Source organism: Mobula hypostoma, chromosome 2 (assembly GCF_963921235.1).
Source record: "Mobula hypostoma chromosome 2, sMobHyp1.1, whole genome shotgun sequence".
Lineage (NCBI taxonomy): Eukaryota > Metazoa > Chordata > Chondrichthyes > Myliobatiformes > Myliobatidae > Mobula > Mobula hypostoma.
The window spans coordinates 34718155-35006512 of record NC_086098.1 but is presented as its reverse complement, the minus strand read 5'-3'; the positions used below and the strand labels follow the sequence as shown (position 1 = coordinate 35006512).

The 288358-nt window shown below is 41.7% G+C and overlaps 1 protein-coding gene across 5 annotated transcripts; it reads right to left on the bottom strand.

Annotated features, from left to right (window-relative positions):
• Window positions 1–116887: 116887 nt before the first annotated feature.
• Window positions 116888–252467, bottom strand: si:dkey-71h2.2 (low density lipoprotein receptor adapter protein 1). 5 transcript variants are annotated; one of them, XM_063035338.1, is made up of 9 exons: window positions 252180–252467; window positions 175253–175395; window positions 161339–161451; window positions 151736–151850; window positions 146812–146884; window positions 135952–136032; window positions 135711–135841; window positions 131356–131390; window positions 116888–120053 (listed from the first exon to the last, which is right to left on the bottom strand). In XM_063035338.1, exons 1-9 carry the CDS (start codon window positions 252262–252264, stop codon window positions 119900–119902), a joined length of 930 nt encoding a protein of 309 aa, XP_062891408.1. In that variant the 5' UTR covers window positions 252265–252467; the 3' UTR covers window positions 116888–119899. The 5 variants fall into 5 exon arrangements, with proteins under 5 accessions (XP_062891408.1, XP_062891417.1, XP_062891435.1 ...); XM_063035347.1 differs by lacking the exon at window positions 252180–252467 and adding an exon at window positions 177342–177464; XM_063035365.1 differs by having other exon boundaries at window positions 119917–120053; window positions 135945–136032.
• Window positions 252468–288358: the final 35891 nt, after the last annotated feature.

Below are 288358 nucleotides of genomic sequence, written 5' to 3'. Positions count from 1 at the left end.
TGGTGGGGTCCTTCTGTAACGATGTGTGATGGCAATATTGGAACCCAAATGCAGAGGAAAGTCAGACTCTGATGTAGAAATGACAATTTATTGCTATTTATTCATATTTGTATTTGCACTGTTTGTTGTTCATTGATCCTGTTTACAGTTACTGTCCTCCAGATTTGTAAGTATGCCCACAGGAAAAAGAATCCCAAGGTTGTATGTGATGACATATACAGTATGTACTCTGATAATTTTACTTAGACCTTTTTAAACTTCGAAACCCCATTCTTTGAAGAAGGAGTACCATCCATCATCAGGGGCCACAACCATCCAGGTCACGCCCTGTTCTCGCTGCTGCCATCGGGAAGAAAGTACCGAAGTCTCGGGACCCACACCACAAGGTTCAGGAACAGTTATTACCCCTCAACTATCAGCTGTTGATCTAGAGGGGCTAACTTCACTCTCTGAACCCTTCCCAAGACGTATGAACTCACTTTCAAGCACTCTAGAACTCAGATATTTCTCGATATAGTTCTCAATATTTATTATTAATTAACTTTTTTTCTTATTTAGTATTTGCACACTTTTGCATATCGGTTGTTGTCTGTCCTATTGGGGTGGTTTTTTATTGATTCTATTCTGTTTCTTGTATTTACTATGAATGTCTACAAAAAATGAATCTCAGGGCTGTATACTGTACAGTAACATATATGCACTTTGATAATAAGTTATGCAAAAATATGGATGCTCTTTATCGATTACAGCTCTGCACTCAATACCATCATCCTATCAAAACTGATCAATAAGCTTCAAGACCTTGGCCTCAATACCTTCTTTTGCAATTGGATGCTTGATTTCCTCACTTGCAGACCCCAGTCAGTTTGGTTTGCCAAAAGCAGCTTCTCCACGATCTCCATCAGCACAGGTGCACCACAAGGCTGTACGCTTAGCCCCCTGCTCTACACTTATGACTGTGTGGCGAAGCACAGCTTCAATGCCGTATTCAAGTTTGGTGATGACACCACTGTCATAGGCCAAATCAAGGTGGTGACGAATCAGCATACAGCAGGGAGATTGAAAATGTGGCTGAGTGGCGCCACAACAATAACCTTTTACTCAGTGTCAGCAAGACCAAGGAGCTGATTACTGACTTCAGCAGGAGGAAACCAGAGGGCCATGAGCCAGTCCTTACTGAAGGATCAGAGCTGGAGAGGGTCAGCAACTTTAAGTCCTTTGGTGTTACTGTTTTGGAGGACCCGTCCTGGGCACAACGCATAAGTGCAATTACAAAGAAAGCACGGCAGTGTCTCTGCTTCCTTAAGAGCTTGCGAAGATCGGAGTCAGAATCAGGTTTATTATCACCGGCGTGTGTCATGAAATTTGTTAACTTAGCAGCAGCAGTTCAATGCAATGCATAATATAGAAGAAGAAGAACAAATATAATAAGTAATTAAGTAAATCAATTACAGTATTGAATAGATTAAAATCATGCTGTCTTCCATTGATTCTATTATTCTATTATTATTCTGTTAGGGATTTATTGAGTGTGTCTGGTGTGAGATGAGCAAGTGAGGCAAGGATGGTTGGACCCAATTGCTGGAGTATCTGAGGCTGGAATCGAGACACAATGGGAGACTGAAATGAGAACAGAATACTAAACTAGATTCTAGACAACAATCCAAGTTGAGCAGACGATTGAGCACTGAACCTCAGTTCAGGTGCTCTTTTGAATATTAAATGGCCACCAATTAGCACAGTAGAGCATCTAAATCCCAGAAGCTGGCGCGGTTGGGTGCATGTCATAGCAGGACCCCCCGTCCTGTGGCTGACTCCTGATAGCCCTGGCTGCTCGGAGAGGCAATGATGGTAGACATGGATGAGAGTCGTATCCACGACAACCCCTTCAGGAACCCAGCACCGTTCTGCGGGTACAAATCCTTCCCAATGCATGTCAAACACCCCAAACAGTTCGTGAATCCAAAATTCTTCTCACAGTGAAGGCGTGTTCCCCATTAACAAACCTGGCTGGCAGCAAGACTGATGGTGGTGGGGCTAAAGGACTGGTGCTTTCAGGTTTTAATTTAGAAACGTGGAAAGTGGGATTGATCTTGGGGGTCTTGGGGAGCTACAAGGCGTAAGGCTTTACTTTCTTGAGAACCTTGAAGGGTCCAATTAACTTGGGCGCCAATTTCCTAGACTCTACCTAAGAGGCAAATCTTGAGTCAACAGCCAGACCTGTTGCCCAGGCTGCAAAACTGGTCCGTCTTCTCTTGCAGTTAGCCTTTATTTCGGCCTCTGGGTGGAGGCTAACAAAATCTCCCTTGCCTTAGTCCATTTCTCCTTGCAATGTCAGACAAGGTCTTCAGCCACAGGAACCCCAACCTTGGCCTCCTACTTAGGGAAGAATAGCAGAGAATACCCAAATTAGTATTCGAAAGGAGACATCCCATGTGCCAAATGATGTGAAGTGATGTGGGCAACCCCGCTCACATCAAGCAACACACATCAAAGTTGCTGGTGAACGCAGTAGGCCAGGCAGCATCTGTAGGAAGAGGTGCAGTCGACGTTTCAGGCCGAGACCCTTCGTCAGGACTAACTGAAGGAAGAGTGAGTAAGGGATTTGAAAGTTGGAGGGGGAGGGGGAGATCCAAAATGATAGGAGAAGACAGGAGGGGGAGGGATAGAGCTGAGAGCTGGACAGGTGATAGGCAAAAGGGGATACGAGAGGATCATGGGACAGGAGGTCCAGGAAGAAAGACAAGGAGGGGGGGTGACCCAGAGGATGGGCAAGAGGTATATTCAGAGGGACAGAGGGAGAAAAAAGGAGAGTGAGAGAAAGAATGTGTGCATAAAAATAATCCTATCTTCTCCAATCATTTTGGATCTCCCCCTCCCCCTCCAACTTTCAAATCCCTTACTCACTCTTCCTTCAGTTAGTCCTGACGAAGGGTCTCGGCCTGAAACGTCGACTGCACCTCTTCCTACAGATGCTGCCTGGCCTGCTGCATCCACCAGCAACTTTGATGTGTGTTGCTTGAATTTCCAGCATCTGCAGAATTCCTGTTGTCCTGCTCACATCAAATTGTTGCACCACTTGTCCGGTTTTTTAGAGGCCAGGCATCTTAGGGTTCGTTCCAAATTTTGGTTCACCCGTTCTGTCTGGCCATTGAACTGTATGTGAAACCCAGAGGAAAGACTCACTGTTGTCCTGATCAGCTTACAGAATGGTGGTCTCTCCGAGGTGATGAATTTGCAGGCCTTCAAGAAACAATCCACAATTACCATAATGGTCTTTCCCTTGGATGGAGAAAGATCCATGACAAATTCCATGGAAATGCACGCCTATGGTCAGTCCGGAATAGGTGAAGGAGCCTTTCACCTCTAGTTCTAAAATTCTTTTTTTCTGGGAGGTGTAGCTGTTTGGATTACCTCGAGGAATTAGCGGTAGCAGAACATCGATTTTGCAATGGCCATAGGATTGACCTTGACAGCACAAAATTACTGTGCCACACCAGTGGCTTTTGGGACTGCCTGGTGAAGGAGGCCATTGAAATAAAACTAGAGAGGAAGTATTTTAACAAAAATAAAAGTCTCACTCTAAGTAAGAGCTGAAATTCACTTGTAAAGAAGGTGGGACAGCAGAAACCTGATTGGATGAGGACTAACCAATCAGGAGGGATGGACAACAGGGGTATAAATACCACCAGACTAGACATGTCCAGGCATCATCCCTGATGAAGATGGCAGAGATTGTCATTGAAACCTCAATTGAAATTGATATCTGTACCTGGATGGAAGCCCAAGAATAGTTTATTTGACATATATGCCGGGAAAACACTAGATCCTTTACACACACTCTCAAATTTTCACTTTTATAATCTCCTGCAGGTGATGTAAGTGATATATTTTGAACATAAGCAACATAGTAACCATTGTGAGATTATGCTAACTATTTCCTGACCCTTGGCAAGAATGCTTGGTACAGCTCAAAATTAATCTGCCAAGAGAGCTATTGGACGATTTTAGCAAATGTTGGGAGGCAATATAGCTAAAATTTCTAATTCACCTTCAGGATTTTCACTATAATCTGGCAGGAAATTTTTTACTCTTAGAATTATCATTAACAGAAAAAGTGCGTATTTCCTCTTCTTTTAAGTACTTCCTTTCTTCTGAAGATGCTGAGTTGTGCTCAGCCTAGAAATATAGACAATGTATAGCAACAGTCTATAAATGCCTCGGTAGTAGAGCCAGGATCTGCCTCTCTGCAATGGTGACCATAGTGGCATCTGAGTGGTGTCACTCCAATATTGAATTGCCGCTCTCCAATCACCTTTCCATTTGAAATCAATAAGGGGATTACAGGCTTCCCTGTACTCTTCTACATGGTCCATTACTATAATAAGCATTTATTCTTTGAGTGTTCTGGACACCATTCAAGCTTTCGAGAATTCATTGCTATTATATCAGTATAAAAATATCACAACTGATTCTTTTGTTATTGGGTTCCAGGTGTAGTTTAACTATTATTGGAAGAAAGAATATGCATAAAGAAATTATACAGCTGAAGCAGATAAAGGCTTTAATTTAGTTCCAATCATGAGACACTATCCTTCAGCTATTCTGGTCCTCTACCTGTAAATTACAGCTATTACTCATTGTGGTGGTTTAAAAAAATGACATATTAATGGTTTGGAATGGCTCAGGTTCAAGCCTTCTGTACGAGATGGGTAAGATTATTTGTCAATGGAAATATGCTCAGTTTATAATTTTAAGTGAATTTTCTGAGGAAGATTTTCCTGTCAAGGAAGATGCCTAGGAAGAAAAAAAATGATGGAAAAATGGCAAAGTACAGGAGTTAGAAACTTGTCTTAATTGAAATATACTTGCCATGGTAAAATTACTCTAATTGATTGTTGTCAGGGTAATTTTGAAGCACCAGACTATTCTTTGATGGTGAGAGTGAACCAGACTATTCTTTGATGGTGAGAGTGAACCATAAAATTAATTAATAGGGGACAGTCTCAAATGAAGATAAGGACTATAGTGACAACTTAATGCATGATTTTGACTTTGAGGAACTGGACAGCTCACGGTACAACTCCCAGTGTACATCCTAACGTTCTTCATAAACAAAAGCCTACAGCATAACACGTGAAGTGATCAACGTAGCTAGAGTAAGAAGTAGTACAGATTATTGTTTATTCAAAAAGTTTTTCTGCCATCCATCTTAATTTCTGCCTTTGTTGCACATTTACTATTTCTTCTGTCTTTCCCTACTTTGAAAATTTTAGCCGTTTTTCATTTCCTTCACTGTGTTCACCCATTTACTGTCATTTTAATTTGACTCTCTTTACATCACCTATAGGTGTTTTGCTCTCCCTTTGCACGTGGCAGTCCTTGTGCACACAAAGCAGGTACTTTGATAATGGAGGAGATCTAGTAAGATGAAGTGAACATTAACCATCTTTTGATCACCTGAGGTGACCTAGGAACGAAGGAAGCAAGGATAATTCTGTGACAAACTTCAAAGTTCAAAGTAACTTCATTATCAAAGTAGATATTGTATACGTCACTATATACAACCCTGAGATTCATTTTCTTGCGGGTGTTACGACACATGCCCAAGTGCACCAGCTTCCGCGGTTTAAACACTCCAACTCACTGGAATATGGATAGCTGGCACGGCCCCTTTATAGATTCAGGCTGCCCCGCTAATGGACAGCCATGGTTTGGTGCACCTCAATTGTCAGCTCTACTTGGATTATTGTCTAGAGTTTAGTTTAGTGTTCTGTTCTCATTTCAGTCTCTCATCGTGTCTCGATTCCAGCACTTGGGTCCAACCATCCTCATCACAGTACAATTGAGCCAACGTGGACCCAGTGGGGTATTGGAGCCTTTTGTCAGCTCTGACCAGCCACAGTGAGAAAATTTCAAGGCAGAACCTGACAATGCACAACCTCCAGGTCACCGTGTGCCAACTACTGCAGGGAGGAAGCCAGAATCACTCGAGGGAGGCTGTCGGTCGCTCTGCGGTGCCAGTCCATCTTCCGACCACAGAGGGATTCGGGCTCTTGCCGCGGCTTCCTTACTCAATGTTTGTTGGTGTTCGAACTCCACCCAGCCCACTTCCCTATGGAACGTGGAAAGGTGGCCTTCATGATCTCTCTCCTGACCAGGAATTCCCAGGCCTGGGCCATCGCACATTGGGAGCGAAGGTCGGAGGTTTGTTTGGATTCAGAAGAATTAAAGAACGCCATAAGGAGGGTGTTCCATCATCCCGCTGGAGCAAACTGAGCCTCAGACCAGCTGATGAAGGTATGTCAGGGCAGCTGGTCAACAGCTGACTACACGATCGAGTTTCAGACCTTAGCCCAAGAGAATGGCTGGAATGAGGAGACCTTGGTCACTCTGTACCCCACAGACTCCGAGTCAAACTAAAGGCTGCCCTTCCTGGGGGAACTGGGAGAGGACAGAGGCTCTGATTGATCAGTCCATCCGCCTTGATAATAGCCTGAGCAGAGTAAGAGTGCGACTACCTCAAAAAGTCCAAGAGAATTAGACCGAGCCTGGTCTCGGTGCGTCACAGTTCCACTTCCCGACCTTGGACAATGACCAACCCGTCTCCTGCTCAGGATCCTGTTGAGCTCATGTAAATCAGCTGCACAAGACTCTCTGCCAATGAGAGCTTCCAGCATTGGAGGCGAGGTTGCTGCTATTACTGTGGGTCAGGAGGTCACCTGCGGGCCGAATATCTGAAGCTACAGCTATCAGGAGAGCTGTTAAGACCACCTGGTGTTGGGAGGACTGTCACAGTAGCAGAGGTGAGGGGATGGACTTCTAATCGGGGTAACCTGGAACCTTCAGGAAACCAAGTCCTGCCTTCAAGCCAACAGGCTCGTGTGAGTCCTGAACTGTCCATTTGATGGCGTGTTGGAAGTAGAGAGGGAGGCTCACTAGTTCAGGAGCAAGCCAAGGAAGTGTACAAGCAGTCTGGAACTGTAGCAGCTAAACCAAAGGACTCCATTCACCAGGTCCCATCTAAGGAGACAGCTCCAAAACGTAGATCCTTGGTGCCTAGTCCCAGGAGCACAAGGACCATCTATAGCGCCTTGCTGCCAATGTCTGAGGATACAAACAAAGATTTGGACATTGATTTAGCCCCTATTTTCACCGAATACTCTTTTGAACCCATGCAGGAGGCTCTGGGGTCTGCCGAATCACCCTCCCTCCTCCCCCCCCACTACTCAGGAGTCGTCCTCAGAGGTTGGTTCAGGGGATAGTTGCAGCGCCCAAGTCAGAAGAAGTCACTTCCACCTACAAGGATTTGGAAGAGGCCTTCAGCAAGGGAAAGGCCTCGACTCTTCTACTGCAACGACCCTACAACCGTGTTATAGATCTACTGCCTGGTAATTGTCTTCCGTGGGATTGATTATAGGTGCACACAAGCCCAGGGAGAAGGGCACTTGCCCTGGGATTTATTCGGCCCTCCACCTCACCAGCCGGTGCTGAATTCTTCTTTGTACAGAAAAAAGGACAGGAACGTGCAGCCATGCATTGATTGTAGAGATCTGAATTACATAATGGTTAAGAATCATTACCCTCTTCCATTCATGAACACAGCCTTCGAGATGCACCAAGAGGCAAGAGTATTCTCAAAGCTAGGCTTGCAGAGTTCGTACAGTCTGTTTCACATAAAGGATGGTGATGAGTGATAGACAGCATTCAATACACTGACAGGGCACTATGAGTATCTGGTCATGTACTTCGCCCTTGTAAATGTGCCACCAGTTTTCTGGACCTTTATAAACGGCATGCTCCAGATGCTCTCCATAGGTACACCTTCGTCTACTTGGATGACTTCCTAGTTTTCTCAAAGTCCACGGAGAAGCACGTCAACCATGAAAGAGATACCCTAAAGAGGCTTTTTGATCATGGATTTTATGAAAAGCTGGAGAAGTCTGAATTTCATTTGACCACCATTTCACTTTTGAGTTTAATCATCTCTAATTGCAATCTCAAGATGGACCCTAGTAAGATTCAGAGATTGGTCCCAACCATCCAGTGTGAAACAAGTCCAACAATTCCTGGGATTTGCCAGCTTTTACCAAAAGTTCATCAGACACTTCAGCTCAATGACGTCTCCGCTAACAGGACTAACAAAGAGATCCACGGGCCCTTTTGTTTGGACTACCAAAGCGGAGGTTGCTTTTACAGAGCTCAAACAATGGCTCGTGCAGCTCCCAATTTGGTTGCACCTAACCCAGACCTTCCCTTCATCCTGGTGCTGGATGCCTCGGATGTCAGAGTGGGTGCAGTGCTGTCTCAAAGGATACTTCTGGACAATATACTGCATCCATGTGCATTCCTTTCTGGGCAGCTATCCCCAGCAGAGGTGATCTACGACAATGGAAATAGAGAGCTGCTCGTGGTCATTCCTCTGGAGGAATGACGTCATTGGCTTGAAGGGGCCAAGAACCTTTTTTATTGTACAGACAAACAACAAGAACCTGTCTTGTATTCAGGAGGCCAAGAGAATGATTTCCAGGCAGGCCAGGTGGTCTCTTTTCTCTACCCATTTTAACTTTGTCCTGCCCTATTGACTGGTGTCAAAGAATCAAAGACCAGATGCCTTTATTTGTCAGTTTGATGAACCTGAAGGAGAGGAGCAGTTTACCAGCATTTTGCCCCAAACTGAGATGATGGCGCCAATCCATTGGGGAATCAACGAGCTTCTTTGAAAGACCCAAGCTCTTAGGAGATTCCTGAGAATGGCCCTCTGGGTCACCTGTTTGTCCCTAGTTCCATCCAGTCTCAGGTGCTTCAGTGGGGGCACACATCAAGAATGACTGCTCACACAGGGATTGCCAGGACCCTCGAGTTCATTAACAGAAGATATTGGTGGACTGGAATGGCATGGGCGGTCCATCATTACCTGCTGGCATGCAAAGTGTGTGCCCGGAGAAAGGAGCCCTGCATCCAACCTCAAGGGCTCCTTCACCCTCTACCTGTTCCGGACAGACCATGGGCTCACATCTCCATGGGCTTTGTCACAGGTCTTCCTCCTTCCAAGGTGAAGATTGTCATCATGGTAATTCTGGATCATTTTTTTCGAAGACCAAAAAATTCATCACCTTGGACAGACTACCATCTGTGACAGAGACAGCCAAAATTGACCTGCACCAGATCTTCAGGATCCATAGTTTTCTGATGGACATTGTGTCAGATCCCAATCTGTAATTCAGGCCACATATTGGGAGAGCATTCTGTAAGCTGAGTGGTGCAACAACAAGTCTTTCCTCTGGGTTTCACCTGCTGTCCAACAGCTAGACAGAGCCAATAAGCCAAGATTTGGTATGAACCCTACGATGCCTGGCCTCTGGAAAAAATGGACGGCTGGTGCGTCCATTCGATGTGGGCCGAGGTCACCCACAACACTTCATTCAGCACACGGGATGTCTCCTTTCAAATACCATTTTGGGTCTTCTCCACCACTCCTCCCTGAGCAGCAAGTTTTATTTCGATGGCTTCCTTCACCAGGAGGTCCCAAAAGCCATTGGCGGGGCACAGTTATTTTCTGCCATCAAAGTCAATCCTATGGCCATTGCGAATGCAACATTTTGCTACTGTTGATTTCTCCAGGTAACCGAAACAGATACACCTCTTAGAGGAAAATACTGTAATTTTAACAAAAGCGAAGCTCTTGCTCTAAGACAGAACTGGAATTCGATTGTAAGCAAGGTGAGACAGCGGAAAACTGATTGGATGAGGACTAACCAATCAGAACGGACAGACAACGGGGGTATAAATAACACTGGACTAGACATGCCGTGGCATCATCCCTCATGGAGATGACAGAGCTTGTCATCGAAACATCAGTTATAATCAATACCTGCATCTGGCTGGAAGTCTAAAGGATCTATTATTTTGAGATACTGAGAACTCACATTTCAAAGGGATATAACAAAACTCAAATCTAATGTAGAATGGGGAGTGGGCTGTATGGATTCAGCATATCCAGTATATAGTACTTCACAGCATGACAGAGCAAAACCTGTGTCATATTGAAAACACAAATAAAAAATGAAATGTTGTTTGCGTTAAAAAATGAAATACTGCCATTGTCAGAGGCTTGCCTGCAGATCACTGAAATGTTGACGTAGTGAGCCTACTCACAGGAAGAGTGAGCTGTTATAAAAGTTCTGACGTTGGGTTCAAAAGTAAGGTATAGCTTATCACTTTATGTATTTATGTTGCACGCTGTAAGGTGGCAGTATTTATGTGCAAGAAGTTTTCTGAGCAATACGAATTAATCACTCCTGTGCTTAATTAATCACTCTGAGGGTGTGCTCCATCACTTTGAGGGGTAATTCTTCCAGTTGATATAAATGCGCCAGTAAGAAAAATTTTTGGAAATATGATAACATAGACTCCTTTAGACCATAAGACCATGAGACATAGGAGCAGAATTAGGCCATTCAACCCATCAAGTCTGCTCCACCATTTCATCATGGCTGATCCTCGATCCCACTCAACCCCATGCACCTGCCTTCTCACTATATTCTTCAATGACCCCGGGCGATCAAGAAATTTTCAAATTCTGCCTTAAATATACCCATGAATTTGGCCTCCACCACAGTCTGTGGCAGGACATTCCAAAGATTCACTACTCTCTGGCTAACAAAAATTCTTCCTTACCTCGGTTTTAAGAGGTCATCACTCAATTTTGAGGCTGCTCACTCTAGTTCTGGATACCCCTACCATAGAATACATCCTCTCCACATCCTTCTTATCTAGTTCTTTCGACATTCGGTAGGTTTCAATGAGATCCCCCAGCGTCCTTCTAAATTCCAGTGAGTACAAGCCCAAAACTGGCAAATGCTCCTCATATGTTAACCCCTTCATTCCCAGAATCATTCTCATGAACCTCCTCTGGACCTCTCCAACGACAATACACCCTTTCTGAGATATGGGGCCTAAAACTGTTCCTCAGCATTATCTCCTTGTTTTTATGTTCTATTCCCCTTGAAATAAATGCTAACATTGCATTTGTCTTCTGTACCACAGACTCAACCTTCAAATTAACCTTCTGGAAGTTTTGCACGAGGACTCCTAAGTACCTCTGCACCTCCAATGTTTGAATCTTCTCCCCATTTAGATAATAGTCCTCACTGTTGTTCCTTTTACTAAAATGCATTATCATACATTTCCCATACATTGTCCAAGTCCTGCTGCAATCGAATTGCTTCCTCAGCACTACCTACCCCTCCATTTATCTTCATATCTTCCACAAAGTCATCAATTCCATCATCCAAATCATCGACAAACAATGTGAAAAGTAGCAGTCCCAATACTGACCGCTGAAGAACACCACTAGTCACTGGCAGCTGACCAGAAAAGGCCCCCATTTATTCCCACTCGCTGCCTCCTGCCTGTCAGCCATTCTTCTATCCATGCCAGTATATTCCCTGTAACATCACAGGATTTTATCTTGTTAAGCAGCCTCATATGTGGCACCTTATCAAATGCCTTCTGAAAATCTAAGTAAATGACATCCACTACTACTCCTTTGTCCACCCTGCTTGTTACTTCCTTGAAGAACTCTAACAAATTTGTCAAGCAAGATTTCCCTTTACAGAAACCATGCTGACTTTGACTTATTTTATCAGTAGTCTCCAAATATCTCAAAACCTAATCCTTAATAATAGACTCCAACACTTTCCCAACCGCTGAGGTAAGGCTAACTGGCCTATAATTTCCTTTCTTTTACCTTTCTCCCTTCTTAAAGAGTGGAGTGACATTTGCAATCTTCCAATCTTCTGGGACCATGTCAGAATCAAGTGATTTATAGAAAGACCATGGCAAATGCATACATTATCTCTTCAGTAACCTCACTCAGGACTCTGGGTTGTAGTCAATCTGGTCCAGGTGACTTATCAAACTTAAAACCTTTAAGATTGCCTTGCACTTTATCCTTTGTAATAGCAATGGCACTCACTCCTGCTCCCTGATACTCATGGACCACTGGCACACTGCTTATGCCTTCCACAGTGAAGACAGGTGCAAAGTATCCATTAAGTTTATGTCATTTCTTTGTCCTCCATTTCTACCTCACCAGCATCATTTTCCAGTGGTCCAATATCAACTCTCATCTCCCTTTTACTCTTAATTTTAAAAAGTTTTCATATTTGGCTTTATATTGTTGGCTAGTTTGCCCTCATATTTCATCTTTTCCTACCTTACAGCCTTTTTAGTTGCCTTTTGTTGGATTTTAAGCTTCCCACTCACTTTTGCTCCTTATATGCCCTTTCCTTCGTTTTTAAACAGTTCTTAACTTCCCTTGTCAGCCACTGTTGCCTACCCCTGCCATTTGAGAACTACTTCTCTGGGACATATCTATCCTGCACTTTGTGAACTATTCCCAGAAACTTCAGCCATCTCTGCTCTGCCATCGTCCCTGCCAGTATCCTCCTCCAATCCACCCGGGCAAGCTCCTCTCTCGTGCCTCTATAATTCACGTTATTCCATTGTGATACCGATACATCTGACTAATGCTTCTCCCTCTCAAATTGCAGTACAAATTCAATCACTATGATCACTACCTTCTAAACGTATCTTTGCATTGAGCTCTGGGTTATTTCACAACACTGAATCTAAGATGGCCTTTCCCCTAGCAGGCTCAAGCACAAGCTGCTCTAAGAAGCATCTCATAGGCATTCATCAAATTCCCTCTTGTGATGTGACACCAATGTGATTTTCCCAATCCCCTTGCATATTGAAGCCCCCATTACATTTGTGACATTTCCCTTACTGCATGCCTTTTCCAGCTCTCTTTGCAATCTCAATCCTGCATCTTGGCTACTATTTGGAGGCCTATATATGATTCCCATAATGGTACTTTTTACCCTTGCAATTTTTAACCACCCACAAATATTGAACATTCTCTGACTCTATGTTACCTCTTTTAAATATGTAATTCCATCTCTTACCAATAGAGCCACACCACTGCCTATGCCTTCCTGCCTGTCCTTTCAATACAAAGTATATCCTTTGATGTTAAACTCCAAACTATGGCCTTCTTTCAGCGACAACTCAGTGATGCCAACAATGTCATGTCAACCAATTTCTAATTGTGCCACAAGTTCATCCACCTTATTCTGAATAGTACATGGACTTAAATACAGCACCTTCACTACTGCATTCTTTGCCCTTTTGAATCTTGCCTCTATGGTACAATTTTGCCTCTGTCTGCATTTGTATCCAATCATTGGCTTGTCCTTCCTTACACTCATGTTACATCCATTACCTACTTGTAAACCTGCTAGCTCACCCTCAGTTCTACCATACTGGTTCCCATTCCCCTGCCATATCAGTTTAAATCACTCCCAGCAGCTCTAGTGCACCTGCCCGCAAGAATATTGGTCACCCTCAGATTCAAATACCACTCGTCCTTTTTGTATAGGTCACACCTTCCCCAGAAGAGGTCCCAATAATCCAGAAATCTGAATCCCTGCCCCCTGCTCCAATTCATCAGCTGTGCATTTATCTGCTACCTCATTCTCTTCCTATCCTCACTGTTGCTTGTCATAGGCAGCAATTCCAAGATTACTACCCTTGAGGTCCTGCTCCTCAGCTTCTTTCCTAACACCCTGGATTCTTTTTTCAGGACCTCCTCCCTTTTTCTGCCTCTGTCATTGGTACCAATATGAACCACGAATTCTGGCTGCTCACCGTCCCTTTTCAGGATATTGTGGATGCCTTCAGAAACGTTGTGGACCCTGGAACCTGGGAGGCAAACTACCATCTTTGTTTCTTTTTCACATCCACAGACTTTCCTCTCTGTCCCCCTAACTATAGAGTCCTCTATTCTCTTCAGTTCCTACCCTTCTGAGCCACAGTCTCAGTGTCAGAGGCTCGGCCACTCTTGCTTCCCCCAGGTGGGTTGTCCCACCTCACAGCACTTCAAAAGGAGTACCTATTGTTGAAGGGGATGGCCATAGGGATGCTCTCCATCTCTAATGTTCTCCCTTCCCTCTCCTGACAGTCACCCATTTATCTGTTTTCTGTAGTCTTGGGGTGATTACCTCCCTGTAGCTCCTGCCTATCACCTCTTCACTTTCCCTAACAAGCCAAAGGTCATTAAGCTGCAGCTCCAGATCTTTAACACGGTCTCCAAGGAGCTGCATTTCGATGCACCTGCAGCCATCGGGGAGGCTGGAAGTCTCCTGGAAATCCCACATCTGACACCCAGAACAGAACACTGGCTCTGTAAATAAGAAAAGAGAAATAAATGAGGAAGGAAATTACCTACTTACCTTGCCTTCGCCTGTTCTCACCAAAGCCCTATTGAGCCAAAACTTTACCACTCTGACTCAGACCATTCCGATGATGACCGCTCCATGAGATGGCACCTCTCTTTAATGGAGACTAGGTTCTTAAAGATCTTTGCCAGACTTGCGCTGGAATGCTTCTCCTGCGTCTGTGCAGTAATCTAATCAGTACTATATCACATCAGTATTATATACTATAACTCATGCTACCAAAAACAATTGGCTATCTTTTTTGCTGCAAGTTATCATCGGCATAAAACTGGACAACTTGTTTTGTTAAAGATTAAAATTCACAACGGTTGGAATTTCACCTCATCCTCACCTTTTTCACAGCATTTGGAAATGGGCAATAAATATCAGCCATGTCATCAATGCTTATGTCCCAAAAATGTACTTATGAAGGATTTCATTTTACAATAAAATTTCTATATTTTCCAGCATTCTTGTTTATGAAGACCTAGTACATATTTTGGAGATTATTTTTGTTGTCAAATATACAAAATAATATAAAGAACAATTAGCTTTTAAAAACAACATGCACATTTAAAAGGAGCACACATTTTCAGTTGTTTCAAATTGGTAGTAATAATATGGCTTCACTATCACAAGGAGAAATATTCAAAGTAAATTTACTCTCAATGTACATGTATGTCACTGTATACAACCCTTCATGCAGGCATACTCAATAAATTCAACAACCATAATAGAATCAATGAAAGACCACACAAACCTGGGCGTTCAAAGGACATCAAACTATGCAATACAAAAAGAAAAGTAATAAATAAATAGGCAATAATTATTAAGAACGTGAGATGAAGAGTCCGTGAAAGTGAGTCCATTGGTTGTGGGAACATTTCAATGATGGTGCAAGTGAAGTTGATTGAAGTTTTGTATTGAATTGAATTGAACTGAATTGACTTTATTAGTTACATCCTTCATATATATGAGGAGTAAAAACCTTTACGTTACGTCTCTGTTCAAATGTGCAATGTGCAATTTATAATAAATAGTATGTACAACAGGACAGTAACAGGATGGTTAAAAGTGAACAGTCAATATAACATAGAAATACAGTTGTGTCAGCATGAATTAATCAGTCTGATGGCCTGGTGGAAGAAGCTGTCCCAGAGCCTGTTGGTCCTGGCTTTTATGCTACGGTACCATTTCCTGGATGGTAGCAGCTGGAACAGTTTGTGGTTGGGGTGACTCGGGTCCCCAATGATCCTTCAGGCCCTTTTTACACACCTGTCTTTGTAAATGTCCTGAATAGTGGGAAGTTCACATCTACAGATGTGCTGGGCTGTCCGCACCACTCTTTGCAAAGTCCTGCGATTGAGGGAAGTACAGTTCCCACACCAGGCAGTGATGCAGCCAGTCAGGATGCTCTCAATTGTGCCAAGACCCTGATGGATGAGGGGTAATAACTGTTCCTGAACCTGATGATGTAAGTTCTGTGGCCCCTGTACCTTCTTCCTGATGGCAACAGTGAGAAGAGAGCATGCCCTGGGTGCAGGGGATCCTTGATGATGGATGTTGCTTTCCTACAACAATGCTTCAGGTAGATGTGCTCAATGGTGGGAAGAGCTTTACCTGTGAAGAACTAGGCCTTGTCCGTTACTTTTTGTAGAATTTTCCATTCAAAGGCATTGGTGCTTCCATACCATGTTGTGATGCAGTCAGTCTATATACTCTCCACCACACATCTATAGTAGTTTGCCAATGTTTTAGATGTCATGCTGAATCTTCACAGGAAGTATGGGCACTGCCATGCTTTATTCATATGAGCTGGGCCCAGGCTAGGTCCTCTGCAATGATAGCACCGAGGAATATAAAGATGCTGACCATCTCCTTCTCTGATCCCCCGATGAGGACTGTTGCACGGACCACTGGTTTCCTCCTCTTGAAGTCAATAATCTGCTCCTTGGTCTTGCTGACATTGAGTAAGAGGCTGTTGCACCACTCAGCCAGATTTTCATATTTGATGCCTTCATAGACATAATAGTATGTGTCTTTTGAAAATGGATTAGAATCAGGTTCAGAAATGGGCCACGTGAAAGGCATAGCCTTAGTTTCCACAGTTCAATAAATGCTGTAAAAGACTACTCCATAGAGTTGGCGCAGTTATTTGGCACTTTTTTTTAAGCTCTGAAACTAGGTTAGAATCCAATACTATTCAACAAATTAGAGGCTTAATTTATCACTTAAGGTGTTCCATATCAGGCAAGCTGGGTATTTGTAACTGAGATCTTGGTGGGACCCAGCCTCAAAGCTGCAAAATTTTGATTCAACGTTATTTGGTGTTAAATTGGAACTCTCAATCAGACAAGAAAGTTTCTCTTAAAAGCTGAGGTAGAAGACCATAGTTTCTTTGAAGTGAAGATTGATTTGAGAACAACTAATTCTGTCACTGGCTTTCCAGACTCAAATGAGTTATTACAGAAATTGTTACTGTCACTGAGAATTTTATTGCCAACAATCCCAGATTTGGTAGTATCACTAATCAATTATGAAAAGTAGTAAGATATCAGTTCAACTCTTGGAATTAATAATTTACATTTATTTGTTTTACAAAGTCTATAGTAAATACATTCTGTGCAGAGAAATCAAATAGAGTTCATTCCAGAGGAAGAACTTACAGTATAACTTAGCAGAAGCAACTTTAATATTAATATTGTTTTCTGCACTTCTAACACAATTAATCCTAAAATTAGTATCTCTGAAATTGTAAGTTCCTGAACAAAGAAATGTTAGTAATTACTGTAACTGTGCATCATCATAAATGTTAACTTCCAATTGTTTTATACAACTATATACAAGCAGATAAAAATATGCTTATGGTTACAAACATCATTATGGCTTTTATTAATGAAATTAAATAGTGGCATTAAAAAACAGGAAATAATTAATATCCAAGTCAGTCTGAGACAGGCAAATATCAAATTCTTTACTTCACTAGGTTTAAAACACTTTGGGACCAGAGAGTATAATTAATTGTTAGCTTAAGATCATGCCTCTTATATTGTTTTATATATGTGATGTTATAAATGTGACAAATTTTTGAATGTAAAATATGTTTGTCTTATTGAAGAAATACTGATTTTTTTTCCAATATTCTCAATGTCCTATCATCTTCTTTGCAATTTAGTAATTGCAGGCCCCATAACATTTAACTAACTCATTCAAGTACTGATCATACCAATGTACTGCAATTTTTGCATTGCCCTTCAGTGTCTACTTGCTGTGCAAGCGAAGTCCATGATTACAAAATGCGGATAGTTAAATTAGAAAGTTATGCAAGGTCACACCAGCCAGTACTCAGTTGTCATTTTAGCCTTTCTTTTCCTTTCCCATCCAATTTAACATGTGGGGGCCCATGCTGTGCAATATAAATGTTGGAAGATATATGAGAAGAGTGGAAGAACCTACCTGTTGCATGCATACTATATGCCAACGTTTCCTGATCTATTTAGTTGAATTGTTTTCTGAGGGTTCTGACAAGACTCTGTGTGGTGGCTGAGGCTAATTTTATCTCATCAGAATTGGAATCCGGTTTAATATCATTGCCATATGTCATGAAATTTGTTAACTTTATGGCAGCAGTACAATGAAATACATGATAAATAAATAAAGAGAAAAAACTGAGTTACATTAAGTATGTATATATATATATTATGTCTATTAAATACTTAATTTAAAATAAGTAATGCGAAATAACAGGAAAAAAGGAATGAGATAGCTTTCATGGGTTCAATATCCATTTAGAAATCAGATGGCAGAGGGGAAGAAGCTGTTCCTGAATCGCTGTGCCTTCAGGCTTCTGTACCCTCTTCCTAATGGTAACAGTGTGAAGAGGGCGTGTCCTTGGTGGTGAGGATACTTAATGATGTATGCTGCCTTCCTGACACACTGCTCTCTGAAGTTCTCTTTGATAGTATGTAGGCTAGTACTCACAATAGAGCTGACTAATTTTACAAGTTTCTGCAACTTATTTCAATCAGTAGCCCCACTCCCATACCAGGCGGTGATGCAGCTAGTCAGAATCCTCTCAATGGTATATTTGAAGTTTTAGAGTGTTTTAGTTGACAAACCAAATCTCCTCAACCTCCTAATGAAATATAGCCACTGTCCTGCCTTATTTATAGCTGCATCAATATGTTGCATCCAGGTTAGGTCCTCAGAGATATTGACACCCAGGAATTTAAAACTGCTCACTCTTTCCACTTCTGATCACTCTATGAGGTTTGGTTGAAGTTCCCTTATCTTACTCTTCCTAAAGACCACAATCAGCTCTTTGGTCTTGCTGACACTGAGTGCAAGGTTGTTGCTGTGACTCCACTCAACCAACTGGTATATCTCACTCCTGTACACCCTTTCACCACCATCTGCAATTCTGCCAACAGTTGTAATATCATCAGCAAATTTATAAATACTGTTTGAGCCACACAGTCATGGGTGTAGAGAAAGTAGAGCAGTGGGCTAAGCACACATCCCTGTGGAGTGCCAGTGTTAATTGTCAGTGAGGTGAAGGTGTTGTTTCCAATCCACACAGTTAGAAAGTCAAGGATCCAGTTGCAGAGGGAGGTTCCATAGTTTTTCGATCAGGACTGTAGGAATGATGGTGTTAAATGTTGAGCTATAGTCAATAGTCAAATCCTCATACAGATATTTGTATTGTCCAGGTGATCCAAGGCTGCATGCAGAGCCATTGCAATTGCATCTGCTGTAGACCTATTGTGACGATAGGCAAATAGCAGTGGGTCCAGGTCCTTGCTGAGACAGGAGTTAATTCTAGCCATGACCAACTTCTCAAGGCAATTCTGTGAAACAAAGAACGCACACATTCCTAATGCCCCTCTGATACAGCACCCTATCTCTAGGACCATCAATTTTATTAACCAGACACAGTATGTTTTCCAGCAAGATAGTCCTACGATTGAGTCAGAAAAGATGTCTAATGCTGAAAATCATTGACAGCTAGGCTGCATGTATAGGCTTTGCAGGCTGAAAAACTCGAAAGTCTTTATATGTTTCTAACTATTTTTGACATCTGTTAGAGATTTTTAAAGACTTAAATCATTTATCCAAAATAACCACATCAAATAAACAAGATGCGTAGTATGTCCTGGAAAGAATAATAGAAGCCCAAATTTAATCAAAAAACTAAACTGTTGCCTATAAACAAAGGAATCTATGAAGATATGAGACATTGTGTAAAGAGATAGTTGAAAAGTATGACAAAGGAGAGGCAGCAGCTAGCAATTAAAGGAATAGTATTTAACAAACTTTCTATTGGCAGTTGTTAAGTCAGTAGTGAGGAAAAACAGAGTGCAGGAATAGAAATAGAAACAGCTTTAATGAGGGAGCGAGCAGGCAGAGGAAGAGCACTGCCAGCCAACCGTACTGACTCTGAGTGAATGAGTGAGGCTGCTCAGTGCCCCTGCCTCTGCTTGGCTCAACCCTGCCCAAACCCTGCAGCTCAGGGGAGGCAGAGAGCAGAGAAGGCACGTGGAAATGTCCTGATCCCACCCAGCAAGGTTCAAGATTGTTTAATGTCATTTCCTGTACTCATGTGAGGAGAACAAAATAATTGTTACTCCAGACCTGATGCAGTACAAAAAAACACAAAAGGTAAAGAACACAACAATAATAATAATTTTAAAAACCACACAACAAATATAAATACATAAAGTGACTTCTATACATAGATTGATAAATGACACATAAGGTGACGGACAAGTAGTACTGGTGGAGTTAATGTGTGGAGGTGTTGATCAGCCTTACTGCTTGGGGAAAGTATCTGTTTTTGAGTCTGGTGGTCTTGGTGTGGATGCTACAGAGCCTCCTCCCTGATGGTAGTGGACACCCATGAGCAAGATGGGTGGGATCTTTCATGACGTTACTGAACATTTTTGGGTACATTTCTGTACATATGTCCTTGATGGCAGGTAGGCTGGTGCTAGTGATGCGCTGGACAGTTTTTCACTACCCTTTGTGGATCCTTCCGGTCTGCCACAGTACAGTTTCCTTACCAAACAGTGATTCAGCTTGTTAGGATGCTCACTACTGCACATCCGTAGAATGACATGAGTAAGGATGTGCAAAGCCCAGCTCTCTTCAGTCTCCTCAGGAAGTTAAAGCTTTTAGTGAAGGGTCACCCTGGAGGGCGGAACACATGTATTCGGAGCTCATATACTGATATCAATTAGGAATTGTTAACTGGACAGAAAGAAAAGAGTGGAAATAAACTCTTAAGACTAACAGACTGTGCCTGGTGAGGTGCTGATGCCTAGGTTATAGTCCACATCAATAAGAGGTTTTGCAAGTTTTCTAATGACACAAAACTAGGTGGGGCTGTAATTAGAGAGAAAGATGTAAAGGGCCTTCAGGAGGGATATAAGCAACCCAAGTGAGTGCATAAGCACATGACAGATGGAATACAATATGAAAAAACATGGAGTTATCCTTTTAAATGCACAAAACAAAAAAATTAAAGAGAATGCTTGTTTAATGGGATTGGGTAAGGTTGATAGTGAAAAGAAACCATGTGTGGTGTGATCATATCCAACGCCTAAGGCTAATGTTTCAGTGCAACAAGTAGCTGGGAAGAGAAATGGTAAACAGGTCTTTATCATCAGAGGATTCCAGTTTTGGTATGCTTATAAAATTATATAGGACCTTGGCATGACTGCATCTGGAGTATTGGCCATATGTTGGTCCTATCTAAAATGAGGAGGCAGTGAAGTTCAATAGTCTGCCAGATTTGCCATTTGAGGAGGGGTTCAGTAAATTGAAGTGTATTCTCTTGACAAAGTCCCAACAGTTCTGGTTAGGATTGCGCTGAGCTGCAGTCTCTGTTGAGATCATGGCTCAGACTCGGTTTTCTTTAACTTTGTTGAGATGATTCTGGGGACGGAGAGGTAACTTAGGGTTTAGTTTATGGTTATTGGTGGGGAGTTAGAGATCAGGCCAGAATCTAGTTCTCTGCTCCACGTTCTGTCCTTGAAGACCAGTGATTTGGGCATGTGACAAGGGACATCTGTAGAAGGATGTCAAGCCGGCAAGGCTTGTGGACAAAGACCAGCAAGGACAAAGGCTGGCAGCCCCCCAGGTCAGCGAGTAACCCCAGGTCATCAGAGGCTCCCTAGCAAGTCCAAGATTCAAAGTCTGGAGTTTGGAGTCACTCCATCTGTAAGTCTGAGGATCCATAACGAAGATCAAAGCCCAAAGGTCAATTAGAAGTCTGGAAGTCAGGGCAAGACCACAGATGCTTTAAGTCTGCAAGTCCACATTTCACTGTATGTTTTAACATAAGAATGAGAGAAAATCTCATTAAAACTTACAAAATTCAAAAAGGTCTTAAGGGATTAGATGTAGGAAGATTTTTTCATCTGATTGGAGAACCTAGTAACAGGTTTAGGGCTACATAGGCATGGTATGAGGGGAAATTTTTCATGCAGCAGAAGGTGAATTTTTGGAATTCTCTATCCTGGACACGTGCTGACTCAGTCAACATATCACTCAGAACAAGGTTTATTAGATTTTTGGATATTAAGGGAACCAAGCGATATGGAGACAATGAAGGAACATGATACTGAGGTAGAAAATCAGTCACGATCTTGATGAATGGTGGAGCAGGATTGCAGGGCTAAATTTCCTATTCCTGCTAGTAGTTAGTATTTTCTCATGTTCTTAAGTTTATTATAAACACAGTGTTTTAAATAATGTGAAACTCAAATCAAAACTTCAAAGAAACAATTATAATATTATTTTACAACCCGCATAGCACACTGAACAAAAAAGAAGAAACACAGATATTTGAAGAGCATAATGGGTTTTTAATTGGTTTCACGATAAGCATACATTGGATACAGAAAAAAACGAAAGATCATCTACATCTATGCATTGTGTATTGGTTTAATTACTGTGGAGCCAAATATTTAGACAGATACATTCCTGCTCATTTACAAGCACTACCTGCTTTATTATCAGTGGAAGATAAAATGAACCATGCTGAAACAATGGTTGTAGATTCTTCTCAAAGTATTACATTTGTAAACAATATAAACTGAAGGAACTTAATTATGTAGTAAAGAATTCTTTTTCTCCTGATGTGTGTCGTAATTAAAGGCTGCAACAGCTTTAGACCTTATAGTGCATCATTTATACAATCCTTAAATAATATCTGCATTGAATAATTGTACAACAAATATATTGACATGTACATATTCCCTAAAATGGTAGTGCAAATTGAAACTTAAAACATTAACAACAAAAAAATTTAAAGTTATTTAGCAACAAACAAAAATCTTTTGATGAAAGATCTGAAATGTTAGATCTGTTTCTTGCTCCTTGGGTGCTGTCTGACCCTGCAGAGTGTTTCCAGAATTTTCTATTTTAATTAAGCTACAAAATAACACTGATTATTTATTCGTTTGTTTGTTCGTTTAGCTAACTAGTGAGGGAGGGTGCCTCGCTGCTCCAGTAAACCTTGACAATCCGTTTAACCCTAAACAGATCACATGACAATTTATAATGACCATTTAAACTATCCAGTATGTCTTCGGACTGTGGGAGAAAACCAGAGCACAAGGGGAAAATCTATGCATTCCACAGGGAGGACGCACAGACACTCCTTAGAGACAGCGCTGAAATTGTACCCTGAACTCCGACATCCCAAGGTGTCATAGTGTTGTAATGATCACTACGCTACTGTGACGCCCATTGATGATTACTGACAACAAAAGCTCCATCACCAAAGATGAACAAAAATTGAGTTTGGGAAGAATACTTTGTTTATCAAGAGAGGATGAATGGGAATGAAGGAAGATAATCATGTCAGAAAAAAAATGACATAAGAAATTATAAAAAAACAGCAGAACTAACCAAATGGTTCCTTGGTTCCATTAAGTAAGATCCCCCAATTTCACTTTCCCATCTCATGATTTCCCAAAAAGACTATCAAGAATACACTTGAGATCTGATTACCCACAACCTTTGAGAATCCACAGTTCCACAGATTTATAAATCTCTGAAGATTTTATTTTCCAGACTCTTTCCTAGTTTTAGTTTTCCAAGCTTGAAGAGTCACTCACAGCAGCTATCCTGTCAAGACCTCAGAGAATCTTTTGTATTTCAATGACATGTCAGTCCATGGCCTCATCTACTGTCACTGTGAAGCCACACTCAGGTTGGAGGATATATTCTGTCTGGGATATCCTCCAACTTGATGGCATGAGCATCGATTTCTCACACTTCCAGTAATTTCGTTCCCCATTTCCCCCCCCCCTTCACTATTCCCCATTTCCCCTCTCGGTTTCACCTATCTCCTTGTGTTTCTTCCTCCCCTACCCCCACCTTCTCTTTTTTTTCTCTGGTCCTGATGAAGGATCTCAGCCCAAAACATCAACTGAACACTTTTCCATAAATGCTGAGTTCCTGCAGCATTTTGAGTGTCTGAGTTTTATTCTTTTAAACTTTAGAGGATATATGCTTATTTAACTTAACCTTATACTAGATATAAGGACAAAAATAAACAAAATGAGTGCCAATATCAGGAAGTTAATTCTCAAACGAAGGGAAATCAATACATTGAATGGATTCCCTAATAGACTATTGCATCTTCCTGGAATTGTCAACAAACAAATCAGATGTTCTATTGGCTAGATGTCATGGTACTTGTGGAAGTTTAGTGGTAGTAATGCGAGCACTTGAGTCAAGTTTGGTGTTCTCCTAACAGGTTATTTCCTTAATGGAGAATCCCTGTGTATGGCTTTGTTTAATGTGGGAACGCTGAGGTATGGGCAGCCATCACATGGTCTTTGACAGATCAGGGTCAGTGTCCAGCAGCGTGGCATCTAAGGCGACTGGGGCCCCTTCAGTAGTGCAGCCTTCCTCCACCTCCACTGCCATTGTGAAGTGTCATCTTCTGTCAGCTCCGCTGTTGAGGTCTTGGTTGGATTGCTATTTATCTGGAACCTCACCCTTGACCTTACCGCCAGGGCTGACACTACCAGGAGGAGCTAGTCTCCAGTCGGCATGATGAACGGCTCCTCAGGAACTCAAAGCCTCTCAACCAAGAGAGAATGCATGTCCCCACCCCCATCTGCCATTATCGTCTGATCTTGTGATAGAATCCAAAACTGATTTTAAACCAGATGGAAATGGTTTGATTTAGTCACTTGATTTTGTATTTGTAAATATAAAATGTTAAAAGCCACTTTAGAGTTTTACATATTTATAACCTGATTTGTAAATATTTTAATTCAAGTACTGTACATTGATATTGAACATGAAATGCTGTTTGTTTTTCAATTAATTTAGCCATGCAGTTATGGCCAAGATGCATATATAATTCAATGAGGAGTAAATTCTGCATAGTATCTTAGAATTAATTTGTTTTATGCCTCAGATAAAGGCATAAAACATTGTAAAAGTAAAACATAAACTATATAATTAGAGACAAAACATGCTCTAGCATTAGTAACACAAGAGATTCTACAGATGGTGGGAATCTTGAGGGCACACACAAGGGCTGGAGGAACTCAACAGGTTAAGCAGCATATATGGAGAGTTAACGTCCTGGGCCAAGATACTTCATCGGGACAGGAAAGGAAGAGGAAAGAAGCCTGTAAAAGAAGATGAGAGTGGAGATGAGGGGAAGGAGTACAAGTTGGCAGGAGATAGTTGAAACCAGGTGAGGGGGGAAAGAGGGTTTATGGGGATGGAGTAAAGTATAAAGCTGGGAGTGCTATGTGGTATAGGTAAAGGACTGACAAAGAAGGAGAGTGGACCATGGAAGAAAGGAAGGAGAAGGGACCAGAGGAAGATGATGGGAAGGTGAAGAGAAGGGGAGCTAGAATAGCAAATGGAAAAAGAGAGAAGGGGGAGGGAAAGAAATTACTGTAAATTAGAGAAATTGAGGTTTGTGACATCAGGTCAACTACCTTCTCCTATCAGATCCCTTCTCCTTCAGCCCTTTATCTCTTCCACCTATCACCTCCCAGCATCTCATTTCATTCCCCCTCTCCCGTTCACCTTCCCCTCCAGCACTTTGTGTGTGTTCCTCCAGGATTAGTATCGGATAGTTCTGTTCATTAGTTTCTGAACAGTTTCAGTCTTCCTGCTGGCCCACAAGGATAAAGTTAAATGCATTGCCAGTCACCAGAATGATTGAAATGGTCATCTGATGAGACTGCATTTCTCAGACAAAGACCCTTATCACTCCAAACTCCCACTGCACATGGCACTTCCAAGAAATAGTCCTCCTGTCCTTTAATCCTTCACAAGCTGATCCTATTGGCACATGGAGCAAAGCAGTGGGAGGATTTGCCAGCAATTCAATAGTCAAATTGGCCACAATGTGAATGCTCCTCCTATTGGCCACTTTTAGTTTTCAATAAAGATTTCAGTACTATACAGCAGGAAGATATCATGGGCTTCCAGGGCCCATACAATGAGGGAACATCACCTACAAACACTGAATATTTGAATTAGAATTCCCAGCAACATCTGACAGGAACATGGGGCTGGTCCCTCACATCTTCAAACTCAAGAATGTGTAAGATCCTACCACTTATATATTAATCCAGCACACTCAGGACTTCAATGGGTAAGAGCTGCAGATTTTCTGAATTATCAGAGGTTATTTTCTTAATGTTCCAATACATTTCTAATTCCCCTCTTTTTGGATAGATTTACCCAGTAACAGAAGCCACAGTTTCAAGGTGCTTGGAAAAAGGTACAACAGAGATGTCAGGGGTAAGTTTTTTACGCAGATAATGGTGAGTGTGTGGAATGGGCTGCCGGCGACAGTGATGGAGGCGGATAGGATAGAGTCTTTTAAGAGACTCCTAGATAGGTACATGGAACTTAAAAAAATAGAGGGCTATGGGTAACCCTAGGTAATTTCTAAAGTAAGTACATGTTCGGCAGAGCATTGAGGGCCGAAGGGCCTATATTATGCCATAAATTTTCTATGTTTCTATGTTTCCATTTCAAAGATCCTGGAAAGTCTCGAGACACAACCACACAAAAAGGATCTCGTGCTCTTCCTGGCATATATGACGAATAAACTCTTCTGGCTTCCAGCCAGGTTGAGGAATCGAAACATCAGTTATAATCAATACCTGTACCTGGCTGGAAGTCGGAGAAGAGGTTATTCATAACTATACAAGTTTCAAGGCAAGATAGCCAACCAATCCAGCTAAGGTTGCTGGCACATGGATCCCAATGAGTGCCCAGGGAGATGGACCAGGTGAGTAGGATGGGAGCATAACATCAGGTACTAAACCTCCAGTGACTCTGACAGTAGATTATCGGAGTCTCACTGATAATGAACTAATGAGTCTCCTGATATATAGTCAGTTATCTGAAGCCTGTTTAAGAAAATACAGGCTGTTCACGACCACTGTAAAGTTAATTAATAGTAATAACTTAGTTATAGAACTCTTTTCACACAAACAATGTAGTTCAAAGTGCTTTACAATAGGATAAAGTGCGAACATGAAAATAAAAGACAAAAAGATGTTGGTTAAAAACAAGCAAAATAAATAGGTGCCATTTAGAAGTGTCAACTGAGTCTGCATCCCTTAGTTTTAGGTTTTAAGTTTCACAGTTTGGGAGTGTAGTTCAAAAAAACCTGACCTGCCAATTATCTTCTGAGGGAGATTGTTTAATCTTAAGAGACCAGCAGTTGAAGACCTGAGTGATCATGCAGAATTATAAACTGAAAGCAATTCTGTGATGTACTGGTCCCAGACCATTGCAAGCTTTAAAAACATTAAGAACTTTAAAATCACTTCTAAATGATCTAGGAAGCCAATGAAGAGTAGCTAAGAGAGGGTGATATGCGATTTTACATGACAAGACAAGTTCTCAAGTTTATCAAGAGGTTTATCTCTTTTTGGGAACTAACTAAAAGTACTTCAGTTTTATCTTCACTCGGTTTCAGAAAGTTATTGCCCAACCATTTGTTTATTGCAACCCTACTGGAAGATAGTGTGTTAACATCATCATCCTCAACTGAGATATACAATTATATGTTATCTGCATAATTGTGAAAATCAAGTGTATGCTCTCTAATGATATCTCCTAAGGGAAGCATGTATAGTGAGAAGAGTAGGAGACCGAGACAGCTTTTTTGATCAGCACCAAAATGTACGTTGTATCTCTTAGAAAATTAGTCTTCAAGATAGACAAAAAAATTCTTTCTAAGATATATGAGCGAAACGAATTAAGGGCACTACCAGTGAGGCCAATCCAGTTCTTAAGGCAATCAAGGAGAATTAGAACTGAAACCTTGGTGATATCAATACTGAGCCTAAGGTTGCTATCAATTTTGGTAATTACCATCTCCATGCTGTGATTTGCTCTACAGTCTGAAACATTTTTAAAATATTGTTCTATTCAGAAAGTTGTTGAGATGGTTGAAAATTGTTTTTTCACAATTATTGATATAATTTGATTATATCAATGATTTGATATAGGCCTGTAGTTAACTAGTACCTCACTATCAAGGTTTGGCTTTTTAAGTAGGGCTTGACAGTCACAATTTTGAAGGAATCTTGAAGAACTCCAGTTTCAAGGGATGTGCTAATAATTTTTCTAACACAATTGAAAGCACTATTAAAAGAATCCTTAAGAAGTGTGGTAGGGACAGGGTCGAGGCAGCAAGTAGATGGTTTACTCTTTGTTACAATCTCATAAGGTTCTGAATTGGAAATACTTGTAAATTTTGCCATGGTTTCAGTCTTTCTATGAGGTAGGCTATAAAGATTACCAGTGTCTGTAGCTATACTCTCACTAATGGAAGTAATTTTGTTGGTAAAAAAATATTGCAAATTCTTTACATTTTGTGGCTGATGCTCGACTCAGGACATTATAGGTTGTGTTTATAGTTAAGAACAATATTCTTGAATTACCTCTATTCTCTGCAGTAATCTTGGGAAAATGGCCTGTTCTTGTGGAGTGTATTGCAGCATTAAAGGAGGCTAATTTTTCATTGATAATATTACGATGGACTTCCAGCCCAGTTTTCCTCCATTTTCTCTCAGCTACTCTGCGCTTTGCTCTGAGTACGGTTTGTGATACACAGCCACATATTTTTGTTAAATAGATGTTGCGATTTACATATTTTCTCAGAAGAGCTAATCTTGTTGAATAAAACAATGAGTAAGACACATTTCAGTCTTCCTTTGACGCACACTCAGTGAGAGTGGAAGCTGTCCAAGGGTATAAGCCATCAGAAGTCCTGAAGGCTAACATGGTTTCATTACCGGAATAATAGAGGCTGGACTGAAGACCCAGAAAAATAAATTGAAGTCCTACCACAGCAGCTGGGCAGTTTAAATTCAGTGAACTAATTAAAATCCGGTATCTAGAATAATGACCTTGGAACAAACAGATGGTCATAAGAGCCCATCTGTTCCACTATCGATTTGTAGGGAGGAAGTCTGCCTCACTAACCTGGTCTTGGCTGTATGTGAATCAAGGCTCAAGGCAAAGGGTCTGACTCGTTAACGATCCTTTGAAAGGGTAGAATAAGTTATACAAAGCAACCTTGAGCAATGCTGTGAGAAGATTCACAATCATCTTTTTGAGGGCAATTAGGACTGGGCTTATTGTAGACATGCACTTCCCCGACTGATTGGGTAAACTAAATACTGTGTAATGTGGTGCAGTATTGTAGTGGTTAGTGTAACACTTGATCAGTGTTCAATTCCCACTGCAGTCTGCAGGGAGATAGTGTGTTCTCCCCTTGACCATGTGGATTTTCTCCAGGTGCTCTGGGTTTCTCCCACACTCCCAAGATGTATGAGTTAGAGTTAGTAACTCTTGGGCAGGTTATGTTGATGCTAGAAGAATGGCGACACTTTCAGGCTACCAAGCACAACGCTCTGGCTGTGTTGGTTGTTGACACAGATAATGCATTTCACTGTATGTTTCAAAGTACATGTGACAAATGAATCTAATCTTTAATCTTTAAATGCTGAGTGTTGACTGTATCTCCTGTGAAGAGGTTATTTGCCAGGAATTTCCTCTGGGGCCCTCCAAGTAATACGACAATCTGAGGACAAAATTATCAAAATCTCTGATCAAAGAGTGAAGGAAGTGCCACCCTCCCATCTCCCCGTCCCACACACAAGCAGCAGCAGGGCAATGACCCCCACACCCCACGCCCACCTGTAAAAGAGCATCAGCACCCTCCTCCAAGCACTCAAGCATGCAGTAAAGCATCAATAAAGACACAGATGTGCAGTACCCCAAATACTACTCATTCACCCAATAATTCAACATACCACAGGCTCTTTTGCTCCCTAATAAGAGAAAAAGTGGTGTCCCTGTTTCACAACAAGAGGGGAGACATAACAAACAACTCACTGATTTATGACATTAAAAGGCAGTTGCATCGCTTTTTCCGAGCTCTGCACCCAGAGTGTCGGCACCAAATAGGCACACCTCTCCAGACACGTAACTCCTGGCAGCTAACCTGCTTCTTCCGATGTTCTGTGTTCTCCCACGACACTTCTTCAGTCAGGGACACCAGCCTAGAATCAGCACATCCCCAGAGTCACAAAATCCCAGGATCCTGAAGGTACTCTCCTCTTCAAGGCCGTGTCCTTGAGACATCAAAATGTGGCCGGTTATGGGGCTGTGGGGGGGGGGGGGGTCCTCTCTTTTAAATAACTTTTTAAAGAAATGCATTTTCTGCTCAACAACAAACCCTGCTTGCAGTGCCAAAATGTAATGTTGAGGCTGGTTCAGGGGTTTGGTGAGTGAGACAGAAAACAATGACTGTGAATAAGTATATCAATCATTTATTTACAATCAGTAAAAAGTTCGACCAAACATTTAAGTTCCCCCAAGTTACAGAAGCTACAGAACTAAATATTCAACATGTGCTTAGTTAAATGTGAAGATGGCGTTAAACAGCAACGCCTTTGCATCTTCAGAAACAGCTTTATTTCTGTCTTTGATATCTCTTTTTTCCCTTTTCCCTCAGCCCCATGAGAGGTACTAGGGTGAAACAAGGCCTTTTGTAGTCTCGCTAACCTACTGTTGGGTTACAGGTTACCAGTAGATTGGTCAGACCCGTTCGATTTTGCTGGGGCTGAAGATGAACACCACGTTCTGTCCGTACTTGATTCGTTGGGATTTCCCAGAAGAAAGGATAGCCAGTGGGATGCTTTCTGGTTGTTTGCAGCCATAGTAAGACACCAGCACAAGTTGGAAGATCTGAATCAGTGCTGCATCATCAGTATGTGTGTGTGGGTCCAATGTCCATTTAGAAATCCAATGGCAGAGGGGAAGAAGCTGTTCCTGAGTCACTGAGTGTATCCCTTCAGGTTTCTTTACCTCCTTCCTGATGGTAACAATGCGAAAAGGGCATGTCCTAGGGGGCTGGAGGTCCTTGAAGATGGTTTTTCTGAGGCACCACTCCTTGAAGACATCTTGTATACTACAGTAGCCCTAGTACCCATGATGGAAAGGACTAATTTTACAACTCTCTGCAGTTTACTACAATCCTGTGTAGTAGACCGCGCCCCCCCCCCCATACCAGATGGTGATGCAGCCAGCCAGAATACTCTCCACAGTACGTCTGTAAACATTTTTGAATGTTTTAGGTGAGAGACTAAATCTTCTCAGACTCCTGATGAAGTATAGCTGCTGTATTGCCTTCTTCACAACTACATCGATATGTTGGGACAAGGTTAGATCTCAGAGATATTGACACCCAGAAACTTGAAATTGCTCACTCTCATCACATCTGATCCCTCTATGAGGATTAGTTTGTGTTCCCTCATGTTATCCTTTTTGAAGTCCACAATCAGCTCTTTCGTCTTACTGACATTGAGTGCAAGGTTGTTATTGTGACACCTTGGTATATTTCACTCCTGTACTCCCTCTTGTCACCTTCGGAGCTTCTGCCAACAATGTTTGTATCATCAGCAGATTTATAGATAGCATTTGAGCTATGCCTAGCCACACAGTCATGGGTATGGCGAGAGTAAAGCAATGGGCTAAGCACACATCCCTGAGATGTGCCAGTGTTGATTTCTGAGATTGCCCAGACATGGGCTGCAGGCTTAGAGGATAAGAATACAGAGATAGCTTGTCAGCTGATAAAGGTACAGCAATTATGGTTGCCCAGTGAGCTGACTGTCAGCCCGATCCTGTTCAGGTTCATGATTTAATGCAGTGGGACAATGATCCTTCTGTGTGGCTGGGGGATTGGGATGTCTGGCTGGAGGATGAAAATGAGGGAGAGAGGATTACGTGGACCTCTCGGTTTATCCCGCAAAGTGATTGCCCTCTCACCTACATATACAAAAAAGTATGGGCCATGCCAGTAATCATGTGCTCCCACACCCGCCATGGGAAGCGTCAGTCCCCAGCTTCTTCCTCCCAGGAGGATGATCAGGACTGTGTGGGGAGCTGGTATAATAGGCCCCTTTGAGATGAGGGAGTTCTGCACTAAGGAATTAGCTGGTCTGGGAGATAGCTATAGACCGAAGCCCAGAGAGTCTCTGGATACATTGTTATTGAGGATATAGGATGAGGGGGATACTAGAGTAATCCTATCTAACAGAGAGATGGATGTTTTAGGGAGCCTATCATCCCAACATGCGATCAATAATGCCCCGAGAACACTGCTTGCTTTCCCTGAGCATAATGCATCACTATAGGATTGAGTAGCAGCTGCAATTCAGGTATCCTTCTCGCCCTGAATGGAATTTAAAACCCTGAGCAGAATGGAGCACAATAGAGGGAGACGCTAAAGCCCTTTGCCAGTGGGCTCTTATTACAATGGTAGTGATAACCTGCCAGAGGATGTTGAATTAACTACTGAAATGATAGGACACATGGTTATGGCAGCAGCTTCCAGTATAAAAGGAGTGGTGCTGTCTTTAACAGCCTGCTGTTGGTCGTCCTATAAACACAGTGATTCAATTATTACAAGGTCTGGGGAATGTAGATGAGGGTGCGGAAATTGGATAAGCAAGCAGGATGTTGGGGATCCTGCATGCTCTGTAAATGTTTTTAGCTTTACTCAAAGCTGGGGACCCAGGGAAGCAGTAAATAGGGTTCCCAATCCCACCTTCTATGAAATGTGGAGGGAGTTCTGCCAGGGGAAGTGGAAAAGGAGGCTGTTAAATGGGAAAGGTCATTCTTTAAGCCCTCTCCCGATAAGGGTTCCTTTTGCCCTTTGCTGGATTCCTCGCATTCCATTCAGGATTCCCCAAATCCTGTGCTGGAGGCACTACCAAGGGCTGTGGATGATCTTCAGCATCAGTGAGAATCGGAGGACTCCTTCTCTTAGGGAGGAGGCCACTCAACCTGCAGCCCTCTTCCCTGTAAGTTGTATGACTGATTTGAATGTGGAGAAGTGTGTGAGGTGTGGCCACATGTGTCAGTTTGTGGAGGGTTTGCCTTTAAATGACTGTGTGAATGTGTTGGGCCCCGCCAGTTAGTTTTTTTTCTTTTCTTTTGTTCTCTGATAAGTGTGTTTTTTCCTTGTGAGTATTAACTGTTTTACGTCTTGCCATTCCATGCAAACTTCTAAAGAAGTGAAGTACAAGTCTGGGTTTTTATTTCTTGTGCTTCTAATCTGTTATTTTGCTTCTCTTGTTTCTCATTTGTTACATATTTGTTTCTTGTGTTTTAGTCTGTTACTTGATTCCAATAGACAATAGATGCAGGAGTAGGCCATTCGGCCCTTTGAGCCAGCACCGCCATTCACTTATCATCCACTATCAGTATCCATTTCCTGCCTTATCCCCATAACCTTGATTCCACTATCTTTAAGAGCTCTATCCATCTCTTTTTTGAAAGCATCCAGAGACTTGGCCTCCACAGCCTTCTGGGGCAGAGCATTCCATATATCCACCACTCTCTGGATGAAAAAGTTTTTCCTCAACTCCGTTCTATATGGCCTACCCCTAATTCTTAAACTGTGGCCTCTGGTTCTGGACTCACCCATCAGCGGGAACATGCTTCCTGCCTCCAGCATGTCCAATCCCTTAATAATCTTATATGTTTCAATAAGATCCCCTCTCAGCCTTCTAAATTCCAGAGTATACAAGCCCAGTCGCTCCAATCTTTCAACATATGACAGTCCCGCCATCCCGGGAATTAACCTTGTGAACCTACGCTGCACTCCCTCAATAGCAAGAATGTCCTACCTCAAATTTGGAGACGAAAACTGCACACAGTACTCCAGGTGTGGTCTCACCAGGGCCCTGTACAGCTGCAGAAGGACCTCTTTGCTCTAAGACTCAATTCCCCTTGTTATGAAGGCCAGCATGCCATTAGATTTTTTCACTGCCTGCTGTACTTGCGTGCTTGCTTTCAGTGACTGATGTACAGGAACACCTAGATCTTGTTGTCTTCCCCTTTTCCTAACTTGACTCCACTTAGATAATAATCTGCCTTCCCGTTCTTACCACCAAAGTGGATAACCTCACATTTATCCACATTAAACTGCGTCTGCCATGCATCTGCCCACTCACCCAGCCCGTCCAAGTCAGCCTACGTTCTCATAACATCCTCCTCACATTTCACACTGCCTCCCAGCTTTGTGTCAACAGCAAATTTGCTAATGTTACTTTTAATTCCCTCATCTAAATCATTAATATATATTGTAAACAGCTGCAGTCCCAGCACTGAACCCTGCAGTACCCCACTGGTCACTGCCTGCCATTCCGAAAGGGACCCGTTAATCGCTACTCTTTGTTTTCTGTCAGCCAGCCAATGTTCAATCCCTGTCAGTACTCTGCCCCCAATACCATGTGACCTAATTTTGCCCACTAATCTCCTATGTGGGACTTTATCAAAGGCTTTCTGAAAGTCCAGGTACACGACATCCACTGGCTCTCCCTTGTCCATTTTCATAGTTACATCCTCAAAAAATTCCAGAAGATTAGTCAAGCACGATTTCCCCTTCGTAAATCCATGCTGACTCGGACCAATCCTGTTACTGCTATCCAGATGTGTCGTAATTTCATCTTTTATAGTTGAGTCCAGCATCCTACCCACCACCGACATCAGGCTATCCAGTCTATAATTCCCTGTTTTCTCTCTTCCTCCCTTCTTGAAGAGAGGGACAACATTAGCCACCCTCCAATCCACAGGAACGGATCCTGAATCTATAGAACATTGGAAACTGATTACCAATGCATCCACGATTTCTAAAGCCACCTCCTTAAGTACCCTGGGATGCAGACCATCAGGTCCCGGGGACTTATCAGCCTGTGTTTTTGGTCTGTTACTTGTTTCCCATGCAATTAGTTTTAGGGATAACTCATATTTCACACTGGCTCTGTGAAATTTGAGTTGATGGGGTGGAAATTTGGGCAACATTATTCCAGATATTTCATAAGCATAAGCACCTGGGGAGCAATTATAGTTGTTTTTGTTTTTTGTGTCTAAATACCCCTGTGACTCATCAGCAGCGAGTGTGTTTATATCTCCCTACGTTACAAAATGGCAAAGTGGTGGTGGGAGATCCTGTGATACATTACTGGGAGTGGCAATTGAATTAGCACACTGGACCAAAGAGTCTATTGTTGCATTTGTATGAGAACTCCATACTTTATCACAGAAGGGATGCCATTAATACCAATCCCATTTGAATTGAATTGAATTAACTTTATGATGACAAGGAAAGACTGTTTGGGGAAAATTAGCTAGCTTCTTGAGTTTTGGCATTCTGTTCTGGGGGGATCTGGGAGGGAGTAGTCTACTTCAGCCAACCTCAGCCCATATTATTGTAGCATAGTGAAGGGACTTGAGCCTTATACTCCTGGTGGAGTAAATGCTATAAGAGCTGGTATTTCTCTATGTACCATTTGTTTAATTGGAAGGTCCTGGCTCTTAAAGCGATTTCCCCACCTGACAGGGAAAGTTGGTGTAGGTGTTATGATAAGCACAGGTCGTCATGGCTATCCCTCGAGGTCGAGGATGATGGTCTTCATTCTGTTGAGCAAGTGGCCCACAGAGCGAAGACGCCTGTGCGTATATTTGTTTAATGTGTACTTAATGTTGCACTCCAAGAAGCACACGATACTTCACAAATCAACCAACTGATTCCAATGGCATAGAAACCACGACAATTGGAGCTGATGGATTTGTTGCAGCCTTCATCCATCTTCACAGCCGTTGAGTTCGAAGTAACTTCGTCCGCCTGTTCCACCATTGAGGTCTTAGTTGGATTGTTCTTTGTCAGGGACCTCACCCTCGACCTTACCACCATGGGTGATCCTACCAGGAGCATAGCAGCAGATGGCTTTGCTCTCGGGATCTCAGGACCACACAAGCTTCTCCACCACGACAAGATGACAATCCACAGAGAAGGTACAGATGAATGGCAAGAGTGAGCAGGAACAGTATCCTGGGATGGCTGTGTCTATGCCCAATGGTGTTGTGAAGGTGGGCACTTGCAGGTCACTGAATGACACTTATTGGATATACAGTTCCTAGGCCTACACATGGCGGTGCAGTTGATATATGATGCCATATGTAGACAACTCCAGTGCCCTAGATGAGAACCTCGACCACGCTAGATGACATAGTGAGAGGACTATTACAGAAGGAAGGTTTTGAATGATAGCCTTTCCCAGCATGGTACGGCCAGACTATCCCAACAACTGATATCAATGGCTTTGATTACCTGCTCACAAAGAAAGGTGGCAGTTGTACTGTTATTGGTCAAGAATGCTGCATCAACATTCCTGACAATTCGTGCGACATTACTCTCCTGGCTGATTACATCTGAGAGTCAGTGTATAAGATTAAGTGGAGGACCAGCTCATTGGCTAAAACACTCTGGGGGAAGGCTGGTGTCCTTTTGGGGCATGGAGAGGCTGGTGGACTAGAGTACACTGGGGGGGGGTGGGTGACTATCAGGTTTAGAGTACTGGGTAATGTATTTCTGTTTTATATGTAGCTTTGTAGGGAGTTTGCGAGGGTTATACTGGTCTGGGGGTTGACATGTCACAGTGTCATGACTTTCAGGGAGCGATATGTTGTGTGGGTGTGTGACTTTGCCATCAAATGCCACTTCCATTGTGTAGATCATGTTTGATCTGTTTAAAAACTGCACTCTTTCTATTGGTTGGCTTGGGTGCACGGCACCTAGTTTCAAACCGCTCAGGGATATAAAGAGTAACACATGCGAAAAGTTTACTCTCTCTCCCTTTGTCCCCAGAACCATCGGGAAAGTATGCTTCGTGCATTCTTTTAACTAAGTATCAGTTTGTTGAATATATAGTTCTGTAGCTTGTGTAACTTGGGGGAACTTAAATGTTTGGTTGAATTTTTCACTGTTTATAAATAAAGGATTAATGTACTTGTTAGCATGATTTCTCAAGGGCATCTGAGCGATAACTTCTTTTTCACACAGTAGGTTGATATCTGGGAATCACTGTAAGAGGAAAGGCTGAAATCAGTTACAGTTATTATGTTTAATAAGCATTTATGCAGGTACTTAAATAGGCAAGGCATAGAGGGTTAAGGTCCTAGTACTGGAAAATGGGATTAGTGTAGGTGGACAAAAAAAAATTGGCTTGAACATAATGGGTGGAAGGCCAACACAGGTCAGTATGACTCTATAATTTTCAAACTAATGAGATTGCAGCTGTCTACAGAGTCAGTCCTGCAAAGAAGGATGTTGTCATAAAATCCTTCAAGAGCTTGGACAAATAAATCATTAGGTTATCCTCAGTCTCAGGAAATGTAATTAGTATTGATAAGAATTAATTACTCCATTTTAAAATGTTATACAGACATTTTACTTGTATTGTAGTATATTCTGGGCATAAAGTTAGAAAGCAAATAAAGAGAATTAGTGCAGAATAGAGAATAGTCTTGCCTGACTTTTTTGAGGTCACTATCATCAGAGAAAATAAAATGTCAATGTAAGATATATAAATTATAAGCAAGAAAAATAATATACAAACATTTGTAAGTAACTTAATACTGAGCGATAATTATTTGGGCGATGGGAGTAAGAGGGGAAAGATAATAAATTCATTTATTTGAGGGGCAGTACTCTGATTAGAAAGTCGTGAATAGTACGTTCAGTGAATTGGCCACACCGCAGGTAGAGGCTACACAGGTAGGAAGGGAATGGGTGGCCACTAAACAGCGTAGCAGTAGGCAGGTAGTGCAGGAGTCCCCTGAGGTCATCTCCCTCCTAAACAGATATACTGTTTTGGATACTGTTGGGGGAGATGTCTCATCAGGGGAAGGCAGCAGCAGCCGAGTTCATGGCACCATGGGTGGCTCTGCAGCACAGGAGGGAAGGAAAAGGAATTTGGGAGAGCTATAGTGATAGGGGATTCGATTGTAAGGGGAATAGATAGGCTTTTCTGCGGCCACAAACAAGACTCCAGGACGGTATGTTGCCTCCCTGGTGCAAGGGTCAAGGGTGTCTCTGAGCAGCTGCAGGACATTCTGGAGTGGGAGGGTGAACAGCCAGTGGTCGTGATGCACATAGGTACCAACAATATAGGTAAAAAATGGGATGAGGTCCTACAAGGTGAATTTAGGGAGTTAGGAGATAAACTAAAAGGTAGGACCACAAAGGTAATAATCTCTGGATTACTACCAGTGTCACGTGCTAGTCAGAGTAGAAATAGGAGGATATTTCAGATGAATACGTGGCTTGAAAAATGGTGCAAGGGGGAGGGATTCAAATTTCTAGGACATTGGAACCAGTTCTGGAGGAGGTGGGACCAGTACAAACAGGACGGTCTGCACCTGGGCTGGACTGGAACCAACGTCCTAGGGGGAGCGTTTGCTACTGTTGTTCAGGAGGATTTGAACTAATGTGGCAGGGGGATGGGAACAAGTGCAGAGAGACAGAGGGGTGTAAAATGAGGGTAGAGGCAAAAAGTAGTAAGGTGAAAAGTAAAAGTGACAGGCCGGCAAATCCAGGGCAAAAATCAAAAAGGGCCACTTTTCAACATAATTGTATGAGGGCTAAGAGTGTTGTAAAAGCAAGCCTGAGGGATTTGTGTGGCAATGCAAGGAGCATTCGTAACAAGGTGGATGAATTGAATGTGCAGATAGTTATCAATGAATATGATATAGTTGGGATCACAGAGACAGGGCTCCAGGGTGGCCAGGGATGAGAGCTCAACATTCAGGGATATTCAATATTCAGGAGGGATAGACATGAAAGAAAAGGAGGTGGGGTGGCATTGCTGGTTAGAGAGGAGATTGACGCAATAGAAAGGAAGGACATTAGCCGGGAGGATGTGGAATCAATATGGGTAGAGCTACATAACACTAAGAGGCAGAAAATGCTGGTGGGAGTTGTGTACAGGCCACCTAACAGTAATAGTGAGGTTGGGGATGGCATTAAACAGGAAATAAGAAATGTGTGCAATAAAGGAACAGCAGTTTTAATGGGTAACTTCAATCTACATATAGATTGAGTGAACCAAATTGGTAAGGGTGCTGAGGAAGAGGATTTCTTGGAATGTATGCGGGATAGTTTTCTAAACCAACATGTCAAGGAACCAACTAGAGAGCAGGCCATTCTAGACTGGGTATTGTGCAATGAGGAAGGGTCAGTTAGCAATCTTGTCGTGAGAGGCCCCTTGGGTAAGAGTGACATAATATGGTGGAATTCTTCATTAAGATGGAGAGTGATATAATTAATTCAGTAACAAAGGTTCTGAACTTAAAGAAGGGTAACTTTGAAGGTATGAGACGTGAATTAGCTAAGATAGACTGGCAGATGATACTTAAAGGGTTGACGGTGGATATGCAATGGCTAGCATTTAAAGATCACATGGATGAAATACAGCAATTGTTCATCCCAGTTTGGCAAAAGAATAAACCAGGGAAGGTAGTGCACCCATGGCTGACAAGGGAAATTAGCGATAGTATCAATTCCAAAGAAGAAACAAACAAACTAGCCAGAAAAAATGGCACACCTGAGGACTGGGAGAAATTCAGAGTCCAGCAGAGGAGGACAAAGGGCTTAATTAAGAAAGGGAAAAAAGATTATCAGAGAAAGCTGGCAGGGAACATAAAAACTGATTGTAAAAGCTTTTATAGATATGTGAAAAGAAAAAGATTGGTTAAGATAAATGTAGGTCCCTTACAGTCAGAAACAGGTGAATTGATCATAGGGAACAAGGACATGGCAGACCAATTGAATAACTACTTTGGTTCTGTCTTCACTAAGGAGGACATAAATAATCTTCGGGAATTAGTAGGGGACCGAGTGTCTAGTGAGATGGAGGAACTGAGGGAAATACATTTTAGTAGGGAAGTGGTGCTAGGTAAATTGAAGGGATTAAAGGCAGATAAATCCCCAGGGCCAGATGGTCTGCATCCCAGAATGCTTAAGGAAGTAGCCCAAGAAATAGTGGTTGCATTAGTGATAATTTTTCAAAACTCTTTAGATTCTGGATTAGTTCCTGAGGACTGGAGGGTGGCTAACGTAACCCCACTTTTTAAAAAAGGAGGGAGAGAAACCAGGGAATTATAGACTGGTAAGCCTGACATCGCTGGTGGGGAAAATGCTAGAGTCAGTTATCAAAGATGTGATAACAGCACATTTGGAAAGCAGTGAAATCATCGGACAAAGTCAGCATGGATTTGTGAAAGGAAAATCCTGTCTGACGAATCTCATAGAATTTTTTGAGGATGTAACTAGTAGAGTGGATAGGGGAGAAGCAGTGGATGTGGTATATTTGGATTTTCAAAAGGCTTTTGACAAGGTCCCACACAGGAGATTAGTGTGCAAACTTAAAGCACAAAGTATTGGGGGTATGGTATTGATGTGGATAGAGAATTGGTTGGCAGACAGGAAGCAAAGAGTGGAAATAAACGGAACCTTTTCAGAATGGCAGGCACTGACTAGTGGGGTACCGCAAGGCTCAGTGCCGGGACTCCAGTTGTTTACAATATATATTAATGACTTAGATGAGGGAATTAAATGCAGCATCTCCAAGTTTGCAGATGACACAAAGCTGGGCGGCAGTGTTAGCAGTGAGGAGGATGCTAAGAGGATGCAGTGTGACTTGGATAGGTTAGGTGAGTGGGCAAATTCATGGCAGATGCAATTTAATGTGGATAAATGTGAGGTTATCCACTTTGGTGGCAAAAATAGGAAAACAGATTATTATCTGAATGGTGGCCGATTAGGAAAAGGGGAGGTGCAACGAGACCTGGGTGTCATTATACACCAGTCATTGAAAGTGGGCATGCAGGTACAGCAGGCCGTGAAAAAGGCAAACGGTATGCTGTCATTCATAGCAAGAGGATTCGAGTACAGGAGCAGGAAGGTACTACTGCAGTTGTACAGTAGTACAGTTGCACAGGCCTTGGTGAGACCACATCTGGAGTATTGTGTGCAGTTTTGGTCCCCTAATCAGAGGAAAGACATTCTTGCCATAGAGGGAGTACAAAGAAGGTTCACCAGATTGATTCCTGGAATGGCAGGACTTTCATATAATGAAAGACTGGATCAACTAGGCTTATACTCTCTGGAATTTAGAAGATTGAGGGGGGATCTTATTGTAACATATAAATTCTAAAGGGATTGAACAGGCTAGATGCAGGAAGATTGTTTCCGATGTTGGGGAAGTCCAGAACGAGGGGTCACAGTTTGAGGATAAAGGGGAAGCCTTTTAGGACTGAGATGAGGAAATACTTCTTCACACAGAGAGTGGTGAATCTGTGGAATTCTCTGCCACAGGAAACAGTTGAGGCCAGTTCATTGGCTATATTTAAGAGGGAGTTAGATATGGCCCTCGTGGCTAAAGGGATCAGGGGGTATGGAGAGAAGGCAGGTACAGGGTTCTGAGTTGGATGATCAGCCATGATCGTACTGAATGGTGGTGCAGGCTCGAAGGGCCAAATGGCCTACTCCTACACCTATTTTCTATGTTTCTATGTTTCTATGATTAATGTCCTTAAACCAGGAATACAAAAAGTCTCTTCAACTTATGTCTACCTTGGGAAAGCTCAAATCTTCCCTTCAACAGGAGTGCAGTGAAACTCCCTCACTGCTCCCCCTCTGTATTCTCTACTGCTTTCTAACTTTTTGATGATATTCTCACCCAGACTCGATACCACGGCCATGTGTCTCTCCCCACCCCTCCCCCACCTTTCCCTCTTTTTCCATTCTCCGTTCTGACTCCCCTCTTATCTCTTCCCTTCTCTTCACCAGCCCATCACCTCCCTCTGGTGTGCCTCCTCCATCCCTTTCTCCTATGGTTGACTCTCCTCTCCTATCAGATTCCTTCTTCTTCAGCCCTTTAATTCTTCAAATTCTTCCATCTTCTGCCCACCCCTAGCCCACCCACCTACCTTCCTTCCCCCTCACCTGGCTTCACCAATCACCTTCCAGCTTATGCTTCTTCCACTCAACCCCACCTTCTTCCCCTTTCGTTTCCATGTCCGATGAAGTGTCTCTGTGCAAAATGTCAACTGTGTATATGCCTGACCTGCTGAGTTCCTCCAGCATTTTGTGTGTTTTACACTGGATTTCCAGCATCTGCAGGATCTCTTCCATTTACACAGGAATGTCTATTAAAGGTTCCAGAAGGCACAGATGTCTCACAGTACATTGTGAGAATAAACAGATGAGCAACACTGAAGTAATTACAGCTCATGCGGGTAGCTTTTCAAAGCAACTATGGATGTTTCTGATCAAATCAGTTATTGTGGCTAGGATGTAGATCTGCACAACAATTTTGCAATGTCACTGTCTAAAAGGATAGTTCAAACATTAAGGTTTGAAGTGTGTTGTTGACATCGCTTCAACATCAACCAAAAACTGATCGAAATGATAACATGCAACCTTCTATATATTGGCGAGACCCGATGCAGACTGGGAGATCGTTTCGTTGAACGCCTACACTCTGTCCGCCAGAGAAAGCAGGATCTCCCAGTGGCCACACATTTTAATTCCACATCCCATTCCCATTCTGACATGTCTATCCATGGCCTCCTCTACTGTAAAGATGAAGCCACACTCAGGTTGAAGGAACAACACCTTATATTCCATCTGGGTAGCCTCTAACCTGATGGCATGAACATTGACTTCTCAAACTTCCACTAATGCCCCACCTCCCCCTCATACCCCATCCGTTATTTATTTATATACACACATTCATTCATTCATTCTCTCTCTCTCCTTTTTCTCCCTCTGTCCCTCTCACTATACCCCTTGCCCATCCTCTGGGTTCCCCCCCCTTTTCCTTCTCCCTGGGCCTCCTGTCCCATGATCCTCTCATATCCCTTTTGCCAATCACCTGTCCAGCTCTTGGCTCCATCCTTCCCCCTCCTGTCTTCTCCTATCATTTTGGATCTCCTCCTTCCCCTCCCACTTTCAAATCTCTTACTAGCTTTTCCTTCAGTTAGTCCTGACAAAGGGTCTCGGCCCAAAACGTCGACTGTACCTCTTCCTAGAGATGCTGCCTGGCCTGCTGCGTTCACCAGCAACTTTGATGTGTGTTACTTGCAACCTAACCTTATCTTGTCTGATTCATGTCCATTAGCAGCAATCTTTGAAGGTTACTGGTGATAATTTCCCTTTGGGCTGATAATCACACTTACTGGATGTAGGACCAGTAAGGTAGATAGTCAGGTTTATGCCCAGAAACTCCTGCATCACGAGTGAACAGGAGCATTTGGTGGTGATTACGAGCAGAGGAGCGGTATTTCTGCAAGAGGGCTTTTCTCAGCTGGGCACTGGCACAGTAACTTGATCACTGGGCAGACAATTGTTCTCCATGCCAGGTTTTCAAAATGCCTTCCTCAATTGTAGAGAGGTTAGATGTAACCTAATGAAAGGTTATCAACCTGAAATGTTCAGCTGTTTCTTTCTCCAATAGTGCCGAACCTGTTGAGTATTTCCAGAACTTTCTAGTTTTGTTTCATATTTCCAGCACCCACCTTTGCGGTTATTCTGGATTCAGCTAGGTTGGCCAGTTGTATGGTCAACCACGCCATTGAGGGTCACAGGGTCAAGCACCCATCCATCCAGAAGGTCCTTACTGGCAATGATGTGTTTGCTGCCACTGGCAGTCAGGCTAGTCTTGTGCATCATAAAAAGCCAATTGGCAGATCCTGAATCACTCAGCAGCAGAAACCTGAAATGATCCAGCAGCAAAAAAGTTGAGGGTGGTGTCTGCGGTAACCAACTGAAGACCCTGGCGAGAGAATTTATCAGGAGCTGAACTTGCTGCTTGTGGCCCTTGGCATTTGTCCAGAAGTGAGTACATCCTGACAGCTGCATCTCTACCGCTCCCATCTCTGAAGGAACCGTCTCAGTTATGAACCACCAGGTTCAGGAACAGTTATTACACTTCAACCATTACGCTCCTGAACCAGAATCAGATTCAGGCTTATTACCACCGGCATATGTCATGAAAGTTGTTAACTTCGCGGCAGCAGAACAATGCAATTCATAATAACAGAGAAAAAAGATATGAATTACTGTAAATAAAATTACCAAGTTAGATAACTTAATTCACCCTAATACTGAACTGATTCCACAACCTATGGATTGACTTTATAACTTGTGCTCTCAGTATTATTTATTTATTTGTTATTAGTTTTAGTATCATTATTGATATTTGCGTAATTTGTCCTCTTTTGCACATTGGCTGTCAGTCTTTGTGTACAGTTTTTCATTGACTCTATTTTATTTCTTTGTTCTAGTGTGAATGCCTGCAAGAAAATGAATCTTAGGGTGACATGTGGTTACTTTGATAGAATCATAGTCATAGTACAGCACAGAAACAGGCCCTTCGGTCCATCTAGTCCATGTTGAACAATTTACTCTCATTGACCTGCACTGGGACCATTGCCCTTCATACCCCAAACATCCATGTACCAATCCAAACTTCTCTTAATTATTGAAATCGAGCCTGCATGCACCGCTTGCTCTGGCAGCTTGTTCTACACTTTCATGGCGCTCTGAGTGAAGACGTTTCTCCTCATGTTTCCCTTAAACTTTTCACCTTTCACCCTTAACCCGTGACCTCTAGTTGTAGTCCCACCCATTCTGAAGCTACCTGCACACCTTCGCACTAGAGATTTGGGAAGCTTTCAGCAGAGGTTTACGAGAATGATTCCAGGGGTGAAAGGGCTAACATATGAAGAGTGTTTGATGGCTCTGGGCCTATACTTGCTGGAGTTTAGAGGAATAAGAGGGATTGAAACCTGTTGTATTGAAAGTCCAGAATAGAGTAGATGTAGAGTAGATGTTTCTTATAGTGCGGAAGTCTCAGACCAGAGGACACAATCTCAGAATAGAAGGATGCCCCTTTAGAACAGAGATGAGGAGGAATTTCTTCAGCCAGAGGTGGTAAATCCGTGGAATTCATTGGCCACAGATAGTTGTTGAGACCAAGTCATTGAGTATACAGTATTTAAAGCAGAGGTTGAGAGTCTCTTGATTAGTAAGGGCATCAAATGTTGTGGGGAAAAGGCAGGAGAATGAGGTTAGGAGAGAAAATAAATTAGCCAATACTGAACGGGAAAGCATAATCGATGGGCCAAATAGTCAAATTCCATACCTAAGTGCTATGGACTTCTTCAAGAATGGAACACTGCGGACCACCTCTTGGGCTACCATAACTTGTCTTAGATTCTACCTTTGATGTTTCTTTTACATTAAGGTCTTGCTTTTGCACAGTCTTGCGTTTCACTGCTTGTTATTGTATGATTTTTATGTATAATTTATATTCTGTTTTGTCGGTACCTGTGTGCCTGTGGTGCTGCTGCAAGCATTTCTTTGAATTGTGCTTTACCATCCTTGTGCACTTGACAGTAAACTCAAATTGACTTCAGCTGATCATAGGCTGGATATCCTGCTTTAAGTGACACCTCCTGATTTCCCAGAGCCTGTGCACTATTTACAAGATGTGTGACAAAATGCTCTACAGGGGCCCAGATGAATGCAATTTGCAACAATACTTAAGAAGCTGAACCCCAGGAGCAGTAGCATATTGATCAGCATCCACCCTAAAAATTCATTCCCTCCACCACCAGCGCACATTGGCTGCAGTATGTGCTGTCCACAAAGTGTACAGCAGTTATTCTTCCTGGCTTTCGAAGATTCAAGATTTAAGTTTGTTTATTATCAGTCTTCAGTACAAGTATAAAGGAGAATGAAATGATGGTTACTCTGGATCCAATGCAGCATAAAAAAACTCAATAAGCATAAAGAACACAATAAATATAAAAGTAATCTCAAAGAATACAATGTACAAGTAACTGCTACATACATAGACTGATTGTATATACAGTATTTAACTACTCTACCATAAAGAATGACCATCCTACATCCCTATCTGTAAGGTCCCCCACAAGTTGCACCCCTTTCTGACATGGAAATATACTAACTTTTCTTGGCCTAAATCCTGGATCTCTATTCACCGAAATAACTGCTGCTATTTAAGGAAGAGGTTCTCCATTACTCGTGGGCAATCAAAGCCAGCCTTGCCAAAGAAGTTGTTACCCTGCAAAAAAATTAAAAGGAGCATGAGCACGCCGCCATCCCAATGTGGAGGAGAATGTCTCCAGAATGGAGAAAATAATCTCTCTATTTTACTAAACTGCTCCTCATCTCTTGTACTGTGCACTTTCTAGGTAAGAAAGCAGGTGAGCACTTACTGATAACTTTACCTAAGATTTGTTCAGCCATTGTCATGGCTGAGAAACTGATTGGGCATCAGGTGGCAGAGATTGAGTATAATGGGCAGGACAACTAATGACTCATCACAAGGATCTATGTCAGGGCCATATCTATTTGCCATATTTCTAAATGGCTTATATGACAGAAGAGTAAACTGCACATCCAGGGTGTCAAAGGTTATGGAAAGAAAGCAGGAGAGTGAGGTTGAAAGGGATAGTGGATCAGGCATGATGGAATGGCAGGGCTGACTCAATGGGCTGAATGGCCTCATTCTGCTCCTATGTCTTATGTTCTGTGGTCTTATCCAGGTTCATATATTCCTGATAATTGCCACAGAATGATTGCAGAATGGATTCACAAGAATAATACCGCAATAACACTTGGAGTCCAAAGAATAAATTGCAAGGTCATTGCACAAATACGGATTGTGTTCCCCGGAATTCAGAAAATTGAGGTGATTTGACTGATGTTTTCAAAATTTAAAAGGAATTGATTGTGTTAGGAGAAACAACTGCCTAGAAATTAGACCTACTTGTGTATAATTTTTATATAGAATTTGCACATAACAGCCATTCACACTCTTCAGATGGTGCTCATGACATTTCTGGAATTATTAACACCCTTTAGGAGATGGTCATGGGCATATATGGTTGCATTTCATCTTAATGTATCTGATATCCCCGAAAGCAGATTGCTGTTGAGAAGTACGGTAGAATATTTCAGAGCTCCAAGGTGAAAATTACCCTACCAATTTTTTAACTGATTTTTACATCAGTAAGAGCCCGTGGGGCTCTGTATAGCAACCATTTAAAACACTGGCAAAGTAAACTTGAACTTCTGGGAATCTGAGAGAATTCATGGTCCAAGGAATTATCAAAAAATCAAAATGAAGACACTCAAGAGTAAACTTTGGAAATTCAACAAGCAGACAGAGCAGAAACTTTGGAGCTATCTTTCACAAATGGAAATTGGCGTTAGGCCAATACGTTAATATTTAACATAAGATTGATGGATCTTTGATAAAGTCATTAATTGATATGGAAGATCTATGATGTTGAGTTGCACTACCTATGACGCGTTGAGTAACAGAATTGGGTTGACGAACTAAACAGCCAACCTCTATTCTTATGATCCTATTACCTTGGTACATTACCTTGGTTTAACTGGTAACTTTCAATGGGTCCAAGAAAGCTACTAGCATAATGTTAAACTCTGAGCAATGTGTAAATATCACTCAGAAAGAACAATATGGAAACTGTATGTCGCAAATGGGTTGCTCACACACAGACTAATGCACTCCAGGCAAATACAGCTCTCAGAAGCTTGTCGATGACTTACTTCACAGAAAATTCAACTCAGATTGAGGAAGTCAAGTAAGTCATGTGAATAGGAACATAAATACAGAAACTGATTGGAAAGTTTAATGTTATTGACCTTTACTTCAAGAAGACTAAAGCACACACTGGAGGAACTCAACAGGTCAGGCAACATCAATGGAAGTGAATTAACAGTTGACGTTTCAGTCTGAGACTGTTCATCAGGACTGGAAATGAAGGGGGAAGACACCCTAATAAAAAGGAAGAAGGAGAGGAAGGAAGACAAGTTAGGAGGTGATAGGTGAAGCCAGGTAGGCGGGAAAGGTAAAGGTCCATAGAAGAAGAAACTTGATAGGAGAGGAGAGTGGACCATGGGAGGATCGTAAGAAGGAAGGGCACCAGGGAGAAAAGTGTGGAGGATGATGTGCTCAAATTGGAAGCTCATGGGGCGGCAGGAAGATAGGGTGAGGGTAGATGTCTGAGAATGAAGAGATTTGAATGAGAGCAGCATCAATGGTGCTTGAAGGGAAACCACAGTCTTTAAAAAGCAGAAATCTCATCCTGGGAACACATTCAGCGTAGGAGAAAGAACTGAGAAAAGGGAATTGCATTTTTACAGGAGACAAGGTGATAAGAGGTATAGTCAAGATAGGTTTATAAATTGGTAGCTTTATAAAAGCTATTGGTAGACAGATTGTCTCCAGAGATAGAGACAGAGAGACCGAGAAAGGGGAGAAAGGTGTCAGAAATGGACCAACTGAATTTAAGGGCAGGATGGAAGCTGGAGGCAAGAATTAAGAAATTGATGAGCTCAGCATGGGTGCACAAAGCTGCAATCGTTAATGTAGCGCAGCAAGAGTTGGCGAGCATTACCAGAGAAGGCTTGGAACATGACTGTTCCACATAGACAATGAAAAGGCAACCATAGCTGGGGCCCATGTGGTTGCCCACGGCTACCCCTTGAGGTTAGAGAAATTGGGAAGAGCTGAAGGAGAAATTGTTGAGGGTGAGGACCAGTTCTTGTGGGGGGGAACTGGTCAGTACTTTGTTGAGAAAGAAGCGGGCAGCTTTAAGGCATTCTGTATAGGAAATAAAAGTGTATAGGGACTGGATATCCATGGTGAAAATGAGATGATCAGAGCAAGGGAATTGAAAGTTGTTAAGATCAAGAGCATGTGAAGGGTCACGGATGTAGGTGGGAAGGGACTTCCAATCTTGTTAATTTCATTTCTATTCACAGAGTTGTATGCCAATCCTGGACAAGGTTTAACTGTCTCTGGCATGAGAAGAAAGAGGCTGATAGAATCATGGAGTAGGCATTGTGTCAGGACTATCTTCAGCACAAGGACTAGAGTTCTGAAGAAAGTGGTTAAGTGCTGCCTTCTCAAGGGAAACATGAAAGGCCATAAAATGCTAGCTTTGACCATGATGCCTGCATCCTATGAGTGAAAGACTTCACTATGGTCAACGTGGTCTGTGTGGGACCTGGTGACAGGCTGTAGACTTCCTGATGAATCTTGTACCCAATATTGTTTGGATTTGAGGAAGAATCCCTAGTTAGCCAATAAAATTCTATTGTGATTTGCAGTAGAGAGAAAAAAAAGTGACAGAGATAGGAAAAGAGAGGCAAGAGAAAAAATAAACACTTGAAGTAAAACAATAGAGGAGGTGGTCACTCATGCAGAATGCAGTGGGCAAGGAAATAAAAGCCTATCGCTGACTGAATTGCATTGTGTATATGTGAAATGTGAAGTAGATTCTTTTCAGAATCCAATGAAACAAGTCATGAGATGTTAGCAGAGAGTACAGCTTTCCTTGATTTTCTGAGCTTTGCTTTAACTGTCTGCCTTCGGCTTGAATATTTGATTTCCTTAACTTTCCAGACATACAGAAGGTAACAAGTGTATTAAAAATATTGTGTTAAGTTGGGTTACTACAGCACGGAAACACATTCACTTAAATCATATCTAACTGGCAAAATTATTTGTCAGAAACCGCAACCTCCTTTAAGACTCAAAATGCAATTTATTTCAGAAGATCTGAATAAGATATTCCCAATGAGGTTTTTTTGGAAGTAGAAGTAACTAGTAGACTAGTGGAATGGCTTGCTCTGGTAATGTACTGCTGTACAGTACTTGGACCTGTGCCAGCTTACATTCACAGTCTTGCCAAGAACTCAACCAAAAAAAACAAAGGCATTTACCTTAAAGAACAAAGTTGTCACAGTGCTCCCTGATATTCTGAAAAAAAGGTTCACACTATTCTATAGAGCACATAGAATTAAACATCTGAGTTCTGAAATGCTACTCTTGTTGTAGGTAGATATCAGTTATTAAATGGTTTGCCAATTAGATTAGATTAGAAAGATATCTGATTAAGAAGATTGGTTTCAGAAATCATTATTTGTTGTCTATAATCTCAAGGCACTGGGGAGTATTGATAGCTTCATTTGGCAATCTTTCCAGTATTAAACAAATCTTTAATATAAGCATCAGTGAAGTGCTGTTACATATTACAAAGGGCAGATCGTTTTGCTTTTAGAGAGCCAACTGATAGCACAGTGCAGGATTTGTGGTTTACCAGAAGTATCAATGACATTAACAGCTTGCAGATTTCTGTAATCATTGCAAACTATGAGCATTCATAATTGAAAATAAAGTATGTTTCTTACTTGAGTGTACAATATACTTTACTAGGTAATTCATAAAAACTGCAACTTTCATGAGGTGACAAACACTCTCTTTTCTTCTGGCTCAGTGCCAGCTATTGTATCTAAGCCTGAATGCTACTTACATATAGTTATAGAGAAGTATAGCACAGAATCAGGTATTTCAGCCCATCTAGTCCATGCTGAAACCGTTTAGACTCCCTACTCCCATCGACCTGCACTGGAACCATAGCCCTTCATACCCCTACTATCCATGCCCCTGTCCAAACCTCTTAAATGTTGAAATGGAGCTCACATGCATCACTTGTGCTGGCAACTCATTCCACACTCTCACAACCCTCTGAGTGAAGAGCTCTTCACTCATGTGCCCCCTAAACTTTTCACCTTTCACCTTTAACCCATGACCGCTGGTTGTAGTCCCACCCAACCTCAACCTGCTTGCACTTACTGTATCCATACCCCTCATAATTTTGTCTACCTCTATCAATTATCCTTTCAATCATCTATTCTAAATATTTCTTATAACTCATGTCTTCCAGACCCAGCAACATCCTTGTAAATTTTCTCTGTACTCATTCAACCTTATTTACACCTTTCCTGTAGGCACCTGACCAAAACTGCACACAATACTCCAAATTAGGCCTTACCAACGTCTTATACAAATTCAGCTTATCTTTTTTTAACTTATCTTTTGATTGTGCAACAATAGCAATTAAATACAATTTATAATTCATTTAATGGTAATGAAATTTCTAAATCAAATTTATAAATTCAGACAGAAGGCTTCTGTTGAACCTTTTAGAGGTGTCAACAATGGAATTCCACTGAGTATAAGCTCATGAGAAGTGGTTTAAGGATCATGTGTTGGCCTTCCTAGTTTATGCTCTTTCATTTCCTCTCTAAATCTCTCCAATGCCATGCACCATTTTTTCTTTCCCTCATACCTCAGTTCACTCACTTTCCAAATATCTAGCTAGTACAAGATGGAGAAGATTCAGGCTGGCATTCATTGCCAGTATTAGCCTCTGACCTATTCTAGTAGTCCTAGTTTCTAATATTGTTGCTGCTGCTTTCCAGTCTTGCTTTGTCTGCAACCAATCTTCAGTTAGACAGAAATCTATATTATCTTTTAATGACACTGCTGTGCAGATATAGTTCACCCTGATGGAAACTGCCCCGCCTGATACCAATTCTAAACAACCCTTCACTTCCATTGATTTTCCTAATCTTTCAAGACTCTCTATTCTGATATCTAGTGAGCAAAGCAATATCAAAATGACCAAGCGTGAAATCTTATGTAAAACATATTTCCTTATTGTATAAATTCTCCTTGCTAAATGTCATGCCTTTGTTCACCTGAATTACTGGTGCACACATATGATATAATCAGGGCCGGATTAAGCTAGTGCGGGGCCTGTAGCATTTGTTATAAAGGGGCCCTAAATTTTAAAAATGCACATAAGTATTAAAACATAAATTATTTACTTGCATAGTGAAGTAATTCAATTTTTTTCATTTGGTATACAGCCAGATAATATGACAAACGTCTGACACTTCAGTAATAGTATTAATTACATGTAGGTATCAATTTCAAATGTCAAAAGTAACAAAACTACAATTTAAAAGTTACATTTTCTAGATTTAGCATGAACAAATTTGTTGATGATACTGGAAATGTCTATTTCACGCAGAAGTTCATGTTCAGTGCTCATTAGAGTGAGATTGTTCAATCTGTTTTGACCCATGGTGCTCCTTAGTTCATTTTTAATCCTTTTTAGTTTTGAAAATGAGCGTACTCCACTGCAGTTGGTAACCATGAGTGACAACTAGATGTGCAAGGTATTTTCTACATTTGGAAAACAGGACTTCAAAGAATTGTCAGTTATCAAACGGTACAACTGCAACTCTACAAGGTCTTGTTTGACGCCAATATGAGAAGCAAGGTCAGTTTTCAACAGTTCAGTAAACTGCACAAATTCTTCATTAAGACTTTCTTCCAGATCTTCCGGATATGATTTAATAAGATTTGATGACCTCTTTATGATCTCTTCAGGTGTAAACAATTGTAACTGATGAAGGAATCCAAAAACACCTTTAGATAAGCTTTCTGCCTTTTTGACAGGGCAGGAAGCAAACTGTCAATAATAGCAGGAAATGGTCAGCTTTTAAACTTCTGAGAAGGTGTTCGAGATTCAACAAGTGGATCAAGAGTGCTGGAACCTCTGAAATCATCATACGCGCGATTTTGCTTGTGTTTTCTTCGAGTTTGCTGTTGATAGTCTTCACATTTAGTCAGATCCTTGGCTTTTTGCTCAATGTCTGAAAAAGTAGACCGCATAGCTTGAATATATCCATGCAAGGATTCGTAGAGTGCACAAGCTGTGTTCAAGTCTTGGCCAGAAGATTGCAAAGGAGCACGGGTCATTTGAAAACATTGTAATACTTGATCCCACAATATGACCATTATCCCCGTTTCCAATTCCATCATGTTTGAAAGTAGTCCACGAGCCTGTTGTCCACACTCTGCCTTCTGATCACTGTTATTTGAAATGTCATCCAAGACTTGTTTTATTACAGAAAAGCTGTGTAAAAGTGCTTTTGTTGCATCTGCATGAGCTGACCACCTGGTATCTGACATTCTTTTCACAATGGGCAAATGAGCACCACCATCAGATAATGCAGCAGAAAGGAGATCCCACCGATAAGTAGAAGCAGAAAAAAATGTGTACAGGCCTTCTACAAATTGAAAGAAAATTAATGCTTCCTGACAACATTCAGCAGCACATTTTCCAACCAAATTTAGTGAATGTGCAAAGCATGGAATGTAATCCGCAAACTCATTCAGCTCTTTAATTCCTGCTTGCAAGCCACTATACTTGCCACTTATGTTGCTGGCATTGTCATAACTTTGACCACGGCAGTCTTTTATATCAATATGATTTTCCGTTAAAAAGTCAAATAAACTTTGAGTGAGGAGTTCAGCACTATAACCTTCCCTATCCAAAAACTTCACAAATCTTTCAACTGGTCCAGGCGGCAAAAGATGGTGCACAGTCGAAGTCAGTGGCGCACCCTCCAGCAGCGTAACAGCGCACGTTGCAGCGGCTTGGGAGCGTGGGAGATAGCACAAAGGTCTCCACGACACAGCAAGGAGCCAACACACGCCTGCACACACATACCATGCAGCATGCAGCTCCCCCGACAAGAAAACAACAGCTTTGCCAGATCGTTGTGAGAATACAGTGAGATGAGGAGGAGAAGATGGCAGCACGACACAGCGCGCAGCGGCCACTCCAGTGAATGATAGCTGTTATCTGCCAAGTAGGGTGCCATGCATAATCCTGATTTGATGGAGACAGACGTGACAGCACAGAGGAACATCTGAAGAAACTTCTGAAATGCCTGCTTCGCTGCTGCTGCTACTGTGTGATCCAGAATCTCCAGAGGAGAAGGCCCCGAGTCCTCGGCTTTGCTTGTTGCTCGGCGGCTGGGGTGAGGTCGAAGCGTTTGGGAGGCTGTATCGGAGGCGCTGGTCGGAGGCTCGAAGTTTTTGGACGGACTCAAAGTCAGCTGGGTCGGGTACTTCCAATGCATTGGCAGTTGTCGGCGCCTGGAGGTTTACCGCAGGGAGAGTTTCTCCCTTTTGCCGCCTGCTATCAGGACTATCAGGAGTCTATCAGAACTTTAAGACTTTTTTTAACCGTGTCCATGGCCTGCTCTTTATCAAATTATGGTATTGCTTTTGCACTGCTGTAACTATATTAGATTAGATTAGATTATGAGGACACGCAGTCCTCTTTTATTGTCATTTAGTAATGCATGCATTAAGAAATGATACGATGTTTTTCCAGAATTATATCACAGAAACACATGACAAGCAGACTTAAAAACTGACAAAAACCATATAATTATAACGTATAGTTACAACAGTGCAAAGCAATACCGTAATTTGATAAAGAACAGACCATGGGCACGGTAAAAAGTCTCAAAGTATCACAAAAGTCCCATCATCTCATGCAGACGGTGAACCTCCAGCGCTGCAAACTTGCCGATGCAGCATCCTGGAAGCATCCGACCACAGTCCGACTCCGGGTCCGTCCGAAAACTCCGAGCCTCCGACCAGCTCTCCAATACCGAGCACCGAGCACCATCTCTGCCAAGCGCTTCAATCCCGGCCCCAGCAACAGGCAATAGGCAAAGCTGAGGATTTGGGGCCTTCCCCTCTGGAGATTCTCGATCACACAGTAGCAGCGGCAGCGAAGCGGGCATTTCAGAAGTTTCTCCAGGTGTTCCTCCGTGCTTCTTCACATCTGTCTCCATCAAATAAGGATTGTGCACGGCGTCCTAGTTATAATTATTTGGTTTAGTCAGTGTTAGTCTTTGGTTTGTCCTTTTTTTTTGTGATATCACTCTGGAGGAACATTGTATCATTTTTTAATGCATGCATTTCTAAATGACAATAAACAAGGACTGAGTGTCCTCATAATCTAATCTAAAAACAAAATGCCAATTTCACCAGACTGCAGCTTGCAAGCATTTAGTGTGGGACCCTCGAAAATGCGGGGCCGGTAGCATATGTTACTTTTGCCACTAGGTTAATCTGGCCCTGGATATAATAACTAGCTCCTTTCTGTTCTCTTTCTCAAACTTCCACAGCCTAATCAAAATGTCCCTCATTCTGGGATTTACTAACATGGTTCCAACAAAGAGGGGACTTCAGATATTTGGTGGAGGAGCTAGCCAAAGTTGACTGGAAGGGGACAATAGCAGGAATGATGGTAGAGCAGAAATGGCTGGAGTTCTGGGGAGTAATTTGCAAGATGCAGGATCATTTCATCCCAAAGATGAAAAAGGAGGATGAGTCAACCGTGGCTGACAAGGAAAGTCAAAGACAGCATAAAAGAGAGAGCATGCAATATTGCAAAAAAAAATAGTGGGAAGGTAGAGGATTGGGAAGCTTTTAAAAAAACACACCACAGAGCAGCTAAAAAAGCAATTAGGAGAGAAAGTGTGAAAGGGTAAACTAACGAATAATGTAAAAGAGAACACTAGAAGTTTTTTCAGATATAGAAACGTGTAAAAGAGAGGCAAGAGACTGCTGGAATATGGTGCTAGAGATGTAATATCAAAGAAATGGCAGACTGAATTAGTATTTTGGCTCATTCTTCATTTTGAAAGACACCGGCAACATGCCAGAAATTTGAGAGTGTCAGGGGACAGAAGTGAGTGTAGTTGCTATTATTAGGGAGAAGGTGATTGGGAACCTGAAAGGCCTGAAGGTGAGTAAGTCACCTGGATTGAACAGATGACATTACAGGGTTCTGAAGTAGGTAACTGAAGAGATTGTGGCGATATTAGTAGTGATCTTTCAAGAATCACAAATCAGGAATGGTCCAGAGGAACTGGAAAATTGCAACTATTGCTCCAGTCTTTAAGAAGGGAAGAAGGCAAAAGGCAGGATATTATAGGCTGGTTGATCTGACTTCAGTGGTTAGGGAGATTTTAGAGTCCACTATTAAAGTCAGCATGATTTCCTTAAGGGGGAATTTGCCTGACAAATCTGTTGGAACCCTTTGAGGAAGTAACAGGCTGGATAGCAAAAGGAGAATGTTGGTTACTTGGATTTTCAGAAGGCCTTTGACAAACTACTGCACATCAGGCTGCTAAACAATATAGGAGCCCACGGCATTACAAGAAAGATATCATCTTGGACAGAATATTGGCTGACTGGCGAAAGACGAAAAGTGGGAATCAAGGAGATTTTTCTGTGTTGGTTGCCGGTGACTAGTGTTGTTCTGCAGGGGTCACTGTTGGATCTGCTACTTTTCACATTACATGGTAATGATCTGGCTGATGGAATTGACAGCTTTGTGGCCAAGTTTGAGGATGATATTAAATTAGGTTGGGGGAGCAAGTAGTAAGTCTTGGGCAGATTGGGAGAATGGGCAAAGACATGGCAGAGTGCTTGCTGTTGCTGGACGGTAGGCCTCTGCGTTTGAGTGTTATCTTTCTCTCTCGATGCTGTCAGAGGATGTTGCCAAGGTTGTGTTTATGAATTGGATTATTGTTAAATACCTTAAGGAGATCTTGTGAGAATGATGTAATGGTCTTTTGGAGGTCACCTGATGTAATGTTCCCGCCGATGTGAGGTCACATGATGACATGTTCACCACAGGTATATAAGGGAGGACCTCAGATGACGCAGTTAGTTTTTAGTTTTCCGTTTTCCAGCTAGAATGTTAGTCTGTCTCTGTTTCTGTTGCGTATTTGTTTTTATGATGCAGTTTCATTTTTAAAACGGAGTGTTACGTTCTGTTACAAGGTATAGTAGTGCTGGACTGGCAACTTTTGCTAGATGTGTTGATGTACATTTTTCCAGCAGTATTGGAGAGTGAAGACTTCATCAAAGTACAGGATATGAAGGATTAAAATAAGTCGGGAATGTTCGGCAGTTTAATAAAGGATCGACCTCTATTGAGTCTTCGTTGAAGAAGTAGCGACCTGCATCAAAGATAACTCCTGTCAAAAGAGCAAGGTAGTTCATGCAGGATTTGCTCTCTAGAAATTCAGGTCAGTTGTTTTAAGCTGTTTATTTCCTTCATCATGAATCCTTTGGACAGGACCAGCAGGAAAGTCACATCTATGAAGAAATCCTTCTCCAGAGAAGTCTCTCCCAATTGAACGTATAAATCTGTTGGGACTTTCGAATTTACCATTTTAAGAATTGTATCTGACTTTACCGCTTTAAGAACTGTTTTCGCATTTAATGCTTTAAGAACCAGTGCCAAGTGACGATTTGTTGAACGGCTGCATAGCGGTTAACTTCTGGTTAAGGTTTTTGTTTGTTTTTTTTATTATTTATCTGTGTTTAATAAATGTTTGGTTGTTTTTATATAACCTGTCTCGATTGATATCCATTGTTGCCGGTTACGTAACACTACGGACTGAAGACCTTTTCAGTCTTATAGGTTTTATATTCTGTGTTTTCTGCTGTTCTCTTTTGTTGCCATGTGATGAATCTGTTAATTTTTTTTGTGAGGGGAGAGGGTTTGTGGGGGGTTGATGATTGTTTTACCATTCTTTTTTATGTGGGGGGATTGATGTTTTTCTTTGAACAACTGCCAAGGTTCTGCTTGTTTCACGGCTATCTTGAGAAGATGAATCTCAGAGCTGTATACTGTATACATATTTTGATATTAAATGAATTTTTGAACCTTTATAGATGGAATACAATGTGGGGAAGTATATGATCATGCACTTCTGTAGAAGGTATAAAAATGTGAATTGTTTTCTGAATGGGGAAAGAATGCAGAAGTTGGAGGTGCCAAGGGACTAAGTTAGGATTTCATAAAGATTAATTTGCAAGTTGAGTCGTAAAGAGGGTAAATGCACTGTTAGCATTCATTTCAAGAGAACTAAAATACACAAGCAAGGATGTAACACTATGGTTGATAAGGCATTGTTCAGACAGCATTTGGAGTATTGTGAGCATTTTTGGGCCCCACATCTAAGGAAGGATGTGCTGTTATTGGAGAGGGTCCAGAGGAGGTTCCTTTTAACGATCCCAGCGATGAAAGTTTCACATATGCTGAGTGTTTGATGGCTCTGGGCCTGTAATAATGTAAATAAATTGTGTGATTCAGCCTTCTTTGTTGTTTACATAATTCATTATGAATTATATGTAAAAGTGCATGAATGGCATATGTCATCACGTCACAAAGTCATAGGCGCACATTTGCTAAAAGTAGAAATGGAAAATACATGTTCTAAAGGCTCCCATCTTTTCCTTCAATTAGCCTTCTGTTCTGGAGTTACAAACCATAACAGTGCAACAAGGAAGTTTTAAATGAACATGAGATAACTATCCGTTGAAGTGCAGGAAGACGTTCAAGTTTAAAAAAAATGCAGCACATGCTTCTTCAGGAAGGGACAGAGTCAGCTGAGTTTTAAAAAAAGGCTGAAAAAGGACGAAATTCATGAGTTCATTATTTATTATCAGATGATGATAATAATAATAAATAAAGCAGAAATTGCTGACTACATTGGAAAGATAGATGTGTTTGATTGCACAAGAAATAACTGGATATTGTATACTGAGCAAATTGAGCAGTATTTTAAGACAAATGAAATAGTCCATGAGAATTGAATGCCAGTTTTGCCGAGTGCAATGGGTGGAAAGATATACAGGTTACTTAGAAGTTCGGTAACTCCAACCAAACCAGCCAAAATGAGCTTTGCTGATATTGTGAAAGAAATGCAGGAACATTTAGAATCATAACCATTGTTGATTGCAGAACACTTTAGATTTCATTAGCAGAATCAAAAGAAAGAGGAGTCCATTTCAGTGTCATCATCATCATCAGGCGCCATGCCCAGATTGAGCTTTGACTCCCAAGGCCCACACACTCTTGTTTCGGGTCAAGTGGAGCATTTCAGTGTATGTGACTGAATTGAAGAGATTGTCTGAGCATTGTCAGTTCAGTAAAGGGCTTAATGATGCACTATTGTTCAGTTTGTGGAATCTTACAAGAAAGCATTCAAAAACAGCTCCTAACCAAAGCACAACTCACACTTGAAAGAACATTTGAAATCATTGTATCAATGGAAAAGCAGACCGAGACACATCTGAGTTGCATTTGGAATGAGGGTGAGCATGAACAAAATTGCAACATCTGAACTGAAACTGGACTGTCCAAACAAATTGTGTTACCGTTGAGCTAGAAGCTGACATACGCCAGACCAATGCAGGTTTAAAGATGAAACTTGCAGGAAATGCAAACAAAATAGGACGCATACAGTCCTTGGAGCATGTCTGGTGGGTAACAAAAATGGATTTCGTGGGGAAGAGAAAAAAGATAAAAAATCCAAGTTGCAGTTTCGAAAAGAGCTCTAATCTGTATACAGTTGATGAAAAGTCTGCTAATGATGAGAGTGACACAGGCCTGGGCAGCCTTGCTATTTCCAATGTGAAAACTAACACTAGACAAGCAATATGCCTTACACCAGAAATGAACAGCAAATTAATTAAAATGGAATTGAACACTCGTTTTGCTGTTTCTGTCATTCCACAAAATAAGTTTGAATGGCATTTCAAAGATACTGAACTGAAGCCTGCAGATATCCAGCTAAGAACTTATGCTGGAGAAAAGATAACTCCTGTGGGAATGACATCCATAACAGTGAAATACAGCCAACAGACTACATTGACCTTATATGTAGTAAATACAGGAGGGCCAGCAATGTGGGGATGTGAGAGGCGGAGACAACGACAACGTAATTGGAGATCCATCCACCATTTGCATGCTAAATCCCTTGCAAAAAAGTCAACTGAAAGCAAATTAAGAAAGGTACTGGATGATGCCACAGCAGTGTTCAAGTATGGCATTGAAAAGCTCAAACGTATCAAATAGTGTTAAATAAAAATGCCACACCCAAGTTTTACAGAGCCCATCTGTTCCTTCTACTATCTGTGATAAAGAAGCCAGTGAGTTAGATGCCATGGAGGCTGAAGGAATTATTTCCAAGTTAGAGAGGAGCACCTGGGCAACATCAGTGGTCCCAGTAGCAAAGAAGAATGGTTCTGTCAGGATCTGTCAGGATTTTAAGATCACCATCAAATGACTACTGAAAATAGACCAATACCCTCTGCCCAGCACTGAGGATATCTTTGCAAACCTTTCTGGAGGGAAAAACTTCAGCAAAATGGGGTGTGCTGAGGCCTACCTACAGAGATGGAAGAAGAGTCCAAAGTGTTTCTCACCTTTGATAGTCACAAAGGGACTTATTGCTATAATAGGCTTATTTTTGGAGTCGCATCTTCAACTGCACACTGGCAGAAAGCTTTGGACCAGATGCTGCAAGTCTGCCCAGGGACTCAGGTGTTATCCTGGATGACATCATTGTTACTGGTAAGGATGACAGGGACCATCTCCTAAATCTCAAGACTAGTCTATAAAACACATTTTAGCAATGTCAGCAGGACACGCTACACTAACGCTGAAACAGAAGCTTGGCAATTTCCTCCTTACATATCACAGTGAAGCATTCTCCACAACCATCAACTCACCAGCTATGCAGTTCTGGATCATTTCTTGCACTCACACTTGGATCTCCTCAACTCAATCCCAGGAGTGTACAGGACAAACAGCAGAGACAAATTGAGGGCTCCTCAAACAAGGAGGTTCAATGTTACCCTTCTGGACAAGCAGTTCTGGCGAGGGACTACAGAGGTGAAAAGAAGTGGCTACTTGAAAAGATTAAGGTCAGAACTGGACCACTCTCCTACCTAGAGGAGATGCCGTCTGATGCCATCTGGAGATGACGCATTGATCAGTTGAGGAGAACAGAGTCAATTGTTGGAGAAGAAAGATGCCCAGAGCTGTCCAAACCACCTCCTACAGACCCAGAGTTAACTCCTGCAACTACCACGGAACAGGTCCAAGAAATTGAGATTCTCTCACAGTCACAAGTCTCACCTGCCAAGCTGAGTGACCACCCTTAGAAAACATCCACAATGATTAAATCTTCAAGCCCGAATGGGACAATTTGAAAGTTACTATGCTGTGGATGCGTATATAGGAATCCTATGATACAAGGGGTGATTGATAAGTCCATGGCCTAAGGTAGGAGGATTCAATTTTAGAAAACCTAGCACATTTATTTTTCAACATAGTCCCCTCCTGCATTTACACACTTAGTCCAGTGGTCGTCGAGCATAGGATCTCTTCTTTGTAGAAGTCGGCGTCTTGGACCTCCCGAAAGTGACCACAGCAAGAGTGATTGATAAGTTTATGGCCTGAGGTAGAAGGAGATGAGTTATACAGCTTTCGTTAGATGCATGTGCAGTTCAACTCTTTGAGTGATTATGCAGAAAGTCTGAAGTTAATAACTCATCTCCTTCTACATTAGACCACGAACTTATCAATCACCCCTGCTGTGGACCACTTTCTGGAGGCCCAAGATGCCGACTTCTACAAGAAGGGATCCATATGCTCCATGACCGCTGGACTAAGTGTATAGATGTAGGAGAGGACTATGTTGAAAAATAAATGTACTAGATTTTCTAAAATTGACTCCTTCTACCTTAGGCCATGAACTTATCAATCACCCTCATCTAGTACTATATAATATACTGTGTACACATACTGTATGTTGATGACTAGAGAGCAATACATTACCTAGTTGCATTCAAATATATCAAATATGTTGTTTGATTAAACATTCTTTGTTGCGTACATTATTCATTACATGTTATATGTAAAAGTACGTGAATGGAATACATCATCACGCCTCTATGTCATAGGCATGCACCTTGCTAAAAGTAAAAATGAAATGTATATGTTCACCTGGGCTTCCATCTTTTTCTGTCAATTATTTTTATGTTTTGGCGTAACAGAACATAACAGGCACAACCTCAAAATAAAAGGATGCCTATTTAGAACAGAGATAAGGGGGAATTCCTTTAGCCAGGGGGTAGTGAATGTGTGGTATTCATTGCCACACACGACTATGGAGGGCAAGTCACTGCAAATATTTAAAGCAGAGGTTGATAGGTTCTTGGTTAATTAAGAATTGAAAATACACGTGGACTAAGATGTTAACTGTCTGCTCTTCAGGTGTCTATGCAACTACTAAAGGGTTAGTAAGGGTGTGAAAGATTGTGCAGAGAAGACAGACAGTGGTGCTGAAAGGGAAAAATAAATCAGCTTTGATCGAATAGCAAAATAGACTCAATAGGGAAAATGGCTTAAATCTGCTCCTATGTCTTATAGTCTTATTGTCTTACATTTTATTTTTACGTTTTAATCCATTTCAGTTGGTTGCCATAAGGATTGCCAGCTCTGTCTCCGTAGAATGCACAGGGACATTTCAGTGACTTTGAACTTAGAAGAAGAAGAATTATAAACTTTGTTTATCTTGAGATAACCTGCAAGGTATTTAGCTGAAATCTCTTTCTGTAGAAAGAAGGGTTGCCCTCTGATCATTATTTTCCAGTCCATACGTACCTAAGCAACTGCTCTGATTTTAGAAGGCAGCTCAGCACTATCTTCTCAAGGGCAACAGGAAAGAGAAATGAGAATGTCAGCTTTGAAAGCAGCATCTATACGCCATAGTAAAGACAAATCTATTAATAATATCCATCATTGGTCAGTCACACTGCACTAAAACTGGCTAATCCAAGTGTTTCACTGAAAGGATAAAATGATTGACATTTGTGCTAAGGTTTCAGTGAAACAACATTAATGATTGAAAAACATTTTAAATATGGCTTCTGGCATTTATTGATTTCTAACTGGGTCAAATGTGACACATTTCCAAATAATACCTAATATAGCAGTTGTTTGATGATTCTTCAAAGGCACTGACTCTCTGTCTGTGGTTATTGAATGCAAAAGAACTCTACCTGCTAACAAAATAATTTCTTGTTTTTCTCTTTTATTTTCTCTATTATCTCTCTGGCAAACACATATACATGCACATACACATCTGCACACCCACACAAACTTAAATAAATCACTCACACACATTTTGCAGTTCCTCTTTAGGAATTTATATCTTATAAAATAATGTATATTTAGAGCAACTGTACTAAATGATCTCAACTGAAGGCAAAAATAGAGCATCCCAATCAGATGACTATTTTCTGGAACATATGTTTAAGGACCCTGAGAGTGACAATAATGTTCACAGCTCATACTCTTGATTAAGGGACTGCCAGCAAATAGCAGATCTTCTATCAACAAACATGACAAGCACATCCACATCAATGGTCACAGAGGACCACATTAATTCCACCAGAGTGACAAAGGGACATCTTTACCGATTAACAGTATTCTTTTTCTGTCACTCTTTTATGGTGGGGAGTTTACCTACACCACTCCAGATACAGTTCCCCTCAGTGACTGAGGACTTGCAGCATTCATGTCCATCCACTGAAGGCCAATAAAGCTTGGCTCACAGGGAAACTATCTTTCACAGAAACACTGCATCTTGGGGGAAAATTGCAAGAAATCTTACTTAGTCTTGTAAAGGGAAGAGAGAGGATCTGACACTTACAAGGTAAGTAGGAGATAGCTGGAAATGATGGAAGCAAAGTGTGTGTCTACACTGTCCCTCCCAGCAGCTTTGAACTATAGCAGAAGGTTATTGCCAAATTTGAGTAATTTTGAAGCATGTGATTTGTGGCTCATAAGCAGAACGTGACTGGCCAGAACTCTGAATAGCAAGAAGATGTGGCTCTGAAGGATCGGTCAGGTGAAACCTTTCTCAGATATCAATGTCCTAACTTTAGCCCAATGTCCAGCCAGTACGTTTGACCTTCTGCTAGTTAGATAAAAGTAGTAGGTATTCAAACAAATACAAAATAGCTTCAGTCCTTACTTAAGGCACAGTTTAAGAGGAAAAGGGAGTTCAAAGTTCAAAGTAAATTTACTAACATATATACAACAGTGAGATTCATTTTCTTATGGTAAATTTTGCAGTAAATACAAGAAACACAACAGAATCAATGAAAGACTACCCCCAACAGGATTGGCAAATAATTAATGTGCAAAAGACAATCAACTGTGTAAATACAGAAAAAAGAGAAATAATAATAGTAATAAATCAGCAATAAATATTAAGAACATAATTTTGTTTATTTGTTTAGAGTAGAGCATACTACTCTACCAATCTGTTTGATGCTAAGTGTTGGTGATTGGAATTTTATTCGCCTATTCATGAGATTTACAAATTGGTGGCTAGGCCTGCATTTATTAAGACTGATAATATCTTTGCTTTTTCCTTTGTTTTATAATAGTGAAGTAAATGTGGTTTCTTTCAGTCATTAATAGCACTAACTTTTATATTCTAGATCTATTTAAATCATTCTCTGAATGTAAATTTACTCACCATCTTGAGGCTTGGAATGATTACTCTAATGTTTCTCTGGATTATTGCTATCCAATAGCCACAACACTACCAAACTCCATGATGGTCATGACAATCTTCTCTAGCCTAACCTCTCAAAGAATAACTTTTCTTCTTACACTTTGCCAGTCAATATTCATTCTCTATTATATATCCAGAGTTATGTTCATGATTATGTCCAAACAAAGACTGCTTGCTATTGACTAAGTGGTGCCTCTTCACATGAAAACTGGTCTACCCATTGACACATAAATTAGGAACGATGGCCATCAGGAGTGGATATTACAAATGCTTTCCACCATCTCAAGCAAAATCTGTGGAATGCTTTGCCTCGCAAGGCAGTGGAGGCCAATTCTCTGGATACTTTCAAGAGAGAGTTAGATAGAGCTCTTAATGATAGTGGAGTCAAGGGATATGGGGAGAAGGCAGGAACGGGGTACTGATTGTGGATGATCAGCCATGATCACATGAATGGCGATGTTGGCTCGAGGGCTGAATGGCCTAGTCCTGCACCTATTGTCTATTGGCCCCTTCCCTAATATTATCTTGGTTGTATAATGCAGAATAGATTATTGATGTAGATTTCAGCCTGAAGTGCACAGGATATGTGTGGGGTGGGATGGGGAAGTTTTTTTGAGGTTGAGGAACCCAAAGAATAGGTTTCCTGAATGACCCATGGGACTTTACTATCCAAGTCAGAGGAGAATGCTCCTAATTGCAGGGTCACTATCGTGGTATCATGATGGTGTGGGATTGTGGTTGGTTCTGTTCCAACTCTGCCAGATGTAACTGGTGATCAGAGAGGAAATATTGCATCCTGGGGTTCTGACAGTAGCTTACAGTGGTAGAGGATCACATGGTACTTTGGAGTGATGTGAAGGCGTGTTCAGTGGTAGCTGGGAGTCAAGGGAAACACCTTCTGGCCATATTCCTGGAATCAGCATTCTGCTCTCCCGCTTTCAGATGGTGAATTTCTAAAGGCTGGTGAAACCCACTGCCAAGGTTATGAAGAGAAACATGACAGATACTCCAAAACAGTACAATTTTTTGTGGACTTTCATGAGTAAGGGGGTAATTTCATTTTAAATATTTAATTCTTTAATTTAGCCTTGCAGTGATAAACAAGCCAGGTAATTAAGTAATCATAAACACAAGAAATTCTGCAGATGCTGGAAATCCAATGCAACACACACAACATGCTGGAGGAGATCAGCAGGTCAGGCAGCATCTGTAGAAATGAACAGTCAACGTTTTGTGCTGAGAACCTTCTTCAGGACTGGAAGGGAAAAGGGTAAAATGCCAGAATAAAATGTGGGGGTAGGGGAAGGGGGATAGCTAGAAAGATGATAGGTGAAGCCAGGTGGGTGGGAAATGTAAAGGGATGGAGATGAAGGAATCTGATAGGAGAAGAGATTAAAGTTATCAGCTGTAACTGATTAACTAAAGTGAACTGATTTAGAACTTGTGCAATGCAAATGTGGGAATAAAGCTTTTGATTTTGCTGAGGCATTGTGTTTAGTTTAATGTGCAGTGACCTACATGTCCTGTGTCTACAGAGTGTATGCTTTGCTGAGGTAAGAGAAATTGTGTAGCTGTATATTCAGTGCAATTAACTAGACTATTACATGTAGTTAAGGCAGAGATAGTTGGATAAGTGTTGTTTCTCTGACAGTATTTGGAAGCCAATAGAAAGCCATATGCTCAGCAAATGGCTACAACAGGAAAATTCAGCTCAGGATAGATTAGGAAGTGTTGATACTGATCACCCAACCTTTCCTCTGCAGTGTCCATTAATGTGTCTATCTTTAGACTTATTTTGACAAAGAGCTTCTGTTTGATTGTGGCACCACATTTCTCTGCTTTAACTGGGTATGTAGTTACATACTGTTTCCCTTATTTGCAGATTATGTACTGTTAATGCATATCCTGCTGTGGGGCTCCAAACCCAACAGGAAAGGTAATTTGGCGAAGGCTGACATAAGAAGCAAAAGACAAAGTGTTCCCTCAGACCTTTCAGGAGGCAAGTGCAGAAAATGCCGGGGCCATGACAGAAATATTTATATCATCCTTAGTAACAGGAGAGGTACCAGAGGGTTAGTGAATAGGCAATGTCGTCCCACTGTTTAAAAAAGACTCGAAACATAAATCAGGAAAGAATAGGCCGGTGAGTCTGACATAAAGAAAGTTATTGGAAGGTTATTCTAAGGGACCAGATATATAAGTATTTGGATATATATGGAATGATTAAGGATAGTCAGCATACCTTCGTGAATGGTAGGTCATGTCTAACCAATCTTAGAGTTTTTGACAAAGTTACCAGGAAAGTAGATGAAGGCAAGACACTGGATGTTGTCTACATGGACTTTAGTAAGGCATTTGACAAGGTCCCACATGGAAGGTTGGTCAAAAAGTTCAGTCTCTCTGGCTTCAAGATGAGTTATTAAATTGGATTAGATATTGGCTTTGTGGGAGAAGCTGGAGAGTGGTCATAGATGGCTGCCTCCCTGACAGAAGGCCTGTCAATACCACAGGGATCGGTACTGGGTCCACTGTTGTTTGTCACATCTATCATTGAGATTGCCGACAATGTGATACATTGGATCGGCAAATTTGAAAATGACACCAGATTGAGAGTGTAGTGGACAGCGAGGAAGGCTACCATGACTTGCAGAGGGATCTGCATCAGCTGGAAAAATGGGTATGGAAATAGCAGATGGAATTTAATGCCCACAAGTGGGAGGTTTTGCACTTTAGTAGGTCCAACCAGGGTAGGTCTTACACGGTGAAAGGAAGGGCACTGAGGAATGTGGTAGAGCAAAAGGATCGAGAATACAGGTCCATAATTCATTGAAAGTGGCATCGCAGGTAGATAGGTACAGGTAGTAAAGAATGCTTTTGGGACATTGGCCTTCATAAATCAATGTATTGCGTACAAAAGATGGGGTGACATGTTGAAGATATATAAGACACTGGTGAGGCCCAATTTGGAGTATTGTGTGCAGTTTTGGTCATCCACCTACAGGAAAGATGCAAACAAGTGTAAAGGAGTGCAGAGAAATTATACAAGGATGTCACCGGGTCTGGAGGACCTGCGCTATAAAGAAAGATTGGATAGGTTAGGACTGTATTCCTTAGAACGTGGAAGATTCAGAGATTTGATAGAGGTATACAAAATTATGAGGGGAAGAGATAGGGTTAATACAAGCAGGCTTTTTCCATGGAGGTTGGGTGGGACTACAACCAGAGGTCATGGCTTAAGAGTGAAAGATGAAAAGTTTAAGGGGAACGTGAGTGGAAACCTCTTCACTCAGAGGATCCTGAGAGTGTGGAATGAACTGCCAGCACAAGTGGTGCATGCAAGTTCGATTTCAATGTCTTTTAAAAAAAAGTGTAGATAGGTACATGGATGGTAGGGGTATGGAGGGCTATGGTCCCAGTGCAGTTCAATGGGAGTAGGCAGTTTAGATGTTTTCAGCATGGACTAGATGGGCCAAAGGGCCTACTTCTCTGCTGTACTTCTCTACTGTACTTCTCTATGATAACTTGTGCTGCCAAAAAGAACAATACATCTGAGGATTGAGAAAACTAACAAATGCAGCAAAAGAGAACCTATACTGATGTTTAATGCCACCTTTGAGGGCAGTGTGTTGCCACCTTGAACCTTGACATCATATGCAGGTGTGATAAGGAGTTCCAGGATTTTTAACATGCTGACAACGAAGGGGTAGCAATATGTTCCCAATCAGATATTCTGTTGTTTGGAGGCGAACCAACAAAGTGCAGCATTCCTATACTTCTACTATCTCTTTCTTGTCATGGGCTGAACGGTCTGTGAATGAGTCTTCTGTGGATTGCCCTGTGTGTGTGTTAAGATGGTACGCACCCACTACAATTACAGTGCATGGAAGTGGAATGAATGAAAGGTTATGGTAGTGAAAGCTATGAATATCAAGTTATGTTGATTAGTTTTGAGCTGCTTATATTGTTAGAGCTACGTTGATCTGGACAAGTGGAAGTGTTCTAACTTTACTTCATGCTAATAAGAAATAGACGTGACTCACTCATCATGGAAAGTCAAAGCTCTAACCTGGTGTTATAGGTAAGTATTTGAGACTAGAGCAATAGCAACCCCGGGATGTTGAGAGTGGGGAACTGGGTGATACTAATGCAATTGAATATCAAGTGGAATTAGAATCTACCTCATTGGAGATGTTCACTGCCCAACATTTATTTAGAATGGTTGTTGTTTATAACATATTAGTGGCATGCTGAGTTATAGGGAAAGGTAAAATATTATCCCTTTATTCCCTGGAGTGTCGGAGAATGAGGGGAGACCTTACAGAGGTATACAAAGTTGAGGGGTACAGAGAGGGCCTTTTTCCCCTTGGGTTGGGTGAGACTAGATCATATTGTTGGCTTATAGTGAAATATTTAATGGGAACCTGAGGAGGGACTTCCTCACTCAGGTGGTGCAAGTGTGGAATGAGCTGCCAGCAGAAGTGGTGGATGTGGGTTCAACTGCAATGCTTAAGAGAAGTTTGGAAAGATACATGGATGAGGGAGGTATGAGGGCTATGATCCAACTGTGGGTAGATAGGGAAAGCAGTAAACCAGGCCAGCAGAGACTAGATGGGCCAAAGAGGCTGTTTCTCTGCTGTGGTCCTCTATAACTCTGTCATTGATGAAACAGCTCAAAATAGTTGAACCAGGGTACTGCTCTGCATGGTTGTAGTGCTGAGAAGATGGACCTCCACAGCAAGAAACATTCTAAATAACTTTATTTTCTTTGATTTATTTTCAATTCTCTCTTAGAAGATGTTAACTCCTTGCTTTGGTTATGGTTGCTTGGTGCTGGATACCCAATATGCAAGCTATTGATAGTTTGCCAAGATGCTGAGTGTCATCTGGCTATTATACAGCTGAGGAAATCAAAATGAAGATCTGTTATCCTCACTGTAGTTGAAACCTTGTCTGATTCCACCCGCTCCCTCACTTGCTGGGGTCAATATCACTGACCCTTTTTCCACCTGGATGAGTGCAAAGCCTGTTACCTGCACAACCCTGTGGCTGATTTATTCAATGCATTAATCTGAATAGTCTGTTGAAAAATCCCATGTTCTGGGCAACTCAGTGAAACAGCATTTCCCATTGCTAATGAACAGTGCATATCATTTTAGAGATTCATTAGGCTACAAAAGCATTTGCAGGAATTTAAAAATGAACATTTTCTATCTAATACTGCTAAGTGAATTCGCAAAGCCAAAATTGTTGAAGTTAGGGCGGCAGTTATTTCAAGTCACTGTGCTGCTTGCAAATCTGACCTAATTATTCTTAATTTCCATCCACAATTACTTCCTCACACTCTGAACTCCATTTTCTCTGCACTTTGCTTAAAGGTGACTTCATGAATACTTGGAGAATTAATGGTCTTCCTGCACAGGTATGATTTACTAGGTATCCATAATTGTACATCTGGGGGGGGAATCTCCTGTGTTTCATCCTTCGTATGCTACTGAAAAGCAACATGACTCTCAGGGAGAAACAACTGAAAGGATTAAAAACCAAAACAACAGGAATTCTGCAGATGCTGGAAATTCAAGCAACATACATCAAAGTTGCTGGTGAACGCAGCAGGCCAGGCAGCATCTGTAGGAAGAGGTGCAGTCGACGTTTCAGGCCGAGACCCTTCGTCAGGACTAACTGAAGGAAGAGTGAGTAAGGGATTTGAAAGTTGGAGGAGGAGGGGGAGATGCAAAATGATAGGAGAAGACAGGAGGGGAGGGATGGAGCCAAGAGCTGGACAGGTGATAGGCAAAAGGGGATACGAGAGGATCATGGGACAGGAGGTCCGGGAAGAAAGACAAGGGGGGGTGACCCAGAGGATGGGCAAGAGGTATATTCAGAGGGACAGAGGGAGAAAAAGGAGAGTGAGAGAAAGAATGTGTGCATAAAAATGAGTAACAGATGGGGTACGAGGGGGAGGTGGGGCCTTAGCGGAAGTTAGAGAAGTCGATGTTCATGCCATCAGGTTGGAGGCCACCCAGACGGAATATAAGGTGTTGTTCCTCCAACCTGAATGTGGCTTCATCGATCTCCCAGTGGCCACACATTTTAATTCCACATCCCATTCCCATTCTGACATGTCTATCCACGGCCTCCTCTACTGTAAAGATGAAGCCACACTCAGGTTGGAGGAACAACACCTTATATTCCGTCTGGGTAGCCTCCAACCTGATGGCATGAACATCGACTTCTCTAACTTCCGCTAAGGCTCCAGCTCCCCCTCGTACCCCATCTGTTACTCATTTTTATGGACACATTCTTTCTCTCACTCTCCTTTTTCTCCCTCTGTCCCTCTGTCCCTCTGAATATACCTCTTGCCCATCCTCTGGGTCACCCCCCCCTTGTCTTTCTTCCCAGACCTCCTGTCCCATGATCCTCTCATATCCCTTTTGCCAATCACCTGTCCAGCTCTTGGCTCCATCCCTCCCCCTCCTGTCTTCTCCTATCATTTTGGATTTCCCCCTCCCCCTCCAACTTTCAAATCCCTTACTCACTCTTCCTTCAGTTAGTCCTGACGAAGGGTCTCGACCTGAAACGTCGACTGCACCTCTTCCTACAGATGCTGCTTGGCCTGCTGCGTTCACCAGCAACTTTGATGTATGTTGCTTGGATTAAAAACCAGGCTAATTTGGAAGTTTTGTGGAGAAGTCTGGAATTTTCTTCTCCAACTGTTGAAGGTCATTAAAAACTCATCTTGGAATTTATTCTAGCAACAATTATATAGTACCTGTCTTTTGTATCAGCTTTCACATTTGAAAGAGTTTAAAAATCATTATTTGGCAGAGTAGCTGACAATCTTGGGCAGATGTCTTGGAAAAGACCCAGTTTTGACACTAACCTAATCCTGGCATCTTGTCATTTGAAATTGTGTTGATTCTCCCTAACCTGCTTATGTTGAAGCAGGCTGTCGACACAAACACATTCCATTCTCTTAATTGTCTTGTAAATCTCAATCTGCTGTTTCTAGCATGTTTTGCCAGTTCAGAAGTAGAAGGAAATGAAATTAGTCTTTTTGCTGCTGTTTTTTTTCTTCATGGCAGCCCTTAAAAACCAAGCACAGAATCATCAAGCTAAGCTAATGTCATAGTATGCATGCAATAGATTTTTAAAAAATAGCACATACCATATCAAAAGAAATTTTAAAAGTGGAAGTTTTTTTTTGAATGGCAAACTGAAATACAGTGGAAAAGCTTCTGACAGTGTGATAAACTGCATCTGTCTTGTCTTTTGCTGTAACTGCTAATTAACCAGCACATTAATTCAAGAAATGACACACTGGGCCTTAAGTTCTGGGCTGGAGTCTAATTTTAGCATTCAATCAAAGTTCAGAAACTGCTTCAGAACCAAGATTGTGATTTGTATCCGTTGATGAGGTAACAAACATGTAAGACATTACCTGTGCATTCTTCACATTGAATGTTATTTATTTGGTATTTTTATTGACAATCTTTAAGAACGTAGAAATTTTGAAGAGCCATTGGTTCAGTGAAATGGATCTATTAATTTATTCCCGATTCTTTTATTATTCTATGTCCTTTTGAGTTGCAGAAATGTATAATTAAATCAATTTATGCTCTGAAGCTCAATGGTATTCTCAGAAACCTATTCCATGCACAAATTACCTTTCTTGTACCTTCCTGACTTCCCATCTAATTTATTAGGTGACAGTGAGCTTCATTTTGACATAACAGTGACTAGATGTCTCCAGTACTTTACTACCTCTACAGTGCTTTAAAATATCCTGAGATTGTAAAAAGTCCCGTGTCCTTCTTTCTTTATTAAAAACAGAACATGTTCCTCGATCAAGTTTGTTGTATGCCTTTATAATCCTGAAGTTCAATGAGCTGATCTTGAAATCAAATCTTTCATGAACAACAAGCCAATTTTTCCTTAACCTTCCTTCACAACTTGAAATCCTCTTGGCTACTCAGTAATAATGTTCTTTGAGTTTACGTTTAATTGTCATTCAACCATGCACATGTATATAGCTAAACGAAACTGTTTCATTTGTTTTGCAGATTGGGTATTTCTATTCTGTATGTCATTCCACAAATTGAACGTAAAGACAGTAGAAAATAACCCAATTTGATATGCATGTTGCTACATTACCAATGTCATAAGTACCCCTTTGTTTAAAATCTGATATGCACATACCATGGAATCAGTCTAAGCTCATAATTTATGGGGTGGTTTGAGAATCTCACAAACTCCTGGGATTTTCACACACAGCAGTCTCTAGAATTTACAAAGAATGATGTGAAAAGCAAAAATCATTCTGTGGGCAAAAATGCTTTGTTAATGAGAGAGGTCAGAGGAGAATGGCCGAATAGGTTCAAGCTGACAGGAAGATACAACTCAGGTAACCAGGCATTATAGCAGTGGTGTTCAGAAGAGCATCTCTGAAAACATAGCATGTCGATCTTGACAAGGATGGTCTACAGCAGCAGAAGATCACAAACATGGCTCCTGTATCTAATAAGGTAGCCGCTTTATTAAGTACAGGAAGGAATGAATAAAATGGCTACTGAGTGAAAATAAAGGACCAAAAGTACTCTTGGGTCTTTGAAGAAGCAATGGATGATGCAAAGCACCACACACAAAATGCTGAAGGAACTAAGAAGGTTAGGTAGCATTTATGGAAGTGAATAAACAGTTGACATTTCTAGCCGAGACACTTCCTCAGGACTCTATAAAAATAAATGACTTTCTATATAATGATATTTATAAAAATAAATGGTATCTATAAAAATAGATGATAGTAAGTAAATAAGGAACCATCTGTTCCAGAAGAGTGCGTGGAAAAAATGTGCAAGAACATTTTAAAACATCAAGCTAACTGCGATTTGTTCCACAAGTAACAAAATTCAAAAAATCTACATGGTGATTCTTAAACAAGAGAAAATCTGCAGATGCTGGAAATCCAAGCAACACACACAAAGTGCTGGAGGAACTCAGCCGGGCCAGGCAGCATCTATCGAAAAGAGTAGTCAACTTCTTACGCCGAGGCCTTTCGGCAGGACTGGTTCTTATCTGTTACATTGCTCTAACAAACCACCGCAATGCAGTGGGGAAAAATCCCCGTAACCAGTCAGTAGCCAAAATTGTTGCAAAATTTAATGATCCTTGCCTTATCCATGATCATCTTGGGATCAAGACATCCTGTCCGCAGTGCACACAAGTACATTAGTCTTCTAACGGAAGAGAGAAGAGCTCCATAATTCAGACAGTCAGGGGCTGGATAGAATCCTGCTGAATGAACTGTGGTGATTAGCAACAGTAGAAACCTGTGAAAGGCTGTTTGTGAGTACTAAACTACACAAGGAAAAACCTGCTGAGCAGCCAAAGGCTGAGGCAAAATCATTTGGCAGGTGTTGTGTCTCCAGAGTTGGCTTGTCATTTAGGCAATAAATCATTTTCAATCTGCTTTTGATCTCTTCTCCAACAGCTGCCCTCTGGCAAATTCCAAGGGATCGAGTACATTGAGGTGTGGGTTAATGTAGACCAAGAGCACTCTCGAATTCACCATATAGGTGGGCAGGGCAAAGTGTAATCTTCATCTTTGGGCACCACACTGCCGTCAATGCAAAGATCTCGGGCAGGGAAAGCTGAAAGGACCACTGAAACCCAGAGGACCACTAAAATAAATTGGTTTGCTCAGCTGTGCTTGCTTTTCTGAAGAAGGGCATTGCTGCTGTAACGTGGTTTGTTCACTTTTTCAGAATATTTTTGTTGATGTTGCAGTTTTTTTTTTGGACGTTTTCATGTAAACATGGGGTGTTCATGGGATTTGAGGACTGTAGCGGATGCACCTGAACTGCAACTGTATGCCATTCAACCAGGGTAAATCTGATCAGTAAATGTAATGATAAAAAAAAGTAGTAATGCCATGTTTGTGATATAACAACACTGGTTTAAAAAAAAACATGACTTTACCTCTGAGAACTTTGCATTGCTTGCAGCCATGCTGCTCAGGCATTCCCAAAGATGACATTATTTCCAGGGAGTATTAGAAAATAAATTTAAAATTCAGCAATATAAGCGATCAAATTGAAAATGAGGAAGCAAAAGCCCTCAATGACTTTTATTTTTCCAACCAGCATCTGAGTGTCATTCCTTACTTGGAATGTGCTTCTGGAGAATTAATATTAAAGTCTCACAACAAATGCATCTCGTATGTGTAGTACCCCTGAAAAAGAGAGATAATGAATGAAACATACATGTTGTACTGTTTACTCAATAACTTTATGATGAATCAAAACATACTACTCAAAATATAAAAAATGCTCCAATAAACTATCATCTTCTGTTATCATCAGTACTATGCATAACAACAGGTGAATTGACCATGGGGAACAAGGACATGGCAGACCAATTGAATAACTACTTTGATTCTGTTTTCACTAAGGAAGACGTAAATAAACTTCCGGAAATAGTAGGGGACCAAGGGTCTAGTGAGATGGAGGAACTGAGGGAAATACACGTTAGTAGGGAAGTGGTGTTAGGTAAATCGAAGGGATTAAAGGCAGATAAATCCCCAGGGCCAGATGGTCTGCATCCCAGAGTGCTTAAGGAAGTAGCCCAAGAAATAATGGGTGCATTAGTGATAATTTTTCAAAACACTTTATATTCTGTATTAGTTCCTGAGGATTGGAGGGTGGCTATGTAACCTGACTTTTTAAAAAGGGAGGGAGAGAGAAACTGGGGAATTATAGACCGGTTAGCCTGAAATCGGTGGTGGGGAAAATGCTAGAGTCAGTTATCAAAGATGTGATAACAGCACATTTGGAAGGCAGTGAAATCATCGGACAAAGTCAGTATGGATTTGTGAAAGGAAAATCATGTCTGATGAGTCTTATATAATTTTTTTAAGGATGTAACTAGTAGAGTGGATAGGGGAGAACCAGTGGATGTGGTATATTTGGATTTTCAAAAGGCTTTTGACAAGGTCTCACACAGGAGATTAGTGTGCAAACTTAAAGCACACGGTATGGGGGTATGGTATTGATATGGATAGAGAATTGGTTGGCAGACAGGAAGCAAAGAGTGGAAATAAACAGGACCTTTTCAGAATGGCAGGCAGTGACTAGTGGGGTACTGCAAGGCTCAGTGCTGGGACCCCAGTTGTTTACAATATATATTAATGACTTAGATGAGGGAATTAAATGCAGTATCTCCAAGTTTGCGGATGACACGAAGCTGGGCGGCAGTGTTAGCTGTGAGGAGGATGCAGGGTGACTTGGATAGGTTAGGTGAGTGGGCAAATTCATGGCAGATGCAATTTAATGTGGATAAATGTGAGGTTATCCGCTTTGGTGGCAAGAACAGGAAAACAGATTATTATCTGAATGGTGGCCGATTAGGAAAAGGGGAGGTGCAACGAGACCTGGGTGTCATTGTACACCAGTCATTCAAAGTGGGCATGCAGGTACAGCAGGCGGTGAAAAAGGCGAATGGTATGCTGGCATTCATAGCAAGAGGATTCGAGTACAAGAGCAGAGAGGTTCTACTGCAATTGTACAAGGCCTTGGTGAGACCACACCTGGAGTATTGTGTGCAGTTTTGGTCCCCTAATCTGAGGAAAGACATTCTTGCCATAGAGGGAGTACAAAGAAGGTTCACCAGATTGATTCCTGGGATGGCAGGACTTTCATATGATGAAAGATTGGATTGACTAGGCTTATACTCGTTGGAATTTAGAAGATTGAGAGGGGATCTTATTGAAACGTATAAGATTCTATAGGGATTGGACAGGCTAGGTGCAGGAATATTGTTCCCGATGTTGGGGAAGTCCAGAACGAGGGGTCACAGTTTAAGGATAAAGGGAAGCCTTTTAGGACTGAGATGAGGAAAAACTTCTTCACACAGAGAGTGGTGAATCAGTGGAATTCTCTGCCACAGGAAACAGTTGAGGCCAGTTCATTGGCTATATTTAAGAGGGAGTTAGATATGGCACTTGTGGCTAAAGGGATCAGGGGTATGGAGAGAAGGCAGGTACAGGGTTCTGAGTTGGATGATCAGCCATGATCATACTGAATGGCGGTGCAGGCTCGAAGGGCCGAATGGCCTACTCCTGCACCTATTTTCTATGTTTCTATGTTAACAGTTACACTGTGTGCTTATAGCACTGTCTCCATGAAGTTTCAATGCTTCAATCATACCAGCCACGTGGGTGAAAACAGCCTTTTTTTTCACTGTTTCAAGCAAACATATTCAAAGAATTATACAAAACTTCAGGAAAAAAAACTAACATTTTTTTCTGAAAGCATAAATGTTCCAATGTTCCAATTCACTTAAAATTCCAAATATTTTCTGTATTTATTTTCCTATCTGAAAAAGGGAGATGACGAATGACACATACACACTGTACTGTTTATTCCTCAGAAACTTTAGGGTGAATGAGGAATACAGCGTGTACTCCCCACTTCCCCACCCCAGGCATTCTGGCAGGCGTAAGCAATCAATTGTGTGCAAGACTTTACCAGTCAATGGCAGATTCAGAGCTCAGTACTATAGAGTACCTTGCACTCAAATTCTCAGAATTTTCAACTAGACACATTGCCTGTTTTAAAGTAACATACCTTTTTTACTCAACATAAAATGTTATTCATATTCAATTTATTTTAACTTTTTTGAATTATTTGAACAATTACTTATAACTAAATTGAACAGATTTCAACCTTGTCACACACTTCCCCCTCAAAAGTAGATGCTGTCCTGACATCTCCTCCCAGTTTTAGATTTGCAATCACTGCTTTTCTCATTTCAATCTCAAGGCTGTCACACTGTAGTAATTTGGACAGAGAAGTTGTTTACAGAAGCTTCTTTCCCTATACTTAGCTATGAATCACAGTCATTCAACGCTAAAAATTGCTTGACAATGAGGGAAGATCACAATCACAAGTGCACTTAAATGGACTCAGGCTGCCACGTCCTGGTTTCTAACAAGGGTTTGTGATTGCCAGGGCACTTCTGGGCTCCAATGAGGAACAGTTTATATGATTTTCTCTCTAAAGTGCTCTATGATAGCGACAGTCTTCCAGTATCTGGAGTATACCTGACAATTAGCATAGGGTATAACAGCAGTCCACGAGCACTTTCCTCGTACAAAAGATTTCTTTGGTTTCTAGTAGGCAAAGTTAGTTGATGTAGGAACCGAGGCATGGGTAGCCATGAAGTCATTGACGTTACACGCAGTTATAAGGCAGGACCTGATACTGATTTCCGTGTGGCCTGCAGTCTATATGTTGTGACATGTGGCGATCACAACCCCTTTCATAAGGGGAGTGTTTTGGTCGTCATCGTCCTCTCCGGAGAAACTGTGAGCTCGCTTGTCTTTCTTCCATCTGGTTATCTGGCTCATCAATCACAGGAGTAAATACAGGAACTGGTATCAATTCACATGTAAGAAAACCACTTGGGTCACTTGGTTTGGATGAAGATACAGGGACTGGTAATGAGTCGCAATGGGATAAGTCATCTGGGTTACTTGGTACAGATGAAGATACTGGGACTGGTTCACATGCAGGCAAGTTCAACAACTGTTCCTTCTCAGGCATTTGTCACTGAAAAGATTGTGAATACTCAACCCTCGTTTGCTGCTCAGCAGATGGTACAGGCTCTACTTCAAAATTATTGCTGTCTTTGCTACTGTGAGGCTCAGGACATTCGACTTGGTAATAATATTCATCCTCCCTGCCATTGGCTGATTCACTCTCATCCCTTTCTTTAGGCGGACGAGCCTTGGTGCTCCATTTTGGCAAATGGCCAACACCCTTGCTTTGTTAGGGTATCCAAAGGCATGACATGAGAAGATCGCAATGTAGTACTCTGGATCTTCCTTTTCTTTTTTTAGGTTTTGCTTCACAGTTTGGCATATCCTCCCCAACCTTTCGTACAACAATATGGATGCAGTCCTCCCAATAGTTTTGAAGCTTTCCCAGGCCTCCATGGGGTGTCAGATTCTTTACTAGGGCACGATTCCCAGGTAGTAACTCTGTAAATCTCACTCTGCTGTCACATTTCTCCCCGAGACCATTTGCACATACTCCTTGGCTTCTTGCATCCCTCTTTTCCATCTTTCTAAGTATTCACTGTGGGTTGCAGGACTTTTGTCAGTGTTCAGGCCAAAGAATATATCTATGGGCAACCTCGGCGATCTACCAAAGAGAAGGTAGAATGGAGAAAATCCTGCTACTTTTGACCTTGTACAGCTGTAAGCATAAATCATTTTATTCAATGACTCTTTCCAATTTTCTTTTTGCATTTCTGTTAATGTTTTCAACATTTGCAGAAGGGTCCAGTTGAAGCTCTCAATGTGTCCATTTCCCTGGGGGTGGTACGGTGTAGTTCTCCATCCTGCCACGCCGCTATGTGATGTGGTGGTTCTCAAACTCAGCCCCTTGGTCATGGTGATTTCATGATGGGAACCTAAAACTCAGGGCAAAGTCATTGAAAAGATGGTCAGCAACAGTTTTTCCTGACTTCGAGGTTGTGGCATATGCCTGAGCAAATCACGTAAAATGGCCAATAATCACAAGAATGTACTTGTATCCACCCTTGCACTTGTCTGGGTGAAGAAAGTTCAGATGACTGTGTTGTCACTGCCGTTGAGTGGTGCCCTTGTTTCCCGACAGTTTCTTTCACATGAGGCAGGCACAGACACTTGGCTCGATGTCCCTCTGCACGTGAGCTCCCCCTGACCAGAGCTGTTGTGTGACCTAAAATAAAATGCCATGGTGTCCCATTTTATCATTTAGCTCTTTCAGGACCGTACACTTGAACTTCTCGCGTAGCACCAGTTGTGTTTGTTGGGTAGTTTTCTGATGAAGGACGCCATCCTCATCAATACTAATTTATCCCACTCTCAACAGAAAGCACCTGGCTCACTCGCTTAATGCCTATATTTGTTGAAAAGTAGGCTTGGAACCTGAGTGTACAAAGTCGATTACCATTTTGATGTTGCCATCCCCTTCCTGTGTTTGCCGGATCTCTCTCCTGGACAGTGGTGGAACCGACGTGTTCACCGAGTCCACGTCTAACTGTGTAGGTACTGCCACGGACCAGGGTCCGTCTGCACTTCGCTGCACTTCAATGGCCTGGACTATGGCTCCCACTGAATCGGATGAGATTTCTTTTGTGCTCTCATCCATAGCTGTTTCCATGTCTGCTGGCATTCAGGAGAAAGAGTCAGCATCAGTATTTTCTTTTCCTGGGTGAAAACAGATAGTGAAGTAGAAATTGGCCAGTTCAGCAACCCATTTATATCCGGTTGCATTCAACTTTGCTGTAGACAAAACATAGGTGATGAAATTGTTATCACTGTAATATGTGAATGTTGGGGCACAGTACAGGTAAAGCCTAAATTTTTCAGTAACTTCCCATTACAGGGCAAGAAATTCCAATTTCCCACTGTGTAAGAAGTAACTTTTTTTGCTTTCATCAATGTTCGTGAACCATGGGCTATGACTCTCAATTTGTTATCTTGCTTTTGCTCCCAACCCCTGATCGGAGGCATCGATCTGAAGAATGAATGGTTGTGCAGAGTCTGGGAATCCCAGCACAGGTGGCTGTACTAGGCAGTCACCCAGCTTCTCTATAGTTTTTTGGTGAATCTGTCCAAGTGACCGACTTGTAAACCGACTTGTAACAGTTCCTCTTATTTGTCTTTCTGATGCTACCTGTACCAAACTGATTTGGTCACAGTCTTCTCTGCTTTTTAACAGGTCATAGAGGGGAGGTCGCAATTCTTGAGAAATCTTTAATGTACTGCCGTTAGTAGCTTAATAGACCCAGCATCTATCTCAGTTCTCTCACTTGCCTTGCTTCTTCTCTTTCAGTGGTCTTTGCAGGATCCATCTGATTTCCCTCTGCCAACACAATTCTCCGCAGGTAGCAAACCTCAGCCTTGAAGAACTCACACTCACACAGTTTCACTCCATGCACCTGCATTCGCTGTAGCACTTTTCTCACCACATCAACATGCTCATCGAAGGTCTTGGTGAACACCAGCGTATCATCCATATAAGGTACACAGACTTTGTTTCTTAATCCTTCAAGGCGCTCCCCCATGAAACGTTGGTAGGCTGCAGGTACATTCATGAATCCAAAAGGAACTTGAACCCATTCATACAAGCCCCAGGCATTATGAAAGCTGTTTGTGGCCTGCTTTCCTTCATCAAGAATCCTTGCTGGTACACTTTCCACTGGTGAGTAATGGGAAGCAAGAATTACCACCTAAGCTGTCCATAATATCTTGCACTCGTGGAATGGGCTGGTGGTCGGTAATAGTTTTCCTATTTGGGTCCCTATAGTCAATACAGAGGCAAGGACTTCCATCTTTCTTTCTGACGTGATTGGTGAGGCATAAGGCAAGTTAGATTTCTCAATCCACCCAAGGACAATTCATTTCTTTGTAGACAGGTTTTGGAACTGAAATATAGGAGCTGGCAACTGGTTCATCATCTTTGAGAGAAATGCTCAGCTGCAAACCTTCGACACATCCAATGTCATTGTCTGATTTTGAAAAGGAGTAACATGCTTCCTATAGCACCTGCTTCACAATCTGCTGCTGTTGTATATTTAAGTGATTCACATCGACTGGGGGATCCCATAAATCAGAGTCAAGTTCACCCTTATCATCCTCTATTTGATGTCGAGCGGCTAGGTTGAATATGACGCCGCCTTGCGCAGTGATAGGAAACTCGACTTAACTGGTTGTAATGTCCCGAGCACCATCTTCTCAGCAAGCACAATGTCATGGTATGTTCTGTCATGCACATCAAAGACAATATGGATGTGCGTTGCTCTGGAGTATTACAAATGTTTGCACAGTTCAACGCCTCTGCCCACTGTGGGTTCATTTCAGGTTCAAAGAGCATTATTTTGTCTTCTCTCACAAATAGAGACTGCATTGAACTTGTGCTGTTGTTTGATCTGCTGTGTTAACTTTCTCCTTTGTTGTCTTTGCCCGATACTCACAGGGATTCTTAATGCTAATCAGATCTTGCTTCCCCTAAGTCTAGGAAATGCAGCTCTTACTGCTTCATACAAAGGTTCCTCCTCCCTTCCTGTCTTTAAGCCCTCTTTTATCACACTCCTTTACAATCTGTTCAATCATGCTGAATCCAATGATGGGATGGGGTAGAGATCTGCTTTTCAGACCCAGAGCTGGTATGATCAATTCTTTTGCACCTGATCTCAACCCATCCTACGTATGGCATGCCTGCACCATTGACTGCCACCAGTTTTAATGCCTTGGGTGCCTTTACTGCCTCTGAAACATCCCTCAGTCCAGGTAAGTGCCGCGTTTTCCACACCTGTGTCCCACATTACTTCACTTCAACGTCCCTGTAAGTAGCACTTTACAAGGCACTGTCCGCCTACCCATGAAGTTACAGACTTGGCACTGCGCGCTAAGACCCTGGTGGATGGCTGTCCCTTGTCTTTTTGTCTTGATCCTACACCAGTCTGTCTGACATTTTTTTGAGCAGTAACATGAGACTTGTATCGGGAGCGTCTTGTATTTACACCCTCTCTACCACATTAGCTAGACACCTCTGTACCACAGGTTACTTCTTGTCCCGCAGAAGCAGCCCAACTTGGTTTAAAGGATCTTCTCTAGGTAGTTTTATTACATCCTGCTAAATAGTGCTCGCCGCAGTTGTAACAGTGGGTGCAAAGTTCCTCACACCTTCTCTGCTGAACTGGAAACACCTTCTTGTTCGTGGTGATTGAAGCCGCTGAGGCAGGCCAGGATACGGACATATTGGGACTGGATACTGCTGTGCAACTCCATGCTGCTGTGGTAAAAATGAATAATTCTGTGGAGTTACTTGATGTGCCTGCTGAGCCACAGGCAGCAATGCATGTAATACAGTTGCATACCGCTGAAATGGGGGAACATTTTGCTGCTGTGGGACTGGGTATGATTGAGGCAGAGCTGGTTAAATTAACTGTTTTTGCTTTCTCCACCTCTCTTGCTTGGCCCTCTCTGGAGTTCAGACCTGACAATGCTTTGCCCCATGGGTTGCTCAGGCCTCTTTCTACCCCACTCTGGCAGTGGCTGGTAACTCTGTGCTGAGAAGGAGTTACTATCACCCGATTTTTTTTTTAATATTCAAAACTGAAAAGCATGTTGACACACAGGTATAGGCTGTTGAAGCTGTTTCGTACCTGTGCAATGTCTTCACGAAATGTTTTCAACTGTGACACTCAGTCTATGTGAGTCCTTTCCATCTGACATTTATACTCAACAGGATGTTCCCCCAACTGTGCTGAGTGAACAGTGGCAGTGTGGGCTGCCCCAGCTGGCTTCTGTTTATTAATTTTCTCCGCTTCATTTGCACATGCAACGTTTAGCTTATCTAATCGTACCCTATCTGAGGTTTTGGGATCTAGAAGGTTTGGCTCGATGTCATTTTGAATACAATCACTTTGTAAACCAGTGAGTACAGTATGTAAAAGCATACTCTGCACTAAGGCTGGATCAAATTTCAGACCAGGCTCCGCTTCCTGGGAGGCAGACAGTATTTTCTACTTCAGGTCAAGAACACGTATTAAGAAACTTTGTGGCATCTCTTGTCCTGTGTTGGGCTCCTGCTGTCAGCTGCTTGTACAGTCTAGTTGCCCCTTCTTCCAGATAATGTGAACAAAGGATCTGTATAAAAGTAGATAAGTTCAAGTCTGATTTGCCCTCAAGGTAACTACAGAACTGGCATAATCGCTCTGGTCACTGCATCGATTATCTCCTCCTCCGGATAGCCTCTATTTAGGATGCTTTCTCTCTGACAAACAAGGCTAGAAAATGAAAACTTGTCTTTCTGGCTGGGCTCGCCAACCTGGCCAGATATTTTAAAGTCTTTGTGCCATGCTGGTGGGACAATTTCCCTCTGAACTAACCACTGCAGATCGCTTGAGTTCATCCTGTTAGGGGCTGACCTTTGTATTGAACTGCGGGTTACTGTAATTTCCATTTTCTTCCTCCATTTCACAGCCACAGCAGTTGTAGCAACCACTAACTCATTTAGCTTGTCTTTCGCCTGCAGAAGTTCAGACATGCCACTGTCCTCCAGGTTTCCCAGCTCCACGCTTTCCAGATGGTCAATTATTAGGGATGCAAGAGACAAACGTGTTTTCTTAGTTTTGTCCTCTCCTAGGAAATGAAGGAAGCTACTGAGTTCTACCAGCTTGTCTTTAGGTAACACACACATTCTCACTAGTTTCTTCTTGGAGATTCCTACGCACATCCATTTTCTTTTCCCCTTGGCCGTAGTGACTGTGAGATTCCCGGCTGCTGACTGGATTCTGCAGCCTCTAGCATTCACTGTGCCCCAAGTGCACGCACTGCTCCATCAGCTCTTGGCCTCTCCCTCACCCCAATCCACTGCCTCACTCTGCTGCTGCTCCAGGCGATTAAGAAAAGCCTGGGTGCGGTTTGGACGAACTCACTCTGGCAAGGAGACGGTCCACTGCACACTCAGCGGTGCCTCCAAAATGTTGTAGTACTCCTGAAAAAGGGAGATGATGATATGCACTGTACTCTTTCCTCCTCAGTAACTTATGGTGAATCAAAATAAATTATAGTGCATCCAGTTACTTTATAACAATAGGCAATGAGATTTGCATTAAATCGAGTTCAATTCTTCTCCCACTTCCACTGTTACTCATTTAACATTCAGGCTTCTTTTTGGTTTGACCATCATTTCTGTTATTCGCTGAGAATGTCTCACATTAATTTTAGATTATCAAACATATTACACAAAATATAAAAATGCTCCAATGAACTCTCATCTTCTGTTATCATCAGTATTATGCATAACAGTTACACTGTGTGCTTATGGCACTGTCTCCATGACGCTTTAATGCTTCAATCATACAAGCCACGTGGGTGAAAACAGCCTTTTTTTTTTAACGGTTTCAAGCAAACATATAACACAAAGAATTATACGAAACTCCAGGAAAAAAAAACTTAACGTTTTCTCTGAGAACATAAATATGCCAATTTACTGAAAATTCCAATTATTTTCTGTATTTCTTTTCCTACCTGAAAAAGGGAGATGAGGAATGAAACGTACACACTGTACCATTCATTCCTCAGTAACTTTAGGGCGAATGAGCAATACAGTGTGTACTTCCGCCCCCACCCCGCCCCCCCCCGCCATTCAACTGCATGTTGAAGATTGAATGCAAGACATTTCAAGTCAATGTCATATTCAGTGCTCAATACTAGAAGAGAATACCTTGCACTCAAATTCTCTGAATTTTCAGCTAAATTTTGGAGCTATGATGTTGTGGCCATTACAGAGTCTTGGATGGCTCAGGGCTAGGAATGGTTACTTCGAGTGCCAGGCTTCAGATGTTTCAGAAAGGTCAGGGAGGAAAGCAAAAGATAGTGAGAGATAGTGTCATGGCTGCAGAAAAGGAGGAAGTCATGGAGGGATTATCTATGGAGTCTCTGTGGGTGGAAGTCAGGAACAGGATGGAGTCAATCACTCTACTGGGTGTTTTTTATAGACCACCCAATAGTAACAGGGACATCGAGGAGCAGATAGGGAGACAGATTCTGGAAAGGTGTAATAATAACAGGGTTGTTGTGCTGGGAGATTTTAATTTCCCAAATATTGATTGACATGTCCCTAGATCGAGGGGTTTAGATGGGGTGGGGTTTGTTAGGTGTGTTCAAGAAGGTTTCTTGACTCAATATGTAGATAAGCCGACAAGAAGAGAGGCTGTACTTGATCTGCTATTAGGAAATGAACCTGGTCAGGTGTCGGATCTCCCAGTGGGAGGGCATTTTGGAGATAGTGAGCACAATTCTATCTCCTTTACCGTAGCTTTGGAGAGGAATAGGAACAGACACGTTAGGGAAATGTTTAATTGGCGTAAGGGGAAATACGAGGCTATCAGGCAGGAACTTGAAAGCATAAATTGGAAACAGATGTTCTCAGGGAAATGTACGGAAGAAATGTGGCAAATGTTCAGAGGATATTTGTGTGGAGTTCTGCATAGGTACGTTCCAACGAGACAGGGAAAGGATGGTAGGGTACAGGAACCATGGTATACAAAGGTTGTTATAAATCGAGTCAAGAAGAAAAGGTTCAAAAAATCTGGGTAATGATAGAATTCCAGAAGATGATAAGGCTCGCAGGAAGGAACTTGAGAATGAAATTAGGAGAGCCAGAAGGGAAGAGAAAGTCAGTATGTGAAGAGAAAGAGGATAAGATGTGAGAGAATGGGACTAATCAAGTGTGACAGTGGAAAAGTATGTATGGAACCGGAGGAGAAAGCAGAGGTACTTAATGAATACTTTGCTTCATATTCACTACGGAAAAGGATCTTGGTGATTGTAGGGATGACTTACAGTGGACTGAAAAGCTTGAGCATGTAGATATTAAGGAAGAGGATGTGCTGGAGCTTTTAGAAAGCATCAAGTTGGATAAGATGAGATGTACCCCAGGCTACTGTGGGAGATGACGGAGGAGATTGCTGAGCCTCTGATGATGATCTTTGCATCATCACTGGGAAAGGGAGAGGTTCCAGAGGATTGGAGGGTTGCGGATGTTGTTTCCTTATTCAAGAAAGGAAGTAGAGTTAGTCCACGAAATTATAGACTGGTGAGTCTTACTGTAAAGTTGATGAAGAAGATCCTGAGAGGCAGGATTTATGAACATTTGGAGAGGCATAACATGATTAGGAATAGTCAGCATGGATTTGTCAAAGGCAGGTCATGCCTTATGAGCCTGACTGAATTTTTTGAGGATGTGTCCAAACACGTTGATGGAGGTAGAGTAGTAGATGTATGGATTTCAGCAAGACATTTGATAAGCTACCCCATGCAAGGCTTACTGAGAAAGTAAGAAAGCATGGGATCCAAGGGGACATTGCTTTGTGGATCCAGAACTGGCTTACCCACAGAAGGCAAAGAGCGGTTGTAGACAGGTCATATTCTGCATGGAGGTCAGTGACCAGTGGTGTGCCTCAGGGATCTGTTCTGGGACCCTACTCTTTGTGATTTTTATAAATGACCTAGATGAGCAACTGAAAGGATGGGTTAGTAAACTTGCTGATGACAGAAAGGTTGGGCGTGTTGTGGATAGTGTGGAGGGCTGTCAGAGGTTACAGCAGGACATTGATAGGATGCAAAACTGGGCTGAGAAGTAGCAGATGACGTTCAACCCAGATAAGTGTGAGGTGGTTCATTTTGGTAGGTTAAATATGATGGCAGAATATAGTATTAATGATAAGGCTTTGGCAGTGTGGAGGATCAGATCGATCTTGGGGTCCGAGTCCATAGGACACTCAAAGCTGCTGTGCAGGTTGACTCTGTGGTTAAGAAGGCGTACGATGCATTGGCCTTCATCAATCATGGGACTGAGTTTAGGAGCCGAGAGGTAATGTTGCAGCTATATAGGACCCAGGTCAAACCCCACTTGGAGTACTGTGCTCAATTCTGGTCGCCTCACTACAGCAAGTATGTGGAAACCATAGAAATGGTGCAGAGGAGATTAACAGGGATGTTGCCTGGATTGGGGAGTGTGCCTTATGAGAATAGATTGAGTGAACTTGGCCTTTTTTCCTTGGAGCAACGGAGGATGAGATGTGATCTGATAGAGGTGTGTAAGATGATGAGAGGCATTGATCGTGTGGATGGTCAGTGGCTTTTTCCCAGGGCTGAAGTGGCTAGCATAAGAGGGCACAGTTTTAAGGTGCTTGGAAGTAGGTACAGAGGAGATGTCAGGGGTAAGTTTTTTTATGCAGAGAGTGGTGAGTGCGTGGAATGGGCTGCCAGTGACGGTGGTGGAGGCGGATATGATAGGGTCTTTTAAGAGACTCCTGGATAAGTGCATGGAGCTTAGAAAAATAGAGGGCTATGGGTAACCCTAGGTAATTTCTAAGGTAAGGACATGTTTGGCACAGCTTTGTGGGCCGAAGGCCCTGTATTGTGCTGTAGGTTTTCTATGTTTCTAAACATATTTACATGTTTTTAAAGTAACATCCCTTTTTTTCTAACATGAAGTTGTATTCACATTACATGAATAACTTTTTAAAAATTCTTTGAACTATTATTTATGACTAAGTTCCCTGTGCACCTCCCACTGATGTAGTAAGTTCCACATGTCCCCATTTTGTGTACAGCACAATCAGTGGACATCTTATTAGATTCAAGAGGTGTCTTTGATCCACTGCTGTTGTGGGCTATCCACTTCAAGGGTCAACATGTTCTGTGTTCAGAGATGCTCTTCTGCACACCACTGTTGTAGCAGTTGTTTACTTGAGTTACTGTTGCCTTCCTGTCAGCTTGAGCCAGTCCAGCCATTCTCCTCTGACCTCTCTCATTAACAAGGCCTTTTTGCCCACAGAACGGCCAATTACTGGGTGATTTTTGCTTTTTATTTTCATCAATCTCTGTAAATTCTAGAGACCGTTGTGTGTGAAAATCCCAGAAGGTCAGCAGTTTCTGAGATACTCGGAATATCCTGTCTGGCACCAACAATTATTCTAGTCAAAGTCACTTCGATCACTTTTCTTCCCCATTCTGATGTTTGGTCTGAACAACTGAATCTCTTGACCATGTCAGCATGTATCGAGTTGCTGCCGTATAATTATCTGATTAAATATTTGTATAAATAAGCAGGTGTACGGGTATGTTTAATAAAGTGTCCGCTGAGTGCATAAGGCACATGTATTTTGGACCAGGGCAGAATTGATTAAAGGTATTTCATTCTGTTGTCTCACAGTGAACAAATGGAGTATTAAACAGCAACAGCAGAAATCTCTTAACTCCTATCAGGAATTGAAGTAACTTGGTTTCTTCCCAGTTCAATCAAATATATATATTTTTCTCTGTCTGGTCCCTTTCTTAAGAATAGTGCTTTATATGTGCTCGTGTTCACCTCTGACTCCAGGGTATTCAAGAATGATCCAGATGCTTGGCTATTAATCAAGCAATGTGTTGCTATTGAGGCCGGCAGTTCCTCATTATTTACCTTCTCTAAACCCTTTGAATTTTTAATGACCTGTCTTAGCTCTCTTCTTAGCCGCCTTTTCGCAAGGGACAAAGAACCGAAACAGGATACACATCAGGAAAAGATGGACTGTCATTTCAGGTGTTACCATAGGAACATAGAAAACCGAAAGCACAATACAGGCCCTTCGGCCCACAAGGCTATGCCGAACATGTCCTTACCTTAGAAATTACCTAGGGTTACCCATAGCCCTCAATTTTTCTAAGATCCACGTACCTGTCCAGGAGTCTCTTAAAAGACCCTATCGTATCCGCCTCCACCACCATCGCCGGCAGCCCATTCCACGTACTCGCCTCTCTGCATACCTGCTTCCAAGCACCTGAAAACTGTGTCCTCTCGTGCGAGCCATTTCAACCCTGAGAAAAAGCCTCTGACTATCCACATGATCAATGCCTCTCATCATCTTATACACCTCTATCAGGTCATACCCTCCATGAATTGATCTGTGAAACACCCCAAGCCTGCACCTTATCAGAGTGCTGCAGGAATACTAAATTACACTGGACAACTTTTTTTTTTGGAAGTGTTGCTTCCTCAGAATTGTTTTTATTTATGATAGACTGCTTGAAGCTGAATACAAATATAATTTCAGACTGTTTGTATCCCATAGGAGTTTGGAGAAACAATATATTCATTCTTATTCAATATAATGTGCTTAATTGCATAACAGCACTGATACTTTCCAATAGTTCAACTAAGCTAAAAATGTTTTGTTGATGACTGGATTGCAGAAAATGAATCTTTAGTGAAATGTTGAACTTCATGGTTGTGTATGCTTGAAGCATGTTGACAACCAGCTGCATGTAGTTTGGTGCTCTGTAGTTGCCAAGAAATTTTTGAACAACATCCTTGAATGCCTTCATTCGATTTTTCTCCAATCCCACTAGAAGTTCTTTGACTTGCCTGCCATTGATGACCTGTTTGATTTGTGGACCAACAAAATCCATCCCTTAATGTTGGCATCAGTTATTTTGACTTTATTTATGAATTGAAATAACAATTATTGGTGATTTCAAATAAAATGGATGTGATAGGGAACTTTTGTGGTGATTTTCATGATCAGCAGTCCAAAATCCATAAGATATGCCCAAAAGTATTCAGGAGGCAAAATCTTTGTCCAGTGTTACCCGACGTATTGTCTTCAGGATGATGTATTACAGGTTTCCCCCGCCATCCGAAGGTAGAGCATTCCCAAGAAATGGTTCATAAGCCGAAATGTCATAAAGCAAAGAAGTAATTACCATTTATTGATATGGAAAAATTCTGTGAGCATTCACAGACCCAAAAATAACCTACCAAATCATGTCAAATAATACATAAAATCTAAAATAACAGTAACATATAGTAAAAGCAGGGATGATATGATAAATGCACAGCCGAAATTAAGTAGAAATACTTCTCTACAACGATTGCCAGCACAGATCTTCGTAGCGAAAATCCCACGCAACTGCTCTCAGCAGAAAATCTCACGCGAGCGCTGTTAGCATAAATGCGCTCTCCAGTAACCTTTAAACTATGAAGCTGCCAAATCTAGCAAATAACATGTAAAAATATACCAAATAACATGTAAAAATATACAGCCTATATAAAGTAGAAATAATGTATGTACAGTATAGTATCACTTACCGGAATTGGGAAAACAGCGCCAAGCACACTGATAATGGTGTGTTAGACTGAGTTGTCGCAGGCTGGGTGGTGCAGTGGCCCCCACCCTCCGGGCCTCAGACCCGATACATTGCCGTGAAGAACACAGTGGTAGCCGGGAGGCACCCAGCACATCTTTAAGAAAAAAGCCGAAATAATCATGTTTATTAATTAGGTGCTGCCCGGCACGTAGATGTCGGCGCAGATCAGCGGCAATTGCTGATTGCATCGGCACTGATCTGGGCTGACAATTACGTGCTAGGGGGCACCTAATTAATTAGCATGTTTATTTTAGCTTTTTTCTTAGAGATGTGCTGTGTGCCTCCCGGCTACCTCTGCATTGTTCGCAAATCAGTACAGTATCTGTCCGGGGCCCGGGTGTTGGGCTGGTGGGACACGGGGGTGCCATCTCATCGTCGAGCAGGGTAGGCAGCTCATCTCCTATGACTGCCCACCTAGATGTCGAAGGTCGAGGTTCGTCGTCTGCTGAGGCTGATGTGGAAGGCTTGCCTGACTGCTGAGCCTCGCGCATTTTTCTATCATACAGTTGTTTGTAAGCACTCAAACCATCCTGCAAATATCCCCTAAACCTACGTACCCTTTCAAAATTAAAGTCGTACTTTATCATTGCAGCGAAAATCTCACGCAGTTACTTCACTTTCTGTATTCCGTTGCATTCAGTTTCGATTGTTATCCTTTCCTCTTCCAATTGCATCAGCTCTTCATCTATCAGTTCTTGGTCATGGGATGCCAAAACCTCTTCAACATCATCTTCGTCAGCTTCCACAAGCCAAACTCACCTTGTCCTTGCTTCGTTCACCACGATTGAAACACTTAATTATGTCTAGTTTTACGCTAAGTGTAACACCCTTACTCTTTTAGGCTTTTCCGACACCTTAGAACTCACCTTGCTAACGGCTGCTCAATGCAACGTGTTAAAGCAATGCCGTTCCGAATCCAGGGCACAGCGGCTGCTCGGGGCGCCCGCTGCCTTTCTTCGTAACAGTGAAAACACCTTCTGAAAGCGAAAACAGGGTACTAATGTAGGTCTTTCGTAACAGTGAGGTTTCGTAAAGCGAACGTTCGAAAAGTGGGGGACACCTGTACTGAGGCTGGGTATTTCTTGATAATGCCCAAACCCACACTGCAAAAGCTGTCTATTACTTCAGCAGAAGATCTTTCTTTTACAATGTATGGTGAAACTAAATAACGATGAGGAGACGTACAGGAGTGAGATGGGTTGAGTGGTGTGGTAACATCAGGCTTGCTCTCAACATCAACAAGCCTAAGGAGTTGATTGTGGGCTTCAGCAAGAGGAAGTCAGAAGAAGATGCAACAGTTCCCTTTAAAGGGGCAGTGGAAGAAGGTTTCCTGACACAGTGTGAGCAGAGGCTGTACTTGATCTGACATTGGGAAATGAACCTGGTCAGGTGTCAGATCTCTCAGTGGAAGAGCATTTTGGAGATGTGATCATTCAGTGCCTTTTGCCTTTTCACATTTGTGAAAGCATGGGGACTTCTGTCTCCCACCACACCCCATCCCACAGCACCTAAGTTTTCTAATTGCCATGTCTGTGTCTGCTTTCCAATTCCAGCCGAAAATCTGATCCATCTCTGGCTGGCTCTGCTGCAATTACAGCCAACTACCACAAGGTGGCGGGGCATTCACTTAGCACTAGCAACCACTGAGGCTATTGAGTAACGAGGTGAGAAATAACTCAGTTCCCCTCTACCACCACTCTGCTCCGTCTAGCGGAATTAGTCCTTACTCTTAATAATTTCTCCTTTTGCTCCTCCCATTTCCTCCAAACTAAAGGTGTAGCTATGGGCACCCGTATGGGTCCTAGCTATGCCTGCCTTTTTGTTGGGTTTGTGGAACAATCTATGTTCCGTGCATATTCTGGTATCTGTCCCCCACTTTTCCTTCGCTACATCGACGACTGCATTGGCGCTGCTTCCTGCACGCATGCAGAACTCGTTGACTTTATTAACTTTGCCTCCAACTTTCACCCTGCCCTCATGTTTACCTGGTCCATTTCCGACACCTCCCTCCCCTTTCTAGATCTTTCTGTCTCTGTCTCTGGAGACAGCTTATCCACTGATGTCTACTATAAGCCTACTGACTCTCACAGCTATCTGGACTATTCCTCTTCTCACCCTGTCTCTTGCAAAAACGCCATCCCCTTCTCGCAATTCCTCCGTCTCCACCGCATCTGCTCTCAGGATGAGGCTTTTCATTCTAGGACGAGGGAGATGTCTTCATTTTTTAAAGAAAGGGGCTTCCCTTCCTCCACTATCAACTCTGCTCTTAAACGCATCTCCCCCATTTCACGTACATCTGCTCTCACTCCATCCTCCCACCACCCCACTAGGAATAGGGTTCCCCTGGTCCTCACCTACCACCCCACCAGCCTCCGGGTCCAACATATTATTCTCCGTAACTTCCGCCACCTACAACGGGATCCCACCACTAAGCACACCTTTCCCTCCCCTCTCGCTGCATTCCGCAGGGATCGCTCCCTACACAACTCCCTTGTCCATTCGTCCCCCCCATCCCTCCCCACTGATCTCCCTCCTGGCACTTATCCGTGTAAGCGGAACAAGTGCTACACATGCCCTTACACTTCCTCCCTTACCACCATTCAGGGCCCCAAACAGTCCTTCCAGGTGAGGCATCACTTCACCTGTGAGTCGACTGGGGTGATATACTGCGTCCAGTGCTCCCGATGTGGCCTTTTATATATTGGTGAGACCTGACGCAGACTGGGAGACCGCTTTGCTGAACATCTACGCTCTGTCCGCCAGAGAAAGCAGGATCTCCCAGTGGCCACACATTTTAATTCCACATCCCATTCCCATTCTGACATGTCTATCCACGGCCTCCTCTACTGCAAAGATGAAGCCACACTCAGGTTGGAGGAACAACACCTTATATTCTGTCTGGGTAGCCTCCAACCTGATGGCATGAACATCGACTTCTCTAACTTCCGCTAAGGCTCCACCTCCCCCTCGTACCCCATCTGTTACTCATTTTTATGCACACATTCTTTCTCTCACTCTCCTTTTTCTCCCTCTGTTCCTCTGAATATACCTCTTGCCCATCCTCTGGGTCCCCCCCCCTTGTCTTTTTTCCCGGACCTCCTGTCCCATGATCCTCTCGTATCCCCTTTTGCCTATCACCTGTCCAGCTCTCGGCTCTATCCCTCCCCCTCCTGTCTTCTCCTATCATTTTGCATCTCCCCCTCCCCCTCCAGCTTTCAAATCCCTTACTCACTCTTCCTTCAGTTAGTCCTGACGAAGGGTCTCGGCCTGAAACGTCGACTGCGCCTCTTCCTATAGATGCTGCTTGGCCTGCTGCGTTCACCAGCAACTTTGATGTATGTTGTTTGAGAAATCTGTGGTTTGATAAGTAATAGCTGTGCCATTAGCAATATCTGGCACAGAACATTTGCAATAAAATTTTAATCACCTACTGTTGATGATCCATGCTATTATTATCAGGGAGCCTCACCAATAATGCGTTGGGCTTGCTATTGACCACAAGCTTTGTCAGGCAGAAAAATCTTGTGTCTGCAAGAGCAGATGGAGTTTGTTTCGGCATGGAAACAAGTGGACACCAAGTGTAACTACATGCAGAGGTTATACTTATCCCCGGTGGTGTGGACGATAAGCCTGGCCTCATTACCCTCAAACAATGAAAGGGTGTATCACTTAGGGAGCCACATTAGCAGTTATGGTACCACGGTTTATGTTTTTAAAAGGTTGACACAACTAAATGTAGCAACCATGAATCAGTTTTGTTACTGATGCTTCATTCATAATAAAAAAAATACACTAAGTCGACTTCTAAAATTAATTTTTTAAAAATTGCTCTGGCCTGTCCATTTTATACCCACTATTCAAAGTTGCTGACTATGACTATGTCCTGACGAAGGGTCTCGGCCTGAAACATCGACTGTACCTCTTCCTAGAGATGCTGCCTGGCCTGCTGCGTTCACCAGCAACCTTGAGTTGTGTTGCTTGAATTTCCAGCATCTGCAGTATTCCTCGTGTTTGCGTTTTTATACCAACTATATTGCCTTGTAGGCTAGCCTCCTGTAAGTGTTTTTGCCTCATACCTCTTTCCCATCCACTCATTTGTCTAGAGAGATTTTGAATATTGCTAATGTGCTGCCTCTGTCACAATTATTGACAGTTCATTCCATATGTGCTCTACCTTGGTGTAAAGAAGCTGTTCCTGATCTTTTTACATCTTTCCTCTCTTGGGTTAAACCCATGTCCTCTTGGTTCTACCACCCTCTCCTGCTTTGCAGAGTAGGAGAATTAAGGTTTATGGGGAAAAGACAGGTAGGTGGAGCTGAGTCCATGGCCAGATCAGCCATGATCTTATTGAATGGTGGAGCAGGCTCGATGGGCCAGATGGCCTACTCCTGCTCCTATTCCTTGTGTTCTTATTTAACACAGAAACATAGAAAACCTACAGCACAATACAGGCCCTTCCACCCACAATGCTATTCTGAACATGTCCTTACCTTTAGAAATTCCCTAGGGTTATCCATAGCCCTCTACTTTTCTAAGCTCCATGTACCTGTCCAGGAGTCTCTTAAAAGACTCTACTGTATCCACCTCCACCACCAGTGCCGGCAGCCCATTCCACACACTCACCACTCCCTGCACTCTGCGTTTTTAAAAAAAAACTTACCCCTGACATCTCCTCTGAACTTAATGTTATTTCTGTTCATATGTTATGTTCTATGCTTTCACTCTGTCTGTGCCCCTCATGATCCTGTATACCTCTATCCGGTCCCTACTCAAACTCCCATATACCAGGATATAAAATCCTTGTACTGTAGTTGCAACCTCTCCTTGTAACTCAGGGCCCCACATTCAGGCAACATCTTGGTAAATCTTTTCTGCACTCTTTCTGGTTTAATAACATATTTCCTTTCACAGGGTGACCAAAACTGTGCATGATAGTCCAAGTGCAGCCCTCACCAACATCTTATATAACTGCAACATAAATTTCCAACTCCTATACTCTGGGCCCTGACTGATGAAGGTTAAGGGGCCAGCACTTTCTTCACCATCCTGTCTACCTGTGATGTTGCTTTCAGGGAACTGAGCATTTGTACTTCTAGACCCTGCTGTTCTATAACACTCCCCTAGGGCGCTTCAATTCACTGTTTAATTCCTACCCGAGTATGATCTCCCAAAATGTATTTATCATGAATGAAAGCCATCTATCAATCCTCAGCTCAAATGACTAGCTGATCAAGATCCCTTTGTAATTTTTCATAACCTTCTACACTATCTACATCACACTTTTTTCCAGAATCATCCAAAAATTTACTAACTTCTTTGTACAATCATATTCAAATCGTTTATATAAATTACCAACAGAACAAGGTGCCTGCACTGGCAGCTATGGAGGCCAAGTCATTGGGTATATTTAAGACAGAGGCTGATAGATTCTTGATTAATCAGAGAATGAAGAGATACAGGAAGAAGGCAGAAGATTGGGGCGCAGAGGGAAAATGAATCAGCCATGCGGAAATGGTGGAGCAGACTCGATGGGCCAAATGGCCTAATTCTGCTCCCATATCTTAAGGTCTTAACATTTTCTGTTGATGAAGAGGAGTGGATGATAAATAAAGGATATGAAAAGCATATTGGCAAGCTTTTAGTTCAGTGACTACAATATAGTTGGTGCTTTTTTTCATTTGTAATATAGTGTCACAAGTGTGTTGAAAGATAAAACCATCGCACAAAGCAGGGTCTCTGCATGATCCACTTCAGAAGAATGAACTTCACTAACTACGCAGAAAATTGTACAATCTAATTTTGCTGAAGGGTTCTAATCCTAGAGTTTCAATCTCTGTTAGATATTTTATAATGTAGCTGTCAGACACGAGCTAGCATTGTAACTATTCTTTAGATCTTCATTAGAGCATTACAGCACAGTGCAGGCCTTTTGGTCCATGATGTTGTGCCAACCTCTTAACCTGCTCTAAAATAATCAAACCCTTCACTCCCACACAGCCTTCCATTTCTATTTCTTTCACGTACCAATGTAAAAGTCTCTTAAATGTCCCTAATGTTTCTGCCTCTACCAGCACCCCTGACAGTGCTTTCCACACACCCATCACTTTCTATGTATATTAAAAAAAACAACCTCTGATAGCAACCCCCTGATAGCTTCCTCCAAGCATCTTAAAATGATGCAATCTTGTGTTAGCCATTTCTACCTCTAAAAATTCCATATCCTTCCCATATTGAGGCAACCAGAACTGAACACAATCCTTGAAGTGTGGTCTAACCAGAGTTTTCTAGACCTGCAGCATTACCTCACAGCTCAATCCCCCAACTAGTGAAAGCCAACATGATCAGTACTCTTGTGATTCTTGTGGACGAAGAAAAGTGAGCAGCCTTGGACTTGTGAAACTAATGATACTGTTATCTTTACATCACCTTGTTCATCATTAATATATTTGCTACTAATCTTGCTGAATTTTTTTCATGACGTTGGTTCCACCTGGTGGTCTGTTCAAGTATAGGCAAAGTAATACTTCTCAAAAACTTAATATGAGTAGTGTTGAGTGTGGTATGCTGGCAATGGGATAGTAATGTAGGATCATTTTGGGTTGAAGTCATGACTGGCATAGGAAAGACACAGATGACCTCCAAAATGTAACATTGAGGCATTGCATAAATGGGGAAATATCTAAAGCACATTTAAAGGGAACTGCAACTATGATGGGAGGTTTTAACCTACATATTGATGGGTGGAACAATGTAACAAGGGTATGGTAGAAGTAGAATTTGTAGAGTGGGTCGAAAACTGCTTCTTAGAACACCATGTTCCAGGAAGATTCTGTAACAGGATACTCTAAATCTGGTCATGAATAATGTGACAGGTCAACAGAAATTGGATGGTGAAGATAGTTGCCAAAAATTACAGGGTATCAGTTAATTGGGCTGAGGAATGGCAAATGCAGTTTAATTCAGGTAAGCGCAAAGTGTATTATTGGAATGTCAAATCAAAGTGGGACTTTCTTGGTGAATGACAGAATTCTGGAGCTGTTTATAAAACTGAGGGGCCTCTGAATTCCACTACTTGGTTCCCTGAAAGTGGAATTGCAGGTAGATAGGGTGGCAAAGAAACCTACTGGTGCACTGGCCTTCAGGCAGGCCATTGAGTACTGAAGTTGGGAGGTCATGGCATGGTTGGACATGATGCCACTGAGGGCGTGTTTGGAGTATTAATGTTCAGTTTTGGCATAAAAAACATGTTATTATACTGGAAAGAGTGCAGAATAAATTCTCAAATGTTTGCCAGGACTTGAGGGCTTGAGTTATAGGGAAAGATTGGATAAGCTAGGTCATTATTCCTTCAGTGTTCATAGAGAGATGTGCAATCAAAATTGAATTTAATATCAGTAGCATATGTCATGAAATTTGTGATGTTGTGGCAGCAGTACAGTGAAATACATAATAAAACTACAAATTACTAATATATATAAAATGGATTCTGCTCATTATGTATATTAATTGCCCCATTTGGCAGAAGTTTCATGGAAATAGTTGAAAAGGTTTATTTTAATAAAAAAAGGGCAATCTACCATCTAATGGAGTAACTAATTATGTATTGAAATGAAATAAAGAACAAACTGTGCCCTCCTGAATTTTAGATTTTATTACTGGGCAATTAATATTCGATATTTAAAATTTTGGTTACGAGATTTGGACATATCTTTAAACCCTCATTGGGTAAATCTTGAATCTAATTCATTACAAGGGTTTTCCTTGGGTTCGGTTTTAGGAACTTCACTTCCTTTTACTTCTTTTAAATTATATAAACAAATGAATAACCCAATAGTTAAGCATACTTTACGTATATGGTTTCAATTCCGAAGATTTTCTGGGTTTAATCAATTTATTCTAGCAAGTCCCATTATATCAAATTTTCTTTTTCAACCTTCCACGATGGATCAAGCTTGCTTTGATTGGAAAACCAAAGGTATAATATCTTTTCGCGATTTATTTTTGGATAATTGTTTTATGTCTTTTGATCAACTCTCTAATAAATATAATTTACCCAGATTTCACTTTTTTAGATATTTACAGATTAGAAACTTTTTAATTACTGTTTCCCCTAATTTTCCACACCCATATCCAATGGACATTTTGGAAAAAATCTTAGATTTAAATCTCTCTCAGAAAAGTGTAGTAGCAATTATATATAATATAATTATGAATTTATGTCCTGATGCTTCTAATAAAATTAAAGCTGACTGGGAAAGAGAACTTGAGATTAATATACCAACTGAAAAATGGGAAAAAATTCTTCAGTTGGTGAACTTATCCTCTGTATGTGCTAAGCATAGGTTGATACAGTTTAAAGTAGTGCACAGGGCTCGTATGTCCAAAGATAAACTATCTCGTTATTACTCTTATATTAATCCAATATGTGACAGATGCCATTCCGAGATAGCTTCTTTAACCCACATGTTTTGGTCATGTCCCTTGTTGGAGAAATATTGCAAAGATATTTTTGATATTATTTCAACGGTCCTAAACATAGACTTACAACCTCATCCAATTACTGCTATCTTTGGACTACCAATGATAGACTTAAATCATTTAACCTCTTCATCACAAAGGATGATTGCATTTCTTACTTTAATAGCTAGAAGGTCCATTTTGTTGAATTGGAAAGAGATTAACCCTCTTAAGGTATTTCATTGGTTTTCACAAACTATGGTGTGTTTGAATTTGGAGAAAATTAGAAGTGCAGTTTATGACCCTTCCATTAAGTTTGAAAAAACTTGGAGGCCATTCATTCAGCATTTTCACTTGATGTAATTTGATCATTTCCAAACTCTCTCTGTACTGTTGTTGGAGGGGAATGGAGTCGTCGGCACTGAGGTTTTCTTCTTCTACATTTTTAAGTTGTTAGTTTTGCCCAAGTCTTTTAGTTTAGTTGATTAATTCTGTTTTCTTTGGAGATGGGTTTTTTTTGGTTTTGTTTTTTTTCTTTTTCATGATTTTTTTTCAGTTTTTTTTTAATTTGTATTATCTGTTGTCAGTTTCACATGATTGGGAGCTTTGTTAACTTACACTATTTGATTATACAATTACTTTTCTTAAGTGCAACAATATCTCTCCTACTATTTGTATTATTGCTATGTTTTGTTTCTATACTTGGAAATTAATAAAAAGTTTGAAAAAGAAAGAAATTGTAATACTGCCAATGCTAGAACAGTATTATAAAACTGTATTAGTTCCTAATAGTTAATAATAGAAGAATTCATCCCGTGTATGTGGCAATGTACGGGATGTCCAGGGAGGGGTAGCACCTCTGCTGAAGGGGCTTGTCATGCCCATTCTGGGGCATCTCACTCACTTTTGGCCCCCGCCAGGCACTCAGCTCTCACCTGTGGCTCCAAGTAGCTGTTTGCCTGAAGTGACTAAATAGCGTGAATAGCCCCAGTCTTTCTCAACAGAGTTCAGGAAATTGAGACGTAGAGAGTGTAGGTTTAAGGTGAGAAAGGAAAGAATTAATAGAACTTGAGGGGCAACTTTTTATTATATATGTATGTGGAACGAGCTGCTAGAGGAAGTGATTGATGCAGGCACAATGACAATTATTAAAGGATAGTTGATTAGGACAGGTTTAGGAGGACATAGGTCAAATTCTGGCAAATTTGTGGATGCAGTTTTAAATCATAAGCCATACTTTAGGAGCGTGTGTTTGTGCGTGGCCAAGTGGTTAAGGCGTCGGTCTAATGATCTGAAGGTCGCTAGTTCGAGCCTCAGCTGAGGCAGCATGTTGTGTCCTTGAGCAAGGCACTTAGCCACAGATTGCTCTGCAACAATACCGGTGCCAAGCTGTATGGGTCCTAGTGCCCTTCCCTTGGACAACATCGGTGGCATGGAGAGGGGAGACTTGCAACATGGGCAACTGCCGGTCTTCCATACAACCTTGCCCAGGCCTGCGCCCTGGAAACCTTCCAAGGCGCAAATCCATGTTCTCACGAGTCTAACGGATGCCTATATATAAACTTTAGGAGCAAAATCTAGGCTATTCAGCCCATCGAGTCTGCTGTGCCATTCTATCGTGGCTGATTCATTATCCCTCTCAATCCCATTCTCCTGCCTTCTCTCTGTAACTTTGATGTCCTGATTAATCAAGAACCTATCAACTTCTGCCTTAAATATACCCAATTATTTGGGCACATTCTTTTCTTAGATAAGGGGCCCAAACCATTCACAGAACAGGTACTCCATGCGGTCTGACCAATGCATTATAAAGCCTCAGCATTGCATCCTTGCTTTTGTATTCTAGTTCTCATGTAATGAATGTTGATCATTGCATTCTCTTTGCGTACTATCAAATCAGATTGCAAGTTATCCTTTAGGAAATCCTGCACAAGAACTCCAAAACCCCTCTGCATCTCTGATTTTTGAATTTTCTCCCCATTTAGAAAATAGTCCACACCTTTTATTTCTTCTGCCAAAGTGCATAACCATACACCTCCCTACATTATATTTCATCTGCCACTTCTTGCCATCCCCTCAATCTGTCTAAATCTTTCTGCAGGCTCCCTGCTTCCTGTCCCTCCACCTATCTTCATTTTGTCCACAAACTTTGCCACAAAGCCATCAATTCCATCATCCAAATCATTAACATGTAATGTAAAAAGAAGTGGTCTGGACATCAATCCCTGTGATAAACCAGTGATCACCAGCAACCAACCATAAAAGGCCACCCTTTTCCACTACTTGCCTCCTGCCAGTCAGCCAATCTTCTATCCATGCTAGTACCTTTCCTGTATTATTGTGGGTTCTTATCTTGTTAAACAGCCTCATGTGTAGCACCTTGTCAAAGGCCTGAAAATCCAAATAAGCAACATGCACTGACTCTCCTTTGCCTATCTTGCTTGTTATTTCCTCAAAGAATTCCAAAAGATTTGTCAGGCAAGACTTCTCCTTGACTGAACTGTACTTACTGGCCTACTTTATCATGTGCCTCCAAGTACCCCAATTATGGACTCCAGGACCCAATCATTGAAGTCAGGCTAACTGGCCTATAATTACACTTCCTCTGCCTCTCTCCCTCCTTAAACAGTGGAGTGACATTTGCAATTTTCCCATCCTTTGGAATCATTCCAGAATCTAGTCATAGTCTTAGTCATGCTTTATTGACCCTGGGGGAAATTGGTTTTTGTTACAGTTGCATCATAAATAATAAATAGTAATAAAATCATAAATAGTTAAATAGTAATATGTAAATTATGCCAGGAAATAAGTCCAGGACTAGCCTATTGGCTCAGGGTGTCTGATCCTCCAAGGGAGGAGTTGTAAAGTTTGATGGCCACAGGCAGGAATGACTTCCTACGACGCTCTGTGTTGCATCTCGGTGGAATGAGTCTCTGGCTGCATGTACTCCTGTGCCCAACCAGTACATTATGTAGTGGATGGGGGACATTGACCAAGATGGCATGCAACTTGGACAGCATCCTCTTTTCAGACACCACCATCAGAGAGTCCAACATCACTGGCCTTACGAATGAGTTTGTTGATTCAGATGTAAAAGAACCTCAGTCTCCTCAGGAAATAGAGACAGCTCTGACCCTTCTTGTAGACAGCCTCAGTGTTCTTTGACCAGTCCAGTTTATTGTCAACTCGTATCCCCAGGTATTTGTAATCCTCCACTATGTCCACACTGACCCCCTGGATGGAAACAGGGGTTACCGGTACCTTAGCTCTCCTCAGGTCTACCACCAGCTCCTTAGCCTTTTTCACATTAAGCTGCAGATAATTCTGCTCACACCATGTGACAACGTTTCCTACAGTAGCCCTGTACTCAGCCTCATCTCCCTTGCTGATGCATCCTTGCAGAGTCATCCGAAAACTTCTGAAGATGATAGGACTCTGTGCAGTAGTTGAAGTCCGAGGTGTAAATGGTGAAGAGAAAGGGAGACAAGACAGTCCCCTGTGGAGCCCCAGTGCTGCTGATCACTCTGTCGGACACACAGTGTTGCAGGCACACATACTGTGGTCTGCCAGTCAGGTAATCAAGAATCCATGACACCAGGGAAGCATCCACCTGCATCGCTGTCAGCTTCTCCCCCAGCAGAGCAGGGCGGATGGTGTTGAACGCACTGGAGAAGTCAAAAAAACATGACCCTCACAGTGCTCACTGGCTTGTCCAGGTGGGCGTAGACACAATTCAGCAGGTAGACGATGGCAGCCTCAACTCCTAGTTGGGGCTGGTAGGCAAACTGGAGGGGATCTAAGTGTGGCCTGACCATAGGCCGGAGCAGCTCCAGAACAAGTTTCCTATGGTGGGAGATCCTTGAGACCAGAGGACACAGCTGCAGAATAGAGGGCATCCTTTTAGAACAGAGGTGAGGAATTTCTTTAGCCAGACAGTCGGGGCTGGTAGGCAAATAGTGTAGTGGTCACCAACCAGTCAATCGTGATGGACCGGTTGATCCTTGAGACTTTCCCAGCAGATCCCGAAAAAAAAAAAAAAAAAGAAATACACAAATACATTATGCCTGATAAACCTTTTGATGCAAAAGAACATTTTACCCCTAGTGCGCATATGTGAGTCATATGTAGTAACCTCTACTTTGAAAAAGGACCACTCGACAACTTCATGTCCAAAGGAACAACCTTATCTGGGACGGCAAAACCAATGCGGTGGAGGGGCTTATACACACATGCTCAGAAAAGACTGGAAGTAAAACCCCACAACCCTGGAAACAACCTCTGTTTACAAACAGCTTTCTGTAGCGGGAGAATTGCTATATTACCATTATCCTAATTGGTATTAACTTATCTTCATAATGCTCACATTACAACACATTTAATTATAAGTTTCATTATTTAATTTTATTTCAACACAAAAAATAAATGAATAAAAATTGATTGTTGCACTCGGTGTGATGACTGGGGCTGAATATTTTCTGCTAGTTCCCTGAAATTTGGCTCATAACTACAGACAGCCAGTCCGAGACAGTCTGTGAGGTGTCTGTCAGTAAGACAGCTCCTGTACTTAGATTTAATAATTTTCATCTGTGAAAATGCAATTTCACACAGTGAAGCACCTTCAATTACTCCAAAAGATTGAGGTTTGGTAAAATACTGAAAGGCTTTTGTTCGCTGTACAATATGACCTCCACAGTGAGTGTCTGCCCCCGGACTGAGGGGGAGGGGCAAGGCGAACACCTTTATACAGGACTCTGTGGGAGGAGCCACAGGGGCAGTCAGCAGAGGGCTGTGTCCAGACAGGTAACTGAGTTACAACATATATACATGGTTTACCACACACAGATAAGTTGACCCGAAGTAGGCACTGACTTTTAGTGCACATGTGGTGAAATGAGGAACCTTCTCTCCACTTCCAAGCCCCCAAAAGTCACCATCCCTTGATCTTGCTTTAAGCTCGATGCCATTTTGCAAGTCAATTATTTCCATTTGAATATCACTTGGTACAACAAATACTTGCTGGAAATTGGCTGCTATCTGTTCTATATCAATTGAAAGAGATGGGTTTGGAATAAATGCAACAATATCTTTCATGATGCTTAACTCCCCAAAACACCAATCGAACTTTATTGCCAGTTTGTCTAGGTAAGCACAGCACTGCTCAGGGCGAAAAGCATTTTTTTTTCCTTGATGGCCTATAACAGCTTCTCCAAGTTGGGGAAGTGTGTCTGCCTCCCGTTCTTTAAATTTGAAATCCAAACACGGAGTTTGGCCTTAATCACATTTACTGCGCTTATCATGTGGGGCACGTGTCCGTCTATTCCCATGAGCTCACTGTTAAGTGCATTTAATTTAGCAGTTAGGTCTGTCAGAAACCCTAAATCCAGTAGACACACATCATCTGGCAGTTCCTCGTGCTCCTCGTTTCTTTATCTCAGGCAGCAAGTCACCTGAGGACAGGGAGAAATTCAGAGTTCAGCAGAGAAGGACGAAGGGCTTAATTAGGAAGGGGGAAAAAGATTATGAGCGAAAACTGGCAGGGAACATAAAAACTGACTGTAAAAGCTTTTATAGATATGTGAAAAGAAAAAGTTTGGTTAAGACAAATGTAGGTCCCCTACAGACAGAAATAGGTGAATTGATTATGGGGAGCAAGGACATGGCAGACCAATTGAATAACTACTTTGGTTCTGTCTTCACTAAGGAGGACATAAATAATCTTCAGGAAATAGTAGGGGACAGAGGGTCCAGTGAGATGGAGGAACTGAGGGAAATACATGTTAGTAGGGAAGTGGTGTTAGGTAAATTGAAGGGATTAAAGGCAGATAAATCCCCAGGGCCAGATGGTCTGCATCCCAGAGTGCTTAAGGAAGTAGCCCAAGAAATAGTGGATGCATTAGTGATAATCTTTCAAAACTCTTTAGATTCTGGACTAGTTCCTAAGGATTGGAGGGTGGCTAATGTAACCTCACTTTTTAAAAAAGAAGGGAGAGAGAAACCGGGGAATTATAGACCGGTTAGCCTAACATCGGTAGTGGGGAAAATGCTAGAGTCAGTTATCAAAGATGTTGTAACAGCACATTTGGAAAGCGGTGAAATCATCAGACAAAGTCAGCATGGATTTGTGAAAGGAAAATCATGTCTGACGAATCTCATAGAATTTTTTGAGGATGTAACTAGTAGAGTGGATAGGGGAGAACCAGTAGATGTGGTATATTTGGATTTTCAAAAGGCTTTTGACAAGGTCCCACACAGGAGATTAGTGTGCAAACTTAAAGCACACTGCATTGGGGGTAAGGTATTGATGTGAATAGAGAATTGGTTGGCAGACAGGAAACAAAGAGTGGGAATAAATGGGACCTTTTCAGAATGGCAGGCAGTGACAAGTGGGGTACCGCAAGGCTCAGTGCTGAGACCCTAGTTGCTTACAATATATATTAATGACTTAGACGAGGGAATTAAATGCAGCATCTCCAAGTTTGCGGATACACGAAGCTGGGCGGCAGTGTTAGCTGTGAGGAGGATGCTAAGAGGATGCAGGGTGACTTGGATAGGTTAGGTGAGTGGGCAAATTCATGGCAGATGCAATTTAATATGGATAAATGTGAGGTTATCCACTTTGATGGCAAAAACAGGAAAACAGATTATTATCTGAATGGTGGCCGATTAGGAAAAAGGGAGGTGCAACGAAAGCTGGGTGTCATTATACACCAGTCATTGAAAGTGGGCATGCAGGTACAGCAGGCAGTGAAAAAGGCAAATGGTATGCTGGCATTTATAGCAAGAGGATTCCAGTACAGGAGCAGGGAGGTACTACTGCAGTTGTACAAGGCCTTGATGAGACCACACCTGGAGTATTGTGTGCAGTTTTGGTCCCCTAATCTGAGGAAAGACAATCTTGCCATAGAAGGAGTACAAAGCAGGTTCACTAGATTGATTCCTGGGATGGTAGGACTTTCATATGAGGAAAGTCTGGATCGACTAGGCTTATACTGTTAGAATTTAGAAGATTGAGGGGGGATCTTATTGAAATGTATAAAATCCTAAAGGGATTGGACAGACTAGATGCAGGAAGATTGTTCCCGATGTTGGGGAAGTCCAGAATGAGGGGTCACAGTTTGAGGATAAAGGGGAAGCCTTTTAGGACCGAGATGAGGAAAAACTTCTTCACACAGAGAGTGGTGAATCTGTGGAATTCTCTGCCACAGGAAATAGTTGAGGCCAGTTCATTGGCTATATTTAAGAGGGAGTTAGATATGGCCCTTGTGGCTAAAGGGATCAGGGGGTATGGAGGGAAGGCTGGTACAGGGTTCTGAGTTGGATGATCAGCCATGATCATACTGAATGGCAGTGCAGGCTTGAAGGGCCGAATGGCCTACTCCTGCACCTATTTTCTATGTTTCTATGTAAACCATTGCAGCACAGCACCCTCACGAACCTCCTGACAGACTGAATATTTGAGTGGACAGTTTCCTTTGTTATACTGAATGTTGAATCTGCCTCGTTTCTCAGGTGTTTTGTATTGGTAAACTGTTACTGAGATACTACTATAAGTTTCAGGGGTACGCAAGCTAATGACACCACTGTTTTTTGTTTCCCAGTTCTTTTACATTTGGGGAATGTTGGAATTTAAAGGGGGAGAAGTAATGTGAGCATTATAAAGATAACTTAATACCAATTAGGATAATGGTAATATAGCAATACTCCCACTACGGAAAGTTGTTTGTAAACAGAGGTTGTTTCCGGGGTTGCGGGGTTTTACTTCCGGTCTTTTCTGCGCATTTGTGTATAAGCCCCACCGCCGCATTCGTTTTGTCGTCCCAGATAAAGTTGTTCCTTTGGACATGGATTTGTCGAGTGGTCCTTTTTCAAAGTAGAAGTTACTACAAAAGGTATGAAGTATAGTAATATTCTTAAAGAACGACAGCTATGGCCTGTTTGATATGCTAGTTGCAGTGTTTTCTTGGTTGAATTAATTTGAAAGTTTGACAAAAGCATCTTATGTAATTCAAATACAATTAGCCCAAATAAAAGGCCTCAAGTTGGAAGTACAATCTGAGCTGTTTTTTCTCTGAACGATTTAGTAGGGCGATCTTGCCTTTCACTTAGGCCGAGGTAGGGGATCTTGGTCTTAAAAAGGTTGGTGACCACTAATCAGGTGGTTCTGAAAGATCATTACTAATGCCTTCACTAACTCTTCAGCTACCACCTTCAGAATCTTGGGTTATACACCATCTGGTCCAGCTGACTTATCTACCTTCAAACCTTGCATCTTCCCAAGCACCTTCTCCTTAGTAGTAGCAACCGCACTCACTTCTGCCCTCTGACACTCTCACATTTCTGGCATTCTGCTGGTGTCTTCCACAGTGAAGACTGACACAAAATACTTACTAAGCTCGTCTGTCATTTCTTTGTCCCCCATTACTACTACTCTAGCAGTTTTTCCGGTAGTCTGATACCCACTCTCTTCTCTCTTTTTCTCTTTATAGATCTGAAAAAAAATTGTATCCTCTTTTATGTCACCCTTTCAGGGTGAACACTACTGGCTTCAACTTGAATAAAGGCAAATATAATATGAAGATCATGTTAGAAAAGATGGATAGGGAATAGCTAAAGGACGGGTCAGTGAGTGAATAGCTTGTCCATAACACATAGCAGTAATATGTCCCAATTAGAAAGATCTTCCTTGAGTATGAAGCACGATATGTGGTTAACAAAGGAGGTTATGGATAGTATGAACAATGTCAAATGGGGTACATAGTGTGGCAGGGAATGGTGCTGGAACTGAGCTGTTCTTAAGACTGGCTAGTGAAAGACCGACAAGCTCATATGACATGAGAAAAATGATTATTTTGATATTACGTGCAAGCTTTTTTTTCACGTAAACTGCCAAAGTACCTATGAATATATAAATGAGAATCTGTTGCTTAAGGTAGGTGTGGGATATCTAGAGATCAAGTCTGGTGAATGAATAATAGGAAACAAATGTGTCATATGCTAAGTACATTTATTGCATCAACCTTCATTGTGATAGACGCTGCAAATATCCTTAAGTTAACATGTGGGCTAATTTCAAGTCCCAGGGAGGTACTTGTAAAAATCCTGATCACAAAGAATAAGGTATTAGGTAAACTCACAGGGACGAGGTCCAGCACCTGGCTGCGTGGTGTGCCGACAACAATCTGGCCCTTAACACCCAGAAGACCAAGGAGATCATTATGGACTTCAGGCACGCCAGGAGTCACACTCACGTCCCCATCTACATCGACGGAACTGTAGTGGAGCGTGTATCAAGCTTCAAATTCCTTGGTGTCCACATTTCCAAGGATCTCACCTGGTCCCTGAACTCCTCCATCCTGATCAAAAAGGCACAACAGCACCTTTATTTCCTGCAGAGCATGAAGAAAGCTCACCTCTGTCCCAGGATACTGACGGACTTTTACCGATGTACCATCGAGAGCATACTCACCAACTGCATCTCAGTGTGGTATGGCAATTGTCCCGTATCAGACCGCAAAGCACTCCAGCAGGTGGTGAAAACTGCCCAGTGGATTATTGGCACCCAATTGCCCACCATAGAAACATAGAAACATAGAAAATAGGTGCAGGAGTAGGCCATTCGGCCCTTTGAGCCTGCACCGCCATTTATTATGATCATGGCTGATCATCCAACTCAGAACCCCGCCCCAGCCTTCCCTCCATACCCCCTGACCCCTGTAGCCACAAGGGCCATATCTAACTCCCTCTTAAACATAGCCAATGAACCGGCCTCAACAGTTTGCTGTGGCAGAGAATTCCACAGATTCACCACTCTCTGTGTGAAGAAGTTTTTCCTCATCTCGGTCCTAAAAGGCTTCCCCTCTATCCTCAAACTGTGACCCCTCGTTCTGGACTTCCCCAACATCGGGAACAATCTTCCTGCATCTAGCCTGTCCAATCCCTTTAGGATCTTATACGTTTCAATCAGATCCCCCCTCAATCTTCTAAATTCCAACGAGTACAAGCCCAGTTCATCCAGTCTTTCTTCATATGAAAGTCCTGCCATCCCAGGAATCAATCTGGTGAACCTTCTTTGTACTCCCTCTATGGCAAAGATGTCTTTCCTCAGATTAGGGGACCAAAACTGCACACAATACTCCAGGTGTGGTCTCACCAAGGCCTTGTACAACTGCAGTAGTACCTCCCTGCTCCTGTACTCGAATCCTCTCGCTATAAATGCCAGCATACCATTCGCCTTTTTCACCGCCTGCTGTACCTGCATGCCCACCTTCAATGACTGGTGTATAATGACACCCAGGTCTTGTTGCACCTCCCCTTTTCCTAATCGGCCACCATTCAGATAATAACCACCATTGAGAACATCTACCATAAACGCTGCCTGGGCAGAGCGAAAAGCATTATCAGGGTTACATCTCAGACTTTTTAACTCTCCTCCCATCCAGTTGGCGCTACAGGAGCCTCCGCTCCCGCACCAGCAGGCATAGGAAGAGCTTCTTCCCTGAGGCTGTGACACTGCTGAACCTCTCATCACAGCGCTAAGCAGTACTGCACCCATATTGTACTGTCTCAGTACTTGTATATTTGTGTACTGTAGCACTTTTTTATTCACAGTTATTTTGTAAATAACACTATTCGTTGCATTTCCGGTCAGATGCTAAATGCATTTCATTGGCTTTGTATCTTTACTCGGCACAATGACGATAAAGTTGAATCTAATCTAATCTAATAAGGGTGGAGAAATCAGTGTAATTCAATAGGCTACAGAAATAGTTGAAACTTTTCAAAGCTTACCAAGTTACATGAGAGTACCAGAAGACTGGAAATATGACTTCTTTGTTTAAAAGAAAAAGGAAGATAGAAGCTGGGGAACTTAAGGCCAGTTAGTTTTACATTTATTATTGGTAAGATTATAGAGTTGATATCACTTTAAGAAACAGTATAATCAAATGCAGTCTATGTGGTTTTGAGAAAGGTAAATCATATTCAACAAATTGACTTGAATTGTTTGAGGATATGACAGGAAGATTTAATAATGGGAACCTGTAAATGTCATGTATTTAGATATTCAAAATGCAATTGACAAGTGCTGCAAAACTTTTGCCTCAAGACTGGTAATAAATGTGTCCGTTCAAGGCTGGAGGGACGTAACTAATATTGTATCCAACAGATGGGTTTTTGAACCTTAAATATTTACTATTAACATCTTGAAGGAGGGAATACAATCTAATGTTTACAAGAAATCCAAAAGATGCTGTCAGTAATAACTCATTGCTCCATACGGCAATGTATTAGAGTCGTCAGCAAGGCAATTACTGAAAGATCTGTGTCAACTTCTCATTCACTAAAACAACTACCAAAAATGTTGCTTTTGCTCGATGGTTTATTTAGTTGCTGTTACTACTAAAATTTCATGAGTCCTGTAGAAGGAGCTTCACATATACTGAAAGGATATGTTGTGATGAGGAGATTGTGATTCACCAGTGGGATATAGATAGCAGTTGTGTGTAAATCTGACATAGTTTCATGTGAGGAAATATGCAAAAATCCACTTTGGTAAGAGGAATTAAAAGGCAAATTACCTAAATAGAGAGGGAGAGTGTGAGAGAGAAAGAGAGATTGGAAATTAGTGAAATTCTGAGGTATCATTCCTAATGAAGATGCCAGAGTTTGTCATCGAAATGCTGGCTAAAATCTATACTTGTACCAGCTCGAAGCCTGAGAATAGATAATTTGCCAAAAAAAAAAGTATTGGAGACAATCCAAAAGAGATTCACCAGGCTGATTTCTGAGATGACAGTGTCGTCCTAACAAGAGAGACTAGATAACTTGAGATTATATTCCTTGGAGTTAAGGATGAGGGATGACTTTATTCAAGCAATAGATCCAAAGGGTAGATAAGGAGATGCTATCACTAGTGGGAGAATCATGAACATGAATAACAAAGTAAGGAGCTGGTAACTTAAAAACTGAGAAGAGTATAAAAAAATTCTTGATGGTAGTGAATCTCTGAAAATCTTTACCCCTGAGAGTGGCTGAAGTTAGATCACTAGGTATATTTAAGATAGGGATAGGAACAAGACAGAGGCATTGCATTTTGCCTCAGATGGCCAAAACCTAACTCCAATTTCTGGGTCCAAATTACTTTCAAAAATAGCAAGAAAAGTAGTCACTATAATCACTTTGAGATGCCACTTCTCATGTTCTGCCAGAGTGATAATTTTCCTCATAACTTCTGTTTTCACTTTTAAGAGCATTTTTATTTCTATTTCTGACTCTGGCTCAACATTACTTGACATTCCCTTACATTGCTCTTTATTGAAGGCCCATTTAAAATCCATTTATAAATACTACTTTATGGGTAAAAATGATAGCTTTGACATAACCCTTGTAAATAAATTAACTAAACCTTTCACTACAGTTTCTTTTATTCCTTAAATTCTAAATTGTTTAGACAAGGGTTTCTTGGAGATGACTGATTTTTGAATTGTTCCCCATGATGCCTCAGCTTTTAGCAATGATTCAAAACCTTTCTGATTTCTTTCGTTCATATAACTGTGCATCGATTGTGTTACATAGAATTCAGAATATTCATGGCCTGACACAGAATTGTCAGCTTTCACTGTCTTGTTGACTGTGTCAGGGAAAGAATTAAATGTGGAAATCCAAAAGCTGCTGCCAGTGATACTTCACACCTCCACTCTGCACAGCATTCAGCCAGGCAATTACTGAAGAATCTGTCAACACTTTTCAAGCACTATTATTATAAAGATCACCTAAAATGTTTGCTTTTACCAATGGCATTGTCACTACACTCGTATCTGGAAAGGGTAAATCAATTACCACTGAATCTTTCTGTGCAGGTTTGAGGTAGGTAGCCAAACGATCAAGCCCATGTATTTACTTGATTTTGAATATTGGCTTGAGCAGTCTAATATTGGTGAGTGATTTACTTGGAGTCACAGCAAGTTAACACAAGCTTCCATAATTGAATATTATTTATTCTGTTAAATTTAGCTAAGAGGACAACGTTAATGAGACTTTGTGGAAACATATGTTTGAATTATGATGCCGTTTGACTGAGTAATTTCTAACCCTGGTTCATCAGATCTGATCTTAGCCAGGATTAGCCCACCCAAAGCTGCAGGCCCTGATAATGTACCTGGTTGGGTGCCGAGGGACTGGGCAGCCCAGTTAACTGAGGTTCTAACAGATATCTTCAACATCTCTCTAGAACAGTCCACTGTCCCCCTCAGGAATCCAGGGGGCCACCATCATTCTGGTGCCCAAAAGGGTGACAGTAACCTGCCTCAACGACTACCACAATAATGAAGTGCTTTGAGCAGCTGGTGAAAGATCATGTTAAATCCTATCATTCTGCTTGACGTTCAAATCAGTCCACTGATAATGCGATGGCCTCTGCACTCTACTCTATCCTGTCCCACCTGGAAAATGTTGCCTCATATGCCAGGATGTTCTTTGTTGAACTCATCTCGGCATTTAATATGATCGTCCCTCAGAAGCTGATGGGTAAGCTGTCCTCGTTGGGTCTCAATCTCTCTCTCTCTAACTGTATCTTGGACTTCCTGACAGAAAGTCAAGTCCTTGACACATGTCTAGCTCCATCACACTGAGCACTGGTGATCCCCAGGACTGCATGCTCAACCCGCTGCTGTTCATGCTGCCGATGTGTGACTACAGGACTAGATCCAGTCCGAACAGAATTACACATCAAAGTTGCTGGTGAACGCAGCAGGCCAAGCAGCATCTGTAGGAAGAGGTGCAGTCGACGTCTCGGAAGGGTCCCGGCCTGAAACGTCGACTGCACCTCTTTCTACAGATGCTGCTTGGCCTGCTGCGTTCACCAGCAACTTTGATGTGTGTTGCTTGAAATTCCAGCATTTGCAGAATTCCTGTTGTTTGCTGAACAGAATTACCTTCACCTGCCAGAAGTCCATCCAGTAGCAGCTCCTAACACTCAGCATTAAGGAGTTGGAGCTGGAACTGGGTGAACACCGAATCATTCAGGAGACTGGGGAGGTGATAGATAGGACATATAGACAGGTAGTTGCACCCAAAGTACAGGACACAGGATGCTAGGTGACAGTCAGGAAGGGGGAAAGGGTTAAACAACCAGTACAGAGTACCCCTGTGGCCATCCCCCCCAATGACTGGATACTGTTTGGGGGGGGTGGTTAGTGGGGGACGATCAAGCAGAGGAAGGTCACAGCGGTCAGGTCTCTGGCATTGAGTTTGGATCTGTGACTCAGAAGGGAATGCGGGAGAAGTGGCACTCTGTGCTGATAGGGGATTCGTTAGTTAGAGAAACGAACAGGAGATTCTGTAGACGAGAATGAGATTCCCAGATGGTAAGTTGCCTCTCAGGTGCCAAGGTCTGGGACATCTCAAACAGAGTGCTCGGCATTTTTAAGTGGGAGGGTGAGCAGCCAGAAACCATGGTCCAGGTAGGTACCAATGACATGGGTGGGAAGACTGACAAGCTTCTGCAAAGTGAGTACATGGAGATAAATGCTATGTTAAAGGACAAGATCTCCGGGGCTGTGATCTCAGGATTGCTACCTGTGCCACGTGCTGGTGAGGCCAGAACTAAGATGATCATACAGTTTAATATGTGGCTCAGGAGCTGGTGTAGGAGAGAGGGTATCAGACTTTTGGAACCTTGGCCTCTCTTCAGGGAAGGTGGGACCTATACATTAGAAATGGTTTGCACCTGAACTGTGTGTGGGGTGGGGGGGAGCTACTGTCCTAACAGGAAGGTTTGTTAATGCTGCACAGGGGTGAGGGGTGTTGTTAAACTAGAATTGCAGGGAAATGGGAACTAGAGTGGAGAGGTTGTAGAGACAGATGTTGCTAAGAGCTCAGGCAAAGTCAGGAATTAAAAGGCCGAGCATGGGTGCGACTAATGTTCTGAGCTGTGTTTATTTCAATGCAACCGTGTTGTAGGAAAGGCACATGATCTCAGAGTATGGACCAACACATGGAATTTTGATATTTTAGCCATTACCGAGACTTGATTGCAGGACGGGTGGGACTGGCCGCTCAATATTTCAGGGTTCCATAGTTTTAGATGCGACAGAGGGGGAGGGGCGGTGTTACTAGTCAGGCAAAATGTCACAGCAGTGCTCAGTCAAAGCGGTAAGATTAGGGAATAGACAAGGTAGGTGACAGAAGATTGTGTAGGAGAACACCTTGCATCCAGTGATGATAATGTCATTAGTTTCCACGTAAATATGGAAATAGATCTGGTCTGCAGGTTGATATTCTAATTGGAAAAAGGACAATGTTGATGGTATCAGAAAGGAGCTGACAAATGGTGCAGAGTTTGTATGTTCCTGTCAGAATAAATGGTAAAGATAACAGGGTCTCGGCCTGAAACGTCGACTGTACCTCTTCCTAGAGATGCTGCCTGGCCTGCTGCGTTCACCAGCAACTTTGATGTATGTTGCTTGAATTTCCAGCATCTGCAGAATTCCTGTTGTTAAGGTTTAGTGGACCTTGGTTTTCAAGAGATATTGAGGCCCTGGTTAAAGAAAAAATGGAGCTGCATTGCAGGTATAGGCAGGTAGGGACAAATGAGGTACTTGTGGAGTACAAGAAATGCAAGAGAACACTTACGAAAAATATCAAGAAGACTAAAAGAGGGGTTGAGGTTGCCCTAGCAGACAAGGTGAAGGAGAATTCTAAAGGATTCAACAGGTATGTTAAGAACGAAAAGATTGCAAGAGACAAAATTGGTCCTCTGGAAGATCAAGATGATAATCTAGGTGTGGAGCCAAGTGAGATGGTATGATCTTAAATGGAATGGTTGCATCTGTGTTGTCTTGAGAGATAGACACAGAGTCTAGAAGTGAAGAAAAGCAGGAGCGAAGTCATGGACCCTATACCGATGATAGAGGAGGAGATGTTTGTGGTCTTGAGGAACATTAGAGTGTGTGAATCCCCAGGGTATGACAAAATGTTTTCCCTCAATCCCTGTGGGAGGCAAGTGCAGAAATTGCGGGGCACCTAGCAGATATTTAAATCATCCTTGGGTGAGGTGCCTGGGGATTGGAGGATAGCTAATGTTGTTCCACTGCTTAAGAAAGGCTCTAAAAATAAACCAGGAAGCTATAGGCTGGAGAGTCTGACTTCAGTAGTGGGAAGGTTATCAAAAGGTATGCTAATGGACCGATATGAGTATTTGGGTAGACATGACTGATTAAGGACAGTCAGCATGGCTTCGTGTGTGGTAAGTTGTGTACGACCAATCTTAAAGATTTTCGAGGAAGGTACCAGGAAAGTTGAAGCTAAGTCAATGAATGCAGCCTGCATGGACTTTAGCAAGGCATTTTAAAGGTCCCGTATGGGAGGACGACCAAGAAGTTTCAGACTCTTGGTATTCAAGTTGAGGTGATAAATTGAATTAGACATTGACTTTGTGGGAGAAGCCACAGAGTGGTAGCAGATGGTTGCCTCTGTGACTGGAGGCCTGTGACTTATGGAATGTTGCGAGATCGGTGCTATGTCTGTTGTTGTTTGTCATCTGTATCGATAATCTGGATGATAAATGTGGTTAACGGGATCTGGACCAGATGGAAAAATGGGCTGAAAACATGTGCAAAGGTGTTGCACTTCAATAGGACCAGCCAGGGTAGATCTGAATGGTAGGGCACAGAAGACTGCGGTAGAGCAAAGGGATCTGGGAGTACAGGTTCATAATTCATTGAAAGTAGCATCACAGGTTGATAGGGCTGTACAGAAATCTTCTGGCACATTGGCCTTCATAAATCAAAATATTGAGTGCAGAAGATGGGATGTTATGATGAAGTTGCATAAGATTTTGGTGAGGCCTAATCTGGAGTGTTGTGTGCAGTTTGGGTCACCTACCTACAGGAAAGATGTAAATAAGGTTGAGAGAGAGAGCAGAGAACATTTCTAAGGATGTTGCTGGGTCTGGAGGACCTGAGTTAAAGGAAAGATTGATTAAGTTAGGATTTGATTCCTTGGAATATAGAAGATTGAGGGGAGATTTGATAGAGGTATGCAAAATTGAGGGGTATGGATAGAGCAAATGCAAGCAGACTATTTTCACTGAGGTTGTGCGGGACTACAATGATAGGTCATGGGTTAAGGGTGAAAAGTGAAACATTTAAGGGGAACTTCTTTACTCAGAGGGCCGTGAGAGTGTGGGACAAGCTACCAGCAGAAGTACTGCATGTGAGCTCGATTTCAATGCTTAAGAGAATTTGGATAGGTGCATGCGTGGCAGGGGTATGGAGGGATACGGTCCGGATGCAGTTTGATGGGACTAGGCAGTTTAAATGGTTCAGACTTGTTGGGCCCGAGGGCCTGCATCTGTGTTGTACTTTTCTATGACTCTATCAAGTTTGCTGATGACACAATTAAGATGACCAAACAGCATATAGAGAGGAGGATAAGCGTCTGGTGGAATGGTGCGAGCACGACTTGAGTCTCAACGTGGACAGGAGCAAGGAGATGACTGTGGACCACTTCTTGAGGGGAGTGTGGACCCCCCCCCCCATTTTAACCAACTTTACAGGAGCACCGCGAGTGCTCTGACCAGCTGTATCACCATTTGGCACGGGAATTGCATGACATCTGATTGCAAGTCCCTACGAAGGGCTGTGAGGACTACTGAGAGGATCATGAGTCTCACTTCCACCTATCAGAGATATTTATCAGGAGCGCTGCATTTACGGGGCCCTTAGCATTGTCAGTGATCCCTTCCATCTGTCCAACAATCTCTTGACCCCCTATCATCAGGCATGAGGTTCCGTAGCATTAGGACAAGAACTGTTAGAAAGGGAAACAGCTTCCTACTGAACTATGTCTCATCATGTATGAAGCACCAGTAGTATTATACTGTTTGCTTTTTAACTTGGAGACGTCAGGGGTAAGTTTTTTACGGAGAGAGTGGTGAGTGCGTGGAATGGGCTGCCAGCGATGGTGGTGGAGACAAATATGATAGGGTCTTTTAAGAGACTCCTAGACAGGTACATGGAGCTCAGAAAAATAGAGGGCTATGGGTAACCCTGGATAGTTTCTAAAGTAAGTACATGTTCCGCACAGCTTTGTGGGCCGAAGGGCCTGTATTGTGCTGTAGGTTTTCTATGTTTTGTATCACAAATGCACCTTATTATCTGTTCATTTATTTGTGGTAATATTACTTTGTGTTATGTGTGTGAGTTACATGTACTGTGCTGCGCAATTTGATCCGGAGGAATGTTGTGTCATTCGAGAGTATACATGTGTACGGTGGACTATTAATAAACTGAACTCGAGCTTAAACTTTAATTTCCAGCCCTTGGTTCCTAGTTATTTAATTCCAAGTAAACCAATTTCAACATCAGAATTATGTTATCTGATCAAACAGCACTTATCATTGAGGCAATGATAAGTGATGAGGAGGAGCCATTTGCTGAAGTACAAAGGAGGAAATACTACTTCTTCCTATGCTTGCGTCTCATCCGAGGTACTTTTTGCTCTTTCAGTCTGCCCCACATTTTCTCCTTTGCACTTCAGAAAATGACTCCTCCTCATCCCCATTTTCTGGAACTGTTCCTTCAGTCTTCCTCCCAAGTTTTTCCAATGTTTTCAAAAAAACATTGGGGAAAACCTTCCTCTTTGATACGGAAGGAGATGAGAGCAATCTGCACAGTGCCTGATCTAGAGCTCAGAGAAATCTGTCGTCATCTCAGTGAAGTATCACATTGAACTTTTTTTATCTTATATTTGTATGTTCAATCAAGACAAAAATTCAAGTTAAAATGTCTCAAGATTTTTATTACATGTTCATTAATAAAAATGACAACCAATAAATTTATCACAAGTATAATATATTTTATCCAAAAAATCTGTAATTGTACAGTCATTAGAATACTATCAAATTGTGAATTATATTGGAAGCTAAAATTTTTAGTTTGTGCAATGCTGCCATTTATACTACATCATTGGTGTTCACAGACAAGAGATTTACTATGGTGACCAAGCTTTGCATTGGTCATAATTTTTGCCTATTTGTGTTCACTCACTCAGTTGGAATTTGAGAGTGAGAGTAGGCTTGCATAAATTTTGTAGTATTAAAGCTGCATTTGATATTTGGAATAAATGTCAGTGCTATATTGTGGGAGAAAGAATTGCGATGTAGTACAAATTAAATGCATTAGCACAGAGTGTTTACATAGACTACACTCAGAAATAAAGCATTCAGTTTGCATAGCAATAACCAACTGCAAACATTCTCATACTAAAATTAACATGGTCTTAATTTCTACCTCAATTCAATTATTTCATAGAATAGCTTCTTGACTTGGTTAATGTAAATCTACAAACATAAACCTAATGTTAAAATTTATTTTTCCTTTAAATGGAACCCGAAATAATCCAATCGGCGCTATTTAACCTGGAAATTAGGAATTCTGTCACAGCACGAGATGGCAATATAAATTATATCATATTTTGTCAGTAATATCCATAACAATGGAATAAATTAGTTATTTCATTTAAATTAAAGTATGTCCAGTATTTTGCACAATCCACATTCAGTTATTCTTCAGTCAAAAGTCACTGCTGCCAGTGTTCTCAATGCACCAGTACAAAGCACCAAAACCCACAGTGCCAAGGCCAGGCAAAATCCACCACATAATATCAAATACAGTAAATATGCATCAAAATATTCATACTAATATAGTCAACTATAGTACAACAAAATGAGTTTAACAAAATGACATGGCAATGCACTTCTGTTGATTTGTTGCTGCAACATTAATTGGAATATAACATTCTTGGATCAAAATTGTTGCTGGTTAAAAATCTGCAGCACTTCCTGTTTAAAAAGTAGAAGCTTAACATGTACAGTAGTTGTAATTCAAAGAGAATCACAAGTGCTATTATCTGGAATAATGTATCATATATCCAGGTGAAGCTTGGTACATCTTTGGATATTTGAAATCTAGAGATTTAAATCTTTATAATGATCAAGGATGAGTCCTTTTGTGACCCAGAATCGCTCTGAATATTTTTAGTACTGTATCAGACTTGAATATGTCAAAAATATTTTTATTGTTAAGATATTGCAGTTTAGAAAGCTATCAAAATCGAAGTAGTTTTGAATGATGCTTACATGCAAAAATAACCTCATTATTTATTTGCAAACTATAATATTTCAATAACATTATATTGTGGCATTGCACGAGTGATCACAATATTTCACAAATGGATTTGAGGGCATGCTGTACTGTGAAAACCATTTGTAAAATGTGGTAAAATTTATGCTTTAAAGACCACATGGGTCTCCATGATGGATCCTCCTTTTACCAGCATATTTATAACAATTCACTTTTTCCACAGATGCACATCATAGTACAATGTATACATCATTCTCCAATGATTAAGTCCAACAGGCACAAACTTAACACAATTTTCTGTAACCATTTTTTAACCATCAATATGATACAAAAGGCAGAAGCTTGAGAAATATACAGAGTCTGGAAAATACATCATTCAAAAGAAAAATCAAACAGAAATACTTGTTTACAGACTCAAAGCTACATTCATCTTTAACAAAATCTACTACAATTATTTCAGTTGTTCTGAAATATTAACCATCAATCTGCAGCCAGAATCGTATTGAACTTGTAGATTGATAATTCAGTTTGTATAGCAGTAGGTGAAACAGTAGTGGACACTTTTATAGCTAGCTTTTTGTAGAGGGTTGTTAGTGCTGATTCCTGCATGTATTTTTGTGTAAGAGTGCATCATACTGGCTGTTATTTCAGTACAATAGGAGGTGGTAGGTGAATTGTCAATGATATTAGAGGTAAACAACCTACCATAAAATTAGCAGTTTCCATTCCAGTCATGTGAGTAATTGTACAATAATTACCAGCCCAATAAATTCATGTTTACTAGAATCATATGTCCACCTGCACTGGGATCTAACGGAAGTGTTGAGTGATTAAAGCTTTCTGTTACATCTACAACTGACTCAGAAGAGGCACAAAATAAAACTCAATGGTGCAAAGCTTTGGGAAATAAACGTGAAGTCACCGTCTTTCTCCCAAGCACTCTAATTTATTTGCCAGATGTCATAAATATATCCAATTTGTATCTGAATGAGTCTTCCATCCTTGTATCCAGGGCTTAAAAATGGAAGGCATGCAGAAGATAAATTTTTAAAACAAGAAATCTCTCACAACTAACAGCAGCAGCACATCAAAGAGGGAAAAAAAATCAAGGGAAAAAAATTTGGCTTTCCTTCAGGCTCTCGCCCTGCTCCCCTCAGGCCTACCCCCAATGGCATTTAGCAGCTTGTAAGCACTAAAGCTACACTTTTTTGACTACCACCTGTGAAATTGCTGACTTGTCACAGTAAGTAGGAATCCTGTTTGGAGGCTTCCACTTTGAGTTTGACCACGTGCAATACAGTCTGGTCTTAATGCACTCGGTCAGATACAGAGATGAAAAAAAAATTGTTTGTAGATTAAAATGCTGCTCTTGTCCACTTTATCTTTTTCAGTAGTTTATCACAATCAAGACATGGTTTTCAAAGAAGTGTATGCAATTGCTGCATGTAAATATAGGCTCAAAGGTAACCACAATTAAAAAAAAATCTGTTTAGCTATTATTAAGGCCTCAAAATGAATTAGGAAAAGCTGTTTATTTCCAGCACACTGAAGCAGTATATTTCCCTCCAGCTCTTCCCTCAGTACATTCAAAAACCAAGCCCAATTTACTGTGATTAGAAAGGCATCCAAGTCGATGAGAGATTGGCAGCTCTGCTTGAACTTAGAGGCATGGTGATGAGTCTCCTGTGTTTGAGTCCGTAAGGGACGAGTACACTTTGCTCGTGTCCATGGCTGACAGGTGCATCTCCTTTACCTGAGAATCCTGAAAGTCTGAGATATTTGTGCACTGTTTGTTCGTTCGCGATTCAGCAAGTCTGAAATAGGAAAAGAGAGTACCATTCAAAATTACTAACGAAGAGGCCCAAGAACGAGGAACAAGCTGAGGTTTGACCAATTTAAGCCCAGGGCCAAGTTGGAAAGGTCAGGTACAGGCTGAGACGAGGTGACGGGTCCCAGGCCTGAGAGCGTATCGAAGCAGCAGGGCCAGGAGCTGAGAGTCAGAAATAACTTGATATTTGGCCGATAAAAATGTACAGCCAGATTGAAAAGGTCAGGGTGTCGGGGCCAGCATACAGCTCGCCGCTCACGAGACTTACTCCTCTCTGTGCTGAACTGAGGCACAGGCCTACAACGAACAGGCTGTGACGGGCTTTGTGGCTGTATCATGAACTTCAGTTCTGAATGTTGTTTGCTTACTTTTAATGTTTGCATGATTTGTTTTTTTTTCCTACACATTGCATGTTTGACAGTCTTTTTGTTTAATAGGTTTTATTAGATTTCTTTGTTTTATGGCTGCCTGTAAGGAGACAAATCTCAAGGTTGTATATAGTATAAATACTTTGATTATAAATGTACTTTGAACTTTAGAACTCAATTTACAGATCCATTCTACCACCGGGTTGCCTTACCCACTGACTCCGCTGTATCGCTCAGCTTCCTAGGACTAACCAGCCCTGATCTGTCATTTATAATGATTCTATCCTGCAGCCAATTATGCAAAACAACCAATCAATATAATTGTCATCAGTGAAATGAAACATGCTCTGGGCAATTCAAGAAAAAGGAAATGCTTGCACTGTAGTACCATGACTTCAGGTCATCCAAAACCACCAAACAATTAATTACGAACTTCTGACATGTAGCCGGTGGTGGTAAAGCAAGAAATGCAGCAATTAATTCACATACAGAAAAGATATATAGGCACAGGTAACTGGTATTCTAGTTATAAGACTATGAGACCATAAGATATAAGAGCAGAATTCGGCCATTTGGCCCATTAATTCTGCTGTTATTTCATCATGGCTGATCCATTTTTTCCTCTCAGCCCCAATCTCCTACGTTCCCCTGTATCTCTTCAAACTCTGACCGATCAAGAATCTATCAACCTCTGCCATATATATAATAAAGTTTTGGCAAAGTACCAGCAAACAGCAACTTAATTTATTCCCAGAATTGTGAGACTTACAAGAAATGCGGCAATACAATCACTCTCATTGTTTCAAAAAAAAAATTGATAGCCACAATCTTACAATTGGTAGGACAATAAAATGAGAAGAAATTATTTCATCCATATTTGATAATGCCAACAATTAATCTACTTTTGGTGCTATGGAACTTGAAGGCAGAGTACTAGGTTAATAGCAGGATTCTTAACAGTGTGGTGGAACAGAGAGATCTTGAGGTACAGATCCAGAGATCCCTCAGATTTGCAGTGCATTTGATACAGTGGTTAACGTAGTGCATTGGCCTTCATTAGTCAGGGCATTTGAGTTCAAGAGCCATGAGGTAATGCTGCAGCTCTGTAAAACTCTGTTAGTTGGAGTATTATGTTCAGTTCTGGTTGCCTCATTATTGGAAGGATATTGAAGCTTCAGAGAAGGCGTAGAGGAGATTCATCAGGATGATGCCTGGATTGCAGAGCATGTCTTATGAGGATAGGTTGAATGAGCTGGGGTTTAGAGGTTGGTGCAGGAGGGATGACAGCAATGGCTGGAATTTCGGGAAGCAATTCAGAAGGCACAGGACATATACATTCCAAAGAGGAAGAAGTCTTCTAAAGGCAGGATGACACAACTGTGGCTGACAAGAGAAGTCAAAGCCAACACAAAAACCAAAGCGAGAGCATATAATAGAGTAAAAATTAGTGAGAAGTTGAGGATTGGGAAGCTTTTAAAAACCAACAAAGGCAATTTAAAAAAAAAGTCATTAAGAAGGAAAAGATTGAATACAAAGGTAAGCCAGCCAATAATATTAAAGAAGATACCAAAAATTTCTTCAAATACATAAAGTGTAAAAAAGAGGGGACAGTAGATATCGGACTACTGTAAAATTATGTTGGAGAGGTAGTAATGGGGGATAAGGAAATGGTAGACAAGCTGAATAGATATTTTGCATCAGTGTTCACTGTGGAAGACACTAGCAGTATGCTGGAAGTTTGAGAGTGCCAGCTCGGTGGGGGGGGGGAACAGAAACATATGAAGTTACCATTACCAGAGAGAAGGTTCTTGGGAAACTGACAGGTATGAAAGTAGATAAGTCAACTGGACCAGATGTTGTACAGCCCAGGGTTCTAAAAGAGGGGGCTGATGAGACTGTGGAGGCATTAGTAATGATCTTTCCAGAATCAATTGATTCTGGCATGGTTCCAGAGAAATGGAAAATTGCAAATGTCTCTCCACTGTTCAAGAAGGGACAGGGGCAGAAGGAAGGAAATAATAAGCTAGTTAGTTTACTTCAGTGGTTGGGAAGATGTTGGAGTCGATTGATAAGCATGTGGTTTCAGGGTACTTAAAGGCATATGATAAAACAGACATAAAATATGATAAAACTTAACCTTGTAAGCAGAACAAGTGCTACACATGCCCTTACACTTCCTCCCTCACCACCATTCAGGGCCCCAGACAGTCCTTCCAGATGAGGCGACACCACCTGTAGTCGGCTGCTGTGATATACTGTGTCCGGTGCTCCCAGTGCGGCCTTCTATACATTGGTGAGACCCGACGCGACTGGGAGACCATGTCACTGAGCACCTACGCTCTATCTGCCAGAGAAAGCAGGATCTCCCAGTGGCCACAGATTTTAATTCCACGTCCCATTCCCATTCTGATATGTCTATCCACAGCCTCCTCTACTGTCAAGATGAAGCCACACTCAGGTTGGAGGAACAACACCTTATATTCCGTCTGGGTAGCCTCCAACCTGATGGCATGAACATTGACTTCTCTAACTTCCGTTAATGCCCCTCCTCCCGTTCTTACCCCATCCCTTATTTATTTATTTATCTTTTTTTTTTCTCTCTCTCTCTCTGTACCTCTCACAATTTCTCTTTGCCTACTCTCCATCTTCCTCTGGTGCTCCCCTCCCCCTTACTTTCTCCCTAGGCCTCCCATCTCCAGTCTTGTATCCCTTTTGCCAATCAACTTTCCAGCTCTTGGCTCCATTCCTCCCCCTCCTGTCTTCTCCTATCATTTTGGATCTCCCCCTCCCCCTCCCATATTCAACTCCCTTACTATCCCTTCTTTCAGATAGTCCTGACGAAGGGTCTCGGCCCAAAACATCAACTGCGCTTCTTCCTATGGATGCTGTCTGGCCTGCTGAGTTTCACCAGCATTTTGTGTGTGTTGGATGATAAAACAGACCATAGTCAGCACAATTTCCTCAAGGGAAAATCTTGCCTGACAATGTGTTAGAATTCTTTGAAGAAATAACAAGCAGGATAGGCAAAGGAGAATCACTGGATGTTGTTACTTGGATTTTCAGAAGGTCTTTATCAAGGTGCCACACATAAGGCTGCTTAATTAGAGCTCATGGTACTTCAGGAAAGCTACTAGCATCGATAAAGCAGTGGCTGGTTGGCAGGAAGAAAAAAAGAGTGGGAATAAAGGGAGCCTTTTTTCTGGTTGGCTGCCAGTGACTAGTGGTGTTCTACAGGGATCAGTGTTGGGATTGTCTCTTTTTACGTTATATGTCAATGATTTGGATGATGGAATTGACAGCTTTGTTGCAAAGCTTGTAGACAATATTAAGATAGGTGGAGGGGCAGGTTGATTTGAGGAAGTAGAAAGGCCACAGAAGAACTTAGACAGATTAGCAGAATGGGCAAAGAAGTGGCAGATGGAATACAATATCAGAAAGTGTATGGTCATGCACTTTGGTAGAAGAAATAAAAGGGTTGACTATTTTCTAACGAATGGAGAATGTATACAGTTAATGGTAGATCCCTTAATCTACATTTTACTTCAGACAACACTCCTGGGCACAGTTAAATTCTTTATTATTGAGGGTTTTGTCCATTGTCTGAGTCTACTTAATGAGCAACTTTTTATAAGCTGTGAACTCAGTGGACCTGAGTCTTGCTCCAATTCTGCTCAAGTATAATTCCCTCATTAGCCACTGTTACCAGACTTTCCTACTTGAAGATCTTACTGCAAGGAAGCATAACTGGAGAATACAGTAACCATTAATACATTTATCCCCTACAGCTTGCTGTTTGATTGCACTTGTTACACTAATAGCCAGAAGATCCATTTTATTTAAATGGAAAGATTCTAATCCCCCCTACTATATTTCAATGGTTTTCCCAAACTATAACACATTTAAATTTGGAAAAAAAATTAGGAGTGGTACCACTGATCCTTTGGTTAAATTTGAAGAAACTTGGAGGCCATTTATTCAACATTTTCATATGATGTAAGTTGACCTTTTCCAAATCCTTTTTAATAACTTTTTGTTTGTGTATAGAGGAGCGGAGTTAATGACAAATAATGATTTCAACCGATGAAATACGCAGCCCAGTTTCTGTTTTGTTTTGTTTTTTTTTAGTGTAGGGGGTAAAAACTTTTATTTGAATCTTTTTCATGTTCAGTTATTAAGAGATTGGGAGGTTTAAATTAAATATGTTACTCGGAGTCTGCGTCTGTATATGTTAACCATTATTAATGTAATCCCCATCTCTGTATCATTATCATTGTTACGTTTATCAATTTGAAGCTCAAAAAAAAAGACTGAAAAGGAAAGAAAGTAACCATTAATACAAATAAGATCTTGCCACTAATTCCAAATACATCTTCTGAGCAGTAATTAATTTTTTAATTATAAAGTCAGCTGCCTAAACAAGCACAGCCTCAGCAGGGAAAGCAACTACCAGGTCTTACCAAGGGGACACTTGAGGACCAACCATGCTTTTGAACCTAACAACAAATATTGTTACCTACTGTATTCTTTATACACCAAATATATAAAAGCATGATGTATTTTTGAATTTGGAGAGAAATTTTCAACCAGGTCTCCCCTGCATCTTTGCTTGAGCATAAAAAAGACCTGTTGCATACATGACTCTGAGCTTTGAAGTTGCAACATTATAACAGTGGTTTCTACATTTACATTTTACCAATTACACCACTAGGGGTCAGATTTCAACTGGCTGCTGAGCAAATTTTCGTAACTTGATTTGACAATCTGAAAATTAGATGAAGTATCTGTGTCAAACTTTTCATGTCAAGGCATCTCTCAAAAGCTTTAGAAGCACATATTTTCCTTCTGCAAAAATTATTTGACTCTAACAATTCAAGTTTCTTGACTTAACTGATAATTTGCATAAATGGTAGTTTTCACCACTTTGCTGATTTCACACTCCATTGACAGAAATTATGGATCAGATTGACGGCAAAGTTTTAAACCGAGTGTGGGAAATGTGATCTTAAAGCAGTAAACATTTTCATATGAACACAAACACAATTGTTTCTAAGGATCTAATCATTATTCACTGAAACTGAAAACATTTAGGAATCAGAAAAAGGTACCTGTGATTGGCTTGGCTCAAATGCATCCACAATGCTGCTTGTAAAATTGAAAAATAAATATCATACCTCACAAACTTCATTCTTCTGGCTAACTTTAGAGGGAACAATTTTTTGGCTTCTTTACTCAGGTAAACATAAATTTCATACAATATTCAGATCTATTTAGGCATGTATTTTTATACTCTTACTACTTAGGACAAATGAGAAAGAATATCGGATATGTGAAGGCATACCAAGGAAGAAAACTTGCTAAATGCATTCAACTCTATTGTTCCACATTCTTAAATCAGTTAAAATATTTTCATTACATTAATCAGATATTTAAGTGCCTAATGTTAACAAAATCTTAATAACAGAAATGCAAAATTAAGGAAAGTGACAGGACATTATTAGTGTATTAATCTTCCTGTATAAAATCCAAGGTATACATCCAAGAACATATTATTGGTTTTGGATGCGCAGTCCAGTTTTCAATAATGGCAAACAATTCCTTGGACATGAAAGCCTCCAATCTCCTCAACCAATTTTGAGCAAGAGAAATATTAAATAGCAAGCTAGAAATGGGGCAGAAGCAAGGATCTTCAAGTTGGTTGCCAGTTGGGCAGACCAGTTGACATTGCTATGGATAAGATTAGATATCTTCTAAAGAAATACCAAATGTGTGATGGTTCATTTGATGAATGCATTTTATTTTCCTTCCAGTTGTAGGATTGGTTCAAAATTCATCAAATCCATTGGTCTAAGAATCAACATAATGTAGTCTCTAACCTGATGGCATAAGCATAGATTTCTACAGCTCCTGGTATTTTCTCCCCCCCCCCCCTTCCATTTTTTCATTTCTCCATTCTGGCCTCTTACTATTCTCCTCAGCTGCCTATCACTGCCCCTCCTCCTTCCCTTTCTCCCATGATCTATTCTCCTTTCCTGTTGGATTCCTCCTCCTCCAGCACTTTGCCTGATCTACTTATAACCTCCCTACTTCTTACTTCATCCCCCCACTCCCCTACCCAACTGGCTTCACCTATCACCTTTTAGTTTGTCCACCTTCCCCCCCTCCCTCCCCCACCTTCTTATTCTGGCTTCTTCCCCCATCAGTCTTGATGAAGGGACTTGAACCTCGACTGTTGATTCATTTCCAGAGATGCTGCCTGACCTGCTGAGTTCTGCCACCTGCCATTTTGTGTTGTTTCTCTGGATTTTCAGCATCTACAGAATCTCTCGTGTTTACGTTTCACTACTAAAAATAATTCTGTGTTAACTATGATATTCGTGGTTTTGCATATATTCAGAAATGTAATAAGGCAAGAAGACCGTGGGTGCCAAGGTTAGTGCGACACATGGGGGTTCCAGGGTTCAATACCGATCCCATTCTGTACTGAGTCTCTATACATCCTCCCCGCAGAATGCGTGAGTTTTCTCAGGGTCCTTTAGTTTCCTTCCATGGTACAAAGGTGTACCGGTAGGTCAATTGGTCATTGTAAATCGTCCTGTGATTGGGTTAACATTCATCGGGTTTGTCAGGGGTTGCATGGGTGAAAGGACCAGAAGGGCCTACTCCGTGCTGTTTCACTAAACACATGGGATTTGGAGATAGAACATCTGGTGAAATGGTGACAATCAACACTGGCACACCTCAGGGATATGTGCTTAGCCCACGGCTCTACTCTCTCTACACCCAATACCATGTGGCTAGGCACAGCTCAAACACAATCTATAAATTTGCTGACTGACGATATAACCATTGTTGGCAGAATTTCAGACGGGGACGAGAGAGCATACAGGAGTGAGATATATCAGCTCGTTGAGTGGTGTCGCAGCAACAACTGTGCAGTCAACGTCAGTAAGACCAAAGAACTGATTGTGGATTTCAGAAAGGGTAAGATGAGGGAACACACACCAGCCCTCATAGAGGTGGAAAGAGTGGGCAATCTCAGCATCTCTGAGGATAGATTTCGTTAGGAGTTTGAAGAGATTTTGTATCTCACCAAAAGCACTCGCCAATTTCCACAGATGTACTGTGGAGAGCATTCTATCTGGCTGCATCGACGTCTGGTATGGGAGCGGGGGGCTACTGCACAGGATCAAAGTAAGCTGCAGAGAGTTGTAAACTTTGTCAGCTCCTTCATGGCCACTAGCCTCTATAGTATCCAGAACATCTTGAGGGAGCGATGCCTCAAAAGACAGTGTCGATCATTAAAAATTCCCATCACCCAGGTCATGCCTTGTTCTCATTGCTACCATCAGGAAGGAAGTACAGAAGCCTGAAGGCACACCAGCAACAATTCAGGAACAGTTTCTTCCCCTCTGCCGTCTGATTTCTGAATGGACACTGAAACCATGAACATACCCCACTATTTTTTTGTTTCAGGTTTTGCACTACTTATATGTAACGCCCTGGTTCATAATTTTACTGCTATGCTGTATGCATTGCCTTTGGCAGCTCTGTAACAGCAGCTTGCTCCGTTTTCAGCTTGTTTGGGTTATCGTTGAAGATAAGGGATGAGGAAAAATTTGTGTCATCCAATTAGGATAGTCAAATTAAGGGGAGGTTTCTCTGGTGAGGGGCACTATGGTTGGGCTTGGGGCTTTTGTTTGGCAGGAGATGGAGGGAAGACGCTGGGAAGAACCAGTCGTAGCATATGATTCAGTGGGAGACCTGCCTGTTTGAGATGGATTGCGAGCGACGTTCGGAAGATGGTGTGTGCTTTCACGCTGACCGAGGGCCCAGCATGTGAGTGACAGAGAAGTTCAAGATGAGCTCCAACTTGTGCACATTTGACTGTTTAATTAGAATGGGCCCTTTTCTTTTTGTTTTTCTTTACTAACCATTTAGTTAAGATTCATAAATATAATTCCTTTAATCATATGAACTGTACTGTCTGTAATTTCGTGGCACTAATTTGTAACAGGGTAGCAAATTACACAGCATCCACACAAACTGAGGTTTGGGGTGGGATGAGCTGTCTCAATCTCACAAGTTTGGCAGGATTTGAGAGTGTCTTCCCTAGACTTCTGCAGCCAAGGAAACCAGGATCTTTCATATATATTATACTAAATTCAGTTTTTTCTATTATTATGTATTGCATTGTAGTTCTGCAGCAAAGTCACCAAATTTCATAGGCCAATGATATAAACCTAATTCTGATTCTTGTAATATTTAAAATACTGCTTAATGTTGAGTCTATTAGAAATGATTAGAATAACTCATCAAAATAATAGCAATCGAGAATACAATTAAAATGCTCTGCTGCATAAACCCCAACTTCAATATCAATATAGAAAGTGCTTTAATTGGCCATTGAGTTCCCCCTGCTTTAGGATTTTCCCACAATTAAACTATATGGGATCCAGCAGAGTTTGTAGATAGAACTTTCTTTACCTGCCGTGAAGAGTTGTAACTTATTAGAGATATGATGAACTTTGGTGAAAAAGCCACTGTGCTATGATGCTAAATGATGTCAGTAAAGTCTTGCATTAGCTAATCTAGAACACAGGAAAAAAATCTGAACTACTGCATTGGCAATTGGCCTCCATGGTTTGATGTCAAATTGGAGTTCTTGCTTCTGAATAATAACAGTAACTCATGGTGCAAAGAAGCTAAGGGATTAAAGGTTAAGTTTTTTTTTACGCAGAGTGTGGTGAGTGCGTGGAATGGGCTGCCGGCGATGGTGGTGGAGGCAGATACAATAGGGTCTTTTAAGACACTCCTGGACAGGTATATGAAGCTCAGAAAAATAGAGGGCTATGGGTAACCCTAGGTAATTTCTCAGGTAAGGCCATGTTTGGCACAGCTTTGTGGGCTGAAGGGCCTGTATTGTGCTGTAGATTTTTTATGTTTCTATGTTACCTATTACCAAGGAATTTCCTCTTAAAATCAGCATCTTGATAAGAGTTTAAAAAACCGACTAACAAGTAAAAGCAGTTGAAACAAATGGGTTCAGCACTTAAAACATCTGAACTGAATATTTTTTTATCTTGATTCTCAGAACCAATATTGTATTGCAGACAATGAAAGTCCATTCCCGGACTGCATGCTGACGATGCTCAAGGAATTAAGTTTAGCACATGGTTCCAATCTTTCTTTATATATAAAGGTCATGGAACTTAACACAATTCTTGATGAGGTTTGTTCTCTAACATTATTTGACAAATCTGCACTCTATGAGTCCTGACGAAGGGTCTCGGCCTGAAACGTCGACTGTACCGCTTCCTAGAGATGCTGCCTGGCCTGCTGCGTTCACCAGCAACTTTGATGTGTGTTGCTCTATAAGATTACTTGGTTTTCATCTGGCTTTTTGTTTCAGAATATATGTACAACCATGAATATCACAATTAATAAAATTATTTTAGTAGAATTAAATTTATTCTTGTACCAATGGATTTGATGAATTTACAAAACCAGACCCATAACTACAGTCACCAAAAGGAAGTACAACATATTCAGCAATTTATTAAAGAAAACTTCCAAGCAGGTAAATCATACAGAAATAAAAATAATGCAGATTATTTTGCCTTTGAAGACTGAAAGCCACTTTGATTATTTCGCCAGGGGTCACTGGTGAGCAGTGGAAAATACCTTCTAAAAGCACTAGATTCTTTTTTAGCTTCTAATTAGTTTAAGGTTTCATCTGCTAAGAAAACTGTTTCTTGTACCTGAACACTACTCACATCCAGTTATGCTGTGAATATAACATAAACCGCACCATAAAAAACATCACAGTAGACAGGACAGAGACTGATGATATGTCACACACTTGAAATAAATAATAATGTTTATCTCAAATGCAAAGGCCTTAAATTGAAACTCCCATTAAAGAGTGAAAAAAATAGTCAGTTCTGGGAAAATTATAGTTTCTTCAATGATACTCTGCTTCCATCACATTCATTAATCATTGCACAATATCCATCTCCACTTGTATCTCCACTTGTATCTCCACAGCAAATGAAGTTCTCCATGTCTGAATGCAAAAAGAACAAGACAACACTGGGCTGTCGTGTTTATGGCATCAATGTGATGTCTGGAATCGATCTGCCTACCGTTGACATTCAATGGTACTTCCAATGTCTAGTTATCATCAACATCCCAGCCATCACCATTGTACAGATGCTCAAATGGACCCGGTGACATAAATACTGTGGCTGCAACGACCAGGACAGAGGCAACCAACTCCTAATACTCTGAAGAATTTTACCATTGATAAGGTATTTTGGAAGCATAATGGAAAAGTCTCCATCTGGACAAGTGCAGCTCCAACATATGGGTACAGATTAAAGAAGCCTGTTTGTCTGATGACCCAATGGCCACCCCAAATGTTCATTCTCTCCATCAGACATATGCAGTGGCTGGAGTGCTTACCATTTACAAAATGTACTGCATTTACTCACCTCTGCTACTCCAACAGTGTCTTCCGAATCAGGCATCCCTACCACTATGGATGATCAGGGCATTACTTGCCCTCCAATGTGATCCAGAAATATCTCATTGGTCCTTCATTGCTGTTGTATCTAAATCCTGGAAATCATTTCCCAACACCACTGTGGGACTGCAGCAGTTCAAGATGGTTCATCACCATCTTCTCCAGAGTAATTCAGGATGGGAAGTAGGTGTTGGACTTGGCAGCAATACCCAGATCCCAAAATATGAATTAAAAAAGAAAATGACGGCCATGGAGATCAGATGAATGCTTCACAACTATGGACCTTATTAATATGCATTAAACCTACCAAAGCTAAATAGTCAGTAATAATATTTAAACAAGGAGATTATTTAATTTGGATTGTGTATCACTAGTAAGATAATTCTCCAAATGCTTACCTTGAAAAGGCATCATCAAGACCGTCGTCCTCTTCCTGCAAAATAAATATAAGGCATTTTATTACGATTACCCAATAGCCCCATACAGTATCACTAAAATTATAGCACATGATATCAATGGTTTTCAACCTATTACAGTAATATTTAGACGGCCTTTCTCGTGCTTTTTTCCAAACTGTAACAATGAAGAAAAGCTACAGCAGCCTTCTATTCCCCATCCTAACCAGCACTTTGAATGCAACAGAAGATTATTAACTGGGATAAATGTTAAAACTTTAATTTGCATCAATAATTTGTTTCTGCATTTTGTTTAAAAGCTGAATTGATTTTCTGTACTGGATTCAAAGTCAAGTCCATGAAACTGGTAATCCTAATAGCTTTGCAGTCACTCACAAATCTCCATATCTTAGATGCATATAGTTACAGCTCACAGAAAAAGTGCAAGGGTTTGCATAATTGAAAAATCACAGCTGGAAATCTGAAATAAACAGAACTTTATGAAAATACTCAGCAAATCAGGCAATATCAATGAAATGAGAAACCAATTTAATGTTTCAGATCCAAAACCCTTCCTCAGAACTGGGAAAGAGAAAGAAAAAAATGGGGCAACGCACATAAAAAATGCTGGTGAACACAGCAGGCCAGGCAGCATCTGTAGGAAGAGGTACAATCGACATTTCACTGGTGGCTAAATGGTAATACAAAATTTTGATTGCCTTTAACATCTGTCATCACGTTGTTTCGTTTTGTGTATTCAGTGGCACATTTTTGTGGGTGTGAATTTAACTAGATCAATTATCAAGCCAGCAAGTACTTTTTAAAAAAATTAACAAGCATTCAGATTTCATTCTCCAAGACGTCTTTACATATTTGCTTTGTTTTCTCCCTTTATATCTTTCATCCTTTCTGTGCTTGCTGCATATCAGTGGGCACCTTCGTCAGGGTCTCGGCCCGATACATCGACTGTACCTCTTCCTATAGATGCTGCCTGGCCTGCTACATTCACCAGCATTTTTTATGTGTGTTGCTTGAATTTCCAGCACCTGCAGATTTCCTCGTGTTTGTGTTTTGAAAAAAAAAAGCTGGTTTTACGTGGGACAGAAGGTAGAACAAGAGAGAAAAAATATCATAGCATGAAACCAGGTGAAATGGGTTAAGATTGTTTCTTTTTCTATTTTACTAAAGCAACCAACTAACCTACTTGGCCTCACCTTATCACAGATATTTCCTTAGTCCAATCCATCTCATGTTTCACCTTTTCAGCAACTTAAAAAGAATTTTTTTTTACGTCTCTTTCCTAATTCTGACTGAAGTCTCAGACTTAAAATGTTAACTTTGATTCTCTTTCCAGAAGCACTACCTCATTTTCTGAGTGCTTTCAATGCTTTTTGTTCTTGTTTCTGCACAATTAAAGTCATGTTGAAAATTATAGGTTTGACAATTAACCAAATATGTGTACCAAAAGGGATTTCAACATGAATTGAAGTTGAATAGACATGTCAGGTTTTAAACTCTGAGAGCTTATTTTTGGAGTTTTACTTGTTCATATATCGTATAAATGATTTATTCTAGAAATGGGCACAGAATTCCCTATATAGAAAGTGAAATGAAGATTTGAAAGTTTTTACAGATATTATGCAAAGTGATGGAAAGAAGTTATTTTTACTGGTTTGTGTAAATAAAACTCAGCAGCTGAGTGAAAACTAGAATCTACTGAACAATTTCTTAAATCTGATATTGATAATTTTTTGCTATGAATATTTTCTGGGAAAGTGAAAAACTGAGTACAGAGTTCAATCATAGAAACAGTAAGACAATCTATGACTCCTCAAGGTCTCAAATTTTCCTATATATTGAAAAATCATATCAACACCAACTGTGACTCCAGCTCAGATTGGGAAAAAAATGCACTGTATTAGTAATTTTTTAAATATTTTCAAGAAGAAAAAAAATTACAGATAAATAACAGCCTTGGTTTGCTGTTTCTAATGTGAAATCATTATAAAAATCATTACCAATTTGCCAAACTTTAACCAAGATTTTTAGTTTCAGAGTATAAGCTTAGTGTAAACTGAAGAAAATTCAGGGAAGGAAATGCAGAGAAGTTTTCATAAATCCAGGAGCAAACAACCTTAATTACTTTGTTCAACAGGGCTCAGAGCACAGATACTACAGTGTCCTGAATCAAATCCCTGGCCCAGAGCAAGAATGGGAAATAATTCTACACTGATTTCAATGGTTAAAGTTCACATCTCTCGTCCCATCATTTATTATGTCGCAAGACCAATACGAAAAGTAATGTGTTTCAAGTACAAACTATCCAGACTAAAGTCAACAAAGAACCAACTAAATATGATGACCTAATTACAAGAATGCTTAAAATTACTGCAAAAATATCATGTATTTGCACAATTCAGATTTTTTTCTTGTTTTAGCTTTTTGGTGGATTAATTTTAAAGTAGTACTGCCACAGTCAGGCAGACTGCACCAAATAAATAACTCTTCCATCCACCTATGTTAGCAAAAAATAGCCTTTGGCAAACAACAATAAGTCTGAATTCTAATGACTCCAGCAGAAATGGGGCAATAGAGGATCAGAAAAATAAAGTTAGAAGAATAGAAATCAGCAGTGAGGTTTTAAGGCACAATGGGGGAAAGGTGAGGCAAGTTCAATGTACATTGCTTTTAGTTAGCATGCTATGAATTCTGGTCACAATTAGCAACCATCATAGGAGATGGAGTAATGAGAGGATGTGAATCTTCTAGTTGGAGCTAAAAATGATTACTTAACTACATCCAATGTTCACTTTCAATATACCATGTCATGCCAATCAAGTAGCAATCCAGCACAGAGGTGTTCATGGGAAACAACAGTTTCCCTTGGGGGTGGGGGGGTGGGGAGATTCAGCGTCCAGATGGAAGCTAAGTCTCTCACTGAAGACGATGACCAGCCCTGCCCCCCGATATGCAGCAAGCACAGAAAGGATGAAAGATATAAAGGAAGAAAACGAAGCAAATATGTAAGGACATCTTGGAGAGTGAAATCTGAACGCTTGTTAATTTTTTTAAAATACTCACTGGCTTGATAACTGATCTAGTTAAATTCACACCCAAAAAAAAGCACCACTGAATACACAAAACGAAACAACATGATGACAGATGTTAAAGGCAATCAAAATTTTGTATTACCATTTAGCCACCAGTGGCCAGATACTACCTAAATAATTAATGATAGAGACAACAGACACATAATGTGCACTCATGTCCTAGATTTAGAGAGGTAGAATGTGATACTGTATACAGTACATGTTGATTCAAGTGCTCAAATGTAAATCAGTCACTGGCAATAATATTCATTTCATGGTCTTTTTTTCCCCTGTAAGTCCAATTAATTCAGTTTCCTATATTTGTTCTAAGATTAGAGCATTCATTAATTTATTCTAGTTTAATGACTTATTACATATAACAGTAGAATTAGGCTGACATGCTTTAGCTCCTTTGAAGGTGAAATAATCACAAAGCTAAATGAAAAGTTCCAACTGTGCCTACTTTTATTTTCTTTTAATTTAACATCACCTCAGTGTGATTTTGAGCTGTTGAGGTCTTATCTAGCTTTAGCGCTTTCATGCGCACAGGAATCACCAGTTTATCCAAATGACCATCTGGCAGTCTGAGACTAGTTAGAGCTGATTCTCTGATAGCTTCTCTGCAGTCAGACAATATGTGACATTGATAAACCAGGGCAAGCCAGAATGCTAAACAAATGGTTTCCCAGCACAAGGCAACGTCGATTCTCTTCCTAAACCTAATAAAATCAAAATTACGAATGTATTGCAAGTTAGCTAATGTTGCTTACATAAGCACAGATGACAACAGAGTTCTAAACAGGAGGAATTCTACAGGTGCTGGAAATTCAAAGCAACACATACAAAACACTGGACATGAGGAAAGGTCTCGGCCTGAAACGTCGATTGTTTATTCTTTTCCATAGATGCTGCCCGACCTGCTGAGTTCCTCCAGCATTTTGTGTGTGTTATATTGGACAATGGAGATTGCTTATCACAGATATGGCATTCCTTCCCTCCCCCACTGACCCCAGCAGGCTACAATGCAAATCCCAAACACGAGGAAATCTGCAGATGCTGGAAATTCAAGCAACACGCACAAAAAATGCTGGTGAACGCAGCGGGCCAGGCAGCATCTATAGAAAGAGCTTGGTTGTGTTGAAATAGGAAGGAGATTCATTATGTTTTTCTAATATGCAGCATTTCAGCCCTGAAATTTTTTTGCGATTTAATAAACTTTTGTTGAAAACAAATAATAGGAAAAAATAAAAAGACAATATTACAACTTACCCAAGAGAGTGCGTGTGAAGGAGATCCACAGGATGGACTGCTTTGCCTTGTGATATCGAAATGAATTTCGGCTTGTGAAATAAATGGATTCTGGACTTGGTTTACTGTATGATCCTTTGCTGCGGTTGCATCTGAAAAATAGAAAAACAACATTTTTGTTAATAATAACTATTTTCACATTAATCCTTTACTATAAATAAGAAGTATAGTGACTATTAAAGATTGGATGCTTACTCTTTACCTGGCTCTACATATCGTGTAGCTCCATTGAGGGCTGTGTGTTCAGAACTGTTACATAGTTCACGAGTCTTTTTACATTTTTCTGGAAATACAAAGTGAACCACAAGCAGAGTCATAGAATCGTAGAGCACGGAAAAGGACTCTTCTGCACCCCCCCCCCCCCAGTCTGTGACAACCACCAAAGACCCAGTTACAATAATTCTGCTCAAATCTTGTTTTCTTCTCTCCACGTTTCCATGAACTCTTAGCCCAGCTCCATGTTCTGTCACTCATACGGACACTAGGAACCCTTCACAAGGGGAAAGCATGGCTTTGGAATGTGTGAGGAAAGCAGAGTACCTAGGGGATACCCACACTGTCAGGGGAAGAATGTTCAACGCCATACAAACAGCATTAGGATTGAATTTAGGGTACTAGCACTATGAGACAGCGGTGCTACTTGCTATATCACTGTACTCTCCAAATATTATTCAGTCTCCTACTGCAGACATTACTCTTCTTTTTTCAAAACTGCAATCCCATTCACTAGTTACATTTTATAACCAGATCCATTCTCTCCACCAAACAACAACCTTCATGAATAGAAAAGGCTTAATTTTGCACAGGAACCTGTTCAGGTCTGTCCAAAATTCCCGTCTGATGATAATGTTTTGCTGTGCCTCTCTCTTTCAGAGCTTTAAGTATTCAAAGTTTGAAGTAAATTTATCATCAAAATACATGTCACCATAGACAACCCTGAAATATCTTTTCTTGCAGGAAAACACAGTAAATTCAATTCACAGTTATTGCTATACAAAGATCAATTAGCAGAAATTGCAGCAATACTTCTAGACTGAAATTAATTTTCCATTCAAGAACTCAAATTTCATATTTTGTTTTTCTACACCCCACCCCCAAGCTTCTGCATTACTGAGGCAAATGCTGTTAGATTGATGGTGAGGCCTCACCTGGAGTATTGTGAGCAACTTCGGGCCTTTTATCTTAGAGAAAATGTGCTGAAACTGGAGAGGGTTCAAAGGAGGTTCATGGAAATGGTTCCAGGATAAAACAGCTTGACAAACGAAAAACATTTGATGGCTCTGGGCCCACATTCATTGGAATTCAGAAGAATGAGTGGCGACCTCATTGAATGGCCAAAGGCTTCGCTAGAGTGTACGTGGAGAAGATATCTCCTATGGTGAGATAGTCTAAGACCAGAGAACACAGCCTCAGAATAGAGGGACGTCCATTTAAAATGGAGATGAGGAGGAATTTCTTTAGCCAGAGAGTGGTGAATCTGTGGAATTCTTTGCCACAGGCAACTGTGGAGGTCAAGTCTTAACGTACATTAAAGGCAGAGGTTGATAGATTCTTGATTGATCACAGCACAAAGGGATATGTGGAGAAGGCAGGAGATTGAGGCTGAGAGAAAAATTGGATCGGCCATGATGAAATGACAGTGCAGACTCGAAGGCCAAGTGGCCTAAGTCTGCTCCTGTATCTTATGGTCAAATGATCAGGACTTGAGTGGTGAAAGGCTGTCTCCATCAGCAAATCTCTGTTTTTACTGACTAATCTCGGCAGTGTTATTCTACACTTAAGAATGTACATGATCTATTGATGTGAAAGGAACTGAGATCTGGAATTGGCAGCTACTGGATTCACAATCATTTTCTGTCTGAGTTTTAACTTGAGATTTTGTTTGGCATTACATAGGTTTCAAATAGAAAAATTAAGTACATTGATTATTGATTAAACCATCTGGCATTTCAACTTCGCACCGGTTAACAGTTAGTCTTCAAGAAGTGTCTTTTGGTCTTCATAGGACAGAAGTTGAAGGAGGGACAAGTCCAATTCCTGCTGAAAATAAATCCCAGGCCAGCAAGTTCACCAGCAATCAGCTCCTCGTTATGTTAACTCAGTGTAGGTCTGAATCTGCAACATTAGTAAACTGTAAGTAGATCAATATCTGTCTAACACGTTCAGTTAAAACACGATCCACATCTTCCACTGACTCGCAAGCCATCCAAGCACATTGGGCACCTATTCTCAAAATCTGCTCTTCCTTGGAGCAATTCTCCATATGATATCCAGTACTGAGATCCTCATTATACCTGCTGGGTTAGTAGGCAGAGGGGTTGTGTATAAGAGGGGGCGTGTATAAGAAATAATATTAAATCATTGGAAAGAGATGACATAGGATTGGAAGGTGAGGAGTCTCTATGAGCTGAGTTAAGAAATGGCAAGGGTAAAAGGACCCTAATGGCACTTGTATACAGGCCTCAAACAGCAGCCAGGATGTGGATTACAAATTACAGCAGGGGATAGAAAAGGCATGTCAGAAAGGCAAAACGTCATAATAATTGTTGGGGATTTTAACATGAAAGTAGACTGGGAAAGCTAGGTCAGTACTGGACCTCAAGAGAGAGAATTTGTAGAATGTCTAAGAGATGGCTTTTTAGAACAGCTTGTTGTTGAGTCCACTAGGGGATTGGTTGTGCTGGACTGGGTGCTGTGCAATGATCTGGAGGTGATAAGAGAGCTTAAGGTTAAGGAACCCTGAGGGAACAGTGATCACAATATGATTGAGTTCACATTGAAATTTGAAAGGGGAAAAGTAAAAGCGAATGTGTCAGTATTTCAGTGGAATAAAGGAAATTACAATGGCATGAGAAGGGAACTGGCAGAAGTTGAGTGGAAAGGGACATTTGCAGGAAGGACAGCAGAGCAGCAATGGCTGGAGTTTCTGCGAAAAATGAGGGAAGTGCAAGGCAGATATATTCCAAACAAGAAGAAATTTTCAAAGGGAATAAGGACACTACTGCGGCTGACAAGTGAAGTCAGAGCCAAAGTAAAAGCAAAAGCAGACAAGGGTGCCAGAGCTAGTGGGAAGATAGAGGATTGGGGAGATAAGAAGGTCACTTGGACGGAAAAGATGAATTAAGAGAGGAAGCTGGCAACTAATATCAAAGAAGATACTAAAAGTTTTTTTAAGTATATAAAGGGTAAACGAGAGTCGAGGGTAGATATAGGACTGAATCAAAACGATGCTGGAGATATTGTATTGAGAGATGCAGAGATGGCAGAGGAACTGAATGTGTATTTTCCATCAGTCTTCACAGTGGAAGACACCTGCAGTATACTGGACATTCAAGAGGTCAGAGAGTTGTTGCAGTGAAAATTACGAATGAGAAGGTGCTCAGGAAGCTTAATGGTCTGAGTGTGGATAAATCTCCTGGACCAGATGGAATGCACCCTTGGGTTCGGAAGGAAGTAGCTGGAGAGATTGCGGAGGCATTAACATTGATCTTTCAAGAATCAATAGATTCTTGCATTGTACTGGATGGCTGGAAAACTGCAAATGTTACTCCACTATTTAAGAAGGGTGGGAGGCAACAGAAAGGAAACTATAGACCTGTTAGCCTGACATCAGTGGTTGGGAAGTTGTTGGACTCGATTGTTAGGGATGAGATTACGGAGTACCTAGAGGCACGTGACAAGATAGGCCAAAGCCAGCGTGGTTTCCTGAAAGGAAAATCCTGCCTGACAAACCTGCCTGAGGAAATTACAAGCAGGATAGACAAAGGAGATGCAGTAGACGTGGTGTACTTGGATTTTCAGAAGGCCTTTGACAAGGTGCTGCACATGGGGCTGCTTAGCAAGATAAGAGCCCATGGAATTATAGGGGAATTACTAGCATGGGTGAAGCATTGGCTGGTTGGCAAAAAACAGAGAGTGGGAATAAAGGGATCCCATTCTGGTTGGCTGCCAGTTACCAGTGGAGTTCCACAGGGGTCGGTGTTGGGACCACTGCCTTTTACGATGTATGTCAATGATTTGGCCTACAGTATTAATGGATTTGTGGCTCAATATGCCAATGATACAAAGATAGGTGGAGGAGTGGGTGGTGTTGAGGAAACAGGTAGCCTGCAGAGAGACTTAGATAGTTTAGGGGAATGGGCAAAGAAGTGGCAAATGAAATAAAATGTTGGAAAGTGTATAGTCATGCACTTTGGTGGAAGAAATAAATGATCAGGCTATTATTTAGATGGGGAGAGAATTCAAAATGCAGAAATGCAAAGGGACTTTGGAGTCCTTGTGCAAGATACCCTAAAGATTAATATCCAGGTTGAGTCGGTTGTAAAGAAGGTGAATGCAATGTTAGCATTCATTTCTAGAGGTTTAGAATATAAGAGCATGGATGTGATGTTGAGGTTTTATGAGGCACTTGTGTTAGCACACTTGGAGTATTGTGCGCAGTTTTGGGCTCCTTATTTTAGAAAGGATATACTGTCATTGGAGAGGATTCAGAGAAGATTCACGAGAATGATTCCAGGAATGAAAGGGTTGCCATATGAGGAATATCTAGCAACTGTTGGGCTGTATTCCCTGAGGTTCAGGAGAATGAAGGGGGATCTCATAGAAACATTCTGAATGTTAAAAAGCATGAACAAATTGGATATGGTAAAGTTATTTCCCACGGTAGGGGATTCTAGGACAAGCGGCATGACTTTAGCATTGAAGGACGTCCTTTTAGACCTGAGATGCGAAGAAATTACTTTAGTCAGAGGGTGGTAAATCTATGGAATTTGTCACCATGAGCGGCTGTGGAGGCCAAGTCATTGGGTGTATTTAAGGCAGAGAGAGATAGGTTCTTGATTAGCCAGGGCATCAAAGGGTATGGGATGAAAGCAGGGATGACTGGAAGAATTGGATCAGCCCATGATTGAGTGGCAGAGCAGACTTGATGGGCCGAATGGCTACTTCTGCTCCTATATCTTATGGGTATCCCATGTAGGCTGAGCTGTGTCACGTAAAGGATTAGCAGACAGAGAGAGGAAACGACTCAAAGATGTGCTCAAAGATTCCTTTAAAAAAATGCAACATTCTCACTGACTGTCAGGAAAGGGCGTTCAGGATGGCACCGACCTCATGCCCCTGATGTACACATCTCATTAGACAGAACCTGTCATACCTGTGGAAAAGTTTCCAGTTTTTCTTGTTGGTCTCCTCAGTTATTCCCAAATCCACAGAACTAAAGTGGAAACAAGTCCTTGACCCCAAGAGACTACCCAAGTAGAAAAAACTCTGACTTCCCACTTGGAATCTACTTCCCAGCTGGTGAATGGTAGTGCAGGGCCCTTCTGAACAAAAGTAGCATTTACAAACAGGCAAAGCCACTCAAAAGCTTGTAATAAAAAATATTCTTAAAAATATACAATTAAAAATACACTGAACAATTAAAATCAATTAAACTTAATTGAATCAAAATAAAAGGAAATCAGCTTTTATGACCTCTCTCTTTCCGGCTCACTTTCTCCCTTGAAGTCAACCTACTGATGCAGGATATGCCAGGTCAACCAGTTACAAATTCAAATGTCATATTTTGCAGCTCAAATTCTGTGAAATCTGCAGAAGCTTACACTTATCCACCACGGAAGACCCTGACCAGCTAAGTGTCAGTTCTGGACTGAGTGGTTAGACAGTTGTCCCCAAATTTCCACTCAATTATGTTAACAAAGGCTGCCAGTTCCAACCAGATCTGCTGGCGTTTCAGCAGAAGATCAAGGCCTAAACAAAAATCATGTTCCTGGTGATCTTGCCTTGTTCTAACAAACCTTCCTTCAAAGGATGGACACTGATACGCAACACAGTATTTGAGATGTGGCCTCACCAATTCTGTGTATAACTGAAGCACAATTTTGTTACTTACATATTTAATTACCCATCAATAAATGATAGCCATCTGTCTTCTTCAGAACTTTCCCAATTTTATGTCATCAGCAATTACAGTAATTAAAACATAGATGCCTTTGTCAAAGTCATTCATATAAAATTTAAAAAGTAGTGATTCCAGCCCTGATGCTTGTGGCATATTTATTATATTTCTACCCCCCCCACCCTAAACAGTAAGCATACGGTGAGCCACTGTTTCCTATAAGCCAGCCAATCTTACATTTGTGCCAAATGTTACCTCCTATTCGATGAGCTTTTATATTCCACTATAGCCTTTAATGTAGCACCTTATCAAATGCCTTCTGGAAATCTGAATATTATGCAACTACTGGTCACCCTTTATTCACAGCCCACGTTATTTCTTCAAAGAACTCTGTAGTTGCACCAGACTGGATTTATACTGCTCCTGTATTTGCATTCATCATTAACAGTTTGAAGCTTTAGTGAGGGAGTTTAGCCATGGAAATAGGGAGCCCTCTGCTCCTGTGTTTTCCCAAATCACCACGGCTGATCGATTTTTAAAACAACTGCTCTAGTTACTGTGAAGACACTCCCATAAGGCTCCTGCCGGCCTCCCAAGATTCCTAGCAGCAACAGTGTAGAAGCTCAACTTTCAGGAGACAGCTGCTACTAAAATCACACAGGTTGCGTTCTAACATCCCAATGAGAGGAAGAAACAGGCGATAAGTTTTAATGACAGATTTTAATGATTTTGTCATTTCCTGTTTCGACGTGTCAATCCAAGGCCTTCTCTTGGTCTAAGGGTGGAGGAGCAACACCTTATAATCCGCCTGTGTAACCTTCAGCCTGATGGCATGAACATCAATTTCTCCTTCGGGTGAACAACTTCCTGCACCCTACTTCCTCTATTCCCTCCCCCTGACCTTTCACTTCTTCTTGCTTGCACATCACTTCCCCCTGGGCCACTCCTCCTCCCCTTTCTCCTACGGTCCACTCTCCTCCCCTATCTTCTCCAGCCATTGACCTTTTCCACCCGTCTGGCTTCACCAATCACCTTCCAGCAAGCCTTCTTCCCCTCACCCCACCTTTTTATTCAGATATCCTCCTCCTCCTTCCTTATCAGTCCTGAAGAAGAGTCTTGGCCCAAAAGGTTGACTGTTTACTCTTTTCCATAGATGCTGCCTGACCTGCTGAGTTCCTCCAGCATTTTGTGTGTTGCTTACGAGTTAATGATGTAGTGATTTTATATTTGCACATTCACATTTAACACATCAAACACAGTTGAAATACAAATTCTTGGAATATAACTGATTTTTTTCAGTAAATCTCTATTAAAAGTTGCAAAATTTTAAAGCTTTGTATCTCAACTTGGAAGAAGAATCGGTGTTTTACTAACATTAAGCCGTGTGGAAATTAATTCACAATAATTGAGGGAAAAGGCAGAAGGGAAAAAGGGGAAATAAAGTAAATGAAGAAAGGCAGGCTTGGATACTTCACATGCAATTAAATGCTTTTGAAATGTAGTACACAATGTTTCAAACCCATGATATCTGACTTACACATTACACTGGGATTGAATATTCGGGTCTCGCAACTTCATCCATTATTTGACAAAAGATGTCTAAAATGCATTCTATCTAAAGCAGCAGAGACTGATCTACATAAAGAGCCCATTCAAATGTTGCTAGAGAGCTCTCTAGCATGTGATTTATTTTCAGTATTAGCTGAAATTAAGCACTCAGAAATGGAAGACTTCAGCAAATTATTTAAGATTAATTGTGGCCAGTGATGGCATATCCTGCAAATGAGCAGCAGCTCAGGATTTGAAGCTTGCTACTTCGTGCCAGAAAGTACTTCCATTAATTGCTTCGCTCTATATTAAACGATTTCATTCTCCTTCAAATATACCTGCTTCACCACTTCACCCCTAAACAAATTCCCCCATCACCCAGGACATGCCCTCTTCTCATTGCTAGACATCAGGAAGGAGTTACAGGAGTCTGAAGTCACACACTCAATGATGCAGAAACAGCTTCTGCCCCTCTGCCATCTGATTTCTGAATGGACATTGAACCCATGAACACTACCTCACTACATTTTATGTTTATTTCAGCACTCCTTATTTAATTTAACTTATACATATATACACACATTTTTTCTCTATTATTATGTATTGCATTGTTCTGCTGCTACAAAAACAACGAATTGCTCTCCACATGGTTTTAGACCATCTGGACAACACAAATACCTATGTTAGGATGCTGTTCATCGACTATAGCTCAGCATTTAATACCATCATTCCCACAATCCTGACTGAAAAGTTGCAGAACCTGGGCCTCTGTACCTCTCTCTGCAACTGGATCCTCGACTTCCTAACTGGAAGACCGCAATCTGTGCGGATTGGTGGTAACATATCCTCCTCACTGATGATCAACACTGGTGCACCTCAGGGGTGTGTCCTTAGCCCACTGTTCTACTCTCTATATACACATGACTAAGTGGCTAGGCATAGCTCAAATACCATCTATAAATTTGCTGAAGATACAACCATTGTTGGTAGAATCTCAGGTGGAGACAAGAGGGCGTACAGGAGTGAGATTTGCCAACTAGTGGAGTGGAGCATCAACCTGGCACTCAATGTCAGTAAAACAAAAGAGCTGATTGTGGACTTCAGGAAAGATAAGATGAGGGAACACATACCAATCCTCATAGAGGGATCAGAAGTGGAGAGAGTGAGCAGTTTCAAGTTCCTGGCTGTCAAGATCTCTGAGGATCTAACCTGGTCCCAACATATCGATGTAGTTATAAATAAGGCTAGACAGCGGCTATACCTCCTTAAGAGTTTGAGGAGATTTGGCATGTCAACACATACACTCTAAAACTTCTATAGATGTACTATGGAGAGCATTCTGACAGGCTGCATCACTGTCTGGTATGGGTGGGGGGGGGGGTGCTACTATACAGGACCGAAAGAAGCTGCAGAGGGTTGTAAATTTAGTCGGCTCCATCTTGGGTACTAGCTTACAAAGTACCCAGGACATCTTCAGGGAGCGGTGCCTCAGAAAGGCAGTGTCCATTATTAAGGACCTCCAGCACCCAGGGCATGCTCCTTTCTCACCATTACCATCAGGTAGGAGGTACAGAAGCCCAAAGACACACACTTAGTGATTCAGGGACAGCTTCTTCCCCTCTGCCATCCAATTCCTAAATGGACATTGAACTCTTGGACACTACCTCACTTTTTTTTTTAAATACACAGTATTTCTGTTTTTGCATTTTTTAAATCTATTCAACGTAATTGATTTACTTGTTTATTTATTATTATTATTTATTTTTTCTCTTCTATATTATGTATTGCATTGAACTGCTGCTGCTAAGTTAACAAATTTCATGTCCCATGCTGGTGATATTAAAACTGATTCTGATTCTAACTCTCTCGGGTCTTTGCTCCCCCAGTTACAATATCGGCCTCATCAAGACAAGACAAAAAATAATTTATATGGCCCACCTTCTAATTTAATTTTCCCGGGAAAATATGCAGCTTTTCACTTTCAACTCCATTTGAGAGCAGAGAGGAGATAATCAATTCATTCATCAAAGCATATTAGAGGATAACAGCCAACATTGGCCCTCCATCAAACAGACCACAACTATGGAATACTTCTTTGTGACAATAAAGGTTCCAGTTTCAATTGGATTATGGGCACCATTTGTTGTACCTCCCAAAGAAGCAGAGATCAATGATGAAATTTCTCATTGCTTTCAGTGATCGGGAAGCCTTTGGGGCAGCTAACATGATACTACCTACACCAGGTACTTCAAGGTACAGAACAAATATAGCCAAAGATGGTGTCTGCTGTATCCTCCACATGCACAGATAAGATAAACAAATCAACATCAGTATATATATATCCTTTCCCAGGCCAACTCTCCAGCACTGAGTTCCCATTAACTTCCAGTTAATTCTGATGGGCCAACCACATTATTTGTGTGCTTGGTCATAGACTGCCTCAACCAACTCTCCAGTTCAAGCTCCGTCATGGCAAGGGATAGCAGCAGAAAAAAAACAAGGAAGTTCTCAATAGCTTATTGGGAAAAAAAAGCAACATTCTCACTGACTCCGAGGAAAATCTGGCCATTGTCTACTCAAAATGGCAAAGCAGCTTTCAGAGCCACGAGTCAATGTATTGGCATCACACAGAAGCTTGGCGTCATTGGGGGAAGTGGATTACCTCCCAAACCATCGACCTGCGTAGCCACAGGTGCTCCAGTCCCACCCATGACAGAGTCTGCAGATCTCACACTGGTCTCATCGGCCACCTCAGAAACCCGTAACTGCAATTAAACCAAGTCCCTTTCCACCTCAGCAACCGCTTATGGAGAAGGTGAGCCATTCATCATGTTTTATTATAGTCAAAGAACATCTGAAATCAGTCTCAGAGTTGCTGAATCTTGGTAGTCAGTGATGTTCACTTCTTGCCAAGCCTTATTCAGAATCACATAACATTACTGTACAGAAACAAGCCATTGGGTTTGTTGGATTTCTATCAGTAAACCTCATTCTCCAGTTTTTTTCCCAAGTAATTATCTAATTCTCACAGAAGAATTGGCATTTGCCATAAAAGGGCTGAGGCACGCCTGAATTCTCATCTCCCATTTTCAACAGCATCTGCAGATCATGTTAGCTCTCCTCTCATTCACCACCTTCCTTTCGCTGACTGTACTCCTCCCCAGGCCTCACCAAACCTACCTAAAGGCAAGTGGCAATGCGACAGGTGACCATTATTGGAGATCCACTATCTGACAAGAGAGAAAAAGCACTGCAAAATAGGAGATACTACCTGTTTCCTATCAGTTTGACATGGGGGACATTTGAACTACTTTGTTTATAGAGCTTGCCTACAGTGAGAGGGTGTTCTATGATCCTACCATAGCAGAAAGAACTACATGATCTGTTCAATCAATAACTAATCCAGTATGCCAACAAATGGACCAATGTAGAAGTTAGCTCTATAAAATTTAGAGATTGTTACTGGGGTTTGTTCATCACGCTAATATTAATATAATTGCATTTACCCATTTCTTATCATAAATTCTTGTGCATGTTCTTTACTTCGTGTACTTTCTGTATCAAACACTGTTACATAACTTGAACCTCATTCAAAAACATTATGTTTGTGCTTACCCTCTTGTGCTATTTCCCAAAGGTCAAACGCAACTCTGAAGGCCTGAGCAACTGTTAAGGTCACAGCTTGTGCCTGTGTGGGAGAAACACTAACAATCATTAAGAAACAATGCCAAGCCTCAACAGATCAGATCCATTTTTTTTTGGGTTAAATAACTATAAGCACCAATATTCTAAAATGACCCACTGACCAACTTTTCTGTAACCACTCTTTCTAAGTCTTATAAAGTAATGCACAAATATAAACCAAGTTGAGAACAGTGTATCACAATATATTAAGACAGTTATGAATTAGGCCTATGGAATATAATGGAGATAGAAAAGACTGCAGATACTGGGATATGGAGCATAAAAAAAAGTGCCGGATGAACTTGCTCGGTCAAGCAGTATCTGTGAATGCAAAGGGATGGCTGGCACTTTGGGCCAAGTCCAAGTGACGATAAATAAGATGCAAGAATGAATAGAGTGTCCCATCTATTCACTGCTCTGTTCTAATTGTATTATCTTCATGTGAGAGTGCAATGTTGTCAAATAATTAAATTCTTGCTTACACAATAATTACTGCAGTTTTAGTCCATTAAAAACTGTGGATTATACCTACTCTTCTTAAGTCTTTCTTCTATCTGCCTAAGAAATCAAGCCTACTTGCAGGGTTTCCCATCACTCTGTAAAATGTCCTACACACCAGACTAATAAGATCCTCCAAAATTTTCCCTTTCAATCTCCTTAGGGCACTTAAATAGTGATTCTGTAAATTCCCACTTAAGTTAGGGTGGAGAGGAGGGAAGAAGCTCTGAAAACAATTAGGTCCATCACAGTTTCAGGATTAGAACTCAGCATCATGGGGTTGAAACCTTTGGAATTAGCTACCCTTCGGATTTTCAGTAGTTACTTTCAAGAGTGATAACAGTTTTTTGAAGTTTGGGGATCAGGAATATGAGAGTAGTTTAAGACAATGGAGGTTAATCATGCTGAGTAAGTATTTATGTTTTATAATCTAATTTAGTTGGTTCAATTAACTACTAACAACAAAAAATTCCTGATACTTAATTTTCCTGATGCAGGGATTTCGGCACAGTTCTGCCTTTCTCAGGAATTTCTCTGTGCAACCAGATGTGAGATGTTGAAATTAAACTGCAGAATTTCTGACAGCTTAGCCTACCTCTTGCTGGCTGGAATCAATGGATTAGAATTTTGCTATTTATGCCTGGGTAGTAAGATTTATCTGAATGAACAAAATAAAGAGAAATGGATTGCCACTTCTGTTAACATTATGGCAGTGCACAAATCATCTATTCTTCTCCTCGCTCAGAATAAAGAACACAATGGAGTAAAAGTAAAGCTGAAAGCTTTTTTTTCCCCTTAAGTATATTGGGAATGAACTTCCTTGAAGCTTTATTTGATATATCATCGTAATATTGGTGGAATTATGGAATATGGAAATATTCAGAGAGCTTACAACAAAGATTCAATATATTAAAACGTATTATTCTTTCTGCTCTTTAGCTTTTCCACTTTTTTTCAACAGAAACAGCATTAATTTGTAAGATTCCCTTCATATCCCCTTCATGTCTCAGAAAGGACCTGGACCCACTGCAATTTGCCTATTGCCACAATAGGTCTACAGCAGATGCAATCTCATTGGCTCTCCACATGGCCTTGGATCACCTGGACAATGCAAATACCTATGTCAGGATGCTGTTTATTGATTATAGCTCAGCATTTAACATCATCATTTCTATAGTCCTGATCGAAAAGCTACACAACCTAGGCCTCTGTACCTCCCTCTGCAATTGAATCCTTGACTTCCTAACCAGAAGACCACAATCTGTGCAGATCAGAAATAATAACTCCACCTCGCTGACAATTAACACTGGCGCTCCACAGGGATATGTGCTTAGCCCATTGAAACACTCTCTCTACACCCATGACTGTGTAGCTAGGCATAGCTCAAATATCATCTATAAATTTGCTGATGATACAACCATTGATGGCAGTATTTCAGATGGTGACAAAAGGGCACACTACAGCGAGATATACCAGTTAGTTGAGTAGCATCTGAAGCACCTTCAATAACTCCAAAAGACTGAAGTAGGGTAAAATACTGAAAGGCTTTTATTCGCTGTACAATACGACCTCCACGCTGAGTGTCTGCCCCTAGACTGAGGGGGAGGGGCAAGGCGAAATCAACTTTATTCAGGATTCTGTGAGAGGAGCCACAGGGGCCGTCAGCAGAGGGGCGTGTCCAGACAGTTAACCCAGTTACAACATATATATATGGTTTACCACAGCATCATAGCAACAATCTTACACTCAATGTCTTCAAGACCAAAGACCTGATCGTGGACTTCAGGAAGGGTAAGATGAGGGAACACAATCCAATCCTCAAAGAGGGATTAGAAGTGGAGAGAGTGAGCAATTCCAAGTACCTGGGTGTCAAAATCTCTGATGACTTAACCCTGGATGCAGCATATTGATGCAGCTATAAAAAAGGCAAGAGAGGGGCTATATTTCATTAGGAGTTTGAGGAGAATTGGTTTGTCATCTAAAGCACTCAAAAACTTTTACGGATGTACCATAGAGAGCATTCTGACAGGCTGCTTCACCGTCTGGTTAGTGGTGTGGGGGGGGTGCAGTAATGAACAAGATCAAAATAAGTTGCATTAACTTGTAAAATTAGTCAGCTCTATCATGGGTACTAGCCTCCACATTGTCCAAGACATCTTCAAGGAGTGGTGCCTTAGGAAGACTGTGTCCATCATTAAGGATGCCCACTACCCAGGCCATGCCCTCTTCACACTGTTACCATTGGCAAGGAGGTACAGAAGCCTGAAGGCACACAGTCAGCGATTCAGGAAGAACTTCTTCCCCTCTGCCATCCAATTTCAAAATGGACATTGAATCCATGAACACCACCTCACTATCTTCTTTAAATCCTGTTATTTTGCACTACTTATTTCAAATGAACTATATTATATATATACTTAATGTAACTCAGTCTTTCTCTGTATTTATCTATCACGTAGTTCATTGTACTGCTGCCATAAAGTTACCAAATTTCATGTCTCATGACAAATGTTGATGATAATAAATCTGATTTGATTCCCTAGAATCCCAGACATCAAGTCAATATGATCACTGTTTTCTCTCTCAGAAATTTCTTTTCTTTCAGCCCTTAATGATGCTCTAGTAAAATTCGACTGAAGTTAGTGTAATGGAGAGGGAAAGACTATTCTACCCATTGCATCCATGCCAAACAAAAACAAAATTTGCTTATTCTCAGAATCCAGTTCTCAATCTGTCATCTTCTAGGTTGCAGTAGGTGAGCATTGTTTTTGGTGAAAATATTTTTTTTTTCCACTCTCCTCTGCCAATGATCTTAAAACAATTTTTCCACTCTGCTAAGGGAAATCAATCCCTCAGTTAATATTATTTCCTTTGCTACATAAAACTTTGAGGCATATCACAATTTAAATGCCTCAACTGAATTTACCCCAGTCTTTGTTCTAAAAATATACAAACCCAGTCTGAACAATCTCTCCTCAAAACAATAGTTCTCTTACTCTAGTAACATCTTCTTATATTTCCTCTGCATCCACTGTAAGCATTTAAAATTGTCATGAAGCCTTAACAAGTTTGACAAAGGTGAGCTTCCACCCTAAGTGTTGAATTCCATCAAAAGCTGCCAGGGTTTCTCAGGGGTGGGGGTCCCGCAGTATATCAGCTCAGGAATTTGTTCTTTGCATATTTCTTTACATATCAACGTTGACCAATAAAAGTTACTTCCAATGTATGAGAGTCATGAAAAAACTTGCTCCCCTTCTCAAAAATGCAATGGTCAATGACCTATTGGCTACCATGCAAGTTCATTAACTCCATATAAGAATTTTTGGCATTGACTTTTGCTCCAACATATCCAAAATTCTTATGCCAGGTCCTCCTGCAAATTGTTAGTGAGAAAGACTAAAAGCAACTTACTCATTGAGAGTTTTTCACAAGCTATGACTATTTTTTGAAACCAAATTTGAACACGTTACACTGGTTAAGAATATCATTTCTACAGTTTCTTCAACTGAATCTGAATTCTTGCATATCTTTTTAAATTAATTTATTTATTTATTGAGATACAGTGCCGAATATGCCCTTCTGGCCCTTTCAGCATGCTGCTCAATAGCCCCAATTTAATCCTAGTGTAATCATGGGACAATTTACGATGATCAATTAAGCTACCAACTGTACATCTTTGGACTGTGGGAGGAAACCAGAAAACCAGGAAGAAACCCATACGGTTACGGGGAGAACATACAAACCCCTTTTAGGCAGTGGTGGGAATTAAACCCGGGTCGCTGCTACTGTAAAGAGTTGTGCATTTGCTGTTTTGGGGAGAAAACTTAAAAACTCCAAACCAAAACAAACTCGCTTTCTAATAGTAATCTGCATCCGACTTTGCATCTGATTCACTCTCTATATTAACATCCTCAATCTTATCTTGCCAAGTTTGACAGTGTATCAGCCTTTATCATTTCACTACTTGTCAAACTCCAACACAGTGCTATTTATAATCTCCATTAAACCAAGGGAACATTTATCAAAAGGAAAAGCAGAGAAAAAGGTTTAAACAAAATTTTAAGAAGGATTTTTATCAAATGTTAATTAATGAGCTTTGCAAATATTTTGCTGCAAGTGACCATTTAATGTCACAAAACTAAAGAGTATCAATCAAATTTCTTGCACAAATTACTCAGCACATTGACGGCTTTACATTGCAGCTTACACTGCAACTAAAATGTCAATTCACTTGATAAAGAACCACTTCATTAATGTGAAGTACAATGTAATTCAAACATCAATCACCAATTTCCAGGAAGGAAGCAAATAAGCCTGCTTCGGATATGCTTGAATAATGAAAGATTTTAAAACTTACAATTTTTTTCTTCGGACACAGAAATGCGTGACATTCCAATGTCCCATTTAGCTGGCTCCGAGCAATATATGCAAATACCTTGTCCTGAGTCTTGTCTGCAGTGCAGTACGATATTCTGTTGAAACAACATTATGCACACTCATTACTGAGATAGATTTGAACATTGATTAAGTTTAATTACATTATGTGGTTAGAAGTTATTTTTTTGAAAATAAAGCCAATTTATAAGACTGTAATGTGCAACATTATTTTGATTTCCACATTTTAGGTCAGTCATAAATATTTCAAAGGTATTGACTGAGATAAAACTGATCAGATAATATGCGATAACAAAACCATTGCAGCTTCTTACAGACAGCATTAGGAATCTGGAGATGGAGTTGGTTGAACTCCGGGTCATTTGGGAGGCTGAGGGGTAGACTGGTAAGAGAACCAGGGAGGTAGTTATACCTCAGGTACACAGGTAACTGGATGTCAGTCAGGAAAGAGAAAGGGAATAGGCAACCAGAGAGGTATACCCCTGTGGCCATTTCCCTCAATAACAAGTATAACGCTTTGGAAACTGTTGGGTGGGGGGGGGGTGGGTATCAGCTAGTAGAGGGAGGCCACAGCAGGCAGCTCACTAGTACTAAGTCTGGCTCTGTGCCTCAGAAAGAGAGGAGAAGAGACAAGCAGTAGTCATAGAGGATTCATTGTTTCAAAGGACAGGCAGGAGGTTCTGTGGATGAGAATGAGATTCCCGGATGGTATGTTGCCTCACAAGCATCAGGGTTGGGGACATCTTGGACCGAGTCCATAGCATTCTTAAGTGGGAGGGTGAGCAACCAGAGGTCATGGTCCAGATCAGTACCAATGACATAGGCAGAAAGGGTGACAAACTCCTGCAAGGTGAGTTCAGGAAATTAAGTAGACGAGGTCTCCAGGTTGTGATCTCAGAATTGCTGGTGAGGCCAGAAATAGGTAGCCGATATAGTTTATCATGTGGCAAAAGGAGGAGGGCTTCAGAGTTGTGGATCATTGCGCTCTCTTCCAGGTAGGTAGGACCTGTACAGATGAGAGAGCTTGCACATGAACTAGAGGGGGACCAATATCTTTGCAGGAAGGCTTGCTAATGCTGCTCCTAAGGGTTTAAACTAGACTTGTGGAGGACAGGAACCACAGTTCCAGGACAGATATTGGATTGGTTGTGAGAAAAGATGTTGTTAAGCCTACATACAAAGATGGAAATCGGGAGGTTGAGCATAGTGGGAATAATGTTCTGAGTTGCGACTACTTCAATGCAAAAAGTATTGTAGGTAAGGTAGATAAGACATAGATCAGCACATGGAAATTATTATTAATAATCCATTATTAATAATAATTATAATAAATCCATTAATAACAATAATAAATATATTGTATATATTAATGATATTTATATATATATATATTTATAATAATAATAAATCCATTATTATAAGCATTAGTAAAACTTGGTTGCAGGAAGGGCAAACCTTCCAGGATTCCATTGTTTTATACATGATACAAATGTTTGTAGATGGGAAGGTATTAAAAGGAGAGAGGTAGCATTACTAGCCAGGGAAAATGTCATGGCAGTGCTCAGAAAGGATAGACTGGAGCAATCATTTACTGAGGCCATATGGATGGAATTGGGGTATAAGAAATAGATGACCATGTTATTAGGATTATATTGTAGACCATTCAATAGTCAGTGGGATTTAGAGGAGCAAAATAATAGGTAACAGACAGTTACAACTAAAATAAGGTTGTGATAGTAGGTGATTTTAACTTTCCACATATTGACTGGGAATCTCATATTGTAAAAGGACTGGTTAAGATAGAGCTTAAAAATGTGTCAAGGGAAGTTTCCTTAATCAACCAGAGAGAGTGCGATACTGGATCTTCCGTTAGGGAGCGAGACAGGGTAGGTGACAGAAGTGTGTATAGGGGAACACTTTGGATCTAGTGATCATAATTCCATTAGTTTCAAGATAATTAGGGAGGATAGGACTGGATCTTGGGTTGAGATACTCAATTGGAGAAAGACCAGTTTTGGCGGCACCAGCAAGGATTTGGCAAGTGTGGATTGGAATAGGTTATTTTATTGGCAAAGCCTTGCTTGGTAAGTGGGAGGATTTCAAAAGTGAAATTTTGTGAGTACAGGGATGGTATATTGCTGTTAAAGTAAAAGGCAAGGCTAACAGGTTTAGGGAACCTTGGTTTTTAGGAGATATTAAGGCTCTAGTAAAGAAGAGGTAGGAGCTGCATAGCAGGTATAGGCAGCAAAGAACAAATGAAGTGCTTGAGGAATGTAAGAAAAATAAAAGAACAATTAAGAGGGAAATTACGAGGGTGAAAAGAAAGCATGAGGTAGCTCTGGCAGACAAGATGAAGGAGAACCCCTGGTGCATCTACATAAGTATTAAGACCAAAAAGATAGCAAGGGGCAAAATTAATCCAATTGAAGAACCAAAAAAGATTTTCTGCATCCATATTTACTTGGAAGACAGACACAGAATAGAACCAAGGCAAAACTACAGTGAGGTCATGGAACACACATCAAAGTTGCTGGTGAACGCAGCAGGCCAGACAGCATCTCTAGGAAGAGGTACAGTCGACGTTTCAGGCCAAGACCCTTCGTCACCCTATTTGGATTACAGAAGGGATGTTTGCTGTCTTGAGACAAAGTAGGGTGGATAAATTGCCAGGACAAGATGACTCCTTGGACTTTGAGGGTTGCTAGTTCAGAAACTGCAGGGGCTCAGGCAGAGGTATTTAAAGTGTCCTTAACAACAGGTACTGGCTGAGCATTGGTTAGTTTGTTTCTCCAAGGTCCTTCTGACACCTACCTTGCTTTTCATTTTTAAGCGTGCCTGCAGTAATTGGCCCAGGTTCTGCTGAACATCAGGGAACAGCTCTGGACAGAACGGTTGGCCATTTGCAGCATGCAGGATAGCTCATTCCTGACTTCCTTCCTTGCCTGCACATTGCGGAGTCAGGTACAAGCTGGAGGTCAGGTGCCACCAGCTACAGCAACACCTGTAGTCCCACTCTGCCTCGAGGCTCACCACTGAGTTCAAGGCTGGAGCAGAAACATCCTGAACTAAGCAGCCATTACCACAGGGGTCACTGACTTTGACCGAAGTTTCAGGTTCAGGGGTTTGCTTTTTACTTCTTTATTTTAATCAACGGTTTTAACTAATTTCTAGCGCTAAAAACCGTTTTCAAGTACTTTTTTTTATTCTTTAGAATTTGTTTGGACTGGATTTAATTATGATAATCAGAGACATCAAAATCAGTGCAAAGGCCTAGATCAGTGGTTCCCAACCTCCGGGCCGCAGAGGCGATGTCGCCTCTGATCTGGGCCGACACTTACGTGCCGGGTGGCACCTAATTAATTAGCTTCTTTATTTCGGCTTTTTTCTTAAGGATGTGCTGGGTGCATTCTGGCTACCGCTGCACCACTGCATTCTTCGCGGCAATGTATTGGTCTGCGACCCAGAGGTTGGGGATCACTGGCCTAGATCAGCAGTGAGCTGGGAAAAAAGGCCTTCAGTGCAGGTCCTGGGAATCCACCACCTGAGGCCTAGTTGCCACTAAACCCCACTGTGCCTTATACAGCAACTTCTATACAAGGATTTGAACTAAATTAGACCTGCAAGCCACAAAAAGGTGCTGTGGGTGGCAGACCAGATAGTGCACATTAATAAACTCCATATATGTTTGTTATGCCTCCCCTCTCACTGTGAAACAGAGACAGAAAATAATTCTGAATTTTGATCCACAAATCCCAGTCTATGCAAATGCTTTAACTATCTAGTACACATTGAGATTAATATAAAAATAAAAGTAATCTAAAAATGTTTTCCACAAATCAAAGGCTGAATACAATCACAAAACCAAGGGAGAGCATGTTGGGATGTTGTTTTTAATGCAGTTCACGCCATTTATATTTGATTCTCAGATGGTCAAGGAACTATTCTTCATAAACAGCAATATTGAGTGTCTCTTTTTTTTGTAATATAATTTTTATTGAGTTTTCAAAAAGAATACATGAAAAGATAAAAAACTACCCTCCCCCCTCCCCTAACCCTCCCCCCCCCCATATATAGTCCTACCTAAAAAGAAAGAAAAGAGAAAAAAAAAAGAAAGAAAGAAAAGAACCGCCTGGGTATTGGAAGGTTTCCACATGCTCCATGGGATTCAAAATAAATTTGGTATAATTATTCGTTACTTTCCCCAAGGGACCAAGGTCTTTATCGGAGCACTTAAATATGCCATCCTATCTTTTGTAAATAAGGGCGCCAAATATTCAGAGTGTCTCTTAAAATTAATTGATTTACCTTATTTCAAATAACTATCTTGAAAATATTCAAGCAGTAGCAGATTATAATTCAAAACACTGATTAAACTTTTGAAAAATTAAGTCTAACAAATTTTGGAATAAAACTGGGCCAAAGGGAAGGTAGAACTCCTTATTTCAGGCATACATTTCATGAAAACAAATCACGTGAAACAGAACAGAGTGTGTGTTGGGGGGGGGGGGGTCATACAAGTGCAAAAGAGCACGAGGAAAAGCCGTAACAAAGCATTTAGATAAAGGAAAGGGTCCACTGATAGAAGTAATGACAATGCAGGACCAATAAAGCCCAGAAAATGAAAACATAGCAAATTGAAATTAGTTGACTGAAATGGGGCAAGAACATTAAAATGTGGGAGAGAGAAGAGTATAGAAAAGCAGAAGAGAACAGGAAGTCCAGACCATCACTTTCTACAGGGGCACAACTGAGAGCATCCTGACTGGCTGCATCACTGACTGGTATGGGAACTGTACTTCCCTCAATCGCAGGACTCTGTAAACTTCCCACTATTCAGGACATTTACAAAGACAGGTGTATAAAAAGGGCCCGAGTCACCCCAACCACAAACTGTTCCAGCTGCACCATCCGGGAAACAGTACCTCAGCATGAAAGCCCGGACCAACAGGCTCTGGGGCAGCTTCCTTCGCCAGGCCATCAGACTGATTAATTCATGCTGACACAATTGTATTTCTATGTTCAACTGACTGTCCTGTTGTACATACTATTTATTATAAGTTGCACATTGCACAATTAGACAGAGACGCAACGTAAAGATTTTTACTCCTCATGTATATGAAGGATGTAAGTAATAAAGTAATTAAGATGTGGAATCTCACCTCAAGAGTCCACATTCATCCTGTCTGTGAGCAATGTCAGGGGAAACCTGATCTGTGCTGAGACATCAGTCGGTCAGGGTCGACCAGGGATGTTGCGTCCCGGCTGTCTAGCTGCACAAACCAGGGCAGTAAGAGATGGAGAGCAGGCTGTTGCCCTTCAGCAGGCTCCCCCCTCTCTCTGCATTTGATTAATCCAAAGCAACAGCAGAGCTTGGCACCAGCGGCATCGCAGGAGTTGCCCGTCAACATTAAACCCAATGTAGGACTGCCTTAGGAACTCCGGCTCAGGATTTTTCCCCTCGGGGTTTACTCCTGAGGCCTCTCCTATGATTGAATATAGCCGCAGGGCAGCTGAAGCTTGCAATCAGAGCTTTCCTTCTCCTAGCTGAGCTGCCAACCATGGCTGATGGGCCCAATCTGCCTGAAGCAACCAGAAACCCTCCTGTGTTCCTTCTCCTGTCAATAAGAACAGTTCTGCTGGTTTTAGTAGCTAAGCCACATGTGAAGGCCAGGTAGCTGGACTTGGTAGTCAGAGGCAATTTGAGGCGCATGCCATTAGTGGGAGCTTATTCCTACTACTACCCTCAGATAAACAACCTTGAGACCATAAAACATAGGAGCAGAAATAGGCCATTTGGCCCAACAAGTCTGCTCCGCCATTCAATCATGGCTGATCCTTTTCTCCCCCTCCTCAGCCCCACTCCCTGGACTTCTTGTCCGAGACTCCCCCCACCACCACCACGGGAAACAACCTTTCCACATCTACTCTGTCTAAATCTTTCAACATTCGAAAGGTTTCAACGAGACCTCCCCTCATCCTTCTAAATTCCAGCAAGTATAGATCCAGAGCCATCAAATATTCCTCATATGATAACCCTTTCATTCCCGGAATCATCCTTGTGAACTTCCTCTGAACCCTCTCCAATGCCAGTACATGTTTTCTTAAATGAGGAGCCCAAAACTGTACACAATACTCAAGCCGGAGCTTCACCAGTGCCTTATAAATCCTCTTGGGAGTCATGCAAGATTCCCAGAAGGTTAGTTCACAGGCTGAGTCCGTGGTATAGAAGGCAAATGCAATGTTGGCATTTATTTTAAGGGGCATAGAATATAAAAGCAAGAAAATTAGTGGACAGGATGAAGGAAAACCCCCAAGGCATTCTACAAGCATGTGAAGAGCGAGAAGATAAGATGTGAGAGAATAGGACCAATCACGTATGAAAGTGGAAAAGTGTGTATGGAACCGGAGGAGATAGCAGAGGTACTAAATGAGTACTTTGTTTCAGTATTCACTATGGAAAAGGACCTTGGCGATTGCAGGGACGACTTGCAGCGGTCTGAAAAGCTTGAGCATGTAGATATTAAGGAAGAGGATGTGCTGGAGGTTTTGGAAAGCGTCAAGTTGGATAAGTCACCGGGACTGGACAGGATGTACCCCAGGCTACTGTGGGAAGTGAGGGAGGAGATTGCTGAGCCTCTAGTGATGATCTTTGCATCAATGAGGGAAAGGTTCCGGCGGATTGGAGGGTTGCAGATGTTGCTCCCTTATTCAAGAAAGGGAGTAGAGATAGCCCAGGAAATTATAGACTAGTGAGTCTTACTTCAGTGGTTGGTAAGTTGATGGAGAACACCCTGAGAGGCAGGATTTATGAACATTTGGAGAGGCATAATATGATTAGGAATAGTCAGCATGGCTTTGTCACAGGCAGGTCTTGCCTTATCAGCCTGATTGAATTTTTTGAGGATGTGACTAAACACATTAATGAAGGTAGAGCCGTAGATGTAGTGTATATCGATTTTATCAAGGCATTTGATAAGGTACCCCATGCAAGGCTTATTAAGAAAGTAAGGAGGCATGGGATCCAAGGGGACATTGCTTTGTGAATCCAGAACTGGCTTGCCCACAGAAGTTTTAGATGGGTCATATTCTGCATGGAGGTTGGTGACCAGTGGTGTACCTCAGGGATCTGTTCTGGAACCCCTACCCTCTGTGATTTTTATAAATGACCTGGATGAGGAAGTGGAGGGATGGGTTAGTAAATTTGCAGATGACACAAAAGTTGGGGGCGTTGTGGACAGTGTGGAGGGCTGTCAGAGGTTACAGCGGGACATTGATATGATGCAAAACTGGGCTGAGAAATGGCAGATAGAGTTCAACCCTGATAAGTGTGATGTGGTTCATTTTGGTAGGTCAAATATAGGTACTGAGGGGAATGTCAGGGGTAAGTTTTTCACACAGAATGGTAGGTGCATGGAATGCACTGCTGGTGGAAGTGGATACAATAGGGTTTTTAAAGAGCCTCTTAGATAGGTACATGGAGCTTAGAAAAATGGAGGGTTATGTGCTAGGGAAATTCTAGGCAGTCTCTAGAGTAGGTTACATAGTCGGCACAACGTTGGGGGCAAAGGCCTGTAATGTGCTATAAATTTTTATGTTCTATGTTCTAAATATGATGGCAAACTATAGCATTAATGGCAAGACTCCTGGAAGTGTGGTGGATCAGAGGGATCTTGGGGTCCAAGTCCATAGGACACTCAAAGCTGCTATGCAGGTTGACTCTGTGGTTAAGAAGGCCTTCATCAATCGTGGGATTGAACTTAAGAGCTGAGAGGTAACGTTGCAGCTATATAGGACCCTGGTCAGGCACGACTTGGAGTACTGTGCTCATTTCTCGTCCCCTCACTGCAGGAAGTATGTGGAAACTATAGAAAGGGTGCAGAGGAGATTTACAAGGATGTTGTCTGGATTGGGAAACATGCCTTATGAGAATCGGTTGAGTGAACTCGGCCTTTTCTCCTTGGAGCAACGGAGGATGAGAGGTGACCTGACAGAGGTGTACAAGATAACGACAGGCATTGATCATGTGGATAGTCAGAGGCTTTTTCCTAGTGCTAAAATGGCTAGCAGGAGAGGGCACAGCTTTAAGGTGCTTGGAAGTAGGTACAGAAGAGATGTCAGAAGTAAGTTTTTTAGGCAGAGAGCGCTGAGTGCGTGGAATGGGCTGCCAGCGGCGATGGTGGAGGCGGAGATGATAGGGTCTTTTAAGAGACTCCTGGATGGACACATGAAGCTTAGAAAAATAGAGGTCTGAAAAATAGAGCCTCGATAGTTCTAAGGTAAGGACATGTTCGGCACAGCTTTGTGGGCTGAAGGGCCTGTATCGTGCTGTAAGTTTTCTATGTTTCTAAAATAATGCTGAGCCTTTTTAAGACACTGTTCAGGCCGCACTTGGAGTACTTCAACAGTTTTGGGCCCCTTACCTCAGAAAGGATGTATCGTCATTGGAGAGAGTCCAGAGGAGGTTCACGAGGATGATTCCGAGAATGAAGGGGTAATCATATGAGGAGCTTTTGGCAGCTTTGGGCCTGTACTCACTGGAATTTAGAAAAATGCGTGGTGCTGTCATTGAAACCTACCAAATGTTGAAAGGACTAGATAAGGTTGATGTGGACAGAATGTTTCTTTTAGTGGTGGAACCCAGAACTAGAGCACGCGGCCTAAAAATTGAGGGGCAACCTTTTAGAACAGAAGTAAGGAGGAATTCCATCAGTTAAAGAGTGGTGAATCTGTGGAATGCTCCGCCACAGACTGCAGTGGAGGCCAAGTCCATGGGTATATTCAAAGCGAAAGTTGATAATTTCCTGATTGGTCAGGGCATCAAGGGATATGGGGAGAGGGCAGGTGAACGGGGTTGATTAGGATCTGGGATCAGCTATGATGAAATGGCAGAGCGGACTCGATGGGCTGAATGGCCTTATTCTGCTCCTATGTCTTATGGTCTTATCTTTGCCTTTTTACCATCTGTCCTATCCTGAGCCCCTTCACTCAGGTTCCCACCCTCCTGCCAACTTAGTTTAAACCCTCCCAACAGCTCTAATAAACCTGCCTGTGAGAATATTGGTCCCCCTGGGGTTCAGGTGCAACCCGTCACTTTTGAACAGTTTATACGTCCCCCAGAAGAGATCCCAATGATCCAAGAACCTGAAGCCCTGCCTCCTGCACCAGCTTCTCAGCCACGCACTTATCTGCCAAATCATCCTGTTTCTATCCCCACCGGGGCATGGCACAGGTAGCAATCCAGAAATTATGATCTTGGAGGTCTTGCTTCTCAGCTTTCTACCAAGTTCTCTAAATTCTTTTTTCAGGACCTCTTTGCTTTTCCTTCCTATGCCATTGGTACCAATATGTACCAACATATCCAGCTGCCCAAGACGTGCCCACAGCATTTAAGGAACCAGGGGAATCTACCTCAGTTAATAATAACAACGAGTTCATCAACATGTTATGATACAGCATAAAGCTACAGAACATCTTTAGAAATAAAGGTTACAAACCAAAGAGAAACAACAAACAAATGACAAAATCTAAAACTGCAGGATTAAGCCTTCTGGATTAAGCACAATACCTGTAGATGGAGACATTCTCTATGAGTTCATTGGTTATTGTGTCTTCCAACATTATACCTCTAGGCGAAACAGTCAGGGTAACTTTGAGGAATTTCTTTCCACTTGCCTTTGCCTGAAATAATCATTAAAATGGATAAATATTTCATTATTACACAAGTAGAACACTAGACATTCTGGTTAAGATGCTTCATGATATGCTTAATCCCAATTAAAATTTCACATGCTGTAAAATCAGTATTTTTGCACAAATGTATGCAGTGCATTCATTACGTTGTTGCTTTATTTGTGGTGATTACTGTCATAAAATATGATGAGATTTGGTTTTAATAATTGGCACTTTACAACTAAAACTGCTGGTGTTAAATGGAACCAGACACTTTATTGCTGACTTCAGGGAATTGTTTTATATAGTGACAATAACCCATAGTGACAAAGGTTATACATTGCCTTTAAAAAGTATTCACACTGTTCACCCCGCCCCCGGAAGTTTTCATGTTTTTTTGATTTACAATTTTAAATTACAGTGCCTTTTTTGACACTGATCAACAGAAAAAGTCTTTCATGTCAAATTGAAAACAGATCTCCACAAAGTGATCTAAATTCATTACAAATATGAAATACAAAATAAATTATTGCATAAATATTCAACCCCTTCAGGTCAGTATTTAGTAGATGCACCTTTGGCTGCAATTACACCCTGAGTCTGTGTGGATAGGGACCTGTACAGATTGGATAGGTTGCACCTGAACAAGAGGGGGAGCAATATTCTTACAGGTAGGTTCGCTTGCATGGTTCGGGAGGGTTTAAACTAATTTGCAAGGGGGATGGGACCCAGAGCGATAGAGCAGTGAAAGAAGTGCATGGAGTAAAGCCAGATCTAACATATAGAGAGGCTTTGAGGAAAGAGAAGCAGAATAAACAGTGTAAAGGCAGTAAGGTAGAAGGGCTGAAATGTGTGTACCTCAATGCAAGAAGCATCAGGAACAAAGGTGATGAACTGAGAGCTTGGATACATACATGGAATTATGATGTAGTGGCCATGATAGAGACTTGGCTGGCACCAGGGCAGGAATGGATTCTCAATATTCCTGGATTTCAGTGCTGTAAAAGGGATAGAGAGGGTGGAAAAAGGGGAGGAGGGGTGGCATTACTGGTCAGGGATACTATTACAGCTACAGAAAGGGTGGGTAATGTAGCAGGATCCTCTTTTGAGTCAATATGGGTGGAAGTCAGGAACAGAAGGGAGCAGTTACTCTACTGGGGGTATTCTATAGGCCCCCTGGTAGCAGCAGAGATACAGAGGAGCAGATAGGGAGGCAGATTTTGGAAAGGTGCAAAAATAACAGGGTTGTTATCATGGGTGACTTTAACTTCCCTAATATTGATTGGCACCTGATTAGTTCCAAGCGTTTAGATGGGGCAGAATTTGTTAAGTGTGTCCAGGATGGATTCCTGTCACAGTATGTGGCCAGGCCAACTAGGGGGAATGCCATACTAGATCTAGTACTAGGTAATGAACCGGGTCAGGTCACAGATCTCTCAGTAGGTCAGCATCTGGGGGACAGTGACCACCACTCCCTGGCCTTTATAATTATCATGGAAAAGGATAGAATCAAAGAGGACAGGAAAACTTTTAGTTGCGGAAAGGCAAATTATGAGGCTATAAGGCTAGAACTTGCAGGTGTGAATTGGGCTGATGTTTCTGCAGGGAAATATACTATGGACATGTGGTCGATGTTTAGAGATCTCTTGCGGGATGTAAGGGATAAATTTGTCCCAGTGAGGAACATAAAGAATGGTAGGGTGAAGGAACCATGGTTGACAAGTGAAGTGGAAAATCTAGTCAGGTGGAAGAAGGCAGCATACATGAGGTTTAGGAAGCAAGGATCAGATGGGTCTATTGAGGAATATAGGGAAGCAAGAAAGGAGCTTAAGAAGGGGCTGAGAAAAGCAAGAAGGGGGCACGAGAAGGCCTTGGGGAGTAGGGTAAAGGAAAACCCCAAGGAATTCTTCAATTATGTGAAGAAAAAAAGGATGACAGGAGTGAAGGTAGGACCGATTAGAGATAAAGGTAGGAAGATGTGCCTGGAGGCTGTGGAAGTGAGCGAGGTCCTCAATGAATACTTCTCTTCGGTATTCACCAATGACAGGGAACTTGATGATGGTGAGGACAATATGAGTGAGGTTGATGTTCTGGAGCATGTTGATATTAAGGGAGAGGAGGTGTTGGAGTTGTTAAAATACATTAGGACAGATAAGTCCCCGGGGCCTGACGGAATATTCCCCAGGCTGCTCCACGAGGCGAGAGAAGAGATTGCTGAGCCTCTGGTCCTCGTTATCCACAGGAATGGTAACGGAATATTGGAGGGAGGCGAATATTGTTCCCTTGTTCAAAAAAGGTAGTAGGGATAGTCCGGGTAATTATAGACCAGTGAGCCTTACGTCTGTGGTGGGAAAGCTGTTGGAAAAGATTCTTAGAGATAGGATCTATAGGCATTTAGAGAATCATGGTCTGATCAGGGACAGTCAGCATGGCTTTGTGAAGGGCAGATCGTGTCTAACAAGCCTGATAGAGTTCTTTGAGGAGGTGACCAGGCATATAGATGAGGGTAGTGCAGTGGATGTGATCTATATGGATTTTAGTAAGGCATTTGACAAGGTTCCACACGGTAGGCTTATTCAGAAAGTTAGAAGGCATGGGATCCAGGGAAGTTTGGCCAGGTAGATTCAGAATTGGCTTGCCTGCAGAAGGCAGCGGGTGGTGGAGGAGCGAGTACATTCAGATTGGAGGATTGTGACTAGTGGTGTCCCACAAGGATCTGTTCTGGGACCTCTACTTTTCGTGATTTTTATTAACGACCTGGATGTGGGGGTAGAAGGGTGGGTTGGCAAGTTTGTAGACGACAAAAAGGTTGGTGGTGTTGTAGATAGTGTAGAGGATTGTCAAAGATTACACAGAGACAGTGATAGGATGCAGAAGTGGGCTAAGAAGTGGCAGATGGAGTTCAACCCGGAGAAGTGTGAGGTGGTACACTTTGGAAGGACAAACTCCAAGGCAGAGTACAAAGTAAATGGCAGGATACTTGGTAGTGTGGAGGAGCAGAGGGATCTCGGGGTACATGTCCACAGATCCCTGAAAGTTGCCTCACAGGTGGATAGGGTAGTTAAGAAAGCTTATGGGGTGTCAGCTTTCGTAAGTCGAGGGATAGAGTTTAAGAGTCGCGATGTAATGATGCAGCTCTATAAAACTCTGGTTAGGCCACACTTGGAGTACTGTGTCCAGTTCTGGTCACCTCACTATAGGAAGGATGTGGAAGCATTGGAAAGGGTACAGAGGAGATTTACCAGGATGCTGCCTGGTTTAGAAAGTATGCATTATGATCAGAGATTAAGGGAGCTAGGGCTTTACTCTTTGGACAGAAGGAGGATGAGTGGAGACATGATAGAGGTGTACAAAATAATAAGAGGAATAGATCGAGTGGATAGCCAGTGCCTCTTCCCCAGAGCACCACTGCTCAATACAAGAGGACATGGTTTTAAGGTAAGGGGTGGGAAGTTCAAGGGAGATATTAGAGGAAGGTTTTTCACTCAGAGAGTGGTTAGTGCGTGGAATGCACTGCCTGAGTCAGTGGTGGAGGCAGATACACAAGTGAAGTTTAAGAGACTACTAGACAGGTATATGGAGGAATCTAAGGTGGGGGCTTATATGGGAGGCAGGGTTTGAGGGTCGGCACAACATTGTGCGCCGAAGGGCCTGTACTGTGCTGTACTATTCTATGTTCTATGTACTTATAGATTGGGTGAACCAAATTGGTAAAGGTGCTGAGGAAGAGGATTTCTTGGAATATATGCGGGATGGTTTTTTGAACCAACATGTCGAGGAACCAACCAGAGAGCAGGCTATTCTAGACTGGGTATTGAGCAATGAGGAAGCGTTAATTAGCAATCTTGTTGTGAGAGGCCCCTTGGGTAAGAGTGACCATAATATGGTGGAATTCTTCATTAAGATGGAGAGTGACATAGTTAATTCAGAAACAAAGGTTCTGAACTTAAAGAAGGGTAACTTTGAAGGTGTGAGACGTGAATTAGCTAAGATAGACTGGCAAATGACACTTAAAGGGTTGACGGTGGATATGCAATGGCAAGCATTTAAAGATCGCATGGATGAACTACAACAATTGTTCATCCCAGTTTGGCAAAAGTATAAATCAGGGAAGGTAGTGCACCCGTGGCTGACAAGGGAAATTAGGGATAGTATCAATTCCAAAGAAGAAGCATACAAATTAGCCAGTAAAAGTGGCTCACCTGAGGACTGGGAGAAATTCAGAGTCCAGCAGAGGAGGACAAAGGGCTTAATTAGGAAAGGGAAGTGCAAGAAACTACTTAAGAAAGAAATCAGGAGGGCTAAAAGAAGACATGAGGTTGCCTTGGCAGTCAAAGTGAAGGATAATCCAAAGAGCTTTTACAGGTATATTAAGAGCAAAAGGATTGTAAGGGATAAAATTGGTCCTCTTGAAGATCAGAGTGGCCGGCTATGTGCGGAACCAAAGGAAATGGGGGAGGTTTTTTGCGTCTGTATTTACTAAGGAAACTGGCATGAAGTCTATGGAATTAAGGGAAACAAGTAGTGAGATCATGGAAACTGTACAGATCGAAAAGGAGGAGGTCCTTGCTGTCTTGAGGAAAATTAAAGTGGATAAATCCCCAGGACCTGACAGGGTGTTCCCTCGGACCTTGAAGGAGACTAGTGCTGAAATTGCAGGGGCCCTGGCAGAAATATTTAAAATGTCGCTGTCTACAGGTGAGGTGCCGGAGGATTGGAGAGTGGCTCATGTTGTTCTGTTGTTTTAAAAAGGATCGAAAAGTAATCCGGGAAATTATAGGCCAGTAAGTTTAACGTCGGTAGTAGGTAAGTTATTGGAGGGAGTACTAAGAGACAGAATCTACAAGCATTTGGATAGACAGGGACTTATTAGGGAGAGTCAACATGGCTTTGTGCATGGTAGGTCATGTTTGACCAATCTATTGGAGTTTTTCGAGGAGGTTACCAGGAAAGTGGATGAAGGGAAGGCAGTGGGTATTGTCTACATGGACTTCAGTAAGGCCTTTGACAAGGTCCCGCATGGGAGGTTAGTTAGGAAAATTCAGTCGCTAGGTATACATGGAGAGGTGGTAAATTAGATTAGACATTGGCTCAATGGAAGAAGCCAAAGAGTGGTAGTAGAGAATTGCTTCTCCGAGTGGAGGCCTGTGACTAGTGGTGTGCCACAGGGATCAGTGCTGGGTCCATTGTTATTTGTCATCTATATCAATGATCTGGATGATAATGTAGTAAATTGGATCAGCAAATTTGCTGATGATACAAAGATTGGAGGTGTAGTAGACAGTGAGGAAGGTTTTCAGAGCCTGCAGAGGGACTTGGATCAGCTGGAAAAATGGGCTGAAAAATGGCAGATGGAGTTTAATACACACAAGTGTGAGGTATTGCATGTTGGAAGGACAAACCAAGGTAGAACATACAGGGTTAATGGTAAGGCACTGAGGAGTGCAGTGGAACAGAGGGATCTGGGAATACAGATACAAAATTCCCTAAAAGTGGCGTCACAGGTAGATAGGGTCGTAAAGAGAGCTTTTGGTACATTGGCCTTTATTAATCAAAGTATTGAGTATAAGAGCTGGAATGTTATGATGAGGTTGTATAAGGCATTGGTGAGGCGGATTCTGGAGAATTGTGTTCAGTTTTGGTCACCAAATTACAGGAAGAATATAAATAAGGTTGAAAGAGTGCAGAGAAGGTTTACAAGGATGTTGCCGGGACTTGAGAAACTCAGTTACAGAGAAAGGTTGAATACGTTAGAACTTTATTCCCAGGAGCATAGAAGAATGAGGGGAGATTTGATAGAGGTACATAAAATTATGATGGGTATTGATAGAGTGAATGCAAGCAGGCATTTTCCACTGAGGCAAGGGGAGAAAAAAACCAGAGGACATGGGTTAAGGGTGAGGGGGGAAAAGTTTAAAGGGAACATTGGGGGGGCTTCTTCACACAGAGAGTGGTGGGAGTATGGAATGGGCTGCCAGACGAGGCGGCAAATGCGGGTTCTTTTTTTCACATTTAAGAATGAATTGGACAGATACATGGATGGGAGGTGTATGGAGGGATATGGTCCGTGTGCAAGTCAGTGGGACTAGGCAGAAAATGGTTCGGCACAGCCAAGAAGGGCCAAAAGGCCTACTTCTGTGCTGTAGTTTCTATGGTTCTATGGTTCTATGGAAAAAAGATTATGAGAGAAAACTGGCAGGGAACATAAAAACTGACTGTAAAAGCTTTTATAGATATGTGAAAAGAAAAAGATTGGTTAAGACAAATGTAGGTCCCCTACAGACAGAAACAGGTGAATTGATTATGGGGAGTAAGGACATGACAGACCAATTGAATAACTACATTGGTTCTGTCTTCACTAAGGAGGACATAAATAATCTTCTGGAAATACTAGGGGACAGAGGGTCCAGTGAGATGGAGGAACTGAGGGAAATACATGTTAGTAGGGAAGTGGTGTTAGGTAAATTGAAGGGATTAAAGGCAGATAAATCCCCAGGGCCAGATGGTCTGCATCCCAGAGTGCTTAAGGAAGTAGCCCAAGAAATAGTGGATGCATTAGTGATAATTTTTCAAAACTCTTTAGATTCTGGACTAGTCCCTGAGGATTGAAGGGTGGTTAATGTAACCCCACTTTTTAAAAAAGGATGGAGAGAGAAACCGGGAAATTATTGACCGGTTAGCCTAACATCGGTAGTGGGGAAAATGCTAGAGTCAGTTATCAAAGATGTGATAACAGCACATTTGGAAAGCTGTGAAATCATCGGACGAATCTCATAGAATTTTTTGAGGATGTAACTAGTAGAGTGGATAGGGAAGAACCAGTGGATGTGGTATATTTGGATTTTCAAAAGGCTTTTGACAAGGTCCCACACAGGAGATTAGTGTGCAAACTTAAAGCACACGGTATTGGGGGTAAGGTATTGATGTGGATAGAGAATTGGTTGGCAGACAGGAAGCAAAGAGTGGGAATAAACGGGACCTTTTCAGAATGGCAGGCAGTGACTAGTAGGGTACTGCAAGGCTCAGTGCTTGGACCCCAGTTGTTTACAATATATATTAATGACTTAGATGAGGGAATTAAATGCAGCATCTCCAAGTTTGCGGATGACACGAAGATGGGCGGCAGTGTTAGCTGTGAGGAGGATGCTAAGAGGATGCAGGGTGACTTGGATAGGTTGGGTGAGTGGGCAAATTCATGGCAAATGCAATTTAATGTGGATAAATGTGAGGTTATCCACTTTGGTGGCAAAAACAGGAAAACAGATTATTATCTGAATGGTGGCCGATTAGGAAAAGGGGAGGTGCAACGAGACCTGGGTGTCATTATACACCAGTCATTGAAAGTGGACATGCAGGTACAGCGGGCGGTGAAAAAGGCGAACGGTATGCTGGCATTTATAGCGAGAGGATTCGAGTACAGGAGCAGGAAGGTACTACTGCAGTTGTACAAGGCCTTGGTGAGACCACACCTGGAGTATTGTGTGCAGTTTTGGTCCCCTAATCTGAGGAAAGACATTCTCGCCATAGAGGGAGTACAAAGAAGGTTCACCAGATTGATTCCTGGGATGGCAGGACTGTCATATGATGAAAGACTGGATTGACTAGGCTTATACTCGTTGGAATTCAGAAGATTGAGGGGGGATCTTATTGAAACGTATAAGATTCTATAGGGATTGGACAAGCTAGATGCAGGAAGATTGTTCCCGATGTTGGGGAAGTCCAGAACGAGGGGTCAGTTTGAGGATAAAGGGGAAGCCTTTTAGGACCGAGATGAGGAAAAACTTCTTCACACAGAGAGTGGTGAATCTGTGGAATTCTCTGCCACAGGAAACAGTTGAGGCCAGTTCATTAGCTATATTTAAGAGGGAGTTAGATATTGCCCTTGTGGCTAAAGGGATCGGGGGTATGGAGGGAAGCCTGGTACAGGGTTCTGAGTTGGATGATCAGCCATGATCATATTGAGTGGCGATGCAGGCTCGAAGGGCCGAATGGCCTACTCCTGCACCTATTTTCTATGTTTCTATGTCTGATGGCCAAAAACCTCAATTTTGGTTTCATTTCATCAGACCGTAGAACCTTCTTCCAGCTGACTTCAGAGTCTCCCACATGCCTTCTGACAAACTCTAGCTAGATTTCAAGTAAGTGTTTTTCAACAGTGTCTTTCTCGTTGTCACTCTCCTATAAAGTTGCGATTGGTGAAGCACCCGAGCAACTGTTGTTGTATGCGCAGTCTCCCCCATCTCAGCCACTGAAGCTTGTTACACCTCCAAAGATGTCATCCATCTCTTGGTGGCCTCCCTCACTAGTCCCCTTCATGCACAGTCACTCAGTTTTTGATGGCGGACTGCACTATGCAGATTTACAGCTGCGTCATATTCTTGCCATTTCTTGAGATTAACTGTACTCCAAGGGATATTCAGTGACTCGGAAATTTTCTTGTATCCATCTCCTGACTTGTGCTTTTAATAAAATTTTTGCAGAGTTGCTTGGAGTGTTCTTTTGCCTTCATGGCATAGTTTTCGCCAGGGTACTGACTCACCAGCAGTTAGACTTTCCAAATACAGGTGTATTTTTACTACAGTCAGTTGAAACACCTTGACTGCCATTTAACAAATTATGTGACTTCTAAAACCAATTGGCTGCACCAGTGATGATTTGATGTGTCATATTAAAGGGGGTGAATACTTACGCCATCAATTATTTTATGTTTTATATTTGAATGAATTTAGATTACTTTGTACAGATATTTTCACTTTGATACAAGTCTTCTTCTATTGATCAGCATCAGAAAGCCAAATTAAATCTACTGTGACTCAATGTTGTAAAAACAATACAATGTGAAAACTTCCAAGGAGGAGGGGTGAATACTCTTTCTAGGCATTGTACATATCAAGCTCCTTATTGTGAAAATCGTGGTTTTTAAAGCGATTACATTGATTGTCAAATAGTACATTAACTGCACTCAGGGTAGAGTCAGGGTACTCTAAATCCTACACTTTTATTAAAGAATGGGTCACAATGCCACTATTTAACAAGTTTAATGTCTAGTTGACTAAGATAAGAAGCATCAGATTTTAACTTGACACAAGAGAGTCTCATTCACATTTATGACTGACAATTAGGCTTTGCAATTAGATTTTTAAAATGGTATAATAATGCTAAAATGAACTTACAGACGTCGGTGATTGGGCTCTATACCAAGAACATTAATAGAGTCATAGAAAACTACAGCACAGAAACAGGCCCTTTGGCCCATTTAGTCCATGCTGAACCATTTAAATTGCCTGGTCCCATTGACCTGCACCTGAACCATAGTCCTCCATATCTCTCCCATTGATGTATCTATCCAAACTTCTCTTATACATTGAAATAGAAATCGCATCCACCACTTGCGCTGACAGCTCTTCCAACTCTCTCACCACCCTCTGAGAGAAGCCTCCCCTCAAGCTCCCCTAAACATTTCACTTTTACACTTAATCCATGAGTTCTAGTTGTAGTCTCACCCAACCTCAGTGGAAAATCCTACTTCCATTTACCCTATCTATACCCTCATAATTTTGTGTACCTCTATCAAATCTCCCCTCAATCTTCTACATTCTAGGGAATAATGTTCCCACCTGTTTAATCCTTCCTTATAACTTCGATCCAGCAACACCCTTGTAAATTTTCTCTATACTCTTTCAACCTTATTTACATTTTTCCTGTAGGTAGGTTACCAAAACTGCACACAATACACCAAATTAGGCCTCATCAACGTCTTATACAACTTCAACAAAACAATCCATCTCCTATACTCAATAATAATAGTAAATAGTCTGGAAATTAGTAGGCTTGTTACCCCATGGAAGCTTAAAATGTACACATCAAATTATCCTCAACATAGGAAATAGGATCAATGTCTTGTATGCTACAAGAAATCAACTGGTAGTACAATAAATACACAAATTGCACATGAGACTTCAACTGAGTTTTCTCGAAGATTGAAATAGATTTATAATCAAAAATATGTTTTGCAAAGACTGTAATATGTAATTCTCTATTAAATTCCTTTCCTTGGACTCAGATTCAGCCACATTCCACTCATGAAATTAATTCTTATAGAGCCACACAGCACAGAAACAGATTTTTTCAGTCCATCATGTTCACATTATTTAAGTACCCAAATACACTAATCCTATTTACTAACACTTAGTAAGTAGATTCAAGTACTGACCTAGATACTTCTTAAATGTTGTGTTTCTGACTCCATCATCCAATTAACCCATATCATCCAGACTCTCACTGCCCATGGAAAAATTCTTCCTCATCCACTCTAAATTTCTTAGCCCTCATAGTAAAGCTATCCCCTCTAACTTTAGAGACCTCTGCTATGGAGAATTGTTTCCTTTCATCTACTCTGTCTAAGACCAACATAATTTTGCATTTATTTTTCAAGTTTTTCTTCAGCCTTGTCATTTTCAGGGAAAACTATCTCAATCTTTCCTCATAACTGACAATATACTATCTTTTGTACCCTCCCCAGTGCCATCACATCCTTCTTAAAGTGCAATGACCAAAATCGTACTCAATATTCCAGCTGTGGTCCAACTTGTGTTTGATAAACTTACTCAATTAATTCCTTGTTCTAATATTCAATCCCTACACTAATAAAGACATGTATCCTATATTACCTAATCCAGGTGTGCTGCCATTTTCAGATCAAAGGCCTTTTTGAAGTTCATGTAAACTATGGCAACTGCTCTGTCCTCTACAGTACATTCCATTACCACTTGAAAAATTCTAATTAATCAGGCAGGATCTTCCCCTAACAAAACGACAGTAACTATCCTTGATTAATCACTAACTTTCCAAGTGCAGATTAATCCTTTCCCTCAGAAATATTTCCAATAACTTCCCTAGACCAGCATTTAGACTCAAAGGCTGTAATTACTTGGCTTATCCCTGTGGATACTTCTTAAATAAAATTACCATACTTCCTGTCCTCCAGTTATCTACTGCCTCACTTGTGGCCAGCAAAGATTTAAAACCTCTGTCAAGTCCACAACAATCTCTTCCCTTGCCTCTCATAACAGCTAGGAATACACCTCATCAAGCCCTAGGGCGTTATCCACCTTTAATGACACTATATATCTAATACACGTTCTGGAATTTAACCATCCCGTTCCTTGTTTTTCCTCCATGGGTGAATAAAGGCAAGAAGTATTCTTTTAAACCCCAACTAACAACTTCTGGTTCCCACACACATTGCCCTTGATTGCTATGGGTTGAACTCTTTCCGTGGTTGTCCAAAATATGCTGATGACGTATTTGGCAATTTTCTAAAATCTTGTTTGTCACTGATACTTTGTGCTGCTGTTTGTCACCCTATTTATTTTTTCTTAAAGTATTCTCTACACTTTTTATACACTTGATGAGTTCAGTTCTCCATACCTGCCATGTGTTTTTTTTCTTCAATCCAGCCCTATATAACACTCAATGTCCAGGATTTCTAGTGCACGTGCCAATAGGAACACATTGGACCTGAATTCTCATTATTTCACTTTTGAATGCTACTCACTTATTGAATGTAAACTTCCCTGCAAGTGGCTCCAACCAATCTACTTTGCCAGGTCTTACCGTGTAATATTGAAATCTGCCTTTCCTCAGTCCAGGGTTTTAATTTCAGACCATCCTTAGCCCTTTTCTAATGATCTTGAACCCTGCAGTTATTGTCATCATCTCCAAAATGTTCTCCCACTGACACACTAGTACTTGCCAAGCTATATTCACCAGTGTTAGATTCACTATTGCCTCATCTCCAGTAGAAAAATGTGTCTCCTGTAGCCACTTTAAAAAAACCACTCCTCTAATAATTCCAATAATTAAATAAACATAACATAAATTTTGTTCATGTTATCATGAACTGACTCCGTGTTGCTAATAAATAACAACCAACAAATATGAGGACTTGTGAATTTATCCATAAACTCTTAGCATACCTAAATCCATCCATAGCATTGTAATGGTGTTCATTTCAGCCCAACTATAGGAGGCAGTCCCTTGATCATAGTTCGCACCCCCAAGAATGCAGCACAATCTTCTATTCCAATAACCTTTGATTTAATGTTGGAAATGTAGCAGCTGTGCTTTAGTTGATCATCCATTTTATTATCTCTGCATCAATTAATACTATTCTGTGATATTTTAAGGAAAGAGTTTCTTATAAGTCATTTTACATATAAATATTCCTAAATTAATCTTAAGAATGAAGGTGAAGAACACATATTCCTATAAGTAGGTTATCTTCCTAAGCAGCTACGAGACCATTTATCATTAGTAATTGGGACAGTTGCTGCACTGTTTTATCCATTAGTTCATGAAATTGGTTTGACAAGAGTTTACTTAAAGCTGAACTAGTGAAAAAAATTGCCATCCAATAATTCAATGGACTGTCACTATCTGTAAATCAATGAAAATGGTTTCTTTTTCCAACAAGACAAAAGTTGACATTTACACTTGCTGATGAATTTTGCATTAATTAATGTAATATTTTGACTCAAGTACATATAATGCCAAATTCTAGGCCTGCAAAACAGAATGTTATTTTGTTTGTGTGTAGTTTTTACTGATACTGCAGTTTTTCACTGATACTGCAAGAAAATGAATCTCAGGATGACATATGGTGACATATACAGTACATACTTTGACAATAAATTTACTTTGAAATTAGAGGTTCTATAAAAAGAAAGCACACCAAACAAAATTCTGCGGTGTGCCATTAGTGAAACTCTTCCTCAGATCATGCACCATATTTAGAAATGTTCAGTATTTATAATGAACAGTCTCTAATATTAAACAGATTATATGAACAAAGGTACAGACAGTAAGGTTTACATGGGTGGGGTTAGTTAAGGGCTCAGAGTTGTAAGAACTCATAAAACTCAAGAGTTATATAGCTAGAGGGAGACTACAGAGATGGGAGTTGGGTTACTCACACTGCATTCCATCATTGAGGGACAGATTACAGGTGAACCTCATTATGGTTAGACCATCTGAGCAAGAAGCCCGTCAGTGTTTCAGAAGCAGTACAGCTCAATGGAATTATTGTTTCTTGTCACCCTCAACATAAGAAATTATATTAAATCAGAGGAAAAAGAAAACATAATTTATCTATCTCTGAAAGCATTGCACCCTCAAAGGTAAACTCTAAAGGCTACGTGCAATCTGTTCACATTATCTCAAAGTGTTCACATTATCTTCTCAGATAAAAGATACAATTCCCACTCAAGTCAGTAAGTTTCCTGATACCCTCAACAACCACCTTACATTGTGGCATCAGATTTACCTGAGAATGCCTCATGTTCCTGTACCTGTCTTAAATATATGTAAATAAGAGAGGCCTTGGCAGGGACAGTAATGTAAAGAATCTTACACCCATGTGTGCAACCACCAGATATTTAAAATAGCTCATTGAAATTGGAGCCATAATTAGTGGGAGATCAGTGCTCACCGATACAGTGACGAGCATGTGTCTGGCACAACTGTACACCAATGCTGTCCAGTGACAGATCTTTATCCACCAGAACAGTACTCCAGTCTTATACAATGGCAGAGACATATCCATGTTACAGATCCACCAGTACAGTAACACGGGATCTAGAGTTGGATATGGACCTGGACCTGGATGTTAGCTCAATAGATTGGACTGAACCAAATAAATCTTAAATTCTTTCAGAGAAACTAACGGTAATGTAATTGCAACCATACAGTATACTCCTAATGCCAACCATTGAGTAAAGTCTTTTAAACGATGTCAGCAAAATAGCGTTACCACAGTAATTATCCGCCTAATGGCTGCAGCCGCCATCCCTTCCCCCTTTGGCTGGTCCACTGCCGTCACACCGAGGTATTTAAGGTGAAAAGCCATCCCTTCTTGTAGAGTTTCTTTTGTGTCAGTCCAGTTTTCTGACAACTCTGAAAAAGAGGGAAGGAAAGTTATAGGCACATTTCTGAGAAAATTAGCTGAAATAGCAAGGGATTTCATCCCTCTGAGGTTTACTGGAGAGAATCAGCCTATACAAAGTACCGCAGGCACGTGAACCTTAACATGCAACACACCAGCCTATAGTGGAGCCATCCCAGATAATGTTTTAGTATCAGCGATTATGCATCACTCAGATTTAGTACAACAACAGAAATGAACAATTAGATTAAGTGTGAATATCCCCGTTGGGAAGAGGTCGATTAAGCCAGGATGTAAGCAGCTACTCCACATCATGGGAGTGGGAGGCAAAGAAAGCAAAGAAACTGAAGGTTGAGAGCAAATCTAATGTTCTAGATTTCAAGATGGAAACGGGGTGAATGATGTAGATGTTGGATAAACTGATTAAAACTGTAAAGTGGAAGAGAGATTATTTAATTAGCCAATTTAAACTAATTCATGGATTATGAGCAATATTAGCTACTTAGATGTATTGTGGTTCCTTAAGGCTTTTATAGTGTGGGTGGTAATATGGACAAGCTCCCACTACCTATTAAATGCTCCCTATGACATAGCCTTTGACAACCAAGTTCAGCTCCAGGTCTTCACATGTGGTTTAGCTACTAAGCCCGGCAGAACCATTTCTACCGACAGGAGAAGGGGCAAAGGTGAGTTACCGCCACCTTAAAACCAGTCGCTTCAGGCAGATGGAGCTCATTAGCCATGGTTGGCAGCTTTCCGAGGAGAAGACAAACTCCAGTCTCAAATCTCTGCTACCTTGAAGCTATACCCACTCATGGCCTTCGGGAGTAAACCCTGAGGTAAAACCGGGAGCTGGAGTCCATAAGGCAGTCTGATGTTGAGATCAATGCTGACTGGCAACTTCTGCAATGCTGTTGGTACTAAACTGTATTGGTCTCCGACGTTCCGTCGGATTCATCAGATGCATGGAGAGGGGGAACCTGCTACATGGGCACAGCTTGCTGTCTTTATCGTACTGCCCAGGCTTGCGTACAGGCACCTGACCAAGACAGGACCTCAGACATAATGCCCATCCCCAGCGTGACATAGAAGTCAGTGATAATCACATAAAAATGCAGATGCTCTCAAGAAATCTTGCTGGAAGAGATCATCTTCAACACCTATCAGAGGGTCAGAGGGATCTTGGGGTCCGAGTCCATATGACACTCAAAGCAGCTGTGCAGGTTGACTCTGTGGTTAAGAAGGCATACGATGCATCAGCCTTCATCAATTGTGGGATTGAGTTTAAGAGCTGAAAGGTAATGTTGCAGCTATATAGGACCCTGGTCAGACACCACTTGGAGTACTGTGCTCAGTTCTGGTCACCTCACTACAGGAAGGATGTAGAAACCAAAGAAAGGGTGCAGAGGAGATTTACAAGGATGTTGCCTGGATTGGGGAGCATGCCTTATGAAAACAGGTTGAGTGAACTCGGCCTTTTCTCCTTGGAGCGATGGAGGATGACAGGTGATCTGATAGAAGTGTATAAGATGATGAGAGGCATTGATCGTGTGGATAGTCAGAGGCTTTTTCCCAGCACTAAACTAGGCATGACAACCCACCTCAGAGTACTGAAATGTTACGTTTATCCAGTTATGTTATATGGATCAGAATGTTAGACAATATCTAGTAACATGAGGAAATGAATTGAAGCAGCAGAGATGTGGTTTTTGAGGAGGATGCAAAGAATATCATGGACGAAACGAATATCTAACGAGGATGTCATGAACAAAACAAACACAAAAAGAGAAATTAGGTATGAGATCATGAAAAGGCAACGTAACTTCTTTGGACATGTGATTAGGAAACAGGAGTTAGAATGCATGGTAATTATGGGGAAGATTGAAGACAAGAAAGCAAAAGGAAGGCAAAGACAAATGATGATGGAGACAGCAGTTAGAGAACTGGAAATGAATACCAATGAAATGATCCACTTGACCCGAAACAGGAGTGTGTGGGCCATGGCAGTCAAAGCTCAATCTGGGCATGGCACCTGATGATGCTGATGATTGATGATGATGTTTCTATTTTTCTATGTTACCTAGCAATGGAAAAATTACTCTTGTAAGTATGGGGATATAGTAAGCTCAGAAAGTTGCAGCTACGCACTTCCATCTGTCAACGTGGGATAAATCCAAACTCTCCATTTGCCACTACTGCAGGAAATACAGATTACGCTGACCAGGAAAATTGGAAAAGAAGATCTCTCGTTGATTTACTGTAGTGAGACCCCATTGTAGCCCATGCACATTCCTAAAACTAAACCCGATCATTTCTTCATTTTTTTAGCTTTCTTTAAGTTAGCTGGATTGCTGTGACTTTTGAAAAAGTAACTGTAATTAATTTCATTTAAGAATTTAAAATGTGCATTAATATTTTAATCTCACTGTTAAACAATGGGTGTGCTTTCCTCAAATGCTCTAACAGAAGGTGCTCTGGCTTTCTGAATAAATCATTGGTGAAGACTTCTCATTTCCCAATACATTAATGAAGAAATACATTAGCTTTCTGACTAGTCTAATAAAGAAATTGCAAGCATCAGGTACAGGAGCTCAGCGAGCCTAAGTAAAAGGAGTTCCAGAGATATTTTGGCCAGGATTCCATGGCATTCGAAATCAGACCCACTGGAGGTATTTTTAACTTCGGCTTTGAAGACCCTTTTTTGCTCGTGATAGGGAACATAGGCTGCAGAGGACTGCCTGCTGGGGTGGTTGAGCAAGAGGAGGAAGGAAGGGTGGCGGCAAATCTGAGGGTTGTCTGCATAGACAGCATGGTGGATGCAAGGGAGGAAAGAAGCAGTCGCTGGTCCAGAAGAGTAGACAGCATGAATTGAGCAGTTGCCGAAGAGTCAGTTGGCGCTGTGAGAAAATGTAACAAGCCGTATTTGACCGACAGGATGTATTGCACAATATTTGAACTCACCTTTTATTTTCAATAATGCATAATTAAGAAATTTAAAAACACTGATACACTAATTTGCATACATCATTGATATAACAGACATAACCTAAAATTAGAAAAACACAAGAGATTTTGCAGATGCTGGAAATTCACAGCAACACACACAAAATGCAGAAGGAACTCAGCAGGTCAGGCAGCATCAATGGAAGTGAATAAACAGTCGACGTTTCAGATCAAGACCCTTCTTCAGGATTGGAAAGGAAGGGGTAAGATACCTGAATAAAAGGTGAGGGGAAGGAGGACTAGATAGAAGATGATAGGTGAAGCCAAGTGGGTGGGAAAGGTAAAGGGCTGGAGAAGAAGGAATCTGATAAGAGAGAAGAGCGACTCCATGGGAGAAAGGGAAGAAAGAGGTGATAGGTGAGGAGAAGAGGTAAGAGGCCAGAGTGGGGAGTGGAAGAACAGGGAAGGGGGAGGAAATTTTATTTTACCAAAGGAGAAATCGACATTCTCAACAAGAAGCTCAGAGACCTCAGCCTTCACCCTGCCTTGTGTAGCTGGATCCTGGACTTCCTGAAAGATCGCCAGCAGGTGGTAAGAGTGGGCTCCCTCACCTCTGCCTCTCTGACCCTCAACACAGGTGCCCCTCAGGGCTGTGTATGAAGCTCCCTCCTTTACTCTCTGAACACCCATGTCTATGTCGCCACTTACAGGTCCAATCTGCTAATTAAATTTGCTGACAACTCTACACTGATTGGCCTAATCTCAAATAATAATGAGGCAGCCTACAGAGAGGAAGTCATTACCGTGACACAGTGGTGTCAAGAAAACAATCTCTCCCTCAACATCACAAATACAAAGGATCTGGTTGTGCACTACAGGAGGAATGGAGACAGGCTAACCCCTATAGACATCAATGGATCTGGGGTTGAGAGGGTGAACAGCTCTAAATTCCTCAGCATAAACATCATCAAGGATCTCATGTGATCTGTACATACCAGCTGTATGGTGAAAAAGGCACAACAGCATCTATTTCACCTCAGATGGTTGAAGAAGTTTGGTATGGACCCCCAAATCCTAAGAACTTTCTATAGGGGCACAATTGAGAGCATCCTGACTGGCTGCATCACTGCCTGGTATGGGAACTGTACTTCCCTTAATCGCAGGACTCTGCAGAGAGTGGTGTGGACAGCCCAGCACATCTGCAGATGTGAACTTCTCACTACTCGGGACAGTTGTGTAAAAAGGGCCTGAAGGATCATTGGAGGCTATAATCACCCTAACCACAAACTGTTCCAGCTGCTACCATCCAGGAAACGGTACCGCAGCATAAAAGCCAGGACCAACAGGCTCCGGGTCAGCTTCTCCCACTAGGCCATCAGACTGATTAATTCATGCTGTTGCAACTGTATTTCTATGTTATATTGACTATCCTGTTGTAGATAATATTGATTATAAATTACTATAATTGCACATTGCACATTTGAATGGAGATGTAATGTAAAGAATTTTATTCCTCATGTATATGATGGATATAAGTAATAAAGTCAATTCAATTCAATTCAGGTTGGAGGCTACACAGACAAAATATGAGGTGTTGCTCTTCCATCTTCAGAATGGCCTCACCATAGCAAAAGGGGAAGGCATGAGGCCCCAAAAATTAATATTATTCCATGCATTAGTTTCAATGTATACCTCAGGGGTCTATATCAAGTTTTATTTCTTTATTTAGTGATACAGCATGGAGTAGGCCCTTCTGGCCCTTTGAGTCGCACTGCCCCAGCAACGCCAGAACCCCAATTAACCCTAACCTAATCACGGAATAACTTACAATGACCAATTAACCTACCTGGTAGACCTTTAGACCATGGGAGGAAACCAGAGCACCTGAGGTGAACTCACGTATTCCGTGGGAAGGACATACAGAGACTCCTTACAGAATGACACCGGGAATTGAAGTCTGAACTCGAGAACGCTCGGAATTGTAATAGCGGCTGCACTAACCACTACGCTTTCTCTAATTAAGTACTAGTGTAATAAGTAAAACTGTAATAAGCCCGACTCTTTACTTGTCCTTTATTCTACACTTTTGATCCCATCCCAAACTCAATAATAAATCTCTCATCCTTCCTTCAAAATATCCATGAGACACAGGCCTGAAAATACATCAGCAGTAGGGAGTGGTGGTCGGGAGAAGCAGACTGAGAATGGATGTGTAGCATTCTAATAGAGTTAGAGGTCATGCAGCCTAAGCCTTTGGGTGGTAGTGACATGGGTGGAAGGGGCAAGACCCTCAAACACTTTGTGGAATTTATCATTCCAGAGCCTACAAAGGAAAACAGGAGTGGAGCAGGTCCAGCAATTCACGGGGGAAAGCAGGTCAGTACGTCAGAAGCAATTCACGGGGGAAAGTAGGTCAGTACGTCAGAAGCTTAGCTGGGGATTTGGGTGGCGCAGTAGCATTGTGGTTAGCACAACGCTTCACAGTGCCAGCGACCCCGGCTCAATTCCCGCCACTGTCCCGTAAGGAGTTTGTACGTTCTCCCCACGACCGCGTGGGGTCCGTCCAGGTGCTCCGGTTTCCTCCCACAGCGTGAAGACGCACCGGTTGGTAGGTTAATTGGTTATTGTAAATTGTCCCGTCATTAGGCTAGGATTAAACTGGAGAACTGCTGGGTTGAAGGGGTTATTCCACGCTGTATGTCAGTAAATAAATAATCTCGGGCAAGGTCAGGGAATGACAGACTTATATAGCAAGTTAATAATTAAAGAGTCATCAGTACCAGGAAATTACCACCAATGCAGTCTGCAAAAGCCTCCAGATTAATTGGAGGTATAAACCAAAGGAACCATCTTTCCCCTGCGCTGAGGCCCCAAGTCTCTCTCAGTTGGCTGGCTACATAAGCCTTTGGCTCAACGCCAGACTCACTGAACACACTATCCATAGTTCTATATTGGGTCAAGATGTTATTTGGACAAGGGAAAAGGTTTGAGGATGTGCTCAGTTTCCATGAAGTGCAACATACCCGCTATCCATGTAAGAGGGTCTCGGCCCGAAACGTCGACTGTACTCTTTTCCACAGGTGCTGCCTGGCCTGCTGAGTTCCTTCAGCATTTTGTGTGTGTTATCCATGGCTGCCCAAAGTGGAGAAGGAGCATTCGGTATGGCAATGAGAGCCTCAAAGTCCCATTTTCGAAGAACACAAGAGCTCTGGGTTGTCTGGCGAAAGCAGTACACCACCTCGAAGACCCCACCTGCTGTCACAGCACCCACCTCCTGCCCTGCCCTAAATGCAGATAAGTCTGCTGTTCCCCTCACTAGCATCATTAACACTTCAGAACCTACAAACTCAGACCAAAAACATAACATTCTCAATCCTGAGTGGCTACTAAGTAAGAAATTAAATAGCAGATATCCCTAAATTGGGTTTGGAGCACTGGGTTACACCATTTAAAAGAGGCCTGCTTTAACTGGTATTACAGCTTTTCCTAGAATGCCCAGTAAGTGTATCTCAGTACAAGATGACCTAATTTCCCAAGTAGTGTGCTAAAGGAATATTACACAGGGGTATAATGTTCAATGCGTGTCTGATGAGGCAATCTACAGTACATCGAGCAAATACAACTCCCGACTGGCCGTGTTCCCGAGTGACACAAATGGACATTGCAATAGCCACAATTGCACTGCTCTGCAGAAATAAACAAAACAGGCATTCCTGTAGCACACGTTGTACATTATAAAATGTAATCAAAGGCTCAATAAGTAAGTCAGATGAACTCAGAACGTGGGTTGGCTCTGGGGTTTGGGATGTTACAATCAAAATGAAAAAAATGGCTGGGAGAAGCTCAGGACTGGAATCTCAGTGTCCCAGGATACAGATGCTAAAGGATTGACTGAGATACAGGTGAAGAGGGATATTGCCTTTTTGTTAAGGGAGGATATTAAAAACGACACTTGGAGATAACATTCTGGGGGGATCATCCAATTAGGTCATATGCATAGAACTTAGGAACAAGGGAAGGGTCTCTCTAGAGAAGGGCTTCTCATCATGGGGCCAACAGACCCCTCCGTTAACAATAGTTGTCCCTGGCACCTGGCAAAAAAAGGTTGGGAATCCCTGCCTAGTAGGTCATCTCCCTTCCCGATAATCAGCAGGAACTTGAGGAGCAGGTATGTAGAGATAATGCCCAGAATTGGGCATTATCAGGGTTGTATTAGTGTGAGATTTTGATGTCCCCAGTATTAACTAGACCACTTAGAGTGTCAAAGGTCTGAGCAGGGTGGAGTTTGTGATACGTGTCCAGCAAAACTTACTGCGACAATAGATCAAGCCCTACTTGGGAGGGTGCAAAACTGGACCTACTCTTAGGGAATGAGGTAGAGCAGGTAATTGAAGCGGCAGTTAGGGAACACTTTGGCTCAGGTGGCTGTAGCTCTACTAGTTTTAATGGGCAAGGACAGAACATGTCCACTAGTCAGGTTTCTACACTGGAACTGGGCTAATTTTGGGGGATTTGGGCAGGGTCTAGCACAGGCCGATTGGGTGAGTCTGACTGGAGGGAAAGCGAGGGGCATTCCAGAGTGTCAGATCAAGAGTGCAGCAGCAGCATATGCTCCTGCTAGGGTGAAAGGTAAAATTCAAAGTTCAGAGTAAAATTTATTATCAGAGTACATACATAGAATATTTTTCTGTGGACATACTTAGCAAATCTATAGAAAAGTAACTTTAAACAGGACCTGTAAACTGCAAACAAACTGTGCAAATGCAGATAATAAAAAATAGCAATAAATAACGAGCCATGAAATAACAAGATAGAGGAGTCCTTAAATGAGTTTAGTTATCCCGTTTTGTTCAAGAGCCTGATGGTTGAGGGGTAGTAACTGCTCTTGAACCTGGTGGTGCGAGTCCTGAGGCCCATGTGCCTTCTACCTGATGGCAGCAGCGAGAAAGGAGTAGTCTTCAGTACTCGGCCAGGTACGCCATCCGGACCGGATGCTTTCCTGGCAAGATTAGTGAACCCTGGATGATGAGAGATATTGAAGCTCTGGTCAAGAGAAAGGAAGAATATATTGGGTTTAGGAGGTTGGAGATAAATAATTTGGATGAGTGAATCATTGCTGACTATAAACAGATTAAGAATACACTTAAAAGGGAAATGAGGAATGGTAGAGGGAGGGTATGAGGTGGTTCTGGCAGGTAAGGTTAAAATGGTTCCCAAGTGCTTCCATGGCAATTATGAAGAATAAAGGGTGGCTAGGGAAAAAGCAGTAGTTTTCTGCATGGAGCGTCATGCTTCATGAATCCTCCAGAAATTTTTGAAGAGATAACCAGTAAAACAGTGGGTGACGCAAAAGTAGGAGGTGTTGATGATAATGAAGAAGGTTACCACAGTTAACAGGGTGACCTTGATCACTTAGGGAAATGGGCTGCCTAGTGGCAAATGGATTTCAGTACAAATAAGTGTGAGGTAAAGCATTTTGGAAAGTCAAGCTAGCGTAGACTATGAATGGGACGCGTTAGGGACAAAGGGACCCAGGAATACAAGTATTCATGGATACTGGCATCATAGGACGAAAGGTAGTCAAAAAAGCATTTAGTACACCCGATCTTCATTGATCAGGGCACTGATTATAGAAGACTTACAGCTGTACAAGTTATTAGTGAGACTGCACTGAGAGTACTGTGAACACAGATGATTCTGCAGATGCTGGAAATCCAGAGCAACACACAAAGAGTGCTTAAGTTACTTAGCAGGTCAGGCTGCATGCATGGAAATGAATAAACAGTTGATGTTTTGGACGGAGACCCTTCTTCCGGATAGGAAAGGAAGGGGAAAGATGACAACGACGACTACGACTACTACTACTACTACGATGACTCAGGCCTAGGGGAAAGGGGAAGGCAAGGGGAAAGACGCCAAGAATAAAAAGGTGGGGCAAAGGGGAAGGTGGACTAGCCAGAAGGTGATAGGTGAAGCCAGGTGGGTGGGAAAGGTAAAGGGCTGGAAAGGAAGGAATCAGATGGAAGAGGAGAGTGAACCGGGGGAGAAAAGGAAGGAGGAGGACCACCTGGGAAAGGTGATAGGCAGGTGAGAGTAGAGGTGAAAAGCCAGAGTGGGGAACAAAAGAAGAAGAAAGAGGGAAAGAGAAAGGGATGTTCATACAATCAGGCTGAAGGTTACCTAGACGGAATACGAGATGTTTCTCCTCCACCTTGACAGTGGCCTCATCATGGCAGAAGAGGAGGCCGTGGACTGACAAGTCAGAGCAAGAATGGGGATAGGAATTAAAATGGCTGGTCATGGAATATTCTGCTTCTGGTGATGGAGTGGAGGTGGTTGACAAAGCGGCCCACCAACTTACGTCTGGAAGTGGTTGATGAAGGTAGAACAGTCATTTAAGAAGCATTTGGACAGGTATGTGGAGGAGTAACACATGGATAGATATGGGCTGAATGCAGGAAATTGGGTTGAGCCACGGCCTGTATCCCTGCTGCATTGCTCAATTACCCCATTACTGATAATTCTGTAACTGAATTATCAGGCACAGCCCCTTAATATACTTCAGTACCTTGTTTTAATGGGGTTTAATTTTCATCCTGTTTCTCATATTCTCTACTTGTCTCTGATCACCCAATTTGATTCTCGCCTGGCTATTGAAAGCAGCAAATGGACTCAGAAAAAGGTTAACACGAGGAAATCTGCAGATGCTGGAATTTCAAGCAACACACATAAAAGTTGCTGGTGAACGCAGCAGGCCAGGCAGCATCTCCAGGAAGAGGTACAGTCGACATTTTGGGCCGAGACCCTTCGTCAGGACTAACTGAAGGAAGAGCTCGTAAGAGATTTGAGAGGGGGAGGGGGAGATCCAAAATGATAGGAGAAGACAGGAGGGGGAGGGATGGAGCCAAGAGCTGGACAGGTGATTGGCAAAAGGGATATGAGAGGATCATGGGATAGGAGGCCTAGGCAGAAAGAAGTGGGGAGGGAAGCCCAGAGGATGGGCAAGGGGTATAGTGAGAGGGACAGAGGGAGAAAAAGGAGAGAGAGAGAGAAAAAGGATATATATAAAATAAATAAATAAATAACAGATGGGGTACAAGGGGGAGGAGGGGCATTAACGGAAGTTAGAGAAGTCAATGTTCATGCCATCAGGTTGGAGGCTACCCAGACGGAATATAAGATGTTGTTCCTCCAACCTGAGTGTGGCTTTATCTTGACAGTAGAGGAGGCCGTGGATAGACATATCAGATTGGGAATGAGACGTGGAATTAAAACGTGTGGCCACTGGGAGATCCTGTTTTTTCTGGCGGACAGAGCGTAGGTGTTCAGCGAAATGGTCTCCCAGTCTGCATTGGGTTTCACCAATATATATAGAAGGCTGCATCGGGAGCACCAGACGCAGTATATCACCCCAGCCGACTCACAGGTGAAGTGTCGCCTCACCTGGAAGGACTGTCTGGGGCCCTGAATGGTGGTAAGGGAGGAAGTGTAAGGGCATGTGTAGCACTTGTTCCACTTACAAGGATAAGTGCCGGGAGGGAGATCAGTGGGGAGGGATGGGGGGGACGAATGGACAAGGGAGTCATGTAGAGAGCGATCCCTGCGGAAAGTAGAGAGAGGGGGAGAGGGAAAGATGTGCTTAGTGGTGGGATCCCATTGGAGGTGGCGGAAGTTATGGAGAATTATATGTTGGACCCGGAGGCCGGTGGGGTAGTAGGTGAGGACAAGGGGACCTCTATTCCTAGTGGGCTGGCGGGAGGATGGAGTGAGAGCAGATGTGCGTGAAATGGGAGAGATGCGTTTGAGAGCAGAGTTGATGGTGGAGGAAGGGAAGCCCCTTTCTTTAAAAAAGGAGGACATCTCCTTCGTCCTGGAATGAAAAGCCTCATCCTGAGAGCAGATGCAGCGAAGACGGAGGAATTGCGAGAAGGGGATAGCATTTTTGCAAGAGACAGGGTGAGAAGAGGAATAGTCCAGATAGCTGTTGGATCTCCCCCTCCCCCTCTCAAATATCTTACTAGCTCCTCTTTCAGTTAGTCCTGATGAAGGGTCTCGGCCCAAAACGTCGACTGCACCTCTTCCTATAGATGCTGCCTGGCCTGCTGCGTTCACCAGCAACTTTTTTGTGTTGTCAGAAAAAGGTTATTTCAGATTCTGATTCACTTATTTATCACATGTACATCAAAACATACAGTCAAGTGTGTCGTTTGCGTTAACAACCAACGCAACCTAAAGATGGCTGCGGGCAACCTACAAGGGTCGCCAACATTCTGCCGCCAATATAGCATTCCCACAATGTTCAGCAAAACAAACACCCGTTGCTTTTAGTTTTAAACTTGCATTTAATTGTAGTGGTTCAAGGAGAAATATTGAGCAATATATCAGAAGGACTCCTTGTCAATCTTCAAATAACGTGCTTGGGATTTCTTCTTAATTCCCATCTCAGCAATCAGGCTGTGAGCGCCTTGATTTAAGATCCGATCTGAACACTTCAAATTGTGAGAATGTGGCACTCTGTTAGCACATAATGCACCGGGTCTTGAATCCACAATGTTCTGCCTCAGAAGACGAATTGCAATTAGCTGGCACTTGGCTCTATTTAACAGATTATGGCCAGGGGAGTAAATGTTAGCCCTTTGTCTGTGGATCTCTATGAGGAAGACAGAATGCAAATTAAATGTGCACATAAAATGCTATGTGGAAGAGGAAATGGTGCAGCGCCAGCAATACTGTGACTGCTACTAGCAGGCTTGTTCTTGGTTCATTTTATATACTTCAATCATTGCCCTTGCATTGTGGACAACTTCACCCTCCTCAGAACTGAACTGAGCACTGAACACAACCTAACAACTCACTTTCAGGAGATCCGCAACTCATGTTTTCAGTATTATTTATTTATTATTATTAATTTTTTAACATCTGCACATGTTTGTTTCCTTTTGCACATTGGTTGCTTATCAGTTTTTGTTTAGAACATAGAACATAGAAATTTACAGCACATTACAGGCCCTTCAGCCAACAATGTTGTGCCGACCACGTAACCTGCTCTACAGACTGCCTAGAATTTCCCTGGCGCATAGCCCTATATTTTTCTAAGCTCCATGTACCTATCTAAGAGGCTCTTAAAAGACCCTATTGTATCCGCTTTCACCACCACCGCTGGCAGTGCATTCCACGCACACACCACTCTCTGTGTGAAAAACTTACCCCTGACATCCCCTCGGTACCTATTTCCAAGCACCTTAAAACTATGCCCCCGCATGTTAGCCACTTCAGCCCTTGGAAAAATCCTCAGGCTATCCACATGATCAACGCCCCTCATCATCTTACACACCTAAATGCGTTTATGTGTAATTCTTCATTGATTCTATTGTATTTCTTTGTTCTACCATGAATACCTCAAGAAAATGAATCTCAGGTTAGTACAAGTGTCCCCCGCTTTACAAACGTTCGCTTTACGAAACCTTGCTGTTACGGAAGACCTACATTAGTTACTTGTTTTCACTAACAGAAGGTGTTTTCACTGTTACGAAAAAAGGCAGCGCACAAAAAAAGCAGCGCGCGCCCCAAGCAGCCAAGTTCCTCCCCCAGAATGGCATTCTCGCCGGCATTGCTTAAACACGTGCCTGTGAGCAGCCATTTGCAAGATAAGTTCTAAGGTATTGGAAAAACCTAAAAGAGCTCATAAGGGTGTTACACTTAGCGTAAAACTAGACATAATTAAGCGTTTCGATCATGATGAACGAAGTAAGGACAAAGTGAGTTTGGCTTGTGGAAGTTGACGAAGATGATGTTAAAGAGGTTTTGGCATCCCATGACCAAGAACTGATAGATGAAGAGCTGATGCAATTGGAAGAGGAAAGGATAACAATCAAAACCGAATGTAGTAGCGAATGGAGCGAAAATGAAGTCGTCCAGGAACTGAATGTGAAGCAACTGCATGAGATTTTCACTGCAATGATTGAGAGAAAAGTATGACTTTAATTTTGAAAGGGTACGTAGCTTTAGGGCATATCTGCAGGATGGTTTGAGTGCTTACAAAAAACTGTATGATAGAAAAATGCGCGAGGCTAAGCAGTCAAGCATACTGTCGTTTTTCAAGCCTTCCACATCAGCCACAGCAGACGACGAACCTCGACCTTCAACATCGAGGCAGGCAGACATGGAAGAAGATGTGCAGGGAAGGTCACGTTTGACAAATCTTATTGAATTTTTTTTAAGAGGTTACTAGGAATGTTGACGAGGGTAAAGCGGAGGATGTTGTCTATATGAACTTCAGTAAGGCCTTTGACAGGGTCCCACACGGAAGGTTGGTTAGGAAGGTTCAATCGTTAGGTGTTAATATTGAAGTAGTAAAATGGATTCAGAAGTGGCTGGATGGGAGACGCCAGAGAGTGGTGGTGGATAACTGTTTGTCAAATTGGAGGCCGGTGACTAGTGGTGTGCCTCAGGGATCTGTACTGGGTCCAATGTTATTTGTCATATACATTAATGATCTGGATGATGGGGTGCTAAATTGTATTAGTAAGTATGCAGATGATACTAAGACAGGTGGAGTTGTAGATAATGAAGTAGGTTTTCAAAGCTTGCAGAGAGATTTAGGCCAATTAGAAGAGTGGGCTGAAAGATGGCAGATGGAGGTTAATGCTGATAAATGTGAGGTTTTGGTAGGACTAATCAAAATAGGACATACATGGTAAATGGTAGGGCATTGAAGAATGCAGTAGAACAGAAGGATCTAGGAATAATGGTGCATAGTTCCCTGAAGGTGGAATCTCATGTGGATAAGGTGGTGAAGAAAGCTTTTAGTGTGCTGGTCTTTATAAATCAGAGCATTGAGTATAGGAGTTGGGATGTAATGTTGAAATTGTACAAGGCATTGGTAAGGCCAAATCTGGAGTACTGTGTACAGTTCTGGTCACCAAATTATAGGAAATATGTCAACAAAATTGAGAGAGTACAGAGAAGATTTACTAGAATGTTACCTGGGTTTCATCATCTAAGTTACAGCGACAGGTTGAACAAGTTGGGTCTTTATTTTTTGGAACATAGAAGGTTGCGGGGGGACTTGTTAGAGGTATTTCAAATTATGAGGGGGATAGATAGAGTTGACGTGGATAGGCTTTTTCCATTGAGAGTGGGGGAGATTCAAACAAGAGGACATGAGTTGAGAGTTAAAAGGCAAAAGTTTAGGGGTAACATGAGGGGGAACTTTACTCAGAGAGTGGTAGCTGTGTGGAACGAGCTTCCAGCAGAAGTGGTTGAAGCAGGTTCGATGTCGTTTAAAGTTAAATTGGACAGCTATATGGACAGGAAAGGAATGGAGGGTTATGGGCTGAGTGCAAGTCGGTGGGACTAGGTGAGAGTAAGAGCTTGGCACGGACTAGAAGGGCCGAGATGGCCTGTTTCCGTGCTGTAATTGTTGTATGGTTATATGGTTATAAGATGACCTGCCTGCCCTGATGGAAACAGACGACGATGAGATGACACCTCAGTGTTCCACCACCCCAGTGGTCCCAACCTCCAGGCCGCGGACCGATACATTGCCGCGGAGAATGCAGCGGTAGCCAGGACGCACCCAACACATCTTTAAGAAAAAAGCCGAAATAAACAAGCTAATTAATTAGATGCTACCTGGCACATAAATGTCGGCCCAGATCAGAGGCGATTGCCGATTGCATCACCTCTGATCTGGGCCGACATTTACGTGCCGGGCGGCACCTAATTAATTAGCTTGTTTATTTCGGCTTTTCTCTTAAAGATGTGCTGGGTGCATTCTGGCCACCGCTGTACCGCTGCATTTTTCATGGATCAGTATCGGTCGGCGGCCCAGAGGTTGGGGTCCACTGCACCACCTCAACCTCCGACGACTCAGTCTAACACACCATCCTCAGTGTGCTCGGCGCTGATTTCTCGATTCCGGTAAGTGATACTACACTGTACATACATTATTTCTACTTTATATAGGCTGTGTATTTTTATGTGTTATTTGGTATGATTTGGCAGCTTCATAGCTTAAAGGTTACTGGAGAGAGGGTTTCTGCTGAGAGCGTTTGCGCCGTGTTTCTGCTGAAAGCGCTTGCGTGAGAGTTTCGCTACGGAGAACAGTGTTTCAAACAGTGATTGTAAAAAAGTATTTCTACTTTATATAGGCTGTGTACTTATCATATCATTCCTGCTTTTACTATATGTTACTGTTATTTTAGGTTTTATGTGTTATTTGGCATGATTTGGCAGGTTATTTTTTGGGTCTGCGAACGCTCACAAATTTTTCCCATATAATTAAATGGTAATTGCTTCTTCACTTTACGACATTTCGGCTTACGAACCATTTCATAGGAACGCTCTACCTTCGGATGGCGGGGGAAACCGGTATATGGTGACATATAAGTTTACTTCGAACTTTGAAATTTTCCTTCCAGGAAAAAGAAATCCAATTTTTTGGAAACATGTTACAAAGTGTTTCGTCATAGAAGAACGGCCATCAGCAAACTGGATCTTTCACTTCTTTGGAGTCCATATTGGCAGAAAGAAATCTTACACTGCTTTCTAGGTGTTCTATGCAAATAACTGAGCAGAGTCAGGATTCACATAATAGGCCTCTGATATTTGGAGCCATGACATCTCATTCTGGGTTAGACAGTTGCCTAAATCTGAGGCAAGAACAGTACCGAAAATTGGGTTGTTATGACCTCATTCAATGTATTTTCCAATATTCCCTCCTACATTGCACTTTGCTGCCTGTGATAAATGAGCAACTTGGTTTTAACAAAACTCAACACAACCTGATTTCTAGAGTACTCGCTGAATATTTTTACGTTGCTGCTTTCAGTTAAATGCATCAGGAATTAATGTTGTACTAGCATTTTCTGCCAGAAGTGATAATGACATACATTGTAAATTATTCCAGTTTCTCATCTGCTCATCTGACCTGAATTTTCCATTTACTTCTATCATGACAATGTGTCACACCGTACCTCATTTATTTATGACCTAAGTGGCAGTGTGTTGAACAACTGGTTGTTGAGCCTTAACGGAAGCTCCATCATTTGACAGGAAATTTCAGTATGCAACCCGCAGTGTATATAGTAAAATTAATAGGAATTATGTAAATACACGAGCTAGGACAAATATACCCATCTGGATACATAGATGTTCTTGAAATCATCTGATATTAAGTAAATGTCACAAACAAAATTATAGCTAAGAGTTCTAATTCACTATATTCTCAGAAATACTTACATAACGTTGATGAAAACAATAATTTCATCTGAACTAGAGACCACATAATGTACTAATTCCTCCTGGACCTGGACAATGCAAATACCTGTGTCAGTTTGCTGTTTATTGACTATAGCTCAGCACTTGGTTTCAGTCAAAGCGAGCAGCTGAGAAGAAGGGAGTGAAGAAAACGGGTAGAAAAAGTCTTTTTTTTAAACACTGCTCAGGGAGAAGGGTCTGCACTGCGCAGGCGCGTGACATAGCGCGCCAAGGTTTAAAAACAGACCACCATATACAGCGGGCAGCAGAGTGAGAGGGAGCAGAGTGGGACGGCTTTGGCTCAAAAGGCTTCGGCGAGAGCAGGCAGAGGCCAGGGTAGGTTCTGGTAAGTTTTTTTGTCCAAATTGTTTACAGTAGAGAGAATGCCAGGCAGGATGTTGGAATGCTCCTCTTGCAGGATGTGGGAAGTCAAGGAGCCCTCCAGTGTCCCTGACAATGACACCTGCAAGAAGTGCATCCAGCTGCAGCTCCTGACAAACCACATTAGGGAACTGGAGCAGGAGCTGGATGACCTGCGGATCATTCGGGAGAATGAGGAGATTATAGATAGTAGCTACAGGGAGGTAGTTATGCCAAAGGAGCAGAGCACAGGAAATTGGGTCACTTTCATGTGAGGGAAGAGGAAAAGGCAGGCAGAGCATGGTTCCCCTGTGGCCATTCCCCTCAACAACAAGTATACCGCATTGGATACTGTTGGGGGGATGACTTAACTGGGACAAGCTGCAGCAGCCAGATCTCTGGCACTGAGTCTGGTTCCGCAGTGCAGAAGGGAGGGTGGAAAAAGAAGACAGCAGTAGTGATAGGGGACTCAATAGTTAGAAGTGCTGATAGGAGGTTCTGTGGTCGTGACAGAGAATCCAGGATGGTTTGTTGCCTCCCGGGTGCCAGGGTCAAGGATGTCTCTGATCGCTTGTATGACATTCTGAAGTGGGAGGGTGATCAGCCAGATGTCGTGGTGCACATCGGTACCAATGACATAGCAAGGAAGAGTGAGGAGGTCCTGAAGAGTGAGTATAGAGAGCTTGGTAGGAAGCTGAAAAGCAGGACCTTGAGGGTGGTAATCTCAGGATTGCTACCTGTGCTACGTGCCAGTGAGGGTAAGAATAAGATGCTCTGGAGGAGGAACAAGTGGCTGAGGAACTGGTGTAGGGGGCAGGGTTTCAGATTTCAGGATCATTGGGACCTCTTCTGGGGCAGATTGGACCTATACAAGAGAGACGGGTTACACTTGAACTACAAGGGGACCAATATCATTTCAGGGAGGTTTGTTAGTGCTATTAGGGAGGCTTTAAACTAGATTTGCAGGGGGATGGGAACCAGAGTGCCAGAGCTGACAGTGGGGCTGGGGTGAAAATAAATGATGTTAAAAGTTCAAGCAAATCCGCTAATCAGAAAGGTTGTGAGTGGTGGTAAAAATCTTCTGAGGTGTATATATTTCAATGCTAGGAGTATTGCGGGGAAGGCGGATGAGTTGAGGGCGTGGATTGACATGTGGAATTATGACGTTATAGCAATTAGTGAAACTTGGCTACAGGAGGGGCAGGACTGGCAGCTTAATATTCCAGGGTTCCGATGTTTCAGATGTGATAGAGGCAGAGGAATGAAAGCTGGGGGGGTAGCATTGCTTGTCAGGGAAAATATTACAGCAGTGCTCAGGCAGGACAGATTAGAGGGCTTGTTTACTGAGTCTGTATGGGTGGAGCTGAGAAACGGGAAAGGTATGGCCACATTAGTGGGGTTGTATTATAGACCACCCAATAGTCAGCGAGAATTGGAGGAGCAAATCGGCAGAGAGATAGCAGGCAACTGCAGGAAACATAAAGTTGTGGTGGTAGGGGATTTTAATTTTCCACATATTGATTGGGACTCCCATACTGTTAGGGGTCTAGATGGGTTAGAGTTTGTAAAATGTGTTCAGGAAAGTTTTCTAAATCAATATATAGAGGTACCAACTAGAGGAGATGCGATATTAGATCTCCTATTAGGAAACGAGTTAGGACAAGTGACGGAAGTGTGTGTAGGGGAGCACTTTGGTTCCAGTGATCATAACACCATTAGTTTCAACTTGATCATGGATAAAGATAGATCTGGTCCAAGGGTTGAGGTTCTAAACTGGAAGAAGGCCAAATTTGAAGAAATGAGAAAGGATCTAAAAATCGTGGATTGGGACAGGTTGTTCTCTGGCAAGGATGTGATTGGGAAGTGGGAAGCCTTCAAAGGGGAAATTTTGAGAGTGCAGAGCTTGTATGTTCCTGTCAGGAATAAAGGCAAAGTGAATAGCAATAAGGAACCTTGGTTCTTAAGGGATATTGCAACTCTGATAAAGAAGAAGAGAGAGTTGTATGACTTGTATAGGAAACAGGGAGTAAATAAGGTGCTTGAGGAGTATAAAAAGTGCAAGAAAATACTTAAAAAGGAAATCAGGAGGGCTAAAAAAAATGAGGTTGCCTTGGCAGTCAAAGTGAAGGATAATCCAAAGAGCTTTTACAGGTATATTAAGAGCAAAAGGGTTGTAAGGAATAAATTTGATCCTCTTGAAGATCAGAGTGGTCAGCTATGTGCGGAACCAAAAGAAATGGGGGAGATCTTAAATGGGTTTTTTGCATCTGTATTTACTAAGGAAACTGGCATGAAGTCTATGGAATTAAGGGAAACAAATAGTGAGATCATGGAAACTGTACAGATTGAAAAGGAGGAGGTGCTTGTTATCTTGAGGCAAATTAAGTGGATAAATCCCCAGGACCTGACAGGGTATTCCCTCGGACCTTGAAGGAGACTAGTGTTGGAATTGCAGGGGCCCTGGCAGATATATTTAAAATGTCGGTGTCTACGGGTGAGGTGCTGGAGGATTGGAGAATGGCTCATGTTGTTCCGTTGTTTAAAAAAGGATCGAAAGGTAATCCGGGAAATTATAGGCCGGTAAATTTGACGTTGGTAGTGGGTAAGTTATTGGAGGGAGTACTAAGAGACAGAATCTACAAGCATTTGGATAGACAGGGACTTATTAGGGAGAGTCAACATGGCTTTGTGCGTGGTAGGTCATGTTTGACCAATCTGTTGGAGTTTTTTGACGAGGTTACCAGGAAAGTGGATGAAGGGAAGGCAGTGGATGTTGTCTACATGGACTTCAGTAAGGCCTTTGACAAGGTCCCGCATGGAGGTTAGTTAGGAAAATTCAGTCGCTAGGTATACATGGAGAGGTGGTAAATTGGATTAGACATTGGCTCAATGGAAGAAGCCAAAGAGTGGTAGTAGAGAATTGCTTCTCCGAGTGGAGGCCTGTGACTAGTGGTGTGCCACAGGGATCAGTGCTGGGTCCATTGTTATTTGTCATCTATATCAATGATCCGGATGATAATGTGGTAAACTGGATCAGCAAATTTGCTGATGATACAAAGATTGGAGGTGTAGTAGACAGTGAGGAAGGTTTTCAAAGATTGCAGAGGGATTTGGACCAGCTGGAAAAATGGGCTGAAAAATGGCAGATGGAGTTTAATACAGACAAGTCTGAGGTATTGCACTTTGGAAGGACAAACCAAGGTAGAACATATAGGGTTAATGGTAAGGCACTGAGGAGTGCAGTAGAACAGAGGGATCTGGGAATACGGATACAAAATTCCCTAAAAGTAGCGTCACAGGTAGATAGGGTCGAAAAGAGAGCTTTTGGTACATTGGCCTTTATTAATCGAAGTATTGAGTATAAGAGCTGGAATGTTATGATGAGGTTGTATAAGGCATTGGTGAGGCCGAATCTGGAGTATTGTGTTCAGTTTTGGTCACCACATTATAGGAAGGATATTAATAAGGTTGAAAGAGTGCAGAGAAGGTTTACAAGGATGTTGCCGGGACTCGACAAACTCAGTTACAGAGAAAGGTTGAATAGGTTAGGACTTTATTCCCTGGAGCGTAGAAGAATGAGGGGAGATTTGATAGAGGTATATAAAATTATAATGGGTATAGATAGAGTGAATGCAAGCAGGCTTTTTCCACTGAGGCAAGGGGAGAAAAAAAAAGAGGACATGGGTTGAGGGTGAAGGGGGAAAAGTTTAAAGGAAGCATTGGGGGGGGCTTCTTCACACAGAGAGTGGTGGGAGTGTGGAATGAGCTGCCAGATGAGGTGGTAAATGTGGGTTCTTTTTTAACATTTAAGAATAAATTGGACAGATACATGGATGGGAGATTTATGGAGGGATATGGTCCGTGTGCAGGTCAGTGGGACTAGGCAGAAAATGGTTCGGCACAGCCAAGAAGGGCCAAAAGGCCTGTTTCTGTGCTGTAGTTTTTCTATGGTTTCTATAGTTTTCTGTTTAACATTCCTACTGTCCTGATTGAAAAGCTACAGAACATAGGCCTCTGCAACTGGATCCTCGACTCACAGGTGAAATGTCACCTCACCTGGAAAGTCTGTTTGGGGCCCTGAATGGTAGTGAGGGAGGAGGTGCAGTAGCAGGTGTAACACTTGATCCACTTGTAAGGATAAGTGCCGGGTGGGAGATCAGTGGAGATGGATGAATGGACAAGGGAGTTACATAGGGAGCTATCCCTGCGGAAAGCAGAAAGTGGGGGGGATATAGATATGCTTGGTGGTGGAATCCCATTGGAGATGGTGGAACTTTTGGAGAATTATCTGCTGGACGCGGAGGCTGGTGGGATGGTAGCTGAGGACACGAGGAACCCTATCCCTGGCAGGGTGGCAGCAGGATGGGGTAAGAGCAAATATGCATGAAATGGAAGAGACGTGGTTGATGGTGGAGGAAGGAAAGCCCCTTTCTTTGAAAAAGGAAGATACCTCCTTCATTATAAAATGAAAAGCCTCACTCTGGAGCAGATGCAGTGGGTGTCGTTTTTACAAGTAATAGGGTGGGACAAGGTGTAGTCTAGGTAGCTGTGAGAGTCCGTGGGTTTGTAATAGATATCGGTGGATAAGCTGTCTCCAGAGATAGAGACAGTGAAATCGAGAAAGGGAAGGGAGGTGTCGGAAATGGACCAGGTGAACTTGAGGGCAGTGTGGAAGTTGGAGGCAAAGTGGATGAAATTAACAAGCTCAGCACAGATGCGGGAAGCAGCACCAATACAGCATAGGGAAAGTGTAGGACAATCTCCAGTGTAGGCTTGGAACATTGTGAATATAACTTGCTTTCTGCACTTCAGACATAAACCAAATGTATTCATGAAATCACAGGTACAATCACAATCCCTACGGGAAGCTCTATCATTGACGCAAGGATGCATAGTTTCAATTTAAATTTTGCAGTGAAATTTTTGATTTTTAATGAACACTGTAAAGAAAGTTTCACATGATTATTTTATTTGGCTGTGATGCATCTCATCTTTGAAAAAACACAAACTGACTGGAAGAAAATGTTCAAATAAGAAAATGCAGCAATAAGAACAAAAACAGAAATTGTGAAAAGCTGTAACATGTCACTTGGTTACAGCAATAAATCAGAAGAGATAATGGCTTGAACTTGGAGGTACAAACCAGAGGATGTGCCCTTTTGCATTCATTTGTCCTTGGGCAAGAGGTCAGTATTACTTACTCTTGTTTTCTCTGAAACCTTTGCTAAATTTGATAAATTCACTGGCTTTTCTCCAATGGAGAATGAGCGACAATTTCTTACATTAGTAATTGTGTGAAAAAGGAAATAAAATTTCAATCAAATCTATTTCTGGAAAAGTATACATTCTCTCTGGATTTGACACAGGAAAGTGGCAATTGTGCTTTCATAGAATGGCCAATGTGCCCATTATTTAATACGACTATGCAAACTAATGCACAATAATGCTCAGAATTTCCTGTTCCGGTTTTCCATAACAATCTACAGTTGAATTTACTTATGTTATAAAATATCATGAAATAAATTAAATACCAGCAGTGCAAGATTCATAATTCATAATCCTCTGGGTTTGAAACATGGAGTGGAAAATCCCTCCCGTTACCTATTAGTGAATTTCAAATCTTAAAAGGGAATGAAGAACATATTTTAATGTGTTCCAAGTATACTTGCTCTACATTGGATCAAAGCATTCAAAGAAAGAAGCTCCAAACATCCTTTCTTCCTTTTCAACACAACCTAGGCACAGGCGACAAAGGGTCAGATGCCTGAAATGTTAATTGTTTCACTTTCCACAGATGCTGCCTGATGTGCTGAGATCTTGTATTTCTGAGCAGGGTTTTAGAACTGAGTTTAGCAGGTACCGAGACTGGCATCTTTTCCAGATTCTTTTCTTTTGATACTGCAGTGATCCCTTTTTGAATTTAGCCTTGGTGCTTGAAGATACTCAGTAACATATCTCATCTCAATTGTTCATAATTGCAATTAATTAGAATTGTTTACATTAAGAGCGTCCATTTTTTTTAAACGGCCAGTGCAAGGTTTTCAGAAATACAGAGGACATTCTGATTTGAACCTTTAATTCTATTTCTCTTTCCACACAAAATGGCTGATCTCCTGAGTGCTTCCAGTAACTTGATTTTATTCCAGACTTCAGGTGTTTTGTTTTGATGTTTTGTGGCAGTTCCAAAATATCAATTTTCTGTGAGGAAAGTGAAACGTCTCCAAGGAAGCAGTCTATTCTCTGATATTATTGTTCAGGAAACATAAAATCTAGCCAAGTAGTAGGAATGGTATTGATACCTTGGCTGCTTTTTTAAACCCCTCTGATTAATCCAACACAAGTGAGCCTTTCCTGAACATATGGCATTTGCTTTTGAAGGAGAATTGCTGTGAAATGTAATTTATAAATACCTGACTACAGAAGGTGTGTCAGTTTAGATTAACCATGTATGATTTTTTTCCTGCCCCCGCCCACCCCCCCCACCACTCCTTCAATAACAGGAGGGCCTAACACATGTAGCAGCCCGGCCCCAGTGTGTCACTGCACACCAAACCCATTTACTAAATGATAGTGGTGCAGCTTCATCAGATGAAAATGCTTCTTTCAGAATTCATTCTCATGATGTGAGGCCACTGGCAAGGCTGACATTTAATGACCACTGAAAATATTGAACTGTGGTTAATACTAATGCATCTATTGCAATGTTATAATTCCTACGAATATAAATCAATTGAGTTTCAACTATTAATGTACCTACTTTAACATTTGATCTCCTTTTATCACATTATTTAATTAATTTAATGTAATCAAACTATAGGCCTGAGGCTCCAGCACCGCTGCACATCATATAATACACCCATCCTTGGTCAGCTATGAATACGAAATCAATGCCACCTTGTATTCCAAATAATACATACTTAAAACAAATCAGAAGCTCAACTATTTTGAACAGGAAAGCCTGGAAAAGTGCAGACGGTCTAGCGGAACAGCAACAGAACTAACAAAAACCATTGGCTTGATTGCCCACATCTGTCTGTTGTATGTTCTCTTCCCTCCCTGATGTATGGTCAGTTAACCCTCAATTATCACCACCTTGGCAAACGTTTGAATATGGCAATAGGACATTAAATCATGTAGAAAGCAAGAAACGACATCAAAGCAATACATTTTTTGACTTTTAAAAAATATATAGTATGTAGATACTGCAACAAGAACTACGTTGACCAGACAGGATGTAAACTCTCAACTCACTTACGGGAACACAAACTGGCGGTACAGAGGCGTGATCCACTGTCGCTGATCTCGGTATGTGAAGACCAAGAAGGACACTACTTTAACTGGGACAGTGCGGAGGTCCTGGCGCAGGCAGGCACAGAACAGGCGCAGGAATTTTTAGAAGCGTGGTTCTGTTCTGATAACTCCGATTTCAAACATATGGAAATAGATGGCATCTGCGAACCCCTACGAGCTAAAGAAATGCCAAGACAATAGAATTCAAAAGTCAACTGAAGGGGTAGCCAATCAGGACTGAGGCATGCAGACAGGAGTCTATATAAATGCAAGCACTCCCAGAGAGAAACACCAACAACTGCGCACTGAATATGTCACCTTGACTGGTGATGAAACGTCTGCAGGCTAATTGCCAAGCTCGGCGAATACTGCAACATCAAGTACAGGAGAGACAGGAAGACAGAAGGAGAGAGAGACAGAAAGAAAGAGAGAGAGAAAGAGAGACACACACAGAGACAGAGACACACACACACACGGAGAGAGGGAGAGAGAGATGTATAATAAGAAACTGATCGATTGCTAAATTTTTGAGCACCTGCGAATGACCTGATGCAGAAACCATGCTTTATTCCCCTCTACGGTCTCGATTCAAATCCGGGATGAACAGATGGAATAAAGATCACATACTCTTTCTGAAGAGGCAATAGTGCAGTCAGAAAGTGTCAATGCCCAAAGCTACTGCATCGGTTGGCAATGTGTCTCATGTTAATCTGTCCTTCCCTTCCCCACCCTGCAAAGCAAGATGCCAGAATTATTACCCCACTTTCAGAGAAACAAACAAGTCAAAATTACTTCTGCTTAGAGCAACAGTTTTTGTGTAGCACACAAAGAAATTTACATCACAGCCCAGTCACCAAACATGGGACAATGCTCACACAAGGCTCATTTCTGCTTCACAGAAATCAAACGTCTTCTTTGGCCTGGCCTGCAAGTTCAACCCATCAAACCGTTGACAATGCTACAACTGTTGTTTAGTATTTACTCGGCCCCCACCCTTCATTCTCAACCCTTAGATGTCAGACCTATAGTTGCCCCCATTCTCACCCTCGCTCTGGACCTACCCTGACTATATCGTCAACCCTCTCACTGGTCCCAAAATTTAAACACAGATCCTCTCCCACCAACACCCCCCCCCCCCCAACTAGCCCTCAGGTTTAACCAGCTCACATGTCCAATCCCGAACACTGCTTGGCTCAAATCGCCTCTTCCTTTTGTGTTAACAAGCTCTATCTCCTGATCCCTCCAATCAAACAGTACCCTTTCCTGATTGTCCAATCACTGCAATCCAAGGCCCAGCTGGCTTGATTCTTAGCTCTGCAATAATGGGGAAAGGTGTTCTGCCTCACATGAGAATAGAACAGAGCCCTGTGCAGCATTAGTCACCTCTTTGCCGAAGATTATTCTGAGCACATGCCTACATTTTAAAGGGCTTTCATGCGTGTTACATTTTGTATAAATTGGTGATTGTTGAATCCTGCCACTGTTATTTTCAATCCAGAAATTGCCACTGAAAATTGCAGGTTGAACAGTAACTTGTCTAGATGTTATTTTATTCTGTTTAGAGATGCTGCACAGAACAGGCCCTTCCAGCCCAATGAACAGCACAATCCAGCAACCCACCTATTCAATCCTAGCCTAATCACAGGTAGGGTTGCCAACTGTCCCATATTTACCAGGACATCCCGTATATTGGGCTAAATTGGTTTGTCCCATACGGGACCACCGTTGTCCTGTATTTCCTCCGCTAAGGTAGAGCGTTTCTATGAAACCGTTCGTAAGCCGAAATGGCAAAAAACAAAGAAGCAATTACCATGGATTTATCTGGGAAAAATTTTTGAGCGTTCAGACCCAAAAATAATCTACCAAATAACACATAAAACCTAAAATAACACTAACATATAGTGAAAACAGGAATGATAAATACACAGCCTATACGAAGTAGAAAGAATGCATGTACAGTGTAGTTTCATTTAACAAAATTGGGAAGATTAAGCCAAAACCGATATGTAGAAAAAAAATCGGCACATACACGCATGTGCACACAGGTGCCCATGCAAGGCTTAATGGTCATGGTAGTCTTTCTCAGAGTAAACACAAGTGTCCCGTATTTGACTGCTACTTTTGTCCCTTATTTGGGAGTGAGAAAGTTGGCAACCTTAATCACAGGACAATTTACAATGACCAATTAGCCTACTAACTGGTAGGTCTTTGGACTGTGGGAGGAAACCGGAGCACCCAGAGGAAACCCACTCATTCATGGGGAGGGAGTACAAACTCCTTACAGAGGACACCAGAATTGAACTCTGAACTCGTACTAGTGTCATGCAAACCGCTACACTACAACTGCACCCTCATGGACACACAAGATTGCAGATGCTGGAACCTAGAGCAAGGAAACGTTCAATCTTTTGGGTTAGAGCCCCGTATCAGTCCTGATGTAGGATCTCAACCTGGAATATCAGCCATTTCTTTGTCCCCACAGACGATGATTGACCTGCTGAGTTCCTCCAGCAGTTTATGTTTTGCTACTGAATTATCATTGTCTTCTTCCCTTGGTAGCACCATTTCATGCACATTTGTGATTTTCTACTGCAGAGGTAAAAATTGAAAATGCAGTTTAATTAATGACATCTTTCAACAATACATATTATAAACTGTTCAGAAAATTTTCCAAATGATAAATTGTGGTCTCCATCAAATGAATACAGTTTATTCCTCAATTTAAATTAGCATTTTGAATTATACAAAAATAATACAGAATCCTTCAAATTCCCTCATTTTGTGTTATTTATCTATCTAGTTTAATTTTAAAACTTCAGGGATTCAATATCTTAAAATTCAAAATAAATTTATTATCAAAGTACATATACGTCACCATATACAACCCTGGGATTCATTTTCTTGCGGACAAGCACAGTAAATACAAGAAATACAATAGAATTAATGAAAGATTGTACACAATAGGATGGACAAAACCAATGTGAAAAAAAACAACAAACTGTGTAAATACAAAAAGAAAGCAGGAAGAAAAGGAACAGTAATAATAAATTCATAATTAATAATCCTCCATAGAAGATATCCCCAAGATGTGAGCAAACTAGGTGTCAACAAGGAAGCATCGAATGCCTGGCTCAGGGTTGGAGACCTCTTCCCAGAAACAGAAGGGTTGCTTGTGGCAATATAGGACTATGTGGTTAACACAAGAAAATGATCAAAAATGAATAATAAAAGACCAACAAATTCAAGATGATAAATGCAGAAAATGCCAAGAGAAACCAGAAACAATCCAACACATTACAGGATCTTTCAGCAGTTTAACTCAATCTGATTACGTACACAGGCACAACAAGTGGCAAACATCATTCACCAAAATCTTGCTTTACCATACCGTACAAGCCTGATCCAGTTTCAGAGTCAGAGTCCTACAAATTATATTACGACCGATCTGTTAATACAGATAGGGCAATCCATAACAACCATCTGATATAATAAAACAGGATAAATAAGTAGGAACTGCTTATTTAATAGATACAGCCATTCCAAACACACATAATATATAGAAATCATGAAGTGGAAAAATACTGTATCAAAAATATGCAGAATTAAAAGAGGAAATGAAAGACTATGGTGTGGCACGTGGCCAAGTGGTTAGGGTGTTGGGACTAGCGATCTGAAGGTCATGAGTGCGAGCCTCAGCCAAGGCAGCGTGTGTGTCCTTGAGCAAGGCACTTAACACACAATGCTCCAGTCTACTCAGCCGAGAATGGGTACCGGCAAGAAAAATGCTGGGGGTTAACCTCGCGATACACTGGCATCCTATCCGGCGGGGTGGGGGGGGAGTCTCGTACTCTCAGTCGCTTCATGCCACGGAAACCGGCCTGATGGGCCACAAGGCTCATGACAGACTTTAAAAAAAAGACTATGGAACATAAACAGGATATACATTGTCCCTATGGTAATATCTACAACTGGTATCATCACAAAGGACCTACAGAACAGCATTTTAGCAGCTTGAGCTGAGGGAAAAATAATAATAATAAATAAATAAACAATAAAAATTGAGAACATGAGATGATGAGCCCTTGAAAGTGAGTCCATAGGTTGTGGTAACAATTCAATGATGGGAAAAGTGAAGTTATTACCACTGCTTCAAGACCCTTGGTCCCAATGGTTGAGGGGTTACCTGTTGGTGTGGGTCCTGAGGCTCCTGTACCTTCTTGCTGACGGCAGCAGCAGGAAGAAAACATGACCTGGTCAGTGAGATTCCTTGATAATGGATGCTACTTTCCTGTTTCACATTTCTGTCGGCTTTTCCATACCAGGGCACGAGGCAACCAGTCAACATATTCTCTATTACAGATCTATAGAAGTTTTTCAAAGTTTCAGATGACATGCCAACTCTTTGTAAACTTCTAAGAAAAGTAAAACATTCGGCCAACTCCACATTGATTGTACATGTCCAATGCTAGTACTCATATTTTCTAATTTTTAAAGTACTCTTTTGAAGAGAATGGAGAGGAGAGCAATTATGTAGTTTAACTCTACTACAGCTACTATTTGTAGGTAAAATGAACTATAAGCACTCTGCTGTGCCTTCCTAAATTATCAGGTTATTTGTTTTTGGGCCTGCATGTGTGCTACAGGAATAAATCAACACTAATTTTGACTTTTACAAGGTGAACTGCTGCACTGCATATAGAGTATGGTAGAACTCTCAATCTCTCCAGCATTGAGGCTCGAACTACTCTCAGCAAACCACGTCGGCTGGCCGTGCGACCACATGTTCACCAATACCAGGTTCCTGAAACAACCCTTTTATTCTGAGCTGTGTCAGGGGAGGAGAAAACCACGAAGAGACAGGAGCACAATTAATGACTTATACTTTTAAATTAGCCCAAAGTTATAATTTTTACCTGATTATGAACATAGTGTTCCATCAGTAAATTATAACTTTCAATTCTAACCGCCCATCCCAAGCAATCATCTCAGCAACAGCAAATTCCTGAGCCTAAGGCCTCTGTCGGTCAGAGTTGACCACTGATATTGTGTCCTAGCTGTCTCGATACCAAGCCTGGGCAGTACGATATGGAGAGCAAGCTGTTGCCCATGTAGCAAGCTCCCACTCTCCACGCATCTGATGAACCCAAAGGAACGGCAGAGACCGATACAGTTTGGTACCAGCAGCGTTGCAGGAGTTGCCAGTCAGCATTGAACTCAATCTCTGACTGCCTTAGGGACTCCAGCTCCAAATTTTTCCCTCAGGATTTACTCCCGAAGCCTTCTCCGTGAGTGGGTATAGCCACAAGGCAACTGAGGTTTGAGATCAGTTTTCCTTCTCCAGGATGAGCTGCCAACCATGGCTTACAAGCCCCATCTGCTCTCTTTAGGAGATACAACACAGTAACAGGCCCTTCCAGCCCAATAAGCCCATGCCATCCAGTTACACCCATGGGATCTATTGACTTATTAATGCGTACATCTTAGGAATGTGAGAGGAAACCAGAGCACTCAGAGAAAACATACATGGTCATGGCGAGAACGTACAAACTCCTTACAGACAATTGATCCTGGGTTGCTGGCACTACAAAGCATTACACTAACCACTGTGATTCCATACTGCTGCAAATCATGAACTATATTAGTTACATGAAGAATAAACGATAGACAAGATGTGCAACAGAACACAAGTTTACAACAAAAGGAGCAAATTGTATTTGTTCCCATTCTGGCCCTATGTAATTAAGAACTATATGTTGGTGCAAGAGGCAGATACTATGTGAATGCTTCTTCAGCATTTCCTCTCAGCTCATTTTAAAGGTTGGATATGTTTACATTAGAGGCAAAGGAGTTCCAATAGGTTAATTCATAAGATTAAGGAGTTGTCTCGTCAAGAACTATAATACAGGCTTGACCTGCACTTCTTGTTGCTTAGAAGAATGGGAGCTGATAGTTCTGAGTCTTATGACTCTGAGGGGTTTTGACAAGTAGATGCTGTGTGGCTAGGCATAGCTCAAACACGATCTAAAAATTTGCTGGCGATACAACCACTGTTGGTAGAATCTCAGGGTGGTGACGAGAGGGTGTACAGGAGTGAGATATGCCAACTAGTGGAGTGGTGCCGCAGAAACAACCTGGCACTCACTGTCAAGACGAAAGAACTGATTGTGGTCTTCAGGAAGAGTAAGACAAAGGAACAAGTGGAGAGAGTGAGCAGCTTCAAGTTCCTGGGTGTCAAAATCTCTGAAGATCTAACCTGGTCCCAACATATCGATGTAGTTATAAAGAAGGAAAGACAGTGGCTATACTTCATTAGGAGTTTGAAGGGACGTGGCACATTAACAAATACACTCAAAAACTTCCATAGTTGTACTGTGGAGAGCATTCTGACAGGCTGCATCACTGTCTGGTATGGGGGTGGGGGGAGTGGTTACTGCACAGGACCGAAAGACACTGCAGAAGTTTGCAAATCTAGTCCACTCCATCTTGGGCACTAGCCTACAAGGTACCCAGAACATCTTCAGGGAGCAGTGTCTCAGAAAGGCAGCGTCCATTATTAAGGACCTCCAGCACCCCAGGGCATGCCCTTTTCTCACTGTTACCATCAGTTAGGAGATACACACTCAGCGATTCAGGAACAGCATCTTCCCCTCTGCCATCCGATTCCTAAATGGACAGTGAAGCTTTGGAGACAACCTCACTTTTTTAAAAAAAATATACAGTATTTCTGTTTTTCCATTTTTTTAATCTATTCGATATACATAATTGATTTACTTGTTTATTTTTTTTTCTCTGCTAGATTATGTATTGCATTGAACTGCTGCTGCTAAGTTAACAAATTTCATGTCACGTGCCTGTGATAATAAACCTGATTCTGAAAAGGGATCTAGTTTTCAGTGTATACAACGAATAAGCCCTTTTCCGGCTTCCAGCCAGACACAGGTGTCAATTATATCCCATATTTCGATGACAAACTCTGGCATCTTCACTATAAAGATGTACCTGGCTGGAAACCAGAGAAGAAATTATTTGTCAAGATAGATGCTGATGGGATGTGATTCTGTTGGCTGACATAGGGGAATTGGAGAAATTTCATCTGTCAAAGTGTCATTAATCTTTGATATTCCATAGCCCAGATTTCCATGGAAGCTTAATTGTTGAACATATACAAGGCTGTGGATTTTTGGGTTGTAGAGGTATCAAGGTACATGAGGATGTGACAAGAAAGTAGGGACCAAGCTCTATTCATCCATGATGTCACTAAATGCTGCAGCTGGTTTATGAGGCTATACAGCCTATTCCTGTTCCCACTTCTTATGCTGTTGTGGTAGAGACTTACAAATGAAGCCAGTTCATTATTATACAACATGCTCAATTTCCCCACTCAGTAAGGTAAGTTAGGATGTGTGTGTGACTTAAAGTCCTGTACTATCTAGATGACGCTTTTATACAGTACCAAAAGAGGGCCACACTGTCAGAGGCACCACATTCCAGATGAGATATTGCAACAAATTCTCTTTTTCCCTCTCATATTCGGAGAATTATAAGATCACTGGTACTGTTCTGAACTAAAGCAGAAGTATTATCACAATGCCTATCTTTCACTAAATGTACCAAAAAAAATAAGTCGTTATCATCAGACAGGCTCTAGTCGGATATGGCTGTTTGTAAACTAGCATGCTCTTTCCTATTTTACAGCAGTGTTGACATTTGAAAAAATTTCTTGTCCATAAGATGCCATATGGGCATTATGAATGGCATGTGAATGGTTCTACAGTATGTGACTGTAAGCTATCCCCCCCAAACACAATCCATAATCCAAGTTAGATCCTCTTCTTCAAATTAGACTGAACTGCTTAACGATGCAAAAAGAAACTGAAATGCAAACACTCAGTAGGCACTATCAATCGAAGTCAAAGTACTTGGTTAAAGAAATTGAAATATCAACGTCTACTGCAGTGAGGAAAATAACCTATGGGACATAGTAATTTTCACAGTGCTGTTGGGAGAGGAAACTAAGGGAAATGCTTTACATTCAAAATAACAGGCCAAATTTTGTAGTCTACAGAGATGTAACAGCATTCTCCAATTATCACAAAGATAATTGTGAATATGGACTTCCACTCTTCCATCTATTCAAAAAGGGAGACTGAAGACAGAATAATGTGGCCCAGCAAGTTCAAGATGTATCCAGGATGGTTTGTTGCCTCCCAGGTGCCAGGGTCAAGGATGTCTCTGATCGATTGCATGACATTCTGAAGTGGGAAGGTGATCAGCCAGATGTCGTGGTGCACATCGGTACCAATGACATAGTAAGGAAGAGTGAAGAGGTCCTGGACAGTGAGTATAGAGAGCTTGGTAGGAAGTTGAAAAGCAGGACCTCAAGGGTGGTAATCTCAGGATTGCTACCTGTGCTAGGTGCCAGTGAGGGTAGGAATAGGATGCTCTGGAGGAGGAACAAGTGGCTGAGGAACTGGTGTAGGGGGCAGGGTTTCAGATTTCAGGATCATTGGGACCTCTTCTGGGGCAGGTGGGACCTGTACAAGAGAGACGGGTTACACTTGAACCACAGGGGGGCCAATATTCTTTCAGGGAGGTTTGTTAGTGCTATTGGGGAGGCTTTAAACTAGATTTGCAGGGGGATGGGAACCAGAGTGCCAGAGCCGACAGTGTGGCTGGGGTGAAAATAAATGATATTGAAAGTGTAAGCAAATCCGCTGATAGAAAGGTTGTGAGTGGTGGTAAAAATCTTCTGAGGTGTATATATTTCAATGCTAGGAGTATTGCGGGGAAGGCGGATGAGTTGAGGGCGTGGATTGACACGTGGAATTATGATGTTGTAGCAATTAGTGAAACTTGGCTACAGGAGGGGCAGGACTGGCAGCTTAATATTCCAGGGTTCCGATGTTTCAGATGTGATCGAGGCAGAGGAATGAAAGGTGGGGGAGTAGCATTGCTTGTTAGGGAAAATATTACAGCAGTGCTCAGGCAGGACAGATTAGAGGGCTTGTCTACTGAGTCCTTATGGGTGGAGCTAAGAAACAGGAAAGGTATGGCCACATTAGTGGGATTGTATTACAGACCACCCAATAGTCAACAAGACTTGGAAGAGCAAATCTGCAGAGAGATAGCAGGCAACTGCAGGAAACATAAAGTTGTGGTGGTAGGGGATTTTAATTTTCCATACATTGATTGGGACTCCCATACTGTTAGGGGTCTTGATGGTTTAGAGTTTGTAAAATGTGTTCAGGAAAGTTTTCTAAATCAGTATTTAGACGGACCAACTAGAGGGGATGCAATATTGGATCTCCTGTTGCGAAACGAATTAGGGCAAGTGACAGAAGTCTGTGTAGGGGAGCACTTTGGTTCCAGTGATCATAACACCATTAGTTTCAATTTGATCATGGACAAGGATAGATCTGGTCCTAGGGTTGAGGTTCTGAACTGGAAGAAGGCCAAATTTGAAGAAATGAGAAAGGATCTAAAAAGCGTGGATTGGGACAGGTTGTTCTCTGGCAAAGATGTGATTGGTAGGTGGGAAGCCTTCAAAGGGGAAATTTTGAGAGTGCAGAGTTTGTATGTTCCTGTCAGGATTAAAGGCAAATTGAATAGGAATAAGGAACCTTGGTTCTCAAGGGATATTGCAACTCTGATAAAGAAGAAGAGGGAGTTGTATGAAATGTATAGGAAACAGGGGGTAAATCAGGTGCTTGAGGAGTATAAGAAGTGCAAGAAAATACTTAAGAAAGAAATCAGGAGGGCAAAAAGAAGACATGAGGTTGCCTTGGCAGTCAAAGTGAAGGATAATCCAAAGAGCTTTTACAAGTGTATTAAGAGCAAAAGGATTGTAAGGGATAAAATTGGTCCTCTTGAAGATCAGAGTGGTCGGCTTTGTGCGGAACCAAAGGAAATGGGGGAGATCTTAAATAGGTTTTTTGCGTCTGTATTTACTAAGGAAACTGGCATGAAATCTATGGAATTGAGGGAATCAAGGAGTGAGACCATGGAAACTGTACAGATTGAAAAAGGAGGAGGTGCTTGCTGTCTTGAGGAAAATTAAAGTGGTAAATCCCCGGGACCTGACAGAGTGTTCCCTCGGACCTTGAAGGAGACTAGTGTTGAAATTGCGGGGGCCCTGGCAGAAATATTTAAAATGTCGTTGTCTACGGGTGAAGTGCTGGAGGATTGGAGAGTGGCTCATGTTGTTCCGTTGTTTAAAAAAGGATCGAAAAGTAATCCGGGAAATTATAGGCCGGTGAGTTTAACGTCAGTAGTAGGTAAGTTATTGGAGAGAGTACTAAGAGACAGAATCTACAAGCATTTGGATAGACAGGGGCTTATTAGGAAGAGTCAACATGGCTTTGTGCGTGGTAGGTCATGTTTGACCAATCTGTTGGAGTTTTTTGACGAGGTTACCAGGAAAGTGGATGAAGGGAAGGCAGTGGATGTTGTCTACATGGACTTCAGTAAGGCCTTTGACAAGGTCCCGCATGGGAGGTTAGTTAGGAAAATTCAGTCGCTAGGTATACATGGAGAGGTGGTAAATTGGATTAGACATTGGCTCGATGGAAGAAGCCAGAGAGTGGTGGTAGAGAATTGCTTCTCTGAGTGGAGGCCTGTGACTAGTGGTGTGCCACAGGGATCAGTGCTGGGTCCATTGTTATTTGTCATCTATATCAATAATCTGGATGATAATGTGGTAAATTGGATCAGCAAATTTGCTGATGATACAAAGATTGGAGGTGTAGTAGACAGTGAGGAAGGTTTTCAGAGCCTGCAGAGGGACTTGGATCAGCTGGAAAAATGGGCTGAAAAATGGCAGATCGAGTTTAATACTGACAAGTGTGAGGTATTGCACGTTGGAAGGACAAACCAACATAGAACATACAGGGTTAATGGTAAGGCACTGAGGAGTGCAGTGGAACAGAGGGATCTGGGAATACAGATACAAAATTCCCTAAAAGTGTCATCACAGGTAGATAGGGTCGTAAAGAGAGCTTTTGGTACATTGGCCTTTATTAATCAAAGTATTGAGTATAAGAGCTGGAATGTTATGATGAGGTTGTATAAGGCATTGGTGAGGCCGAATCTGGAGTATTGTGTTCAGTTTTGGTCACCAAATTACAGGAAGGATATAAATAAGGTTGAAAGAGTGCAGAGAAGGTTTACAAGGATGTTGCCGGGACTTGAGAAACTCAGTTACAGAGAAAGGTTGAATAGGTTAGGACTTTATTCCCTGGAACGTAGAAAAATGAGGGGAGATTTGATAGAGGTATATAAAATTATGATGGGTATAGATAGAGTGAATGCAAGCAGGCTTTTTCCACTGAGGCAAGGGGAGAAAAAAACCAGAGGACATGGGTTAAGGGTGAGGGGGGAAAAGTTTAAAGGGAACATTAGGGGGAGCTTCTTCACACAGAGAGTGGTGGGAGTATGGAATGAGCTGCCAGACGAGGTGGTAAATGCGGGTTCTTTTTTAACATTTAAGAATAAATTGGACAGATACATGGATGGGAGGTTTATGGAGGGATATGGTCCGTGTGCAGGTCAGTGGGGCTAGGCAAAAAATGGTTCGGCACAGCCAAGAAGGGCCAAAGGGCCTGTTTCTGTGCTATAGTTTCTATAGTTTCTATGGTATCACAGGGGAGATCCTGAAAGCTATTAAAAAGAATATGTTATAACAGGAAAAAGAAAAAAAAATGTGCTGTAACTCAGTTTTGTCTCTCTTAATAACCCTGACCAACCTCCAGGGTCTTTCCAGCATTCTGCTTTATTTCAGAATTTTTAGCAACTGCCTTGCTGTACCTCGTATCTCCCACAGGTCTACTTTCTTCACATCTGTTCGTTCTCTCATTACCTCTCTTTGGGAGAGATTACATGCCATTAGCAAGCCTTCAGCACCCTCTCTTCACTGACACCAGACTGTGTAATCTGTTTTCCCATGCCCTCTACACAATAACAAACATTCTGTTATTTCTCTCCACCTTCTCCCTCCCCTCTGCCAGTTTAAACATGCATAATTTATGGAAAAGGGTCAGTGATCTGAATCATTAACTCTGGGTTTCGCTCCACGGATACCACATGATCTAATGAGTTTTATAGCACTTAAGGATTTGTTATTCACTTTTTATAATCTTATAGGAAGCAAAATAAATAGTGGGTTATCCATATGCACTTTTGATAAATATATAAAAAATTTAAACACCTATCCATGTGACTCACAATGGATACATATAAAAAAGCTGTTTAAGCCAAAACGGATCACTAAGCAGCAGCTATGGCATAATGTCTCATTAAGAATTCAGATTTATGTAACAGAATTTAGCATAATGATGATATTTTATAGCTGGAATATTTCTTAGATAATGTTCTGTCATTGTTTATTCATTGATTAAAATGAAGGAAGCATAATCTGTGAATCCTGTGGGAGAACAGGCAATCATCAGCAGTAGCTTCTTGTATATTTATTTCGTACCTCTGTACTCCAGAGTTAGAAGTCAAATGCTGTCAGTGTCACTGTTACTCCTGTTACAAAATGCAGGTCAATGATGCAACTCAAATAAATTAGAGGGCAATTCACGGGATTGACTTCTCTAACACTCCTTGACAATCTTCTAAATTCCAACGCCTTAACACTAACTTGTCCGAAATGTCAACACCTACGTTACGTTGAACACTATTTAATACTGTACATCACTTCTACCCTCACCAGTGCTAATTGTTCCATTAATCCTCACCAATCTGTGACGGCAGATTTTAAAACTGCCTTTGCATTCACCTACAACTCTTTTACCTAGCTCTTTTTCACTCCCTCAAAAATCTACTTCTTTCAGAATCCAGCGGTTCACCTTTAATCTGACAGAAAATACTATGTATAAATATAAATGTACTGGCCAGATGAACATCTTTAAATTTATAAAAGGTTGAAATAGAAATAGAGAAGCTGTTCCCACAAAGTTTCCTACATTTTTTGGCAGCAAGGGCAGTATTTATTGTCCATTCTCAATTATATTTGAGAACGTTACAGTGAACCATTGAGTGAAGTAAATCGCACAATGCTGATGTGGAGAATGTTCTGGGACTTAGACCTAGAAATGATAAAGTCAGGATGCTACGCGTCTCGGAAGGGAACCCATAGCAGGTTGTGTCCCCATGCACCTCCTGTCCTTATACTTCGTGATGGTGGAGTTCGTAGGTTTGGAAGATGGTGTTCAAGTAGATAATCTGAAGAGCTACATCACTGTGGAGAAGACCAGAGTTAAGGAGCAAAGATCATAATATATGTTGGTCACTAATAAATCCACAGGGAATTCAGATGATGCTCTTTCTGGAACTCACTGCTACAGAGAATACTTCAAGGGAATCCAGATGCAGCCAAAAGAAGCAAAATATACACTGGAGGCACGAAGAATACAAAGATAAAGTTATGGAGTCACATAAGGCTTGTGAAGAACATGAACTCTGGTAACAAGAATATTTGGAGAGTGCACCTAATACTACATTCTATGTTAGTCCCACTTCAGAGTTTAAAACCATAAGAGACAAAATAGGCCATTTGGTCCATTAAGACTGTTCCATCATTCAATCATGTCTGATTTATTTTCCCTCTCAACCCCATCCTCCTGCCTTCTGCTGGTAACCTATGGCACCCTTACCAATCAAGAACCTATCAACCTCCGCTTTAAAAACAAGAGAAAATCTGTGGATGCTGGAAATCCAAGCAACACACACAGAATGCTGCAGTCCTCACTTTCTTCCTTCTACCAAACCCAGGCAACACAACCTTTGAGACTCTTGACTCTTGCAACAGAGAATTGTGTCTATTCCCTGACTATACTATCCCCAATTGCAACTGCATTTCTCTCCTCTCCACCCTCTTGAATGGCTTGCTGAACCGTGGTGCTTTCCTACAGCTCCACTCTCCTCCTCACCGGGAACAACAACCTCAGACCTTCTGGCAAGCTCCAAGGGCTGATCACCCTTTCTGCTTCACTTGTAGTCAGACCCTCTTTTCCCTGGCCACAGGCTGAATTTGTAGTACTTAATCTAATGGGCGTGACTGCCCACTGAAGCACATTTTCCAGGTACCTCTCCCCCATCACCGCCTTTGAAGATGAGATTCCAGGTCATCAGCCCTGAGCCTGAGTAACCAACATGTGCTGCCAACGTGGTCATCGAGAGCCACAATGGGGTCAACCAGCTCCCACATCATGCAGCTACAACACATCACCTGATCCTGCATCTCTACTTCATTTAATTACTTTTACATAATTAGGCACACAATTTTGCCCACGATATCTCAATATTCCTCCTGGCATAACGCATTGCACTAACTTGGGCAAAAGAGTATCACGATGGTTTTATAGATAAATTATTTACTTACAGACACAACACAGAAAAGGGCCCTCTCAACCTGTCCAATTACACCCATGTGACAAATTCTGGCACTGAACCTTCTTAGTGTGAAATGTGTTAATCTCTGCCGCCATTCAATTCTGATTAGATTAATTATAGCCAAATGTAGGAAAGCACAAGGTGTAAATATTTTCTACTCATGCAATTTTCAGTGGAGACCAAAAAGAAATTGATCTAAGACTTTTCACTTAACAAGAGAATAAAATCCATGCTGACTGTAATTTAAGCTGTTATAGATACCATAAACCAAGCTTTTTTTAAAAAAAAAGTGAAGAGGCAAAAGGTTATGATAAGACATAGGAGGTTAATCAGAAGAAAATCTACCTCAATCCTAAAGTTACAATGCGGGAGAGCATCGTTTCAGTTGTCAAAACTGAGCTGTGAGAAGGTGTAAGTAAATGGCACAAGAAAGTAAAACTTTCAACTTGAAGCTCTTGGCGTTGAAACAAAATACATTTCAGAATGCCAGAATCTACTATAAGCCTACTGACTCTCACAGCTATCTGGACTATTCCTCTTCTCACCCTGTCTCTTGCAAAAACGCCATCCCCTTCTCGCAATTCCTCCGTCTCCGCCGCATCTGCTCTCAGGATGAGGCTTTTCATTCTAGGACGAGGGAGATGTCTTCATTTTTTAAAGAAAGGGGCTTCCCTTCCTCCACTATCAACTCTGCTCTTAAACGCATCTCCCCCATTTCATGTACATCTGCTCTCACTCCATCCTCCCACCACCCCACTAGGAATAGGGTTCCCCTGGTCCTCACCTACCACCCCACCAGCCTCCGGGTCCAACATATTATTCTCCGTAACTTCCGCCACCTCCAACGGGATCCCACCACTAAGCACATCTTTCCCTCCCCCGCTCTCTCTGCATTCCGCAGGGATCGCTCCCTACACAACTCCCTTGTCCATTCGTCCCCCCCATCCCTCCCCACTGATCTCCCTCCTGGCACTTATCCGTGTAAGCAGAACAAGTGCTACACATGCCCTTACACTTCCTCCCTTACCACCATTCAGGGCCCCAAACAGTCCTTCCAGGTGAGGCATCACTTCACCTGTGAGTCGACTGGGGTGATATACTGCGTCCGGTGCTCCCGATGTGGCCTTTTATATATTGGTGAGACCCGACGCAGACTGGGAGACCGCTTTGCTGAACATCTACGCTCTGTCCGTCAGAGAAAGCAGGATCTCCCAGTGGCCACACATTTTAATTCCACATCCCATTCCCATTCTGACATGTCTATCCACGGCCTCCTCTACTGTAAAGATGAAGCCACACTCAGGTTGGAGGAACAACACCTTATATTCCGTCTGGGTAGCCTCCAACCTGATGGCATGAACATCGACTTCTCCAACTTCCGCTAAGGCCCCACCTCCCCCTCGTACCCCATCTGTTACTCATTTTTATGCACACATTCTTTCTCTCACTCTCCTTTTTCTCCCTCTGTCCCTCTGAATATACCTCTTGCCCATCCTCTGGGTCACCCCCCCCCTTGTCTTTCTTCCCAGACCTCCTGTCCCATGATCCTCTCGTATCCCCTTTTGCCTATCACCTGTCCAGCTCTCAGCTCTATCCCTCCCCCTCCTGTCTTCTCCTATCATTTTGCATCTCCCCCTCCCCCTCCAGCTTTCAAATCCCTTACTCACTCTTCCTTCAGTTAGTCCTGACGAAGGGTCTCGGCCTGAAACGTCGACTGCGCCTCTTCCTATAGATGCTGCTTGGCCTGCTGCGTTCACCAGCAACTTTGATGTATGTTGCTTGAATTTCCAGCATCTGCAGAATTCCTGTTGTTTTTGTTTCAGAATGCCAGTAGTGTTCCTTGACTGTGTGCTTACATGGCCATAGGGATCTAACCTATTAACTTAGATTTTTTTTAAATGATCTATAATATCCCTAATATACATCCACACTTATAATATCATGTTATAGGTAACTCATTAGAAACTTTTCCAGCAGTTTTATTTCACATTTCTGAAAGCTGTAGTAACTTTTAGGATGTATTGTGGAGTTATGTGAATATTACAGATATTAATTTAAACAAGAACTAGGCTTCAGATCTCATTGTAAATGTAAATAAGTGCAGGAAGCTTGCAATTAGCCTTTTTTTTGTAAATTGCAAGCAGAAAATTGAAGTTACGTACACAAGCTACTCCATCGCCCAAGAGATTGCATATGCATCAGCCATAGGTTGAATAGTGGGGTTGTCTTAATTACCCTGCATCAACTATGAGTTTACTGAATTTGCACTATTGTGTAAATGCAGGGACCCAGCCAAGGTATGTGAACATTCAGAAGTGTCTCCCACTTTAGATATATCATGCAAAGGAAGTCCTGTCAGTCTAACGTATTGAAGTAATAAACATCTTTGTAAAGGGTATAAAAATGTGATGTATTTTGAGTTTGTGAGCCTCTATCATGAGTGTTTGATGTCTGCTTGTTGTGTGAATAAAGATTTTCCAATGTTCTATAGATTCAGGATCAGTTCCTGTGGATTGGAGGGTGGCTAATGTTGTCCCTCTCTTCAAGAAGGGAGGAAGAGAGAAAACAGGGAATTATAGACCGGTTAGCCTGACGTCGGTGGTGGGAGAGATGCTGGAGTCAATTATAAAAGATGAAATTACGACACATCTGGATAGCAGTAACAGGATCGGTCCGAGTCAGCATGGATTTACAAAGGGGAAATCGTGCTTGACTAATCTTCTGGAATTTTTTGAGGATGTAACTATGAAAATGGACAAGGGAGAGCCAGTGGATGTAGTGTACCTGGACTTTCAGAAAGCCTTTGATAAAGTCCCACATAGGAGATTAGTGGGCAAAATTAGGGCACATGGCATTGGGGGCAGAGTACTGACATGGATTGAAAATTGGCTGGCTGACAGAAAACAAAGAGTAGCGACTAACGGGTCCCTTTCAGAATGGCAGGCGGTAACCAGTGGGGTACCGCAGGGTTCAGTGCTGGGACCGCAGCTGCTTACAATATATATTAATGATTTAGATGAGGGAATTAAAAGTAACATTAGCAAATTTGACGATGACACAAAGCTGGGTGGCAGTGTGAAATGTGAGGAGGATGTTATGAGAATGCAGGGTGACTTGAACAGGCTGGGTGAGTGGGCAGATGCATGGCAGACGCAGTTTAATGTGGATAAATGTGAGGTTATCCACTTTGGTGGTAAGAACGGGAAGGCAGATTATTATCTAAATGGAGTCAAGTTAGGAAAAGGGGAAGCACAACGAGATCTAGGTGTTCTTGTACATCAGTCACTGAAAGCAAGCATGCAAGTACAGCAGGCAGTGAAGAAAGCTAATGGCATGCTGGCCTTCATAACAAGGGGAATTGAGTATAAGAGCAAAGAGGTCCTTCTGCAGCTGTACAGGGCCCTGGTGAGACCACACCTGGAGTACTGTGTGCAGTTTTGGTCTCCGAATTTGAGGAAGGACATTCTTGCTATTGAGGGAGTGCAGTGTAGGTTCACAAGGTTAATTCCTGGGATGGCAGGACTGTCATATGTCGAAAGATTGGAGCAACTGGGCTTGTATACTCTGGAATTTAGAAGACTGAGAGGGGATCTTATTGAAACATATAAGATTATTAAGGGATTGGACACGCTGCAGGTAGGAAGCATGTTCCCGCTGATGGGTGAGTCCAGAACCAGAGGCCACAGTTTAAGAATTAGGGGTAGGCCATTCAGAACGGAGTTGAGGAAAAACTTTTTCACCCAGAGAGTGGTGGATATATGGGATGCTCTGCCCCAGAAGGCTGTGGAGGCCAAGTCTCTGGATGCTTTCAAAAAAGAGATGGATAGAGCTCTTAAAGATAGCGGAATCAAAGGTTATGGGGATAAGGTGGGAACTGGATACTGATTGTGGATGATCAGCCATGATCACAGTGAATGGCGGTGCTGGCTCGAAGGGCCAAATGGCCTACTCCTGCACCTATTGTCTATTGTCTATTGTCTATTTCTATATCACCAACTTCCGTGTCTCTCCAGTGACTTTGTTCACAGTCAAAACATTCGGGGGCTCGTTCAGGAAACATTCGTGACCTACTGTCTGGCCAGCATCTTAGCAGTCTAAGAGAGTGAGTTTTTTTTTAATTTAAAAGAGTAACACACCATGCTTATAGCAACACACACAAAGTCAAGCAGCATCTATGAAAATGAATAAACAGTTGACGTTTCGGACTGAGGCCCTGGAAAGGAAGAGGGAAGATGCCAGAATAAAAAGATGGGGGGAGTGAAAGGAGAATAACTAGAAGGTGATAGGTGAAGTCAGATGAGTGGGAAAGGTAAAGGGCTGGAGAAGAGGGAATCTGATAGGAGAGGAGAGTGGACCATGGGGGAAAGGGAACGAGGAGGTGATAGGCAGGTGAGGAGAAGAGGTAAGCGGCCAGAATGAGGAATAGAAGATGAGGGAAGGGGAATGGAAAGAAATTCACTGTTCATCCCATTAGGCTGGAGGCTACCAAGATGTAATATGAGGTGTTGCTCCTCCACCCTGAGAGTGGCCTCATCGTAACAAAAGAGGAGGCCGTGGACAGACATGTCAGAACGGAAACGATGATAGGAATTAAAATGCTTGGCCACTAGGAATTCCCACTTTGGACAGATGGAGCGCAGGTGCTTGACAAAGCAGCCCGTCAGGTCTCACCAGTGCAGAGAAGGCCGCATCAGGAGCACCAGATACAGTAAATGACCCCAACAGCTTTGCAGATGAGTGCTGCCTCATCTGGAAGGCCTTAAGGCTCTGAATGGAACTGAGGGAGGAGGTGAGTGGGCAGGTGTAGCATTTCTGTTACTTACCAGGAGGGAGATTAATTGGGAGGGACAACTGGACAAAGGAATCACAGGGAGGGGTGGGGGGGGGGAGAAGGTGAAAATGTGTCTGGTGGTAGAATCCCATTGAGGATGGCAGAAGTTGTGGAGAGTGATGTGTTGGATGAGGAGGATCGTGGACTGGTAGGTGAGGACAAGAGGAACTCTATCCATGGGAATCACAAAGCATGAAAAGTACAAGCTGAACTGGTAAGTATGGTGCATGTGTGTTTGTGCAAGGGATCAGCTACAAGACATTTTTACATAGCCTGGTGAAAAAGGGCCACCAGTTGTGAAAGATGGTTACGGTCCGTTCAAGACGCCAGAGAGGTACATGTATATTCGTTCAGAGGAACTGTGTAGTACCATACTGGTTTGTGAGTGTGTTGTAGAATAAGTTTGAAACCCTGGTAACTAGGAGTTTAAATGCAAGGCAATACAGCAAACATCATGAGTTCAGTGGCACACAAGTGGAAGACTGCAGAGTACATAAGAGGTTCAAAGGTTCATTTTATTGTTAAAGTATGCATGTATATTACAACTCTGATATCCATCTACTCCAGGTAGCTATTAAATACAGAAAGACTATGGGTGTTGATGAAAGAAACCAACTCCCCCCAACAGCCACGAAAAAGAAGAGATAAAACTCGCAGACCCCAAAATCATCCCCCTCTCGGCTGCAGCAAAATCGCCCTCTTACAGACCCCAAAATCTCCCTCTCACCCGCAGCAAACATCAGCTACAATAACAGTCAACAATCCCCTACACAGAACAATCCCCGGCCCCCTCACTCACAGAACAGCAACAATAGCACCAAACCCCCCAACCCCCTCCCTTACACACAAAAAATTAACAGATCACCCACCCACTAATCATCCACAAGAAAGAAAACATCGAAAAACTGAGGGAAACCAATATACAGTCCAAAAATCACATACATCCCAGAAAATGGGAATTGTCTTTTCATCTGCATACATGGAGAGCAGCGCCATGAACTCAGTCCTTCCGTAAAGAATGAACACTGACCCACGTCTGAATGTTGCCGATCTGGGTCGAACGCACCAATCCAGCTGCTGACTGCCTCTGTTGGAAGCCATCGCTGACCCCACCGCGTTCACCTCAATGCTTCAATCTTCCTTGCCACTTTGAGATGGAGTCGTTCATGAACCGGTGCCTCGTCGCTGATCTTTTCCTTGGGTCAGCTTGTGTCCCTGGACCTATTCAGCCCCCCACTCCCACTCCCCGTCTCTGATCTCCACGAGGCAGCTCTCCGGACACAGCACAGCGCTGGATCCTGCAACTGAATTCAAACTGTACGTACAGGCTCCAACAGTTTCCGTAACACGTACAAAACAACTAGAACAAGCAGAAGCCGTAAAAAAGTGAAATAATTGGAAAGATTTGCTATCTGAAAGATGTCGCCCGAGGAACTGCTGTTCACTGGCGCCATCCTGACCGGACTACTGTGCAGTTTTAAGTATGTACTGTTTAATTTTTATCCATCCTTTATATCAGAATCAGAATCCTTTATTATCGCCAAGTATATGGACACATACAGGGAACTTGATGCCGGTTTCCCTGAGCTCTCGCTGTACAGAATCAAAAAGCAAACAAAACAATAGTGCAAATAATCGTGAACTATATACAATGAGGTATACCTGTGTATGTACAGGTGGACTTGGTTTATAATAGACCAAAATTCAAGTATTCATAAGACTGATGGCATACGGAAAGAAACTGTTCTTGTACCGATTTGTCCTGGCATACAGTGATCTAAAGCGCCTACCGGAAGGAAGGAGTTGGAACAGGTGATGTCCAGGGTGTGATGGGTCTACAATGATGCTGCTTGCTCGCTTCCTGACTCTAGATGCATATAAGTCCTGGATCGAGGGCTGCGTCACACCAATAATCCTTTCTGCAGCCCTGACGGTTCTTTGAAGTCGATTCTTGTCTTGTTTGGTAGCTAATCCAAACCAGGCAGTGATGGACGAACAGAGAACAGACTGGACTATTCCTGAATAGAATTGAATCAGCAGCTCCTGAGGCAGGTTGTACTTCCCGAGTTAACGTAGGAAATACAACCTCTGCTGAGCCTTTTTGATAAGAGTGTCCGCGTTGGGTGTCCACTTCAGGTCCTGAATATGTTGTTCAATATGGAAGTTAGTGTAGAGATATTTGAGGGAGAGGTTATACACAGATATAAACGGAGGAGGCGGTGTCCTAAAACAGGAGGAAGCAGGCAGAATCCACAGCTGCACTCTCTCTGTCTGATTTGACTGCCAACCAGATTATCAGCATTCGGGTCAGACAAATGTCTGGCAGCAGCCTCAACTGCCAGTGGTGATCATTCACGGATGTACACAAAAGGTTCTTTTAGGGGGCCAGCAATGCAATATGTTAATTGACATGGGGCCTTCAGTATCGATAACTGATGTCCCCTTGCCTTTGACTGGAGAGGATATTTACATTAGCAGTGCAGGGTGTGAAACAATGAGGGCAGGTCGAAGTGACCCTCAAGCACCTTAGGTTGAGGGAATGCAGCTTCCTGTGGATTTGTGGGTGTGCCCAAAAAATGAGGGCACTGTCCTGGAGATAGGCACACTAGGTAAAGCAGGTGCCATCATAGATACAGGAAAGGGAGAAATAACATGGGCAAGACAGGGACAGCAAATATGTGATCCCCAGAACAGACAACATGGCCCACAGAGAGACAGCAGCCCCAAGCAGAGACAGAAGGTGGCACTTCTGGTTAAGGTGGTGCTACCGAACGTGTGTGACAGCTTCTAGTAGTCAAAAAGATAAGAAATCCAACTAGAAACATCACTAAGAATACCTTTTCTGTGGTAAATTGTGTTAAATTATCGCTGTAAACAGTGAAGGGGTGAGTGATGGTGAGGTGAGTTCGTGGGGTGTTGCAGAATCATTGCAGATGGAGTTCTGATGCCCATACGCTAGCCTGGGTGCAAAGTTGGATAGCTCTGGGCACCAAAAGGAGAAGTCCAGGCCCGGGCAGAGAAATTCCAATGCTCATTCAACTGGCCTGAGTGCAAGGTTGGATTGCTCTGGGCACTGAGCCGATCTGAAGACTTTGAGAGCAGCTTCAGGCTGGGTGGCGAAACCTGGGCTCAGAGCGAGTTGCTGCAGCTAGGTCCTAGTGTGAGGTACAATTCACTGTGTAGACAATTTAAACAACAGCCCAGATCGAGGGTGATTACACTTGCTCTAGGCGATCTTCACTCCTCTCTCCTGGGCGCAGACCCTTTCGCCGTTCTGTTGTTGGATCAATTCAAACGGCGGACCAGATAGACTGAAAAGACAGGGTGTCAGTCACTACGAGAGCCACCTTCACTCAATCTCTGTGAGGTCACTCCTCTCTCTATGTGGCACTACGACTATGAAGACTGTCCTGCTGCTGTGCTCCGTGCCTGCTAATATGATGAAACGAGAAGCAAGGCTTTGGGCCTACTCCGGACTGCTCTGGGGTTCGGATCTGAGGACTCTTCTTTGGTTCGGAATGCTGTTGTTGTTCACATGATTTTTTTTTTCCTTTCTCTTGCAGATCGGGTGTTGGTCTTTTATTTTATATTTTTTTCTTCTTTAATTGCAGACATCCCACCCTGCAAAAACTCATTTCAGGGAGGTCTCAACCTCATAGCAGCCGGTGTCAATGAATTTGTTAATTTTGCAAGACATCAGATTCACGAGTGTTTTGTGAGACAGCTGACCTCTGAATTCTGTCTTAATGTGCCATGTTCACAATAGCTGCTGTCTTGGTTGATGAGCAGGCATAGTTTTTTGCTATTTCTGAATCAGGAAGCATTTTCCTGAATAGCTTGCCTGTGTGCTTACACACCTGGAATGGCAGGTTATGCTCAACGATGCAAGATGTAAAGTACACCTCAGCTCTAGTGACCTCCTCTGTCAGACTTCGGTTTTCTGCTGAAAAGAACTGTGAAATACTTGTGTAGCCTTCCCTGTGCTTAGCCTCCCTAATATGTTGTGGTCCCTAAAAGAAATAAAATCATAAGGTGTATCCTTATTACAGGTGTGTGTCGCTTAACGTTCATTCGGACAACGTCCGATTGCATATACATCCATAGTCTCTCACACACACACCCTGCAATAGTCGGGATCAGAACTTACTTTCTTACATCGAAATGGGAGATTTTAAATGAGTGACTTAGAAGTTCTGTATCTTGAAGTTCAAATTTATTGTCATCTGGCTGATTGTCCACAAACGAAATCACCTCTGTCTGGACCACGGTGTAGCCACAATACATATATCACACACACCACATAAGACAATATATTACCATATTATTTCATAAAGTGTAATTCAAAATGCATATAAAGTGCACAGCACAGGTAAACAGTTCGCTGTCCTAATGACTAGACCTCGGTGGGTGTCCGGTATTTATTAAAATCGGTTTTTCTTCTGAAAACAGCTGCACTTAAACCCAGCCCATCACGGGCTTCAATGTACTTGTAAGTGGAAGTATTTCAGGAAAAAAAAATCCGAAGAATTTGCTTGCTGCGAGCGCATTTTTAAAAATGTCTTAGCAGACGATCTTGGAATTTCGCTCCAATTTAAACCCCGCTCTCATCCCCTTTAAGATGCCAACGTGCCCCATCCGTACAGGACAGCCTCACGCAGTCAGGTTGTCACCGCCAGCCTTGGGAATTTCTTCGCCAGGCTTTTGTAATTCATCACCGACAGTTGTCCGGATGATCTCAGCGTCATTACAGACAGCAGTAACTGAACTGATGGACTATAGAAGAGAGAAAGAGGTCAACTGTAAAGCCTGCCCACAGAGAAAACTGATAGGTCTACTTAGCACAAAGAGAGATCAAGCAGGATTCATTCATTTTCTTTTTTTCCCTCTCCCTCTCTAAAAAAAATCGATTTCCGGGATATTGTATATAATTTGAGGGCATCAGGGAGCCGCTATCGATATGCGGGAGACTCCCAGAACTCCCGGGAGAGGTGGGATGTCTGTAATTGGCTTCTTTCAGGTTTCTTGCATTGTGGCTACCTGGGAGCAAACAAATCTCAATGCTGTATAATTTATACATTCTTTGCTAATAAATGAAACTTGAATTTGGAGAGGGGAACAATGCGTAGAAATCATATCAGGAGGTCCCAAGGGTCGGGGACAAACACAGTCAAGAAATGTTAAAAGCAGTTCGGCTGCCTGCTGAGGTAGCAGCAATTAAAGTAAAGGCTCACCAGGAAAGGGGAGAGTCAGGAGCAGAAAGGAATTAATTGCGCTGATCACGGAGCAGAGAGAGCAACAGAAAAACATGATGGAACAGAAATTGAAAGTGTGCAGGAAAAAACTACCTGAGCCAATTTTGTAACATGAAACGGGAGCGTGAAGGACCATTATAACCAGGTTAATATGATACAGGACTGAGTAAAATAGCAGCAGCATATTACTGACTGGAGAGTACCAGAGGGAGAGCAGATAGACCTCCCACAGCTGGGTGAGAAAGTCAAATAAGGCCGCTGCCTGAAGGGGCAGCGTTCACTCCCAGGTGGATAGGACCACAGGTGGTGCCTCTGCGTTTATGTACAGGCCAGGTGAGGACTGGACTCTTGTTAAACTGTATGACTCACCTTCTTGTCACCCTCACAGACAGAACAAGGGATCAAGTTCTCCCATGAACAGTGTCATTACAGAGAATCCAAGTAATGAACACCAGCCAGCTGCTTCACATCTGACCACACCAGATGGAAGTGGACCCACAGATGAAAATGAATGGAAATGCAAATGCAGAAGACAAAGAGAGCATGTCTGTGAATCGTGAATTAAGTTCGAAGTATAACAGTGTCTATACTTTGTATCTATACCTGGTCCTCGGAGGTAGATGATTAGTTGCATAGATCAGAATAGAAAGATATTGGGGAAAATATGTAGAGGCAATGTGTAGTAAGACTTCTAGCAAGCAGGAGTGGTTGATAGGGCAAAATTGCAGTCAACAGGATGAGTTGCAGCATCTGCAGACCTCCAGCATCAGCAGATTTTCTCTAGTTTGTGAGTTGCAGGGTAAAAGCAGACAAAATCGAAAAAGGTGAATACAGGACTGAAGGTGTTATATTTGAATGCATGCAGTATACAGAATAAGGTAGATGAACTTGTAGCACAGTTACAGACTGGCATGCATGATGTTGTAGACATCACGGAATCAAGGCTGAAAGAAGATTATAGCTGGGAGCTTAATGTCAAGATACACATTGTATCAAAAGGACAGGCAAGAAGGCAGGTTAAGTGGTGTTGCTCTGTTGGTAAAACTGAAATCAAATCATGAGAAAGATGGTGACATCAAGTCAGAAGGTGTTGAATTATGGTGGATGGAGCTAAGGAACTACAAGGGTAAAAAGAACCTAATGGGAATTATGTACAGACCTCCAAACAGCAGTAAGGACGTGGCCTACAAGTTACAACGGGAGCTAGAAAGTGTATGCCAAAAGGGCAATGTTACAATAGTCAAGGGGGATTTCAATATGCAAGTAGATTGGGAAAATCAGGTTGGTGAGTGATTCCAAGGAGGCCAATTTATAGAATGCCTTCAAGAAGTTTTTTTTTTAAGGGCAGCATATGGTTGAGCCCACTAAGGGATCAGCTATTCTGGATTGGGTGTTTTGCAATGAACCAGAATTGATTAGAGAGCTTAAGGTAAAAGAACCCTTAGGGGCAAGTGATCATAACATGGGGAAGCTAAAGTCAGATGTATCAATATTACAGTGGAATAAAGGGAATTACAGAGGCATGAGAGAGGAGTTAGCCAGAACTGATTGGAAAAGAACACTGGCAGGGATGACAGCAGAGCAGCAATGGCTGGAATTTCTAGAAGCAATTCAGAAGGCACAGGAAAAAGAGGAAGAAGTATTCTAAAAGCACGATGACACAACTGTGGCAATAAAAGTTAAAGCCAACATAAAAGTCAAAGAGAGGGCATATGATAGAGGAAAATTTAGTGAGAAGACAGAGGATTGGGAAGCTTTCAAATACCAACAGAATACCAAAAGTTTCTTCAGATACATATAATGTAAAATGGAGGCAACAGTAGCTATCAGACTGCTGGAAAACAATGCTAGAGAAGTAGTAATGGGGACAAGGAAATGGTGATGAACTGTATAAGTATTTTACATCAGTCTTCACTGTGAAACACACTAGCAGTAAGGTGGAAGTTCCAGGTGTCAGCGGTCATGAAGTGTGTGAAGTTACCATTACTAGGGAGAAGGTTCTTGGGAAACTGGAAGGCATAAAGATAGATAAGTCACCTGTACATGCCATGGATTTGAAAGAGGTGGCTGAAGAGACTGTGGAGGCATTACCAATGATCTTTCAGGAATCGCTAGATTCTGGAATGGTTCCGGAAGATGAGAAAATTGAAAATGTTACTCCACTCTTCAAGAAAGGAGAGAGGCAGAAGAAAGAAATATATAGGCCTAATAGTCTGACCTCAGTGGTTGCGAAGATGTTAAGGAATCGATTGTTAAGGATGAGGTCTCAGGGTACTTGGAAGCACATGATAAAATAGGCTGTAGTCAGCATTGTTTCCTCAAGGGAAAATCTTGCCTGATAAATCTGTTAGAATTCCTTGAAGAAATAACAAGCAGGATAGACAAAGAAGGATCTGTTAATGTTGTATACTTGGATTTTCAGAAGGCCATTGACAAGGTGCCATACATGAGGCTGCTTAACAAGTTAACAGCCCATGGTATTACAGGGAAGATACTAGCATTTATAAAGCAATGGGTAATTGGCAGAAGGCAAAGAGTGGGAATAAAGGGAGCCCTTTCTTGTTGGCTATTGGTGACTAGTGGTGTTCCACAGGGATTTGTGTTGGCACCGATTCTCTAAGTTATACATCAGTGATTTGGATGATGGAATTGATGGCTTTATTGCCAAGTTTGCAGATGATACAAAGATAGATGGTAGGGCAGGTAGTTTTGAGGAAGTAGAAACGCTATGGAAGGATTTAGACAGATTAGGAGAACGGGCAAAGCAGTGGCAGATGGAATACAGTGTCAGGAAGTGTACGGTCTTGCACTTTGATAGAAGAAATGAAGGGGCTGATTATTTTCTAAATGGAGAGAAAATACAAAAAAAAACTGAGGTGCAAAGCAAAGTGGGAGTACTTGTATAGGATTCCCTGAAGGTTAATTTGCAGGGTGAGTCTGTGGTGAGGAAAGCAAAGGCAATGTTAGCATTCATTTCAAGAAGACTAGAATATATAAGCAAGGATATAATGTCCAGACTTTGTAAAGCACTAGTGAGGCCTCACTTGGAGTATTGTGAGCAGTTTGGGCCCCTTATCTCAGAAAAGATGTTCTGAAACTGGAGAGGGTTGAAAGGAGGTTCACGAAAATTATTCCAGGATTGAACGGCTTGTAGTATGAAAAACATTTGATGGTTCTGGGCCTGTATCTACTAGAATTTAGATGAATGAAGGGTAACCTAATTGAAAGATATCGAATGGTTTAAGGCCTTGATTGAGTGGATGTGGAGAGGATGGTGGGAGTGTCTAAGACTAGAGGACACAACCTCAGAATCCAGGGGCATCCTTGTAGGATGGAGATGGGAGGAATTTCTTTAGAATCTGTGGAATTCGTTGCCACAGGTAACTGTGGAGGCCAAGTTTTTATGTATATTTAAGGCAAAAGTTGATAGATTCTTGATTTGTCAGGGCATGAAGGGATATAGAGAGAAGCCAAAAGATTGGGGCTGAGAGGAAAAATAGATCAGCCATGATGAAATCGTGGAGCATACTCAATGGGCCAAATGGCCTAATTCTGCTCCTATATCTTATGGTCTTGTGGAAAACAGATGGTAAGAGATGCAAATTAAGGCAGAGACATCAAGTTCCACAATCTCAATGTCAAGATAGACTATGAAAGAGAGAAGAAACCGCACAGCATCAGAAGGCAACCATCCCAGCTGAAAAGGGAGTAAACACAAATATGTTGAACCCTTTCAGTGGTTGAACCAGTAAATTGAAAGGACAGTCTGGGAGGAGGTGTTCTCGAAGCAAGGTCTTTGCAGCTATTTGAATAGAGACCACTCCAATCCCTCCTGTAGATTGATCAAAAAGACTGGCTGTTAAGATCATTCTAGTTAATCTTCTCTCATGGCATGAATGTGATCTGTTGCCTGTGAACCTGAAACAAGCTAACCTTGCTGTGATCCTGTTTTATTTTCATCTTTGCGCAGTTTTGTAGACAGCCAGTTAGGGATGTTAGATGGTGTAGACGTAGGTTAGTAATTGAGGAAGAGATTCAAAGTGAAGAGCATTTTTCTGCCCCATTTAATCAGATCCTCCTTAAAGTTTGACATTCCCAGAACAGATTCCTGTCCAGGAGCCAAGAGGACGGTATGTTAGGGAGTATTCTGGAGATATGTTAATATGACAGATATCAGTTCAAATAAGAACTAGGCTTCAGCGCTTATTGTAAATGTAAATAAGTTCAGGATGCTTGCAATTAGAGTTCAGCTTTCTTTTGTTAATTGCAAGCAGTGAATTGAAGTTAATGGTGGCACCAGGAGTTACAGTACAGACAACACAGGTTCAGCTCCTGCTGCTGCCTCCAAGGAGTTTGAACGTTCTCCCCATGATCGCGTGGGTGTTCCTCTGGGTGCTCTGGTCTCATCTCACGCTCCAAAGATGTACCGAAGGTTAACTGGTCATTGCAAATTGTCCTGTGATTAGGCTGGGATTAAATCAGGGGATTGCTGGGTGGCGTGGCTCAAAGGGCCTTTCTGCATGGTACCTCAATAAATAAATAAACCAATTGTAATTACAAGCACAGGCTACTCCACAGACTAAGAGACTGCATACGTACCTGCCATTAATTAAGACACTGGGGTTGTTTTAATCACCCTGGATCAACTATCTATTAAGGAATTTGCACCATCGTATAAATTCAGGAAAGTGTCCCAGCCAAGGTACTTGAACACTCAGCTGCCTCTCACACTGTAGGTCTTACAGTGGAAAAAGGAGCATTGTCAACCCAACGTATTGAAGTAAATGGTGTCGTTAAAAGTACATAGAATCGCCTATTGTTATCATTGATCTTAAGGGTATAAAAATTGTGATGTACTTTGAGTTTGTGAGCCTCCACCAAGCCTCTCCAGAATGATATCTGCTTGTTGCAATGAATAAGGACTTCTATATCACCAGCTACTTTGATCACAGTCACAACAGTACCAAAGCATTATTTTCATTGGATGTCTAATCATAATTCAAAAGCCAAACAGTGTCTTGTATTAACTTGCAATGCCCTTAAGGAAAGAACAGTTTAGTTAGAGCTTTATTGTCATTGCTGGCAGCAATGGATTGCAGTGCTACTCCATGCAGTGTAAAACAGCATTCAGGCAATTCAATTACTAAAAACACAACGACTAAATTTAAAAATAATGTCTGAATTATTTAGAGTGACATCTAAGTTACAACTGAATTAAAAACAAACAACTCTAAATTGGGGCATTGCTCAGTTGCACAACAGCCCTGGGGAAAAATAGCTGTAATTCAGCATAGATGTTCTTGCAGAGAAGACTCTGTATCTTCTGCTGGATGGTAGATTAAGCAGGTGATTACAGGGGAGGGATGAGTCCATCACAATTTAATGAACCCTCCATAGATATTGTGAGCTATAGATGGTTTCTGTATCTGGTGGCTGTGTCCCAAAGATGTTATGCAAAGTCCTGATCACTTGCTGAAGAGTTTTTTGGTCGACCTTGTTGCAGCTAGTGTATCATACTGTCATGCAATAGGTCCATATGCCTGCAATTACACATCGATAAAGGTTTATCAGCAGCTTTTGGGGCAGATTTGCTGTCTTTAAACTCCTAAGAGAGCCTTCCCTCCTATCGTGGTGGTGTTGGTGGCCCAAGAGGACTCCTCTGTAACATTCACTCTCAAGAAATTAAAGCTGGGAGACCCTTTTCACTGCTTCACCGTTTATGGGTAGTGGAGCTTGTTCATACATTTTTGATTTCCTGAAATCAATAAGCATTTTTTTAAAATGTTGAGCGAAAGGTTATGGTTTATGCATCATTCCGACAGTTTCTGCTCCTCCTCTCTCTATGCTGTTTCATCTTTATTTGTAATTAATCCAGCCACTGTGGTGCACCTGCATATTTGATGATGGAGTTGGCAGGGACACAGTCGTGGGTGAAACGAGGGTAACGGAGTGAGCTCGGTACACATCCCCGCGGTGCACTGGTGTTCAGGGTCAGGGAGGTTGATGAGTACTTAGCTATTCTTGGACAGTTTGGGTGTGATTGGTAAGGAAGCCCACAATCCAGTTGCAAATTGATGTACTTAGTCCCAGATCATGTTCTTTAATGATCAATTTGTTAGAGAGTATGATGCTGAAAGCAGAACTGTAGTCGATAAAAAAGTCATTCAAACTCATTTTGATTGAAGCAGTCAAGCCAGTGTCCAAATCCATTTTAATTAATTCACCGTTCACTTCTGGTGTAAGCCATATTGTTAATTTTCACACTGTTGCTCTCAAATCTACCCATGCCTATGTTACTCTCATCATTGTCAGATTTTTCATCAACAGCAGGCACACTGGTGCACTTTCTGAAACTGCAATTTGACTCTTTTTCTCTTCCCTGTGCAGTCCATTTATTTTTGTCTGCCCGACGTGCTCTTTGTATGTGTCCTACATTGTGGCATTATCTGCTCAGTTCCACATTTAAACCTGCATTTATCTGTTGTTTGTGAGCCCTGCAACAACAGTAACACAATTTGCTTGACCAGGCAGATTTCTGTCTAGAGGCTGAAATTTTGTTCTTGCTCACTTTCATTCCTGACTGCAACTCAATTGTATTTTTGTCTGTTGTTTCTATTGATACAGCTATTTCAACTACTCTTTTAAATGCAAGTTGTGCTTCAGTTAGGAGCCATTTTGAATGCTTTCTCTCAGTGCATCATTAAACCTATGCTCAGACAACTTCTTCAATTCAGCCACATACACTGAAATGAACATTCCTTCCTGTTCATTCCACTTATGTAACCTAAATCATTTATTTGCTTCAAAATGTTGCTCAATTTGCTCAGCATAAATAAGCCAGTTATCCATTGTGCTATTAAATACACATATTTTTCCAACATAGCCAGTTATTTCTGTTTTTGTTTTATGATTATTGTCACCTGGTATTCACAGTTTATAAACCCATGAATTTGCCTATTTTCTGCCTTTTGTCTTTAAGACACTCAACTGTTTCTCTCTTGCAAAAAAAGCATGTTGCACTTGTTTTTTTCTTAAACTTGAACATCTTGCTGTGTTTTCTTTTAACTCCAGCATCTCACTGCTCTTCAACGCGTAGATAGTCACATTGGTTTGTTTAAAACTTCCTTGTCACCACTGCTATGTTTTGTAACTCCAAATCATAAAAACTAATTGAAATGAAAATACAAAGCCAGGAATAATTCATGTGCATTCTTAGTTTTACTTTTAGCCTGGCACATACATATAACGTTTGGACATGATGACGTATGTCATTGATCTACTTTTACATGTAACCCATAATGAAGGGTCTCGGCCTGAAACGTCGACTGCGCCTCTTCCTATAGATGCTGCTTGGCCTGCTGCGTTCACCAGCAACTTTGATGTATGTTGCATGAAATTATTTAAACTAGCTCTTCTTACAGAAACATCTCCATGATGCTTAATCAAACAGGATATTTACAATATTACTCAAATATTACTAAATTTCTATATACACAGAAATGGGACAAAGCAAATTGACAGCCTTGCTGAAAGAATCAATTGCAACCACTTCTGGTGATCAATTACCTAGAAAGTCTTGTCACTTTCATAAATTTAATTTTACCCCTAAATAAAATTGATAGCAATTGAATTCTGATCAATAGAATTTGTAAGAATTATTCAGCTACCATAATTTCACATTAGTAATGAATTGCATAAATAAAATTTTAAATGTGCATTTCCTATGAAAATGTTCCCTGTTTACTGTCAGGTAAAGACCATTTTGATTATATTAAGACATTGTAATCAGCTGACCTTAATTTTGCTCACAGAATATGCTGATCTCATGGTGCAAATGCTTTGGGCATTGCGCGTTATAAACAGTGCAAGCTGGTAATGGTACAGTGAGGTCAAAGGGCACTGGAAATCTGAGATGCATACACAATACTGTGCAAAAGTCTAAGTATCCTATAATTTTTTGATGTGCTTTTAGATTGTATGGCCACCACAGAGCCCTGTTCTCAACATCTTCGAAGCTGTCTGGGATTACTGGAGAGACAGAAGCAAGCGACAGTAAAAATCTGCAAAAGGACTGTGGCAGGTTATCCAAGATACTTGGAACAACCTACCAACCAATTTTCTTAATAAAACTGCACAACAGTGTGCCTATGAGAATTGATGCAGTCTTAAAGGTAAAGGATGGTCTCACCAAATATTGATTTGATTTATTGTTCACTGCTCTTTACAGTATTTCTTTAATATTGAGAAACTTCTCATTTCATTATTTTTGAATGTAATACATTTTTTGTAAGTTTTCTATCTCTACCTCTCTCTCTATATATACACACACACACACACACACACACACATCTCCATCTCTATCTTTATAAATATTTCATGTAAGCAAAAAGATAAAGTTAGCTATTCATCTTTCTGTATAAATATGGATGAATTAAACCTAATGAACCCTGTACTTCTATGATGAACTACATGGAGAATCAGATATCAACTGAGATAGGATGTTGTAAATGTACTAATTGGTTAAATTGGTACCTTGTGAACTGAATGATATTTGAAACTAGGAGATGTTAACTTTGGATTTCACTGTTACAGAGAAAAGAAGGTTCAGGCATTTGAATAAGTATAAAGGGAAATAATGTTCAGGGCAATGGAATAACAAATGGGGGTAATAGAGTTGAGTGACTTGTCCTATAAGGAGCCAATCCACCTCCTGTTCAGCACTGAATCTATGAAACAAGTTGTTTGCACTGCTTTGTAGGTTTTTGTGTCACTAGCCTTTTACATCAAAGGCATATTACATAAGAAGCTCTCAGATTTAACATTCTGGCTTGGACTGTTCTGCTTGTGGCAGAACTAGGGGCTCCCGGAGCTCCCAGATTCTTCCATCGCTCTGCAAAGTGTAGAACACAATGGCGTAAATAGCGAGCCTACCAGTGGGGAAACTTATGTTCTTGAGCAAGAAGCAGAAATTCTGAACTCACCATGTGGACTGCTGCAGTTCAAAGCCCTGCGTAACCGTCAAATTCGCAAGGGCACCTCAGGAGGAATAATACATTTTGGCTCTGTCAACTATGGCCACAATCCAACAATGAATCTCAAAAAAAAAATTCATCTACAACCTCAAATTCTCCAAAACTCAATTTCCTTTGAGTTCCACCGAATTTATCTATCTTCTATAAGAAAATTTGGCTTTTGCTTTGCAAAAATGACCACTGCTTTTGTCATATCTTAATTCGTCTCATCCCAAAGCTGCTACAGAGAGTGGCTTTGCTCCCACAGACACACATATCAAACTCAACTGAAAACTGCAGATTTTCCCTAAATAATCCAAATACTCCACCCCATATTTTAATCAACGGAGAAAGTTTCCATTCTAGTATTTTTCTGGTGCCTAAAGTAACAGTACACTGATGGTTCCATAATGGTGAAATGTTCCCAAATGATGAAAAGTAGGCTGCAACAAGTTCCATTATTAACTCTCCTGCAGACATGCAAGCTCTGCACTAATGTACTTAAATGTATGCACAGATCTCTGGCGACCTATCTGCAAATGATAGTTATATTTGAATATTAGAAAAGGGCCAATTCCCATCAGCTCCACACAACCTTATAAGACGTAAAAGTTGAAACCATCTTTACTTTACATCTTCCCACTATGAATCTGACTACAATGCTAACCTACACTATTGCTTTATAAAACTACTGTGGAGACACAAGAGACTGCAGATGCTGGAATCTGGAGTAACACAAAAACAAAAAGCTTGGGAAACTCAACCCAGTCAGGCAGCATCTGTGGAGGCAGAATGGTGGTGTTTTGGGTCGAGACCCTGCAGAGTCCTGATGCATTCTAAAACATGGGTCATCTTCCTGCTTCCACGCCTACTGTTTGAAGAACTGGGTCCCTCCAGCAATTTGTTTGTTTGCTAGTATAAAACTATAACTCCATGGGACTATCTGCTATGTATTAGTTCAATTAGATAGCAGAACAACACAGGGACAAATTCAGCTGAAACAAAATGAATGCTGTCCAGTTTACATAGAGGGCATCTGTTCAATAAAGCAAGTTATGCATCAACAGGAATATAACCCTTAAGACAAAGGGAACATTCTTCCACAACTTGTCCATTGTGCATTGGTAAGTGAAGTGATGAATTGTTTTTGGAGAAGCTCCAGTTGCAAAGAGAAGGGATTTTTTTGTGCTTTCCACCCTAGCCACGAAGGGTTCCTACCAGCTACGAGTCATGCAAACAGGTTGTGGCTTCATTCAGCTATTCAGAATTGCATGACACAAGCTGATACTTGGATGAAACTTCACTTAAGAGATGAACACAACTGAGTGCTTCAAAATATTCCCAAAATGAAAACACCACCATGATGCATCTTTGAAGTACAATGATTCACTATAACTACAGCTGAGATGAACTCTGGTAAAACATCACATGAAGCTACACAAATCGCTTAATCCGATGTAGGTGTGAAGACACAGCAACATGCACTTTGATGTAAAGGACAATGATACAAAAAAATGTGGTGTTATTCTGATCACGTCACCATTTCACGAATCGTGTATGCAATCCTAAATATTTGAATTTCCACACTGTCCCTCCAAGTACTTTATTTTTTCTTCTTGTTTACTTTCCTTAAGTTAAACCTCTGACAAGGCTTTTCACTTCCCAACCAAGTGTCAAATTTTTTGCATGGCTCTCCTGTGAAGCTGTCAAAAAATTTTTCCACTAATTAAATGTATGCTATTAGTTAACAAACAAAAAAAAATTTACTCTGTGATCTCTGTTGCTCTTTAAGCAGATAATTGTGCAAGACAACTGATTTTAATTTTGTTTCAGCATTGACAGTTTTTAAAAAAAATTTCATTTTAATTTTTATCCATTAGTGGGGTATACAATATTAAAAAAAGGTCAGGTAGAAGGTAGAGTGGCATTGAAAGAGAGGAAATTCCATTAGCAGGAAGGCTATACAAGGAAATTTTACATAATTGAACAAATTTTTACAGGTAAAATAAAATTAGAAAACCATAAGATTAATATTTATGGTCTACGGCTGTAATTTAATGTGTTAGCAATGTAAAATTAAAATGCCTCATCACTGAAAGACTAACGCGAATAAAATTTAACCACAAATAAACTTTCATAAATATAATTTGTTAGGAAAATCAAACAGGCAGTCAGACTGTCAGGAAGGGCAGGCAGATGAAGGGACTTAGTTGCAGCCAACAGGGTGAGTATCAAAACATTGGGGATGCAGAATCAGAAAGGATAGCAAATATGGCACTCAAAGGTGTTATATCTAAATGTGCATAGTATAAGAAATAAGGTGAATGATCTTGCTGCATCCACAGATTGCCAGGTATAATGTCGTGGCCATCACTGAATCGTGCCTGATGGATAGTTGTAGTTGGGAGCTGAATGTCCAAGGTTACACATTATATTGGAGGGATAGGAAGGTAGGCAGAGGGGGTGGTGTGGCTCTACTGGTAAAGAATGGTATCAAATCAGTAAAAAGATGTGACATAGGATTGGAAGATGTTGAATCCTTGTGGGTTGAGTTAAGAAACTGCAAGGGTAAAAGGATGTTGACAGGAAATAGAAAAGGCATGTCAAAAAGGCAATGCTATGGTAGTCATGGGAGATTTTAACCTACAGGTCGATTGGGAAAATCAGGCTGGTAATGGATCTCAAGAGAGTGAGTTTGTTGTATGCCTAAGAGATGGTTTTTTAAAGCAGTTTGTCATTGAGCCTACTAGGAGATCAGCTATACTGGATTGGGTGTTAAGTAATGAACCAGAGGCAATTAGGGAACTTAAGGTAAAACAACCCTTAGGAACCAGTGATCACAGTATGATTGAGTTCAACTTGAAATTTGATAGGGAGAAAGTAAAGTCTGATGTAGCAGTATTTCAGTGGAGTAAGGGAAATTACAGTGGTATGACAGAGCAGTTGGCCAAAGTAAATTGGAAGGACGCAAACACAAGGAAATCTGCAGATGCTGGTAATTTGAGGATCATGGCACGGGAGGCCTAGGGAGAAAGAAAGGGGGAGGCCACACTCAGGTTGGAGGAACAACACCTTATATTCCGTCTGGGTAGCCTCCAACCTGATGGCATGAACATTGACTTCTCTAACTTCTGTTAATGCCCCTCCTCCCCTTCTTACCCCATCCCTTAATTATTTTTTCTTTCTTTTCCTCTCACTCTTTTTTCTCTCTCTGTCCCTCTCACAATAACTCCTTGCCTACTCTCCATCTTCCTCTGGTGCTCCCCTCCCGCTTTCTTTTTCCCTCAACCTCCCATCCCATGAGCCCCTCTTTCTCCAGCCTTGTATCCCTTTTGCCAATCAACTTTCCAGCTCTTAGCTTTATCTCTCCCCCTCCTGTCTTCTCCTATCATTTTGGATCTTCCCCTCCCTCTCCCACTTTCAAATCTTTCAGTTAGTCCTGACGAAGGGTCTTGACCCGAAACGTCGACTGTGCTTCTTCCTATGGATGCTGTCTGGCCTGCTGCATCCCACCAGCATTTTGTGTGTGTTGCTTAAATTGGAAGGAGCTGCTGGCAGGGATGTCAGCAGAGCAGCAGTGGAGTGCATTTCTGGGAAAAATGAGGAAGGTACAGGACATATGTATTCCAAAAATGAAGAAATACTCAAATGGTAAAATAATACAACCGTGGCTGACAAGGGAAGTCAAAGCTATTGTAAAAGCAAAAGAAAGGGCATACAAAGCAAAACGTAGAGGGAACATAAAGGATTGGGAATTTTTAAAAAATTTACAGAGAGCAACTAAAAAAAATCATTAGAAAGGAAAAGATGAAATATGAAAGCAAGTTAGCAAATATTATCAAAGTGGATAGTAAAAGTTTTTTCAAGTATGTTAAAAATAAAAGAAATGAGAGTGGATATAGGACCACTAGAAAATGAGGCAGGAGAAATAATAACAGGAGACGAGGAGATGGTTGATGAACCAAATGAGTATTTTGCATCAGTCTTCACTGTGGAAGACACTAGCAGTGTGCCAGATGTTGTAGTGTGTGAAGGAAGAGAAGTGGGTGCAGTTACTATTACAAGAGAGAAAGTGCTCAAAAAGCTGAAAGATCTAAAGGTACATAAGTCACCCAGACCAGGTGAACTGCACCCTCGGGTTCTGAAAGAGGTAGCGTTAGAGATTGTGGTGGCATTAGAAATGATCCTCCAAAAATCATTGGACTCTGGCATGGTCCCAGAGGACTGAAAAATTGCAAATGTTACTCCACTCTTTTAGAAAGGAGGAAGGCAGCAGAAAGGGAATTATAGACCAGTTAGCCTGACCTCAGTGGTTGGGAAGACGTTAGAGTCAATTGCTAAGGATGTGGTGATGGAGTGCTTGGTGACACAGGATAAGACAATACAAATTCAGCATGGTTTCCTTAAGGAAATATCCTGCCTGACGAACCTGTTGGAATTCTTTGAGGAGATTACAAGTAGGATAGATAAGGGGGATGCAATGGATGTTCTATATTTGGACTTTCAGAAGGCCTTTAACAAGATGCCACACATGAAGCTGCTTACCAAGTTAAGAGCGCATGGTATTACAGTAAAGTTACTAACATGGTTAGAGCATTGGCTGATTGGTAGCAGGCAGCGAGTGGGAATAAAAGGATCCTTTTCCGGTTGGCTGCCAGTGACTAGTGGTGTTCCGCAGGGATAAGTGTTGGGACCACTTTTTTTCACGCTGTATACAAATGATTTAGATGATGGAATAGATGGTTTTGTTGCCAAGTTTTCAGATGACACAAAAATTGGTGGAGGGGCAGGTAATGTTGAGGAAACAGGTAGGATGCAGAAGGACTTAGACAGATTAGGAGAATGGGCAAGAAAGTGGCAACTGAAACACAATGTTGTAAAATGCATGGTCATGCACTTTGGTAGTAGAAATAAATGTGCGGACTATTTTCTAAATGGGGAGAAAATCCAAAAATCTGAGATGCAAAGGGACTTGGGAGTTCTTGTGCAGAACACCCTGATGGTTAACTTGCAGGTTGTGTCAGTGGTGAGGAAGGTAAATACCAGGTTAGCATTTATTTCAAGAGGTCTAGAATACAAGAGCAAGGATGTGATGCTGGGGCTTTATAAGGTACTGGTGAGGCCTCATCTTGAATATTGTGAACAGTTTTGGGCCCTTCATTTTAGAAAAGATGTACTGGTATTGGAGAGGTTCCAGAAGATGGTCACAAGGATGATTCCAGGAACAAAAGAGTTATCATACGAGGAACGTTTGATGGCTCTGTGTCTGTACTCAGTGGAATTCAGAAGGATGGGGGGGGGGGGTGGAAATCTCATTGAAGGCCTAGACAGAGTAGATGTCAAAAGGATGTTTCCCATGGTGGAGGAGTCTCGGACATGAGGGCACAGCCTCAGGATAGAGGGGCGCCCTTTCAAAACAGAAATGTGGATAAATTTCTTTAGGCAAAGGGTGGTGAATTTGTAGAATTTGTTGCACGTACAGCTGTGGAGGCCAGGTCATTGGGTATATTTAAGCCAGAGATTGATAGGTTCTTGATTGGACATGGCATCAAAGGTTACGGGGAGAAGGCCGAGAAATGGGGTTGAAGAGGATAAGGAAAAAAGATCAACCATGATTGAATGGCAGAGCAGACTCGATGGGCCAGATGGCCTAATTCTGCTCCTATGTCTTATGGTCTTATGAAAAAGGTGAACTGACTGAGGAGTTGCATCTACCAGGCAGTAAGATGGAATCTTTAATTGTATCTCAATTGTAAGTGAGTGGCCACAGGAGATTTTGTGTACTGGTTAAAAGATGAATCTTCATACTATTCATTTGCTGTGATAGGTTTCATGAATCCTTATATCTGCTTCCTCAAGGCTTCTAGCTGAACCTGGAAAATGGAATACTGTATCAAAGGCACCCTTGGTGTCAGGAGGATGAAAGGCTGCAGACAGCAGGTCCAGTTGTTTTTCAAGAAAGGAACAGAAGTGCAAGACGGTTGTTTCACCCATGAGGGCCACAAGACATTCTTCCTCTGCCAGTACCCTCAACGCTACATCCTAGAAACTGCACACACCCCAGATACAAAACTTAATGAAAATTGCAGTCAATACTCATGTGCTTAACATGCAGTACACTTGTTTATGCACTCCAGGTAAATTCAAATTCTGCATTCAGTCTAGATTTTATAAACGTTCATTTGATGTCTGCATTCACACTTCCATTAAAATAATCCTCTTCGAAGTTAAACTTATTTACCAACAACATTTGTTGGGAGTCAAACATTCATTATTTGTGTGTCAACATATGAAATCTCGTTTAGGATAAAACGCAAGATTGCTATCAGGAACTTCAATGTGCTTAACAGAATTTTCTTGTGATAAGCAACCATAAAGTCAATGGCAATCTTTTCTGTAGAAATACTTGGAGTTTAATGGTTAAAATTTTCATACAGCTGCTTCAATGACAATCCTGTAATTTGCTGATCATACATAAACTTATTGCTCAGTTTATTAAGATTTTCACACATTTAATAATGTAGGTGCTAATTATAGGGACTAAAGAACAAAAGCAGGGCACACAGTCCACACAGAATGAACTGTAATATAGTTAAACAGTGGGTATTTTATACTTAGCTCCATTTATCCATTACTTCGCATCCCTTTCAATTTCAACTGAGATAACATATGCATTCTGTAGGTGGTGGGGAACCTACATTGTACGATTCAGAAACTGAAGTAGGGGCCAGAAGAGCAGTCAAAATTCTAAGTGTATCACTGGCTCCAGGAGTTAACAATTCCAAATTATCTTCTGCCATTTTACTGAAAAGGTGCTTCCTGACTTTGCTTCTTTCTGAGCCTATTATTCTGGATTATCCCAGCAGAGGAAATAGATTTCCTCACCTTCTCTGAAAGGAAATGCAACAGAAAATTTAGAAAACTGTAGGTCAGTCAACATCTGACCCTGTTATATCTACCAGGTAACTCCACCATCCTCCTTTCTCTCAGATTTCCAACAACTCTCCTGTTGCAGTGTATTCTTCTGGTTTTCATTCAAAGGATTCAAAGTACATTTATTATCAAAGAACATATGCAGTATATAACCTTGGGATTCATCTTCCCCACATCCAGCCACAAAACAAAGAAAACCACGGAACCCATTCAAAGAACATCAAACCCCACCCCTGTGCAAAAACACAAATCACAAAAAAGAGCAACAAGAGCATCAACCCCCCCACACACAAAAAGAATTGTGCAAACGACAACAGAAAAGCAGTGAAAAAGCAGAAAATAAAACACGAAATTGAAGGAGTTCATATTCTCTCTAATTTTCCACATTCATCCATTAACTAAGTAGCTCAAAAGTATTATGTCACCTGGGCAATCACAGGCGTTCACTTTGTTCTAACTCTCTGCAACTTAAAACCACACACATTTTATTTTTCTTTAAATGTTTTAAGTCAAAAGCTCTTCACTTGAATAGGTCTCTCCACTGTTCTTTGAATTCAAATACTAATCCATTTCCTCTGTCCTTAGAAGCTACCTGACCTGCTAAGCATTCTCAATTCTTCTTTTATTTCAGATTTCCAGCATCTGTAGTTTTTGATCTTCAATGATGTTCCCTGCAATTATATCTTAAAACATACCAGTTACCAGTTATTCTTTTCTCATACTCCTTTGCTCACAATACTTTTCACTTCCACTTCCCTCTGTCTACGATACTCAGCCTGGTTCTCAATAACTATTCACCATTCATGCATCAGACACCTGCCGTTTTCTCCCCCTCACCTCTTCTATTACCTTTAATATCTAGGAAGCTCTGATTTTGATATACATAGCTTTCCCCACATGTGAATGCATTTTCTCTGTACCTGAACCATCCGCTCTTTAATAGAATTTTACCCATCAATGTTTTCCCTTTTCATTCCATTCTGCCTCCCATTTAGAAACTTCTCTTTGCACGATTCTTGCCTTTTGTGATTAATCCGATGATCCTGACAATCAGTGCCCCCAGAGTTTCTCTCTCTGCCACATCAAACATTTTGCATATCTTATTCCCCAATGTAGATTCAACAAGCTCATTCTTCATTGCGTCAGAAACATACCAAGTCAAGGAAGTCCTTGTTCAGCACAGTTCAAAGAAGATAATAGACCATAAGACACAAAAGCAGAATTAGGCCATTCAGCCCATTGAGTCTGCTCTGCCATTCCATCATGGCTGATCCTAGATCCCACTCAACCCCACACACCTACCTTTTCGCCATATCCTTTGATGCCCTGACTGATCAGGAAACTATCAACTTCTGCCTTAAATATACCCATGGACTTGGCCTCCACCACAGTCTGTGACAGAGCATTCCACGGATTCACCACACTCAGGCTAAAAACAATTCATCCTTGCCTCCGTCCTATAAGGTCACCCCTCAATTTTAAGGCTGTGTCCTCTAGTTCTGGACACTCCCACCATAGGAAACATCCTGTCCACATCATCTACTCTTTTCAACGTTTGGTAGGTTCAGAAGTTCACATTCTTCTAAATTCCATTGAGTACAGGCCCAAAGCTGCCAAACACTCCTCACATGTTAACCCCTTCATTCCCAGAATCATCCTCGTGAACCTCCTCTAGACTCTCTAATGACAACACATCCTTTCTGAGATAAGGAGCCCAAAACTGTTGACAATACTCCAAGTGCGACCTGACTAGTGTCTTATAAACCCTCAGCATCATCTCCTTGCTTGAATATTCTATTTCCCTTGAAATAAATGCCAATATTACATTTGCCTTCTTTACCACAGACTCACCCTGTAAATTGTATTCCCATTTGCTGCCTCTGCCTGTCAGCCATTCCTCTATCCATGCCAGTATCTTTCCTGTAACGCCATAGGATTTTATCTTGTTAAGCAGCCTCATGTGTGGCACCTTATCAAATGCCTTCTAAAAAGGCATCTCTTTCTTTGCCCTTTACACTAACTCTGTATCAACCAACATCAAAATCAGATATAAAATCAGATTCGGAGAAGGTGTAGCCACTCATCCATTTTAAGCCTGCCACACAATTTAATAAGGTCACAGCTGCTCCAATTGTAAAATCAATTCTGTATTTCCATTCACCCATGGTAACTTTGTACTCCCTTGCGTATCAAGAAATTATTGACGTCTGCCATAAAAGAAAGTCTGCTACTGCTAGCACATGAGGAAAAGAATTCCATAAACACACTACCTTCCAAAAGAAAAGGAATTTCACCTCATCTCCAGCTGAAATGAGTGATCTCTTATTTACAAACAACAAATCCTATTTCTATACATAGGCACAAGAGAAAACATCCTTTCCACGTCTATTCTGCCAAGATCTTTTAGATTGTATGTTTCAATCAAGCCCCCGCCACTTCAGAGGAAGAAGTCTTATACTTGCTCATGTGAACTTTAAAACTAGTTCCAATGCACCAACATCCTTCCTTAAAGCCCAATAATATACACAGTTCTCCAGATGTGATCTCACCATCGTGAATATAACACAGGTGTAACAGTCTACATTTCCTGGGGAACTGTTTACGATCAACAGTAATTTTCTATCAGCATTTATAATTATTGGCAGCTTCTGGATAGTAGCCTTTTGCAAATCATGCACCAGGACACCAAGATCCCCCTCCATCTCAGTGCTCTGCAAACTCTCACCATTTACATAACGGGCTTCTGTTTTGCTGTTCCCTGCCAAAATGGACAACTTTCACATTTTCCTACATTACACTCCAATTGCCAGATCTTTGTACACCCACTTAATTGATCTAGATCTCTGTAGCTTTCTAAACTTACCTGATAGGTATATCACAGCCATTCAACAGTTACACATCTCTGTAGTTTCTTTACTATTTGCTTCTCTATCTTTATTTGGAGAGTCTGTCCAGCACCATGATAACTGTTTTGAATTCTTAATTCCATCCAGATGGATTCTCTATTAACCACTCATTCTTTCTATCCTTATCTGCAATATTTTTGTTAATAGGACTACAATCAGAATAATTACTTTTCTCTTTGCTATCCTTCATATATTTTACATGATGTGGTATGAAATGCCCAGACCTGTCCTGTTTTTTATTGAAATGATGTCTAGCTCACCAACTTTACCTATGAGCATGCATGCATTTTAAACTTGCTCTGTATTTCTTAGATACAATAATATATAGTATCTCCTACTTATCTCCCAATATTGTACAACTTTGAGGAAATAGCAGACAGGATAGACAAAGGAGAGTCAGTGGATGTTGTTGTGACTGCGAACGATGTCACCAGAGAGACACAGCAGGCAGACATAAAAGTCTTTATTTGGGACACACAAGCTGACAAGAGGGAGACGCAGAGAAAATATGCAGACATCTCAGTCATTTGGGTGTTTCCAGGTCTACAAATTACTCTGAAATGCAGCTTCAGCAAGTCTATTGTTTTGAACTGCATTTTAAATTCAACCTACAATCCATATTTAGATCTGAAATCTAGTTGCTGTTGAAATTAATATTTGCTATATACCTCACACCAGAATACGCCCTAATGTAGTTTGCATGGATTTTCAAAAGGCCTTCGACAAGGTGCCATGCCACATGTGAGGCTGCTGAACAAAGATAAGAGCCCATGGCATTACAGGAAAGATACTAGCATAGGTAGAAGATTGGCTGGCTGACAAGCTACAAAGAGTGGGAATAAAGCAGGCCTTTTCCAGTTGGTGGCCAGTGACTAGTGGTGTTCCACAGGGTTCGGTGTTGGGACTACTTTTCACACTAACCCTTATGTCAGCGATTTGGATGATTGAATTGCTGGTTCTGTAGCGATGTTTGTGGACAATACAAAGAGAGGTGGACAGCCAGATAGTGTTGAGGAAGCAGGAAGTCTGCAGAAGGACTTAGACAGATTAGGAGACTAGGGAAAGAAGAGGCAGATGAAATACATGTAAGGAAGTGTACGGTCATGCATGTTGGTAGAAGATATAAAGACAGACTGTTTTCTAAATGGAGAGCATATTCACAAACCAGAGATGCAAAGGGACTTGGAAGACCTCATGCAGGCTTCCTTAAAGGTTAACTTGCAGGTTGAGTTGGTGATGGGAAGGAAAATGCAATCTTGGCATTCATTTCAAGAGAACTAGAATATAAACATAACGACATAATGTTCAGGCTTTATAAGGGATTGGTCAGACTGCTCTTGGAGTATTGTGAGCAGTTTTGGCCCCCTTATCTACAAAAGGAAGTGCTGGCATTGGAGAGGGTCCAGAGGAGTTTCACGAGAATGATTCCAGGAATGAAAGGGTTAACAGACAAGTGTTTAATGGCTCTGGCCTGTACTCACAGGAGTTTAGAAGAATGACGGAAGAGCTCATTGAAACCCACTGAACACTGAAAGGCCTAGAAAGAGTGGATGTAGAGAGGATGTTTCCTATGGTGGGGGAATCTAGGACAAGAGGGCACAGCTTCGGAATAGACAGGCATCTATTAGCCAAAGGGTGGCAAACCTGTGTAATTCATTGCCAAAAATGGTTATGGAGGCCAAGTCACTGAGTACTTTTAAAGCAGAGGTTGATAGGTTCCTGTTTATTTGTAGCATCAAAGGTTACAGGGAGAAGGCAAGGGAATACGGTTGAGAAGGATAATAAATCAGCCATGATATAATGACAGGGAAGACTCGATGGGCTGAATAGCCAAATTTTGCTCCTATGTCTTATGGTCTTAACTTGTTTCTCGGTTACTTTTCTTTCATTCATCCCTTTCTGTACTTTATCATACTTTTCCATTACCATGCACTGGCTCACAATCTATTGCTAATTTAGTTCAAGCATTCTCCATTAGTGACCTTCCAATATTGCTTCAAGTTCTACCCAGGCATGACCCAGTTTGAAAAGATCATTCCTGTCCATGAACTGGTCCCAAGGTCTCAACAACCTAAAGCCTTTCTTCTGCACCTCATCTTCAGTCACCCATTAATCTGCCCAATCTTATTTCTAATTTCTCTTGCACTTTGGGAGTAATCTGAAGTGACTATCTTTTAGATCTTTCCTAATTGAAAAAAAATATTGTCCCTAGCTTCTTGAAGTCTGACCATCAGATCTACTTCTCCCCTCCCTACAATGCTGGATCCAAAGTCTACCATGACCTCAGGCTCATTCCCTTGCTCCCACACGGTGCACTCAATGACCATAAGACCATAAGATATAGGAACAGAATTAGGCAAACTTGGACCATCAAGTCTGTCATTTCATCATAGCTAACCCAATTTTCCTCTCAACCTCATTCTCCTGCCTTCTCCCCATATCCCTTCATGCCCTGACCAATCAAAAATCTCTCAACCTCTGCCTTAAATACACTTAGAGACTTGGCTTCCACAGCTGCCTGTGGCAAAGAATTCCACAGATTCGTCGCTCTCTGGTTAAAGAATGATATTCGTTACCCAGGCAAAAGGGCAGCAATGCATCACAAGGGATTTGGTTTAGTGGCTAGAGAAATCCCTGACCACAGAAAGGCTACAGAAAGTGGTGGATACAGCCCATCCATCACAGGCCAAGCCCTTTCCACCACTCAGCACATCTACCAGCAGCACTGCCACAAGAAAGCGGAATCCACCATCAGGGATCTCGACTATCCAGTCTATGCTGTTTTCTCACTACTACCATCAGGTAGGAGGAACGGAAGCCTAAGGTCCCACACCATCAGGGTCAAGAACATTTATTACTCTCCAGTGATCAGGCTCCTGAACTGGCATAGACATTTCCTTCAGCACTGACTCTACAGTCTCACTTTTAAGGACTCTCTATTTCTCATGTTTTCAGTGTTATTTTTATGTGCAGTTTCTCGTCTTTTTCACACTGGCGTTTGTATAGGTTTTTCGTAAAACTCTACTGCATTTCCTTTTTCCTGTAAATGTCTGCAAGATAATGAATCTCAAGATATTATCTGAACACATACATTACCACATACTAACTGCAACACACACAAAATGCTGGAGGAACACAGCAGGCCAGGCAGCACCTAGGAAAAGAATACATCCAGTCAACATTTTAGGTCGACTGTATTCTTTTCTATACATGCTGCCTGGCCTTCTGAGTTCCTCCAGCATTTTGCGTGTGTTGCTCGGATTTCCAGCATCTGGAGATTTTCTCTTTTTTGTACTTAGATAATAAATTTATTTTGAACTTTGAGCACACTGGCTATATATCCCCTATACCTACTGCATTTCTACACTCAGCTGTTACCCACGGGTAGTCATTAGCTCCATGGTGCTGTGCCTTTCTAGTGAAGAGAACTCAGGCTATCTAACGATTCTTCATTATGTAGCGGTAAGAAATGCGAACAAGCACCAGAGAGCTATATCTGGCCCATGACTCAGGAACAAACAACCCAGCTGTTGCACCAGGTCCATGATCTGTGAAAGGAAGTAAAGTAGGAAGTTATGCAGAAATAAAAATACAAACTGCTGGAGGAAATCAGTAGACTGGGCAGCACTTGAAGAGGGAAATAAGCTGACAATGTTTCAGGTCGAGACTGAAAACATCGACTGCCCATTTCCATCCATGGATGCTGCCTGACCAACTGAATCCCTCCAGCAGTTTGCATTTCCCTCCTGATTCTATCATCTGCAGTCTCCTCTGTTTCCAGGTTTTGCAGAGATATGGGTCATAAAAGCAGCATTACATTAGGATCTCAAACCAAATCTAAGCAGCAGATTCAGGATGTGTTTATTCCCTCTAATATCACACAACTGAAAAATTACATACAAATATGATCGGTAAGCTTTGGGGCTGAACTAGACAACTGGTGCACAGCACGACCAAAATATTCCACAAATATTTAAACTGTGAAATCATCTTAAGATAGATGTTACATGGAAATCCTGATATTGTAGATCAGGTAAAAACAGTTTCCTGTTCATTTAACATTTAGCCACACAATCCATCTATCCCTATTAAACCAATAAAATGATGAAAGGACATTGGCTGTTATCTACATCACATAATTCATACTCCACTTATTGTGCATATCATGCCATGAATTAAGGCAAAATTCTTACAATTATCACATTATATCAGGAGAGAAAGAAATTTATTGAAGTATAATATTTGCAAAGTTTTTGGTACTTTCTCTAACACATTCATAACAAGATAAAAGAAGTTTTGCTCTTAGGCCATCAATAACAGTGTTTCAGGGTGGTTTGTTAGAAGAATTTGGATTAAAGCAAAAACTCCATCAATAGGTGGCAATGGGGAAATAGTGCCATGGTGTGATGGGATTTATGCAATTCAAATAGCTGACAACAGCATGAGATTTATGCAGCAGCCACATAAAATCCAGATTTATCCCATCTACATGAAGTAACAATCAGAATGGAGCATACTCTGTTTGAAATATCTTTCCCCAACAACAGTGGCCAGGTTTGCTAACAGCCAGCAATGACTGTATCCATGGCAACTGTTAGTTTAACACAGTGTTGTCTGAGAAGTCTAATGATGTAACTTACCAAATTTTAATCAAAATTCTTGTCAAGTTGCAAGTTGTTAAATTTGCTCTCACATATATCATTCAAAAATCTTGCACCCTATACTTAGTCACAATTACTAACTCTGCACCCATGTATATAATGGTTATTAAATTATTTAATATGCTCCAGTTGCAAAGAGAAAATATTTCTTACTTTGCTCAATAATAATCAGTGTGTGGCTTTCTCTCTTGGAAGGCACAAGCGTCAGTAAATTTTCCATAAAAATGTTGTTTCAATCTGCTTATGGAAAAATTATGGCCATAGATTTCATAGAAAATGTGAGATCCAGACCCAAACATCTAGAAAATGCAGACACCACTTCTTAGGAGCAATGGGTGGCAGACAATTTAAGATCAAACTAGCTGTGCAGTCTAATTTTCACTACAATAACATTTCAATAATCTGCTATCCTATTGTTCAGAAATCCACGAGTTCATCAGGGCCCTGCTTTCCATGCTCCCTTTAAACACACTGGGACAGCGTACCCACACGTCTTTTAAAGTCATTAGGTTTTAGCCATCATAGTCCCCTTAAACTCAATTCCTTTAAACATTTAAGAGAAAGGGTAAATTAAGTGTGTGTTGGGTATTCATACAAATAACATTTAAAAAAACATGGAAAATCTAACAATCCAGCACAAAAGAACTCAATGCGTCAGATTAACATAACTTTACATTGTACAGTTATTTCCAACCACAGCACACCTTAGTGCCCACAGTTTAACCTAGGTCATTTCCTGGGAGATCACACAATTCCAGGTGGGAAGGAGCGTGCAATAGGGTTAATGCCACAGATTTGTGAAACAAGTGGCTGAACCAGAATCTTCAGCCGTCAGTAATTGTTCAGATGTTCCCACATCACTGCGTTATACAAAATGAAATTTGTTGTTTTGTGGCAGCGATACAGTACTTCATTACAAAATTACAAATAAAGAGTGGCAAAAATGAGGTGACAGTCATGGGCTGTTCATAAATCTGATGGCAGAGGGGAAGAAGCTAGTCCTAAATTGCTAGGTGCTGGTCATCATGTTGCTGTGCTTCCTCCTTGAAGGCAATAAAGCAAAGGAGCCACGTACTAGATGGCAAGAGTCTTCAATGTTGGATGCTGCCATCTTGAGGCATCGCCTGCTGAAGATGGCCTTGATGGTGGGGAAATTTGTGACCATGGTGGTGCTGGCTGAGGCCACAATCCTCTGCATCCTCTGATCCTGTGCCTTGGAGCCCCCATACCAGAGTGTGATCTCCATATAGAAATTTCAAGAGTCGTCGCTGATGAATCAAATCTCCTCAAACTCCCAGTGAAGTAGAGCCACAGGTGAGCCTTTGGTGTGACTGCCTCAATGCATTGGGCGCAGATAGATCCTCTGAGATGCCGACAGCCAGAAACTTAAAGCTGCCCATCATTTCTACACTGACCCCTCAATGAGTGAGGGCCAGTGGATATTCTCCGAACTTCCCTTGCCTGAAGACCACAGTCATTTACTATTTTTGCTGACGCTGAGAGTGAGGCTGTTGCTGTGACACCACTCAACAGTTGATCTGTCCCATTCCTGAACACCACCTTCTTGACATCTGAAATTTCACCAACAGCAGGACCATCGACAAATTTATGAATGGCTTTTGAGTGCATAGCCACATAGTCATGAGGGTAGAAAGAAAGTAGAGCGTTCGACTAAGCTCGCATCCTTTAAGTGAGTCTGTATTGATTGACAGCGAGGGGGAGATACTATCACTGATCCTTACTGATGGTGGTTTCCCAATGAGGAAGTTGAAGATCCAGTTGTAGGGGGAGGTGTGGAGGTCCATGTTTAGAACTTTGGTGATTAGTACTGAGGGAATGACATTATTGAGCACTAATCAATAAACAGCAGTCTGACAACAGTTTTGCTGCTGTCCGGGTGCTCCAGAGTGGAAAGCCAGTGAGACACCATCTAATTGCATTGTATTCTTTTCTTCATACTCCAAAATATTGGGTGTTTTCCATTCCACAATCTTGAAAGAACTGATATGCATCACCTTAGGGAAAATGCACATCTTCCATGATAATAAGAGTTTGAAGAAAAGATTTACTTTTTTTAAAAAAATGAAGTATTGGATGAGGAATAAATTTTATCCAGGATAGCATGCACACTCTCTGCTCTTCTTTGAAATACTGTCATTGAAATCCTTCTTTGCACCATATAAATCAAGGTTCCACTTGCCCTGAACACTAATCTGAAAGCTGGTAAATCTGTCAGAGCTGTATTCACACAGCCAAGATCACACGTTTAACTCTCTGGAATGGTGCTTGAACACACACCTTTCCCAGTTAGTCACAGCCCTATCATCTAGAGCATGAGCCTAGACCATGGTCACACAAGTTAGTTTCAGACAATTTATTTAGCAATATTCTAGACATGAAATAAACAGATTGCATTTTTCCATTTGCCCACAATATTATGTTGCATCATTACATTTTCCTTACACAACAAATTAAGTGGCCTGAAATGAACTAGCAATCATGAACTTTTTCCTGTGCTGTTGCTTAAACCATTATTTGAACTGTAAATGTATTTCCATAAATCATTAACTGCTGTTAGTAAGCTCTCCATGATGTAAAATGCCCAACTGGTACATCCTCACTGCCGGGGTATAAATGGATAGACATGTGACATGGTTCCTTTCCTCATTTAGAATCACTTCTAAGGGACAGCTAATTAGCAATCAAGACCATTAGCCCAGCCCAAGCTTCTCTTCTTTATCCCAGGCTATTGAAAACAATCTTAACCTCTGCCCTTACAAATGAGAGATTGAACCAAGAGGACGGAACCTGGCAAAAATACAACAAAATAACTTAACAAAAAAACAGGTGCCATTGCTCCATTATTTCTTGGAATTCTCTCTTAGAATTCAGGAAACATAATTCTAATGGCTAACTTATAACAAAGAAATACTTCCACTGGGAAAAAAAAAGTAATCTTAGCAAACAACTTATGTCACACCACCATACCCCACTCATGATAGCTACATAAAAAACATTAAGTATTCAGCTGCAGTATACAGACCAGGCATTATGATTTATATATAAACATTTCCCTAAGCTGGATCCAAGTTAGATCCCCATTCTCCCCAATGATTGATTGCCTTTGCAATTGCCGAGAATCAACAAAACAGCTTTACTACTTTTAAAGATGTACCACCCTGAAACCATTCATTATCATTTGGAGCTAACATCGTGAGAAAATGATGACTGTGGCCACAAATTTCTCGGCTGGAAGCAGCACATTACACTTATTAAATTAGTTAGTGATTTATGCAAAACAGAACTGAAAATCTGATTAAAGACAGCAATGTTGGAAATTTGCCTGTATTAAAAAAATATTCATTAACACTTTCCAATTTAATTCAGAGAAATCTGTTAGTAATGATTTTTTTTACACCAGAAATCAAGTCTGTCAAATTTTACAAACTCAAGAGATTCTGCAGATGCTGGAGATCCAGAGTGACACAGATTAACATGCTAGAGGAACTCAGCAGGTCAGGCAGCGCCTATAGAAATGAATAAACAGGTTTGGGCCAAGACTATTCATCAGTTTCCAATGTTGAAGGCAAGGCAACAAAGTATATGATTTTAAAAATTCGAAATGCATTTCCATAATTTCTTAAATCAAATGTGAAAATCAATTTAGATTCAAAAAAGACCAAGGATCAATTTTTCAATAAAACCTATTGAATGAAATTAAAAACTTCCCAGTGCAGAATCTAAAAGCAAAATACTTGTGTAGATAGAACATAAACAGTAAAGACCCTTCAGCCTGTGATGCTATGCCGGCCTTTTCAGCTGCTCCAAGATTAATCTAACCCTTCCCTTCCACACAGTCTCCATTTTTCACCCATGGAACTTCACAATCTTTACGTTAAATGTAGCATAGTATGTTTTTAATATCCGAGAAAATAATGAATTTCAAACTCACATAAAAACATTAATATCAGAGCAGCAAATAAAAGTTGGTAAGCGTATACATTCACTGTCAATCATAACTCTTGACCAGAACTGACTGTTAAGTTGACAACATGTCATTTAAAAATAATCATCTGGGTATTGACTTCCAAATAGTGTCCAAACGTCACCATAAAGCACATCGAGTATCAAAAAACAAAGATAATTGCAACAACGTGTTTAGTTCATTTCGTAAAATTACAAACTATATCATCTTCTCGAAAAATCATAATTTATATCTTACATGTTATATATTACTGTTCTTTTCGCAAGTCATTTGTTTTCCATATTCTCTGCTTATGTGGGCATGTGGTCTATACGTCTTATCCACTCAGGTGGAAACTGCCCGTTTATATATTACGACTTCAATGGCAAAATTTTTTTTTAAAAAACTTATACAAAATCATGAAAGATTAAATTAAAAATTTAATTAAACAAGCCGAACACTTCAACCAAGCAGAAATTTCAACAAATACAGCCCGGTAGGAGAATTCCAGTTGCTCACGCACCATTCAGTTAAAAAAAGACGAGCAACATAAGCTTCAGTTACACTCATCCGCTGTTATACTTATTAAACACATCCACTTGCGTACGAGTGGACACATAATTTCATGAAAAGCTTACGCTCTAAATAAATAATCAGTGCATTAGTTAAATTAATAGTACCGACAATAAGAATCACATTGCTATTCGGATTGTCTTCACAGATTCTCCCTAACTTGTAGGGAACAAATTCAAATACGTCCTAACAAGACGAGCACAAGGACCCAGAGAAAGCAATCCTCCTTTAATGGTACGGGACAAAAGGCCCAAGTGAGACAAATCGGTAGGTTCAACGTTGTATTTTAGAGGCAATTATATTTACACTATTCAGCGCCCCGATGCCCGAGCCGATTCGGGGTTTCATTCGGAAGCGCGGGATAGGTGACGCCTGCCGCCAGCCGCCAGCCAGCCCATTGTACAAACCGCAGAAACTTACTGTGGTGCCTGGCCAAGCCCCAGCTGTGCCGGCTAATACTGGGGCTCCGGATCAGCGCTCTGCCAGCCGATTTTAACGCGTCCATGGTTGGCGAGAGCAAAGTAGTTTGGGGTAAGCAGAGTCTGGAGCGGCGTGCCCGGCTCGGTGTCCCTGAGTGAGTGACTGACAGGCGGCAGCCGCCGCTCTCAGCCGAGCGAGGGCAGCAATGCAGGGGCGCGGTCGCATTAACTCCGATCCCTTCGGCACGACTCAGTTCAGCTTCACTCGGCCTGACTCGGCCCGACCCGACCCAAGTCAGTGGACTCTGCTCGGTGTGGCTCGGCTCACATCCGTTTGCTTAGCAGCTTATCTCAGCTCAGTTTGCCTCACTTTGGCTTTTACATCAGCTCTGTTCGGCTCGGCACGACCCGACTCACAGGCAGGGAGAAAGCAGATCAAGCGACTGGGGAAACTCAGCAGGACAGGCAGCATCTGGGGAGGCAAATGGACTATCCTTGCCTGACCTGCTGAGTTCTCCCAGCAGTTGTTTTTTTTCGTTTTTTCTAGATGACACCATCCGCTGTCTCCTCACTTTGACAGCATAGCGCGCACAAGATTGTCTCATCTCGGTTTGGCTCCAATCGGCTCGGCTCATGTACCCTTTCCTCCCTTAGGCTCGGATCAGCGGGATACCATGAGCAACTTCAGACGAATTTCATCATGCCCTGTCTCTGCACCGCCTATTCACCAATATCTCGAATGTGTAAAAAGTGTAGACCATGAGTGCATCAGTCTTCACAATGGAAGACGTCTGCCGTATACTGGGCATTCAAAAGTGTCAGAGAAGTGAAGTTTGTGTAGTAAAAATTACAACTGAGAAGGCGCTCAGGAAGCTTAATGGTCTGAGGGTGGATAAATCTCCTGGATCTGATGGAATACACCCTCGGGTTCTGAAGGAAGTAGCTGGAGAGATTGCAGAGGCATTAACGATGATCTTTCAAGAATCGATAGATTCTGGCATTGTACCGGATGATTCGAAAATTGCAAATGTTACTCCGCTATTTAAGAAGGGTGGTAGGCAGCAGAAAGGAAACAACAGACCTGTTAGTCTGACATTAATGGTTGGGAAGTTGTTGGAATCGATTGCTAGGGATGAGATTATGGAGTACCTGGAGGCACATGACAAGGTAGGCCAAAGCCAGCATGGTTTCCTGAATGGAAAATCCTGCCTGACAAACCTACTGCAATTCATTGAGGAAATTACAAGCAGAGTAGACAAAGGAGATGCAGTAGACGTGGTGTATTTGGATTTTCAGAAGGCCTTTGACAGGATGCTGCACATGAGGCTGCTTAGCAAGATAAGAGACCATGGAATTACAGGGAAGTTACTAGCATGGGTGGAGCATTGGCTGGTCGGCAGAAACAGAGAATGGGAATAAAGGGTAAACACGAGGAATTCTGCAGATGCTGGAAATTCAAGCAACACACATCAAAGTTGCTGGTGAACGCAGCAGGCCAGGCAGCATCTCTAGGAAGAGGTACAGTCGACGTTTCGGGCCAAGACCCTTCATCAGGACTAACTGTTGTGGGAATAAAGGGATCCTATTCTGGCTGGCTGCCGGTTACCAGTGGAGTTACACGGGGGTTGGTGTGGGAACGCTGCTTTTTACGATGTATGTCAATAACTTGGACTACGGTATTAATGGATTTGTGGCTAAATATGCCAATTATACAAAGATAGGTGGAGGAGCGGGTGGTGTTGAGGAAACAGAGAACCTGCAGAGAGACTTAGATAGTTAGGGGTATGGGCAAAGAAGTGGAAAATGAAATACAATGTTGGAAAGTGTATGGTCGTGCACTTTGGTGGAAGAAATAAGCAGGCAGACTATTATTTAGATGGAGAGAGAATTCAAAATGTCGAGACTTGGGAGTCCTTATGCAAGATACCCTAAAGGTTAATCTCCAGGTTCAGTCGGTTGTGAAGAAGGCAAATGCAATGTTGGCATTCATTTCTAGAGGTATAGAATATAAGAGCAGGGATGTGATGTTGAGGCTCTATAAGGCACTTGTGAGGCCACACTTGGAGTATTGTGTGCAGTTTTGGGCTCCTTATTTTAGAAAGAATATACTGACATTGTAGAGGGTTCAGAGAAGATTCAAGAGAACGATTCCAAGAATAAAAAGGTTACCATATGAGGAATGCCTGGCAGCTCTTGGGCTGTATTCCCTCGAGTTCAGGAGAATGAGGGGGGATCTCATTGAAACATTCCAAATGTTAAAAGGCCTGAACAGATTAAATATGGCAAAGTTATTTCCCATGATAGGGGATTCTAGGACCAGAAGGTACAACTTCAGGATTGAAGGATATCCTTTTAGAACTGAGATGCAGAGAAATTACTTTAATCAGAAGGTGGTAAATCTGTGGAATTTGTTGCCTTGAGTGGCTGTGGAGGCCAAGTCATTGGGTGTATTTAAGGCAGAGATAGATAGGTTCTTGATTAGCCAGGGCATCAAAGGGTATGGGGTGAAAGCATGGGAGTGGGGATGACTGGGAGAATTGGATCAGCCCATGATTGAATGGTGGAGCAGACTCGATGGTCCGAATGGCCTACTTCTGCTCCTATATCTTATGGTCTAAGCAAGAGATGCTGGAAAGTCAAAGCAAAACACACACACACACACACGCAATGCTGGAGGTAAGTCAGCAGGTCAGGCAACATCGATGGAAATAAATAAACAGTTGACGTTTCAGGCCAAAAACCTTAATCAGAACAGCTGTAGACCATTTAGTGTTAACTAGCAATTGCCACATTAAGTCCAAAGTCAGCACAGTAGTGGTTAGCGCAATGCTTTACAGTACAGCAGGATTTATATTCACTTGAAAAGGCAGAGAATGATTAGAAGAAATCAGCTTGGTTTTCTACGGAAGTCGTCTCATAACTCTGATCGAAATTTTGAGGAAGTAATTGAGAAAAATTATGAATATGGTGACATGGACATGGTTTACATGGACCTTAACAAGGCTTTTGACAAAGCTCCACACACTGGGCTTGTCTGAAAGGTTAGGGCACATGAGATCCAAGGTGTGTTTAAGCAGGATCTAAAATTGGCTTTGTGACAGGAGGCAGAGAGTCATTGTGGAAGGCCGTTTTCTGATTGGAAGTCCATAACTAGTGGTGTAAAACAGAGATCAGTGCTGGGACCATTATTGTTTGTTATAGATTTAAGTAGCTTTGGTGAAAATGTAGGTTTTCATATTAGTTGTTGCTGACAGTTGATGAGTAGTAGATATTTAGGAAGGCTGTGAAATGATATAGGGGAATATAGATCAGGGAGAACATTGGTCAAAGCAATGGCAGATGGAATTTAATCCAGGCAATGCTTTTAAGGGGTGCCAATACTTAACATATGCAATATATGTCAGGGATCACAGAACTAATGGTGTACTAACCTAGGAGAGTAAGTTCAAAGCTCCCTGAAAATGGCAACACAGATTGAAAGAACAGTCAAGGCATTGAGTGTAAGAGTTGGTATGTCATGTTGCCCCTGTAGGAAACATTGTTCAGGCTGCACTTGTAGTACTGTGTACAGTTCTGATCTCTACACCTCTAGAAGGATGTGGTAGCTTTAGAAATAGTGCAGAGAGATTCACCAGGACATTGCCCAGAATGGAGCACTTTACTTATAAGAAATGATTATTTAGGCTGGGTTCATTCTCACTGGAATCTAAGAGTTTGCAGCTGACCTCGTAGAAGTTTATAAAACCATGGAAGGGCATAGATATGGTAGGTAATCAGAGTCTACTTGCTGGAGTGGAGAACTGTAGCACTTCAAAGTACATTTATTGTCTAAGTATGTATGACATAGATAACTGTGAGATTCATCTCACGAACATAGGTGAGGACATAGGTTTAAAGTGAGGGGCAGACATTTAATGGAAATCATAAGGATAGTTTTTTTTCTCCCACACAGAGGGTGATAGTCCTAAGGAACAAATGATAGATCCAATTACAGGTAGTCACCTCCCAGTCTCCACCCAGCTAACAGGAGTCACGTGCCACTCATTTCCAACTCATCACCTGCAGCCTATTTAAACCCAGCTATCAGCCACAGTTCTTTGTTCACCCATCAAACCAGCCAGACGCAACCAGTTGCCTCGAGTCTTCAATTACGCTGTGGTGTTCAGTATCTGTTTGCTCTTGTTTTGTGGCCCCTCATGGCTTGTTATTTTGTAATCTACTATTAAAGTTGATACGCTGATCCATCTCCACTGCTCTGCTTTTGGGTCAAGCTTCCTCTGCATTTCCTGACAGGATAGGTTAATGAACAATTGACCCAGCTGGGTATGCTTGCCTAAAGGAAGTCATCTGTCAACAGGAGCACGCTCTCCGTCTCGATACAGAAATTCCACGCCAGTCAACCTTCTCCCTCAGAACCCCGGATTCCAGTGCCCAAACGCCAATGGATCCCGGACTCAATGGTGTGCAACTTCTTGCACCAATGCATTTTACACTTCAAGCTCTATTCAATTCCTCAGATTAAGCCTAGATTGCCTTCGTTATCTCTTTCCTGACTGGGCAGACTCTGACCTAGGCTACTGCCAATCAGGACAATAAAACCATGATTTGCAATAAATATGAGGAATTCACCACTGAGGTGTACCAGGTTTTCAGTCATCCAGGAAGTGGAAACAGGGCAATGGATCAGAAACTTTGCCTGTGTCAAGGCCTACGTTCGGGGAGTTTAGGATCCTCGCGGTGGAATGCGGAAGCACAGCTCTGCTGACCCATTACCATCACGGCATCCGGAGCACTTGAAAGATGAGCTGTCTACCCAGAAGGTGCCCACCAACCTCGAAAGCCTCATCACTCTGGCCCTCCGTGTTGACAAGTGTCTTATGGAATGCCCCTTCAGATCATCAGCCAGACCCCCAGATCCCATGCCAGAGCCATTTCAGACTGCAGGATCCTGATCATCAACCCCTCGATAACCCATGCAGGTAGGGAGAGCTCCCTTAAATCCACTCAAGAGCACGAGCAACAGCAGAGAAACAACTTGTGCGCTTTCTGCAGAGGTGACGGTCACGCACACATCAGAAGTTACCTGCATCTGGGAAAACGGCATCGCCAGGTAGAGACAAGGGCCCTTCTATCAGATAAGCTCTCCCCAAGCCTCTCATTCCAGCACTATACCCCGGTGGCTCTATGCATACTGTTGGCGCTGGTGGATTCTGGCACAACAGGCAACTTACTGTACCGGACTCTAGATGTGCAACTTGGACTCCCTACCGAGCCTATCTCTCATCCCTTCTGCACCATCAATGATGGATGGTTAGAGCACGCAAACAGCCTGTGCATGTGAGCATCAGAGAGCACCACGAGAGCATCCAATTCCCTCTTATTGACTCACCCAACACTTCTCTCATCTTGGGTTATCTCTGGCTCTCCACTCACGAACCTCACTTTGCCTGGTCATCTAGTACACTGCCGACTAAGGGCCCCACCCACCTGAAACCTCAGCTAATTTCGTCCCGTAAAGCCGTGGAGATCGACGAAACTTTTGACCTCACCAAACTCCCATAGGAGTACAATGACTTAGCCGTCACTTTCAGTAAAAGGGAGGTCAGTACCCTGCTGTCTCACAGACCACATGACTAAGTGATCGACCTCTCTCTGCATCATGGCCATTACATCTCAAGTTCCCTTGTATTGTTACATTAGAATAGTCATTTAAATAACAGGTTTTGAAGTGAATAATTGGAATTGTAAGGAAATGTATTCCCCTTGTCCTGTTATTGTTTGTTATGAAATTGATGGGCATTTTCAAATTGAAATTACAATTGATCATAGTCCAGGCTCTGTTCCCTCAAACATAAGTATCCGAATTCAACTGACCATTGAGCTCAATTTTTTTTACCGCTGAAGTAAACCATTAGGCCCTTCATTCTGCTTGAAAAAGAGATCATTAGCTGAATCTATTCTTCTAACACTAGGTAAATAGCCCTGCAAGTCACGGCTCTTTAAGGACATGTCCAAGTACTGTTTACATCTGATAAGGGTTTCTGCCTGTTATCAAGCAGTGAACTTCAGATCCCAACTTTACGTTGGAGCAAATGCTTGCCTCTAATCTTTTGAATAACTCTTTCCAATCTATGTCGTCTGTTTTTTGATCCCACTGAATAGTCATCAAACAAAACTTTGACCCAACCATTAGAATAAAACAAGACAGTAGACCTATGATACAATCATAACTTTGTTTTCAATAAAGCCACAATATTCTTAGGTGTGTATATTATTTTATACTTAATAAGTAAATAATCTTATTTTCAGGAGTTCAGAGAAAACAGGCAACCCTTTACCAATTTATTGTGTGCATAGTTGAGGCAGAAAAAATATGGGGGAGGAGTGAATTAAAACTTTTGTAAAATATAACTGTAAAACAGTTCTTGTTAAAAACACAGCCAGAAAGTGGATTCACCTACCTTTCCAATTGTACATTTTGTATAAAAGGAATTCAAGGCATGTCTTTAATGCTTAGAATGCAGTTGTAGAGAAAATGGAACAGAACTTTTTTTCAGACATACTGAAAGTACATGTTATTTATAAGATTTTTAATGGTGATGTTCAAGAGAATTTTTTCTTATGATCATTTAAACATTGTTATTTCTACTTTTTTTCTAGACGGGATTGATAATTCTCATGCAAAAAATGTAAAAGTTAATGTACACTTAATCAGCCTCCACAATCTTCAGAATTATTTTCCTTAAAATACTGAAAGTATCTGTGGAAACTTTCCTTGATGTCAGTAACGTCCTCAGCAACCTGGCTTTAAGCTTGGGTAGGATGATGCATTGATTTTATTTGAAGCTGAGAGAAGTAGAATGCTTTTTGAAGCAAAGGCAATTGCAGAATTTATGGATTCATATTCCAACAGAAGGGTTTCTCATACAAATACATGTTGTAAACACCCATCTGCAATACAGAACCCCCAACCTGTGTGAATCTTATTTCTCAATCCTGGTAAATTTGAAGAACAATAATTAATTAGTATTTGCTGAGACCAGAGAGATCTTGTTAAAGTCCGAACAAAGAATACACCTGCTAGTAACACATTTTCAATAGACTCCTTTATCTGTATATTTTCTTGTACTTTGAATTAAAATAATATATTTTTGTTCCTTCTCATAATTGTTATAGTCAAAAATGTCCAATTCTGTTTCTGCTAAATCAGTATGTCTGCAGGTTTTCAAGCACAGTTCTCCCATAAATAGAATTCTCTAAATAACTAAAGTGCTGAAAGGAGCTAAAAATGTTTTTCTAATTGCTAACATTATTCAATTAATTATAATAAGTCATTGATATTTGGATACAGGTGGCAGACATTAATTGAGAAACAAAAACTACTCAATGTACAATTTTATTAGGTACATCTCTTCGTTATTGCAAATAACTAATCAGGCAATCATGTGGCAGCAATGCAATGTATAACAGCATACAGACATGGTCAAGAGGTTTGATTGTTGTGCAGTCCAAACATCAGAATAGGGAGGATATAAGATCTAAGTGACTTTGACTGTAAAACAATTGTTGGTGCTAGATGAGGTGGTTTGAGTATCTCAGACACTGCTGATCTGGGATTTTCACACACTATGGTCTTTAGAATTTATAGAGAATGGTACAAAAAAACCAAAAATAAAATCCAGTGTGCAGCAGTTCTGTGGGGAAAAAATGCCTTGTTAATAGCCAGACTGCTTCAAGCTGACAGGAAGACAACAGTAACTGAAGTAACCATGTGTTACAACAGTGGTGTACCACTCTGAACACACATTAGGGTTAGGGTAAGCCTTGAACACAAAAAAAGGGCTACAGCAGAAAAAGACCCCCACTGGGTTCTATTCCTATACCTAATAAAGTGGCAACTGAGTGTATATTGCTTAAAAATGCTAATAGTACTTTGGGGAGAAACAAGTATTAACTCTTAGCAATTCTGTAAGTCATTTACAGCAAATTTTCCTTTTGGGTAGAATTCAAGAATAAGAAAGATGCAATCACTCCAATGGGATTACACTATAAAACCTCCCAAGCCACCGGGATATTGAAGGACTGATATGCTGGCAGATTAAGGAAAGGTTCAAAACCAACATGGTGTCATAGTGGATGATTTCAACTTCTGCTATATAGACAGTGCAAAAATATGTAGTATTTGAAACAAGGTCAGTGAACTTGTGGCACAAATCAGTACAAGGAAGTATGATTTAGTGGCCATTACAGGAATGTGGTTGCAGGGTAGACAGGATTGGGAATTAAATATCCAAAGATATCAGGTAATATGAAAGGATAGGCAGGAAGGTGGGGTAGCACTCTTAATTAAAGATGAGGTCAGGGCGATAGTGAGAGATGATATAAGATTTAAGGAGCAGCATGTTGAATCCATCTGGGTAGAGATTAGGAAAAGTAAAGGGAAAAAAGAATCACTGGTGGGAGTTGTCTATCAGCCACCAAATAATAACATTACAGTGGCAGAGGCAATAAACAGAAATATCTGAGGCATATAAGAACGGAACAGCAGTTATCATGCGGGACTTTAACTTGCACATAGATTGGGTGAATCAAGTTGGTCGAGGCAGTCTTGAGGAGGACTTTATAGAATGCATCCGTGATGGCTTTCTTGAACGGCATGTTACTGAACCTACAAGGAAATGTGCTATCTTAGATCTAGATCTGTGCAATGAGACAGCTAGTTAGGGATCCTCTTGAAAGAGTGACCGTAGTATGACTGAATTCCTCATACAAATGGAGGCTGCAACAGTTCAATCTAAAACGAATGTATTATGTCTAAACAATGGAGACTACAATGGGATGAGGGAGGATTTGACTAGTGTAGACTGGGAACACAGGCTATATAGTGAGATAGTTGAGGAACAGTGAAAGACGTGTGACAAGAATACACATAGATAAGATGTTAGCTGTCCTGTGTGATCAGCAGTTGGTCTGCCACCTGTCTTCGGGAGAGAGAGAGATAAGGAAGACAACGGAGCAGTATTTGAAGATGTGTAATGAAGGGACGGGAGAGAGAGCTGTCTAGAGCGGCCCCCCCTTTGAACCCTGAACTGTTTGAAGTGATGGACAGGCGATACCCCAGCAGGGGGATAAAAAGGGACAGGTTTGCTAAGGCAAGACACACGACACCACGAGGTAACGAGACCCTGGAAGCAGCGCCCCCCCGCAAGTCGGCGGGAGTCGTTTGGAAGGCTGGTTGGGGAACCAAGCCTTAGACGCACAGGGTGGAAAGGTACGATCAGCGGGAACCCGGTGTGCGTCCGCCCTCGCTTAGGTGCCAGGTTCACTGCAGAGGATCGACCGCATCTGGAGGAGGGGTCACAGTCGGTGACCTCAGGTGACATCACAAAGGACTCGCCCGAAAGCTGCTTGTGAGCAATATCGCGAGTCTGTGAGTGGAAGCCGTTTTGGATGATCATTCGTTCTCGTTCTCTCTCTCCTTCCCCCCACATTGTCCATCGCCACGGCAACGATTACTGCAAACTGAACTAAATTGGACTGAACTTTGCGTCACTTTGAAATTGGTCATTTACCCCTAGACAACGATAGAGCTTGATTGATCCAGTTATCTTAATTCTGTGCACATGTGTGTTTATCATTGCTGAACTGTTGCATTTATTATCCTTTCGATTACTGTGTTGCTTGTTTCTTTAATAAAACTTTCTTAGTTCTAGTAATCCAGACTCCAACTGAGTGATCCATTTCTGCTGGTTTGGCAACCCAGTTACGGGGTACGTAACATAAGTTCAAAGAGATTTTTTACGGTGCTCAACAGAAGTATATTCCAGTTAAAAGCAAGGACAGTAAGGGTGGGGAGAGTCAGCCATGTGAAGGTAAATAGGGAAATAAAGGAAGGCATCAAACTAAAAGCTCGTGCACACTAAGTCACCAAGAGTGGTGGGAAACTGGAAGATTGGGAAGACTTTGAAAAGCAACAAAGAACCACAAAGCGAGCAATAAAGAAAGTGAAGATAGATTATGAAAATAAACTAGCACAAAATATAAAATGGATAGTAAAAGTTTTTATAATTTTATAAAATAGAAAAGGTTGGCTAAAGTGAACATAGGTCCCTTGGAGGATGAGAAGGGGGAATTGATATTGGGTGATGAGGAAATGGCAGAGGCTTTGAATAACTATTTTGTGTCGGTCTTCACAGTGGAGGGCACATCTAACATGCCAAAGAGAGATGTTAAGGTTGCGATGGGAGGTGCGGAGCTTGATACATTAGCTATCACGAAAGTGGTAGTGCTGAGCAAACTTGTGGGCATGAAGATAGATAAAATCCCTGGTCCTAATGGAATGCATCCCAGGGTACTGAAAGAAATGGCATAAGTTATTGCAGAGGCTTTGGTGAAAATTTACCAAAATTCTCTGGACTCTGTGCAGGTTCCAGTGGATTAGAAGATGGTGAACGTCAGACCACTGTTCAAAAAAGGGGCAGGTAACAATATGCTGGTTAGTTTAACATCTGTATTTGGGAAAATGCTTGAAGCTATCATTAAAGAAGAAATAGTGGGGCATCTGGAAAGAAATGGATTCATCAGGCAGATGCAACATGGATTCAGCAAAGGCAGGTCCTGTTTGACAAACTTGTGTGTGTGTGTGTGTGTGTGTGTGTGTGTGTGTGTAGCTCCTGGTGGAGTCGTTGGGGCACCATTATGACAAGCTTACTGCACTGATCTTTTTGGCATGCTCATTGTACAGCAAGTCCTGGGCATCTGAAACCTGGCGGAGCCCATCCCTCTCAGGTTTTTTTCCTTACGAGGTAGAGTTGTTAGCTCGACACTCAACCCAGGCACGGATGGAGAGCGTGCAAGGGAGTCGGCTGGATTCGAACTCGGGACCTCTCACCCCAAACTCCAGCGCTGATGCCACTACACCACCAGCGTAGTGGCACCAAACTTACTGGAGTTCTTTGAGGATATAACGAGCGCAGTGGTCGAGGGGAACAGATGGACGCTATTTACTTGAATTTTCAGAAGGTATTTGATTAGAAGCCGCATAAAAGACTTATCCATAAGATGAAGGATGCACAGAGTTGGGGGTGACGTATCAGCATGGATAGAGGATTGGTTAACTAATAGAAAGCAGAGAGTTGGGGTACATGGGTGCCACTCTGGTTGGCAATCAGTGGTGGGCTATGTGCTTCAGGGGTCGGTGCTGGGCCCACAACTGTTCACAATATATACATTAACAATCTGGAAGAGGGGACCAAGTGTAGTATATCTAAGTTTGTTGATGATACTAAATCGAGTGGAAAAGCAAATTGTGCGGAAGATATAGAGAGTCAGCAGAGAGATATAGATAGGGTAAGTCAATGGGCAAGGGTCTGTCAGATGGAGTACAATGTTGGTAAATGCGAGGTCATTCACTTTGGAAGGAAAAATGAAAGAGCAGGTTATTGTTTAAATGGTAAAATATTGCAGCATGCTGCTGTGCAGAGGGACTTGGGAATGCTTGTGCATGAATCACAAAAGGTTGGTTTGCAGGTGCAGCAGGCCATCAAGAAGGCAAATGGGATGTTGACCTTCATTGCTAGAGGGATTGAATTTAAGAGCAGGGAGGTTATGTTGCAACTGTGCAGGGTACTGGTGAGGCCGCACCTGGAGTATTGGACTGTGAATTGGGAAATGAGCCTGGCCAAGTGACTGAACATGTCAGGAAATATTTAGGAAACTGCGATCACAATTCCTTAAATTTTATGAATAAGAGTAAGTATAAACCTTGTGAAAAGATATTAAATTGCAAATTATGTGAGTTCTAGGCAGAAGCTAGAGAGAGTTCATTGGGAGCAGGTGTTTTTGTTGTAAGTCCATATCTGACGTATGGGGGGTGCACAGAGGTATGTTCCAATAAGAAGGATAAGAATGGTAAGGTAAGGACTCAGAAAGATGTTGTGAATTTTAGTCAAGAAGGAAAATAAAGCCATGGATGGGTGTTTTAGTATGTTTTCAAAAGACACAGAGACTGGTGGCTTTTTAGATGATACAGAAGATTGCCAAAGTAAATCTTTTGCAGATAATGATAGAGAAATTGCAGCTGCGACTTAATCTAGCCACGTGTGAGGTGTTGCACTTTGGGAGATCTAACAGAAAGAGGAAGTATATAAATAATGGACCCTTTGTAGTGTCTAGGTACAGAGGGATCCTCGGGTCAAACTCCATCACTCTTTGAAAGTAGCTGCTCAGGTTGATAAGCTAGTAAAGAAGGTGTAAGGCATATATACCTTTGTTTGTTAAGGCACTGAGTTCAAGTATCAGTAGGTTATGTTGCGGCTTTATAAAACTCTGGTTAGGTCAGATCTGGAGGATTATGTATAATGTGATTGTCCATTATGTTTTTGACGATGTCAGGAAACCTGAGCGGAGAATTTGTAAAGCGGAAAAGCCATTGCATTGGGGCAGTTCCATTCTCTCTACCTCAGAAGGCCGGGTCCAGTGGTACAAACAAGCATCACAAATTGGGCTCTTCCTTGGTTGCAGTGGAAGACCATGACGACTTCTGAGCCTTATTATACCCTTCGGTCTCCACAGAGCATTGCAGTACAACATTCCCGACCGTTGGATCTTACTGTAGATCTCAAACGCCCAGTCCACCAGAACTAATTTCACATGCTGGAACAAGCATGTCCCTGACTCACCCGGCTCCCCTCACCTTGTTTAGCTCACCTGTTGAAGCGGTGTATAGGGATGCGGCCGCTGTCACATGCAAACGGTGACTCGGAGCCACAGGTGAGAGCTGAGTGTCCGGTGGGGACCAAAGGTGAGTGAGCTGCCCTGTATTGGACACAAGTTCCTGTGCCACCCATCCCGGAACACACACACACACACACACACACACACACACACACACACACCAAACTTGGCTGGTATGCATTGCCAGGGGTCACGGTGGAGGTAAATAAAATAGATCTATTTAAGAGGCTCATAGGCACATGAATATGCAGAGAATGGAAGGATAAACCTCTCTGCTTAGATCTGGACTATAATTAACATAAGGCAACATTAGAACGCTTTCTAAACCAAGTTTGACACCATACTGGAACTGCATGATGTATTAGCCTTTTATGTTTTAATTGGAAATAGATTTGAAGATATTCTGTCTGGAGTCAGATCATTATTTTCAGACTTACCCCCATTTTCACAGAGATAGCTCCGTGGCAGGATAGAAGATCTCCTGTACAATTGTCCTTCAATGATAATTGCAAATTGGCCTGTGTCTGTGAAGTGGCATCCCATTTGAAGATTGAGGATGCTTATATTTAAAAAGTGATTTAAATGCTTAATGTAGTGTACATCTGGATTAAAATAATCCCAAAACTAGAAAGAAAACTCAAACCACATTTAATAACAGACATCTAAAAGCCACCAGTTGTGAAACATTAATGTCATGTTTAGTGTCATCTGGTTATACAACTGAAGTTGGAAGTTTACATACACCTTAGCCAAATACATTTAAACTCAGTTTTTCACAATTCCTGACATTTAATCCTAGAAAATATTCCCTGTTTTAGGTCAGTTAGGATCACTACTTTATTTTAAGAATGTGAAATGTCAGAATAGTAGAGAGAATTATTTATTTCAGCTTTTATTTCTTTCATCACTTTTTCAGTGGGTCAGAAGTTTACATACGCTTTGTTAGTATTTGGTAGCATTGCCTTTAGATTGTTTAACTTGGGTCAAACATTTTGGGTAGCCTTCCACAAGCTTCTCACAGTAAGTTGCCGAAATTTTGTTCCATTCCTCCAGACAGAACTGGTGTAACTGAATCAGGTTTGTAGGCCTCCTTGCTCGCACACGCTTTTTCAGTTCTACCCACAAATTTTCTATCAGATTGAGGTCAGGGCTTTGTGATGGCCACTCCAATACCTTGACTTTGTTGTCCTTAAGCAATTATGCCACAACTTTGGAGGTGTGCTTGGGATCATTGTCCACTTGGAAGACCCATTTATGACTGAGCTTTAACTTCCTGGCTGATGTCTTGAGATGTTGCTTCAATAAATCCACATAATTTTCCTTCCTCATGATGCCATCTATTTTGTGAAGTGCACTAGTCCCTCCTGCAGCAAAGCACCCTCACAACATGATGCTGCCACCCCCATGCTTCACGGTTGGGATGGTGTTCTTCGGCTTGCAAGCCTCACCCTTTTTCCTCCAAACACAACAATGCTCATTATGGCCAAACAGTTCGATTTTTGTTTCATCAGACCAGAGGACATTTCTCCAAAAAGTAAGATCTTTGTCCCCATGTGCACTTGCAAACTGTAGTCTGGCTTTTTTATAATGGTTTTGGAGCAGTGGCTTCTTCCTTGCTGAGCAGCCTTTCAGGTTATGTCGATATAGGACTTGTTTTACTGTGGATATAAATACTTGTCTACCTGTTTCCTCCAGCATCTTCACAAGGTCCTTTGCTGTTGTTCTGGGATTGATTCGCACTTTTCGTGCCAAAGTACATTCATCTCTAGGAGACAGAGTGGGTCTCCTTCCTGAGCGATACGACGGCTGTGTGGTCCCATGGTGTTTATACTTGCCTACTATTGTTTGTACAGATGAACATGGTACCTTCAGGTGTTTGGAAATTGCTCCCAAGGGTGAACCAGACTTGACATCATTTTCTGACCCCAATCCAATAGAAAATTTGTGGGCAGAACTGAAAAAGTGTGTGCGAGCAAGGAGGCCTACAAACCTGACTCGGTTACACCAGTTCTGTCTGGAGGAATGGAACAAAATTCCAGCAACTTACTGTGAGAAGCTTGTGGAAGGCTACCCAAAACATTTGACCCAAGTTAAACAATTTAAAGGCAATGCTACCAAATACTAACAAAGTGTATGTAAACTTCTGACCCACTGGGAAAGTGATGAAGGAAATAAAAGCTGAAATAAATCATTCTCTCTACTATTATTCTGTCATTTCACATTCTTAAAATAAAGTAGTGATCCTAACTGACCTAAGACAGGGAATGTTTTCTAGGATTAAGTGTCAGGAATTGTGAAAAACTGAGTTTAAATGTATTTGGCTAAGGTGTATGTAAACTTCTGACTTCAACTGTATGTGTTATTGGGACATGCAATGCAGTCAAAAGATACTTCAAGCAAAATAGCATATTTTGTAGTGATTACTTATTTATCTATTAAAAAAATCACTTACTTCAGGTGATTTCAATTGGAGTGGAAGCTGTGTCATGTTTGCAGCTTGTATAACATGTCCCAATGTTAGAAATGTTGAAAGAATAACTTTCCAAAATATGCAATCTCATTGCAAGTAGCAGGAAGCAAAAATGCAAAAGCAGTGTGATATCTGAAATTTCAGCACAGTATTGTACTTAATTTTACCTTTAGCTACGAACAGAAACACAGAGCTGAAAGTGTGCCATTCTAAAATAGATTGAGGTCACAAAGTATGAAATAGTCACAGTAAGTGTTTTCATTAGGAACTGGTGAGTTTATTCTTGCAGTGATGGAAACCAAGAGATTCTGGTGGGAGTTTTGACCCACTTATGATAATTTTGGAAGAATGACATGAAATTAACTTCCAGAAAAGTTCAAGATGATAAACTAAAGTACAAAACAGAGTATTTATGAAATCAGAAAAAAATATCTCATCATATATCAAAAATATCTCATCCCAGCAGCTAGCAACTTGTGCCATATATTTGCAATTGGAACTGGGTTATTGCTAACACATGTCCTCAGATACAGTGAAAAACTTCATTATGCATGCTACTCAAACCGATCATTTCACAACATAAGTGCTACAAGATAATACAAAGGGAAAAGCAAGAATAGAATGCTAATTGCAGTGTTAGATTTACAGGGAAAGTGTAGTGCAGCTGGACAAATAAGGCGCAAAGGTCGTGATGAGGTAGTTTGACAGATCAAGAATTCATCTTCATCATACAAGAGGTTCCCTCAAGTCTCTTAACAGCAGAAAAGATGCTCTCTTTGAGCCTTTTGGTGTGTTTTTTTAAAATTTTTTTGCTCAGTGTAAATGAGGAGAAAAATGAATGACTGGGTGGGAGGGATCACAGATGATGTTAATGTAGCTGCTTTGCCAAGGTAGTAGAAAGTGTAAACAGAGCCAATGGAGGGGAGGCTGGATTTTGAGATAAACTAGGTTATGTTCATAACTCTGAGCAATTTCTTGCAGCTTTGCTTCAAGGAAAGTAATCAAAAAGAACACAATTTCATGAGAAACATTTCAATGAACTATTCATTTAGTTGTTCCTTTTGACACAATATAGCCTTGATGAAACTTTCTAATTCAGGTGTTTAATGTAAATATTTTCAATATATTAATAGGATCATAAGACATAGGGGCAGAATTAGGCCACTTAGCACTTTCCACTATGACTAATTTATTGTCCCTCTCAATGGCTTCCTCCTGCTTTCTCCCTTTGCTTTAAATACAGTACATGGATTCAAAATTAACTTGCCCGCAGAGAATGGTAGTAGATTGTGGTAAACCATATATATGTTGTAACTGGGTTAACTGTCTGGACACGCCCCTCTGCTGACTGCTCTTGTGGCTCCTCCCACAGATCCTGAATAAAGTTGATTTCGCCTTGCCCCTCCCCCTCAGTCTGGGGGCAGACGCTCAGAATGGAGGTCGTATTGTACAGCGAATAAAAGCCTTTCAGTATTTTACCCAACTTCAGTCTTTTGGAGTTATTGAAGGTGCTTCACAGATGAAGCATATTTTGCCTGGAGGCCCATGACTAGTGGTGTTACATTGGGATCTGTTCCTACTGTTTGTGGTTTTGGAGGGGTGGATTAGTAACTTTACAAACTGAAGGTGTTATGGATAGAGCTAAAGGTTGTCATAGGTTATAACAGGGTATAGATAGGATGCAGAGCGTGGTGGGGAAGTGGCAGATGGATTTCAATCCAAAAAAGTCTGAAGTGATACACTTTGGAAGATCAAACTCGAAAGCAGGGTACGTTTAATGGCAGGATTCTTAGCAGTGTGGAGGAACAGAGTGATCTTGGGGTTTGCGTCCATGGATCCTTCAAAGCTGCCTTGGAAGTTTATAGGGTGGTTGAGAAAGTGTGTGATGTGTTGGGAATTGAGTTCAAGAGTCGTGTGATAATGTTACACTTCCTTAAAGTCTAATTATACCACACAAGAATATTGTGTTCAGTTCTGGTCACATCATTATAGGAAGGATATGGAAGTTTTAGAAGGGTGCAGAGATTTAACAGGATGCTGTCTGGATCAGAGAACATGTTTTATGAGGAAAGGCTGAGTGAGCAGGGGTTTTCTTTTTTGAGCAACAGACGATGAGAGGTGAGTTGATAGGTGTACAGTATAAGATTAAAAGAGGCATAGAATCAGAATCAGGTTGAATAGCACTAGTGTATCTCATGAAATCTGTTGTTTTGCTGCAGCAGTACACTGCAATACACAATAATAAAAACTATAAATTACTATAAGTTTATATTAAAAAAATAAATAAGTATTGCACAAAGAAAGGGTAAAGAAACTACTGATAAAATGGTCGGCCAGTACTTTTTTCCCATGGCCAATACCAGGAGACATTGTTTAAGGTGAATGGAGGAAAGTTTAGGGAGATATCAGAGGTAGGATTTATTTTTATTACACAGAGTGATGGGTGTGTGGAATGCATTACCAAGGATGGAGGTAGAGGCTGATACAATAGAGAAATTTAAATTACTCTTAGATCGGCAAATGGAGGGCTGTGTAGAAGGGAAAAGTTTGATCAAACGTTCAAAGATTCATTTTATTACCAACGTACCCAGAATAAAACTGTGAGATTTGTCTTCTCCAGAGAGCCATGAAATACAGAAAAACCATGCAAGTTATTGAAAGAGAAGTTATCGACCTTCACTTCCTGCATGAGAAGAAAGAGAAACAAAACTCACAATCCCCAACATCCCCCCCCCCACCCCAACCACTCCCTCACACAAAAACTAACAGATCGCCCACCTGGAAAACGGCAACTAGAACATCAAGCTCCTCGTAGATTGCTGGTGGAGGAGGTCTCTATTGGTCCATACCGTGCTGTACTGTTTAATTTTCTATGCTTTGTGACACACTGCCTTCTCTTTATGTGCTTCACCATTGCAAATTCTATAGATCAAAACAGGTAGGCATTAGGTTGAGATGTGGATGAGGTGGAAGAGAGACTTGTTTCTGGCTTTTAAAGTCTTCTGCTTAAGTGGTCTGCACTCTCCATCAGCCACTTATAGTATGTGCGCAGATATGGCACTCGTGCATGCAATCACTATCTATTTACAGGTCTCATTGCTTTCGGTATATTCGTACATTTGACTAAAAGAAATTAAATCGCTAACTTCTCAGCCTGAGCAATGAGCATTTCAGCTGCTTCTCCAAACTTTAGTTCATGGAAATAGTTTCATACGGCACGCAGAGAGCCATCTAGGTCTGCATTTGAAAACTCCTCGAGTTGTGATTGTCTTAACTGAAATAGTAAAGTTGCGTTTCAATTTCAGCACAGCATTATTTGGGGATTTTTTTTTGCTTCTAGCATTGTGGCAAAAGCAATTTATGGCACAGTAAAGCTGAAGTGTAAGAATCTGACTCCGTAGTCATATATAAAATAGTAACTTGTTCCTTGAAAGTTTTCACTTGAAAATGTCAGTTTTCCTTCAGGGTGTGCATATAATCAAAGTCCAAAAGTAAAAATTTCATTGCTTCATTTTCCAACATGTCTTCTGTAAGAACGATCGATGAATGTCCTCAAATCATTAATTCTGCACTCAAACCTAACGTGTATTATCATTTTTGGTTACCCTCCTTCTGCAAAAGTATATTGATTTTTACATTGTTTCTCCAATGAATTCCAATTGCAACAAGAGAGGACAAAATAACTAATTTGCAGAAAGCTGACTTCTGTATCCAAATTCACTCTGGTTTTATATTACCCTTGTTTGACCTTTCCTAAGGCTTCAACATAGACAATCTGAGGACTTGAAACTCATTTCCAAGGTTTAAAAAAAAATCCCTCAAAAAAAGCAAACACACAGCAGATGACATTTAGTGCAGTTAACAGTCTTATGATACTTATTTTTATTAATAGAAGTCTGATGTACAAATTCAATGAAATGCTAGAACTTTAAGAGTTGCTGATGTGATCTCAACTGGATGCTGACTTCTGCAGGCTGGGAATGATCTTTTAGGTTTATTACAATGTTATGAGGTTTGAGAGATCAGTGTTCTGGAGGAACTAGTCTTGTTCTTCTTAGCACAGAAGATATTTAATTGGAACATTCAAAACAATGAGGGATGTTGATAAAGCAGTTTCAACTAAACAATACCAATGGAAGGAAGGTAAAATCCAGAGTAATTAATGAACAAAATATGGGGGAAATCAGAAGAGTGTTTATTTCTATGGTGGGTTACTATGATTTGGATTGGAAGGCTCAGTGGAAAGCAAATACATATACTCATTGATTCATTTCCAAATTCAGTTAGACAGATTTGAAAGTTGTTCCTCTTTTGAAATGTATTATGAGGCAAACGGAAAGAAAGTCTAACTGGATAAACCTCTAAAGAACTGGTAAACTTCTATACTACATGTACTCTATGATATATAAGTGGCAATGACTCCCTGGATTCAAAAAATATCTTTTGATAACGAAAAGTACAGGCCTAGATTTGAGATCCCCCAAAGCAGGTAGGAATTGAGGTACAATGTATTGACTGAAGTACTAATCAGCTTGCAAACTTCAAGGTGTCTGGTAAGAATGCATTCGCTGGCTGCATGACAAATCGAGGCCAAAGTCAGGGTACGTCCACGCTACGCCGGATAATTTTGAAAGTGAAGCTTTTTCTCTTTGTTTTGCCCTCCCGTCCACACTGAGCCGGCGTTTTCAGCCCCTGAAAACGGAGATTTACGAAAACACTCTCCAGAGTGAATAAATCTGAAAACGCTTAATATCCGGCGTAGTGTGTACGGGATAACCGGAGAGATTTAAAAACGTTGTCATGACAACACAACAACAATGCTTTATTCTGCTTCTGCTTGGTACTGCGCAAGCACTGCCGTATTGCTGTTATAAAGTGCAGTCGGTGTGAACGGCGTGAGAGTTAAATTGCAAAGTGAGCTTTTTTGACTATTTAAAAACGCTGTCATGACGTGCCGGAACAGATGTTCGTTGTTTTAACAACGAAGTGAAGAAGTGAATAAGTAAACTCACTTCACCCTGTTTTCTGTCCTTGCTTGTATGAAGGTGGTTTATCTACTTATGCAAGTACTTCTCTGACAATAGATGTGTAACAGCCTAATGTAACATTGTATGGAAATACAAGATAACGCTGATGCAGACGTTTTATACATTTAACAAGGTGCTTTATTAATGCAACAGAGTTAGTCAGTTTTTCAATGTTCGTTGTCAGCTGGGTCATACTGTCTGTGAACTCCCTGTCGGTTGCCTCCATACGCTCCAGTATTTGTTTTTTTTTAAGTTTTAAGTCCTCCTGCGCGAGAGCCAAGAGCAATTCCTTTAAAGTTTTTCTACTCTGTAACTGGACAAACGCGCACTAAGTATATCGTTTCCTCTTCGCTTGTTTTGTATGTGTCCTGCGCATGCCCAGTAGGAGGAGATTCACCCAAATATCCGTCTAATGTGGACGGAGATATTTTGAAAAATGCTTAGTGTGGACGCCTGTCATTTTTACTTGAAACCGGCGTTTTCAAAATTATCCGGCGTAGTGTGGACGTAGCCTCAGTGGTCCACATAAAGCTAGCCCGAATTGCTTAAGAAAAGGTGCATTGTGGTTGACATAGTTGAAAGCAACCAACAGAAACTAGGGAACAGTAACTATTGGAGAGAGTAAGATTCAAGGCTTGATGTAGGAACCCAGATGAGTTTGGTACATGGTTTTGAGCAGAATTTGAAGCACAAACTTTCCAGTAGGGATGTGGTTGTCAACTCACTCAACACACTTTGGACACAAACATGAATCTCCATGTGGTAGCTAATACCTCAGCTTCCATGGCAACAGATGTAAATGTCAAGAGGAAATTGATGTTCACATTGCTGTCGTCATGCTTATAGATGCCACTGTTCCAAGGGACTTACTGGGTTGTTCTCTCTTTCCTGAGAGCACAACACTTAGATGTTGAAGTCAAATGAATGCAGCTGGGAATGCCCTATGTGGTGCTGTGACAACTCCTTTGAGTTTGTGGATCGCACAGCAGTGGCAGCATGTCAATATTCTGTTGAGTATGTGTGATGGCCAGAGTGGTGAATGAGAAGGGAAGGGATGGGGGTGTTTATGTTCCTCATTTCTATGTATTTCTTAGTGGGTTGTAGTGTGGAAGATTATGGGTACTTACCAGCTAAGACGGTAAATGAGGGACATACATTACAACATTCATCCGGACTTCAGCAAGCTAGTAAGGTTCCATTTGCACCATTCCAGGTCTCAGTCTGCAGCCACTGAGTATGCTCCCATGCCAGCTCATTTCAGGATAAGGTGGATCCTTAATACTGCATGATGACATTTAGAGGATACTGCATAGTTTAGTGTCACCCTGAGATACATTCGGGAGGATCCTACCTGATAATTATGCTGGGATTTTTTTGCCACATGTATCAAGATGAGAAGCAGTGACCACTTCCTTTTGAGGAATTGATGAACAAATGATTCCATAACATTCCTCCATGATCTTCCCAATGGTGCAGCTGGTTGATATGCTAACTCACAGATTCAGTAATATCAGGTTCAGTCCTGACCTGCAGTGCAATCTGCGTGAAGTTTGCAGGTTCTCCCTGTGAATGCATGGGTTTCCACGACAGCTCTCTCCTCACACATTCCAAAGGCATGCTGACTGGTAGATTAATCAGCCACTGTAAACTGCCCATAGTATGTAGATGAGTGATAGAGTCTAGGGGAGTTGAGAATGTGTGGAGATTAGAGTACATGGAAAGTTAGTGTGGGAAAGGGGATCGTTCCTAGAGATGACATAGAATAAATGTATCAAAACGACCTCCTTTCATGACGAATGGAAACAGGATAGCTTCAGTGTAAATATAGTGGCTGCTTATCTGACTTGTGTGGGCACGTGGCCAAGTGGTTAAGGCATTGGACTAGCGACCTGAAGGTCGTGAGTTCGAGCCCCAGCCGAGGCAATGTGTTGTGTCCTTGAGCAAGGCACTTAATCACACATTGCTCTGCGACGTCACTGGTGCCAAGCTGTATGGGTCCTGTTGTTGTTGTTGTTCGTCCTTTGTAGTCAAAGATGACCATGGCTTCAAATGGGAGGTTGGTGGCTGTGGGTCCGGAGGTGACTGATGAGGCCAATCCGGGCCCTGAAGGCTCGCCCACATGTGGGACACAAGTGGGTGGGTGCTGTCGTGGCAGTGGATGCTGCTCGGGCCTTGCGCACAGCACGCTTTCGTTGCGCCTCGATGATGCGCCTGACTTCAGCTGCACGAGCTCCTGTGGTGATCTTGCTGCGCCAAGCTGGACGGTCGAGGGCAAGTGTCTCCCACGTGTTGATGTCGACACCCAGGCCTTTGAGGGACGCTTTCAGGCAGTCTTTGAAACGTTTCTTCTGCCCCCCAACTGAGCGCTTGCCCTGACACAGTTCTCCATACAGCAGCTGCTTAGGCAATCGGCTGTCTGGCATTCTGACCACATGTCCAGCCCACCTGGCTTGGGCTTTCAGCAGGAGGGTGTAGACGCTGCAGAGCCCAGCTCGTTCCAGGATTTCCGTGTCGGGGACTTTGTCCTGCCACCTGATGTGGAGGAGTCTGTGGAGACAGCTCAGGTGAAAATGGTTGAGCTGTTTGGCGTGTCTGCTGTAGACAGTCCAGGTCTCGCTGACATAAAGGAGGGTGGTAAGGACCACTGCACAGTAGACCTTCAGCTTGGTGGTAAGGCTGAGTCCTCTCCACTCCCAGACGTTCTCGCGGAGTCTCCCAAAGGCGGCGCTGGCTTTGGCAATCCTGTTGTTGACCTCGGTCCTAATGCCCTTGCCTTGGACAACATTGGTGTTGTGGAGAGGGGAGACTTGCAGCATGGGCAACTGCTGGTCTTCCATACAACCTTGCCCAGGCCTGCGCCCTGGAGAGTGAAGACTTTCCAGGCGCAGATCCATGGTCTCGCAAGACTGTCGGATGCCTTTACTTATCTGACTTGGTGATATTGGAGCTCTGTGCAACTTCAATGTTGAGCAACCAGGGTAAGTTGATATCATTGCTCAGCTGAGCACGTGGTTGTTAATGTCCACGTTAGACACGGTATTTGGAGGTAGGGGATGGTCCATGTGAATTTTGACATTCGGCATCTAGATTGAGTCATTGGTTGATGACAGCTGTAGAAATGTTTCACCACTCTTGCACTTCTTCTGGAAGTTAGCCTTGTATAAAGTGGTGAATAGCAAGGCATGGTTACAGGAGATTATTAAGTTGTTTAAGAAAACCATCATGTCAGGAAGAGATGTAGAGGTGAATTTAGCAGTGATTACATAGTAAATCACTGCTGTGTAGCCCCAGAATTTGCTGTTCTCATTTAAGTTCCAGCATGCATGATTTATTTTTTGATTAATGCTCAAGAAATAAGGGTGCACACTAACGATAGGGTGAGAATCAGTAGTTTCTCTGTACTCTAACCTGGCATGGAGGAATTGTCACCATAGTTTTGGAGAAAGACAGACAGCATGCCTACAAAGATGTGGCCAAGTATAGATCCCTGAGGAGCATCACTAGCCATAAATTGCCAGGTGTGTACAAGCCCATTATCTCCACTCTGTTTCCCAACTTCCATCCAGTTCTCTACCCAGGCTTACAGCTGGCCTACAATTCCACGTTATCTTGTATTTGTTAATGATCTCTCATATAGAACCATTTTAAATGTCCTTCAGGAGACCAAATAATATTTATTGATGCTTTCTTTTCCAACTCCTCCAAAAAATTCAAGGATAAAGAAAATATTAAAGATTAGTGTTATTTGTCAAATGTATATTGAAACATCGAAACATACTGTGAAATGCAGCATTTGCATCAATATCCAACACAGTCCAAGGATGTGCTGAGGGCTGCCAACAAGTATCATGATGTTGCTGGCACCAACATAGCATGTCCACAACTAACCCACACGTCTTTGGAATATGGGAGGAAATTGGAGGGCCCTGCGGAAATCCATGCAGTCACGGGGAGAACGTACAAATGCCCTACAGTCAGTGGTTGAATTGAACCCAGGTCACTGACACAATGATAATGTTACACTAACCATTACACTACCATGCAAACCCTTGGTTCAAAAATCATGGTGTAGTTGGTTCTTTCCGATTATTTTTGGTTTCTAATCCTTGCCTTTTCGTAGTTCCCAAAATTAACTACCCTAGCTTTGATTTTTAGTTGCTCTGTCCCCAGAAGATTATGGAATTCTCTCCCTCATCTCCTTCACACTCATTTCTCCCACAGAGGCAAAAAGGTTGCTGACCCCTGCTTTAAGACAACTCTTAAAGCAGGGGTCGGCAACCTTTTTGCCTCTGTGGGCCAAATCGCGTATTAATGAGCGGACGGTGGGCCAGACAAATGCCCTAAAAAACTTGAAATATGGGAATTATCCATTTAAATACATCTAGTTATGTTTTTCCGCAAATTAATGAATAATGCATGCTAGAAAATTATTTGTGCTTAACCAAGGATGCCAATTAGTAATCAAAGAACTCAGTTAGTTGCAATTTATTTCAATCATGGCCATCTTTTGAAGCTATTAAAAGTACAACAAAGGATCTTTAAACATAAAACATATGAACATGATGCATTGAATGGTGGTAAATTAAGTATAATAAAAGAGAAAATTTTAATGCAAACAGTCGATAAATCAATGTGAAACTTGATGCTGTTTGTTGCTTGAAAGCTTCTCAATATTGGGTGTCAGACTTGCTGATGCCAAGAGCAAGACATTATCCACTTGGGCATCAGTCAATCTTTTTCTCAAATGGTTCTCGGCGTGCTTCATTTTTGAAAATAATTGCTCACACAGATAAGTGCTGCCAAACAATGATACCATCTTTTTTGCATGGTCCACTAAGTTAGGATACTTCCCACTTGGATGAATATATTTTCTATAGAAGTCAAGCACTGACACATCTTCAGAATGAAATTTCAATCTCAATATGTCGTCACACTGCATCTCAATCAATTCCATTTGAAAAATTTCTGATGCAGTGTCCACTTCCACATCAAATGAAACAGCAAACAGCTTGAACTCATTTGCATGCTTTACTTTTTTTGAAAAGTGAGAAAATGTGTACAATTTCCTTTTTGAAGCTGGTACTCCCACAATTGCAGCTTTCTTTCAAAGGCCACAATATGACCATACATCTCATGTATCAGCTGATTTTTTTCCTTAAAGTTGTAAATTCAAGTTACTTAAATGAGATGTAATGTCCACAAGAAATGCCAAGGTTGCAAGCCAATCAGGATCACGAAAATGTGAAGCATCCTCATTTTTGCTTTCAAGGAATATTGCCACCTCTTCATGCAATGCAAATACTCTTTTTAGCATTGACCCTCAGCTAAGCCAGCGTACATTGCAGAAATAAGCCAGGTCCCCATATTCTGCTTCCGTATCCAACAAAAACTTGCTTGCTCGATGAAGAAGTAATCTAGTGTCCAAGTGTCTTGGAAATTTCGGCATTCAGTGTCTACCTTCCTGCGTTTTGCATTCATTGCCATTGGGATTCTTTTCTTTGATCTTATTTGGAAACGCGAGTTATTCAACAAGTATCATAGCACATGTAAATATCTGGATATTTAGTGTGGATTTCTTCTTAAAATACAGTGACGCTGTTTCTGTTTACAAATTTGAATGATCCCATCTGAAAACCTGTGCATGCACGGAGAGTATCTAATATATATTAATAAGGTAGGCTGCCTTCCCGTCACTCGTAAATACCAGTGTTTGGTTTGGAACAAAACAGAACCTTGGACCAGTGTAACAAGACGCCATGCATGTCCATCAGTGTGGTCGCGTGAAACACTCAGAATAAGGAAAAATCGCTTGCGGGCTGGATAAGCATAGTATCTCAATATTTGCTCGCAGGCCGGTCAAAATACCTTCGCGGGCTGGATCTGGCCCATGGGCTGTAGGTTGCCTACCCCTGTCTTAAAATTACTTTAAGATCAAACTGTTGATTACAAGCATTTAAATACACTGAAACAATTAAAAGGAAACCAAACTGACTAAAACTAGCCTGAGCCCCTTTCAGTTATTCCACAGAACTCATCTGTTTAGTTCTATCTAACTAACTATTTATTTATTTATTTAATTGCATGGTTTGTCTTCTTTTGCACATTGGTTGTTTGTTAGTCTTTGTGTGTTGTTTTTCATTACTCTATTGCATTTCTCCATTCTACTGTAAATGCCTGCAAGAACATGGATCTCAAGATAGTATATAAGTACATAATAATAAAGTTACCATGAACTTTGAACTTTTAACTTTTAACTGAATGAGGGGCTAGTTGTTGTACATATGTGGCATATGTTTTTTGAATGGATTCTCACAATGAAATGTCGTGAAATGTCACAACTAGAGAGCCCATTTCTGGGATTCATGAAGAATCCAATGATATGCAGCAGTTGGGAAAGCAGACAATTGTATGGCAGTAGGCTTGTGGTGTCCATGTTAACTTGTACATATGTGGGAACCCAAGTCTGTTTTGGCTCACCTTGCAAAATAGAAGACTGCATTCATTTTCTGATGTAAAAAAAAATTATGGCTGAGCTCTACCTCACTATTACATATTAGTCTTTGATTTAGATACGGACCTCCCGCATAATATATATTTGTCAATTTCAGTTTTGGAGATCCACTTGCCCTGATGTCCACAGCTTTCTCAGGGTGATCACTTCAGGTTTTCTAGGTAACTTATGTTAATAATAGTTTCCTGATTCAGATCTGCCTCTTTGTTCCAGATTTCTTCAATAGAGGAAAAAGATTGCCTTTCAAATTCTTTCATCATTTGAAGAGTCTAGATCTCTCCCTCACTTCAATCACCACCAATCACTGATAAGACTTCATTGAATTCTTGGTTTCAAAATCAGATAGAAGTGTTGGAGCCGTTCAATAATGGCTGAACTTAGATAGGATAAAGAAGGAAAGGATGCAGATTATATAGTAATAACTGAAAGATAATTATGATTATAAGAAAAATATCTGTTACATAACCGAGTAAGAATAGCTTTGATTATGCTCTGGACCATGTCAGAAGTGTTTACAATATTGATCAGGCAATTAGCATATTTGGATTCTTATTTGTGCACAGAGACTCAAAATAGAATGTCTCATGACAATAATATATTTATTTATTATTAAGTGAATCATACCCCTTATAATATATAAACATAAATATTTTAAACCTTTAAATGTATATTTTGTTATTATTTCCTTAATAGTAATATACCAATACAAGTATAAAGATTTGAATTAGTTAAACCATGTAAGTGGTGTACATTTGCTTATTTGAATCCATCTAGGACATTGGTTGATTTTAATCATAGAAGCAGAATATTGTAGTGGTTAATTTTAAGTTATTATATTAAATTATGACACACATTTATAATTATTAGAATACCTGCAATAGAATTGTCTGCAAATAATAATGTGCCTGACACAGTTTTAAAGTTCAAATCACTTTAAAGACGACAATGTAGTAATAAGGCCATAAGATCATAAGACATAGGAGCGGAATTAGGCCATTCAGCCCATCAAGTCCACTCTGCCACTTCATCATGACTGATCCCGGATCCCATCAACCCAGCACACCTGCCCTCTCACCATATCCCTTGATGCCCCGATCAATCAGGAATCTGTCAACTTCTGCTTTAAATATACCCACACACTTGGTCTCCACTGCAGTCTGTGGCAGAGCATTCCACAGATTTACCACCCTCTGGCTAAAAAAAATCCTCCTTACCTCTGTTCTAAAAGGTCGCCCTGAATTTTGAGGCTGTGCCTTCTAGCTCTGGATATCCCCACCATAGGAAACATTCTCTCCAGATCCACCCTTTCGATGTTCAGTAAGTTTCAATGAGATCCCCACGGCACCTTCTAAATTCCAGTGAGTACAGGCTGCCAATCACTTCACATATGTTAACCCCTTCTTTCCCAGAATCATCCACGTGAACCTCTTCTGGACTCCCTCCAAGGATAACACATCCTTTCTGAGATAAGTGGCCCAAAGCTGTTGAGAATACTCCAAGTGAGGGCTGACGAGTGTCTTATAAAGCTTCAACATCATCTCCTTGTTTTTATGTTCTATTCTCCTTGAAATAAATGCCAACATTGCATTTGCCTTCTTTACCACAGACTCAACCTGTGAATTAGCCTTCTGGGAGTCTTGCATGAGGACTCAAAGTCCCTTTGCACTTTAGTACAGGGTGCACGTGAACCATTGATATGCTTTCGGAAATTTCTTTTCCAACCAATGATTTTTACAGTGAATTCAAATATCTAAAGATTTCCATAGTGTTTTATTTATGTGATTCACAATAGCACAGTTACATTTACCCGTTGAATTACTTTTTAAATTGCAATGACCAGATTAATCTTTATTTCAAGGTCACAGGCTCTCTCAATAGCTTGAGCGTGATGATGATAATATGGCCCAGAACTGTGACTGTGAGCTGAATTTCAATTGTGCAGTCAGAGCATGTACTGCAGCTCCACGTTCCCAGAATATTTTAGTACCTTTCAGTCAGTTACACTTATGATATTCTTCTTCAGCTTCCACTATCTACTTCACAACAATGTTCCTTCAGATCAGTTTGAAAGGCAGCTGCCTGAACAATGACTGCAGGTTACTGGCATAAAATATTAGTTCTTGTTCTCCCCACAGGCATTATTTATTAGAAATCTGCAATTCTATGTTCTTGATTATTTCCGGGTGAAGTCACGCCAATTGTGTAGGTAGGCTGGGCATTTCCATCAAGATCCACTCTTATTCCCCTGCCTGAGACATGTTCCACTAATGTCAATCAGCCTGAAACACATCTTTGAAGTCTTCCTGATGTAAATTGTTCTTGTGTCCATTAACCTAGTGTGAATGTTTTGCAGTCATAAAAAGGAGCCCACTCTATTTAGATAGCATATAAAGGGCCACTTAGTTTGCAATGGGAGGGCAGGCAGTTCTAAAGCCCACAGGAGACTACTTCTCTATTTCCCAAATGGCTCAAAGATGCACAGAGTGCTTTTTGGAAGATTTAGCAATTGAGAAACTCACTAAATTGGTGATTCAATGGACTATCTGTCTATGTCTTCATGCAGTATCAGAAGTGAACAACTTTTTTACGTCAGCAATATGATTGGAGTGCTACCTTTGGGATCCATTAGTCATCTAATACATTTCTTTTTCTAGGGGCCACATCAATGCTTTTGCCATGTGACTCACACCTTAACACATTCCGTTAGGAGCTAATGTTGAACACTGGATGGCAGCCAATTTTGTGACTTCTATGGGGGACTTGATTTGGTGCTAACCCTATGCACAATGTTTCAACCACGAAAAAAAGTTGCAAGCTAATTTCCTACATTCTATACTAACTGAGACTTTTATTTCTGATTTTATAAAGTACCTTCTGTCTCAGGAAGTAAAAGAAAGGAGTGACTGCTTCTGTCTGTTTACTTTTCCAAAGGAAACCGCTAATTTTGAAGCTGTTTGTGGTTGGTTGAGCTAAAGAAAGGTAATGCAACGTATCCTGAGTCTGTTTCTACTTTCTAATATCCCATGGAGTATAGAGAGGATGGAAAGATAAGAGAAACTTGAATGTTCAGAGAGGTGATTGATTTAGTCAAGAAGAAAAGGGAAAAGTATGTAAAGCTTTGGAAGTCCGGATCAATGAAAGCAAATCAAGCCCAGTCGCTCCAATCTTTCAACATATGACAGTCCCGCCATCCCGGGAATTAAACTTGTGAACCTACACTGCACTCCCTCAATAGCAAGAATGTCCTTCCTCAAATTTAGAGACCAAAACTGCACACAGTACTCCAGGTGTGGTCTCACCAGGGACCTGTACAGCTGCAGAAGGACCTCTTTGCTCTTATACTCAATTCCCCTTGTTATGAAGGCCAGCATGCCATTAGCTTTCTTCACTGCCTGCTGTACTTGCATGCTTGCTTTCAGTGACTGATGTACAAGAACACCTAGATCTCATTGTGCTTCCCCTTTTCCTAACTTGACTCCACTTAGATAATAATCTGCCTTCCTGTTTTTACCACCAAAGTGGATAACCTCACACTTATCCACATTAAACTGCATCTGCCATGCATCTGCTCACTCACCCAGCCTGACCAAGACAGCCTGCGTTCTCATAACATCCTCCTCACATTTCACACTGCCACCCAGCTTTGTGTCATCGGCAAATTTGCTAATGTTACTTTTAATTCCCTCATCTAAATCATTAATATACGTTTGTATATTGTAAGCAGCTGCGGTCCCAGCACTGAACCCTGCGGTACCCCACTGGTCACTGCCTGCCATTCCAAAAGGGACCTGTTAATCGCTACTTTTTGTTTTCTGTCAGCCAGCCAATTTTCAATCCATGTCAGTACTCTGCCCCCAATACCATGTGCCCTAATTTTGCCCACTAATCTCCTATGTGGGACTTTATCAAAGGCTTTCTGAAAGTCCAGGTGCACTACATCCACTGGCTCTCCCTTGTCCATTTTCATAGTTACATCCTCAAAAAATTCCAGAAGATTAGTCAAGCATGATTTCCCCTTCGTAAGTCGATGCTGACTCGGACCGATCCTGTTCCTGCTATCCAGATGTGTCGTAATTTCATCTTTTAAAATTGACTCCAGCATCTTTCCCACCACCGACGTCAGGCTAACCAGTCTATAATTCCCTGTTTTCTCTCTTCCTCCCTTCTTGAAGAGAGGGACAACATTAGCCACCCTCCAATCCACAGGAACTGATCCTGAATCTATAGAACATTGGAAAATGATTACCAATGCGTCCATGATTTCTAAAGCCATCTCCTTACGTACACTGGGATGCAGACCATCAGGTCCCGGGGACTTATCAACCTTCAGACCCAACAAGTCTATCCAACACCATTTCCTGCTTAATATAAATTTCCTTCAGTTCATCCATTACCCCAGGTCCTTTGGCCACTGTTATATCTGGGAGATTGTTTGTGTCTTCCCTAGTGAAGACAGATCCAAAGTACCTGTTCAACTCGTCTGCCATTTCCTTGTTCCCCATAATAAATTCACCCATTTCTGTCTTCAAGGGCCCAATTTTGGTCTTAACTATTTTTTTCCTTTTCACATACCTAAAGAAGCTTTTACTATCCTCCTTTATGTTCTTGGCTAGTTTACCTTCGTATCTCATTTTTTCTCCGCGTATTGCCTTTTTAGTTACCTTCTGTTGCTCTTTAAAAGTTTCCCAATCCTCCGACTTCCCACTGGTCTTTGCTGTGTTATACTTCTCTTTTATTTTTATACTGTCCATTACTTCTCTTGTCATCCACGGCCTCCCCTTACTCCCCTTGGGATCTTTCTTCCTCTTTGGAACGAACTGATCCTGCATCTTCTGCATTATTCCCAGAAACACTTGCCATCGCTGTTCCACTGTCATCCCTGCTAGGGTATTGTTCCATTGAACTTTGGCCAGCTCTTCCCTCATAGCACCATAGTTCCCTTTGTTCAACTGTAATATTGACACTTCCGAGTTTCCCTTCTTCCTCTCAAATTGTAGATTAAAATTTATCATATTATGGTCACTACCTCCTAATGGCTCCTTTACCTCGAGGTCCCTGATCAAATCCGGTTCATTGCACAACACTAAATCTAGAATTGCGTTCTCTCTGGTAGGCTCCAGTACAAGCTGTTCTAAGAATCCATCTCAGAGGGACTCCACAAACTCCCTTTCTTGGGGTCCAGTACCAACCTGATTCCTCCAGTCTACCTGCATGTTGAAATCCCCCATAACAACTGTAGCATTACCTTTGTGACATGCCAATTTTAACTCTTGATTCAACTTACACCCTACATCCAGACTACTGTTTGCGGGCCTGTAGTTAACTCCCATTAGGGTCTTTCTACCCTTAGAATTTCTCAGTTCTATCCATACTGACTCTACGTCTCCTGATTCTATGCCCCCCTCGCAAGGGACTGAATATCATTCCTCACTAACAGAGCCACCCCACCCCCTCTGCCCATCAGTCTGTACTTTCGATAGGACGTATACCCTTGAATATTCATTTCCCAGGCCCTGTCCACTTGAAGCTGTGTCTCTGTTATTCCCACAACATCACACTTACCAATTTCCAACTGAGCCTCAAGCTCATCTACTTTATTTCTTACACTCCGTGCATTCATATATAATACTTTTTAATCCATTACTCCCCTCACCTCCCATATCAATTCCTATTTCACTTGGCCATACTGTACGACCCTTTCTTGAGCTTTCTGCTCTGTTGATTCTGCTGTCTTTCTTAACTTTTCTTATTCTCACTTTCCCTTTATCTCCATCCTTATATTTCCAGTTCGTCCCCTCCCCCCCACTACTTAGTTTAAACACACCCGTGCTGCAGAGGCAAACCTGCCTGCCAGAATGCTGGTGCTCCGCTTATTAAGGTGCAACCCGTCCCTTTTGTACAATTCATCCTTACCCCGAAACATACCCCAATGGTCCAAGAATGTAAATCCTTGCTTCCTGCACCAGTTCCTCAGCCACACATTCAGATCCATTATCTCCCTGTTCTTGCCCACTCCAGCACGGGGAACTGGAAGCAAACCAGAGATAACCACCCTGGAAGTCCTGCTTTTCAGCCTTCTTCCGAGTTCCCTGAAGTCACGCTGTAGAATGTCTTTCCTCTTCTTCCCCACGTCATTTGTGCCGACATGCACCACCACTTCCGGATGTTCACCTTCACTCTTGAGGATTTCCTGCAATCGGTCCGTGACATCCTGGATCCCGGCAGTAGATGTAGTGTAAATGGATTTCAGCACATCCTTTGATAAAGTACCCCATGCAAGGCTTATTGAGAAAGGAAGAAGGCATGGGATCCAAGGGGACATTGCTTTGTGGATCCAGAACTGGCTTGTCCACAGAAGGAAAAGAGTGGTTGTAGACGAGTCATATTCTGCATGGAGGTCGGTCACCAGTAGAGTGCCTCAGGGATCTGTTCTGGGACCCTTACTTTTCGTGATTTTTATAAATGACCTGGATGAGGAAGTCGAGGGATGGGTTAGTAAGTTTGCTGATGACACAAAAGTTGGGAGTGTTGTGGATAGTGTGGAGGGCTGTCAGAGGTTACAGCGGGACATTGATAGGATGCAAAACTGGGCTGAGAAGTGGCAGATGGAGTTCAACCCAGATAAGTGTGAAGTGGTTCATTTTTGTAGGTCAAATACGATGGCAGAATATAGTATTAATGGTAAGACTCTTGGCAGTGTGGAGGATCAGAGGGATCTTGGGGTCCGAGTTCATAGGACACTCAAAGCAGCTGCGTAGGTTGACTCTGTGGTTAAGAAGGCACACGGTGTATTGGTCATATATAGGACCCTGGTCAGACCCCACTTAGAGTAATGTGCTCAGTTCTGGTCGTCTCACTAAAGGAAGGATGTGGAAACCATAGAAAAAGTGCAGAGGAGATTTACAAGGATGTTGCCTGGATTGGGGAGCATGACTTATGAGAATAGGTTGAGTGAACTTGGCCTTTTTCCTTGGGGTGATGGAGGATAGGAGGTGACCTGATAGAGGTGTATAAGATGATGAGAGGCATGGATTGTGTGAATAGTCAGAGACTTTTTCCCAGGGCTGAAATGGCTAGCATGAGAGGTCACTGTTTTAAGGTGCTTGGAAGTAGGTCCAGGGGTAAGTTTTTTATGCAGAGAGTGGTGAGTGCATGGAATGGGCTGACGGTGACAGTGGTGGGGGCAGATATGATAGGGTCTTTTAAGAGACTCCTGGACAGGTACATGGAGCTTAGAAAAATAGAGGTCTATGGGTAACCCTAGGTAATTTCTAAGGTAAGGACATATTCGGCACAGCTTCGTGGGCCAAAAGGCCTGCATTATGCTGCAGGTTTTCTATTTTTCTAAATAACAAGCAGGATAGACAAAGGAGAATTGGTTGATGTTGTGTGCTTGGATTTTTAGAAGGCCTTTGATAAGGTGCCACACATGAGGCTGCTTAACAATCTACAAGCCCATGGCATTACATGAAAGATTCTAGCATGGATAAAGCAGTGGCTGATTGGCAGGAGGCAAAATGTGGGAAGAAAGGGATCCTTTTCTGCCTGGCTGCCAGGGCTAGTGGTGTTCCACAGGAGACTGTGCTGGGACCAATTCTTTTTACATTATATGTCAATGATTTGGATGATGGAATTGATGGCTTTGTTGCAAAGTATGAAGATAGATGGATGGTCAGGTAGTTTTGAGGAAGTAGAGAGGCTACAAAAGGATTTAGACAGATTAGGAGAATGACAAAGAAATGGCAGTGCTGGGAAGTGTATGATCACGCAGTTTGGTAGAAGAAATGAAAGGGTTGACTATTTTCTAAATGAAGAGAAAACACAAAAAAATTGAGGTGCGAAGGGCCTTGGGAGTCCTTGTGCAGGATTTCCTCAAGGTTAATTTGCAGGTTGATTATGTGGTGAGGAAGGCAAATGCAATGTTAGCAATCATTTCAAGAGGACTAGAATATAAAAGCAAGGATGTAATGTTGAGACTTCATAAAGCACTGGTGAGGCCTCACTTTAAGTATTTTAAGTAGTATAGGGCCTCTTATCTTAGAAATAATATGCTGAAACTGGAGAGGGTTCAAAGGTGGTTCACCAAAATGATTCCAGGATTGAATGGCTGTCATATGAAGAGCGTTTGATGGCTCTGGTTCTGTATCCACTAGAATTCAGAAGAATGAGGGGTGTCCTCTTTAAAACCCATTGAATGGTGAAAGGCCTTGATTGAGTGGGTGTGGAAAGGATGTTTCCTATGGTGAGATAGTCTAAGACCAGAGGACACAGCCTCAGAATGGAGGGGTATCCTTTTAGAATAGAGATGAGGAGGACTTTCTTTAGCCAGAGAGTGGTGCATCTGTGGAATTCTTTGCCACAGGCAGCTGTGGAGGCCAAGTCTTTATGTATATTTAAGGCAGAGGTTAATAGATGCTTGATTGGTCAGGGCATGATGGGACATGGGCAGAAGGCAGGAGATTTGGGCTGAGAGGAAAATTGGATCAGCCATGATGAAATGGCAGAACAGACTTGATGGGTCAAATGGCCTAATTCTGCTCTATATCTTATGGTCTTATAAACATTCATTGCCTTATGGGCTGAGAAATGGCAGATAGAATTTAACCCAGTTTAAATGTGGAATGGTGCACCTTGGGAGGGCAAAGGAAGCAGTACACTGTTAAGGTTAAGGTCCTTAACAGAATTGCTGAGCAGAGAGATCTTTGGGTCTAATTTCAGAGCTCCTTAATAGAGACTACACAGGTCAATAAGGTGGTTGAGGAGGCTCATACAATGCTTGTTTTTATTATCGGGTTCAAAAACCAGACGGTTATGTTGCAACTTTATAAGACTCTGGTTAGGCCACATCTGGAGTACTGCATACAGTTCTGGTCGCCCCACTATAGGAAGGATGTTGAGGCTTTGGAGAGGGTGCAGAAGAGGTTTACCAGGATGCTGTCTGGTTTAGAGGGTACATGCTATATCATGAGAGGCTGATAAACTTGTTTTTTTTTCCAGAGCGTCGGAGGCTAAAGGGCGATTTGATAGAGTTTTACAAAATTATGAGAAGCATAAATGGAGTGGACAGAGAATACCTGCTTCCCAGGGTTGAAATGTCTAATACCAGAGGGCATGCATTGAAAGTGAGAGGGGGTAGGTTCAAGGGGGATGTGAGGGGGAAGTTTTTTTACTTAGAGAGTTGTGGATGTCTGGAATGTGCTGCTGGGTATGGTGGTAGAGACAAGCACATAAGAGGCTTTTAAGAGACGTTTGGAGAGGCACATGGATGGAAGGAGGATGGAGGACATGTTGTAAGTTGGAGGAACTTGTGTTTGGGCATTTTTAGCTGGTTCAGCACAACACTGTGGGATGAATGGCTTGTGTCTGTGCTGTACTCTTCTGTGTTCTAGTTCTAAATTCTAATTCAGATAAGATGATGCTGCAAACTTGGGGACGTG

Coding starts and splice junctions, on each gene's coding strand:
- si:dkey-71h2.2 (XM_063035338.1), bottom strand. CDS start 252,264: ATGGACGCGTTAAAATCGGCTGGCAGAGCGCTGATCCGGAGCCCCAGT. Junction 151,851..161,338: donor GAGAATGTCTCCATCTACAG/GTATTGTGCTTA, acceptor TTGTTTCAACAG/AATATCGTACTGCACTGCAG. Junction 131,391..135,710: donor CTTCACACGCACTCTCTTGG/GTAAGTTGTAAT, acceptor TTTATTTTGCAG/GAAGAGGACGACGGTCTTGA.